The sequence below is a fragment of the Emys orbicularis genome, chromosome 10 (assembly GCF_028017835.1).
Source record: "Emys orbicularis isolate rEmyOrb1 chromosome 10, rEmyOrb1.hap1, whole genome shotgun sequence".
NCBI classification, from domain to species: Eukaryota; Metazoa; Chordata; order Testudines; family Emydidae; genus Emys; species Emys orbicularis.
Window position 1 is genome coordinate 16115405 of NC_088692.1, and position 288358 is coordinate 16403762.

The 288358-nt window shown below is 42.5% G+C and overlaps 8 protein-coding genes and 2 non-coding genes across 11 annotated transcripts; 3 read left to right on the forward strand and 7 right to left on the reverse strand.

Moving 5' to 3' along the window:
* Positions 1 to 1323: 1323 nt before the first annotated feature.
* On the reverse strand, positions 1324 to 40343 carry METTL9 (methyltransferase 9, His-X-His N1(pi)-histidine). Of its 2 annotated transcripts, none has more exons than XM_065411930.1 (5): positions 40035 to 40343; positions 31062 to 31252; positions 27504 to 27713; positions 16403 to 16587; positions 1324 to 2045 (listed from the first exon to the last, which is right to left on the reverse strand). In XM_065411930.1, the coding sequence occupies exons 1-5, from the start codon at positions 40206 to 40208 to the stop codon at positions 1843 to 1845; spliced, it is 963 nt and encodes a 320-aa protein (XP_065268002.1). In that variant the 5' UTR covers positions 40209 to 40343; the 3' UTR covers positions 1324 to 1842. The 2 variants fall into 2 exon arrangements, with proteins under 2 accessions (XP_065268002.1, XP_065268001.1); XM_065411929.1 differs by having other exon boundaries at positions 1324 to 2048.
* Positions 3102 to 10685, forward strand: IGSF6 (immunoglobulin superfamily member 6). Its single transcript, XM_065412805.1, has 6 exons — positions 3102 to 3168; positions 4836 to 5186; positions 6489 to 6592; positions 7508 to 7564; positions 8544 to 8627; positions 10644 to 10685. The coding sequence occupies exons 1-6, from the start codon at positions 3102 to 3104 to the stop codon at positions 10683 to 10685; spliced, it is 705 nt and encodes a 234-aa protein (XP_065268877.1).
* A 10318-nt stretch (positions 40344 to 50661) lies between the features above and the next one.
* On the reverse strand, positions 50662 to 74032 carry LOC135884954 (transmembrane protein 180-like). The gene is made up of 7 exons (XM_065412563.1): positions 73951 to 74032; positions 70505 to 70686; positions 68804 to 69538; positions 63771 to 63925; positions 61906 to 61989; positions 59961 to 60104; positions 50662 to 50872 (listed from the first exon to the last, which is right to left on the reverse strand). Exons 1-7 carry the CDS (start codon positions 74030 to 74032, stop codon positions 50743 to 50745), a joined length of 1512 nt encoding a protein of 503 aa, XP_065268635.1. The 3' UTR covers positions 50662 to 50742.
* Positions 74033 to 74331: 299 nt separating this feature from the next.
* CDR2 (cerebellar degeneration related protein 2) lies at positions 74332 to 92332 on the forward strand. Its single transcript, XM_065412564.1, has 5 exons — positions 74332 to 74410; positions 82357 to 82469; positions 90027 to 90175; positions 90463 to 90627; positions 91462 to 92332. Exons 1-5 carry the CDS (start codon positions 74332 to 74334, stop codon positions 92330 to 92332), a joined length of 1377 nt encoding a protein of 458 aa, XP_065268636.1.
* A 4357-nt stretch (positions 92333 to 96689) lies between these two features.
* Positions 96690 to 132503, reverse strand: POLR3E (RNA polymerase III subunit E). Its single transcript, XM_065411781.1, has 21 exons — positions 132384 to 132503; positions 125771 to 125851; positions 124424 to 124474; positions 122481 to 122558; positions 120957 to 121072; positions 119528 to 119610; positions 118340 to 118447; positions 117302 to 117351; positions 116842 to 116961; positions 116292 to 116377; positions 114663 to 114707; positions 114488 to 114579; positions 113458 to 113578; positions 111427 to 111508; positions 109348 to 109407; positions 108294 to 108451; positions 107932 to 107996; positions 105916 to 106412; positions 101763 to 101843; positions 100633 to 100758; positions 96690 to 97496 (listed from the first exon to the last, which is right to left on the reverse strand). The coding sequence occupies exons 2-21, from the start codon at positions 125804 to 125806 to the stop codon at positions 97440 to 97442; spliced, it is 2112 nt and encodes a 703-aa protein (XP_065267853.1). The 5' UTR covers positions 125807 to 125851; positions 132384 to 132503; the 3' UTR covers positions 96690 to 97439.
* A 133-nt stretch (positions 132504 to 132636) lies between these two features.
* TRNAL-AAG (transfer RNA leucine (anticodon AAG)) lies at positions 132637 to 132718 on the reverse strand. The gene has a single exon. It is a non-coding gene; the product is annotated as a tRNA-Leu (tRNA).
* An 11348-nt stretch (positions 132719 to 144066) lies between these two features.
* Positions 144067 to 185170, reverse strand: EEF2K (eukaryotic elongation factor 2 kinase). The gene is made up of 18 exons (XM_065411928.1): positions 185035 to 185170; positions 176226 to 176550; positions 166666 to 166766; positions 164769 to 164829; positions 163748 to 163785; positions 160572 to 160743; positions 159241 to 159390; positions 156990 to 157122; positions 156073 to 156200; positions 155355 to 155550; positions 154970 to 155037; positions 154256 to 154333; positions 153347 to 153409; positions 151855 to 151989; positions 150156 to 150344; positions 149550 to 149674; positions 146763 to 146941; positions 144067 to 144229 (listed from the first exon to the last, which is right to left on the reverse strand). Exons 2-18 carry the CDS (start codon positions 176469 to 176471, stop codon positions 144120 to 144122), a joined length of 2172 nt encoding a protein of 723 aa, XP_065268000.1. The 5' UTR covers positions 176472 to 176550; positions 185035 to 185170; the 3' UTR covers positions 144067 to 144119.
* Positions 185171 to 196683: 11513 nt separating this feature from the next.
* On the forward strand, positions 196684 to 196765 carry TRNAL-UAG (transfer RNA leucine (anticodon UAG)). Its single transcript has one exon. It is a non-coding gene; the product is annotated as a tRNA-Leu (tRNA).
* Positions 196766 to 200422: 3657 nt separating this feature from the next.
* SDR42E2 (short chain dehydrogenase/reductase family 42E, member 2) lies at positions 200423 to 231194 on the reverse strand. The gene is given in 12 exon segments (XM_065412626.1): positions 200423 to 200674; positions 202157 to 202230; positions 204997 to 205060; positions 205807 to 205872; positions 207314 to 207451; positions 212390 to 212472; positions 221090 to 221165; positions 222231 to 222349; positions 224552 to 224609; positions 229653 to 229748; positions 230843 to 231085; positions 231087 to 231194. Coding segments are annotated over 12 exon segments (1377 nt in total).
* Positions 231195 to 243657: 12463 nt separating this feature from the next.
* LOC135885169 (putative short-chain dehydrogenase/reductase family 42E member 2) lies at positions 243658 to 270984 on the reverse strand. Its single transcript, XM_065412816.1, has 11 exons — positions 270661 to 270984; positions 269337 to 269432; positions 268541 to 268601; positions 266164 to 266282; positions 262552 to 262627; positions 261305 to 261387; positions 255595 to 255732; positions 251512 to 251577; positions 248134 to 248197; positions 247365 to 247438; positions 243658 to 243864 (listed from the first exon to the last, which is right to left on the reverse strand). Exons 1-11 carry the CDS (start codon positions 270982 to 270984, stop codon positions 243658 to 243660), a joined length of 1308 nt encoding a protein of 435 aa, XP_065268888.1.
* Between the last annotated feature and the right edge of the window lie 17374 nt (positions 270985 to 288358).

The following is a 288358-nucleotide window of genomic DNA, read 5'->3' on the forward strand; positions in this document are numbered from 1 at the left end:
AGTGACACAGGACAAAACTGTACCCAGACGCTGTCTGGCTGCAAGGAGCCACCTCTAGTGTCTGCAGTATCGGTGATGGGGTCAGTGTTAGTACTTGTATCCTTAAACTGAGATTTTGTGAGCTACCTGGAAATTTTAGACACCCAATTTCTATTAATGAAAATCCCTAGGTAGTGTTGAACATCTCAGCTTTGAAGTGGAAAGACTTTATAGGGTTGGTGTCACTATCTTCTCCATTGGGGATAGGGTGAAGAGCCATGGTCCCATACTGGTCAGCAGAGGCAGCCAGGGACAGTGGGTACTACACCTTCATCTGGGGTGCCACAGTAGTTATGCCCCTCAGGGAAGCATTGTGGCTACTGCAGGTACAGTGCTTTCCAGAGCTCTTGCCAGGGTGGCTGGATATCTGCACCTCCCTCATCAAGAAGCTATGTCTACATGCCACAATCCAGTTCAGAGACTCTTCCAATGTATGCAGCCAGCATTGCAAGAGGGGGGAGGGATAGCTCAGTGGTTTGAGCATTGGCCTGCTAAACCCAGGGTTGTGAGTTCAATCCTTGAAGGGGCCACTTGGGGATCTGGGGCAAAATCAGTACTTGGTCCTGCTAGTGAAGGCAGGGGGCTGGACTCGATGACCTTTCAAGGTCCCTTCCAGTTCTAGGAGATGGGATATCTCCATTAATTATTATTATTATTATTCTATGTAAAAAACAAAAACAAAAACAAAAAAACACTGGAGCTGAGCCCTTCTTGGGCAGATTAAATTAAAACTTCAGTGAAACTCCCTGAAAGGGGAAGATTAAACTGTTTAACTTAAACTAAATGGTTTGATCAGGCATGTGGAAGACTCCAAACAGACACCACAACAATGTTGCAGGGAAGGTAATTATCCTAGCACAAGTGAGTGTGCGTGTGTGTATGGAAGTGGTGATGGAGGATCTCAAATGAAAATTCCTACCTTAGTTCTTGAGTTGGAATCCTTTGGAGAAAATTTGCTCAACCTGTGGAAGTCTGTCATGTATCAACTTGACCCTATCCATCAGTTTAAGGAACAGCTTCCATAAGTCCTGACTAGCCCTCCTTAGCTGGAAATTGATGTGTGCAAAAGCAAGGAGAATTTATGAGATTGAGAGGAACATTGAAGAACCCCTCCAAAAATGATTTTTAAAAATGTATTAGTCTTCTACACAATAGTTAAATCCTGTTAAATGAACTCAGTTGTACTGCTACAAGGTTCTTTTATCTATATACGTAACAGTTTGTGCAGACAAGCGTGGCTATGTTAACATAAATGAACACAAAAATTAATGCAAAGGTCATCTCAAAAAAAGTTTATTAGCATGATTAAAAAGATGTGCTGAAGAATGACAGTCAAAGATAAAATAACTTCTTAACATGGAAGAATATCCATTCCAACTCTTTATATTCAACAATGTTCTGAACTGAATGGACAGCTTTATTGCCAGTTTTCACTTGATTTATTAAAGAACAATCCATACTGTGTATCGGTTCATGTATCATCATAACTATTTTTTTGTCTGGTTATAATCCCTACTGCAGTTAAGTATAAAAAATATCTTCCATTAATGTTGGAATGCAGACTGCATTGTTGGGCTAAGAGTTGGTAAAAATTCTCAACTGAAGAGTCTGTTTTAAAAAAACTGTCCTTTTTAAAGATACTACAAAGAAATACATTAGTATTTTGGCCTTTAAAATTCTTACATGATATTTATTTAGAATGGCAATCCCAAAATTCCCTCACATTAAGTAATCATAAATCAGACACCTCTATCAGAGGCTGCTTCTTGGGTTTGACTCTGGAGACTTCTACTTTGTATACGCTTACACCGGCTTGAGGACGAAGACAGCATCATCTAATACATAGTAGTCATTATACATATCACCTTCACATAAGTATGGCAGTCTGGTGAAAGCCTCTATGGCAAAACCAGCTTTTCTGAAAACTTCTGGCAGGCTATTCACCTGTTCTTCCCAAGTCTGCCCCTTGATTTCCAAAACTTCTGAGGGTTTTTCCCACTTGCCACCTACTGAGAAAACAAAACAATTGTATTTAAATTTTAAAAGGATCCTTTTCAATGTATGGCAGTCTCTTAAAGAAAGCATGCTATGCTGCTTACATTCCATTCCAGAGTTTATGATCCACACCAACACACATGGTGGGTAAAGCATTTGTACAGCTCTATCTGAAGACCACAATGTTCAGGGGTCTTGTTTGAGTACAGAGGGGGTTGCCTCCTCCCCAAAGCTCAGATTTTGTTAAATCCTCTACTAATAGTTCTACGTGCAGGCCCACTCGACCAAATAACTATTTGACTCAGAATAGTAAAATCATCTAGTGAAACTAAGATTTGGCAGATGTAGCTTGAGAAACTAAAATCTTGGCCAACGTTAAAATGCCTTTTCATACTTCTCTGTCATACTTCCTTGCTGGAACTGGCTTCAATTAGTTATAATAAATAAAGACAGACGCTAACAACCATAATTTGTTATGAATTCTTCAGGAATACTGTGGTCATACTACTAGCTAAAAACCAAAATCAATCCTCTAGCCCCTCCCCAAAAAAATCCACCTCAAGAGACTCCACGCCAAACTGGGAAAGAAATCCTAAGTGGGTCCTGTGGAACAGCGTCTACAGAACTTCTGTTCATTCAAGGGCCATTTTGGTAAGTGAGAAGAGAAGGATTATTTGTTTAAGGTCCTCCCAAAGATGAAATGGAGTTCTGTATCACTTTATATAATGGAAAATATGTTATCATTTGTTATAGCCAATGAAATCAGAAGAAGCATTTGAGCAATGTAGTAGTTTTAAAATAAAAAAAATAAAATAAAAAAAAAAATCACTCGCTGTCAAAAGAATAGATTTTCCACCAATCCCAACTGAAAAATCTAATTGATTATATTTTAAATACATATTGTATCTTTAAGAAATTTACTGAATGTTTAATGTTTAATTCCTGTAAATATATGCAAATAGGAAGAGTCTGAGCATGAAATTTAGGGCATTGTGTAACTCTTAAAGTTTCCTAATTAACTTCCTCTTTTTTTGAGCAGAAACATTTCTGGACAAACACACAAAGAAATGGCACCTTTCAATAAATGCAAAGTCGTGCTAGTGTTGGAATTCAACTGGATTCTATACTATGTTGGTAAGACTTTTTTTCCCCCCCTCCCAACTTACTGTCTTCTTCACCTACTTTAAAAGATTCATATGTATTTCTTACAAATAAGATTGAAAATGCAGTGCTCTCATTTGGAACAAGTCTGTAAAATGATAAGAGGAGCAGGAAAAAATTCTGCTTTGGAGTTAGCTAATTTCTGCTGTCTTCATAAAGTTTCCTAATCAAATGAATATTAATGAAAGATTGTTCTTCCAAAGGATTATACAAAATGCCCTCATAACCTATGACCATCAGACCAAATCCTCTCCCTCTTGCATAGCAGACCCCAGATGCAGCAAAATGGCTGCAGTTCTGCTCTACGGGGTTGGTAGGAGGAGGTTTTTGGGAATCCAGTGCATGGTGCCTGCATCAACTGCATGTCACAGAGTTCTGCTCCATAGGGGCACCCTCCAACCCAGTGAACAGTGGGCTCAGGGCAGGGACAGAGAGATTGGCTGGTACAGTACATCCACAAAGTGGCTAATCAATACCTTTCACAGAGTGGGAGTGCAGCAGCTGCTGGGGCTACTGCAGCCTCAAGGAAGCAGTAACGACCATGGGATGGCTCTGCTGCTGCTTTGTGGCACAGAAAAAAAGAGAATGCCTTCTCTCTGTTCCTGTGGCACCCCCATGCACTCAACCTGCCTGCATTTGGTCCACCAGGAGCTCAGACAGTACAAAGATGAAGAGTCACATAAGTATCCCTCCAGACAATATTAAGTAGTAACATTCTATGCTATCCTAACTTTACATTTTTACTGCATTGATTACATACAATACATAATCTGTAATAATCCCAGGTTTGATCAAAGAGATAGGAGTCCACTTCAAATTTTTTTTGTGTGTAATTTGTTTGCTAAATACTTTCTAGAAAGTTAAAAAAAATGTTGGTTTAGCAATCTCATTTCTAGAGTCTCCATTCCAATTATCTACATTTTAGGTACACCTCTACCTCAATAGAACGCTGTCCTCGGGAGCCAAAAAAATCTTACCGCGTTACAGGTGAAACCGCGTTATATCGAACTTGCTTTGATCCGCCGGAGTGCGCAGCCCCACCCCTCCGGAGCACTGCTTTACCGCATTATAGCTGAATTTGTGTTATATCGGGTTGCGTTATATCAGGGTAGAGGTGTATTTAACCATTATTTTGATATAATTATTTTGGCATATTTAAGTTTATTAAAGTTATTTATTTCTGTAAGGTCTTGATCAAAAAAATGCATTTGTCATAACAGTTATAGTAAACAAAGCTTGTGAGTTGCTGGTGATTCAGTTCCTTAATTGAAGTTCTCTTTCCTGTTTAACCTTGCCTTGCCTTCCTTTTTCTGTATATTGCTTAATTTTTAAATGTCAGTTTCAGCAAGTAGCACTGCTGACCTGTGAAACCCATGTTCAGTAAGCAATCACATTCATATTTTCCTATGTATATGAAAAATATTAAATAAAGTTCAAAAAGGTATTTGGACCATGAGGCAATCTTGGGACCATCTAAGAAGAAACGTAATGAAAACAACCAAAAGAGGTCCCATGGTTGAAATATTACTGCTTCTTTCCCCCCCCCCCCCCCCACTTTGTAAAGTCAAGGTAACATTTAATTTGCAACATCCCTTACTCTTAAGTCCTCTCTCATTCAAGTATGCGTTTTTTCTCAACAGGTCATGCTGTAGACACCTGCAAAGTTACCATAAGACAACACCCATTTAAGGAAGTAGACTACAGTGTCGACACTGTGAACATAACATGCAGTTTCTCTCCTTCCGGATGTAAAGGCTCCCCTCAAATGCTATGGTTTCGCTATCGTGATTTTACACATGAGGCTTTGTGTACACCTGGATGCATAGAGAAGTTCGAAGTGATTGGACCACTGTCCGATAATAATGCTTTACTTCAAATCAACAAACTGACTGTAAACGACAGTGCCATTTATATCTGTGGAATAGCATTTTCAAATTCAGATTCACACACATCTAAGCAAACCGGGGGAGGAACGATATTGGTGAAAAGAGGTCAGTTACTACTTCCTATGAACAATCATAAAAAAATACATTATGTTCTTTTCTAAATATCTCTAATTATTTACACTTGCAAAATATGGTACATTAAGAGTTGACTTGAAACCTTGTTGATTTGTATCAATTTGAAAAGCAAATAAGAACCATGTCATACTCTGGATATGTGTGTGAAAGTCAAACTGACATCAACAGGAGTTCCAGGTGCAGAATGAAGATCAACTAGGGAGATACTCTGTTAACAGCTAAAAATCAGCATCTTTGTATGGTTTACTAACCAGATGCTGTACTATCATATGATGTAAGTGACCCTTCAGAGATGTTCTATAGTAATCCAGGAGACTGGATGCTGTATTTTCCTTTTTGTTAACTGTCAAAACTGAACATACAAATACTCCATGTCACGCTTCATGGAGTAAAACAAGTAAATGGCTTCTGTTGAGAAACTGCCATATTCAGGAGGGACTGTGTCTAGCAGTCAGAGCAGGATCCTGGGCTGATTCTCTGCCACTGATTCATTGTGTGAACTTGAGCAAATCATTTCACTTTGGTGTCTTAGTATCTCCACATATGTAACAGGGATTAAGATATTCATAGGGATGAGGAGGCTTAATTAACTACATTTTTGGTTACATGTGCTTCAATAACAAGCTCTAGACATATGTACAAAAGTTAAAAAAAACCCTAACTAATGGACTCTTTTCTCCCCCAACCAAGTTCCACATTCTCCCTACATTCATCCCACCACCCACACTGCTAAAGTCTGAATAAACACGAGCCTTCTTCAGACTTGTTCCTTAAAAGTTAGATTTTAGACCAGTAGAGGGCTATGGTGGGAAGAAAACAAAATCCCAAATCAAGGGCTCTCCAGTCCCTAGCTGTTTGAATCTAGTGACCCTCATTATAGAATAGAATATCAGGGTTGGATGGGACCTCAGGAGGTCATCTAGTCCAACCCCCACACAGATTTTTACCCCAGTTCCCTAAATGGCCCCCTCAAGGATTGAACTCACAAGCCTGGGTTTAGCAGGCCAGTGCTCAAACCACTAAGCTATCCCTGCCTCCCTCCCTAATCAAGTATCCCAGCTCAGGGGGAGAAAAGAGGTCTCCTACAGTCAAGAACCAAGATGGAAATTAACACCAGGAATGACTAATAAATGAATGTGTGTGTGTGTGTGTGTGTGCAGCTCTGAGTTCCTCAGATAAGAGTGTTTATAATACGAATATTATTCTTACTAAGAATATGATCCAAATAGAACAGGTTCCCATTATTCTAACATTTTTTTATTATGAATAAAGGGTCGGAGAAGTACAGCACTGAAGAATACATCCCCATGATAGTCCTCTCATCTTTGCTGTTTCTATACAGCACTACCATATTTGCAATCTTTATATTCTACAAGGTGGGTTTAATTTTGACTTTTCTTATTTGGTTGTTTTCATCCTGACATCTCAATAGCTTTAATGTTTTCATCAGGATCCAAGGGTCATCATGGATTTTAATTACTTTTGCATCACAGATGGCAAACGAGTTTTACAGAGGATGTGGTTGATGATTACATCTCATATGCATCTGCAAACTCTCACACACAGATTCAGATTAGATACTCATTACATCTCACACACATCACTTACTGATTTTTTTTTTTTTTTTTAAATAAAGAGAGTTTCAAGGGAAAAGCAGCAGAAACCAAACTATCCTTGGAACAATTTACAGCAACTTTGGTATATATTGCCAGAAGTCACTTTGTAAACGAGACTCAGACTATCAAAAATACAAAAAAAGGATGATAAGATTAAAATATTTTGAAAGAAAAATAGTTATCAAATAAAGAGCATTACTACCAAATACACAGATTGCAAGCTCCATGGATTAATTTCCATTGGTAAACTAATAATGAAATTTATATAACACTAAATGCAAGTGCAATGAAATTATTTCAAGCAATACTCTTACTTACATAGTGAAATCCTATTCAAAATATTGTAGGATGCATGGAAAAAGGAGTTGGAGGAGGGTTACAGGGCATCTTAAACTTGGAAAAGCTCCCTCAGAACCAGAGAGAGGAGGTGTGCATGTTTAAAATGTGCCCAGTTACTGAAGACACTGACATTGGTCTTTATTAAGTAAGTGTGGTGGTTGTTTGTGTGTTTTTGTTTTTAGAACAATCATCAATATTTGGAACCCTTAAATGAACTCGATAAATAATAAGATATCCCTAAATGTTATGAGCAGGCAATACATTTTGCTACAGTACCTCTTCAGTTATTATTTGGCATGGAGAGTTATGTATATAAAGTTGACTTTTGTTTTGCAGTCAAAATCCAAACTGGTAAAGAAAACCAGGAAAGGAGACGTGAAAGGAGAGCACCATGTATGTTAATATTCACTTAACTTGTCTTGGGTGTCTTTGATACATAGATTTGTTTTGTTTTTTAAATATAACCTTGAACACATCTGGGGACTTTAAATTGGCTAACTGAAGTCTCAGACAAAGGGGTTACAGGGACTGGAAGTAAACAGAGCTCAAACTGTAGATGTAAGTGATTAAGGGCTCCAGTGCCGAAGATTTATAGAAAACTATTTGCTGAATTTAGAATCAGAGATTAAAGCTGAGAAGGGATACATCACACGCCACCACCACCACCTAGCCACTCCCACATCAACCCCAACAACTAGAATTATATCAAAGTATTACATACTTCAGGAGACTAGACTGTTGTGTGCCACAGGCAGAAAACAGGAGAGACCAAGGTGCACCAATGTCCAAGCCCCCTATAATGGCAGGAATTGATTAAGCGAGATATGCCCAGATGATCTAGCAAGTGATCTGTGCCCCAAACTTTAAAGTTTCTGTTCATCGGTCCTTTTTGGCTAATTGGACAGTGAGAGCTATGCTAAGGGCCACCTCCAACAGGAAACTTCCTGTCTTAAGTAATGGCTTTTCAGTAACACCGAGATTACAAGTAAACCATGTTTGAACTATAATTAAAAAGCCAACTTCTGTCATGCAACTGATTATTCCTGGTCCCTTGGATGGTGGCTTTGGCTTTAGATGGGTTCCACCATACTTAAATCCTGTTTAGAATATGTACTGCAACACCCTCTTGAAAAAAAAATTCCACAAGTTAAAGGAGGAATTTAACTTTGACAGTAAGAAATCATTACTGTTCTACAGCCAGGGCCCCTTTTGGCTGCGAAACTTACTGTTTTGAAGTTGTGGTGACATCTTGATTACATTTTAAAAAGTTTAAAAAAAATAAAAAAAATAAAAGATATAATGGAGAGGCAAATGCATTTTTCCAAATCTGTCTCTAATATAAAATTGTTGTTAACCACATTTTAATCTGCAGAAAAACACGAGTGGGCGAACAGTTTGTCGAGCAATTGTACAAGAACTGTACAAGAAGAGATATGCTGAAGACCATCATCAGCCTGTGAGTAACAAGTAACATGAAAAGGGGGGTTCCAAAATCTTGTGGCTATTTATTGTAGTTCATTGTATGTGGAAAAAGGGAGAAGCAAATTTCAAAACTATATTACATTTTCTACAGAACTGGACTTCTTCACTGTCTGAGCGCCAGGATTGGCAAGATTCAGTCCTGAACCAGCAATAGCTTTTCTATACTTACAAGTTTCAGAAGTCCAATACTGTGCATCCCAGCAGGCTTAAACTGGGATCTACATACTGTTGGGGAGTGGAGATACCCCTCTTTCCAAAGGGATTTTGAACTCATTTTATGTCTGAGAAGGCCTGAAATGCCAGACTTTAAAACAGGGGCAGGCAAACTTTTTGGACTGAGGGCCGCATTGAGTTTCGTAAATTGTATGGAGGGACGGTTAGGGGAGCGGGTTGTGGGACGGTTAGGGGAGGGGGTTGTGGCCCGGCCCCCACCGCCTATCTGCCCCCCGGGACTCCTGCCCCATCCAACCCCCCCGTTCCCTGACAGCCCCCCCATCCACACCCTCCTTGCCCCATCCACACCCTCCTGCTCCCTGTCCCCTTACCGCCCCTGGACTCCCGCCGCCCCATACAACCTCTTCTCTCATTCCTGACTGCCCCCAGAACCCCTGCCCCTGACTGCCCCCTGCTGCCCCATCCAACCCCCCCTCCTTCCTGACTGCCCCCCGGGACCCCTGCCCCCATTCAACCCCGTTCCCCCCCCGACCCCTATCCACACCCCCGCCCCGACCACCACCCCGAATTCCCCTGCACTCTATCCAACCCCCCCGCTCCCTGCCCCCTTACCGCGCTGCCTGGAGCACCAGTGGCTGGCGGCGCTACAGCCGCGCCACCCGGCTGGAGATGGGCCACACCACCGCCGCCGCCACCACGCAGCAGAGAGACTGGGTCAAGCCGGGCTCTGCAGCTGCGCTGCCCCAGGAGCTCACAGCGCCGGCGGTGGAGAGAGAGAGCGCTGAGGAGGAGGGGGAACAGCAGGGGAGGGGCTGGGGGTGAGCCTCCTGGGCCATGAGCTCGGGGGCCGGGCAGGACGGCTGTGGCCCACGGGCCGTAGTTTGCCCACCTCTGCTTTAAAGCCATGACATATTTTAGATATAGAAAAGCATTGCAGTTCCACTTTTGGAGGCATATCATTCATTTTAATTTCTCTCCCCCTCTGAGCAGTGGATAGTTGGACCCATGGTAATGAAGGCACATGGCTTTACAAGTGGAGAGAGTTACAAAAATAGTTCCAATAAAGTTTTTTTAAAACTCAAACATTCCTAAAACAATTATTGTAATATACGCAGCATATACAGAATACTTCATGGTATTGTATAAAAGAATGAAAGTTATTTCATCCTCCCAAACTTATAACCATTATTTTTAACCAAACCATAGTATATTTTACATATGCCATGTAAGTTACAGGAGAACTATTGTAAAAACACACACACACACTTTTAAGTTAAGAAAACTATTCTTGAATCCACACCGCACAAGCAATACAGCTCCTTTCTTATTCTAATCAGGGAGCAGAACATATACTTCCCAGATGAAATACAAAAATGAAATAGACATTCAGCACTGACAGGTGCTTGCCCTCCCACAAAACCTGTATTTTAATGTTCATACCCCTAACAGTTTTCCTCTATAACTGCCCTCCATAAAGCCATCAAACCCCTACTGATGTAATCCAGGACCTGGCAGATGTGGGCATAGACATAATATAAACCTGACTGTCCTGCTGGCTCTCTGTGCTCCCCTGGGGCTCTCTGTGTTCCCCTATTCAGTATAGTCAACAGTGAATGAAAAAGTGAATGAAAAAGGTTAAGAATCCTGCAGATGCCACAGATATGAAGGCATCTGGATAACGGACAGATGGAAGGGGGAAGTATTCTTCAGCAGTAGCAAAGGAAAGGAAGTTTGCCCCACTGAGGAAATCTTTTTACAAAGCAAACTATTACACAAACATTGTAGCCTTTTACATTTTTTTTTTTTTTTTTTGCAGGAGTGTTTGGAACCAGATGACACCATCTATCAAAACAGATGATAAAATTCAAAGTACACCACATACTCAAGATCCCTTATGTGAAATACAACTGAACATGTCTGAGACTTCAAAAATTAATTTTCTGAAAGAGTCTTACCTTGCTAAAAAAGATGAATCCTCACTGAGCAGTGCTTTTTTTAAAAGCAACAGAGGGTCCTGTGGCACCTTTAAGACTAACAGAAGTATTGGGAGCATAAGCTTTCGTGGGTAAGAACCTCACTTCTTCAGATGCAAGTTCTTACCCACGAAAGCTTATGCTCCCAATACTTCTGTTAGTCTTAAAGGTGCCACAGGACCCTCTGTTGCTTTTTACAGATTCAGACTAACACGGCTACCCCTCTGATTTTTTAAAAGTGTTTTGCAAATAGATTATCAAACACAAATGACAGAATTCCAGTTAAAGTGTGAATATTAACATTACCAAACCCTCTCCCTCTGAAAAATAAAAATATTGGAAAAGGACTTTATTTTCCATTGAAGAGCTACTAATACTTCATGGAAATTTTCATATTTAGGATTAGTTCTACATATACGGTATTTTTTTAAAATTTCTTTTGTGAATTTAATGCTTCTGAAAGGTTTGTGATAGGCAGATAAAGAAAATGAAGCCTTGAGGTCAAATTCTGCTCTCAGTTACTTACATTGGTGTAAATCAGCTATAACTACCACTAATGTCAATAGTAATTCAGGATTTACACCAGAGTAAGAGCAGAATCTGGCTGGCTGTACACAGAACAGGTACAAAAAATAGGCAATATAAAAGCATACACACTAATGTAATGTCAAAGCTGATCCAGAGGGACCATATCGTGGGTTAGGAAGGTAGCTTAGTCTACATGTCAATCCAAGGACTACTCTTTTTTCAATGTTTATATTTGTGTGTTATGCAGACAATATCCCCAAGTGCTAGCCGGAAGCAGTGCCTTGTTCCCCACTAGAACGACACCCAGTCTCTACACGGGTATGGAGGGGGTTCCATGAACCCTCTCCTCCTGCCCTTTGTGCATCTGCACGGAGCTGGGCACAACTGAGACTGCTGGACTACAGTTTAACTAAGTGAGAACTGGTGAAGTTTATCTGCGCACCTCAAGAGTCTTATAAGATACCTGCTGGTCTCACCCATCCTCTCAGCAAAGAGTTAATTGTGTTCAGTAGTGAGGCCTCATCTAACATTTTGCAACTTAAGAACTGCCAGACTGGAGCAAAGCAGAGATCTATCTAGTCCAGTGTTGCCTACATAGGCAAGTACTAAATATTTCAGAGGAAGGTATAAAAATGCACAAAAATCCACATTACATAATGGACAAATATAGAACAACATGTCTAATAAACTTTCTTCCTAATCCCAAGCAATTAATGGCTAGCTGCTTCTCTCTTCAAGCATGGTATCTTATACATTTTTATTCTAGTAACTACAGTTATTCTTATTTGTATAAATATCAAATCCTTTTTTAAACCCTAAGCTTTTTGCCTCAATGATATCACATAGTGAGTTTCACAGATTAATTAGATGAGAAAGCATTTCTTTATATTAAACACTCATTATATTTATACGTCACTAGTAGGTATTCTGTAAAGTACAAATGGACAGAGTATGTTTTGTAATGCAGTATGATTAACTTATTAGTAAGATTTCTGCTTGTCAATTCATAAAATTTGGAACTCCACAATAACATTGTGTTAGGGTGAATTAGTGAGGTTTTACTGTACGTTGGAAAATAAAAACAAAGGTCTATTTCTCTCAAACTCTTTGGTAATAACTTATGAATAAGCTACTTTGGACTCTAGATGTCATTGTAATTCCAGAAACAGTTGAAAGAGCAAAGTAACATTTCTTTTGTTTCTCATAGTTTTACAAGAACATTTGTATAGGTCATTTAAAAAAATTAAGAACAAGGAAACAGAGGCTGTGTCAAGCATAGCAGAGTATAATTCTCATTAACAGTATAGTTAAATTATTCTATTTTCAGGCTCCAATCCTGCAGTTGGATCCACACATAGGCTGACCCCTGTGCTTACATATTGCTCCTCTGAATCAGAGCTCATATCTGTAAAATAATAAAAGACTTTTCTAAAGGGGGTTTAAAACTCTTTAGTACAGTAATTGAAATACATGCTTTCTAGGATCTTCCACATGTTCCAAGTATTTGTTCTTGCTTACAATGTACATATAGTGAATTCATTCTTTGCTTCTTTTTACATATCATCTAAAATAATAAAAAGTTTTGATATTTTAACTACAAAATTTAGAACACTACTTGGTCTGACAGAGCTTTTTGCATGGGATACAAATGTCAGTTTTCCCAGGAGAGTAGGTTAGACAGTTCAACGGGGAGAGTTTTAGTGGAGTATCTTCTGTTGATATTGATTTAAATTATTCTATAAAAAGTTGTGTACGGGTCTAGAGTTCTGGACAGCCAGATTTACAAAATGGAATGAAAAAAAAAAAATCTTTGGAATGTGGGGAACCACCACTACATATAGTGGTGATCCCAGACTGTCATAATGGCATCTCTCTTTAAACGGAACCATAGACATCTGAGTGAATCAAATGGAACAATAATGTTATTTGAAATGAAGTTAATCAGCTCAATTAAGGAAGTCAGATTCTTTTTCTGTGTTTGACATTTTAACTCAACTAAATATGTACAATGACATGATTCAAAATATTGACCTGGCCAGGATGGGACAGGGGATTGGGTTGACATTTAAGTGATTATATAGTTTATGGTTAGTTTGCCTCTTAAAATAGACAGTTAAACTGAAATTTAAGTCTAATTCTATTTTAAAGATCAGCTTTACATTAAAGCCATTGTTCTTTGTCTACTCTGCAAAAGGCCTAAGAATCTAGTGGTCCTGCTTGGTGCTTGCCTGATTTGATTATCTGAAACCACATACATAAGAGGTTCTTCTTTCATCTGGATTTAGTAAGAGGTTTGTGGTTATTTAATTGCTGAAAAGATAGAAGGCATTTCTTGTTAGAAGTTTGTAACAACTTGGAATAGGTTTTGTCCCAGCAGTTTGCATAATTTGAAGGTACCAAATTCAACTTTTAGAACATAAAGGTCAAAATTAACCAAATGCAATGGTTGCTTCACTATTAGCATCTCCATTCCCTCAAGCAAAAAAAGTGCTCTTTACTTATTTGCTATTGGTCAATGTCTCATCAAAAATTGCTTTTAATACAATTAAAATACATTGAGAACCAGGCACGCTCAAAACTTAGAGACAGATAATTACTTCTTTAAAAATATCCAGATGTACATATACACCAATGGAGATATCCACTTTCAGATAGACAAAACTGGAATATAAAAGTGCTGCTGATAGCCTGTCTATAGCAGTTGGTAATAAACATGCTGGTTCTGTTTCGAGATAAACCAGGGTTCCCAAACTTGGATTGCAGCTTGTTCAGGGTAAGCCCCAGGCAGGCCACAAGACGCTTTGTTTACCTGAGCGTCCGCAGGTACAGCCGCTCGCAGCTCCCAGTGGCCGCGTGGTTCGCCGTTCCTGGCCAATGGGAGCTGCGGGAAGCAGTGGGCAGCCCGCCAGGCGCTTACCCTGAACAAGCCGCGAACCAAGTTTGGGAACCCCTGAGATAGACACTGCATAACTGGAGCAGCCTTCACTGATAAGGGCTTACCAAAGCTATCATGACACACCACCCTGCAGGCCACACAAGATCATCAGGGAAAGCATTGTGATCTGATCTGAGATTAGAGAAAAGAAGCAACAACAAAGCAAGGGAGATGGAGCTGTCTGAAACAAAATGTCTGGTTTGTCACGGGTCACCAGCACAAGCAAAGCTTCTTTCTGGTTTACAAGATGCCATACAGAAGATTTTTTTACAAGATGCCATACAGAAGATTCCTACCCCTAACAAGAAATGTCTTGAAGTTCCATATGCAGTGAACATGTTTTCAAGTCCGAGTGGCTTATTAGTCCAATAGCCAATTCTCTTTTCACTAGATACTAGAGAATTGAACCATGAGAAAGTAAAAGTGGATTCCTCAGATTTGTCTCTCTCTCTCAGTTCCTCCACCATCTGCGATGCTAGAAAGTTGCATTAATTTTTTTTTCATATTGTTGCCTAAACATGATGCAGGACTCAGAGAGGAAAATGCAGGAAAGCAGGTCCTGGATGGATTAGTGATTGCAAAACAGAGAAATTGAATTTAAGTGTATAATTAGAAGGTACACAAGAAACAAGATAATATACAATCACTGTATATCACAGACTTTGCTTACATTGTTTCAATGTAGAATATAAAGGCACTGTTATACAGGCAGAACTGTATTTTACTATTACCTGGAATCTTATAGAACATTTAGGACAGGAATAAAATCTTTTCCATATTAAAGAGAATATTGTATCCAGATATGTTTGAAACATTGTATAGGTTCATAAAAAAATAAAACATTCCCAAAAAGTTGCCTCTCTACCCGAAATTAAAAAAAATTAAAAAAAAAAAAAAAAAACCACCACCACATTTTAAAAAACTTTACAGGCTTAAATACTGCTTTGTAAGATACATGTGAAACTCTGTTAAAGAAGTTTTGAAAATAGAGCAAAGGAAATTCACTGTCAAGACTGTAGCATTACTACTACATTTTTGTATTAACATAATGAAGTAAATACTTTTTCTGATGTGATTTTTTGCACTCTGAATGCTTCAGACATACCAAGAGAGTCAATCATCCAAATTAGGACAGGATTCTACAAGGGTGAAAAGAGTCAATTTTGATGCACTAATGGTCTTCAGGATGTCCCAGGTACCGTTAAACTTCTACTTCCATAGTATTTTATCACCGGTTTCTCTAATAAATGAGTCTCATTTTTAAAAGTGACTAGTGATTTGAGTGTCCAGATTGGGACTCCTAACAGGGGTTGGGTTTTTAGAAGTGCTGAACACCCACTCTCTGAAAAATCAGGTCCCAGAACTAAGGCACGTAAAACCACTAGTAACCTTTAAAGATTTAGGCCATGATGCTCATACTCATTGAGGGAGAAATCAGATATATTTGAAAAGTGCTCTCAGATTCTTCTCCAAAACTCAGACAAGAGGATAAAAGTTAATGATCAAACGTGAACTCCAAAAGAGATGTGCTGGATCATTTAATATATAGAGTAAAACAAACACGATCAGGTATTTATACATATCAGTAATTCTATTTTAATTACTACTCACTCCTATGAATTTCTAGATGCAACTGAAGTATAGCACTGTAAACAGTTTACAGTTTGATCCTAGCTGCCCAAGAGACATCTCACCCTATGCACTACTGCACAGCAGGATCAGTTAAAGTGCTCTTGTTCACAGTATCTAGATCTGGATATCTGGGATTGCTTGTACCATGAATTCAGTGGAGGTTCCTTGTCTGGAATTTGCTTCCACCATTGCTCCAACAGAGCCCAAGTATGGCAGCCTTCAGGATATGGTATAGGACCCATACACTTGCTCAGTCTTTCACTGGTGGTAGTGAATGGAGGGGGAGGGGCAGTGAACAGTTTCAGTCCAAGTGGGGCCATCTACTTACAGTATATGTTTTATGTACAATTCTAGGAATTTTGACCATGCAATTAAGAGATATTGATCAGTACATTTTAAAAGTCTGATAAATATAAAATTATATTGGACAGTATTAATTCACAACACTATAACCTAAAACACCTTTCCCCTATCTCCCCAAGTATCTTTTAATCTGTGTCTACTTACCATTTTCCACATATGGATGAAAGGGCAAAACTAGTGCAAGAATGACTCTGCCTCTAGTTGGCTCCAATACACTTCTAATATCTTTTAATACAGTCAGTGGCTGATCACAGCGATCAAGCAAATTCAAGCAGCTGATAACATCATACTGGAATCCTGTGTTCTGCCACTCATTTATACCGAGCACTCTAAAGAGAGAGAGAGAGAGATGGAAAGTGTTACAGTTAAACAACTGCAGGCTGAGTGCAGAGTTCTCAGTACACAGCCTGCCTATAGCAACTAGGAGAAGGAGAGAATTCCCTACAGCTGAGGCTGACCTTATCTTTATCAGACACTCCCTTTTTACTGAGAGCACATAGGGCTTGTCTACACGGGGGACTTAGTTCGCACTGAGGGCATACACACGGATTGGTGTGCAATACGTAAGCCACACTAAGAGCATGCAGATGGGGTTGCTGTGCCCTCTTTTAATTTGCATCATGTGTACACAGCAGGAGCTGGATGTGCACTAAGCATGCAGTATACTGGGTGGGTATCCCAAAATCCTTTGCTTAGATGCTGAGCTGTGTGCATTCTGGGATTTTTCTTGCTGAGCATTGTGAGATGCATAGCAGAAGCCAGGGGAATTCTGGGACTTGGGGGTCAAACTCCAAAAAATCCCATGCTTTTGCTTCTTCCATTCCATACTTCCCCTCTTTCTGAGTGGGCTAGCACCATTTTTGAATCGCTGTCAGCCAGCAGGGATGCAAGAATGCTGTGAATTGCTGTGCTCGTAGCTGCAATTTGCAAACACACAGAGACTCCATCTAAACTCTCAGAGCCAGGTGGCTTCAGTTTTGGAAGCCAACGGTGGCACCTGCAGTAGCACCAGCAGGTGGAGAAGGACGAGGATGATAATGACACTGAGGAAGAAGAAGTTACTTACCTGGTACAGTAAATGAGTTCTTCGAGATGTGTCCCCCTATGGATGCTCCACTTGAGGTACTCATGTGCCTTTGATCAGGGTTTTTTTGGCAGCTTGTTTGGTCCACACGTGCCCTAGCCATCCTCATGCCCATACTGAGGATATATAGGTCGGCAAGAGACAAACTGCTCTCAGTTTCTTCTCTATCACAATAGTCCCATGAACACGAGACTCCAAAGCAGAGGGGAAGGAGACCAGGTAGTGGTGTGTCCCTATGGCTGCTCATCTCAAAGAACTCCAGTTACCATAAAAGGTAAGTAACCTCTCCACATGTCCCTATGGGTGCTCCATTTCAGGTGACTAGCACTATCCTCTGAAAGAAGTGGGAGCGTTGAAACCCTACCTAGAACTATTTGTAGAACTGAAGAACCAAACACTGCATCTACTCTAGAGGTGTGCATGAAGGCATAAAGTTTTAAGAAGGTGTGAACTGATGTCCATGTAGCCACTTTGCAGATTTCCATAATAGGAACATCTTTCAGCAAGGCAAAAAGACATACACTGAGATGTGGCAGAGTGGCTACTACCCTAGGTGGGCATGGCACCTTAGCAGCTGCACAGCAGAAGAGGATGCAGCCAGAAACCCAATTTAGAAAGTCTCTAGGTGGACACTGGTGTCCCTTTAGCTCTATCTGTGATAGAGAATAGTCTTGGAAAAATTCTAAAAGGCTCGGTCCTCTCCAAATAGTAAACTAGCACCCTCTAATGTCTAAAGTATGAAGGGCAGCATCTTCCCTAGTCTGATGGGATTTAGGATGGAAAACTGTGGATGAACAGTCTGATATGTAAATTGGAGACCATGGGTGGTTGGAGGGATGTGTTATCCTTGAAGACCACATAAGGCAGATCAGCTATCAAAGCCCCTAATTCACCAACTCTTTGAGTGGAGGTAATTGCCACTAGAAAGGCTGTTTTCATGGAAAGGTTTAGAAATGTACAAGTAGCTAGTGGCTCAAAGGGAGCTTTCATCAGAGAATTAAGAATTAAGTTCAAATCTCAGGTCGGGGTGAGCTCTCTGACATTTAGGAAGAGTTTCGATAACTCTTTGATGAATCTGGAAGTTGCAGAATGAGCAAATACCAAAAAACCTTCCACAGGAAAATGAAAAGTTGTGTTGACCACTAGGTGGACTTTATTGGAGCTTTAACAAAAGACCTCCTTTCTTCAGAGTGAACAGGAATTCCAGGACCTCCAAGAGGGGTGAGTCAACAAGAGATAGGCAAAGATAGGTGTAACAGTGGTAAAATCTCTTCCATTTCCGAAGGTAAATTTTCCTGGTAGATTCCTTTCTTGAATCTTGAAGACTTCTTGAATCTCTCTGAAGCAAGGGAGTTCTAATCCCAAGACCTATCTAGGTACCAAGCCTTGAACTGGAGAACATCCAGGTTGGGATAATGAACATTTCCCAAATCCTGAGGGAGAACGCTGAATGTTAGCAGGAGATTGATGGCTGGCTGGGATGAGAAGTGAATGAGGTAAGGAAACCATACCAGTTTTGACCAGGTTGGTGCAATCAAAATTACTGTGGCTTTGTTCTGTTTAGAACTCTGAGGATCAGTGTTGGAGAGAAGGCATATAAGGAGACTCTGACTAAGAGAGGAGAAAGGCATCCCCCAGGGAATGGCAACCAAGACCTCCCCTTTGCAGAACTTTGCACATTTGCTGTTGGCAGCAGTGGCTGAAAGGTTTATGTTCGGAAGACCCCTAGTAACAAAAATCTGTCAGAGTATGGATCTATTGAGTTCCCACTCATGATCTTGGGTGAAGTGTCTGGCTGAGGTAGTTGGCAATTGTGTTTTGGAGTCCAGGCAAAAACTGTCGAGATATGTTGAGCTATTAATTAGTTCCATAACTTGATTGCCTTTGAGCAGAGGGGGAGGAAGGGGAAAATCTAGCGCCCCTTTGTTAATTTATATAGTGCATACTGGACTTGTTGTCTGTCATTATATGGAGCGATTGACCTATCATAGAGAAGTGGTGCTAGCAAGTATATCATATTGTTCTGAGCTTCAGAATGTTGATATATAGGGTAGACTCCTGGGCAGACCATCTGCCCTGGATCGTGTGGTCCCATAGAAGAGCTCCCCATCCCAGGAGGGATGCGTCCAAAACCATTGTGACAATGGGAGGATGACTGAAGGGAACCCCTGAGCACATGCAGTCCAGATTTTTCAAACTAGTTGAGAGAGACTAGCACACAGCTGGGAACAGAGAACAACTTGTTTAGACTGTCTCTGTTGGGAATATAAGTTGTCCTGAGCCAGACTTGGAAGCAGCATAGATATAAGTCTGTGTGCAATGTGACAAAGGTACATGCTGCCATGTGCCAGAGGAGCTGCAGGCACAATCTGCCAGTGACCTGTGGGCTAATTTGGACTCAGGCTATTTAGTGTGTAAGAGTGAGAAACCTGTCCTCTTTGTGTTAGGCTCTGGAAGTCATGGCATTTAGAGTGGTCCCTATGAACTCTATCCACTTTAGAGGTAAGAGGGAAGACTTTGCAGTGCTGAGTTGAAGGATGAGCATGTAGAAGAGAGACATAGCTTTCTTTACAGTGGTTCGAACTTTGATGTAGGAATGCCCCTTGAGATGTTTGTTGAGATAATTACTTCCCATTGGTAAACCTGTGTGGCGACTACTACCATAATTTTTGTAAGTACTCTGGGAGTAGTAGAGAGTCTGAGAGACAAGACTCAGTACTGATAGTGGTCCTGACACTAGTGGTAGGAATCTCTTCTGAGAGATGTATTGTGACATGAAAGCATGTGTCCTGAAGGTAAAGGGTTGCAAAATAGTCCCCCAGATTCAGGGATGGAGTGATATCTGCGAGTGTTACCATCTTTAACCTCTGTATCTTGACAAAGGTATTTGGTATAGTGAGATCTAGAAATGCCCTCCCTTCTTTTTGGGAATCAGAAAGTACTTTGAATAGAATCCCCTTCCTCTGTACTAAGTGGGAACTGGTTCCATGGCCCCTATGCAGGAGGGAGAGAACCTCTTGTCTCAGGAGAGGTTTGTGAGATGGGTCCCTGAAAAAGGGATGGAGAAGAGGGGTTCAAGGGGGTATGGAGTGGAAGTGGATGGAGTAGCCCAATGTTATAACCTCCAAAACTCATCTGTTGGAGGTAATCTGCTCCCATGAGGTGCAAAAAAGAGAGTGATGATCCCCAAAAGGGCGAAGGACGGAAAGAGCAAGATAGTTCAGCATCAAATCCAGATCACGGAGGTGTTTGAGGCCCTTGACTGAGACATCAAACAAGCATTATGTAGATGGTGGCTGTTGCATCGATTCAAGTTCAGCTGTTGACAATTTTCCCCTCTGCCTTCTGGGTTTCTTTTTAGGCAGCTCCTAGGCCTTAAGGAAAACTGAGCTGCGTGGGATCTCAACTGTCTGAGACTAAATCTCCTCCTGTTTGCAGGATGTAATATGCCCAGTGAACGAAGGGTCACCCTGGAATCCTTCAGAAAATGCACAGACTCACCTGTGGATTCATTAAATAATTGAAGACCATCAAAGGGGAGATCCTCTACAGTGTTTTGGACTTCATGCAGAAATCCTGATGACTGCAGTCATGAGACTCAACGCATAACTACAGCTGTAGAGGTGCAGCAGTGTCAGTGTTGACAGAGTGAGACCCATAAAGCTGTTATGGTTAAGAGCTGTCATTCCACAATAATGGCCTGAAATAGCTCTTGTGAAAGGTGTTCAATAAAGGAAATAAATTTCATATAATTAAGATAGTTGTATTTTTCCAAGATCACCTGATAATTACCAATTCTACACTGCAGGATGACAGAGGAATAGCTCTTATGATCTAAGCACTTGTGATCCTTATCATAAGGGGTAGCCTTTGAATAGTGCTGCCTCCACAACCAAGGAGTTAGGGGTAGGGTAGGAAAATAATTCAGAACCCCTCGTCTGAACATACTACTTTTGTCTGCCCTCTGGTCGGGGGGGGGGGGGGGGGAGATGGGGCAGAGCAGCAGCAGAAGTCTGCCAAATTGTCTTGGCAGATTCGAACAATGCCTCGTTTCTGTGGAGAAACGCATGGCCAAAGATGGTGTAGAAAGAATGTCCAACAACTTATGCTGTGTCTCTGACTTCTTCCAGCAATATTTGAAGAGTGTCTGCCACTTTCTTCATCAAGTCTTGAGACTGTTTGAAGTCATCCACAGTAGATGGAGGGGGCATAACAGCTTCATCCAGGGAGGGTAAAGAAACATTTGTCTAAGCAGTAGCAACCTCACCAGCCCTCCTCTCTTGCTCTTCAAACTTCTCCTCTTGAAATGGGGAAAGAGGGAATTGCGGAGTACTGACCTTGGCATTCCCATGAGCACTGGGTATCTCGGAGAATTGCTGGCAGTATAAGAACATAAGAACAGCCATACTGGGTTAGACCAAAGGTCCATCCAGCCCAGTATCCTGTCTTCCGACAGTGGCCAATGCCAGGTGCCCCAGAGGGAATGAACAGAAGCTAGGGACACCATATCTGCCCATCCTGGCTAATAGCCATTGACGAACCTATCCTCCATTAACTTAATTAGTTCTTTTTTGAACCCTGTTATAGTCTTGACCTTCACAACATCCTCTGGCAAGAAATTCCACAGACTGACTGAATTGTGTGAAAAAAAAATACTTCCTTTTCATAGAATCCTAGAATCATAGAACTGGAAGGGACCTCAAGAGGTCATCTAGTCCAGTCCCCTGCACTCAAGGCAGGAGTAAGTATTATCTAGACCATCCCTGACAGGTTTGTCCAACCTGCTCTTAAAAATCCCCAACGATGGAGATTCCACAATCTCCCTAGGCAATTTATCCCAGGGCTTAACCACTCTGACAGTTATGAAGTTTTTCCTAATGTCCAACTTAAACCGCCCTTGCTGCAATTTAAGACCATTGCTTCTTGCCCTATCCTCAGAGGTTAAGAAGAACAATTTTTCTCCCTCCTCCTTGTAACAACCTATTATGTACTTAAAAACTGTTATGTCTCCTCTCAGTCTTCTCTTCTCCAGACTAAACAAACCCAATTTTTTCAATCTTCCCTCATAGGTCATGTTTTCTAGACCTTTAATCATTTTTGCTGCTCTTCTTTGGACTTTCTCCAATTTGTCCACATCTTTCCTGAAATGTGGAGCCCAGAACTGGACACAATACTCCAGTTGAGGCCTAATCAGGGTGGAGTAGAGCGGAAGAATTACTTCTCGTGTCTTGCTTACAATACTCCTGCTAACACATCCCAGATGTTTTTTTGCAACAGCATTACACTGTTGACTCATATTTAGCTTGTGATCTACTATGACCCCCAGATCCCTTTCTGCAGTACTCCTTCCTAGAGAGTCATTTCCCATTTGGTATGTATGCAACTGATTGTTCCTTCCTAAGTGGAATACTTTGCATTTGTCCTTATTGAATTTCATCCTATTTACTTCAGACCATTTCTCCAGTTTGTCCAAATCATTTTGAATTTTAATCCTATCCTCCAAAGCACTTGCAACCCCTCTCAGCTTGGTATCGTCTGCAGACTTCGTAAGTATACTCTCTATGCCATTATCTAAATCATTAATGAAGATATTGAACAGAACTGGACCCAGAACCGATCCCTGCGGGACCCCACTCATTATGCCCTTCCAGCATGACTGTGAACCACTGATAACTACTCTCTGGGAATGGTTTTCCAACCAGTTATGCACCCACCTTATAGTAGCTCCATCTAGGTTGCATTTCCCTAGTCTGTTTATGAGAAGGTCATGTGAGACAGTATCAAAACTTTACTAAAGTCTAGATATACCACGTCTACTGCTTCCCCCACATCCACAAGGCTTGTTACCCTGTCAAAGAAAGCTATCAGGATTGTTTGACACGATTTGTTCTTGACAAATCCATGCTGACTGTTAGTTATCACCTTACTATCTTCTAGATGTTTGCAAATTGATTGCTTAATTATTTGCTTCACTATCCTTCCAGGTACAGAAATTAAGTTGACTGGTCTGTAATTCCCCAGGTTGTCCTTATTTCCCTTTTTATAGATTAGCAATATATTTGCCCTTTTCCAGTCCTCTGGAATCTCTCCAGTCTTCCATGACTTTTCAAAGATAATTGCTAATGGCTCAGATATCTCCTCAGCCAGCTCCTTGAGTATTCTAGGATGCATTTCATCAGGCCCTGGTGACTGGAAGACATCTAACTTGTCTAAGTAATTTTTAACTTGTTCTTTCCCTATTTTAGCCTCTGCTCCTACCTCATTTTCACTGGCATTCACTATGTTAAACATCCAATCACCACCAACCTTCTTGGTGAAAACTGAAACAAAGAAGTCATTATGCACCTCTGCCATTTCCACATTTTCTGTTATTGTTTCTTTCCCCCTCCCCCATTGAGTAATGAGCCTACCCTGTCCTTGGTCTTCCTCTTGCTTCTAATGTATTGTAGAATGTTTTCTTGTGTTATGAGAAGGAGTAAACAACACTTCCTTGCTTACTATCTCCACAACCAGTCATGATTTTATAGACCTCTATCATATCCCCTTTAGTCATCTCTTTTCCAAGCTGAAAAGTCAGTTTTATTAATCGCTCCTCATACAGAAGCCATTCCATACCCCAATCATTTTTGTTGCCCTTTTCTGAACTTTTTCCAATTCCAATATTTTTTTTTTCAAATGGGGTGACCACATCTGCACTCAGTATTCAAGATGTGTATGTACCATGGATTTATATAGAGACAATATGATATTTTCCTGTCTTATTATCTATCCCTTTCTCAATGATTCCCAACATTGTTTGCTTTTTTGACTGCTGCTGCACATTGAGTGGATGTTTTCAGAGAACTATCCACAATGACTCCAAGATCTCTTTCTTGAGTGATAACAGCTAATTTAGACCCCACTGTTTTATATGTATAGTTGGGATCATGTTTTCCAATGTGCATTACTTAGCATTTATCAACATTGAATTTCATCTGCCATTTTGTTGCCAGTCACCCAAATTTATGAGATCCTTTTGTAGCTCTTCACAGTCTGCTTGGGATTTAACTATCTTGAGTAGTTTTGTATCATCTGCAAATTTTGCCACATCACTGTTTACCCCCTTTTTCCAGATCGTTTATGAATATGTTGAATAGGACTGGTCCCAGTACAAACCCCTGGGGGACACCATTATTTACCTCTCGCCATTCTGAAAACTGACCATTTACTCCTACCCTTTGTTTGCTATCTTTTAACCAGTTACCAATCCATGAGAGCACCTTCCCTCTTATCCCGTGGCAGCTTACTTTGCTTAAGAACCTTTGGTGAGGGATCTTGTCAAAGGCTCTCTGAAAATCTAAGTACACTATATCCCCCTTGTCCACATGCTTGTTGACCCCCTCAAAGAAATCTAGTAGATTGGTGAGGCATTTTACAAAAACCATGTTCATAGAATATCAGGGTTGGAAGGGACCTCAGGAGGTCATCTAGTCCAACCTCCTGCTCAAAGCAGGACCAATCCCCAGACAGATTTTTGCCCCAGATCCCTAAATGGCCCCCTGGTTTTAGCAGGCCAATGCTCAAACCACTGAGCTATGAGATGCTGCACATGTTGACTCCTCCCCAACAAATTATGTTCATCTATGTGTCTGACAATTTTGTTCTTTATTATAGTATGCAGCCCTAGGATCCCAATGTGCTCATTTGAGAGGCAATATGGGAACAGGGAAGGCATCCAGGATTCATCATACCAAGGAGGATGCTGAGGAAGTTGGGGCCTCATGAGCCTTGAAGTATCCCTTGATGGAGCAAGCTCAGGAGAGTCTAGTCTAGGCAGATATCATAAGAGCCCCGAACAGATATTTGAGAGTTCTCATCTACAAAGTCTAAAAGAGGAGCAGATGAAGGAGGAGTGATGGTTTGTCTCTCCGTACGCATGGTTAAAAGGGTATTAGGCAGTATGGGTGATAGACTTCTGCTATCTCTGGTACCTTGCCTGACTGAGTTCAATAAAAGGACATTTAGATTCACTGGAGATTAACAAATCCCTGGAAAATCTGAACTCCTGCAGCATCAGGTGAGGTTGCACAGGAACCTGGTGAACTGATAATGTAGAGGCCTGCAGCACTGAGGGCAGCGCATATGGTGCTGACATTTTCTGGTCTGTCAGTCGAGGTATTAAAGATGCTGCAGGCAGTACTGACTTCGTTGGTGCAGAGCCCATAGGACCTCGGTCATGCTTCTTTGGTACTGATCAATGGGTACCTGGTGATTTAGATGAACTCGAGGACTTCAATTTAGTGCTCTTGGCTTGGGATCTCCAGTACAGCAGATCTCTTAGAGCTGTGTTTTTTCTGAGGAGATTTAGTACTCCACTACATAGAAGTCTTTCCTGCATCACTTGCAGGTTTGCCAGAGGCTGACAGAGCACTGTGGTCACTTAGAGGCTGCTATACCGGGGGCAGGCGTTGGGCTCTGTAGTGGCATAACAACTAAAAATCTTGTCCTGTTCCTCAAAAAAATAGGTAAATTGAAGAGACAGCACTGGATTGTCTGTTCTGTCTTTGTAACATTTGCTTTAGCTGTTTGGTTTTTATATAGCACTGAAAGGCGTTCCAGTTGTGACCCTTTTTGGCCATCTGTTTGGAGATCTCCTTGAAGAGTTTCTTATTGCTGTGGCTTGTCACAAGAGCTACTTGCACTGTTGATTCTCCTCAAATGGCGAGGAGATCAAGGACTACACCATGGCTACATGCAGCTGCTTGAGGAATGTTGTATAGCTTCTGGGTAATATCGCATTAATACTGGTATATTTGAATCCAGCAGCAAATGAGCAAATTCTGGCCCTGGTCAAGTTTTTTAAATAGGGAAGGGGACATCTGGTCAATTTGACCTCAGAGCAGTGAAGGGTACACAGGTAAACAGGCTGGCTGGTCACAGATGCCCACAAAGCAGTGGGATAGCAGTTGGAGGACTGCCAAAGTAGTCCTCAGCAGCATGGCGTCCACACAAACAGTCCACACTAACTCAATTCACAACAAACTTTGTACACTTTGAAAGAGGACTGCAGAATTCACACCACATAGGGAGTTAGTGCGCTTTAAGCATTTGCATCATGTGTATGCAAGCTTTTTTAATCCATACTAACTCGAGTTAGTACAAACTAAAACCCGAGTGTAGACATGCCTATAGCTATGGTCTTTCCACTCCTCTAGGCAAGACAGAGTTAACATTCTCCCAGCCAGCCACTAGACAGCTTTATATACCCTACTACACAAACATCTGAGTTTGGACCTTCTTTGGAATTACTACATAAAAATATTTACAGAAATGTGATATCCTAGTATTAAATTTGATACAATTTGGAGAAATAGCAAAGCTCAAGTGTCACAGTTCAAGACTATCTACATCTTTGACTCCTCTCAGTCTCGGAGAGTGCAACCCCTCAGGTGTTAGGCCTCTTGCATTCACCTGTTCTGGGGTGGAACCTCTCACTTCCCCCATTCTTTAGACGGGGTCCTGGCATACAGTCCCTTGTGCACTAACTGATTACAGTAGGCCTGACTGGATTTAGATACCTGCAAGACTTCCTTTCTAGAGCTGTGATCAGTGCTTGAATACAATGCCACAAATCAATATTTTCAAAACAAAATAGTGTTTAATCTCAACACTACAAACAAAGAACAACAAAAGCAAACACAGCACAACAGTCTTTAAAACAACAAAAAGTCTACATGCGTAACTGTCTCACCTAAAGCGTAGATGTGCCTCACTTATCCAGACACTTCCACTTCTCAGAATTGGGGTTCAGTCTGTTTCCCTTAAATCCCTGTCTCTCTCATGTCCCAGAGCTGTCCATTTATCAGTTCCAAAGCTCTTTGCCAGTCTCTCTCTCCTGAACCTGTTTCTTTTTGTCACCCTGTATCTCTTATGCACCCCATCATGGGGGGCAGGATAGACTTCAAAGCCATTGTTCTCTGCACTGTATTGATAAATGGTGTTTGTCTGCCTTCCTGTCTATGTGCAGGTCAGCTCATGCCTCAACTATCATCCCCTGAAATCATATAGCAAGCAACACAATAATAGAATAAATGGAACACATAATATTCATAAAATATTACAGGCAGTTGCTACGTCCTTCACATCAAGTATTACATCAAGTCAACCTATGTAGTACAATACCTGTATTTCTTTTTCTGAAGCTGCCATATCATAGTTTCAGACAACTCAGTGGCATAGATTTCTTCAAAGTGAGGACTCATGACTTTAGTGACCTCTCCATCTCCAGCCCCTAAATCAAGAAGTCTGTGGGATTTCCACTCTGGGTTTATTTTGAGTAGTCTCTGAAATTGTTCTGATGAAAATACAAACATTGAGCCTCTTCCCAGCAACCTGAAATGTAAAGATGGCAGTGTCTGATTTTGTGCAAATTTAAACAGGGAAGACTTTAAATGCTCCTATTGCACTCTGTAAATTATTTTAAACAAGTAACAGATAAGGTCCCTGCTCAGAGGAATTTACAATCTAATTTAGACAAATGCAATATGCAGGTTGAAAGATCAAATAACAAATGCATGCAGATAGCATTGGTGTGGGCTTTACGAAGAAATCTGATGGGCAGAGGGAAGTCATTTGGTTCCTGGAAAGAGGGATGCAGGTCTAAGAGAAAGGGGTCATTCAAAAAAGGGACAAAGCCAAGAGTGGGAAGAAGAGATAAAGCCCAAATCCTACTCTTTATACTTGCATGAGATGACTCTCTGGCTTCAACAGGCAACTGACCTCATGTGAGCACAGCAAGTGGGATTTGGCCCTAAAGGACGAGGTAAGAGGAAATAGGAGGTGAAAACAGAGATGTAAGTAGACACAAAGCATGAGGAATTTGATGTGGAAATGGAAAGGAAGCCAGTGAAGAAATGTGAAGAGCAGACAGGGTAACATGTTTGGAATGGTGGGAGAGAAAAAGGATTATTTTTTAGAACTGTATGATGTAGTGACTCAACTTCAGTGGTCGTGACTGCTATATGAAGTTCCTATATGTGACAGAAAAGGATGTGGAAGAGAAAATGAGCAATTCATTAAGGAATTGGCTACAGGTGACAATTGGATGCTCTACAGATCAGGTCAATGACATCTTCACCTGTGATTGTTTGAAGAGTATATATTGTAAGATTACAGCTGTTGTGACAGAAGTTCAGAGGATGAAAGAGTTAGGACAGCAGGTAGGGGAAGAAAGAATTGGTCAGTAACAGATGCAAGGGGAATAAAGAATATTATTTCAGTCTACCTTGAGGTATGAAGTCAAACTTAGGAAAGACAATGACTAGTACAAATAGGCCATAGCAGCAAAGAGATTTATGATCAAGAGCAAGGACAGGGAAATTGAAGAGAATAAGCAGCAAAAATGATGAAACAGGATGAGGGGTGAGAAAGAAGTCACCCAGGAAAGGCAGAATTTATTAGTAATGGATGCACACTGAATTAAGTGATATAGAAAAAACCATCAGTTAAATTTCTAGCACAGAGGCTAAGGGGGGGATTTTAAATATAGAGTATAGCCCATTTAAGCAGAGCCCCCTTGCAGTACATTTATATCAGTCTACACTGTATAATTGGCTCATGGCTATTGTTCCTAAAGGCACTGTGAGGTGTCGTTCAAAGCACTAGAAAGCGTTTGAGAAAAAGAAAGATGGGAGAGGAAGGAAAAAGGGGAGACCAAAGAGACCTATATATAAAGCTACAAGGAACTAAGCACTCCACAGGAAGGCTCACATGAACATCTGGTTGTGAAATAAGGTGAAAGATAATTTTGCTAGCCATAGTAGCCAGATACTATTCTCAGATCATACTGTGTAGCCGTGCAAGGGAAGTTTAAAATTAAAAAAAAAAAAAAAAGTCAAGCATGTAGCTATAATAAGATGCATTCTCCACAAAGCATCAGACCTGAGGTGAAGTTGGTCATATGCCTGATTGTGGTGGAGTTGGGTGGGGAAGAGATTGTAATAGTAAGGGAATTTTTGCATGGTCTGCAGAAATGAGGATACCAAATGAACAGCCTTCTCCTCACTCACTCTCTTTCCCACCCCCACCCTCCCGCCAAGATACCCACCAGTCAAGCTTGATATCTTGTTTGGGATGGGTTCCCTGACTGCCCAGAAACAAAATGATACAAAAATAGATTTTATATTTTAAAGCAGGTTCTCAAACTGGGGGTTGGGACCCCTGAGGGGGTCACGAGGTTATTATATGGGGGGTTGCGAGCTGCCAGCCTCCGCCCCAAACCCTGCTTTGCCTACAGAATTTATAATGGTGTTAAATATATAAAAAAGTATTTTTAATTTATAAAGGGGGGTCGCACTCAGAGGCTCGCTATGTGAAAGGGGTCACCGGTACAAAAGTTTGAAAATCACTGTTTTAAGGGTTAGAAGACAGCATTGAATATTGTGCGGACCAATTTTACAAGCCTAAGCGTACCACAAAAGCTTTAACATAGCTTTAGGCCTCCAAGCATCCTATGTGGTGTATAAAATTAAATTATCAAAACATCCCTTTTTCTGTTCGAATTTGTTTCATAATAAAGTTAGTTAATAAAAAATGTTAAATAATAAAGTGGAAATCAAAATGAATTTAAACAAAAATGTTTCAATTGACTAGATCTGAAGGCTTTTGGGTGTTGTTTTTTTACACTATCAATTCACAAAAGTTTGAGATTTTGACTTTTGTCCCAATTCAGGAGAGGAAAATTATTTTAAATCTCAAAAATTCTCACAGAACAAAAAATGTTTTCCCATTGAGCCCTAGCGGACACCCATAAAGACTATTTCCAGAGGGGGGGTTGAGTCTAAGCCCATGGCCCTGTGGTAACTGTTCCACATTGTATTATGCAGGAAATCTAGGCTAGATTTCTGTATCTTGTCTCTTGCTCCATTCCCAGTAGAACTTAGGGTGACCAGACAGCAAGTGTGAAAAATCGGGACAGTGGGTTGGGGGTAATAGGAGCCTATATAAGAAAAAGACCCAAAAATCGGGACTGTCCCTACAAAATCGGGACATCTGGTCACCCTAGTAGAACTAGGGAGGCAATGCACGCAACCTTGAAAGGAAAGTGGGAGAAGAATTTTCAAATGCTCTGCAGCAATCCCTCCAATAAATGCAGGAGCTATCCTGATGGGCAGTGCTCATACAACCATCTTCAACTAGGACAGTCACCACCAATGTGCTCTCTAGAGATGGGAAGGCAAGTAAAGCAAAGGGTGAAAAAAATAGTGTGTGTGTGGGGGGAAATAACTGTTGAAGCACAAGGAGGGCACCCCCACTCCATGGTAAATTTGGGAGGGAACAGGGAGAAAAAGTAGCTTTTATGTTCTAATTTAGAGTCCCGTGAACTTCTTTTGCCAATTTTTTTTTTTTTTTTAAATAGGAGGTAGGATTCTTTATAATTTAAAAAGGTACAGCAGAGCTTTTCTGACCTGCTAGATATTTACATTTTTCTTTTATCACAGCTTAACTGAAATTGGAAAAATATCACTGAATATATAGATCAAATGATTTACATAAAGGTAGTTTAGATGCATTTGACAGAATGAAGAAAACGAAGCTAAGTGTATCTTGGAAAAGACCTGATTACTCTCTGCATGGTGGGGCATCAAGTGGCAGGACGGAGCACCTGGAAATCCAAATCCAGAGTTTTCTTATCCTATCTCGGTTTACAAAAAACTGAACTAGTACCACCTTTTCACTTACCCATTGATAGATGTCCTAGACATAAACAGGCTAAAAACTGAGGACACGAAAGAGTGATAGAGCTGGATAAAGAGCCAGCCTGATTTCTCAATGCTGTTGTTTAAGAAGATCTGTGTTCCCTGGTCAAGGTAACTCTGGACAAAGATAGGCTGAAGGGATTCACACAACTGCTCTGTGTTGCACATGTACCACTACAGAGAAAGAAAGGAACAACATTTTAAAACTTAAGCAATAAAAAACAGTAGTTCAAAAAATAATGAAAATCATATAAGACCAATATATCAAGCTGTTCTACAAATAAATTTAGGAACTCTATAGACTAATAAATTCAAGGTGAATTTAGGTTTGGATTGTAATCAAATGCAGGCACACGAATCTTGAAGAAATAATGTTTTAAAAACTGTGTTTTACATAGTACTGTGGACAGTTGTTTCACAAAGTATCTTCTATAAAAACAGCTGAATGATTAGACTCCACTAGTTAACTTCCATTTTCTAACTCAATCACTCAGCTCTTCATGGGGCCTCCTACCAAACGGAATTCAGGAATACACCTGCAATAGCTTCCCTGGAAAGAAAATAAAGTATCTAATCTATATTGCAAGTCAACACCCTTCCTCTCTCCACTGACTCTGTATATTACCTTTGAACACTCCTTGAAAAACTGACAGACAACGTTTCCTGCTATTCAGGTACCAACACGTTGGTCCACAAATCTTGCTAAATGACTATTGCTATGCTATACAACTTCTTCCTGACATCACTATTAAAAACACTAAATAGATAGGTAAGTTTTGCCATGCAAAGCAAACCTTAGCATCAGCTAAATGGCAGCACTATCCTTTCAGCCTGGTGGACAAATGAAATCTGGATAGGAGAGCTCCTTTCATCATGTGCGATTTCACAATCATTTCCACACAAACTGCATAAGACATTTCTATTTGCAACCAGGACATTGCTTCTCTGTCTGTTTCAGGAAGGCTCCAATGGCACCTCTGACTGTATTCTCGATTTTTGCCTTCCACTATTAAATTAACAATCACTGATTTATTTCCCCACTACTTCTGCTCATTCTTCCATGCCACTGAATATTTATCACCTACACATCCATTGGCTCTTTACACCTAACCATGCAATTCCATCCTTGCTCATCACTAACCGTTTTGTATTATTATTTTTGTCCTCCATTCCTATTTGAAAAAAATAAAGGCCTGCTAAACAGGTCAGTTGCACAGTCTATGAGCAAAGTAGAACCATTAATAAAAGACCTCAAGACAGCAGTTGTTTAGAGGTAGTGCACCACCAAACCCAGGAAACCCTGGGTTTGAATGCTGAACTAAGTCCAGCTTCTTGTGCCAGCAGGAACAGGCAGCGCTGCAAGGCAGTGCAATCAGATGTGAAGGTGAACCTCATTTACTGATCACCACCACCACCACCACCTTCCAGCCGATTAGGATCAGCATTATGTCTGAAGAGAGCACAGTTCAGCCTGATCATGATTCCAGTTGCACAAGCCCAGGGAAAATGGGGAGATGGGAGTGACAGAGGAAGAGGGCAGCATCAGGGAGAGATTAAATAAAGGAGGTGGGCAGAAGAGACTGAAAAACACAGCTTTGTCCCAGTTCTTTCTTGGGCCCCGATTTCATGACTCAACCCTGACTGCACAGAAGAACTCCATCCTACAAGAAAGAGGACTCAGTGGGCTGGGAGGGTAGTTATACCACTGGGAGAGCACAAGATGGCACACATTTATAGTTCACACAATCTACTAATGGAATGGCCAGATATAGAGACTCAACCCCACAACCAAAACTTCCCAAGATTGGGAGAGTTATATAGAAATCCTGAAATTTATAAGAAACAAAATGGACATTGGCTGCAACTACAGCAGAAGTCTCCAATCCATTTTCCCCTGGCAAACATAAAACTCTACTCTTCTACGGATACAGACCCAAGCTTGAAACTCTTGTCCCTGAGGTGACAACAATCAGGAATGCATTCTAAAAGCTCAAGAGGTTGCTCTTCTGTAACTTGCAGCACAACACTTAAATCCCACACCTCTTAATATGTGGATGTTGTAACAATTTTGCCAAACTCAGAACCTTTACAATACACAGCCACTAGGACACATTGCTCTACACATTGATCCTTTTTGGTCTTGTTTACTTTGATCAGGGTGACCACCTTTACCTTCCAGCACCCTACTATATTAACATGAAGGCCTGGTGATAGCCCTTCATCTAGGAACTCTAAAACCTGTGGAATCGGTGACTAGGGTATGTCTTCACTACCGGCCGGATCAGCGGGCAGCAATCGATCCAGCGGGGATTGATTTATCGCATCTAGTTTAAACGCGATAAATTGATCCCCGAGCGCTCTCCCGTCTACTCCTGTGCTCCAGCTCGGCAAGAGGCACAGGCAGAGTCAACAGGGGAGCGGCAGCAGTCGACTCACCGTAGTGAAAACACTGCAGTAAGTAGATCCAAGTACGTCGACTTCAGCTACGTTATTCACGTAGCTGAAGTTGCGTAATTTAGATCGATCCCCCCCAGTGTAGACCAGGGCAAAGTATTGTTCCCTGTGACCAAAGCACTCTTCTGCTAAACTTTTCATTCGGGATGTGCCTATGAATAGGTCCAAGAATAAGCAGTTTTCAGATGGAATTTTGCTTTGGTCTCCCTTTTAAAGAAGTTCAAGTCTCTGGGGATAAAGAGCCATCTTCCTGTTAAAAATTACTGCAAACCCTCAGCAAAGTCAATTACTGGTATGAAGATTTTTGTTAAGACCTCAGAACTACTGATACACCAAACTGTTATGAGGGAAATTTTCAGAACCTCCTAAGGCATCAACCAATCAGAATTTGTAGGCACATATCAGAGAGTTTCCATCACAAAGCTAGAAAATCTAATTGTTCAGCCTTTTCATGGTCAGGGTTTGCTTTAATACTCTATTTTGGGCAGGGGACCAAAAAAGAGCACAGTATAACCCCAAGAATGTCCAGAATTAGTTCTGCTGTTCTTATCCATTACGAGCTAAATTTGCGAATGATGTAAGTCGTTCTTACGCCTACATCTACCAATTTACCAACATGTCTAAACTGATGTCATTTGCAATCTCAGGAGCTGGAATAAAGTGTAATTCACTCCCTCTTACTAGTGATTTTCTTACTTCACTCTTCTCTTTTGGCCTTTCAGCATGGAAGGTGCAGCCTTTTTACACATGAAAATTAATCTGGAATAAGGGAGGGTATGAATTAAAAGTTAATTAATTATTCCTCATTAACGAAATGTGTGAATGCTCTTACGCCAGAGTAAGAGTGTCTTTTTCCAAATTAGTTTAACTCACTTCCAAAGTGGATTAAACTAATTTGGAATAAGGCACTAATTCTGGAATAAGAGAATCCACACATTTCATTAATCAGGAATACCTAATCAGAAATAGCAAATCCTGAAAACCTCCCAATGTAGATAAGCTTTTAGATTCAATTGCCCAAGTCCAAAAGTAATGTGCAAGGGGAATACAAGTTCCATGGTAAGGTGATACAAACATAAGGTCCCAATCCTGAAATAAAATTGACATGAGTGCAGACTTGTGCCAATGTGGTTCCCTGCAGAAGTCAACATGGCTCTGTGCATATCTGGTTACAGTAGTAGTGCCTAAGCAAGCAAGCCAGAATGTTTATGTTAGCATAAGAGACATGGGAGTAAATTACACCAATTGAGATTCCCTGTTATCGGTCTGATGTTATATTGTTGGTTGGCTTCTTTATTAAATTCCTTAGTGGGGGAGATTGATGGAAATATGGCATGACGGAGAAGATGCCTCACAATAACCTGGGTCATGAAGGTAAAACGAAGGCAAACTTACTAGCAGCAGATGGCCTGTAATTAGTCCTACCAGTTTTTATTCAAAGTACAGGTCTATGTCTTTCAAAAGGGACAGTGACAATGACTCAGATATTTTGTGTGCGTGCAGAATAATTTCTGTTGATTTAATTTAATCATCAAAGTTGAGGATATTTTTCCCATCTTGTGCATTATCAAGGAGATTGTTTACTAAGTTCCAATCATTTAAATCAGTGCTGCCCCACTGAAAAAAAGGGCATTGCTCCGGTGTCACTGAGGGCCTCATTTGAAGACAGTGTAGTTGCAGAGATGTAGAAAGGTAATTTGGCATGCAGAATCTTTACTACTGTTGCTAATGCATCAGAAGGAAAGAACCTAGGTTGAATTCAGAGTTCAGACTGAATCTGCAGGAACGCAATTAGAAAAAGCATCTTTTTATTTGTAAACTGAGCAAATTTGATATGGAAGCCACTGAGAAACAAACATGATACCATTTTTATGAGCAAAAACACACTAATATCACTGCACATATTTATGTTTTGCTTACTAGCTCTGCTGTGGTGGAATTATAGGATACTGATACGCAGGCCCTGTCTACACTAAAAATATAACCATGTTGGGAGATATAACAACACAATTAAAGGGGGATTACAAATTACAGTGTAGAAGGGACTTTATTATTTATGTTATTGTGGTGCCTAAGAGCTCTAGTCATGGACCAGGACCCCACTGTATCAGGCGCTGTACAAACAGAACAAAGAGACAGTTCCTGCCACAAAGATCTCACAAACCATGCCCCAAAATCTGCTAAAGTCTTGAATTATCCAAACTGCAACTGAACTGTGTCAGGGCAACCATGTTGCAACATAATTCCATCATGTGATTCTATTTGTAGAGTAGATGGGGCCTTACAAGGCTCTTTTTTAAAAGCTGAAATGGGTACTGTAAATGGGGCCTTACAAAAAACCTGCATAGGAGCACAAATTGATGAGGATTAGGCAAGTGGTCAGCTGGGAGAGCTGACACTTATACGTTTATTTAAAAACAAAAAACAAAAAACACCTGTCCTAACACCTAAAATTGTGCAGGTAGCAATGCTACGCAAAAACACATACATATCCTGTCCCACCGCTCCATTTGTTTGTTACATTCACTTGCTGGGAGAGGAACTGTCTCTTAATGTATATTTGCACAGTGTTTAACACAATGAGACTTCTAGGTACTACTGTAATACAAATAATGATACAGGATTTATGTTTCAATATCCTGCTGGCTCACAATAACAGTGCCAGCAAGCAGAGGGGAGCAGACAGCTGCAACAAGGCAAATAGTCCAGCTTCTCAAGTACTGACTCCGTCAAAACAAAGAGCAAAGAGGTGTTTTAGGGTCTTTCCATACAGAAGCAAATTCTACAGTAGTTTCAGAACGGTTCATAAGCTAGGTACAGTTCTAGTAAAATCATATTTCAAATAGCTCTTTCAAATATGTTTGCAGGTAGCATGGTTTGAAGCTCCACTTCTTATCTACACTAGGCTTTTTTTTCTTCAAGTTTTCTGCTGTTGATACCACCAGTGTAGCTCCACCAGTGGTAGAAACAGTGAGAGCTCTATTGCAGACAAATTGCTGGCAGTCAACAGCTTTTTAACTCCTACCCCCCTAAACCTGCCCTCAACAAATTAGAGGACAGTGGTTAAAACAATCACCGGCTGATCTACTCGGGCACTTTGGTGGTAACAACATGGAAAATTGTAACCAACAGTAAAGAAGGAAAGCTTTAGGCTACTTTTTTTTTTTTGCAAAATTATCTGCTTGTATTATTTTCGCCTTTCTCCTGTCTATAGAAATGTTAGTTTGGGCCATCAAGTTAGGAGATGGAGAGATCTAGTATATCACAACAGACATATTACTGCACATCATAGAACAGGGATCGGCAACCTTTGGCACGTGGCTCGCCAGGGTAAGCATCCTGGCAGGCCGGGCCGGCTTCTTTACCTGCTACGTCTGCAGGTTCGGCCGATTGCGGCTCCCACTGTCCGCGGTTCGCCACTACAGGCCAATGGGGGCTGCGGGAAGCGGCGTGGGCCGAGGGACGTGCTGGCCGCAGCTTCCCGCAGCCCCAATTGGCCTGGAGCGGCGAACCGCAGCCAGTGGGAGCCGTGATCGGCCGAACCTGCGGACGCGGCAGGTAAACAAACCGGCTCGGCCCGCCAGGGTGCTTACCCTGGCGAGCCGCGTGCCAAAGGTTGCCGATCCCTGTCATAGAATACAACATGGTAGGTCCTTCTTGTAAGCTTAAAGCCTTCTAGCATTATTCTAAAGAAAAAGGGTAGAAGAAGAGACCATGCGAAGTATGGTGCAATAAAATCCATAACTTTCCATTTCAACCAGCTCCTTAAAGGGATCACCCATGGACAGCTTCACAGGATATGAATGCAGCTGACAGTAAACTTTAATATCTATTAATGTAAAGGTCTTAGCAGAGCTGCTATCTTGAAAAATTATCTAACATCTGACCCCAAAAATTCAGAGGTAAAACCAAAGCCTAATATCATCAACTTATAATACAGAACCACTGCAGCTCAAATCATCTTTGATCTGTAGGGGAGCAATAAAGCATCAGAAACCAACAATTTGGCTATTTTATATGAAAAAAAAAAAAAGTCCAAGTTCCTTACTCCATCCAACTAAGAAGATATTTCAATACAAGTAGAAGACACTGTACATCATTAAGCAAGTTTCTAACAAAGCTCAAAAAAACCAACTGAAAGTTGTTTTTTTTAACTGCTTGCACATGAACAGAAATGTCAGCTGAGTTCCAGCCTGGATCAAGTTTTTGCAAATGTTTTATAAACAACTGAAAAATAAGGGTTTGTAATGGAACAATAATAAAAGCAGTAACTATAATTACCAAAAGAAACTTTCAAAACTCTCTACTACTATTATTGCCAAAACTTGTCAACAACAAACAAAAACCCAAAACACACCTGACTGGTGAGTTAACTACTTTACATAAGAATGAAAAGCCAAACCGTAAAAGTAAGGCCATGTCTACATTAGCACTTATGAAGGCAAAACTTTTGTGGTTCAGGGGTACACCACTAAGCAACGTAAGTTTTGCCAACATAACCACTCATGCGCACAGCGCTATGTCGGCAGGAGACACTCTCCCACCGACATAGCTATCACCACTCGTTGAGATGGTTTTATTATGTCAGTGGGAGAGCTCTCTCCCGTCAGCATAACACTGCTACACTAGTGCTCGTACAGCAACACAACTGTATCAGTACAGCTGTAAGCTTGTAAGTGTAGACATGGCCTTACATTGTACTTAGGATCCCATCATACTTATTCATACAAGTAGCCCTATGGAAATTAGTCAGCTTTTATTCATCATAATTTCTTTAGGAGGTTCACTAAACACTCAATAAATCCATGCTAAATCCTAAAACCCAGACCAAAAATTAGAGATGGAAAAGACCCATTAGTTCATTCAATCCATCTACCTGCAAATGACAAATGGTTCCCTATTGTACATGTTCTTGATCTATTGTTGTTTCCAGATTAGTTCTAAACATCTCAAATTACAGAGCTTCCAAAGTCTCCTTTGTTCCACTGTGAGGAAGTTTCCTCTGATACTTAGCCTATATTTTATCCCTCAGTCTCATCCAATCACTAAGACTAGTTATACACTGATGAGTAACATAAAGACCCTGATCCTGCAAAACCTCTGTGTCCACCTCAATGGAATGGACTTGCAGGATCAATGCCTATGTAATTAATCTCCCTCTTCTGTGTTTGTACCCTTCAAGTACTTATAGACTATATTTCCCCCAATAAATCAAGATATGTATATTTTACTCAGTTTTTCCTCAATAAGTCAATTCCTTCAGTATCATGATAATTTGTATTTCTCTTTCTTGAACTCCCTCCAGGTTTTCAGTATATTCCAGGTGCAGTCATATCACAGAAGAGCTGGACTGAAAAGGCATAGTCCCTTCTTCCTCCATGAAATGACCAATACACATGCACATGCAACCCAAAAATTGAATTAAGCTTTCATTGTAGTCATATCATATTGCAAACTCATACCTAGCTTGTTGTCCACCATCAATCCAAGTCTCTCTAAACTTTGTTGCTGCCTAGTTTCTCACTTTCACTATATTTCAGATTATTTTCCCCCAGTTATATTAGTTGGCATTTCTCTGTCTTCGTGCTTGCAACCCCACCAAATTTAACACCATCTGCAACTGTCATTAAGGTTCTGTTTACTCCCTTATCTAGATCATCAAGAAGTGAAATAAAGATCCTAACATGAATCACAGAACAGCAGGACTGGAAGGGACCTCGAGAAGTCATCAAATCTCGTGCCTAGCATGGAGGTAGGACCTCATGAATCCTTTTTGACACACCTTTCTGCAACTTGAGACTTTATTTATTGTTACTATTTATTTTCAACCTTTGAGCTAATCTTCAATCCATATGTTGCTATCCTAGATCATCTTAATTAACATTTACAACTGTACTCAAGTGCACTGTACAATTTTGTAAAATCCACATATATTGCACTAAAAAATTTCCTCTCTATGCTGCTTTTCTCAACTTATGTACAGTACTAAAATTTCCTAAATATCTTTTACACAGAGAACACACACAAACTTTCTAATCAATAAAAATCAGCTATCCACTCCCTTTGTTTCACGCAAGCAGACATTTGCCTGGACTCTCTGGTCTGGGTCCTTCTCACTCCACAAGCGTCTTACTCCTTGTACTCTGTGCCCCACAGATCATACCCTCGTGCACTTCCCTGTGCTCAGTGCCCCCGTCCCCGTTATACTCTGTGCCCCCCCCCCCATAGGCTCCCACCTCTCCCTCCCTCACCAGTGCTCTCACACCCTTCAACTCCCGTTCCCTGGGGTGGGGGGCAGCCTCTAAGGAGCTGGATGGGGAAAGAGTCCCCGTGCATGGTGCTCTCAGCAGAGTCCCCCCCCCCCTGTTCTTTGGGGGAGGGCTGTTGCCTCTCGGGGGCCGGATGGGGGCGGGGAGCCCCTGCCCCTGGGGGAGGTCGGATGGGGGCGGGGAGCCCCTGCCCCTGGGGGGGGGGGGGAAGCTGCTGCCTCTGGGGGCTGTACCTGGTGGTTCTCCTTGGTGCCCGGGGCTGGCTGGCTGTGGCTGCCCATCATATTCATGTAGAGGGACCTGGATAAAGGGCTCCTCAGGTACCTGGCAGGGCCAGACCACATCCTCCTCCTCAGCACCCACAGGGATAGGGTGTAGCAGCCCAGCCAGGCCAGGCACAGTCTCATCGGGGGAAGGTGCGCGGAGTCACCCCCTCCCGCAGCCACCGCCTCCTCTCTCCATGGCGGCGGCGGTAGCAGCAGCGGCGGCAGCACAGATCTCGCCCAGCCCAGCCAGCTCCCCTTCAGGGCCCGCACACACACAGAATGGAACTCAGAAAGCGGGGGCAGCGGAACCGGACGGACCGCTTTGCCGGGACACGCCGGGGCCTGGCACGAACCAGCCCCCTCCGTGCCTCTGGACCAATCACAGCGCGGCGTGGGCGCACGGCGGGGCGCTGCTTTCAAACCAGAGCGGAGCACAATGAGGCGGCGACTCCCCCCCTTCTTTCCGGTGGGAAGGGCTGCGAACTCCCGCTTCAGAGACCCACCCCTCCCCCAGAGGGCACATGGCACTTACCTACCGCCCCTCCTTCGGGGCATGTGCCACGCCAGGCAGACAGACAGACAGACCGACCGACCGACTGCCCCTCCCCAGCAGACAGAGGGCATGTGTCTCCACCCCACTCAGAAAGGGGGCATGGATCACTCGCCCGCAGACAGATCCGCCTCACTGTCCACTCCTTTTCCCCACTCAAAGGCCATCTCCCCTGAACAGGTGGGAGCATGTACCCTCACACACAGGCAGACCCACTGCCATTCTGCCCCACAGCTAAAGGGCATAAGTCACTCACCCACAGGCTCAGATAGACCAACTAACCTTCCTTTCTCCCCCCCCCCCCCCATCAAGAGACATCTCTCTCCCCCACACAGAGTCTAGGGTGACCAGATAGCAAGGATGAAAAATCGGGACAGGAGGTGGGGGGTAATTGGCACCTATATAAGACAAAGCCCCAAATATCAGGACTGTCCCTATAAAATCGGGACATCTGGTCACCCTTACACAGACAGATGGGGCCATATCCCCCATGACCACTTGTTATGGAGTGTGGTGGGTAGGTGTGGTGGGTATGTGTTTTTGTACACTCAAACCCACTCCCTCTACTTCCTTCACAGAGACCCATCCGTCCCTCCTATCCCACAGGCACAGGGGTGCTTCCCCAACCCAAGCAACACATTGCCCCCTTCCCCAAATGAGATGAGAATCATAGAAGAATAGGGTTGGAAGAGACCTCAGGAGGTCATCTAGTCCAACCCCCTGCTCAAAGCTGGACCAACCCCAACTAAATCATCCCAGCCAAGGCTTTGTCAAGCTGGGCCTTAAAAATGTCTAAGGATGGAGATTCCACCACCTCCCTAGGTAACCTATGAGTGTTGTATAGAGCTTTCCACATACACAGTTAGGGCCCTGCCCCCTCCTTTGAGCAGGAAAACAAGACATCATCCCCTTCCATCTTTTCATACATATCCCTGTTGCCATTAACATCTTTAATGCCTACTCAGAGCAGACAGACTCTCAATTCTTAAAATAGCATCAAAAAGACAGATAATATGGAACTGAACTTTATCTCAGAATGACAAAACTGTAAGTCAGCCCTGCCAAGTTTTTGAACCTATGATGCCAGTGAGTTCAAGACTTAATCCTTAGACCTTCCAGCTTTATAGTTCTAAAATTATTTTTAACAAAATATACTTACAACTGTACAACCTCTCTCTTGGTTTCCCTAACTTGTCCACTATTGGTGACAGCCCTTTCTCTGCATCTCCCACCATCTAGAACAGCCTTCCTGTTCTGCTCTGCCTCATCAGCTATTTTACAATCTGATCTTAAGATATCTTTAATCTTTTGCCTATGCTTCTTATTTCTCTCAGTTATTAGTTTTGTAACTGAACACCATAATTTAACCATATAATATCTTTACAACAGTTTTTCTATAGTTTAACATATACAATCTGTGTAATTGTGAATTTTATTTCTGAAAATAATGTTGGGACAATGTGTATATGAAATGTGCTACACTTGGTAGAAAGTTGTACTGTATATAATGTCTTACTGATGGATCCCAAAGAGCTTTATAAACCGAACTACACACAGAGAATAACTTTACCTATCAGGACCACTAGGGTGGAATGCAGCAGATATTTAAGAGCATGCAGCAATGCTGCATAACAGATAAAGGACTGTTGTAACCAATTGGTCTTTGGCTTTCTTGACACCACCTTGCTCCAATCTATCCCAATTTTGCTATCAAACTCATTTTCCTCACTAACCACGCTGATCTCATGGCTCCCTTCACTGGTTCTGCATTCCCTTCCACATGACCCGTCTCCTATTTATCCATGCCATCTCTGCCAGTTTTGTCTCCCTTCAAGCCCCCTTTGTTCCTTTCTCCCATGCCTGTAACTTAGCTTGTTCCTTCTTGGCTCTTTCTGGTCATAGCTGTGGCCGCTATTTAGTATATCCTGCTTCTGTTTGATAGCATGGGTTTATTTAATCACCATCCCACAGCTAATACCACTGTTGTTTCAGGGGTATCCAAGGGAATGCCACCAGACCACATTGCCAAAAACCCACACATTTTAACTCAGTCAGAGCCCTTACACAGCAGCGCCTGCCTCACCTAGAACCTGCAACCATCAGGTCCATCCCGCCAAAAGAACGCTTTGTTCAGTTCCCATCCCCCTGCCTCTCTTAGCAACACCCATCTAGTGGGGGATGGAAAGGCCCTTATGAAGTCATAGTAGGTTCCTCAGGAGGTTCTTCAGATTATAACAATTTCAGTATCTTTATCGGCTTGACAAGGTACTCGATACAAGTGTTGCCAACAGGTATCTGTCTACAAAGAGGTTCACATTAATGATGAGGTCTTATTTAGTCGACCTTGCATAGTTGTCCATTTCTGATTTGGTAGAAGGCCATCATTTGTTGGAATGTTACTTCAGGCTATTAGAAAATAATACTTTTTTTGTATTCCACATAGAAGTTTATCCAATAAAAGATATTACCTCATGCACCTTGTGCTTCAATATTCTACCCAGTCAATCAGAGCATCAGGGGACAGCTCAGGACTATATCAAGAGTGACAGTATATAAATAATGTAATTAGACAGCTTTCAATCACGCAATTAACCTTTATTTTATCTAGATGTGGGGGCATGGGCCTTCTGAAGTGTGAGCCAGTGCAGATAAAACTGAAAGAAGGGGCAATACCTTATAGCATTAACACAGCTCACAGAATTCCAGTCACATTATTTCCTATAATGAAAGAGGAACTAGGCAGAATGGTAAACCTGCAAATAATTGCAGCTATAACAGAACCTAGAGAATGAAGCACACCTACAGTTTCTGTCATAAAAAAGAGCAGAGTGTGAGAATATGTGTTGATTTGATTTGTATTTAATCAGCTAAAAGAAAAAGATATGTTCTTCCCACACTAGGGGATATAATTGCCAAATTAACATGTGCACATATTTTCCTTACTGCTTAATTCTGCAAGTGGATTTTGGCAGATCCTGCTGCATCCAGATAGTGCTAAACTCATGGAACCTGATTTTGCTCTCAGTTGCACCAGTTTAAATCTGGAGTAATTCCACTGAAATCAATGTAGTGAAATTTATGTAAAACCTGTGTAAGTAAATTCCGAATCTAGTCTGCTATATTCATTACTTAATTTAGCTGATACTGTTTCCAGCATTTATCTTTTGGCATTAGCAGTTCTGAAATCTTCCAGTGCAAAGATGTAAGGATTGCAGGAGGTGGTTGTACATGTGGAAGATATTTTGATTTGGGCCAGTACAAAGCTCAGGAGCATAAGAAAAGGTTTTAAAGTGTCCTGAGTAATATATAGTCTACAGGACTAATGCTGAACAAGGAAAATTGTGTCCTTGGAAAGAAGAAGCTATGTTATTTAGGGCACCACATAGATGAACATAGTTTGAGCCCAGATTCTGAGGAAGACCCCACCCCAAAAGCCCTTTCCATCATTTCACTTTAGCACCCCCACCCATAGGCGGCGAGTTATATGGGCCCTGTGCTCCACCAGTACTTAGAAACATGGGCCTGGCTCCACTAATGTTTGGGCTTACCATGCTTTGGGGGGCCCTGCGCTTCAGGGGGACGCGGGGTCCAGGATGCCCCCAGCCCGCCCTGCCGCCCTGCTCCACCGGTTCCTGGCGTCGCTCGGGGAAGGGGTGGAAGCCGGAAAAAGGCGGGGCGGGAGCTTGGGGGAAGGGGTGGAATGGGGACAGGGAGAGGGCGAAGCAGGGGCATACTGGGGCCGGGTCGCTCACTGCTGCCGGCCCCAGGCCCTCTGCTAATCTCCCAGGCCGCCCTGGACCCCGTATCCCCCTGAAACGCAGGGCCCCCCAAAGCATGGGGCCCGGGGCAGTTGCCCCAGTCCATCCTATGGATGGGACGGCTCTGCCTGGACCCCGAGTCCCCCTGAAATGTGGGGCCCCCCCAAAGCTCGGGGCAGTTGTCCCAGTCCATCCTATGGACGGGACGGTTCTGCGACCTGTTCTGGGCACCACCAAAAATTATACAAACCTGGTGCCCATGCCCCCACCTTCTTTATCTCCCCATCTACAAATCTCCCCCACCTACACTGGGTGAATCACATCCCAGAGGGGCTCAGACAGGGCAAAACCTTTTCTCGTTACTCCACACAATAGGGTCCACAAGGGCCTATCACACAGGCTCTTGAGAGCTTTGGGTACGGGGGTCCAGGCCTCTGCATCCTGAAAAGATGACAGTCCTGTACCAAACAAGCTGTGTATGGCTTGTGGAAACATAGGGAAAATTTCCAAAAGAGGAGAAATTCCTCTATGCTTTACCCTACCATTTAATAACCAACATGCCCTCATCACAGCCATCCACCACTGCAGCTCACCCACACCAAAATACACTGAGTTCCACCTCAGCTTCAAGGCCTGAAGCTACTAAACTGCTTCACTTTCAGACTCACCACCAGTTTAGGGCAAGGGAAGCCAACTGGCTAAGTTTCTCTTGAAGCTACTGGGGCTCCATTTTACTTTAAATACATGGCATCTCACGGAAGAACATACAAATACATACCAGTAACACAATCACCATGATTTGGGTGAGGTTACACTAACATCCAGCCTCCCTTCCCCACCCACAAAACACATTCACATATTTTTATTCATTAGGAACCTCATCCAGGAGTCCTGACCTCTCAGGATTTGGCAAATTGCTTATGGAACAGAGAATTTTAGCCTCAGTTGTGCAATTGTGACCAAAGTTCTTCTGACTGGTTCCCCCAGGGCAACTCAACTGACATGTTGTGTTTGCTTTTTGATGAGGCATCTGCTCTGTGTTGACTATGGCACAGAGATGTCACTCAAGACTTACCCAAGACCATGCAGTGAATCACTGGTTCAGAATAGATTAACATCAATCCAGAGGAACTCCCTGTACTTACTGCCTCTTGTGGCTCCGGTTAAGGTTCAGAATTTTGGGGCTTGATCCTCATCTGCAGCAATTCCTAGCTGCTGTTGCAATGATAAAAATTAAAGTGGGAAGTGGTACTTTTCCCTATCTGAATGCAAGTTCTTCCTGCATACAGAAGTCTAAAGTAAACAGGTGCAGTGAATATTCCCATGAAAAAGGCATATTTAAAATGGATTGGTCATCACAGGCCTCTTCAAAAAGGGCATTTGCTTGTTACAAAGACAGGCCTTCAGATTAAAGATTCCACCTCTGCTAAATATGAGATCAGGCTTAAGGCCCTCAAATTTGCATCATCATCATCATCATCTCCCTTTGGTAACGGCTCAAAATATACTTTTATAGTGGGTTGTTACTTTGGAATTCTGTAGGATTTTGTTTTAATAAGGGCTCTTAGGATGGGAGTATGATTTTGTGATTAGAGTGGGGAGGATGTGGAGGGAGGACTCCTGGGTTCTACTTGCAACTATGGGATGGGTCTTGTGTGTTAAAGTACAGGAATCTGGGAGTCAGGACTCCTGGGTTCTATTCCTGGGTCTAGGAATACAGTGGGACCCTATTAGGTTAGAGCAAGGACTAGGAGCTGGAATTCCTAGTTTCTGTTCCTAGCTTATACTCTGTCTTGCTGTGTCCCCTTGGGCAAGTCCTTTCCCCATTGGTCCTTGTTTCCTCATCTGCAAAATGGGGCTAATGATACTGATCAGGGACTGAATTAAAGCATAAGCACTATAAACGTGTACCTGGGGCTCTGGCTCCTGGAGTCATATGGTGACAGAGTCTAAGATTTAATGCAAAAATAGTTTCTAGCCTTCATAACTGTGACAAAACCCATGGAATGTGGCCTGTGCCTAACCAATGCAGTGATGTATGACTAGGTTTGCAGACAGCCTGAAATAAGAGCTCTTCAAGGCAAGAGCTGCCCCTTTCATTTTACTAAGGTCAGCAAGTTGTTATTACCCCAATGGCATGGGACCTTGCTGCTGCCACCCCCTCATAACTCTCTGGGGTGATGTTGGCAAGGGCACCCACCCATAGTCCTCTGCTTAAGAGGGTGGAGGCTGATTCCTCCCTCTTCTGGTAGGGGTCCCAGCCTGCCTGAAGACAGAGAATAGTGGTCTGATGATAGAGAAAGCCCCAACCTACCCAAAGAGAAGTTGTAGCAGTCCCCTGCCAGTCAACTAGATGTCTCATGTATTGGTGGCCAGGCTCCAGTCACTGCCTCTCCAAGTAATGGTGGGGCAATATTGTGGGAATGGGGCCATAAGCTGCTCCATGTGGAGTGGTGGGGCAAGAGTCTTCATGGCTTACATGTATGAGCATAAATCTTTGCAGGACCAGAGCCTTAGACTGTAAACTCTTTGGGACAGGGACTGTTTACGTGCCTAGTACCATCATATACCGCTATGGTGCTATATACAATGTTATTGATGACAGCATTTTAGGAATGAAAGTGAAGAATATGCTATCTAATTGAAACAGCAAGAGAATTTAGATAGAGCCCACCTAATTGCTTAAACTAGAATCTGACTGTGGCACTAGGGCTAACACCTTTCATCTTGCAGAACGTGCCATAACTTTAATGACCCCAGTAGTTTATACCTTGACTTTAGATCTAATTTTAAGAGCTCTCCAGCGCCCCCTAACACCATGTTTGGGTTCAAGCCTGACTCATTGTTAAGAATAACACTCACTGAAATCAACACTAGCATTTCACACTGCATCCTAGGATCTTCCTGAGAGTTTCCTAGCCAAGTACCAATCAAATCCAACCCTGCTTAGCACTGTAAAATTCTAACAAGACCATAACAACAAAAGCATTGCTAAACAATCTTTTTGTTAAGTTCACTATCATTTATGTTTAGCCTCTAAGGAAAGTTTTTGATGTTAGAGGTTTAGACATTTGCCAGTGGCAGGTGTGTTTTTTTTTTTTTTACCAGATAATTTTTTTCTCCCTTTGCTATTTACAAAGACATCAGCCTAGTCTTCCTTCAAGGAATAAAACAGCTTCACAATCAAAACTCCAAATGACAATACAGTTTACTTTGCTTCTTTTGAAACAGACATCAGCTTGCAAAGTATACACTGCCAAATAAATTGCTCCAGGTTAGTTACATGTAGTTTTACAACCCTCAAGTCTTTTCCTTCCAGCTTGTATTTCCCAACAGTCCCCTATTAAAATACACCAATATATTCAGACAATAAACATCCCACTAACCAGCTCAACATACAGTATTCATAAATTACAGCAGGCACCTGGGGAAGCTTACATCATATAAGAGAACTGAAGCAGACCTGTAGTCCCCACAAAATACCTAAATTGAGTTTGTCCCAGGAAAATCTCAATATAATTTTTATTGCCATTTGATCAGTCTGATTTTGACTATACTTTAACCACACCATAGTACACCACCTCTCTGATTAGGTGAGCAAAGATGTTAACACTTAATCATCCATTTAAATCTAGCATGGGCTTTTGTGTATTGGTTTTAGATAAATACAATTAGTTTACTGTTCTAACAAGTTGAATTGCAAGAATTTATATCAAGATCAGGAACATGTGGCTGTCATGAAAGTTGTGCAATAATATAATTTAGGCTTGTCATTTTGTTAAACTGTTGTAATGCTTCCAAATAATGTCTGTTTCTGTGTTTGTGTGCATGCATGTGAGGCTATTTTATATAAGATTGAACTGTGGCATTTTTTTCCAGCAGTGGGACCTTCAGACTCAGGCACCACTAAGCTAACAGAGTCAGAACAGATCAACCAGCTGTTGTAGGAAACTAAACTTTTCTATGTGGTCATCCCTTCCTTGGTTCTTAACCAAAGCAATCATGTAAATTTGGCACAGCATAATAAAGTTGGGTGCATGGCAGTGACATTTTTATTCCCCATTTCCATCATAAGTGTGGTCAATCTTCTATTGCTAATTCTTGTGATGAGATTGCCGCTTGAATGTAATCAGTTTTCAAGGTCTTTTATTCTGACTCCACATGGCAGTAGATACTTTTGCTGTCTTTATGCAGGTCCGGCTCCAGGCACCAGCTTAACAAGCAGGTGCTTGGGGCGGCCAAGGGAGAGGGGCGGCACCTGCGGCAATTCGGGGGCGGCAGGTCCCTCACTCCCTGTAGGAGCGAAGGACCTGCCGCTGAACTGCCACCAACGATCGTGGCTTTTTTTTTCTTCCCCCCAATTGCTGCTGCCGATCGCAGCTTTTTTTTTTTTTTTGCTTGGGGCGGCAGAAATGCTGGAGCCGGCCCTGTCTTTATGATGAGAAGAATGGTATGACTGAAAAGAAAACAAGGACCCCCATCCACCCTTTTAACTTTTCCTGTTAAATATGTATTTGGTATTTTAGTATGAGTGTTATAGGCTATGGCTACACATTTTCTGTATTATTTCACAGTTAATCCCCTTGTGTGTGAATGAATGTTGGCTTACAATTCTTTTATATACTGTCATTTTTGGTTTGTCTATCCTCATGCTGGAGTTGTAACAGTGAAAAGGTGCTATTTAAGTTTAGCTTTACTATTCTTAAAGCAGTCTAAGATTTTAGTCATATCCCCTTCTATCCTTCTTTACTTCAGTAAGTAAAATGCTATATTTGCCAAACACCTTCCACAAAAGACTGTCCATCTTTCTTTGCCCATTTAAATGAATTCTTGCTACCCTTTTTAGGTCTTAACATCTTGATGTCCTTTCTGTTGTACCACATGGCATACTACCCTTGAACCCTATGGTCTAAATGTGTTCTAACAATTCTATACACCTCTACCTCGATATAATGCTGTCCTCGGGAGCCAAAAAATCTTACGTTATAGGTGAAACCGCGTTATATCAAACTTGCTTTGATTCGCCGGAGTGCGCAGCCCCCCCCACCCCCCCGGAGCACTGCTTTACCGCGTTATATCCGAATTCGTGTTATATCAGTTCGCGTTATATCGGGGTAGAGGTGTATTATGAAAGGACAAATTAATGAAAGCTAATTATCTATGGCATACTGTAGGTATTTAGGAGCTGAAGTGGGAATTGTCCCCTAACAGAAAGGAAGAGCATCCCCTTTAAGAAAAAAGAAAAGAAAATACACGAGAAAAAGACAAAATACTACCAGAGAGAGTATAAGGAAAGTATATTTGTAATATAACTTCTTTATTACCAAATTGGGAGGAGTAACCAAGAAGAAAACTTAGTTGTATACAGTGAATCACAGGCTAAAAGTCATTTAGATTTTTTCAGGTTTTCTCCTCAAAAACTATGTCCACAAAACAGCAGGAACCCTAATCCTTCTAAATTGGAAGGCAAGTTATACAATTTGTTTTTTAAAACAGACTATGATCAATAGACAGAAATCCATGTATATAAACAATGGTGTATTATAAAAGACAATTTAAGAATCCAGGCCCATGAAATTCCCACTAGCATTTTTTGTTAGGATTCTTTTGATATATAAATATAGAAGACATTGGAAACATGTTGATATTAGCATGTACAATACAAGTAAATAGAACTGTTTCTCTGGCATGACTCAAAAAATGTAACCATAACTTAAGACTTCATTATATCTCTGATTTCTTGAACTTTAATTTAAGTCCTCAGATTCCTCAACTACACATGTTCACTAAATAATATTTAGCTCTTATACTGTGCTTTTCATCTGTAGATCTCAAATTACTTTACAATGATGGGTATCAGTTTCCCCACTTGTAAAATGGGAACAGAGGCACAGAGCATTGCTGTGACTTCCTTCAAGGTCACACAGCACGTCAGCGGCAGTGCTGGGAACTAGGTTTCCAGTCTGGTGCCATATCCATTACATCATGCTAACTCCCCTCAAAATCCAGTAATATCTGTACACCACAGACATGCCTTTATCTCTTTAGCAATGGAGTGAGTAAAGCCACTTCCTCAGTATGCTCGGTAGAGTCCCCTGGATATTGCCAGCATTCCTACAATTGCCATATGTATGGTAACGGAACTAGAAAAGGCTACGTATAGGTTTTGTGTTAAGGCTGTGAGTGCTTTATGATATGTTTTATAGCCACCATAGATGACTGCTTTAATTTAATGGCTCAGATTGCATTTGGTCTAATAGTCCATTAAGTACAATTCTGCTTTTTCACATTTGAATTGTACATAGTAGAATTAATACATTTAAACACAAAATCTAGATCCTTCCTGTACAAACTAAGTGTTAAAGATTCAATGTGTGGCTGTCATATGACTGTTCTGGATGGAGAAGGGAGTCCATGTCAGAATCTGTATAACTGCAATGCAAAGTGGAACCACACAGATCAAGTAGAACATAGCATCATGAAGACCTAAGAACAAACTGGAAAAGAAGGTAAAAATGTCAGTTTTCCCAAGATGCAGTTTTCACCCCCTATAGTCAATTCTTAATAGATTAAAAAAATAGTTCTGACAATTCAGCACAGTCAATTTTAAAAGGAAGTAAATAGTAGGTTTACTTTGGAGGGAAAAACCTGAAAATAACCATATAGATTCTTGTGAGTAAGGAATAAAAATCCCCATGTTTTTTCTGTATTTTACCAAAAGCTCAATGTATAGATATTCAGCTTGTTTGATTCTGATTAAACAACCTTTATTAAAAGTAGAATATAAATACAGACTGTGGATGAAAATAACCCAATGTTTTTGTATCCCCAGCATCACAGTGGGAATATGGTTTCTCACTATTCAGAAACATAAAAACTATTGCCAAATACATTCAACTATATTTTCTGATTCCATGTACTGCTCCATCATTCCCTTAAACTTATTTATGCCCCCTGCTCCCCCAAAACAAGGTAGTTTGTAAAAAATAAGCTATTAAGAAATGAGCTGAGTAAGATAAATAGAGTGCATATTAATATGCAGTAGACAAGCTAACAGACCCGTTAAGTAGTCTATTACACAGCTGTGGTAGGTTATATAAAATTAGTATAAAACAATATCACCTTACAGAGCAGGCAATCCTATAAAGTTTTGTATGATTAAACATTTTTTAAAGGGAGTGAATAAAAGAATGGGAGAAAGTGGAAAATACAACAATATGGACATATTGGTATTTTTAAAAGTTAAAAATCTGAGACATTAATTATGTATAATGTACTTATGGCTGGTAAATGCTACGAACAGGTCATGATTAATGCATGGAACTCAATGCATTTACCAAAATATTAAGATTAATTCCATTTTATTATTTTTAGGGCAAAATAAAGACTTAAACCATACATATATTACATGTTAAAATTACATTGAGATTCTGGCTTATCTGGCTTATCCTTGCATGTATATGGGTATTTTCTAATCTAAATCTCCATTAAGGAGTAATATGTAAAGAAGCGGATCAACAACTATGTATTACAAATTATAATATATAATTAAAATAACTGCTTTATGAACAGGCTGGTTTCTGACAGCTTGAAACACATCTAGGCATTTGTCTAGCAGCTGTGATAATTATCCACTGGCATTCAGTTAATTATTGGATTCTAATTAAGAAATATCAAGAAACTGAACTCAAGGTGAGACAGTCTGAAAAAATTCTTCAGTCTCCAAGAAGATGAGTACGTTATTTTCTATTTTTCCTTAGCACTGTGAGATAAGATGGGAGACTAACAGAATGGTTGTGAAAGCTGAATACTATGGGCCTCATCCATAGCTGAGTGAAGTCAATAGAAAAACTCCTATTGACTTCACTGGGTTTTGGATCAAACCCCTATGAGTCAATCAAAAAAGGCCAAATCCTGGTCTCATTGACTTCAATGGAACCATTTGGTCCTAAATGTATAACACAATACAATCACCGTTTATTCCAAGTTAAACAATTGTTTTAAATAAATTGTGCACGTTAATACCAAGTGAGAAAGAAAAGACACATGCTTAAAAATTAAAGTAGTACTAAGGGAATTACTTAACTGCTTAGGCAATTGGTTACAGGAGATGGGACTTTTCACAGGTAGATCAGTGGTTCATATTCAGTATTTACTGTTTAGTGACCACAAGTTAGCATCTGATAGTTGTTTACTGGCCTGGGTTCAATGGTGCTTTCCATTTCCAAGTAAGCAAGTATATGCATCACAAAAACTACCACCATGGTTGGCATTAATTAGTCTTCTTGTTGGCAGTTCCAGCAGGGAATCCAAGAACTGAATTGGTAAACAATTTACCTATATAAAGTTCCTTCAGGAAGGGGCTGAGGCAAATTTGGCAGGGTGCTCTAGTGAAGCTACACTGCTTTTGTCCGCATTTTACCTTTCTGTATATTAACAGAGGACTGCAATTTTCAGTATTAAGAATGTCAACCTTTAACAAGCATTTTACCTTTTTCTAAAGAAAAGAAAAAGATTGTGCCAAGTCCTACCTTGCCTTTATACTGGTGAAATCCTGGTTTGGTTTAAATACAGTTGCATTCATTTAACGAAAGAATATGGATTAATATTTTATTCTAAAACTCTACATTTACAGGAATTATGAAAAGTAAAATAGCTGTATTATACAGAAAAATGAACAAATATTAAATATAATTTTATTGAGGCATTGGGATAAATCAAGAACAATGCTCAAATTACATCACAATGATGGAGAAGAAGCCTTCAAAATCTTTATTTACATAATTATTATTTTGTGCATGCAGTACAAAGATGCATATATTCAAAGACACACTCTTGCTAAAATATAGTTCCTCACTATATCCAGAATATTATTAACCCTGCTACTAGACCATGTGATGTTTCCAACTGTCAGATGCACTGACAGCTTATTTATTGTGCATCATCTATATATTGTGCATCTATTTATAATCTGGTAATTTGTTTCGAAATACAAGGAAATAAGATAATAAAGAGGGCAAAAAACTACTGCCACTGTGTTTTCACAGTATGACTGACTGTAGTTTCAGCAGATCTCCAGGAGAGGGAGGTTTAAAACTATATATTTCTTGTAGAGCAGAAAAAGGGATCTAATGTTATAGGGAAAACTGTTTAGGATAAACCAAAAGGAACAAAAAGTGACCTTCCAATCCTGTAAATTACCAGCCACATTTTCATTAGTAACAATAAAGACTAAACAGGAGAGAATTCCTCCAGTGTGCCATGTGTAAAAGTCATTTGTCTCCTGTCTGAATGACTAGCTCTTAAATTGATTTTAATTAGATACATTAACGCTAAACACCATTTGATAGCAGACAAAATGTTACTGCCAAAATCATCTTCCCCTCCCATTCTTGTCACTATATAGCTATCCTCCTCAAATCTCTGTGCTGGTCTCTCATCATCATCTTTTACATAAAATAAAATTTCCCCCTTGCACTATCGAGACTCTGTACAACACCTTCACTGCCTACATTTCAGCCTTCATTTTCTCGAACTGCTATGCTCCTCCCAAGCCACCCACCTTAAATAGCCTGTATGTACCTTCCCTTCCCTTTCTATGCCTCTTCCATGCCACTCCTTCTTGCAACTCCCTTCTTATCCTCGTGTACAAAATGACTATACTTGTAATTCAAATCCCTCCCTAAAACACACATCCACCAAGCCTGTCAATGAGAACAATACACTGTAGTCAGCAGTATGAATCCACATAAAAAAGGAATATTGACAGTCATTGATCTTCAAGTACAGTATAGTGTGTGCTTGGAATGTTCTCTCTGTGTATTCAACTGGAAGCTCTTTGGGGCAGGGACTGTGTTTTCCTGTATGCTCTAATAATATTCAATAAATAATAATTTGGGCCCAATTGTACAAATCCTTGCTGATGTGAGCAATCCTTGTTCATGCATATAATTCAGTGGGTTCGGTATGATTCTTTGTATGAATAAAGGTTTGAAAGATCAGACCCTAATACTGATTTCCTGTATGGAAACCTCCCTTAGCACTTCAGTCAATATGTTTACTGTATCACAATATGGCAGATATTACTTTAAAACTCCTCCTAAAAGTTAAAATTCATAGGATTATGCCCTCTGGCATAAATTATGCAAAACAAAGTTACATATGGGATATTTTATTTCTTTAAAGGGACAGGTGATTTGAAATCGAGTTATTTAGAAAAAAAAGTAATAAGGGGTTTCAGGTATTACACCTGCTAATGGCTTATGGTTTTAAATTCACATTTTCTTTTTAAAATTTTCCTTTCCCCTGTTGCTGTTTGAAAGATTTACACAAATAAACAAATTTGATTATGTGTACAGGGGAAACAGTGAAAGTGACTATTTCCCAAGTGCTGTCAAATGCATAAACAAACTGGAAAAAAACAAACAAACAAGAAAAATATTTTTTGCTAACCTTTTAGTAGTAGTCATTGTAGATGTTACTTGTAACAATAGTAAGTAAAATATATCAGAAAGTAGTGAGTGTTTTAGCTTGATTGTGTGCCTATCAGTGTTTTAAAAACAACAGGATATCAGTTATGTTTATTCCCTGATAAAAATGTTCCTATTCTGCTACATAGTATACATTCTGATTCTGAACTGTGAACAACAAGCGTTAAACTGAGATATTTCTATTATTAGAGATTGGACTGGTAGCACTGCCTACTATTAAGTTTGCTTGACACTTCCAATTACTTTTGGTTGCTTATCACTTTACTAAACTTTAACTGTTCAAGCTGAAATTGTACATGCCAATAATAGTAATTTTTTTTTTGGCACAGGAAACCTTAATTCTGGCATTTCTAAACTACTGAATGACTTGACTCTGCAATCTTAATAGTGTTCATTTAATGTAGCTGGTGTGTGTAATTACTACTAATGTTATAGCACCAGCGTACTAAGTGCTTTACAGACATGTAAAAAGAGACGCTCTCTGCCCAAAATAATTTACATTCTAAGGCTCTTACCCTATGTATACTTAAGCACGGGCATAATTTTACTGATGTGAGTAGTCCCACTAGAATCAATGCTACAACTCACGTAAGTAAAACTACACAAATGCTTAAGTGTGCACAAGATTGGGGCCTGGGTAGGCAACATACAAACACAAGGACAGGAAAATTAGGTGACAAAAAGCCACATGAAATATCAGCATGAATGAGCAGAGATGTTTAGTTCCACAATTTGTTTATTTTTGTTTGCAACATTTGTTCACTTCCCTGAGGGATGGGCTAGGATTTATAGGAAGACGTGTTTTAATGAGGAACATAAAGCAAGAGAGGGTAAAGACACAGTAGAATGGGTTGGTTTGCTAATAATTTCCTTCATTCATTCCATGCCACCTTAGCATATATCAAAAAGAAACAGAAATTGTCTAAGTCAGTGGTTTTCAACCTTGGGTCCACAGACTATGTCTTATATATCCAAAGGGATCCGCACCTCTATTCAAAATTTTTGAAAACCATTGGTCTAAGTTAGACAAGTCAATGTTAAGGTTTTGTTGATTTGAAATAGGAACAAAGTAACCACTGTAAGAAAACTAGTACAACAGGCAGTTTCAACATATAAGGGTATGTCTATACTATCCGACGGATCGGCGGGCAGTGATCGATCGAGCGGGGGGTCTCCCGTCGACTCCTGTACTCCACTGCCGCGAGAGGCGCAGGCGGAGTCGATGGGGGAGCGGCAGCAGACCACTCACCGCAGTGAAGAAACCACGGTGAGTAGATCTAAGTACGTCAACTTCAGCTACGTTATTCACGTAGCTGAAATTGCGTAACTTAGATCAATCCCCTCCCCCCCCCGCTAGTGTAGACCAGGCCTAAGAAGCAAATGTTAATCATTCCTGTTCTACTGGTCAGAATGATAGCATACTAATGCTTCTACACTATCATTAAGTAACAAAATTTCATTAGCATGGTTTGGCTTTCTATTCTAAACTAATAATTTGCACTTCAGCAAATATTTTATGGGGGTTTTAAATAAACAGTGTTGGAAATTTTAAGACATTTATGCAGAAGGCCTATAAGTTTCTGGAATATGAAGTTCTTAGAACTACTCCAATGACTTGAACTCCATCCCTTTTCACTTTTCTGAGAGCTTGGAAGAGATTATGATTCAGTTTTCTTGCTATAGTACACCTCTACCTCGATATAACGCGACCCAATATAACACGAATTCGGATATAACGCGGTAAAGCAGTGCTCCGGGGGGGTGGGGCTGCGCACTCCAGTGGATCAAAGCAAGTTCAATATAATGCGGTTTCACCTATAACGCAGTAAGATTTTTTGGCTCCCAAGGACAGCGTTATATCGAGGTAGAGGTGTACTTCAGACATGAATTTCCTTGAACCAAGATAACAAATATATTTATCCTCTTTGGTACGTACAATGCTCAGCGCAACCTATCCAATCCTCCACTCCAAAATCATCCTCTTTTTTTGATGCTATCAGCATTCCCTCTTCAAATCCTTTCACTGGCTCCCTATCGGTCTACTGTATCAAAATTAAGCTCCCTGTTCTAACAACTTTTTTTTTCAAATCTCCCCCCCCCCACCCTTTTTGTTCCTCTACCCCTAAGTCAGGGGTGGGCAAACTTTTTGGCCCGAGGGCCACATCTGGGTATGGAAATTGTATGGCGGGCCATAAATGCTCACAAAATTGGGGTTGGGGTCTGGGCTCTGGCTGGGGGTGTGGGCTCTCGGGTGGGGCCGGGGATGAGGGATTTGGGGTGTAGGAGGGTGCTCCAGGCTGGGAGCGAGGGGTTCGGAAGGCGGGAAGGGGATCAGGGATGGGGCAGGGGGTTGGGGTACGGGGAGGGTTGAGGGCTCCGGCTGGAGGTGTGGGCTATGGGATGGGGCTGAGGATGAAGGGTTTGGGGTGTAGGAGGGTGCTCCAAGCTGGGACCGAGGGGTTCGGAGGCTGGGAGGGGGATCAGGTCTGGGCAGGGGGTTGGAGCACCTGGGGAGGGGGGGTGGTGAGGGCTCCGGCTGGGTGTGCAGACTCTGGGGTGGGGCTGGGGATGAGGAGCTTGGGGTGTAGGAGGGTGCTCTGGGCTGGGATTGAGGGGTTCGGAAGGCAGGAGGGGGATCAGGGCTGGGGTAGGGGGTTGGGGCATGGAAGGGGTTCAGGGGTGCAGGCTCCGGGCAGCACTTACCTCAAGCAGCTCCCGGAAACAGCGGCATGTCCCCCTCCGGCCCCTACGTGGAGGCGCAGCCAAGTGGCTCTGTGCGCTGCGGGGGCGGCGCTTGGGGCAGGAGCAGCATGCGGAGCCCCCTGGCTGCCCCTACATGGAGGAGGAACCGGAGGGGGGACATGCCGCCGCTTCTGGGAGCCGCGGCATGTGCGTGTGGAGCAGTCCCTATCCGGGCTCCCTGGCTGGAGCATGGGAGCAGGGCAAGCCCCAGACCCTGCTCCCCAGCGAGACCTTGAGGGCCGGATTAATTCAGCTGGCGGGCCGTAGTTTGCTCACCCGTACCTAAGCACTTTGCTGAAGCTGCTTTTCTGAATGTCCCCAGCTTGTCGTCTTTCCAAACCTATCTCTATGCCTTTCTTCAACAGTCCATTAGGGTCAGAAAGAGGGTTCCAGACACATTGGCCACATCTCCATTCTCTTTTCCTTAAAGACCCTTCCCCAAGGAGGTTTTATAAATGATTGTCCTCTATGTGTTTTTTAAAGAGTTTTCTTTAATTAAAGTAAAATTTTAGAAAGTAACTAAGATAAGGCCATTAAGGTAAGAATAGAAAACTGTACTCTAACCAAAGTGATTTACCTAGTTGAGCCAAACCCCTCTTCCTCCTATAATTGTATTGTTTCTCTCAAAAACAAAATACATTAGTCACAGTCCTACTGTACTAAATATGTATAGTAACTATATTTATGAAATAAATACACTTTTGTGGTTTTGGTAACACTTATAGTCAAAGTTAGAACATCACAGGTTTGACTCTTTTTTAATTTTGCACAACAGAATGACAAAAACAATCATGCACTGAAATGAATTTTTCACACACCCATGCACACACACACACACCTACCACGTGGCAAGTTTTCCCATGTCCTCTCTTTTAAAAGTACATTTTTTCAGAATAAATATTTACTTGGACAGCATTTTTATGTCAGTGTAGATGAGGACCAATTGAAAATTTGTTAAAGCCAAGTTGCAACACATCTGATACAAGCTAACTGCATATTACACCTCTACCCCGATATAACGCGACTCGATATAACATGGGTTCGCATACCAGGCGGTAAAGCTCTGACACGCAGAGCAGCGTGTTAAGGGTGCAGGGCCCGGCCGGGCCCGAGGGGTTGGATAAGGGGCAGAGGGTCTCGGGAGCGGTCAGGGGCTCCCCCCCCAGGGTCTAGGAGGCAGGAGCTGTGGGGGGGGGCAATTTTGGGGGCCCCGCAGTCCCAGAGTGGCCCAGGGGATTAGCGGGGGGCCGGGAGCAGCCCGCTCCGCTTCCCTCATCCCGGCCCCAGCTGTGTCGCTCGGGGGAGGGAGTTTGGGGGAAGGGATCCCCCCGCACTCACCGGCAGCGGCGGAAGCGGAGCAGTCCGGCACCAGCCCGCTCCACTCTGCCAGCTCCCAGCCGCAGCGCTCTGCTTCCCACCGCAGGTGAGTACGGGGGGGCGTCCTTTCCCCAACCTCCCCGCACTCACCTGCGGCGGGAAGCGGAGCAGCCTGGCCCCAGCCTGCTCCACTCTGCCAGCTCCCAGCCGCAGCGCTCTGCTTCCCGCCACAGGTGAGTACGGGGGGCTTCCTTTCCCCAACCTCCCCGCACTCACCTGCGGCGGAAAGCGGAGCGCCGCGGCTGGGAGGTGGCAGAGTGGAGCGGGCTGGGGTCACGTTGCTCCGCTTCCCGCTGCAGGTGAGTGTGGAGGGAGTCCTTTCCCCAACCTCCCTGCACTCATCGGCAGTGGGAAGCGGAGCAGCCCGGCCCCAGCCCGCTCTACTCCGCCACCTCCCAGCCGCGGCGCTCCGCTTCCCACCGCCGGTGAGTGCGGGACCTTTCCCCAACCCCCCATCCCAGCGACACGGCTGGGGCCGGGGCAAGGAAAGCAGAGCGGGCTGGGGCCGCGTCGCTCCGCTTCCCGCCGCAATTGAGTGCGGGGGGGCGTCCTTTCCCCAACCTCCCAGCACTCACCAGCAGCAGGAAGCGGAGCAGCCCGGCCCCGGCCCACTCTACTCCGCCAGCTCCCAGCTGCAGCGCTCTGCTTCCCACCGCAGGTGAGTACGGGGCCGTTCTTTCCCCAACCTCCCCGCACTCACCGGCGGCGGGAAGCAGAGCAGGGGACAGGGAGCAGGGAGGTTGGGTAGGGGGTGGGGTCCTGGGGGTGATTAGGGACGGGGTCTCTGGAGGGGGCGGTCAGGGAACAAGGAACAGGGTGGGCCAAAGCAAGTTCGATATAACGCGGTCTCACCTATAACGTGGTGAGATTTTTTGTCTCCCGATGACCACGTTATATCAGGGTAGAGGTGTAATTTGTAATAACTGTGTAACATTATTTCACTTGTTGTGACTTAAAACTTCACTTTTGAACTCACCTTGGATCAGGCTGAGAAAATTTATTATTCAGGTTCTCATATCCAAATTGATTTAGTATTGTAACCACAAGCATAGGAGCCAAAGACTGGGCAGGCTTAGTAAATAAAGCATTGGTACCAAAAACCATGGAGGAAAGTGGTGATCTGAAATATTCAAGACAAGTATTAATCCATATTACACAGTATATAAACATACATCACTTACAGCACTTATTATGTTCATTATTTAAGTACTGTTCAGACTCAAATATTAACGGTCAGGATACAAACTGCATACTTACCATCAACATTCTAGTCAGTGAATGGTTCAGATATCATACTGAAATGACTACATTCCAGTTAGATAAGTACAGTGGTTTTTTTTTTTTTAAATCTATAAACATACCTTTTATACTATCTTAGGTCCCCACAACTACCTTACTTGACTATAAATAAAATAATCAGGGATCTAACAGAACAGTGTCACAGGGCCTAATCCAAAGCCCGCTGAAGCTAACTGAAGGATTCACATTGACTTCAATGGGCTTTGGATCAGGCCCATAGTCTGGTGACTCAAGAGTTGCAATTACATACTAACAAGAGAAAAATAGGATAAACTTACATTTGTAAAAGACGTGATTTGGTACTAGAAACTAATTTAGTCAATTGCTCTTCTTGTATTAAGTGTTCTTCAAACAAAGCAATCTGATTGTTATTCAGAATAATTTCAAGTCTTGTATATGGACTGGGCAGTCGGGGAAACGTCGTATCAAGAATATTTTTAAATTCTAAGTTACACCACTGCACTTTCCAGGTACATTGAATTTTCTTTAGTAACACTTATGAGATGTGGTCTACATAGACACTGACCCCCAATCCTGCAAGGATTTATACCCAGGTTCAATTTTATGTGTTGGAATAGTCCCACTGAAGCTAATGGAACTATTCACAGGTATAAAGTAATATATGTGCTTTAGTCTTTGCAGGATTGTGGCCTTAGAGGGAGCCTGATTCCCTTTATCCCCCTCAAATAGCACTGAAACCAGAAACCCCACTGGTATAAAAATCAGTATATTTGTAAGAGCAACAGGAAGTTAGTTGCACTTTGATATAAATCCAAAAGGTACATGAATCACAGTACAGCATATCACAGCAAGTTTTATTTAAAAAATTGAATGGCAGATACAACGACTTTGAGTTTTGCTTGTTAAGTGGTATAGTTCAAACATTCAAATACCTTCTCTATATTAGAAAGGCCCTATCCTGCCAACTCTTAAGCCTCTGAGTAATAATGGGCATGGGAGTATTTCTACTGAAGTTAACAGGACTAACCATGCGAATGTTTGTGGGACTGGGCTCTTATAAATATAATAGAGTTCACAATGGAAGTGATCTGGTGTGTTGTTTAAATTCATTCCTTTGTTAAAGTTACTCAGGGCCTAATCCTGCAGACATTTATGCATGTGCTTACCTTTACTTGTGTGTGTAAATTAAGCCTTTAATGTAAGTGTTTGCAGGATTGAAGCCAAAGAATGTTACAATATTTTCTGCATTTATTTGGACATAATCTAGGAAAAAGTTATTAAATAACGGATAAATTTTCAAAAGATTTAAAGCAATGTACAGTAATAATGAATTCCCATTCACTTCTCATATTAGAAGTAAATATAAAGTGAAATACAAAGTAGCCCACGAAAGCTTATGCTCAAATAAATCTGTTAGTCTCTAAGGTGCCACAAGTACTCCTGTTCTTTTTGCGGATACAGACTAACACGGCTGCTACTCTGAAACCTTCTTAAAAATAGTTGTAATTTAAAATAAAACAGAAAACTTTTTTTACTGAATTATGAATCCTTTTAGATTAATATGTTCAGAGTGTTTAGTGTATGAAAATTTAACTTTGGTATAGAGAATTTGAGGACACTAGCTATAGTACATTTTGTGAGCAGCAGTAAGATCAACATACCTCCGTTTGTGTTTTATTAAGTCTGCATCAACAATATCTGCCAAGGGCAGATTAAACAAACTGAATGACGCTTGAACAATTACCCTATAGAAAGACAAAATATTTCAAAATGTTGATAGATATTAAACATACTTTTCTCAATAAGAAAACTGTAATGGATGGTTTAGTGTCTGTGTATTTCTCTCTCTCTCTCACACACACACACTCTCACTCTCTCATCATGTAAATTAACACAGTATTATTACTTCAAATTAAAAATGGCTGTTAGGTCTATTTAAAGATCAGTTCTCTAAATAAATATTAGAGCTGTTATTTTAGTCAAGAATTAGAAACCTGTATACAAACCTAAAACTTTCTCAACTCTTTCTGGAATTTCAAGATAGTAGCTTGGCATTGAAGTGAAAGATGACAGACACTTATTGAGGTTATTAATACCAACTTAAACTGACTTGAATGGAGAAAAGGAACATCGCAGAAGAAAGAACTAAAATTCTCCTCTAGAAATCTGAAAAAGGACATGCAGAGGACTGGAAGGAAAAGATAGGAAACAAACTTAAAATAAGTGACACAATTAGAATGATAAAGGTAAAAAAATACATTTAACACATGACCAATAAATGAAACAATAAACAGGATGATAGATTTGCATATATTGCTAAGTTTTGGTAAAATTAGGTTCAAATTACAAAAGTCCTTTTTGGGCTAGCAGCTAATATTTAAATAACCTTCACATATCTTGAGAGATTTTTTTCTAAGGAAACCTGAATACTTGAAATGAGGAAGATATATTACTAGATAATGTAACTCAGTTGTCACATAGTTCTTAGTTACAATAGTCCATGACTGAAATCCTGAGGGGCGGGGGGAAGGGGGGAAGAAAGAGAAAGAAAATATATACAAAGAGGACAGGCGAGGTAGGAAGGGAAGACCATGAAATTAATACCATACTATTCTAATTGAGAAGGCTGTTTTTAACAATGTTTAATGAAGCATTTCCTTTTGAGGGTTTTCCACACCTCACAGATCTACCTGATCTGTGAAATAAACTTAAGGCTTCATGCTCTAGCAGTACCAAAGAAAACAAATTTAATGTTGTTTAGACAACAGTCACTTGAATTGCCAGCATTTTCGTGGGGTGGAGGGATCTAAAATCTTTTATTTTTTCAATATTAAAGGAAAAGGGAAAGGGAAGAGTATGAATCTAAATAACGGAAACTCTACTAGCTACTCTGTAAACCAAAATAAGGTTTAGAACTGAATTTCTCTTGCACTCTGCTAGTACTCAGTCTCAGGCCAAGGGCGGTTGAGAAGGCACTGAGGGTAGTTCGACCGTGCATAGCCTCGAGGCAAGGCACGAGACAGGGAGAGCACATGTGTGGGCCAAACAGACACTGCTGCTTAAAATCTCCAATCTGAGGCACAGGGACTCAGATACACTTACAGTGGGAACACAGATAGGGACGCTACTTGAAGAAGTGGTGGGAAACTGCTGTCTGGGTAAACGGGAAAGTCTGTAGTCAAATGCAGATTCCATTGACAAAGTTAAAACTGATGTGGCTGGAGACAATGTTGCAAACTCTATTGTATTTATTAGATTGTTAATTTTTAAAAGAAAATAAAAGCAGTAACTAAAAGTTGAAACACTGTTAAACAAGAGTTGCCATTTTAATTGCAGCTCCTTTTCAGGCCCATGAAACAGAACAAAAGGAGAAGAGCAAAAGTCATAGTCGGAAATTCTTCAAGCTACCAAAAGGGTATGACAAAAAGTGGAAAAACAAAGTGACCTAACAGACTCCTTTCACAAGGCGTAGCAAGCTGTTAATTTTTATTTTAAATAGTATCCTTGAAGGTATATATTTACTTACATGTTTGTCGTGAGATAAATAGCTAGCAGGTAGTAGTGTTCTGGTCCGAGAACAAACATGACAGCTGCAGCTATTCCTTCTAAGTAAAAGGAAAACAAGATGATCCTGTAATAACCAAACTTCTTCAGCAAAGTATGACTGAGAAGCACAAGGCACTGAAAAGATAATAGATACATATTAAGTATATACTTAATACAGTACTTCAGCACTTCTTTTAAGAAAACAGAGTTTTGGATGCTATAAATGTGTTATTGCTACACAGTACTTCTACTGATTAGCAAACATGCATATTTTCTGAAAGGGTAAATCTGAATCAGTAACATTTTCAAATGCGCTAACAAATTAAGAACATAGGAACTGCATAAACAGAACAGATGATAGGACCAGTGGGATGGTCCTATCTCTGACTGTTTTAAAACAGATGCTTCAGAGAAGAATGCTCTCCCTTCACCCAGAATCAGTCTGTGCACTACTCTATATTGGGGTAAATATTGCTTCCCACTTCAGATAGCAATCAGCTCATACCCTAGAGCATAATGTCTGATATCCCTTATGAAATTTATTTTGCAGTGTGTTCATAGTGAAAAGTGTTTCTTACCACTTGAACTTAGATTGCTGGACTGAACAAATTGGGTGGTTTTCTTTTAAAGCTATAATTTTTCATTAACAGCATAATGGCTCTGATATCAATGGACATATATGGTAAACTTCTACTACCACTATTACTCAGTGTCACTTTTGTAGTTGATAAAACAGTTTCACTGAAATCCTATTGTAACAGATTACCAGTTTTGCTTCTATTGTAGAAAAAGGTATTGGGAAAGGTAGATGCTGAATGCACAGTAATCGTAGTTCCATTTCAAGTTTCCAGATTTCAACATGCAACAGTCTATACAAAGTGCTAGCAACAATAAAATTTCAGCTTTTTGGATGTCACATCCAGTAATTCACTCTTGACTACATACGCTAATGAAAAGAATTAAGAGACCCAATTCACAACCTGGAAAAGTTAATTTAATAAGAGGTCCTTTTTCTACAGAACACTGATGTTTTAGTCACAGACTGTGCTAACTTTTAAATCTAAAACAAGTTTTAGTTTGAAAACGTTGAGCAAAAGGGCTATGTGAATCTAAAGAAGAGAATCAAATCCATAAATTCAACATTGAAAATTATACTTTAATATTTTCAGATTAGGGCATTAGAAATCCACACATGCATTATGTTACAAAAGTCTGAATTAATTAAAACACTTTAAAAATAAAAACCATCTGAAAACTGTTTCGCCATGAAGCCCACAGAAACAATTTAGACCAAAAATGACCTTTAGATGTTGAGCCCCTAAGTAACCTGAATAGTACCAGCAAAGAAAGATACTACTGCTACATGCCAAAACCCTTTAAAAGCTTGGGGAGTTCCCTATGTCCTGAGGTAAGAAACTGAGACTCAGGGGTGAAAATCAAACACGGATACACCTTAAAGGAAAAGTCTATCACTATTAAAAAGCAAACCCAGTACACCTGGATTCCATTCTTTCATACATTAGCAAAACTATCAACCAAATTCTAGAAGCAAAATCTTTATTATTAGAGACATAAGAGGTAGAAAGAACATAGCTCAACTTTCCAATACCAGGTTGAGTTTATAGTGTTGGTATATAGAAAAAATAATTGTTTGATCTGCAAACTGAATAAAGCTAACATGTAGGGTATATTGGTGGTACTTAAACTTGCCAATTGCCATAGATAACTAAGGAAGATTTGTACATAGCTAAATTCAATATTATCAGTATTCAAGATATTCCCCATAGTAAATCTGTTTGCAGATACTGAGGTAATTGTACATAGTTATCTTAGATACACATGGCAAGTTTTTCAGTCACACTTCTGTACTGTGAGGGAATAAATACAAAATTCCACAATGTCATTTTACAGAGTCACTTTTCTGATGATATGGTAATTTCATTTTAATAAAACATAGAATGCTGCTTTTGCAAAAAGGTATGACAAAGGATACTTTAGGGTTAGGCCCACAGCAAAAAGAATGGTCTTGGATAAAACCAGGAGATTAAAACACTCCATAATTTGTATATAGAATTTTTAAGATCTAGTTTATGATTCTACCTGAATTTTTCGCCATGATGTTTCCTGATTCAGAACTCAGGATTATCATCCTCACTTTATGGTAACAAACTTTTTATTGAACTTATTTTTGGTTAAAATATTTCAGATGTTGTTTCACCCACATTTGCCTATTGTGAAATTACATTTGGCTTATTTTGTCCTCCTTGCTTTTGAGAAATAATTGTTTGTTTTCTGAACACTCAAAACAAACAATTCACTTAAATATCTTAAATTATATATATTTTTGTTACAATAGGAAGTTAGCAAATAAAAACAACAGATTGAGGCATACCTTAAAGACAATCAGAGTTTCAGTCTTAAAACATGATTTCATAATCTCTATTATGCTCTAACATATAATCAAAGCAATACAGTGTTTTAAGATTAAGATTTAATACTGAAAATGCACTAAAAAGTTGCAGTGATAACAAGCTTTAATGCACAAAAATTAAACTCTTCTTTTCTCTTCCCTCCCTTACTTTCCATTTTCAAATGAGATGCATTTTGAATGTACATAGTGCCTTTTATTTTTCTAATATCATGACACACTATCTATATACCTAGGTATATGGTTTGCATCACTGTCAGATTTGAGCTCCTTCCATGAGTTACAAGAGGACAATGCTCTCTTTCCTTCAATACTAATTAGCCACCAAGAGTAATGATTTCAAACTCAATAAGCATTTAACAAAAGGAAGGAACTCCCCTTGCACTTTTCTTCCCATATTTAATTACTTTAAACAGCATCAATCCTCATCATTAGTCACAGAATGGTTTGAAGATTCATCACAAGGAAACAAAAGGCAAACAAATTTTTGAATGCTCCACACATGAATAGGATAATTTTTTTAAAAGATTGTGGCAAATATTATGAGGTAATTCAAGTTTTCTGCTTAAAAAATGGAGAACCATACAGAGTAATGAGCAGGTTAAGAAGGGAATTGACACAAGTGGCTGTAATACAAAGAAGTGCAAATCTGACTGGAACTAGATGTTAAAAAAATTATCTATTATCTGACACTTTGTGAAAATATATTCATATTTAGAAATAGTAACAGATGTATAATGCACGCTATTTTAATGAACTGGATCTCATTTCATCATAATTAAGAAAAATCAACATGCCCTGGGAGCTTCAAGCTCTAGTGCTTCGGAAATTTTATTGGAGTCTTTCAATAAAGCTCTCTATTTCCAGAGAAATATTGACTCAGTTGATGCTTTAAGCTTCAATTTTTAAGTCCTTTGATTGCAACACCATGGCATGTTCAGGATATGTGTCCTATCCTACACACCAACTGCCATCCCTTAATAGAAACCGTGATCTAGCTTTGTACAGGCCAGACACGCATAATCCACAAAGCAGCTTTCTTTTATGTAGGCTGGGTGCTTTACAGTAAGTGAACTTCAGGACACTGCTGTCGGAAAATTCTCTTGTTATATCTTGAATTCGAAGGGACAAAACCCAAGAAAAATAAGGTCACAGCAAACTTTATACCGTTCAGTGGCCTTCTAGACAGTGAATCTTTGGGAAGCAGAGAGAAATGTGTTTTCTGAAAGATTGTTCATTTCAGACTGTCATGTTGATTTTATCAGCAGTGATTGGTATATACTGAGAGTAAAGTTATTGAGGCTGTTCTAATTTCTGTAGTTTCTGTCAGATATATTCCAATAGAAGTTTATTACCTAGGTATTTGCTTGAGTTATAGAAGAGACCTGTAAAATCTCTGAAAGGGTCAGGGAGTTTTAATGGTAGATATGTATAAGTTCTGCACCAAAGAAAATATATTAGTTGTATTTCATTGCTGTATGTCAGCAGAAGCTTAAACTATAACAAATTCCTAGCTGAGGATTAAATTAGTACTTTCCCATGTCTCCTTTTATATTTTATTAATGTATTTATTAAAAACAACACAAGTTGTTCACATTAAGAATGAATGGCCTGATTTTCAGAAGTGCTAGGCACCCAAAACACCCATATATAATCTATGCAGATGCTCACTATTTGAGAAAAATCAAACCATAAACCTTTAAAGTAAATCTATGGAAAGTTTTTGAAGATTAGCTTTATATAAGTTTTTAGGGGGGCATGAGTAAGAGGATTTTATTTATTTATCTAAAAACAAGCACACTTGTCTTCTCTGTGGGGCATCTTTTTGCATATTTTTTCTCTCACTCCTCTCCCATTGCTGCCCTAATCTTTCCCTTCACATCTAACCCTTTTGGTCCTCTTTCCCTTCCACTGCAAACCATATTTGGTTCTCTTGGGATGGGATCTTGCTCACCTTCTACATGCAGATGACGAATGAATGACAAAATCAATTAGAAGGCGTCACTCCCTCAAATGCAGGTGAGTTGACAGACCTTGCTCTGTTAGGTCATCTAGCCCCTTCATCAATTCCCATGATGATGCAGAGAGTGTTCATTTGGGGTGGGAGGGATAGGGGGGCTATATCTAACATTTATTTTCCAGTGTTCTGTCCCATCTAATTTTAAATCTCTGAAAGCAATGCACACATTAAAATAAGAAAAATTAACACCAAGTTCTTCAATACATTTCACTTTTAGGATATTTTTTCCTGATACTGAGCCTATTTTCCTTCTCTTATTCTAAGTTGTTAAGCCCCTGAAACACAAAAACATTTACTTTCCATTCTTGTTGACTGTTATTTTATCTGCCTACCCTCCCTCTCTCTGTCATTCTATGCTAACTGTTTGGCTAGACTACACAGACGAGACTAAAGTTCTTTTTATAATGTTGGTGCACAAGATTTGTTCCTCAGACTAATAAAAGGTTTCTGCCAGATACAGCATTTTCTCCAAGCAGTGTAAACAGATACTTTAATTACTGAGAACTAGCACAAAAGTAAACTGCATTTTCCTTTTAAATAAAAGATTAAAAGCATTGTTGCATACCTGAGGACAAATAAAGCCAGCCCCATACATGATGCTTCTTATAAAAGAGGAAAGGACATCCTTAGGGATGAGATTATCCGCAAAGATCATCATGAAATTGTTGCAGAAGGCTAGGTGGAAGACTTGAAAGAAGTTCATGGTCACAAAAAGTATAAAGTTTTTCTGCGTCATTATCTGTTTGGTCAATGAAATTACAGAGGACCAGGAGAGAGCTTTATCATTATTTTCTAAGCTAGTGTTCTCCACAGCAGTTTCTCTCTGTTCATACTGACTTGTGCTATATATGCCAGTGTAACACATACAAGCAGTTGCTAGTGCTGCAACCAAAACAGTAAAGATTTGAAAATAGGCAAAATTTTCCATATTATCTGATATTAGACCACAAAAAAGAATGCTGGTTGATCCAACTAATGTTGCCACTTGGTTATATTTAATAAGCTGAAGTCTACTTTCATGTCTAGTTGAAATCTCTGCAAAGAGCGCACATTGTGCTAGTAACACAAATGTAAGCAAGCCATCAAAAGCACATAAAGCAACAATAAGGTGAAGACCATTAAGCCAGTCACCTTCCTCATAATGTTTCCAAGGAAACCAGGGAAGCAGAAAAGCTAAACCATACAATGGTGCTCCATATAAAATTGAAAACTGACGTCTTGAGCAGCATGGGACTTTGGAGTTGTCTTGAATATACCCAAAGAGAGGGTCATTAATGGCATTCCAGATCATAAAAACTACCTGAGAAGAGAAATACAGAATTTCTCATTAGTGATATTTTTCTTTAGGATTCATCAAGACATACATAACATCTGGAATAACAAAAGTGCTGACCTATATGATGGAAAGGTTAAACATATTTTGTATGTTGTACACTCTCACACAAACATTATGTATATGTGTATGTAAAGTCATCTAAATTAAACTATTTCTAAATCTCTACTAACAGAGGATATTGATGCACAAACAATGAAGTACACCATGTCATATTTGGTTAATGTACAATTCTACTTGGAAAACAAAAGAGGAAAGCTTGCCAAATGGAAATGGACTAAGGCCAGATTTTTAAAGGTACTTAGGTGCTTTAAGTTGCAGATTGGCACCTAGTAGGATTTTCAAAAGTGGATGTTAGGCACTTAGATGCATATGAAAATCCCACTAAGTGCCAACCCGCATTGTTAGCTGCCTATATACCTTTAAAAACCTGGCCTTAAAGCCCCAGTCCTGCAAAGACTTACACACATGGCCCTTCATCTTGTAAACCCTTGTGCACATGAGTAACTTTGAGAACATGAGTAGACCCTTTTAATTCATTGGGACTACATACATGCATAAGGTTGCTCAGATAAGTAAGGGTTTTCAGGATCATGGCCATGTTTAACTTTAAGCACTAATAGCAGTCCCGGACTGCTATTACAGTTTAACACATGTATAAATCTTTGCTGAACAGGGACATAACATTGGTAAAGAAAAACTTTATTTTGAAGTTTGTCGGAGTAACAAACATATTTCCAACAATGGAATTTTTTTAAAACCTAAAAACTATTAACAATAAACTTTGAATATACCTATAATTTAAGGATCAAATATTTCATTCTATTTGCAGTATGTCAATAATTGATTCATCAATGAAGCAGAATTATTTCATTGTTATGACACAAACACCATGAACAACAATATGAAAAACCATGTTCCAATGTACTATACCTGTGCTTGATGAAATGCTACTTCTGAAATCTTGTATTGGTTTAAGAAAAGCTTAACATAGTAGAAATTAAAGATACTGTTCATCATTCCGGCACCTAGTGTGGTCATGGAATATGCCAGGGCATTAGGATGAATTCCTAAAACAAACTTCATTTTCCAAATTGTGAATGCCTCTTCTTCTTCTAATTATAAAAAAGGAAAAATACTTATAATTACTCATTGATTGACTAAGTACAATTGATATTTATAATCCTTGCTAATAGAGGACGACTGAATTCCATGTTACAGTGTGCCACATTTTAGTTTTACTACTTCGTAAAATGAAAAGCAATTGGAGATTTGCCTAAGTTAGGACTGCAAGAATGGATCCCTAGAGTACATGTTGGTCAACTTTATCATTCAGTCTCTTTCCAACTTTTAAAACGTACAACAAAATGTCTATAAAATTGAGTCAATAAGCTACAGTATTAAGAGATCAATTATGTTTCTTAATTTAGTATGAGTACTTAAAATATGGTACATATGTATCAAAGAATACATTTATCATTTGTCAAAAACTGTATACCTAGACCCCAGTCTTGCACTGTAATCACTAGTGCAAACCCATACTCAGGTACAGTGCTAGTAAATCAGACTTTTTTCAAGTCATTTTTTCTGGTTTCCCCCCAAAATTTGCCTGTATATTTTATATTCATCTATACAATTAGATTTGACACAAGGTCTGCAACTGCTTACCCCAAAAAATTAGACAACGGGGTCCTCGGCTTCAGAAAGTTTGTGAACCTTATTACTTCCCTCATAAATCCTTTCTGCAGAAACCAAAGAAAACTCTAGGGCCATACCTAATGGCAATCTGGAATAGCTATTCAAACCACTGGCTGAACTTAGTCCAGTGCATTGCCTAATGAACTGGGCAATATATCTAGTGCTCCATATCAAGGTTGGTACCATATTCCCTCTCGCAAGAAGTGTACCTCTCCAACAGTGCAATGCTGTAAATATGTATGATGATTCCCTTCTACCTCCCTTTCCCCTGGTCAGCCTATATCTATACTAAATCATTAGATTTGACTTTGTATGAATCAGGAAGTGGAAACCAGGTAGGTTTAAGTTCCAAATTCCTAATGGCTACTAATGTACTGGTACATGTGAGCTAGAGGATCCCACAGAGCAAAACAGACTGTTATTTAAGCAGGTAACAGATGGGTCCCACCAGATTCAGCTGACCACCTTCCCACTCAAATAGACTTATAGACTTCAAGGTCAGAAGGGACCATCGTGATCATCTAGTCTGACCTCCTGCACAATGCAGGCCACAGAACCTCACCCACTCCTGAAATCAGGGCTTTGGAGTGGAGCTCGAGCGCAGACCAGTAGGTTTTTGCCCGGAGCTGGAGCGGAGCAATTCAAAAATTTGATTGCTCCAAATACCTGCCTGAAATAGACCCCTAATCTCCGGCTGAGTTACTGAAGTCCTCAAATCATGATTTAAAGACTTCAAGTTACAGAGAATTCATCATTTACATTAGTTTAAACCTGCAAGTGATCCATGTCCCATGCTGCAAAGGAAGGCAAAAAAATCCCAGCCAATCTGACCTGGGGAAAAATTCCTTTCTGACCCCCAGATATGGCGATCAGTTAGACCTGAGCATGTGGGCAAGACCCACCAGGCAGATACCTGGGAAAGAATTCTCTGTACCGACTCAGAGTCCTCCCCATCTAGTGTCTCATCTCCAGCAGTTGCAGATTTTTGCTGCTGGCAGTTGCCGATGGGCCACATGCCATTGTAGTCAGTCCCATCATACCATCCCCTCCATAAAAATATCAAGCTCAGTCTTGAAGCCAGTTAGGTTTTTTACCCCCACTACTCCCCTTGGAAGGCTGTTCCAGAACTTCACTCCTCTGATGTTTTTTTGTCTAATTTCAAGCCTAACCTTGTTGATGGCCAGTTGATAGCCATTTGTTCTTGTGTTCACATTGACACTTAATTTGAATTACCAGAGAGGGAGAGGAGTTTTTATCCCCCTGATGTATTTAGAGAGAGCAATCATACTGCATATTACTTGCTTCTCTCCAAGAAGCAATGACCAGGAGTAAAAGAAAACTAGTACACAGGTAGAGAGACGAAAATGGATTCCAAATGGTAATAAGCCCTGTCCAAACTGTGCTAGCTGACAGATACCATGCTCTACTGCAGGGGTTCCCGAACTGTAGTCTATTGGGCACTTGTTAGCAGTCCTCAGAACTGGCTGGTCACATCTTTTTTACGTCTTTTAAATCACATTAAAATGTAGCTTCAAATACATTATACTTTCTAATGTTGAGTGTAAGCAATTTCTGTAATTGACAGAGATATAACTGCAAATGGAAGGGAAAGAGGTCTGCATGATTTTGAATAGGAGGGAAGGTGAATACATGAAATATGATCCACCTTTACAAAAAAATTAGAGAACCCAAATTCTAATGGTTGCCAAGCATTGCTCCTTTTTAACACTACAGAACTGTGCTTGATAACCAGAAGACAGAAGGGTCTAGTGGACAGTTCACTGGACTAGAAACTTGGAAACCTTTGTTCTCTGTAGAGTTGGGCAAGTCACTGTTCCTTTCTCCAACAGTCCTGCCCTTCCCCATCTGTAAAGTGGGATTATGGTCACCCTTCTTTATAAATAATAAAGGTTTATGGATGAAAAGTACTATATAATTTCTAGGTATTATCATGGATAATTATTTTCAAACATGGTAGCAGCTGCTACCATGCTTCAGTGTGGCCAGAGATTCCTCACCAAACAACAGCACTATGGGAAGTTTACAATAAAAAGACATGGTTGGTATCTGTGAGCTGCAGAATACAATTCTGTTTGAAAGCATTTGAACAGAACCAAGCATTCATCCCTAAGGACCCCAGGATGCTTTATGGACCATACATACACACAGAGATCACTAAAGGGACCACTTAACGGCATACACCTATGAGGCCCCTAGACTCACCTATTCCTATCCCTCTGTACTTCACCACCATTCCCACCCTCATAGCTTCCCCATCCAATCCCACATCCATAGCTCCCCATCCCTCTGTACTTCACCACCATTCCCACCCCCCACAGCTCCCAGGGGTGCTGGAACAATGTGTATAGTGGGGGTGCTGAGAGCCATTGACCCAAACTGTAAACCCTGTATATGATGGAAACCACTTCAAGTCAGGGGGTGCTACAGCACCCCCACACCCCTAGTTCCAGCACCTATGATAGCTCCCCCATCCAATCACCCCCACAGGTCCCCATCCTCCCCCAACCCCCATTTCTCCTCAACTCCCCCTTAGCCACCCCGGGAATTAACCCGTCACAGTCTGCCCACACACAACAAGCACTAACCGACCCGTTGTCTCCGCCCTCCGGCCGGAGGCTGCGCAGCTCACTCGGGGGGCGGAACTTAGCTCCCAAACCCACCTTCTCCCCCACTCCATTGGCTGAGTGGAGGCTTTCTGCACGTGATTGGTCGGCGTTCCGATCGATCCCTGAGTGGCGGCATGCGATTGGTTATCCGCCGGAAGGTCAGAGTGCCTGTTTTGAATAATCGTTCCCCTGGTAGTAAGAAGGCGGTTGCAGATGCCACGTTGCTGCCGGCTGCGGTGTCGGGCCCGGCCGGGAGAGGGAGGAACTCGGCAAAATCCGGAAGCGCTCGGCAAAGTCCGGCCGCGGCTTTAAAGGAGCTGTGCGATCCCCGGCTCGCCCTGCGCCGCGATTCGGTTGGCTGTGAGCGCGAGGAGCCTGCGGGTGCCGGCGCCGCTGCCTAGTCCGCCCGTCTGTGCAGCCGCGGCGGGGGCCGCGATGTTGGCCGACAGCCTGGTGGAGGAGTTCGAGATCCGCGATGATGAGCCCTGGTACGATCAGCAGGACCTGCAGCAAGGTGAGCAGCCTGGCCGGGGCTCCGCGTGGATGATGCCCGTCTTCTGGGGTCTCGCCCCTCCGGGCGCAGGGGACTGGGTCTCGCTGACCAAGGCGCTGGAGGAGCCTTCTCTGGCGGCGGCTGCTTCAGGGGATGGAGGGGGGGGAGGACAGGTAAGTCTTGGGGGGGACTCCCTATGAGAGCGGGGGGGGCAGGTAAGTCCCGAGGGGGCTCTCAATGAGGTGGGGCAGGTGAGTCGGGGAGGGGGAATGATGTGGGGAGAGGAGAGCAGAAGGGAAACGTGGACCTGGGGAGGGATGGGACAAAAAGCGGCGAGGAGGGGTGTGAGCGCCCGGGCGGACAGGACGGGAGCGCGCGGCGGGAGGGGAGGAAAAGGACGAGGGAGGGTGCAGAGGACAGAAGGGTACAGTTGGCCCCGAGAGGCTGGGGGGGTACTCGGAGAAGGGGAGGGGGCTCTCTTGGAGAGGGAGGAAATGGGAGACAGCTCTAGGCTGGGGGCGCACAGGAGGAGGGAGAGGGCTCTCTTCTCTAACAATTGAAGCTGCAGGGCGTTTGCCATTATGCAGCTTCTTAGGGGACCGGGGCTTTAACGGGAGGCTAACCAAGAATAGCAAAGTACTGTAAGGCGCAATGGTATCGTGCCACCTTCGCAGTCATGGCTTCTGGGCCGTGTGTGACTGGGTAGGAATACGGACTTCTGCAAAACAAACCCTGCATTTAAAGAGTGGCTTGTGTACCTGGCTTAAGAACTGGTTCTTCCCTTAACTTTGTTCGCTTTTTAGGGGTTAGACTGTGCCACTCTGTGTAATGCTGTACCTCTTACATAAAGCCGCTCGGTAAAGAGAATGCTTTTGCTTTAGCTGCAGTGCTTGCTTAAAATAGAGTAGCTGTAAATAATACTTCGGGGTTTCCACACCCCGTCACCGCCTCCTGCCTACCTGTAATTAAAGGGCTTGCAATTGATTACATTGTAAATACTAGGATGAGTACTTTGTAAATTACATTGATTACATTGTAAATACTAGGATGAGTACTTGAGGCTAACAAATTTATTTGGGCATAAGCTTTCCTGGGCTATAACCCACTTCATCAGAAAGCTTATGCCCAAATAAATGTGTTGGTTTCTAAGGTGCCACAAGGACTCCTTGTTGTTTTTGCTGATACAGACTAATAGGGCTACACCTCTGAAACCTGTCACATTGTAAATACTGGAATATCTTTATTATGGTTAGATGGTCAGTTACTGCTCTCAGCTCTTCTTTACACAGATCCTGTTTACAACTTACTGTGAACATTCATTGCATAATTCCAATATGAATTTGCTTATCTTAATAATAAATATGTACCTCTTAGTGCTTTTTCATCAGTAGTTTGCTAAGTATTTTATAAAGCTGGTAAGTAGGCACTGAGGCACAGTAGTGGACTGAATATATGACATTATCAGTTTTCTTAACTTCTTGTAGGCATTAATTGAAATGAATGTAGAATAACTTTCTTTGGCTTTAACAATGTTTAAAATTGGTATTTAGACTTATTTTTAAAATCCTATGTACATTCTTAAATGGCCAGCTCAGAACTGGAAGATTGAGAGAAGTGGCTTCCTCAAAACTAGATTTAATTAAAACTTGATTTCGCTAAGCTCTTCCTCATATAAACTCTTTGGAGTAGGGGCAGTTCTTTTGTTCTATTTGTACAGTGCCGAGCACAGTGGGGTCCTTATCCATGACTGGGGCTGATAGATACTATTACACTATAAAGAATAAAAGTAGGGAAAACCCCCCCACTGTTTTCATACTAACGTCAAGCAGCTAACAATAAAAATTCCATCTCTCTAAGGTCACAATAAGTCTGGAATTTTGTATGTTTTGACCAACTTTACTAACTGTTGAATAGCTATTTTTGAGTGCTTCATACTCAAAAACAATAGTTTTCTTAGGCCAGGTCTACACTAACCCCCTAATTCGAACTAAGGTACGCAACTTCAGCTACGTGAATAACGTAGCTGAAGTTCGAAGTACCTTAGTTCAAACTTACCTCGGTCCACACGCGGCAGGCAGGCTCCCCCGTCGACTCCGCGGTACTCCTCTCGTCTAGCTGGAGTACCGCAGTCGACGGCGAGCACTTCCTGGTTCGACTTATCGCGTCCAGACAAGACACGATAAGTCGAACCCAGAAGTTCGCTCGCTCGCCGCCGAACTACCGGGTAAGTGTAGACCTACCCTCAGATTGTAACTTAATATGATCACATAACCATAAATAGTTTGCTGTTGCCTAGAAAAACTGGTGAACCATCTAAAATTATTCTCTAATGATTTAGACCTTTTTTCCAATCCATTGTAAAGCTGTCACTATTCAAAGCCAAACATAGCTGTGTGAATCACCAAAACTGCCTCATGAAGTGTACTATGATTCGCTTCTGCCTTATAATGATGTTCCTTTGGTCTGATCTGAATGGAAAATAAGTGGATTCACCTTTTTTTTTAGTATTATTCCTTGTATCAAACTGTTATTTTGTGTTGTACTTATAAGTTCCACCTCACAAGTTAGTGTATTTCAGTGATGGTTAAGAGATTCTCATATATCAAATAGACTTAAATACAGATTCTCTCATTAGAAAATGCCCTAAGTGTAAGTGATGATTAGCCTTGCCAAAAAAAGATAATAGTAAAAAAATCACAAAGCAGGAGGTAAACTTCCTGTAAAGGGATTTTTTCCTCATACTGCTTTTTTTAAATGCTCTATTGTCTGCAATACTCTTAGGAAGTTTGAAAATATTTCCCATCACTTTAAAATCTGGCAAACATTGACTTTTTGCCCATTGAGTAGAACTGAAGCTAAATGATGAGGTTTTTTTATCTGCAAATGATTTTTATAGCACCCATTATGTCAAGAGATCTATGCATTAGCGTAATTAAAATTAGCACAGCTCTGGGAATAATATTGGATGCTGCTGCTATGCTGAGAGAGATCAGGATGGTTTTGAGGATCCCTTAAAATTAACTAAAAATCCTAACTCCCTTAGCAGTTGAGTAGTTAAATTTTAACTCTCAGGATTTGAAAATCCCAAGTTCAAAGTAGGTCAAAGTTCAGACCAAAACTTTGATTGTGTTATGAACAATAAACTCCTGAAACTTCCACCTTTAAAAATTGAGAATTTAATATCCAGCCAGACTTCTTGTTAAAGCATAATGTTGCTTGAAGTGAATTTTCATGTTTGAAATATTCAAGAATGGGAGGAGCAATTCCCTGCTTTCGTAGGACTGTATTTTGTTGCAGTGTATTGACTTTCTGAAAAGGCTTCTCTCATATAAGGAAAGTGATCATAATGCTGTTGTTCAAAAACTAACAAAGGATTGAACAGATTACAATCTGGAATGGAGGGTATAATATACATTCCATGGTGACAATTCTAAAGCTTGCTTAAAAGCAAGGATCTGATGGTAAACCAGGACTGCTTAGTAGTCTCTTCTGTTGTTGAAAATATCATTTTGCTGTACAAAGTCCTCTTATGTAGACTATTAAAACATTGGGGGGAGGTGGAAATCTTGACATCTCCCCCAATTATAGTAACGGTGTCAGCATGGTTTGTACTCCAGTGTAATTAAGTGAGAAATGTTTAATGCAATAGCAAGAACAACTTCTAAGTCTCACTTTAGTGTGGACATTCCAGACATAATTAAACATGATGAGGGGCAGAGATAGAGCTACCAAAATCTTACTCACCTTATTTTACCTAGAGGAGTAACTCATAAAGTGACTGACTTTAATTTGCATTATTTAAGTAAGAATGGATGACTGTGGCTCACAATAACTTTAGCCTCAAAGTGAAAAGTGACCTTCCCCACACATCTGTTGGGATTTCATTAACACATTGGCATAAATTTACAGTACCTGAGATCACAGCTAAGAAATTATAGCTGCTGTCCCTCTCTGCACTCATTGTACTGAACCTTTTAAAGAATTTACATTGCTTTGTTTCCTTATTCATCTGGACATCTAAGTCCTATATCTGCTTACTTATTTTTCTTGATTATCCACGCACTTAATGAACTTACTTGGCTGAGAAGTCCTTTCACTGGCCAAACTCCCCTGGACATCAGCATACTTAGTCTGCAGGATCAGTTGAGTAAATTAAAAAAACTAATACTCTTTAACACATATGCTAATGGGACTGATTATTTTTCCCCCCAAAGATGTTATACACGGGTAGCTCCCATTGATTTCACTGGGGTTTATGGGTGCTCAACCTTGCTGAAAATTGTTTAATTAGAAAGATCCTTTCTGTAATGCTTAAAAATACTGGAGTTTTAGTACAGAACAAAATCTCTCACTTCTTTGCCTGTTTTTAAACAATGGGGTTTGTTTTGGTTTTTTTACACGCATTTTCTTGGTCTTTTCCACCTGTTTTCCTGCCTATCACGAGAAAGCCAACAGATTCTCTGAGAAGAATGGTGAATATTTCCTATAAGAAAATATCAATGCTTCTGTGAATCTTGTGTCAAACTAGCAAGAGTATGTTTAAATCTGCAGCATGTACTTAGGTGCGCCATATAGACAGGAATACTTGCATACCACTTTATATGTTTGAAGTGCTGGGTAAATACTAACAATATGTACTGACATTCATGCATATGTAACTTCATGTTTATATGCATAGTTTAATTTCTTCTAACTGCACTTCTAGATACACTTTTTGTAAAGTATGCTTAGAGCCATAACACAAATCCAGGAGACAAGCCCAGATCCACAAAGATATTTAGGCTCCTAACTGCAACTGAAATTAATGAAAGTTAGGAGCTAAATACCTTTGAGGATCTGGGACAAAATGTTTAACTTTGTGTGTTCTGAGTAATTCTAAGAGTTATAAACATTCTTTGTTTAACAGAATCTTATTCTGTGCCTTATTTAAAGTATAGAGCCTTATGTGATGACAAAGTAAAAGTTGGAACACTGTATTATTTGAGGTAACAGAAAAAGTTGCTACAAATTGTTGAATGGCTTTAATGATTACATGACTGCTGGTTACCCAAGGCTAGTGTGTTGTGTTGGTTTAGAATTTGTAAAATAGGATTATATTTGTATAACATTATATAGGGGATTATAGACTCACTGAAGTTAGACTGCAGGAGTTACCCCGAAGAGAGAAATGTGGAAAAATAAAAGGGGCTGTTTCTGACTGCCAGTTTAAACTTTATCTTTGCCTCTGGTTAATCAAAATGAAAGTTTACACTGTCTGCCTCTGTAGATTGCAAGGAAACATCAAGCAAAATGTCTTAAGTAAAGTTGGTGAGGATTGGGAGATTTGTAGACAGCCCAGAAAATTAAGCTGTAGCTGGGTTTGCACTTCTTAACAAATGGACTCATGATCAAAATTATTCTTTCAACTCCTACGAGGTTAGAAGAGAAGAAAATTCTCCCTTTATTGTGACCATTTTATAAAAAGTGCAGGGATATACCCACTACATGGCCTATGTATTTTGTGCATTCTAGAACATACACACTTTGTATTCATAAACAAAATTAACTTAATATTGGTTTATATAACCTTTGGATGCAGTAGGAGGGACTTCTGTTTGCTGGGTAATGAACCTTTTAGTTTGAGGAGATTAGCTGTAATCCTAAAAATGACATAAGGAGTGTGGTGCAAGAAGATTGCATTGATGTCACTATAGAATGATATACTAACCTTTAATTACTGAACTATTTAGCAGTATATCACCAAAGAACAACTTTATTTCTGTTTTCTTATGTACATCAGTTAATGCCTTGTTTATTTCCCCACTATTCAATTAAATTGTATGGTGTATTTTGATGTATACAATTTACATAAACTTGCTGGAGTATCAGAATCCCAGTACAATGTTTGGATGCCATGTTCTCTGGCACTGCTTTTCTACAACTAGTAGTTAACTTGCAAGATATGGGACTAACAACTACTATAGTACAGTGGAGTGTTGGGCCCTTGTCTACAGTAGGAAAAAAGTTTAACTTGGATGCATTAAATTTCTAAACATGGGCATGTTATTGTGTATTTAATAGATTCCCCCCCCCCCCCCCCCCTGCTACTGTGGATATGGCCTCTGACTTGCTGCTGTTAGTAGTCATTGGGTGTGGGGTTTAAATTTACTTACTCTTACTGGTGCAGATCTTGCCCTTTTCTTTCATAGAATCATAGAATAACAGGGTTGGAAAGGACCTCAGGAGGTCATCTAGTCCAACCCCCTGCTCAAAGCATTGATCAGTGGCCTTTGTTTTAAGAATCAGATTGCAAGGAATATTTTTTCTTTGCTATTCTCAAAGTAGGAAATAACACCTTTGAGAACAACTTTGTTACAAGTAAAGAATATATAATTCATGGATTATTTGATCTGCTAAAGTACTTTAATATCACTCCGAACACCCTGTTGGAAGATCTCAAGTTTCTGTGCATATTTGTTTAGGAAGTTCTTTAGCTTATGCATCAGAATGTAGTGATAATTTGAATATTCTGTCTAAGTGAAGGCTGCCCAAATCAATTTTTAACAGGATTTTATTCTATTACAGCAACTGGATAGAGATAAGCTATCAAACTAAAATGAAACAAGATAAAAACAAGGGCATTTGAACTTCCAACCTAAAGAAATATTGGGAGTTCATATTCCAGCCTATTATCTGTACCGCTCCATATATATTATACATGCTTTTAAATCTTGGCGGAAAGAATTCTAAATTCTCCTTGGCTTGTCCTTCCTTGTATTCTGGCACTCTGCCATTTATGATGATAGTTCCATATATCTAAAATTTAACAAGATTGTATTGCCAGCTTGCATGTATGTGACAATCTGGTCATGGTCCAAGTGATGTGAAAGAGGTGGAAAATTACAAACTTTGCATAAGGAATTGCAATGTAGCTATTGGATTCTGCACTTATCTTCTATATGAAATATAATGCCATGTTTGGGGGGTTACTACTCTAGCAATAACCTAGATTATTGATCTCCATTGTCACACAAAGTGTGAGATGCATGCAACATAAGGACTAATAATGTGCTACTTATTGCATATCATTCTTTCATAAACTTGGAATTTACTAATCCAGGCTATAGTTAAAGGAGGGCATCCAAGTTTAGATGTAGTCCCTGTATATGTGTGGATTCCTCATTCTTTAAAAACAAAACAAACGAACAACTGCAATATTCATAGGAACTCTGGAGATTGCTGAGGAGGATTAGGCTGAGTTTCAAATATCTTTAAGAGAACAAATAGCATTTAGAATCTTTTTGAGAAAAGGAAACTAATCATTGTCTGGTGCTGTTTATAAGTCGAGAGACACAATACATATCTGAGCACATTATCTAACTTCCTATTTCATCAGAAAAAGTGTTTGTTTGAAAATCTTCAGCTGATTGTCTAATGGTGCTGCATGGGCTGGGTTGCCTTTTGGGGTGGTTGGAGGAGCAAGGGGACATCAAATATTGTTCCAGGCCTGGCCTAACCAGTACTTAACAGGCCTTCTTGCTTTTTTACTCCCCTCTCAGAATGGGTTTAGCAGTTACACTAGATCCCTCAATTAGCTAAGAGCTACTTGGTGGTACACTACTGGGACTCATGTGTTTATGCTGCTCTCTGCCTACCATGTCGGGAGCATCATTCCCATTCATCCTCATCTGCATAGGGGACAACGTGAATGGGCAGATGTAGATGGGGAATGACAGAAGGCAGAGTGATCAGGTGAGGAAAGTAAAACTAATGTGGTGGAGAGGAGACTAAAAAGGATGGAGTGAATGAGGGGGGAAAAATGGAGAATTAGCCTCAATCTCAAAGAAGTTGTATTGTAGCATAATAGCTTGTACTTGGACACAGTTATAACTACTGTAACTCTGAGAATTTAATTGAAATAACATAGTAATGGTCAGATTGCACAAACTGGGTCTTAAAATTTACAGGCAGATTATTTATTTATTTAGATCTGCATCTTGCTGCTGAGCTTGGGAAGACATTATTGGATCGTAACACAGAACTGGAGGAATCTTTGCAGCAAATGTATGCAACCAATCAAGAGCAACTACAAGAGATAGAGGTAAATTTTAAGGAGTATGGGTGAGTTCTATTGCAGAGTTTGATAATCTTGTAGTGTGGACATTGAAATTATTTGGATACCATGAAACTTGATTTTGATGTGGTATTATGACTCCTTCAAAACTTCATCTTCCAAGAAAACATTCTGAATGCCTCTTGCAGTTAATTTTAGTCTGATTCTAAAACTTCTAAAGCTTGATAACATGCATAGACACAGTTTCCGCTCCTTAGTAGAATCTTTGTATCTTCACTAAATTTAACTTCTATAACTATAATGACAAGTACCAGTTGTGTCTGTATAAACTAGCTGTTTCAGAATTTTATACTGTTTAAAACAAGGGTTTCTCTATATAAATACATGATGTGGGTGGATTACTTTTCTTAACAAATCCAGAAAATACATGTAGAAGAAATCTGTAGGTTTCTGAAAAGCCTGCATTATTTGAAATAGTATGACTAGCTGTTTCCACAAATATCTTCATACGCACAAAAATTGTAAGTTTAACAAATGTTATCATGCCGTACGCAAAAGGCTTCCTGTAATTACACAATAGAGAGCAGTGATATTTTTGCATGCTGTATATTTAATATTTTAGTCTGATCAACAAGTATTAAAGTCAATTGCAAAGAACTTATTCTATTTACAGTGTTTTCAGCATTTCAATCATCCATTGATATTAATTTTAAACTTTTAAATTAATGAAATGAACTGTGAAATGAACTGACTGGTAATTAAGAAGAATCTACATAACTGAATAGTCCACATGATACAAGTAGTATTAAAGCAGTCATCAATTTAAAGTAAAGTGTATATATCTGCCTCCAATTTAGAGAATGTTGAAATGATCTTTCAGTACAATAATGGCAATCACTACAGCTTTAATCCAACATTTGTATTAGGTTGCATATGGAAGCAAATAATGCTGTGTTGGTGGTAACATGGCATTTTAAATTCTAGGATGCTTGTAGGTGTCCCATGTTAGCTGTTTTTTTTTTTTTTAAAGAAAATTCATACAACAGGTGCACAGTATAGACAAAAAATGCCCTCTTCTAAGGATACCTTTGTATTGCTGATTATTGACATACCTCACACAGCTTACTTGACTTTTCCCCCCTATTAAATCATGGTAGATCTAGTCTCTATATCCAGCTCATTCTGCAATATAGAGGACATCAATAAAGTAAAACAATGCTGGAGTTAAAGCTACCAACCACAAACAAACCCAGCCTATCTGCATTTGTTTATGCAGAGCCCTTGAAATGTCTCCCGAGTCCCCCGAGTCTAAATGGTTCACAAATAAGATTGATCCTTAGGGTCTGAAGTATGTAAACTCTTAGAGCAACTACACAAACTATTAGGTCTCCCACTCTGATGTACATTAAGGTGCAAGGAAGGGCAATGAAAATGATGGGGGGGGGGGGTATGGAACAGCTTCTATATGAGGAGAGATTAAAAAGAATGGAACTATTCATTTTAGAAAAGAGATGACTAAGGGGGATATGATAGAGGTCTATACAATCATGAATGGTACGGAGAAAGAGAAAGTTTTATGGTGTTTACCCCGTCACATAACACAAGAACTAGGGCAGTAGTTCTCAAACTTATTTGATCACCCCCCCCCCTCTTCGTGTATGTAGTAGTTATGCCCTCTTCTCCCCTACTATCCCCCAGCCACACAAGTACATGTGCCCATATACGCAGCAGCGCTTCACTTGAATCATTTTTTGCTTCTTTGTTTTTCACGTGAATTTTTTTCTGCTGCATGAATGAGCCAATGATCCATTGTAATAAGAGCAAAAGCAAAACAGTGATTGTAGTCCATACTTAAATAAATGTGCACACTGCATCGTAGCAAACGGATTAACATGCAGATGGCAACGACTTTGTATAATGCTAAGCAAGCTTAACAGATATCTGTCAAAATGCACAGTGCCATCTAGAGCCAAATGCACAGTGCTATCTGATATGTCTGGAGGAATCAGCTTTGCTAGTTACTTGTTGCTGTGGGTAAAATGTGTGCAGTAAGATTTTCTCCTCCCCCCCTCCCCCCCCGCCGAAAGATTCTCAACTCCCTCCTGAATACATTCCACGCCTCCTAGTTTGAGAACCTATGAACTAGGGGGAATCACCCAATGAAATTAATAGGCAGCAAGTTTCAAAACAAACAAAAGGAGTACTTTTTCACAGAACACACAATCAACCTGTGCCAACAAGTATCACTGGGTTCAAAAAATAATTAGATCTATCCTCCATGAAATTACCTGTCAATGGCTACTAGCCAAGATGCTCAGGATGCAATCCCAGGCTTCAGGTGTCCCTAAACCTCCAGCTGCCAGAAGCTGGGACTAGATGATGGGGGATGGATCACTTGAAATTGCCCAGTTGTGTTCATTTCCTCTGAAGCATATGGCACTGGCCACCATCAGAGACTGGATACTGGTGGACCATTGGTCTGACATATGGCCGTTCTTATGTCCATCACCTTGTAATGCACTCATTTTACGAAGAGACGGTGAGGAAATGCTATAATCTTGCCAAAAGAATAAACTGAAAAAAATATGTCCTAAACACGTTACTTGAGAGTAGCTATCTAAAGAGCCTTGTTGCGTCTGCTTTATTCGTGTAGATTTCTTGAGAGCTTATTTAAAAAAAATACTGATTTAACCTGATCTTTATTACAGTCAATTAGCGTTGCGCATAATACAACTTGTGTATGTTTCATTTCAAAAGACAACTTCCTTGTCTTCGCTGCATAGGAAGGGCTAAGGGAATTGAAACATGTAGAACTGTTCATAATCTTATTTTGAAGATTAAAACTAAAGTTTTAAACACTTGACATCATTAGGTATTTAGTCTCTGATCATTATATCTGACCTTTGCACTGACACGTATGCTAGTAACTAATCATGATGGATATAATAAATGGTGCAATAGCAGATTAAAACCAATGCCAGAAAAACTAACCAAGACTGTTTATGAATCTTGGCATCTCTTGTAAATCCAAATGTGGGGCGTTACAGCTCTCCTTTTCATAATGATCTAGTGGAGTGTAAGCCTGCTTGGCAGTGTTTCACTTGCAGTTACATATTAAGTTTTCCTATTTCCCTTGCAATTGATGTAGATGCTAGTGTGAATTTCTGAAATATCAGGAAAGCCAGTACAAACTTTGATGTTTGCATTTGGGGTTTCTGCTCTCATCTCCTGCATGATATTTTCAAGTTACGCTGACATCAGGCATGCAAGGTGAGATGAAGTGTAGTTCCTTGAGAAAGGGAGTAATCTACTCTTTCTCCCTCATGTTCCATTCCCCCTAAAGTATAGCCTGTCAGCATAGGCTACCATTCAGTGGGTTCTTTATTATGCATTAAAGCACCTAAATTCAGAACTCTAATCTTCACGTTTATATGCTTAGTCACCTTTCCCTGTTGAAGAAACCATGAACGTTTCCAATTTCTTTGAGACTAGCAGACAGGGAAAGTTAATCTGAAATGGGTCACACTGAGATTCTGTTGGTTAATCCACATGCTATTCTTGTGTGAATCCTGTGTCACGTCCCCGGGGGTTGCAAAAAGATCTAACCAACAGCTATCCGATTGATCTTTTAGTAGTTTGTTTGTAGCAGTGCATAGCCCTAGATTAACTTGTAATCGCTTCTTAAATTACCTAAAATGTAAAGCCATCAACCTTCTAATGCAGTAAAAGGTTAAGTAGAATATTAGAAGCTTTGATTACATAATTAGTAGGTCACTTACAAGAGTAATTGCTCCTAATCTAGAAATCTTTCAGACAACTTTGATGTGGATGATTTTGAACATTTAGCATCCAACTGTGTAAAATGTGGTTAAATTTAGAACCTAATACTTCAAGAAATATTCTATGTTCAACTTCTTTAGGACAAACTAGTTCATGATAACGTGAACTTGATTTTAAACTTATTCTAAAGATCATGGAGCAAATAACTAAGCAATCAATTTGCAAACACCTAGAAAATAAGGTGATAAGTAACATTCAACATGGATTTGGCAAGAACAAATCATGTCAAACCAACCTAATGGCTTTCTTTGACAGTGTAACAAGCCTAGTAGATGGGGGAAGCGGTAGATGGGGTATATCTTGACTTTAGTAAGGCTTTTGATACCGTGCTGCATGACCTTCTCATAAACAAATTGGGCAAATACAACCTAGATGGAGCTACTTTAAGGTAGGAGCACCCCACTGGTTGGAAAACCAGTCCAGAGAGTAGTTATCAGTGGTTCACAGTCAAACTGGAAGGGCATATCAAGTGTGGTCTCACAAGGATCAGTTCTGAGTCTGGTTCTGTTCAATATGGCATAGAGAGTACACTTATAATCTTTGTGGATGATACCAAGCAGGAAAGGTTGCAAGTGCTTTGGAGGACAAGATTAAAATTCAAAATGATCTGGAGAAATGGTCTGAAGTAAATAAGATGAAATTCAATAAGGAAAAATGCAAAGTACTCCACTTAGGAAGGAACAATCAGTTGCACATATACAAAATGGGAAATGACTGCCTAGGATGGAGTACTGCGGAAAGGGAGGTGGGGGTCATAGTGGATCACAAGCTAAATGAGTCCATGTAGCACTGTTGCAAAAAAAAAGCAAACATCATTGTGGCATGTATTAGCCAGAGTGATGTAAGCAAGACACAAGAAGTAATTCTTCCACTCTGCTCTGTGCTGATTAGGCCTTAACAGGAGTATTGTGTCCGGTTCTGGGTGCCACATTTCAGGAAAGATGTAGACAAATTGGAGAAAGTCCAGAAAAGAGCAACAAAAACGATTAAAGGTCTAGAAAACATGACCTATGAGGGAAGATTGAAAAAATTGGGTTTGTTTAGTCTGGAGAAGAAGACTGAGATGGGACATAACACTTTTCAAGTACATAAAAGGTTGTTACAAGGAGGGAGAAAAATTGTTTTTGTTAGCCTCTGAGGATAGGACAAGAAGCAATGGGCTTAAATTGCAGCAAGGAAAAGAGACGGCTAAGGGGAGATATGATTGAGGTCTAGAAAATCATGACTGGTGTAAAGAAAGTAGATAGAGAAGTATTATTTACTACTTCTCATAACACAAGAACTAGGGGTCACCAAATGAAATTAATAGGCAGCAGGTTTAAAACAAATAAAAGGAAGTATTTCTTCACACAATGCACAGTCAACCTGTCGAACTCTAAAGAGCATTCAGGAATTAGTGTGTATGAGACTGTTGCAGTTTTGAAAACAAGTCTAACATAAGAAAGGCCGTACCGGGTCAGACCAAAGGTCCATCTAGCCCAGTATCCTGTCTACCGACAGTGGGCAATGCCAGGTGCCCCAGAGGGAGTGAACCTAACAGGCAATGATCAAGTGATCTCTCTCCTGCCATCCATCTCCACCCTCTGACAGACAGAGGCTAGGGACACCATTCCTTACCTGTCCTGGCTAATAGCCATTAATGGATTTAACCACCATGAATTTATCCAGTTCTCTTTTAAACTCTGTTATAGTCCTAGCCTTCAGAACCTCCTCAGGTAAGGAATTCCACAAGTTGACTGTGCGCTGCGTGAAGAACTACTTCCTTTTATTTGTTTTAAACCTGCTGCCTATTAATTCCATTTGATGACCCCTAGTTCTTGTATTATGGGAATAAGTAAATAACTTTTCCTTATCCACTTTCTCCACATCACTCATGATTTTATATACCTCTATCATATCCCCCCTTAGTCTCCTCTTTTCCAAGCTGAAGAGTCCTAGCCTCTTTAATCTCTCCTCATATGGGACCCGTTCCAAACCCTTAATCATTTTAGTTGCCCTTTTCTAGTGCCAGTATATCTTTTTTGAGATGAGGAGCCCACATCTGTATGCAGTATTTGAGATGAGGGCGTACCATCGATTTATATAAGGGCAATAATATATTCTCAGTCTTATTCTCTATCCCCTTTTTAATGATTCCTAACATCCTGTTTGCTTTTTTGACCGCCTCTGCACACTGCGTGGACATTTTCAGAGAACTATCCACAATGACTCCAAGATCTTTTTCCTGACTTGTTGTAGCTAAATTAGCCCCCATCATATTGTATGTATAGTTGGGGTTATTTTTCCCAATGTGCATTACTTTACATTTATCCACATTAAATTTCATTTGCCATTTTGTTGCCCAATCACTTAGTTGACAATATACATGTGTGCATCTTGGTTAACTCTTCTTTGCCAGAGGATGTTGTGATGTCCAAGACCATAACAGGGTTCAAAAAAGAATTACCGGTAGATAAATTCATGGAGGATAGGTCCATCAATGGCTATTAGCCAGGATGGGCAGGAATGGTGTCCCTAGCCTCTGTTTGCAGGAAGCTGGTAATGAGCAACAGGGGATGGATCACTTGATGATTACCTGTTCTGGTCACTCCCTCTGGGGCACCTGGCACTGGCTACTGTTAGAAGACAGGATATTGGGCTAGATGGACCTTTGGTCTGACCCAGTAGGACCGTTCTTATGTAAGGGCAGTTTAGGTTGGACATTAGGAAAAACTTCCTGTTGGGTAGTTAAGCACTGGAATAAATTGCCTAAGGAGGCTGTGGAATCTCCATCACTGGAGATTTTTAAGAGCAGGTTAGGCAAACACCTGTCAGGGATGGTCTAGATAATACTTAGTCCTGCTGTGAGTGCAGGGGATTGAACTAGATGACCTTCTGAGGTCCCTTCCAGTCCTACAAGTCTGTGGTATTTCTGGTCCAGGAATGACGTAGTGCATATTTGTATGCAGGATACCTGGAACTTTGAAGTATTTGTGTGTAGTAAAATCCATATAGACGTGTTCAGCTGTGGGAAAGCCTAAGGTGTTTCTAATACCAAGGGATTTAAAGATGGTTTATTACTCTTACGTAGGAAATCTTTATCCTAGGCTTTCTAAAAGCAGTTTCACCACTACAAAATAAACAACCTGCTAAGTTTCTTGAATAAAGAGGATTACACTGAGAACATTTCATACAGAATTAAAAAAGCAGGAGACCTTTGATTGGGATTATATAAACTAGAATGCCCCTTGTGGGTAATTAAAGTTTGTTCTAATTTGTACTTCCTGATAAATAGTAATCCAAATATCATTAGTTTACAGTTTTAAGACTGAACTAAAATCAGTTTCCTTAAACTTAGGGCAGCTTTATACACTGAGAAATTTATTCTGATTTTAAAGGGTTTGCCTATGCAAAGTATAACCCCAGTGTTGCAGCTGGTAAATTGCATAATTATAAACTGGAAGTTGTAATTTAAATCATCCTTATTCTAATTTAAGGAAACCGCATGTGGCATGGTGTCTTGCTATTTACTCTGAGATTTAAAAGTGCTAGTGGGCTCGTTTGTGGAAAACACTCCTGAGCTATTTAAGGGTACAATGTCTTTCCACAGTTCTGCAATCAAAACTAATGTACATTGTATTATTCTTGACATTTATGGGAAACAAACTGAAAATCCTGATTTAAAAATGTAAAGTTAAAACTTACACTAAGTGGGATTAAACATTTTTAGCAGTGTGAAGATGGTAACTGCAAATTATCTTCTAGTACCTTACAAAGCAAGTGGAGCTCTTACGTCAGATGAATGACCAGCATGCAAAGGTTTATGAACAGCTGGATGTTACAGCAAGAGAACTGGAAGATGCTAATCAAAAACTAGTTGTGGATAGTAGAGTGTCACAACAAAAGATATTAAGGTAACTAAAGTTTTGTGGAGCAACTTTTTTTTATATAGAGAGGAATTGGAATGGAATACTAGTCTGACTGCATTAGTTTATGCATTTTTGGGTGGCTGGTTATCCAGTTGTCTAATCACTGGGCTTTTGGGTTGAGTATGTGATTTTGTTTGTTACTGGTAACTGTGGAGCAGTTTCCAGAGGAAGAAACACAAAACTGAATGGATAGTGACTGAGCTCATGCTATTGGTCATGCCCTTGACTTAATATGACTGGCTTTAACAGCTTTATATGTTCATGAACTTCAGCCTGACAGAGACTATTGAAAGTCTGCAAACCCATATAGATGACCTTCAGAGACAAGTGGAGGAATTGAAGAAATCTGGACGAGGCCATATGAACCATGAGAGATCTGAGCAGCCACGATCCGTGCACAGCTTCTCATGTTTGAAGGAGCTGTATGACCTTCGCAAGTAAGACGCTAACTCAGTGATGTGTCATTTTATTGTGCAAGCAGATTTTTTTAATCTTTCATCCATTTGTTTGCAGCAGAGAAATCAGACGTGCATTTCTAAAAAAATCTCAGTGTCACTCCAGACAAATGAGTTAAGACCAAAGCTGTCTTCACAAGCCTACTTTTAAGCTTTAATATTGACACTTCTATAGTTCATACTCAAGAGGTGATTTTTTTTTTTTAAATTAGAATTACAAAACATGCTTGTATGAAACTTTGTCAGATTTCTGACAGTGGATTTTATGACCATTCTGGGCATTCATTAAGGTTTTATAGTGGAAATGCTGAGACTTTTAAACTGCAGGGTATGGATATCTTATAGTTTGCAGATCCATTTCATTATGAGAATTGTACAAGTTAAAAATGGGGGAAATGTATTGGATTATCATGCAGTCTATCTTCTTCCAGTACTAGGAATGTCCTGTAGAAAGCTATATCTTGTGGCCTCAAAGAAATACTCTAAAAAATCTCAAGAATTCTGGTTAGAGGTCTCCATGTACAGTAGATTTTATATCTACAATTTGGTATTGCAATTAAGCAGTTGCCATACCACCTGAACTGGGAACCATGTATCACTGGGTACTGAATTTACTAAAGCCCTGTAGAAAAGCGTTCTGTTTGATTATTGAGGCATTGTAACTTTGTACAAATAGATACCTTAATGACCAATCTGGTTCTGTTTGGAAACCATTTTTTTCCCAACAGTGAGTTTAAATTCAATCTCTGTATTATCCAGAAGAGGCAGCCTAAAAGTCATAGGAAATCTAAGCTCTGACACTTTTTGTTTCTGCAGGTATTTTGTTTACGATCATATTTTTGCAGAAAAAATTACTTCAATGGATAGTCAGCTGAGTCCCATAGAAGAAGAAAATGAGAACTTAAAAAAGGCTTTGACTGTATTACAAGCCCAACTTAATCTTGAAAAGGAGAAAAGAGTGACGATGGAAGAGGAATATCAACTTATGGTAAAGGAGAACTGTGACCTTGAACAGAGGCTGGTTGATAAAGACTTATACCGGGCTCGGGCAGAAGAGCTTGAATTAGAAGTGGCTGAAATGCGGCAGATGTTTCAGTCTGAAAACACATTTGTCAACAGCATGGAGAATCTAGTTCCAGAATCATTTTTTATTTCATTTAAAGAGTCTTTAGAAAGGGAAATTAGTCAAAGCCCTTCAGAGGATGCATCCTTGACTGTCCCCCAGCTTGATAAAAGGGCCCTAAAAAGAAGCAGCAGTGAGACCTTCCTAAGCAGTGCTGCAGGAGGAGACCTTCTAAAGGGCCATGAAGAAACCTGTATTAGAAGAGCTGAAGCTGTGAAGCAGCGAGGCATCTCCTTGCTTAATGAAGTGGACGCTCAGTATAATGCTCTGAAGGTTAAGTACGAGGAACTTCTGAAGAAGTGTCAAATGGATGAAGATTCTTTGAAACATAAGGCTGTACAAACCTCAAAACCGTATTCCAAAGACACTAGTGTGGGGAACATCCAGTCTGACCGTTCAGCTACTGATCAAGAGTATGGAAATGTTGAACTAACGGGCTCACCCACAAATGCTATACCTGAATATAAAGCTCTCTTTAAGGAAATTTTTAGTTGTATCAGAAAAACAAAGCAAGAAATAGATGAACATAGAACAAAATATAAGCGTTTCTCTTCTCAGCCCTAACACTTGTTTGTATTAACTATGCTGATGACCTGTTTTCCCACTGAAAAGTTCTGTATTAGTCCAGAAGGGAAACATTAAGGGTCCCTCTGGTGTTTGTATGTATCTTGCTGTCACATGTGTACTCCCTTCAACTTGAATGTATGTTCACTTTATTTGTAAATATGTATGATATGGTCAACCCATTAGTCAGTTGTATTCTCTGTGCACGCAATGACCCCTACCACACAGTAAAAGTTATTGTTCAGTGGGAGTTGTTGGCAGTCTTAAAAGTAGAAATTTGGCTTAATTTTTGCATACTACGTTTGTCCTCTCCACAGCAGCAATTGACAATCTAGCTCACTGTGCCCAGTATGCTACAGAAGCTGTAGACCTAAGGAGCAATGATTGTATTATACTTTTTCCACTGTGGGAAATTTGGAGTAAATTTTTTCCTTACTTCACAAACCAAAAAGGTTTTGTTCAGTCTTAGCCTTGTGGCTATTTTTGTGTACTAAAATCAACCTGTGGGAAACCTCTGCTTCAGACTGAAATTAGTAGTCAGTCTAAACAGATGTGCCCTGGCAGAGATGAGTGGAAACTGGCACAGCAGCCTGTATTAGGCTTAATTTAAGCCAGTTTTTCATACCAAGTTTTCATATGCACTAAACTCTTTCCCCTTAGCATAAATGTCTTTATATTAAAAATGGATTAGGTGTAAAGGTATGAATATTTGAGATAGTTCAATGTTTAGGGCACTCTGTTTTAAGGCAAGATACTGTGAACTATGTATATTGTCACTGATCTACTGTTCCGTAGTGGTACTCCTAAAAGTGCATTTTTGTCATGTGATAAGATGGAACGTTACAATTTGTGGTAGCTTTGTCATGGAGGAATGGCTTTCTTTAGTTTATAAAGCCTCCTACTCCAAGTGTTTTAAAGGAGACTGGACAAGTAAGTTTATCAGATGGTGGTGTTTATCACTTTACACCATTTTAGCTCAAGTATGTGTAGACCTATTTAGTATCAGCAGTGAAAACAAAAACCACCCCAAAACACCTCTTTAAGAACCAGATTACAACATGTAAGAGATGAGGCCAAGATGTAATTAAACCCTCCTTGCTCCTTCCTCCTCTTTCCATCCCTCCTTCCCAATAAAATAAAGATTGCAGGACCAACTTCAGCTAATGAAGAATATGGATGACCACTGCATCAAATGGGAGGAGGAAAGGCAGGAGAATGGTAAAGGCTGAGAAACCAAGAAGGAATGGAAGCCAGATAACCAGCACTAAAAGGTGATCTGATAATTTTACAAGAGCAGCAATGCGCTTAACTCTTTTTAAAGTGTCGAGTGTTCAAGTCAATGTTTGCTATGGATAAACATCTGTCTACTTGAGTTGCCTAGATAAATCAAACTGTTGGCACATGATGTTAAAAGAAACTTTACAGCTGTCGTTAAGTTGCTGCTGCTATTATAAATTCTTGTCTGCTTCGTGTACAATGTAAGTTAGTCTCCAGTTATTTTATACTTGTCCTTCAGTAAGACAGTATTCAGTTTTACAGGTTAGACACTTACACTGTAAGCAGTTGTGTACTGAAATAAACCCCTATTTAAAAAAAGTATTCTAAATTATGAATACTTTTCCGAAAGGCAAAAATCCCCACAGCTAAAGTTACTGGGTGTGTGCTGCTAATTTTGTCCAAATGTGTGAAACTACCACTAATGCAAAGAAGGAGTTCTTAAAGTAAGTGTGCATGGCATCTTCATTTATATATAGCTTCACCTCCCGCTCCCAGCAGGGATTTCACAGACTTGCTGGCCTATACCGCCCTTGCTTAGATGAAAAAACTAATTAGGGAACTAAATTAAAGACTTAAGCGGGGGGAAGGGGAAGGTAGACTAATCTCTCCTTTTCCTCTCCCCCATTCCAGTTCCCCCTAGGTGAGAAAGTTGCTTCCCTGTACCTGTTCCTCTGGTACCAGCTCCCTTTATAACTTGCATGTTGCTTGGCTTCCCTGTACCCTTGGGGATGGCTGTCTGTTTCTCTGCTCGTTATGTAGCAAGGGCATCTAGTGCAGGCAGCAATGTTGGCACCTTGTTCTGCACTTCCAGTCTGGAGGACTCTAGAAGCAGATGGGAACCTGCCGCCACAAGTGGTTCACCACTCATTTGTGTTACTGTAGTGCCTGGGAATAGGAACCCTACTCAGAGCAGGCCTCTACTGGGCTAGGTTTGTATAAATGGAACAAAGAAAAGCCCTAGCCCAAAGAGGTTTTAGGCTATGTCTACACTACTGTGGTAAGTCGACCTATGCTACGCAACTCCAGCTATATGAATAACGTTGCTGGAGTCGATGTACCTTGGGTCAAGTTACCGCATCACCTTACCTTACCTTACTCTTCTCGTCAGGGGTAGAGTACAGGGGTCGACTGGAGAGTGATCTGCTGTCAATTTGGTGGGTCTTCACTAGACCTGCTAAATCGACTGCTGGTGGAGCAATTTCAGAGCATTGATCCTGGCTGTAGTGTAGACATAGCCTAAGACCGACAACAACTGGATTGAGACAGAGTATAAGGAAACAATGGGGCACTAGTGGTCAGTATATGTTGTGGCATCAGTAGCCAGCCATTATGCTGCCTGTAGGCATCACAGAAGGGAGGGTTTTGAAAGAGGATAACAGTTTTGCAGATGTGTACAGGGAAGCTCCTCCCAACTGAGGGGCAACATTGACAAAAGCACAAAGGAGCTTGTTTGAAAATTTAACAACTGGGTGATGAAAGCACAGGCTGAACTAGGGATGGGAGTAATTTCAATACTGAATAAGAAGGGTTAGGCAGGTTGGGAAAGAGGAAAAAGGCCATGATCAGCATTCCTGCCACGATCAGCATTCCTGCCACTTCAGCCTCATTTTGTACTGTACTTGCTTAGTAACTTCAGTATCTGATTTGTCAATCATGTCTATCAATCAACAGCTGGGTAACTACTAGGAGCAATCAAATGGCTCACGGTTTAATGAAGAGCTTGGTATACACCAGGCATTTGCTGTCTGCAGTCCTCCCTTTTCTAAGCCAGTTATCAGATATGGCTATAACAACCTCCTTTCATATATACAACAAAATTATCAGTGGTACAGAACTATCGCACCACCAAAGCATCTGCTGTCACTGGATAAGTGGTTGGGTTTTTGTTTGTTTGGGGTTTTTTTGTTAAAAGGGGAAGTCACTCAACCTACCAGTTCCTCAAAAGTATGCATCTAACTTTCAAATACTTGCCTGTTCTATACAGCACCACAAAACATACAGGGTGCTAACAGTACAGATGAAGACAAGTTCACCATGAATCAAATTCAAAGTTGAGACAACAGAGTGGGAAGGCAAAGATGACTGTTTTTGGGTAACTGATGCTTGAAAATATTTTGTTACAGCTTAATTCTGAAGTGGGAATATGTTGGAAAAGGTACAACATATATAAATACTAATCTATGCATGAATGCTGCTACATTTGACAAACTTTCTGGATACAGTTACAGGAATAGATAGAATTGTCATTGCTTGTTTGAGCACCATCAGTATAGCTACAATCACCTTATAAGCATTCAGAAAAATACATGCGACTTCAGAGGCAATAATCCGTTTGAAGCTAGTTTGCTCTTGATGGACATAAAACAGCATCTTCCTGTGCTAATAATGAAAGATACTTTCTAGTTTACTCACAAGAGGTTTATGTTGAGTTTTAGTTATTCAAAAATTAGGGCAGTAGGATATTATCCATAGGAAGGTGGAGATGCTATGTAAATGCAGTAAATTATTTAGCCAACTAACCAAATTAATCCTATTTGGTTTAACTGCTCGAACAAACTTACTTATTTCAGCCAAACAACCCACTTTACCTCAGAACCTCACTTATGGTTATCAATTGTTTTCACCAGACAAACTACAGCTGCATGCTCAAATCTTATCTTCAGCCCAAGCAGAGTGAAGAGTAAACACAAGAAATGGTAAAAATACACCATTCTCATTGATTAATTAGTTCCCATGTCCCCTTTCCAATTCTTGCACCTGCTCTTAAACTTAAATCTTAGATAATAAAATCCTTCTGGCAGAATACTATTTACTGTGTTTGAACAGTGCCTTGTACAACAGGGTCTCCTACTCAGGGGGGCCTCTAGATGCTACCATAGTGAATAAAGTGATTTGTAACCATATGTAGTACTTAGCTGAGGGAGTGGGGTGGGTAGGGATAAGCTAAGTCATTCTCTGTTAACTTTCTCTAGTCCATAAAATATTATATTGCTTTTATCTGTTCACAGACAAACACATGGGGGTCAGAGGCTGATGCCATAGTCGATCTTCAAGATAAAATTTTATTTGAAAAAGTTACATAAAATATAGGTTTTACATCACCAAGTGTGATAACTACAGTTGGACACCTTTCAGATGGTGCATAAGGTTACTTACCTTGCTCTACCTGCATCTAGGTATGCAAAAAAAAATCAAGTAGGATACATTACATCTGCTTTATATGTAATTACTTTTGAAAACAACTTGTCATGTAAACAATTGATGAGACTGTTTTTGCTATGTATAATTAGTACGTTTAAGACACAGGGATTTTTCCCCACAAACCCAGGTGCATATAAAACTTTCATGAGCATTAATAGGTCTGTTTGTTTGTTAAGTGGGAAGAGGGAGTGCTTTAACACGCAAACTACAGCATGACCTTCTAGGCATATAATAAAAGTTGGATGTTTGTAAACAAGACTTACCATTTATTGGCATTAATTACTAAATAAAATATTAGACCATGATTTTCCATCATGTCTGTCAGTATGTGTTTTTATTTTATTAGAATGAAATAATGAGAAGCAAAATACATTAGGAATCCCAAATTCATCAAATTGCAGATAGGGTCCCACATTTTCTTCCTCGATGCTCTTTGCGTTTAGGCGGCCATGCAAACAAGTGCGTGAATGTTGACATCACTAACCGTCTTTCTGCAGTGGCCATGTGGCCACAAGTAGGTCAGATTCTGCCTCTTGCTCCCTGAAGCAAAGGCATTATTCTGTCTATGCCCACTACAGTTTTCCTCCTCTGTCTTGGAGATAATGGAATGAAAAGCACACCACTGTTGTCAAGACTGCACTGTCCCTTTAAGGTACCACATTCCAGCATGGCTTACACAGCAGTCCTGGGGAGAATGGGAAAAGCAGTTACTAATGCTGAAAAGTCTAGTGTTAGAGTATTACCGATTAGCAGAGGCAGAAAGCTCCCAAATCACAATATAGATTCCAAGAAGCAGACAATGTAAAAATCAAAAGTGTATAGTGGCAACATTGGCTCATGTATTGTACCCACTTACAGCAGGGCAGAATTTGGCCCATCAACCCTACCTTAACTATGATGGTACTAGGAGTACTAGACCAATTCAAAACTTTTCACATGGTTCAGAGCAGACTAGTTAAACCATGGGATGGGATCCAGCAATAGGACTAATTCCACGAGTAAGGGTTGCAAGATTGCAGCCCATCTGTTGAACTGGGCCATTTGAAGCTGTAATTTATTGTTATGATAAGTCCCTAAAGACCAACCAAGAACAGGGTCCAATTGTACTAGGTACTATACAAACCCAGAGTAGCAGCCAGTCCCTACATAAGAATGGCCATATTGGGTCAGACCAATGGTCCATCTAGCCCAGTATCCTGTCTTCCATCAGTGGCCAATGCCAGGTGCTTCAGAGGGAATGAGCAAGGGATCCATCCCTTTCCATACAATCCCAGCATCTGGGATTGGTAATCAGAGGCTTAGGGACACCCAGAGCATGGGGTTGCATCCCTGACCATCCTGGCTAATAGCCATTAATTATTATCCATGAACTTTTCACACAATGCACAGTCAACCCGTGGAACTCCTTGCCAGAGGATGTTGTGAAGGCCAAGACTATAAACCAGGTTAAAAAAAGAACTAAAGTTCATGGAGGATAGGTCCATCAATGGCTATTAGCCAGGATGGACAGGGATGGTGTCCCTAGCCTGTTTGCCAGAATGGGAATGGGTAACGGGATGGATCACTGGATGATTACCTGTTCTGTTCATTCCCTCTGGGGCACCTGGCATTGGCCACTGTCGGAAGACAGGATACTGGGCTAGATGGACCTTTGGTCTGACCCAGTATGGTCTTAGACACAGAGTGGGGGTAAGGGATAGAACCACAGAAGCAGAGTGAACAATATAATGGGAACATGTTAGTTCCACAATTTGTGTGTGTGTGTGTGGGGGGGGGGGTGTCGGCCAAACGGAAGACAGAGGGGTCTTCGAAGGGCAGTGGGAGTGAGGGGAAAAGGGTCAGAGGGGCAGCTGAAGAGTGAAGCTGAGGTGAAAAGCCAGAGAGGGAGAGGGTTGGAATGAACAGGCAATCACCAAAGGCAACAGTGCAGAATCAAACCCTTTCAGAGTAAGCAATTTATTAGACTGAACTATTAAACTACTGGATTATATTTTGACCAAATTATTATTCACCACACACCTGCAAATATTTTCAGGATACCTGAGGCATCTACATGAACTGAGTGTTTTGTTTTGAGAGCATCAATTGTGTTGAATTTTCATTTTACACACACTCTACAGTAGGTAAATTCAACAACAGCTGACTTACCCCTTATGATTGAAAATGCACAGCTTTAAGGGAAAGGAGTTTTTGTTTTGTTGTAAGTTACTAGACCTTTCAGACCACAGAAGCCTAGTACACTGCAAATACTCAACCTTAAACGAAGGAAACTAGCAAGCTGAAAAGAGGGGTTGACATAGTTTACTCTGCAGACCAAGATTTTAATCATACATTCAAGACTTATTTCTGATTCTTTCATGCACAGCTTTGACTCACCTGTATTCAGGGGGAAATGAAGACTGACACATACACCCCCCCCAGTGTTGGGCATGTGATACAGATGCACAAGCTGTGTGACTTAAAGTGCATTTACTTCCTACGCAGATATACTCCTTGTTAAATAGCTGTATCATGAAAATGTGCACATATGTTGTTTGGGCACTCCTGGTTATAGTCAATGTTTAGGCACACCTATCTTCTTAAAAATCTGCCTGCACCAGCAGTGTGTGTTACATTGAACAGGTTCAACATGCTTTAGGTTTCATCTTAAATATTAAGACCAGATTCTTCTAATCAAGACCAGGGACACTGAATAAAGCCAGACTGCATATTATCAAAGCAACAGAACCCTAATCTTTCCAATGCACAATTAATCTACAATACAGGCCTGGATTCTGGAAAGCATTTAAGAATGTAATTTACTGAAATTAGTGCCAGAGTGACCCAATTCCTAGCAATAATTATTTAAAAGTTACATGAGTTGGTGGATTTCTATTTAGCAACACCATACCACTTTAATACATGTTAATCAACGCCTGTATGGCCCGCCAGACGTTCCTTGTATGTTTTGCAACACCTTGAAACAATGGGTGGCTCTTTCAAAGGCAGAGCATACATGAGGGTTAAACTGGTAAACATTCTTTCATAAAATGTTTTAACTGATAAAGGGGGGGGGGGGATTGTTGTTGTTGCTGATTGCTGCCTATGTAACTTTAAACTCCCCTTGAGCGTAAGGGGATGTATTTTTAATTTGATGTGTGTGGGGACTGTGCTTCCCAACTTTCGTTAATGTTAATGAGAATCCCATGTCTAAGCTCACAACAGGTCATGTTGAAAATTTCCCCCTTAATGTTTAACGCAGTACCGTTTAATAATAATCGTGAAAGTACATTTATTACACTTTGTATTCATTAAAAAGAACAAGAGTACTTGTGGCACCTTAGAGACTAACAAATTTATTAGAGCATAAGCTTTTGTGGGCTACAGCCCACTTCTTCGGATGCATCCGAAGAAGTGGGCTGTAGCCCACGAAAGCTTATGCTCTAATAAATTTGTTAGTCTCTAAGGTGCCACAAGTACTCCTGTTCTTTTTGCGGATACAGACTAACATGGCTGCTACTCTGGAACTTTGTATTTATTGTTAGCCCACGTCAGAAAAAGATTTGTTGGGTTAACACCATATGATGATAGGCTCAAAAAAGTCAGTGCCCTTTGGCAAAAAGTGAGAATGTAACAAGTATATTTTACATCAAACAGATTGAAAATAAGTCCCTAACCACATGATAACAGAAACCACGCTAGCAACACCATCGTTTTATGTAACTCCATGTAGAATCTGGTCCTTTCTGTGAAGCCAATATATTAAAAGCTCTGGTACTGACTATATCAAAACCACCATTAAACAAGAGCTTTGTACATGATTTTTAAATCTGATGCATTACCTTTATCACTCTATCCACATCCTGTTTATTTAGATCCTCTCCACATTCTTGGCTCAACTGATGCTGGATGACGTTCCTGCGCACTCGATAATTTTTGGTAAAGATTTTAAGCAAAACCTGCCGATGCTTTAAAACAAAAGTTTATTTTAACACATGAGAGAAAAATTATCTGCATTATATTTCTAAACATGAAACAAGAAAACCACCATCAGTTCCAAACAAGCTTTTAGGTACATCATTTGGCACAACACATTCAGAATCTTCCTTAGGAAATCCCTCTCCAAACAGTCCCATACTAGCATGCTAGAACTATAGCAAGCATAAAAATGATACTTAGCATGTACAGTGTATTTCTGTATTCAAACCATTGTACAAATGTTAGCTAATTAATTCCTGAAACACCTTGTGCGGAAGGTATTATCCCCCTCATACAGAGAAACTGAGGCAGAGAAAGTTTAATTAATGGAGATAGAATCTGAGCTAAGTTTAGAACTCAGGAGTTCCTGGCCTTCTGCTCACTCCACTTGACTAGACTCTCTATAATGAACATCTAGAGCTTGCTGCTGTGGGGGTCTTTCCTGTGAAAACTGTTTTATATCGTGAGCACAGACTTTCTGCTTCCATTACACTCAATTTACAGTGGTAACAATTAAAAAGGCAGTGTATGCCCACAAGTGCCACAGTTACTTACCATTCTAGCTATAAGGAAATTCTGACCTCTCAGGTATCGCCACAGGGTAACTATTGGATAATGCTGACTTTTTAAACAGCAAGGAACAGAGTTTAATATGCTCTAAGGCCTGGTTTGAATGGAGCAGCGAACTGGTGCTACTCATGTCTACAGCTATTTACACTAGCGTTTAATTAGTGAGCAGCGTATGTTATTGCTTCTGTCCATTCCCCCATACCACAGTTAAGCAATCATCACTACTGTGGACCGAGCACTGCCTCCCAGCTTGGAGTATCTTGGCACTGGAAATCACAGACTCCAAGGGCGAGCGTGGGGGAGGGGGAGGGGGAGGCAGCCTGTTGTATCACTTTTAAAAGCAAGAATGCAAATAATACCAAGCTCCCAGCAACCAGTAACCTGGGAATGACTTGGCTAGATTAACAGCCATGTTTGCCTTTACCTGGTCGTAAATGTCACCAGCTTCCCAAAGTGCATAAACCTTTAGTTCATCCGGTGAAACAGCATGAATCTGTGGGGGAAACTAAGAACAGTTTGCACCAGTCAGGGTGGTTGCTTTAATTTTAGTTACAGGCTGTTAAAACAAATCATCTTGAATGAGTGAACGTTGGAAGCTCCAGGAACACTTCAGCAGCCTTATATTGCCCCAATTAAGCCAAAGTCATGTTTGATCGGCACCTTTATTCACTATTAGTGAAATTCACTCATGCACTAAGGATCCACCCACAATGCCTATGAACTGCTTAAACTTTGTTTTGAGGGTGTAAGTGGGAATTAGCTGGCACACAGGGCTCGTGCAGGCTCTCTGCCACTGAGGCCAGGGCAGCGGGGGGATTTCACCCTTTGGATGCAATTGCTAAACACTGAAAGAGCGATTCCAGTGCTTGAATGTTAAAGGATATTTCATGGCAACAAAACATTCAGTTCTCTCCTATAAGCAGCAACTGACAGACACATTTGCTTCCAAGCTAAAAGTCTCTCCGAGCTGTTCTCTGCTATTGCACGAAGCAGGATTTCACTCTTTCTAGAAGTTTTTAGGGCTCCTAGGTGCTACAGTAATACACATCTATAAACAAAAAATAAATAGATAGATACAGTAGACAGATTAGATTAGACAGGTATTCAAATGTCACTCCTGCAGCCCCAAAAGCATGGAAAAAACTTTACCCCACACAGGGTGAAGGAAAAACATGGCATTGCTGAAACATCCTTCATCACTGTCCTGTGGGCAGGCTACACAATCCCACAAGAGCGAGCAGTAAACTGCTTGTGAAGCCAGGCACTTGCTTATTGCAGACTCAGAAAATGAAACACTTTTCATTTCAAGCACCCATGCAGGGAAACAAGCCTTTGGTTTTTCTCAGCTGCCGTGCCCTTGCGCCACTCTCCACCTCACAAGTGATGCAGCAGCCCCCACCTTACCACTCTCATGCCATACAAATGCTTACATGGAAAAATAAAAAAACCCTCTTTTAGCCTCAACATCTTCCCTCAGAGCATGCTCTCACTCTTGACATGCTTCTTCCTCCTTTAGGTCACTAAGAATTCATTCCTTGCCAACTGGCCAGACAACCTAATTTTCAAAATCAACCATCGGAGGCGAACAAGCCCATTCAGATCCCCTACCCTATGGCACAGGGACCGTCATTTGTTCCATTCCATTTCTTGTCACACTTAACTGTTAGCTGGTACGAAACATACCTTTTCTCTCACCCCTCACAGGCTTAGATGAGAGCCCTAGATGACTGTGCCAGAAATCCTAGTAGTTACATTCACACTTAATCTGTAATCTTACTGTAAAGAGGAAAATTGTGTTTGGTAGGAGCTACCTGGTGAGATTAGCAGCTCAGAACCCTGCATTGCTCTAATATTGTGAGACACATGTACATTTTAACAAACTTTACAATCTCTTATCAGGGGGTAGCCGTGTTAGTCTGTATCTACAAAAACAACAAGGAGTCTGGTGGCACCTTAAAGACTAACAGATTTATTTGGGCATAAGCTTTCGTGGGTAAAAACCTCACTTCTTCAGATACATCAGAGGCCAGCAATCCTTCCTAGAATGCTCCCATCAAGACACAAGATGGGTGGAGTGGCCCTACAGTGCCCTTCAAAGACCTAGGAAAGGGATCCCAGTGAGGGAAGGCTGCCACCATGTCCCCACAGCCCGGAAGGCAGCAACCATAAGAGGGGGAAGAGTGCCACTACTCAAGGAGGTTAATGGATTTTCCTTGTGTGCAAACATCCTCCCCATGGGACTGTGGAACTTCAAACAGAGGCTCACTCCAAGTGTGAGTGCTGAATATGACTATGCAGCAAAAGTATTTGTTCAAGGCTTCCTTTCTCTTGCCCTAGCCTGTCCTGGACTGTCAGGTTGCCTGGAAGCTTAGGCTAAAGGAAACAATAGCCAATTGCATTCAAGTGCAGGCCTACCCGAGACACTCTCTCTGGATCCCACCACTAACGACTGAGCATTTCTTTTGGCTTGAAGATGTTACCAAGCATGTGCAAGCAATGTACCTCCGCAATAGGTGCCTAATGGCCTCGTTTGCAGCCAAGTGGCATCTCAGTGGGTTCTAGTACAAAGACACAGCAACCATTAGACTAACTTGAACTCTAAGCGCATCAGGTCAGAGTCAGTCCTTCATTTCTATGGGAGAGAACAGGTAAAGGCTTTAACCAAGTTTTTAGCAATGCATTTTCTCTGATGTGGCAGCTTGACTGCACCCCTCCTGGAGGGCCTTGTTTTCATTACCTCAATTCATTAGTTTTTAATCACTGGAGCAACTTCATTTCAGAAAATTAACATGCAATTATTGCATCAAGTGATAAAATGAAAGGTCCTTGCACTGCTAAGGTGGTCTTAGGTTTCAAAGGATCCACCAAGGGAAGCAGCCCATGCCCAAGAAAGCCCTATGTCCACATGGAGTGTTTGGTGAGTATAAACACGCCCCAACTAATCTCAACCCCCTCTGCGAGAGGTAAGGGAAGGGGCTCCTGGTGGAGAGGATTTAAGCTGGTGATTGCAGCAGTGCAGCGACTCTCTCTAAACAGTGGGATTTGCAACAAGGCTCACAATAAGCCTTTTAGGAAAAACCAATGCACTTGCAGCCAACGTTAGACAACAGACGCCATGCTCTGGTGGGCTGGATGGGCCTAAAAGCCTCCACATGTCCCTTCAGTAGGGAATGTCTGGCTTTGAATCAGGTTCTATATTTAAAGCTTCTTCTGTTACATGTTCCACAGCAGAGAGGCAATTCCTTCTCACCCGTCCAGCTTCCTCAGGAGTTGTGTTTTAAAAAACAGTATGTTCCCTTCCTTCCCCACAAAGTTTAAGTAATAATATAATGAAGTAATTTATAAAGTTTCAAAACCAACCCAACCTGAAGTGACCCCGCCAGCAGCGGCCTCAGCTAATTAACATTCGCAGTACATGCAGCCACATCACATGGCACATGAAAGAAAGCGAGACCCTGCAACAGCCACAGGAGGAGGCTCCAGGTGGAAAACCAGCCAGGATGGGCAGGGCTGCAGCCAGGATTTAGTAGTCACCGGGCAGAAGGGAGAATAAATCATTTAATTGGGGACTCTCTCTAGCAGCATTTCAAGTCCATTACTTAACTCCCAGCTGCTACACTGTATACCTACCATGCATGGCCACCATACTATAGTATTCCTACCTCCCTGCAACAGGCCTTGTTCCTTAGCTGAGTCTTAATTCCCCTGCTCTAGTCCTACTTCTGAATTATTTCCTGCTCCCCTCACTCTGTCCTCCTCCTGCACTTTGTCCTGCCTCCTCCTTCAAGCAGCTGTCCCTTCTCTTTTTCTCTCCCCCTAAAGGCAGTGGACTCCAAGTTCTCTCCCTAGCTGCAAAGTGACCAGGACTGCTACCTGTCTTGTAAACTGGTTTCGTCCTCAGGCTCTCTCTGCATTCACTACAATGGTAGCTCTCTTCCCTCCACTAACTGAGCTATCTTCATGCCGTGCTGCAGGAAGTCCTAGCTCTCAAACCTACAAACATTCCCCTGTCTTTACAGCAGCCACAGAAACGCCTGCAAGGAAAGGAAATTTAACAGCCAGTGACCAAAGGAATGTGGCACAGGCACAGCATGCGACTCCTGCTATACTTTTCCCAGCCACTTGTTGTATTGCCAGGTGTGTCCTGCGCCCGAGATAACAGAGACCATTGTTCCTTCCACGGCAGCCCTGAGAACTGGGAGCTTGTTCAGCCCTGGCTACGGCAAATGGACCTGGGATTTGGATCACTTCAGACTGCTTCACGGAATCGTGAGGATTACAAGTAGTGAAGCACTGGGGTCCAGTCCATAGGAACCTGTACCTCTGAGTTCCTTTATGCTGACTAGGAGAGCACTGCAGGGGGCCAGCACTCAAGCAAAGATTTTTGGGAAGCAGGAAGTCAGCCAGACAAAGCCCCAATTTCAATGGGCCAAGGTACCGGGGCAGCTGCTCAGGGGGATATCTGCCCCAACCACACAGTGTGGAGGCACTGTGTAGGTCACGGTTTGTTTAAAAGCACCCCAGCCACTCAGCACTTGTGCCCTTCCCCACCTGTACAATATAAAGAGGATACTTACAGGCACCAAAATCTGTTTGCAGCCAGTGTCCAATACCATGTCTTGTAACATTTTGTCTGAAATGCCACTAAACAATGTGTGTCCTGGGGGCAGACTGGCTAAGTGAAGATTAAATAACCGTTTAAGCTCACTCAGAGTGAGAACAAACTGTTTCTTAAACGTCGTCATCACAAACGCTTTCAGTTCCTGTGCAACTCGATCCGTGCACCCGCCTGGCAAGTGGCCATTTAATGAGTCCATGGAGTTCTCCTCCGAATGGATGCCATTGACCATGCCATTGTTCATACTCTCATAGGCGGACGCGTCCATAGGCTCCTCATCACTCACAGGCTCCTCTTTAATGCGGACGTTGGAAATATCCATCTTGGATGGAGAGTCATTTGCTTTGCCCTCTGCCTTTTGCTTTTGCAACTCTTTCTCCAGCAGCCCATAGTTCTGTTTGACTTTTGCTTTAGCCATATTGACCCTTTGTTCCCCAGAAACCAGAAGTGGGTGAGCTAGTAAGATACAAGAATACAACACTGTTAACAGAGAATCTTGGACATTAATTCTGCAGTATATTTATTAAACAGACCTTAGTGAATTAACGGCACAGAACAGTTTATTCCAGAGATCCAAGACCCCAAACTGATTTCAGACTAGATTTTGTTTTTAAAATAATTGAACAAGCAGAGACCCATTTCAATAACTGCTAGCAAGATACTTAGGGCTTGACTTTTCAGAAGTCTAAAGCCCAGGGCCACGGGAAAACATGCTTGTGCGAGTGCTAAAGCCCTGTGTGAATCGGGAATTGCACGTACGACTGCAGCAACTGCACACACATTTCTGCCTGCACCCCTAGACTCCTGACATCTTTGCAAGAGAAGATTTTCCAAGAGAGGCTGGATGCCGATAGAATCTGCTGCAAGGAGAAAACCAGCTGGAGCAATTACTATAGCTACCACACAGATATTGCATGCTTGCAAATGGGATTATGGATGGGAAAGTGATTTGAGTGATTACTAATCAGAGGGTAGGTTGTGAATCCAGCAGACCTTCTCTATTAGGATTTGGTCCATAGCATGAAAGAGATTGAGAACCTCTTTTCTGTAGTAACTACCCGGTCTGGAAATGGGGTGTCCTCTCCCTCCCTAATCCCGCCACCTTTGTACATCCATTCTCAGAAAATGGGGATGTGATAGAGGAATTGCAAGCTTCAGTACCAAGGGAGTAAGATAAAGTACACTATGTTTTATAGTAAACTGCATGCACATACTCAGCACATACGTCATTAGGCCTACTAATTCTTTTCCAAATAACCCAACACCTAATCCTTCCCACCAGATAAGATAGAGGGTATTGAAATGTATTCATGTGTCCATTTGTCAGTTCTGCTTGCAGTCTCCGTGGACTCCAATGTCTGGTAACTAGCCAAGTACTTAGTTCAATCTCCCTGGAATCTCAAGTTTTCACAACCTCTTATGATTACAGAATAGCTGCTTTAAACTTTCACTGGCAGCAACAGTGGAGAATCGCCTTGAAAAGAGAAGGCCTTATACCTCCTTAGACCCCCTCTTAAACTAATAGTTTAATCATCAGCCATGGCAGAACAGAGTAGGGGAACTGCTAACTTCCACTGGTTTATAAACTATGGGGCTGTCACAACGGTGAGACTAACTAGAGTTCTGGCTCTGCCCCCTCCCCCAAAATATTTCCTACTCGGAGGACTGCGCTGCCCTTAATGAGGAAGTTTGTTTGTAGAGTCAGCTCTACTAGCTTTACATTACATGCATGGATTCCTCTGTGCTGGGGAATCCTCAGTTGCCCCTATAGGGCAGTTTTAAGGTTGCTTTGTCCCACCCTGGTGGTTTAAGATCACCTTAACGTAGCCCAGAAACTGCCCCAAACAATCAAAGGGAAACTGCAGACTCATGAAAAAAAAAAATCTCTCTCTCTCTCAAACAGTGATGCACAGAAATTACACTAGAAACACAAACGGGAGAGTAGATTTCATAATGATCTTAACCATTAATATACCTGATTGTCCATCTTGTTTCTTTGGTGTCAAATGTTCCTTTAATAGATTATAGACCTTTTCTAATCTGAAATTAAAAAGAGAAAATACACAAGAGTATTTTTTTTTAGTTTGGCATTCCCACACCCGAACACAGACATTTCGGCTTTAGCCTTTCAAAAATGCCAAAGGAGCTAAAGCATTTGGAGATGGTCAACAGTCCAGTGAAATTGGGAACCATGGAACAGTCCCATCATACAACTGCCCTTTAAAAGGGACAACCTTATGTAGAGGAAATGCAGATCAAAATATTACCATGCTACAATCTATAGTCATGGGATAGCTGGTACTTGTACATCTGTAATTTATAAAGCAAATCATTTACTTGGCCTGAATGCCCATCCACAGCATATTCTGCCTCTGAACCACATCTGGATGCTTTTTAACAAAGTCTTCATCATAAGGGAGTAGAAATTCCCAGCCTTTGTTTATTCTTGCAACAGACATGTGCTCTAAGAAGTCCTTCACATCTTCCGGGCAAAGCTGAAAGAAAGAAAGAGTGTAATGGGTCAGGGAAACCACATCTGCAGCCATACAAAACTAGGCTGTGATTTCACCAACTAAGCAGAGTTGGGCTGGATTAAGGTTTGGGTAGGAGAATGCCAAGAAAAGATACTGGCAAATCAACAGGAGATAGTCTTCCCTCTGAGTCAGTACCAGGAGGGACCATATGGGACCTAAAGCTAAGCAGTAGTTAAATAGTCCGTGGCACTTTTTGCAAAACTAGGGGAGTTATCCCCAATATCCTGAACAAACTGCACTGTGGATAATTATATTCCACATATCTAAAAGTTCTCTGAAGTTTAGACTTCTTGGTTGCTGTTAAAAGCCCAGAGGTGGCTGCATTTCAGCTATAGGTGAAACATCCCTCGATGTACACATCCATCTCCACCACTGGCAAAGTGCACTAGAAAATTTCATAATGTAAGATTATTAAATCCCTACATAAAATTAACTCATTCTGTCATTTTATTGTGTGTGATTTTTTTAAAAAATCCTTACAGAGCTTTTTCACTTTTAATCCCATTTACTTTACAGATACTAACATGCTTGAGCAGATGATTCAGCGATCAGGTGTCTGAGTTGCTCTTAAGCAATTAAGAACTTCCCTCCCCTGAGGACACTGAATGCTTTGATTCTGTCATTCATTCGCGGTCTCCACTCTGCAATACACATCTGAAGCAACACTGTCCTAGGTTAGCAATAATGGGAATTAGCAGTGAAATGTGTCAGTGCTAAAGTCAGCAGTAAAATGGGTCACCACAGTGTGCGGTGCTAGGAGGAAAGGCAAGCATCAGTGTGAATTAGCCACAAATGCAGCTATTGACAATACCCACTGCTTATCATCCACCTCTGGTTTAGAAAAAATTGTCACTCACTTTTGTGACAGTGGCCACTTCCTTTCGCACAACCCAGCGATCCTGTGTAAACTTCCACATCTAGGGGAAATAAAAGGAGGGAAAAATTACATATTTTAGGAAGCTGCACTACTAAAGAACAGACGCACTGTTGTGACACTGGCATAACCAGAAACCAGGAACCTTTCAAGAATGCAGGGGATGGCAATTCTCGGCCAGGCAAGTAGGTTAACTGGGGCAAATACAGACCTGGCATGGTCTATTCCTGTAGACATTTTTCTTGAATGATAAGAAAGGACACAAAACAAAAGGTCTAGAGAAATCCAAGATTTGCCTTGGTGAAGCTGTGGTGGGAGTTGCACTTAGATCCTCTGAAATCTAAATTAAACATGGTTTAAAAAACAAACAAACACGACAAAAACCTAATGAACATTGAGGAGGCTCATTGTTATCATTCTGGGACTTTACAGGCATATGCGGGGGTAGAACTCAGGATGTTCTGCTCCAAAACCATGTGTTTTGCCACTTGCCCCAGAGGAAATCTCCATGAACTGCCACTAATAGTGAAGTTTATATCCTTTTTATAGGCCAACCACTTCAGGACTCTCATCTTCTCCCTTAGTCGCCCTGCACCAATACATTACAGTCACTTAGATTCCTGCCGCTGCGCCGCCCCCTGCCCCCCCTCCACACACATTCAGTTTATGGAGGTTTTAATACATTTTGGAGGGTTGGGGGCAGGAATTTAAAGCCTCATTGCTACCAATTCCTCCCCTCCCCACTCTCTGCCCTGTCACAGCCTAGGGTGTAAAAAAATCACGAGCAACTGGGCTGGTTCTGTATGTCCTTTCACCTTATTCAGCTTCTCTCCCCCCACATACTAATCGACACAGCTGCCCTCAATGCACTAGCACACACTTCTTTAAAACCACAAGCTATCACTGACTCCAGTAAAGGAGACAATTGTGAACATACCCGTCTTGCAACTATTCATAGGTCCCAAACTGCCAGCTTTCCTGCAGGGCACACTCTATTCAACCAGAGTGCTGAGCATGCCACCTCCTCTGGGTCTAGTGTTACTGCTGCTCCACTACTCAGCTACGTGCAGTGGTTTTGGTCTCCAGAATCTCCAAAACTTCAAATGTGATACTCTCGGGCACTGCCTAATTCCCAGGCCTCCGGTAATAAGAGTTACCCCTGTTTCTGGGTCTCCCATATGGCAGCACATTGAGCAGCTTTCAAGATGTGTCAGAAAGTCAATTTTAATTACCATCAGTTTGGGCTCACACAGAGACTAATCTAACAGCAGCTGACCGCCCAAGAGAGTTAATAATGAAACTAAGCAGAGTGCAAACATCGGGGTGATCGGCTGTAATAGGAAAACGACAGGGTCACATGCTCGTATCTGTCCATTAGGGATGGAAGCCACAGAGCGTGGCAAATGTTGAAGTTATTTAGGGATTAGTTCTCCTTAGATTGCTTGTAAAGACAAATACGGTCTCTAGGTAAAAAAGTCTGTTCCCTGCTCTCTCTCTCTCTGTCTGTGTGTGTGTGTGTCTTGTACTCGTAATTTACATTTGCACTTATTGTTCATGAAAGGTGGTAGATCAGCAGCTCTGGGAGCGAAGCCCTTTTACTGAACAGGGCACGCATAGCAAGTACAGTGTGTCCCTAGCATCGCCCTGCAAAGGTCCTTCAATTCTGCCCTAGAGGGACCACCTCTGAGGGTGATAGGCTGTTCAGCCTCCATCAGCCTCTCTGCTGAGCCTGCCATTAAGTGGGTCAGCGTGATGGTGTCTCTGTCATATATTTTAAATGCGATAACCGTTTTTATTAGGTAGATGATCGGACACCTAGATCTGATTGACACCTGTCAACAAATCACATGAATAGCAAGTGACAATCTATATCAATATTTCCATGTTGATTCTCTTAACTCCTTCAACAAAACCTTCAGGAGTAATTTAGAGATTATTTCTTTGGAACAAACGTCAGATTACTGAAGAACAGTACAGTTTAGCAATGATGTGGTTAGTTATGCCAACTTCATCTTATTTGGGTTTTGGCACAGGAAAACAAACAGAGCAAATCTATACTTACAACAAAATCTCTCCCCCTGCAAAGCACTTCTGCAGGGACTCCACTGTGTGGGCTAGAGGTATCTTTTGGATAGAGGACATCACTGTTAATTAAAGGAGGAAATGATTAATTATGATGCATTGCAACTAAATATTATTAGTGAGGATTTTTAACAGAGTGTATGTGCCCTGAAGTGCCCATTTATTGGTCAAAAGACACCTTTTATCCAGCCAAGTTCGCAGGCTTTACACAAATTCCTATGAAGCTAAAGCCCTGTCTGCATCAAGAGAATTCACACTGGTGTGACTACATCATTGCAGTTCACACTAGTGCAAAGAGGGGCTTAGACCAGTGAAGTTTAATCTGGTAACAAACAGAAATAAGCTGCACAGATGTAAACTGTATGCTGGTACAGCACATCTACATTCGGGGTCTGCCCCAGCTTAGCTACGACAGTGTGAATTTCCTTAATGCACACATGTCCAAAAGTGTGTCATCAAATGCTTTGGGCTACATGGCTTCCCCACACATCCCCAAAGGTTACATGAGCCAAAACATTTATCTACCAGACTTAGTTTATTTTTATTTTAATTTAATACTCAAGGATTTTAAGTGAGAGATGCTATAAATTCCACCAGCTGGGACACTTACCACCCCATCCCATTCGGATTGTGAGACTAATTAAATTACATCCATCATCATAAGTGGTCTCCATCTTTGCTGTCTCCAAAGCCCCAAGGTCACTCCTGATCATGGGTTTCACTCCGCACAGCTGATCAGGGCAAAAACTGTTTTTCACCCTCACAATAAAAGGCTCTATTAGGCTAATCTTACACTTCCAACACTTTTTTCTTTTGGAAGATGACGGTATTGTAACAACCACGGACACACATAAAACAGTACTAGCAACTGCTACAACATAAACACCCTTGTGCCATCATTCTGGGAGCTTGTATACAGCTTTAGCCGGCTGACAGCATTCCTTTCTGGAGTGATTTAAGATAGAGTGCATCTGTGTCACTGTACAGGCTATTCATGCAGCAGCTGCAGCCCTAGGTCGTGGGTGGCCAAAGCGTGGTCCACAGGCTAATGGCTGCCAACGAATGTGAACGTGACTAGTGTTCACCCTCATCTTTCTTACAGAGATGTGGCCTAAAGATGAGACTGCAATTCCCAGCACGTAATATCCCATGTGGATGAAAAGGATATGGCACTTGAGACCTGCAGTCTTGCTGGGATGCTGTACGGCAGTGGTCCCCAAACTTTTCCGTGGGGCGGGCGCCGGATGACTACCCGCCGAGGACCAGGGCCGCCGGACAAGCAGCCGCCGAAATGCCGCCGTGAAGTGGCAAAGTCAAGCAGCGTTGCCACCGAAATGCCACCGTGAAGCAGCGTCATCAAGAGGCGTCGCCGCCGAAATTCGGCGGCATTTCAGCGGTAGTGCTTCTTGACGTTGCTGCTTCTTGGCGGCATTTTGGTGGCTGCTTTTCCGGCGACCAGCAGGCGGGCGCACATGGATGCCCCAGTGGGCGCCATGGCGCCCATGGGCACCGCGTTGGGGACCCCTGCCCTACTGTATTAAAGATTAAGGTGTCTACAATAGAATCCATTTTATGAACATCAGGTGCACCCAGCAACCTACTCTCGATTTATCAAATGGATAAATGCTTCCCGAGACCAGCTCTCAGTGACAACAGCAATAAACCAGTAATGAATCCTGTGCTGATGGAATAAAGATTTTTATTCCCAAGAATTGAAGTGGCTCAATACACAAACAAAACAGATCTTATCACAGTTCGATACAATTTTAGATAGCTCAGCCTCTGCCCTGTGATCATTTATCAACAGCCCTTTGTCTTCTGCATAACAGACTACTGTAACAAGAATTGAATTTAATCGAGTATTTAAGTAACTTGGGTTTTTGAGCACAGACACTGGTGCTTTCAGCTACATTACAGCAGGAAAATGTTAGTGAGGATTCTAAGTCATTGTTCTGATCCACTCCTAACAGGAACGTTAACATTTGACGATAACAAAGAACAGAAGGCATACCTCTTTACCACCCAGTTTCCCTGGACCAGCATCGCCACCTGCTGTATACAGCGTAAAACTGCAGTAGAATCAGTCCCAGAACCCAATAAACTCATGAGGTTTGCAAAAGGCATGACCTTCACTAAAGGAAAAGACGAAACACAGTTGTTTAAAGATGCTTTCAATGTTCTATTTAAAGATTCATAGAAGGACTTCTGTTTTTTTAAAAAATGGATACATACATTTTATTTTTTAATATAAAAGACTCCCATCTATTTACACTGAAATCAGCAGTCAAAAATATTTCACAGCTCCCGAAAAATAAAAGCACTTTAGAAAAAGCACTCCATTTCAGTCAGTCTGCATATGCATTGAGAACATGTCAGGGAACGTTGTGTGCAAGTTAATTGGCTTAACTGATCCCTAATTAATACACAGATAAAAGAAACCATCTATACCATTCTATTTTTTGAGAGACATTGAGTCACCTGACAAGACAATAAGACCCAGAGACAAAAACTTTAGCACTTGCTATTGTCAAATTATTACAATTCCAGAAAGATGAGCTAAAGCTATCTCAGGCTACATGCAAGAGGCACGTATTACTGAAAACCTTCCAGGGAAAGGACAAAGCCAAAGTGGCAGGTGGCTGCATTAAAATCTGAGCTAAAATTCATGCTTAGTCTCCACTACCCAGCAGTGGATCAACAGAGACAGGTGTGTCCTGGAAGCAACAGGAGTGTCTTAGAGTGGAAGTTATTCCAAGGAGTACTCCTTTGGCTGCACATGCCCAAATTGCAGGTGTCAGCTCTCCAAGAAGTAACGTGTCTATCTTCCCTTCTAGAGGAATGGCGTACTCGATTGGCAGTGGAAGAGATACTATTCAGAGCCTGAGACTTAGCCCTAGAAACAAAGAGCCACACAGACTCTCAGCCTGTAGGACGACAGCACAGACACTGCCAGGAAAGGCTACTTATTTGAGGAAAAGGAGGGTAAGTCTGAGGTCATGAAAGGACGTGAGGAAGTGGAATGTTTTAAAAATATCACATACCATTCTTCATCAGGATCTTAATCTGATCAGCAAGGGGTAAAGTTCTCAGCTGTGCCATAGAAAGCACATTGCTTGGAGCCACAGGTTTGTCTCTGAAATAAACAAGCAGAACTGTAGCCAATGAAAAACAACTTCCAGCCAATGTGAGGTTAGGACATTCCATGCAAACACTTACTTCTCTTCTTCTACATTCGGAGGCATCAGCATCATTAAGTATTCACTAAGGGAAAAGAAAATGTATCAGCCTTAAAATACTTGTATTAGGATTTTCTAGGCTAAAGTACAATGATCTCCTGCTTAGTGCAATCTTATTTATGTGAAATCTACAAAGTAAATATTAGCTTCCAAGGCCTTTTTTCCTTTTCAAGGAAATTCAGTGCTGGAGAAATGTATGAAGGCTGTAGTTATATACACTGAGAACATTTGCTTACAACTGTTTACTACGATTTTTAGCGTTTTGCAAGAAATCAAAATCACTCAATTCATTCTGTTACCAGTAACCACTGATAAAGATTTCTAAATCACATTCCTTAAATTTAGTTAAGGTGAGGAAGGATGGTGCAGTCATCGGTGCACTAGACTGGGACTTTGGAGACCAGGATTCCATTCCCTGCTCTGCCACACATTTACTGACCTTGGGGAAGTCACTTAGCCTCTCCGAGCATGTCTACACTGCAATTAAGACACCCACAACTAGCCTGCACCAGCCTACTTGGGCTTGCGGGTCTCAGGCCAAGGGGCTGTTTAATTGCAGTGTAGATGTTCAGGCTCAGATTGCAGCTCAGTCTCTGGGACCCTGCAAGGTGAAAGGGTCCCAGAGCTCATGCTGCTGCCCAAGCCCTAGTATCTATACCAGAATTAAACAGCCCCTTAGCCCAAGTCAGCAGGCATGGACAAGCCATGGATTTTTAATTGTAGTGAAGACATGCCCTTTGTGTCTCAGCTCCCCATTTATAAAATGGGGGATAATAGCACTTCCCTACCTCACAGCAGTGTTGTGAGGGTAATACATTAAAGACTCCAGGCACTCAGGTACTACAGTAAGAACCTTGGATATATAGTAACAGGCCAGATTCTCTCCTCTATTCCACCTGTGCAATACTCATCCACTTCAGTGTGACTGAGGACAGAATCTGGCCCTAAGAATTTTTCATAGACAGGACAGTTCAACGAGATGCCAAATTTTAAAAATAACCCACCAACACCATAAGTGCAAAACACTATGTCCTGCTGCTTTCTCACTATTGGGCCTTGTTTACCCTAGATTATAGCAAAACCACATTAATTATTGCATTCTGGACAGATTCCTGTAACCACCATATAAACTTTTCCCCCATACAGCTACCAAAAAGCAAATCTGAAGCTGAAAAAAGTCACTGTCAAGTACTTTCTCTATTAAAAATCATAAAATAGATTTTGAAAAACTCATTTATTAATAAAAGTTCTTGACTTTTTTTTTTTTTTTAATTTAATAGTTTCTGGTTTTGATTTAAACCTTCCCCAGCTGCGTTTGTAATCCTTGCATTATAGAACTGTGTTAGCGCATAAGAAATAGAGTTAAACTGGCTTTAAAAAATGGCAATGACTAGTTTCACTCTCTTGCCGGAGTGGAATACAAAAAAAACCCCAACCCCCCCCCACAAATTATGAAAAAAACCCACTTTTTTTAAAAATTATTTTTTCTGTTGTAACAACCTACTGTTAATAATAATACAGGCCAGACTTTTAAAGAATATATATGACAACCTGACAAAAATTCAAAGATTACTGCAATTTGCGTAGGATACTAGACCAAAGTTTTTACCTGGGAGATTTAATTAATTCGGTATTCTCTGCCATGCCATGTCCCTGACTGAGTAAATACTGGCGCTCATGTTCGGAACGGCTGTCCTGAGAAAGGTGGGGGAGGAAGAACAAGACTCACTGCAATGTACAGTAAATGTGCCAAATCTCAAACAGTTTAATTCTTCATTCTCAGGCTCTCCAGCACTATTAAAATCACATACTCATTGTTCTAACATGCAGCTATTGCACTATGTAAACATCACATCTCCGTAACTGATGCATTACTTTCATACAGCTGCATAGACACTGATACAACATGGGAAAGCTGGAGTTTGTATTATTTTAAAACACTGACACATTTACACTTTTTGTTAGTCGATTACCACTCCTGGCATCAAACTGATTTGATTCCCCTGAGCAACTCCTTATCTAATGCCTTAAGGTGCCCAGCCCACAAGCAAAGGCCTGGGTTTGATCCTCAGACTCAGGCCCTCACGCATGTTGATGACACTAGAGCCTACTGAGGTACGTGAGCATTCAGGCCTCCAGAGCACCCAGAACCTACCTACCCTTAAACCATAATAATGCAGATGGACCCAATGCTCTTCAGCTTGTCTCTTCTGCAAGAATTCATAGGACTGAACACGTCGCTGACGGGCTTGTTCGGTCTCTGGTCGGGAGAATCTTACCTGCAAGATTTGATCACTGTTAACCACAGTGCCCCAAACTCTCAAAATGACACAGATTAAAATGGCACAGGGAATTGTCTGCAAAAATGTGTGTGCTATATAAAGAAAATACATTGAATGGCAAAGCCAGGGGTAGACAGCTAGGAACTAGCTGAACTGGAAATGCTCTTTTGCAACAGCCCCACCCTTATTATTTCACTTGTTGATTTGATTAAATAAATAGTCAACGGGTTTAATTGCTGAGCACCAACTGCAGTTTAAACCCTGTCAGCTCAGTATGGATTGTTATACTCCGGGCACAGTTTCTTGAACTACCAGTAATAAGGAATCTCAGACATACAGTAATTTGCTTGATGTCCTCTTCAGCTTCATCCTGGGACGAATCGCCCGCTGACAAAAAAACAAGCCAGGAAAATGAAATTTAAAATATCATCAAAGATGAAGCAGCCACAAGAGAGTTTGACTGACTGACTGTTCTGAGACTTAGTCCAGGAGAGAGGCATGGTCCAAGCACAGGACCAGGAGCCAGCCACCTCAGTTCTATTTATATAAATACCTTGGTAGCTGTATCTCTCACCACCACACTATACGAGCACCTCACAAACAAACACTCCTGTGAGGTTTGGAAAAATTACCACCACCAGGAGAAACTGAGGCACAGAGACCTGAAGAGGCTGACGCAACATCATACAGGAAGTTTGTGGCACAGCTGGGAATTGAACTTGCTCTGACATTGAGTCTACTTCTTTGGGTAAGTTATTTAACCTATGTATCTTGGTTTCCCCATTTATTAAAGAGGGATATCAATATGGTAATGTACTGGTTAGTTTGCATATCTGTTCCACTGCCCTCTACTGGATGCAATCAGAAATGCATCACTGGCATAGGCTCTACAAGGCTAATACATAATGGAGACTCTCCTTTAGCTCTCGAGATAGGGGCCTGTGCTTTTGGTACAAGAAGATCAAAGTTCAATTCCTGTTGATGTTAAGATGTTCCAAATGCCCATGGAATGCAGGACAGCGATAACTGTGAAGACCTAGGTGGCTACAGATTTGTTACAACACTTATCTGACAGGAGTCTTGAGAGGATGAGCTAATATTTGTGCAGCACAATGAAAAAAGTACTGTTAAGTTTTATTATTATAATAATGTGTTCACAGGCTCATGTTATAGACCTTTAATTCATCTGACTGTTAAAAGGAACAATTATTTCCTCTGAGCCAATCATTATACGTTATTATATTTTAAAACACGCTCAGTGTTTCTTCAGCTATGAATAGCTCTTTCCAGTAACTCCATAAAGTCAGTATAACAAAATCTAAAGAGAAACCAAATTGTTCCATAACAAAGAAAACACAGCTTGTAATGTGTTCACCTTCATTAGCAGCTTCTCTTTCTCGGTGTTTGGCATCAGCTTTGTCCAAGTAGGAGAAACTTGGCCTCAGTTGTAGAATGCCATGTAGTGGAGTTAGGTGAAGTTCACCTGAAAAATTACAAGTTATTTTCCAAGGCCTACAGTTGGCAATTTTCATTTTCCTATCACCTTTGTAATGTCACAGTTTAAATTTAAGATACAAATTTAATAAATTTAAATGTAAGATGAGACTCTTAAATGGAAGATTAATCCAGTCCTTAGTATTTCAAAGAGGTATCAGATTTGAACCCCTTGGTCCAAACCTGCCCCTACAATTTGCTTTTTGGTAGGATCCAAGCCTGGAAGAGGCCCATTTTCTGGATAACATATGGCTCAAACTCACATTTCACAAGGTCAGATGATCTGACAAGATTTCTGCCATTTGTGGCCAAAAATCTCAGAACAGTTCATGAAAGATCAGTACTAATCCAATCCCAACCTGTGATTCAGCCTTGAAGCCCACCCTCAAGCTCACAGCCTAAACCGAGTCTGGAAATCAGTAATGCCTCTTTGTCCCTTCGCTAAATAAGTATCTCTGCCACAAACTGGAGAACAATACCCAGTGCTGGTTCCAAAGCATCCAAAGTTTACAGCAGCCCCTGGCTTTCCACACCAATAAAGAGTATTTACATCATTATGACAACAGCAAACTCTGAATAAGGTGACATCAAAAATGTATATAATACCAATTTTAGGAAATTCTTGGGACATCAGTATTCCCAGAGGTTTTTAGAATATCAAGCAAGAGAGGGTTTGGGGAACAAATGAAGGAGCAGAATGTGTGGAGTAAGGGAGAACAGCAATAGAGAGCCAGAAGTGAATTTATATACAATATTAAATAATATTCCCCTTCAATGTACATGGTTTGAGGCTATAATTCAGTGGTAGAGTTCTGGTGGCATCTACAAGCCCTACTAACTGCTACCTTGTTTACAATGTCATTAGAACACCTTGATGGAATCTCAAGGACTTTAGAACACTCCAAGTAGTTAAGTTCTCCCTCATGATAACTTATTTATAAGGAATTGACAGCCACTAAATAGGAACAGAGGCTGCTAGAGACAAAGAACACAGTTTTCTCATTTCAAACAACCTGCATATTTAAAAACTGATTTATTTCATAAGATTGGGGGAAGAGAAAAAAATAACCTTTTCTATAGATAGCAGCAGCATAACGGGAAACGTTACTCGCAGCCTGTGAAGAGCAGAAAGTTTGTCTGTCCATCAGCTTCCTGTAAATAAATTAAACCTTTATGACTATAGTCGACAGATACCACAAAACATGCAAGCGTTAAAGGGCAGAAGCAAAGAGTTGTCGCTCTCTAAAATGAAGTAATTAAACTTGCCGGTCTTTTAAAAATACATATTTATATGTATATTTGCTGATCTCCCACCCTGCAGCATTATTTACTACGGGTACTGCAGAAGTTACAGCTCCCCAACTACAATGTTAACTATCCCATGTGCTCATTCAATTAGGGGCTCTTTAGAAAGTGTTGAGTGGTGGCTTCCCAGCTATCCAGAGATGGCCTGCTGGAATTACACAGCAGAAGCCACTCAAGAGCATGGGGCACTGGAGCAGCTACTCTGCTACCTTGATCCTTCCTCTGGGAGAGCTACTGGGTTACATTAACAGCTACCAGTGGCCCAGAGAGGCCATAATTTAGCAAAGTATTTAAGCTTGTGCTCAAGACTTATATATGTCCCCCATGCTTTGATGGCTCATGGCTAGAAATAGCATTGAGATACATTTATTTGGCTTAGATGTTGTTTTGTCATTTTTCCAAGGGGCTCAGGCATAACACTCTCCAATGGCAGAAAATGCCACCAAGTTTAATTGCACACCTGCCCGAGCTTTATTTTTACCTGCTGTCATTATAAGCAACCCTTAGACTATGCAACTAAAAGAGATTAGATAGAAAAAAATATGCCTCTAATTTTTGCACATTCGACAGTAGTTTGCGAATAGTCACGTTCACTATTTCCCTGAATAGCCAGTCAGCCAGTTTCCCCTGTTGTTTGTGTGCATCCTTCATGATGCAACAGGGAAGCAAAAAACATTCTGAAAAATGGAACTGTAAAAAAATTCACAAAAATCAGTAGCAAGACTCAGGGACAGGTGAGATACCTGAACCTACTTTTAACTCTTTTTTTTAAAAACTGAAAATTTCAAGTTGACAGTGTCTTTTAAAATGCAAAATGTATAGACCAAGATTTTCAAAAATGACTAGTGATTTTTGGGTGCCCAACCTTAGACACCATACAGTGGCTATATTTTCCAGACCAGACACGATAAATCGAATCCGGAAGTTCGATTGCCAGCTGTCGAACTACCGCGGTAGTGTAGACCTGGCCTGAGTAAGCCAAGGCCTCTGTAGAGAAAACCCAAAACCTAAGTGTCACTGTTTTAAGCTGAACAGAGAAGGAGTTTATAAACACCTTTAACTGTTTTGGTCCTTGAAATCATTACAACAGGCCTTCAGATTGCATATTTGCTTGCTCTGCCCCTTCCCTAAAAGCTTGGTGGGAAAGCTGACCATCTACTAGAAAAGAATGTCAGAGCAAAGAGGATACCTACGAGGAATAGGTACTAGTTTCATCTGTGCAGGTACCATCCACATTGAGAGCGATCTGTTCTCCTTTGCTGCGACAGTAGTTGGGATTCAAAGTATCAATGGCCATTTCAAGTTCAACCTAATCACCAATAATTAAGAAAGCACCAATAGTTAGCATAGCGTAATCAACAAATATTCATCCATCTTCAACCAAACTTAGGTTTGTCTCACAAAGACGAACGTATGTTTAACATTATGCCTACAAGCAGCCCCGTTAAAGTCAATAGGACAAATCACCTGCATAAGATCAAGCAGGTGCTTGAGTCTCTGCAGGACTGATATACACTGTGATGCTGTATATCAGTGCCATTTGCAGATGCCCAACGAAAGCTACTGTATTTGATCTGTCCTTCAGGAACGGCTTTTGCAGATGTATCATTTACACTGTAGGTGGAGGACCAAAATTCAAGACTCTCCCTTTACATCACCAATTTTTTTTTCTGAAAATAGCACACATAACATGCTCAGAGTTACAGCTGCCCAAGCCCTGCCGCTCTCAACGTTATGTCAGCAAATCTATTACAAGGCACCTTCTTTAGGTGTTCTTCTCACACTCCTTTCCAGTGCGTCATACCCAAGTATAGGTGGATGTTTAATGTTCTGATCTTACAGTGGTTTTATGTTAGTGTAATTCCATTGGCTTCAGTGGAGTTACTCCTGATTTACAACTATGTGAGAGGAGAATCCGGGTTACATATGGCTCCTTGCAGAGCGTGGGCCTGACCCTGCAAGCTTCCAGAGGCATGTGGATCTCCCACAGATTTCAATAAGAGAGCTGCACAATAAGGGCCCTTTATCGAAACACAGACAGGGGAATTCTCCTTGGGAAAGGTCCATTAAACATTACAGCCTTGATTCTGACCTCACGCTAGCAATACATCTGTAACCTCATTGATTTCGAGAGTTACTCCTGATTTACACTTGCCTAAGTGAGAGCAGCACCAAGCCCTACCACTAATACTAAAATACAGAGCATGTCACCAGAACCCAAACGTGCTCTAGAAATAAAGACATATGAAAAATGCTCTTTAAAATATGGATTATTAGCACAAGCATCCCCAACCTGAACTAGAATTATCACATGCTCAGCACAATGGCTCTCAGGGGTGGGATTTCAGTATTTTTATACTAAAGGAGTATCCTCTGCATCCAGGGCTTTGGAGCTGTGCTCCGGCTCCGCTCCAGCTCCAGGCAAAAACCTGCAGCTCTACTGCTCCGGAGCTGCTCCGCGCTCCAGCTCCGGACTCCGCTCCAAAGCCCTGTCTGCATCACTGCTTCACCCACTTCTCTACAAAGCAAACTCCATACTGGAGAAAGCCCTCTTTAAAATTTCTCAAATACTCAAAGAACTAACCTAAGAGATGCAGTACCACAAATGGCTGCATCACCACAACAGCTGATTATTAATAATTATATGTATAGCGGTAGCACCTAGCAGCAGAGCACAATTCATATTTCCTAAGCACTAGCATTACATGATGCCCCACCTTTTGCTGCTTTGGTTTTATCTTTGCCGACAGATGCGTCACATCATCATACGTCATGGAAGCTGGACGAATAGGATACTAGAAAACAAAAATGTTTCACAGAGTGTCTTTCATGCAAAGTCTCAACATGCTTCACAAAAAATTAAACTAACTAACTGACCCTTCTCTTCCCCACCCCACTTATGTATACCTACTTCCCAGATGATTACAAGGCACAGAAGAATGACTTGACTGGTCTGGTGAGTCACTGGCAGAGCTGGGAAGAGGGCCCAGAAATCCAAACTCCCAGTCCTTTGCTCTAGCCACTACACAACACTCCCTACCAATGAACCATGATATACATAATTTTTTATCCAAGAATCTCAAAGTGCTTTACAAAAAGGTGGGTGAATATTAATATCCCCATTTCATAGAAGGAAAAATGAGGCACTGAAAGATTAAGTGACTTGGCCAAGGTCTTCTAGGAATTCAGTAACCGAGTGAAGAATTCAAACCCAGATCTCTCGACTCCCATTTCCCAGCTCTCATCACTAAGTGACTGCATCCTCCATAACACATGGGAGAGGTTCGCAGTGTTATTGTAGCTGAGTCAGACCCAGGATATTAGAGAGACAAACTGGGTGAGGTAATATCTTTTATTGGACCAACTTCTTTTGGTAAAAGAGTGCTCTCATTAACTGGAATTATGAACATAAATCTTAGGAGCATCAATACAGAGTTAAACTGCTTCATAGATGTATCAATTAATAATTTCAAAAGCAGAGAAGCCAAAATTCTTTTCAATACAGGGAGGTAAGCAACTCTCTATACTACCCACTGCAGTTTCTCTTTCTCTGCCCTTTACTATCACCAGCCATCCCTTCTTTTGGCACTATACTATGTGTTTGAATGGCCCAAGGCCTAAACAGGCCCACCTAAACCCAACGCTGAGCCAGGTCTGCAGCTCCATGCAAGAAACTACATTGGGAAATCCACCAAATGCTGCCACGCTAGTCACAAACCCTTGCACTGCCAATAGGTGCTAACACACAGGAAACAGCATAGCAAGTGAAACTGCCCAGGATCACCCAGTAGAAGTCATACTAGGGCAGGGGCGGGCAAACTTTTGGCCTGAGGCCCGCATCGGGTTTCGTAAATTGTATGGAGGGCCGGTTAGGGGAGGGGGTTGTGGCCTAGCCCCCACCTCCTATCTGCCCCCCTCCCCCCCGGCACTCCTGCCCCATCCAACCCTCCCAGTTCCCTGACGGCCCCTCTGGGACCCCTGCCCCATCCACACACCCCCGCTCCCTATCCCCTGACCCCCGCCGCCCCATCCAACTCCTCCTCTCATTCCTGACGGCCCCCCCAGGACTCCTGCCCCATCCAACCCCCCCCTCCTTCCTGACTGCCCCCCCCCAGGACCCCTGCCCCCATTCAACCCCTTGTCCGTCCCCCCCGACCCCTATCCACACTCCGCCCCCTGACCACCACCCCGAACTCCCCTGCCCTCTATCCAATCTCCCTGCTCCGTGCCCCCTTACTGTGCTGCCTGAAGCACCGGTGGCTGGCGGCACTACAGCTACGCCGCCCGGCTGGAGCCGGGCCACGCCACCGCCACCACGCAGCACAGAGACTGGGTCAGGCTGAGCTCCTGGGGCAGCGCAGCTGCAGAGCCCGGAGCTCCGCCGCCCAGAGCATTGTGCCAGCGACGGAGCGAACAGGCTGAGGCTGCGGGGGAGGGAGGACAGCAGGGGAGGTGCCGGGGGCGAGCCTCCCTGGTTAGGAGCTATGGGGCTGGGCAGGACGGTCCCGCGGGCCAGATGTGGCTCGTGGGACGTAGTTTGCCAACCTCTGTACTAGGGCATGCTAGGAGCTGTTAGGATCTATGTTAACATTAAGAGAAGTTACTGCTTTATGAAATAATTATTCTTTAAAAATTATATCCAAGAAGTCATCTGGAATACCTGGAACATATACAGCTTCTCCGACAGGCTTTTGGCCAGGTACACGTCAATCTAACAAAGCAAAAGAAACAAGTTTAACCAGACTGAAAGCTACGATTACTGATGCCCTCAGACATTACTGAAAATGTAGCCATCTGTTCTCAAGTTACTAGAGCTGGGAGAAACTTGCCTAGTTTAGGGTTTCACTATGAATGCTGAACCTAAGTCAGGATCATGAATCTTTTGGCAAACCCATCCTCTGCTAATTTTCCACACGAAACTCAGCAATTTTGTATATTTTTGCCATGACACAAGACAGAGGTCAGTGGCTTTGGCTGAGTGTTGGGGGTCTCTCAAAGCAAACTCAGGGCATGGCCAACACACCTCTCCTGGGACAAGGGAAAATGGTTCTCATTGGGGTTTGTGTGAACCTAATACCATAGTATCACACAGCTCTAGAAGAAACTCATGTGTCTCTTTGGTAATAGTGAATGTAAGGTGAGTATCTAACTAATACCATTTCATAAAGGCAAAATTAAAAATGAGAGATGGGATGAACATGCTCAGAACACCATATCTGTCCCATTACCAGCTCTATGCCACAAATACCTAGAATTCATGGAGGTTTCATGAATATCACAAGTGGGCACTGCCACAGAATGGCAGCCATTTTGGGAACTTATGTGGTCCTGTCAGCTCCCACTCCTGCTGGCCACATCCCCTCCCCGAATACCTTCCCTTTCCTGGCACCTTCATAGTGGCCCTTGTGTGTGAATTCACATAAAAAATCAATAGGACACCACAGCCACTATGATGATCCTTTTAAAAGCAGAATGGACCAAAACTCCTTTCAGAGTAGAACCAGATCTCAACTGTTTGTTTTAGCAGGAGCAGTGAACACATTTACCAGTAATTTCATTTTTATAAGCTTCTAATCCAGAAGAGTAATTCTATTTAAAATTGTTCTAACTTTCCAAAGTGAAATTTAGTGCACATAAAAGATGCCAGATGATAAATCTGGAGACTGATCCTGTATTTATCCAAGGAACAGATAAAGCAGTGATGCTAGCTTCAAAATGCTGACCCATCAATGTTCCTCATCCCTGACTTGGAACACAACCCCAGGGTCAAAGGCTAGAACAGTTCTCCATGCCAAGTCTGCCCACAAGAGTGCCAATTTATTTTGGCAATGAGGACACCTGTACACTTGATCCTGGGTTCAGACCACCTATTTCCTTCAGGTACTGTTGGTTTTTGAGCATCAGATGCCAGTTAAACCCAGGGAAACATTCTTTCAGAGTGCAAAAGGCTAAGAAAAACAAATTTCAAGAAAACCATACACTCACTAATGACCCAATGTAAATTTACCTCTTGTATAATTGGGTCATCTTCTTCATTTGCCATGCTAAAATGGGAAAAGCAATGTTTCAGGTCCTTCCTTAGCACAATCTGAAAGAGAGGAAAAGTACTGTATCAAGGATGGTTTTGTAAGAGCTATAGTTCCCCCATTCATAATTTCCATCTTGTGTACCATGTGCAGCCTAGGATCTTTCCTTGTTCACACGGTTTGAGTTCCTTTCAATTGAAGGGAATTTTATTTTTTGGAAAGCAGATTATGGAGAATAAATTTGTGTGGTCTTATTTCTTCCTTCCTCCTCTTTTGCTGGCTATGACACTTTTGTACAGTATGTATTTTAATTAGGCTTGGCAGAATTCAATTTTTTTCCTAATGTTGACAATTAATATTGATTGTTATTTAAGATTTTTTATTTTTTATTTTTAAACTATTTTTATTTTACAGTTACAGGAAATGAAGGGGAGATAGGACCAGGATTAGGACAGCACTGACAGCGGGGCTGCAGGGGGCTCCCTGCACTGCCAAGGGGCCCAAGACACCAGGGCGCAAGGTGAGGGGAAGGCTGTGGTCCTGGCCTTGTACAGCAGAGACCCACAGCCAGGACTACAAAGGCGACAACAAAACCCTGGCTGCGGGTTGCTGCTGAACAGTTCCTGTCCAGGGACAGCTCCTAAACTCCTGGCTGGTGAGTGCGTGAACGGGGCCATGACAGCAAAGCTGCACAGGTTCCCAGCATGGCTGCAAGGCTGGTGATCTCTGATGGTGCAAGGTGTGGAAGAAGCTGCGGTCTTGGTAGGTCAAAGCAGAGACCCTCTGGCCAGGGCTGTGAGGAGGGGGGCAAGTCCTGGCTGCAGAGGAGGATACCCTTCTATGGAACAGCTCCTGACTGGGGACAGAGCCATTCAGCAGCAAGGCGGCTTCCCCCACAGCCAAGGGCTCAAACTCCTCCTCATCACAGTGCTGGCCTGGGATGGTCTCTGCTTCACCAGGCCAGGATTGCAGCGTTCCCCACAACTTATGCCTCCAAGGATCATGTATCATCATCCCTGTGGCCATGCAGGGAGCCCGCTGAAGCCCCACTGTCATGGGATTGAGGCCGTGGCAGCAGAGGGTGCCCTGCACTGCCACTGGAGAAGTGACACCAGAGCCGTGCCGGTGCAAGAGGTGGGGGGGGAGGCTGCACTCCAAATGACTGTTACCCTCCCACCAACTGTTACCGACTGATTTTTTTTCATCTATTTCAGGGTGTCAGCTGAAATCGACATTTACTGATGTCTCTCGATTTATATCGAATTCTGCCACGCCTAATTTTAGGTTATGAATGCATTGTAACTGACTGGCACATGGACAGTACACTGCATAAATGTCCAGTGACTGTATGTATTTACCGCACTTCAGATGGTAGGAAATTAAAAACTAACATGTTTGAATGAGAATTCTCAGTCTGATACACATTTCTCAGTCTCTCTTTTGTGCCTTTGAAAATATCTGCAGCCCAAGGTCTTAACCACCTTACATCTCTGATCTTATCAACCCAAATGTACCCCATGCAATTGTGCAAGGAGAATTAATTGTGTGTCTCGAAAGGAGCAAAGCAAGACCAGGGATGGAAAATGAGTGTTCTCAGCAAGCTTCCCCCCAAAAGAGAGGCAACGAAAAAATGACACTTCCAAAGGTGTCATTCAAGTTCCTATTCTGCAAGATACTGAGCTCCCTCTGCTCCCGTTTAAGTTGCCAAAAGTTAAAAAAGTCTTCAGCACCTGGTAGCATCTGGCCCTTACTGAACATGAATGTTTATGGGTGGCCACCTGAGGGGAATCAGAGTTAAGACCTTGAGCTCAGTAGAGATCTCCAGGCTGGTATAGTCATGGAGGGCTGTTGATGGGCTGTGGAAGGAGTCAGGGCCCAGATCCACAAAAGGATTTAGATACCCAAACCACTGGACTACCGTGGACTCTCTTGCCCAAGGACTATGTAAGTATTTATCCGCAGTGGATCAGTCATTGGGCCAGAGAGAGAGAGACTATGACGCTGTAGTCCAGGGCTCTGGGCACCCACTTGGGAGGTGAGAGACCCAGAGTCCAGTCGCACTGCTGCAATCACTCATTCTTCATCCACAGTGGAGCAGCTTGGACAGGACAGTGAGGAAGCCCCACATCAAGCTATCCTACAGCCCAGTGGTTAGAGAGGTAGGAGATCCCAGTTCCAGTCCTTTCTTCCCCTCTGCCAAGGAGGGGGTGGGGATTGAACCTGGAGCCTCCAAATCCCAGACAAGTGCTCTAACCACTGGGCTAGAAGTTATAGTGTTGGAGGGGCAGCACCACCTCCTCCTCCGGCTGTTTTGTGCAGAGTGAAGCAGACACCTCACTCATTCCCAGAAGACACCCCACAGGCATCTAAACTGCCAGGTGGCAAGTTCCTGTTTGTGGATTGCTAAGCAGAGACAGGCGCCTATCTCAGAGAGGGGCATGGCTTAGCCCACCCATCATCAGCATCTCCCACTGGCTAGTTTAGGCAGCTCCCCACCTAGCGTGCTGGCTTTTGTGGATCCCATTGTAAGGCCCTTATCTCTCCCCATTCATTGGCCCTAACTCAGGCTTTGTGGATCGCCCTGTTCCTGTGATTTTCTAGCAACTCCGATGCTGTGCGTTTAAATGCTTAAGTCTCATTGTAGATCAGGGCCCAGGGCCCTCAAATGGAGCAATGACTGTCTCTCCAACACCATAAACAAAATAAGCAAGGTTTACAAATTATTTAGGCTGCCATCGCAATAGAAAATGTTTAATTAATCCAATAGTTATCAATAAATGGCAGCCCATAGCGGCCTCTATCAGTCTGGTAGGGCGCATGGTATCCTCAAATCAATAAAATAAAGTTTAAAGAAAATCCTATCCAAATTGGAATTACCATCCCTGGCAACCCTCTAATCCCCAGGCCATGGGACTTGCTGTGTATCCTGTGCCTCTGGAAAGAGGTTGTGTCCAGGATCACACTGCTGATCATGCAAATATACCATGGGTAAAAGCAAGATACTAAGAGTGTGCATGACTGTAGTCATTTTCATCAATTACATGGGGACACACATTGTTCATATATTTTAATGGCAGGTTTAATATGCTCCAATTTACCTGGAAGTTTATAATCCTAAAAGGTCACATTAATAAGTGTGATTATTTACCTAACGTTTCAGGAGTCCTGATCACTTTTGGTCATTAAAGATCCCATAGTGCTTGGGCATTAACTCCAACATCCTGGCAAAAATTCAACTCAGGTAACTACATTCAGTTTACTTACATTGCCACTGCAGTTTCAACTGCATACAGCATTCTATATTCTTCACCTCATGTCTAAACTGCTGTGTAGTGTAGTTCTACAATGTTAAACGGCTGCCACTTTCCACTCCAGAAGTGGCTGCATTTCAGTCATAGGATACTTGAGCCCACTATATCTCTTACTTGCCTCAACACTATTTGAGACTTTACTACTTAATATTTGGCATATTTTCAAATGTTACAGAAATACAAAATGTTCATGATCATTCTGCATTCTCAGTTACTGTATTCTTAATTAATTGGAGTCTTCTTGGCACAACTGTCAGCATGTGGTATACAATTAAAATGGTGACTATTAGATCAGATTATCAGAAACTGGATTCTTTTGAAAAGTGTAAGCATGAGTGTACATTTTACAGAATTAGAAATGAATATTTCTTTTCCGCTTACCCCAGCTCATGGAGTGACTCAGTTACTAGTGAAAACATCAGATAATGAAGACATCAATTTTCCAATTCCTTTAAGGATAAAAGATGTCTAGAGGGTTGCTTTTAATAGAATATCAGAATGGCAAGCATATGAACAGGAGGCATTGTTACCTGATACAGCTTATAATATTCATACAACTTTCTACAATGAAGGAAATTAAATGGAATTAGATTCAGGGCATTTAGTACGGGAAGACAGACAGACAGGTCTGAGAGAGACCTTTTCAGTAGAAATACACTAACCAGAAGAAGAGTTCATGAACCGTGGAAAGAGTAATGGAATGAAATTAAGATAAACACTGGGAGAAAAAGCATACAACTTACAATTTAGTAGATGGCTCAAATAATTTTAGGTAGCTTTTGGATTGCTAAAGGGACTTCCATCTATAGAGCTCATTGTTATTAGTTAATTAAGCTTCAAAACAACCTAAACACCTGTAGGTAATACATACGAAGCTCTAACTTGGCCTACTAGTGAAACACTGCTAACTGGAATGGAATGAAGCAGCTGGTTAACAGCCTCCCAATTTAGAACAACTGAAGAATATTCTATCCAATTTAAACTGCAAGTTTAGCCAGGATATCGGGGTAACACATCTATTTGCATTCTTATAAAAATGCCATGGGATCTTAAATGGCCACAAGTGGAGTCAGTTTTTTCTGGTGTATCATGGGGTCATGGTATGGACAAGGATGAGAACCGCTGTCCTAATAATGTACTGAAGCTCTGCCTCATTACCAATAAAGAGGGAAGCGTAACATTTTCTGAATTACCAATGTCACATCCTGTAGCACCCAGGTTTTTCTTAGAGGTCTCTCATTCAAACACTGGCCCTGACCCTGATTAGTTTATGTTCAGCACCAGGGCCAGCTTTATGAACTGCGGGGCCCAATTCGAATACCCAGCGGTGGTCCGGGTCTTCGGCGACGGGGGGTCCGCTCCGGGTCTTCGGCTGCATTTCAGTGGTGGGGGGGATCTTCAGTGCTGCGGAAGACCCGGAGCGGACCCCCCGCTGCTGAAGTGCCGCCAAAGACCCGGAGCGGACCGCCGCCGGGTGAGTAAAAAAAATTAAAAAGGCACCTAAGGCGCAGGGCCCTCTTAGGCACGGGGCCCGATTCCCGGGAATCGGCCTAAAGCCGGTCCTGTTCAGCACAGAGCCTATGCTGGTTTGAAAACTGCAGAAAGACAACTGAACTGAATGTTTACAAGGTTTTGTACTTCACCTCTTCCTCCTTTTGCCCATCCATAAATAGTTCCACAAAACCACATTCTGTTAATTAACCAAAACATTGGGACCTTCTGTGTTCCAAGGCTTCTATTTCCAGTTAGGCTACTACAGCCAGGCAGGCTAATGTAGTCAGGATTTAAAGAGGCTGCACTGTAAGCTACATTACGCATGCATCACCTATTAAAACCTTAACATTTCCATAAATATCATTTGTGTACAAAGTGTTAAACCTGTTCTTTCAGCATCAGGTTAGATGGATGAATACAATCAGCAAATAACTTCCCTCTAACAACAGCATAAGTGATTAAAACAAACTCAGTACATAGAGTAGGTCACCTGGTCAATGAGTCAGTGAAAGCTCCATGTCACAGGCACACAGTGCCCAGCAGCTGCTGAGCCAGGCTGGACCCTCATACAGGCCGCCACTCTCTCCCGGCATAGAGGTTTTTTTTTTTAATTATTATTTTTGGCAACTTGTAAACCTACTTCCTCCCAGCACAATGATACCAGTAAACAGGGGAGGAAAGGCAAGCTCAAAATCTTCAGCCAGGATTTAAAATACAGGTTCAAATTATTGATTGCAAAAATCCTGCTCTGAGCAAGAATGACTTGGTAACTTGTTATGAGACAAATTTATTTGGGCATAAGCTTTCGTGGGCTAGAACCCACTTCATCGGATGCATGCACTGGAAAATACAGTAGGAAGATATATACACCCATTTTTTCATGTTTTCTGTGTATATATCTTCCTACTGTATTTTCCAGTGCATGCATCCGATGAAGTGGGTTCTAGCCCACGAAAGCTTATGCCCAAATAAATTTGTTAGTCTCTTTAAGGTGCCACAAGTACTCCTGTTCTTTTTGCTGATACAGACTAACTCGGCTACCACTCTGAAACCTGTTATGAGACAGGATGCAGTGCTCTTTCTAAATAAGCCACAAAACAGATGGCCAGAAAAAGATGCATGTACTTCTGCAATTCACCAGGCACTCTACCAGGATAGTGGGAGTAGTTGGAAGGAGTGGGGATTATCAAACTCTGCTAACTTTTGGGGGGTTGGGGGAATAAGCCTCCCCAACGAGATGGCTGATGTAACCACATAACCTCAGGGAGTAGAGATTCCAAAACCTCACATTAAATCCGACTCTCATATTTCTGGGATACTTTGAGGGCAAAGAGGGTGCCAACTCTTTTTTTAATCCTTGCCTTCGAACATAACTAGCCTTTGGTGTCAGGCTGCGACTGAGATGGCTGATGTAACCATGCAGCAATCTCAGGGAGAGCAGTCTGCAAACCGCACACAGAAGAGAGGCAGGAAAAAAAGAAAGATTATAAGTAAACAATCTGAATTTGTTCAGTCACCCCTCGAATCAGGCAAACTCCTCCCGCGGGAGGGCTTCGCAGCACACACCCAGCCCCTGGCCAGCTATTCCCAGAGCCCACTCTCCAGGCGCTTTTTACGTGCAATGAGTTCAGACTCCTCGGAGAGTTTTTAGCTCATGCTCAGGATTTGCAGCAGGCAGAGCGCACCCCATCCCAGGCCTTGCTGCGGAACGCGCCCCACAGCAGCTGCAACGCCCTGTGCAGCCCTAGGGCGTGGGGCAGGGACAATGGACCACACATGCTCCCCCTACCTCGTGGCGCGGACTCCAGGGGCAGAGGAGGCCACCGATCCCCCCCTTCGGCGTGTTGCAATGTGTGTGCAGGTCCCGGGGGCTCTCAGGCAGCAGCCATGTTGATGTAACTCCAGCAGCAGACACGTGGGCAGACTAGTTCCTCCTCTTACCCACAATGCTTCCCAGGCGGGGATAAGTTTCTCAGCTTAGCACCAGGTGGCGCTGTGCGATCCCTATTTTCCCTGCAAAACACGGAGGCACAAAAGCGTTATGGCAGCGGTGGGATTCGAACCCACGCCCCCGAAGAGACTGGAGCCTTAATCCAGCGCCTTAGACCGCTCGGCCACGCTACCTACATATACAAAAGGCGCGTGTATGCTTTATTCATCTCAGCTCTTCTTATTTTTGGTTGCTTTCTGTAATTATCTGGTGCATGCTCAGTTATGGAGAGGTCTTTTACACAGAGATGAAGGGCTGAGCCCTTGCTTCCATTAAGATCCTTTTTTAAAAGAGTCTTTTTCAGAGGGTAAGCTAGTCAGATACATGGTTAAGCTCAAATCAATGACCAAGGTAGTAAACAATAATATGAATTAGCAATAGGTACTAACAGTTAAGTATAGCTAATCCGTATTTTTGCATTTACATTGCATTAATTAGAGCAATTATTCCAGAGCCTTAAGCAGATGGAAGTTCTGGAGGGATGTCCCAATGTTCGTTAATAATGTGGACATTCCACTGTTCCAATGTGGCAGCAAGCTGAGGCAATGGAACATCACAATGCAGTGTCAAGCCTTCACAGAACAATATCCCAGTACAGCATTGTAATGTGATGTCACAATACATATCAGATAATTGGAATACAGTGAAACAATGCAGCCGTAAGCTTCTGTGATACAATGCCACAACGCAGCACCAACCCACTGTTTTGCAACATTGCAATGCAAACATCAAGCCTTTGCAACATCACAGTGTGATGAGGGTGCATTGCCCCCCTAAAGGAGGACTGCACCATGGCTGAAGAAGCCTACATTGCAGGCCTCTCTTGCCCAGGATGTTAAATCTATACAAATAAAAAATAGTTTGGTGTGGTTTTTTCTTTCCTGACCAACTCTTGCTAAAAAATCAAAGACTGGTTCATTTGAAAAGCCGACCCTCTAGGCATTTAGAGTGTGATTTTTCTTCTCACTGCTATGCAATAAAATAGCAGTAAGTAGTTCACCGAAGTTCATAGTTAGTATTACAGCAATGTGACCCTAATGCAGGGAAAGAAAAAGAAGAGGGGCATGGTGAGGACTGGTACTTTGAGTTGGTGTCTGCCGAGGGTTTTCTGTGTCCCCGCTAGTGTGCGGAGGATCTGGAGACATTTGATGTAAAAGCACAATTTATTTTTCTTTCTTTCTTTCTTTCCGTATCAGTGGCAATGGGGTGGGAGGGAAAATCTGTCTGGGGAAAGGGAGGCTGGAAAGAAGTCTGCATGGAGCAAGACCATTACATTGTAATCCACCATGATTTAAGTCTTTAATTTGGACAGTTAATTTAAGTGGCATTTTGACAATGCAGCTGCCAAAGCTCTCCTATTGCATGGTCCACCTGACAGAGTCTTACGTTCCTTTTAATGTCCTGAAATATGCCATCTCCTAGAGTTACTGTTGCCAACTTTCTAATCACACAAAACCGAACACCCTAGCCCTACCCCTTCCCTGAGGCCCTGCCCCCGCTCACTACATTCCCCCTCCCTCGGTGGCTCGCTCTCCCCCACCCTCACTCACTTTCACTGGGCTGGGGCAGGGCATTGGGCTGCGGGAGGTGGCAGTGGGCGGTGCCTCCGAAATGGGATTGGCTTGGTTGGGCTTGCTGTGAAAAGACAGTGCAGCTTTTTTTATCTTGTAGACCTGGGAGCCTTGCTCAGCGCCCTCCCACAATGTCCAGTATGCCCAGCCTCTCCACTGCCATAGATCACTTTCTCCTTGCCCTACACACCGGCCTACCTCCCGGCTTGGGGAGCCTTCTTTCTTCCTCAGGAGGTGCACCCAGCTGGAAATTACCCTGCTCTGGGCTGCTGAGACTTTTGCCAGCCTAGCTAGACACCTGATCTGCCTGAAAATATTCAGGAACAACATAAGAACGGCCATACTGGGTCAGACCAAAGGTCCATCAACCCAGTATCTTGTCTTCTGACAGTGGCCAATGCCAAGTGCTTCCGAGGGAATGAACAGTACAGGTAATCATCAAGTGATCCATCCCGTATGGCCCATTCCCAGCTTCTGGCAAACAGAGGCTAGGGACACCATCTCTGCCCATCCTGATTAATATCCATTGATGGACCTATCCTCCATGAATTTATCTAGTTCTTTTTTGAACCGTGTTATAGTCTTGGCCTTCACAACATCCTCTGACAAAGAAGGGTTAACCAAGATGAACACATGTATATTGTGTTATACTTGTTTTCAAAACTGCAACAGTCTCATACACTCTGTTTAATTCCTGAATGCTCTTTAGAATCCTTTATCCCAGGTGCTGATGCCTCTTTCTCTTACACTGACTTCAGGGCGGTTACTCCATATCCGTGTGAGAGGAGAATCAGGCCTGCAGGCTTTAACTGGTCGTAAAGAGCAATTCACCAGGTCCCTGATCTGCTTAACAAACCAGCAAAAGAGTATACTGAGACAGACTGGACTACTAACCTTTCTGTGATAAAGGACCTGAATGAAGCATGCATTTATATTTCTCAAAGATGGCTGGAAGAGTTCAGACCAACAGATAAAATTTCAGATCAGATTTGTTCTCCCTGTAGGAAGGACTATCAACATGTACAATTTGTTTAGGATCATTATATTGAAAAACTTACTTATCTGTTATTTTATACCTGTTGTGCCATTCATCAGCAAATCAGCTTCATTTCACATCACAATGAAGGCTGGGCTTTTAGTGCTAGGGGCAGTTTCTGCTCAGTGTCCAGGGACTCCAAGAGCAAAATGGGACCATTGCCATATTGACTTAAACTGTGATCTCATCATCTTTTCCAAACTAAAAAGGATTGGTCTGTACGTTTGCCAGGAAGTGGCACTGAGGATTCCGTAGCTGGCACTCTTCACACTGACTCAACACTGCCCCAGTGTTCCAGCATGGTGTTGGGCGCATACTGTCCTTCAGAAGAGATGTACAACTGAGACCCTGACTGAGTTGTTATTACAGATCTCTGGATTTCTTGTAGAAGTAGAGTTGTTAGCCCTACTCCCCTGCCAAATGAGTAATTACATTCTGCCTCCCTGAATTTCTAGGTGTTTGGACTAGGGGAAGGAGCAGGCAGGCCTGGGGTGCATACTAAGATTACAGTTTGTTTGCCTCTTCTTTCCGTAAGGAATCTCTTAAAGTGTTACAAATCAAGTATAGTTTTAACAGAACACATAGTCCTGCATGGATTATTCAGTCCTGTGGAATGGAGGCTATGCTGTCAGAAAATCAGTGCAGGAAGAAATACTACACAGTATCTGACCTGTAACCCTGAAGTGCTCTTAGGGTTACAACAAGCTCAGGATGAAATTTCCTCAGTTTTTGAGTGCAGTGGTACTTTACAATAGGTACCTGAGGCAAACCTATTGCTCAAAGAGGCATATAAAACCCCGCATTCTCTCAGACAAAGGTTATGTGATCAAAGTTTCTCCTTCCTTGCACAGACACAGCAGAGCTCTTTACCTACTATGAATCTTACTCAAATGTGACTGAAAAAAATAGAGTACTGGATGTGAAGTGTGGGTTACACTGGTAGAGTTATGCTGAAGAAACTTGCGTAGTAAATCCATGTCTGGGTCAAGCCATGTCTATTAGTTCCTTGGGTTGTTCACCACCAAATTCACTTGTAAAGCTCATGCCCCTAGTTTATCTTTTTGCCTATTATGACCCCATCTGCCACCACCAGTGTACAAATTAGCCCCTAAGTGGTAAATCAGTTAAAGTTACATTACTTTACCACTCACACCCATTGACCAACTTGGAGATCTGACATAGACCTAGTTGTGCATCTATCTATACTTAGATTTGTCTCCCACCAATGTAAGTGCCCTGTTACAGCAACACAGTAACACCACCTCAGTGAGTGGCACTGAGCCATGATCAATGTACCATGTTACCTATGTCGACTCTAACAGTCCTCCAGCAGCTGTCCCACAATGCCCACTGCCGACTGCTCTGGTCACAGTTGTGAACTCCGCTGCCCACGGCTCACATAAACTGGAAGCACCACCCTCGCTCCCCCGCACTTTTAAAGCCCTGCAAATGTTTGAAATGCCTGTTCCTGATTGTCCAGCTTGGTGAGCTCACCTAGCAGCTCTCCACTGTTGTGTGCTACTGACTAGCTCACCAGGCTGGCTGCATGCTTCAGACGTGCTCCAGCTTGGAGTAGACAGGAGATATTTCAGGGAACAGCAGCAGTACCACGTGAAAGTGAGGAACTGCAGCAGGCATACCAAAAGGCCAGGAGGCCAACAGTCACTCTGGTATCAAGCTGCAGACCTATTGCTTTTACAAAGAGCTGCATAGTATACTTGGCAGACTCCACCACCACCCTGCACACCACCATGAATACCTCTGAGGAGCCTGAGTCACAGGCCCTTGCATGAACAGCGAGGATGAGGAGGCGAAGAAGAGGGGGGCCATGTGTCTGAGGGTTCCAGCTATGCCACGAGCCAGGACCTGTTTGAGACTCCACCACACTCCAGTCAATCCTGGCAGTTGAGCATGGATGAGCCTGACGAAGGGGAAGGAATCTCTCTGGTAAGTATGTAAATGTATTTCACATTACTATGAAGTACTGATGGCATCCCAACTTAACAGGACATAGCTATTGATTTTTCATTAATGTACTCATACTAGAAGAGGTAGTAGTACAACAAAGAGGTAGAGTTGCTATTTGTTTTCATTCCCCTGTAGCATTAAGCAGGGTGAGCTACGTGGAGCAGTTTGTTTATGTGCACAGGGATGTCCCTTGAATCCTCCTGTGAGATCTTGATGGAACTTCCATGGAAGTATACTGCAGTCTTCTCCTGAAGGTTTCTAGGGATGACAGCCTTATTTCTTCCTTCCTGGTAGGACCCTTTCCCACGCAAGTCGGTGATAACTTTGGCAGGCACCATTGCAGTAAACAGGCTAGCAGCATATGGGCCCGGGCTGCTTCAGGACACCAGCAGCAGCTGGGCTCTCTGTGCCTTTGTCACACTCAGGAGTGAGATATCAGCTAAAATCACCACTGCCTGTGGAAAAAGGTGCCAGTATTCAGTGTCTTTGCCTGGTACTGTTTCATGCACCCGAGCAATTCTCTCCTCATTGCCCTCACCCTGGTGGGTCATACTCATCATGGCTAGTGTTGTGAGTGGCACAATGCACAAGCATTCCGAAGCAGAAGTATCAACAAGCATGTCTTGTTTGATGAAAATTTAGGGGAGCAAGGGAAGGGCGTTCCGAAGCTTAAGTTTTACTTTCCGTTGTGACGATACCGACAATGGTGCCTGTGTGTGTTTTATCTGTAGCTGCGTGCTGTTGTGTCCTTCAGGGGTTCCCCTTCTACACCTATGGAACACGAGTCAGATAAGGCGGAAAAAGAGGAGGACTTGGAATGACATTTTAGTGAGATCATGCAACCCAGTGCTGCATTGGCGCATGAGCAGAGGGCTTGGAAGGTGAATATTGCAGACTTTATGGAGAAGGACAGAGCAGACAGAAGAAAGGCACAGGAAAAAGGACAGGAAGAGGCACCAGGACATAATGGGGCTTCTCTGGCAGCAAATAATGATGCTGCCGACTCCAGGATCATGACTGGCATTTCAATATGCCAATTGTAATCCGCTGTTTGGAAAGTCACTGCTTGTAGCTTTCTGAACAGTCCTGTGTTCTTAAAGATGCAACCTTCAGTCATCTGCCCTGACCAGCCAACACTAATGTCAGTGAACTGTCCCCGGGGATCCACCAATGCTTGCATAACCATAGAAAAGTAGGCTTTTCTGTTGATGTACTCTCTGGCAGGGTGCCAAAAAAAGGGATACGTGCCACCTATTGCTCCACCAGTTCGGGACCCCCATTGCTGCAGATCCAGCCACTATGTCCTGTACTATCCACTATGTCCCAGTCACCCTTGCGCAACTCGTTTCTCCCCCACCTCACGTTGCCAAATCTTCCCAAAACACAGTGCACTGGAGGGGGGTGGGCTGCACGCTGGGATACCTACCCATTGTGCACTGCACTATGCATTGACGCAAGCACTCCAGGTGAGTACGCGCAGCACTGACGCAAGAAGCCAAGTACGCATGCACACAAGCAATGTACTAACTGCAGTGGCTTTATGCTGACAACTTGTGGCGGCAAAAGTTTGTAGCGTAGACATGGCCCTAGTCTGTGGCAGCATGGCCACTTTTAAATTCTTCCCTGACACATTTTAGAGCAGTGGCTCTCAACCTGCGGCCCAATCAGCACAGAGCTGCGGCCCATGTGACATCCTCACGGCATAGAGGTAGTATTGGAAGTGGCCCACGTAACACATCGTGGGCCACGTATGCAGCCCACAGCAGTAAACAGGTTGAGAACCACTGCATTAGAGGATAGTCAGTGCTCCCAACAGTATTCACATGAACCATTCATGGCAAATAGGCTCAGCAGAGCAGAGACTCTACCTCTGGGGTTAAACATGGACAGGAGTGACTGTTCCCCCCTTGATAGAGGGTATGGTGGGGGGAGATATGCGGTCCTTTTTGATCTAAATACAGAAGCTTGCTTGGAGAATTCAGATGTTATAATCAAGCTATCTTCTTTGTTAGACCACTTTAGTATTCCATGACTAGTTAAAGCAGAGATGGTCTGAACAAACTCATATTGAGATTATGTTGAGACTAAGGTCCAGGTCAGGACTCTTATGAGCTAATCTCATGAGATTCGGGCCCCAAACGGTGGAAATCTCATGTGAGGCCAGCTCTTTCTGTGAGATACCCACCATCCAGACCTTCTTGCCACATCTGAACTGAAACTAGACAACAGAGCAGATCTACCACACAGCCAAAAGCCCAGGTTCAGACTCTCATCCGGGGATTCTAACCCATCTCCCCGAAATCCAAAGGGATTCAAATGTGAGATTCTGATTTTGGCCCATCTCTAATCTAAGAAACACTGGTGTCAATCAGGAGTAACTCTACTGAGAGGAGTGGAGTTACACCAGAGTAAACAGATCAGAATCAGACCCAAGGGAGTTGTGCAGTCCATGTAATTAAGAGATTGGCAGTATTTCCATATATATTGCTTAACTGGACTTTTGCGTGCCATCACTGTGATACAAATAAAGGTTTCTGAATGAAAACATCTACGTATCTCTTTCTTGTTGCACTTGCCTACTGCTCATTAAAAAGACATGATACCAGCTTCAACTAAAGAATAGGCATCTAATACTGAATTCTACCATTCTTAATCCAGGAAAATCCTGCTGACAGTGAATTTGTTTGATGAAGAAACACAAATATAGGCTCCTATGCTACAAAATCCCATTATTTTAGGTACCTCCACCATGGGACAGAGTTGTACTGCTTTAACTCTACTGATATAGTTCCCCTAGCGTGGATGCAGTTATAATGGCATAAAAGTGCTTATACAGGTATAGCTTATTACTGAAGGAGAAGGGGGATAAGTTATATTGGTAGAAGGCACCTTTATACCTGGATAACTGCATCCACACTAGGGGTTGTACCAGTGTAACCATACCAGTAAAAAAATTACTTCCCTATCCAAAATAATTATACTGGTCCAAAATGCGTGTGTAGGACCAGGCCTAAGATCCTGCATTCTTCATTAAGACAAAACCCTCACTGGCTTCAAAGCTGCACAAAGGTTGGATTGATTACTGCATAAGGATACCTTAGTGGGCATTTTGCCCAAGTTAGGCCTTCAGCATTGGGTCATAAGTCTCTTATTATTTTATCTACATCACATGCAGATGTAATTGCATGTAAATGTGACTGCACGATACATTTATCCCTTTTGCAAAAACATTCATTTTCTTGATCTACACCTGTGTTTTTTTTCCTATTCATTTATTACTGACCGTCAAAAGTAGTTGGGATCAGGGCTAGATAATAAAAATAATATAGAGAATATTTCAGAGCTTGCAATAGTAAATCATAATTGAGGCAAATCAAAACCAAAAAAATGCAATGATGTTCTACTACAGAATGTGACAAAAAGAAAACTTTATTTGGCAAAGCAAAGCAAAACCAATAAAACTGAATGACATGAATAAGTGATGCAAATGAACAATTTCGGCATTTCTCACATGCAAAAAAAAGGGCCCCAATTCTGTTGTCCTTGCTCAGGCAAAATTCCCACTGAAGTCAATGGAATTTATTGCCTGATTCAATTCTGCATCTCTGGGCCCCATCTTTATTTTTTTTCACATTTTTAAAAATATATATTTTATTTGTTCATTGTGAATAGATTAAAAATACAGTATGCAGCAAGATCATTCCAAAAAGTTTGTCAAAAACATACTTTTCTCTTTAAAGGAATTGCATAAAATAAATTGTGCATATTTCTGTAAACATAAATTTAATAAAAAAATTGACTGTTATGTCTGTTGTACACCAAAATATCTGTAAGATACCATGTTTGTGCCAAGAAGTAAACTAAATCAGTAACAAAATGTAAGATTTTGTAGACAAAGTATTAACAATGACAATATTTTGCCTGTTGAGTTGTATAACTCCATATGCCTCAAATCTATGAAGAAGTTTCTGTAATTATACCAATAACACAATTCAGTGAATTAATCTGAATGCCAAAAGGTGTTAATAATTACCCTCTTTGAGCCCTGTGTTTATATTTTGAATTTAAACACTCAAATCTCCTCCCCTTTCTATAGCGGGCAAGTGTTTGTTAGCTACATCAACTCTTCTTTGTAAAGGAAAACTAAAATGATTAGCTTTTATACCTTTACAATAAAAACATATTATTTATCTATATTATTTATTTATATAGTGCCTACAGTGTGCGAGCAGCTTTTAGACTATATGAACATTATTCCAATTTTTTCCCGTAGATATACAAATACCTGTCACTAGTCTACTGGTTTGCATGATTGAACGATGCAGTTGTCTCTCAGAGCTTTCATTTTCTTGCAACTGTGATTCCCAGCAGGAGGGAATGAAGTCACTAAGGAAGTATTGCTCATGAGCATGCTCACCTCTATCTATGGGTATCACCACATTCTGTGCACCCGTTCCATTTTAAATGGAGTACAGCAGAACTGCACCTGTTCCATTTCAAATGGAGCTCTGTGCATGCTACAGAGGAAGGGGTAGGAGTTGCCCCTTAACAATCTCTGCAATTAGATGAAAAAATGCCAAAAATCTTATACCTAAACTGCAGTTTCCCATTAAGAACATCCCAGCTATCTGACTTTAAATAACAATTGGTGATTCAGAGTGTATACTTCCAAGATGACCCCAGAGAAGACCCACTCTACACACAGAAGAGAAAGGTGTAACACTTTACTGACCCAATCCATCAAATCATTTAAACATGTGCTTTATTGCAAGCATCACAGACGTCCCATTGAAATCAATGGGCTTCAATCAATCATGTGCTTAAACATGTGCTTAAATGCTTTGCTGGAGCAATAGTAAATATTCAACACTCTCTTCCCTTAATAATGACACCGTCATCCTAACCCTTCTGTGTGTCAACCTACACTCTCAGAAGATGGTAAAAGGACCCACCTTGCAGCTGCATGTCCCATGATGACAGTAATCTATCAATCTTAAACACCTAAAAATCAGAACTAAATAAATAAGACCAATAAATAGATCCAGTTGCTATACAGATGGCACTGGACTCTTGAAATAAAACTATGAACTTAGTCTAAGATTCTCTCTTAAATGGTATCTAATGAGGTGATTTTTTTTTTTGCAACCAGCACAAATGTTTTTTCTTTAACAAATAGGTATATAAAGCCTTTTTAATATGTTCTTATTGACTTATGAAAAACAGAGATCCTTTAGTATATCTTAGCGTGAACATCAGAGGGGGCCAAAACTCAGGTGTGCAACTACAGACTGTGAATCACTAGTACAACAGAAGATGAACTTTGTACCTTTATGGCTATTATTTAGTGAATCAGTACACTCAAATTTTATTGAGCTGCTGAATAGATTATTCAGCAAACAGCTTAAATCTATTGTACAGTAATTATAGTCTGAGTGCTTTTTACATAACCTAAGCACAAAATTATTTAGAATAGAGGGGTAGTAAATGTACATGCACGTCAGTTTCTCTAACCTCTTTAAATGTCCCTATGTAGAAATGGTTGGGAAGGGTATTTCTTAATGTTAAGTGCACTGCGAATGGCGATTTCACTGTAAGAACTAAATGATATCAAGAAATCAGTAGACAGACTTTTTTATAGTATCTTATAGGAAGCACATCATAAGTCCAGTAGGACGATATGCAACTTAGACTATTGTATTAGGACAATAAGATACAATAGAAAATGTTGCAAAAAAATCTCCATTTACTATTGTGCCTGGTCTACACAACGAAATAAGCTCGACCCAGCTACATCAGTCAGGAGTGTGAAAAATCCAAACCCCTCACTTATGTAGTTAAGATTATCTATGCCGATGGGAGGGGTTAGGTTGTGTCTACAACGAAGCACTACAGCAGCAGCTGTGCCACTGTAGCATTTCAAGTGTAGACTAGCCCTCGGTGAAATCTTGGCCCCATAAAAGTCAATGGCATTTTGCCACAGATTTCAATAGACCCAAGATTTTCCTACAACTTTAAAAGTACAGGTTTGCTACATAAAAATGGCACTCCTATATTCAATGGACCTGCTCTCCTTGTGTGTATTCAGAGTTATAGCTACTTTTCTGACTGAAATAAGTTTTTACTTCTTTTCAGAGGCCATACAGATGTGGGAGAGGGAGCTGGAATGCCTCATGAAGAGAATTGTTAGCTAAGTTCTGACTGTGGAATTTGTATTGTTGGTCATGAGCGACCTAAAGAGAAACCATCTTGACTTTCAAGTCCCAGCTTGATTTTCAGGGCGAGCACTTAGAAAAGGCATTTTTTTCATTTGCAAACTGAGAAGACGGCATCTGGAATCACTTAAGGAAGAAAATAAACATGGTGCCCCCAATACCACCATTTTTACAGAGAACTGCATTGTAAAGAGTATTATTAGCATAATTCCATTCCTGATTGCTCCGGTTCTTGGGTTTATTTCACAAGGGGAATTAAAAAAGGGAATTTCTGTATGTATGTTTACATGGAAAATGAAGAAGTGCCTGAAATAAACCAAATACTGGTGTACAAGTGCTTTGAACTTAGAAATGTGTGTTTTTTGTGAGGAGGGGAAGAGGAGGAGTAGTAGTAGAAAGAAATAAACACACTGATACTCTGCTATGTAAAACAAAAGTGTGCAACGCAAGCTGACATCAGCTTCATTTTTCTGAAATTAATCAGGCTCCTCACATCTAACAGTTAAAAGTTATAAAAGATCAAGTTCATAGATACTGCAGCTTTGAAGTATAGGTAAAAGTACATTTATAGCATCCCCAAAATACAACCTACATTTGTATATTTTTTCCCCTCAGAATAAAGTTAGAAAATTAAAATATGAAAAACACAAATCAGTAACAACACATAAAAATACATCTTTTTTTTTTTTGCAAAGTAACAGTCTATAAAAATTATTTTTAATATACAAGAGCTGCCTCATTTGAAGTTTCATTCCTCCATCATTGCCCAAGCTTCTTCCGCTTTCTGGTAGTATTGATTTGCCAATCTGCCCTTCATGGCTTGTATTGCCGCTTCTGCTGCTTCTGTATACAACTCACCTAGGAAAAGCAGTTTGAGAGTCAGGTCAGTAGGCCAAAGAAAAAAAGTTTCTTCCTCTCTACAAACAGTACAGGTGCGGGAAGTTAAAGAAAAAAGAAAAATGGACGTCAAGTTACAGGGCCAGACCTTCAGCTGGTATAAATCCAGGTAGCTTCATTGACATCAATAGAGTGATACTGATTTACACCAGCTAAGAATCTGGCACACAATGTTAAAATTCAGAGACAGGGCTAACTACTGATATGGCAGCAGAGTGACATTTTCTGATGTCCCTACAAGGATCATAAATGCAACAGGCCAGTAACCAGCTAAACAAAATCTTATGAATGTTATTAGCAAACAAAGATTACATAGAACCAATTACAATGTCCTGCACTCAGAGTCAAATGTCTGCTCCTGCGAGGTGCTGAGCACCCAAAACTCCCACTGCAGCCAATGATCTTCAAGGGAGCCGAGCAGTGCTGCCAAAAGGGATTTGCCACACTGGAGGATCGGAGCTGGTTCGGTCCACTGTCTAAGGCATCCACAAAGTATCACTTGCCAGTTCTGCCTCACATTAGCTGGAGCCATTACAGTTTCACCTATCCTACAGCAGTGTTCTTCACTGCAAGGCCTGCGAGCCAGTGGTGGCTCCTATGGACCCTAAGTGCGGCTCCCTGTCGATCGCGCTCTCCAGCGGCAGTGGGGCTGCAGCTAAGGCAGGGGGTGTGGGCTCTGGGAGGGGGCTCAGGGCTGGGGCTTGGGGTGCAGGAGAAGGTATGGGGTTCTGACTCTGGGAGGGGGCTCAGGCTTGGGGTGAAGGAGGGAGTATGGGGGGCTGGCTCTGGGAGGGGGCTCAGGGCTGGGGCAGGGGTTTGGGGGGCTGGCTCCGGGAGGCTGCAGGTTGGGTGGTGGAAGAGCTATTCAGAACCTGCCTATTGAAGGGGGCGGCACTTACTTCGGGCAGCCCCGGCCCCATGCTGCTTCTGGAAGGGGCTAACACGCCCTTGCGGCCCCTGGGGGGGACACGTGGCTCTGCGTGCTGCCCCTCTCTGCAGGCACTGCCCACACAACTCCCATTGGCCACAGTTCCCCGTTCCTGGCCAATGGGAGCTGTGGGGGTGGTGCTTGCAGGCAGGAGCAGGGTGTGGAGACCTCTGCTCCCTGCCTTACACCTCCAGGGCTGCGGGGGCATGCTGGCCGCTTCCGGGAGCAGCGTGGGGCCAGGGCAGGCAGGGAGCATACCCCCTCCTGCACCCCAAGCCCCTGCCCCAGCCAAGCCCCCTCCTAGAGCCCGCACCCCATATCCCCTCCTGCACCCCGTACTTCCTCCTGGAGCCAGCACCCCATAGTCCCTCCTGCACCCAAACACTCTGCCCCAGCCTAGAGTCCCCTCCTGCACCCAAACTCCCTCTCAGACCTTCCACCCCTCACCCCCTCCTGCACCCCAAGCCCCTGCCCCAGCCCTCTCCCAGAGCCACCCCCCATACCTCCTCCTGCACCCCAAGCAATATTACCAAGAACAGTAATATTACCATATCAACCAACAAACAACTCGGAGTGTTCAACCATCAGTGTTGAGTTGATGTGGCTCTCACATTGAAGTTTTTTTGCCAAAGTGGCCCCACTTCAAAAATTGCGAAGAGCACTGTCCTACAGCATTGGCTAACACACAGCTGTTTTATAAGTTGAGAATAAGCCAGCTCCTAAGTGGTTTTGGGGAGCTGGTAGGAGGAAAGAAAGTTGCTGGCTCCAGGAACCAAATCAGGATTTTTGCCTGCAGTGAGTCCTGACTGAATCAGCCTACTCATTACTGGCACACTCTCTCTGCCAATGACTTCCACTTCTTCTGTGCCTGGTCTCCCACTACTAGAGAAGGGGATACAAATGAGATGGAGAGGGACCAGCTTAGAGCACAGAATAACTACATGCAGGGAGAAAGGCTGCCGGGCTGGCGGTGTGAAGCTGCTGGCCTGCTTGGGTGAGGCCTGGAGCAGACACTTGGCCCACTCCATAGGAATCCACCAGTGTTCAACCGGGCAAGGTTAGGGATCATTCAGGTGAGAGGGGGAGGTGGGATTCCTTCTGCGTGACGATGAAGATGAGGAGAGGGACTTGATGTCCAGCTCAGGACTCAGAAGACCCTGGAACTTGAGAGATCAGGATACAATTCCTGTTCCACCACAGACTTCCTGTGTGTGCCTCAGGTCCCCATCTATAAAATGGGGATAATAGCATTGCCCTACCTCACAGGGGTCTGGGGAGGATAAATACATTCAATATAGTGAATGCCTCAGATACTATAGTCGGGGAGGGAGGGGGCACATAAAAACCTAAGATGGAGAGATAGCTTAGAGCCCTCTGGATGAATATTGCATTCTAAGGTCTAGTACAGCAAATCCGTGTCCCCTAAACCCACCCTTCAAAGACCTTTATAATGGCATGTTAAGCATCACCCAATGTGTATCTAGACTCATTCAAATATTAAGCAAAACGGACATACACGGCACTGCCACGGCACACCAACAGGAACGGACCAAGTCAACATCCTACCTGATCTTTGGGGATCCTTGGCCAGGTGGAACCCTCCTGTCATTAACATCTCAGCTTCCCTCGCCAGGAGCAGATACCGGGGCTCATCCTGAGTTCCATCGTATTCACCCCCTTCATCATAATCGGTCATGTTCAGTGCAGCATTGTACCAGTGCAGGGCTTCCTTCCAGTCTTGGATTCTGATTTTTAAAATAATTTTTAAAACAGGTTACCCTGGGAAATGAAGAAGTTTTACTTTGGAGCTATAGAGCTCAATCCTGCAAAGTGCTGAGCACACTGACCCAATCTAGCAAAGCACTTAACTATGTGCTTAGATTTAAGCAGGTGATTAGTCCCACTGAATATGCATTACAGGATCCAGCCCCCAATGATGAATGGGGCTAAATTCACTTTACATCCATTTGGGATTCACAGGGATGAAATGATGGATTGCAATGGCTCGACAAGTTCATATTGTTTTCGGAGGCTGCATTCTTATATTCTAGAATCTCAGCTTTCTTTAAAAAAAATAAGCAAGTCTTTAGCCTGTATGCGTGTAAAGATAACATTAAAACTGCAAATCAAGTGCAAACTGAGGTCTGTCTGAGCCTTAAGAAATAGCTGTGGTGTGAACTGCCCCATTCATTTCAATATGATGTTCATTCTTAAGCCTAATGATAATTTAATATCAGTTTTGTTAAGTGTTTCATTGCTGATCAAAACATATAAGAAATAAAAGGGATGACTGTTATTATTAAAAGGGATGATCATATTATGAAGATCTGTGCAACTGACTGAGTGGCATCTTGTTTTGGCATCTTAAGTGGGCACAGTTTGGTTTGTGGTTGGATCTTGGGAGAGAATCACAAATGCACACACACGATCTTCCTGGATTCTGAGCTGAATGGCTATATTAATATGTCCCATTCAAGGCTGGCATTATTAATAAGACAAAAGGAAGAAGGGTATAATCCCTTATCCATCACCTGGTGTGTTTGGTACTTAGGACAATTAATCTAATATTGTATTTTTTTTTTTAATTATGACATTTTAAAAATATACAAAATTAGTGAACAAGATGCTGTGTAGTTTGTGGCAAACCACACCATGTATTTTTGAGTCAGAGCCATCCTGTTGTAATTTTGGCTGCATCAGCCTTTTCCATTATAAACTCTGACTTTCAGGGCTTGCTTAATAGCCTATCTATAAAAATTGTCATTAAACTGCTCCGAAATGAGACCAGCCACTTTAAAGTTATAATTAGAGCAGTGGTTCTCAACCAGGGGTACGCGTAATGCTTGGGGTATGTAGAGGTCTTCCAGGGGGTACATCAAGTCATCTAGAGAGTTGCCTAGTTTTACAACAGGCTACATAAAAAGCACTAGCAAAGTCAGTACAAACTAAAATTTCATACAGATAATGACTAATTTATACTGCTCTATACAGCTCACTGAAATGTAAGTACAATATTTATATTCCAATTGATTTATTTTATAATTATATGGTAAAAAAGAGAAAGTAAGCAATTTTTCAGTAATAGTGTGCTGTGATACTTTTGTATTTTTATGTCTGATTTTGTAAACAAGCAGTTTTAAGTGAGGTGAAACTTGTGGTATGCAAAACAAATCAGACTCCTGAAAGGGGTATGGTAACCTGGAAAGGTTGAGAACCACTGAATTAGAGTGCTTGTCACATGAAAAGAGATTTGCCAGTTTAAAACTTCAAATCATCCTGGATTTAAAATAATGACATCAACTTAAAAATCACACTCTTCTCTGACATCTTTTGCTATCATTATTAAAAGTAACTAGAATGACAATGACTGAAAGTGATTAGAAAAATGATTCTTCTTCTATCTTTTCAATGTATTTACTTTGTACATTTTAGAGCACTGTTTACAGGCAGTTTCAGTATTTCCTTGTGTCAGTCTGTCTGTTTCCCCGGTTGTTTGGGTCTTTCACAATGCAACAAGGAAGGAACAATAATGTTTTTTAAAACAGGAAAATGTAATGGTAAAACTCACCTGAAGTGACTCAATTTTTAAGTGACTACATTTCACACTGACAGTTTTTTATACTAATTTTTTCACTGACCCTCACTTTTTGAGGACCTGGCCCTACTCCCATTAAAGCCAATGGCAATTTTACCATTGACCTCAGAGGAGAAAGCCTCAGGCCTTACCATAAGTAAGGGGGAACGTCGCTATAGTGCATCAAGCTTGTGCAAGCCCTATGTAAGCCTTAGTGGAAAATCCTGCCTGCTCTTTTGGGGTGGAGTGCGCCCCATAAAGCAGCAGCAATGGTGTGGTTCCAATGTGCAGGGACAATTAGACTGTTATGTGGATTCATCAGCCATTGCCCCTGGAGGGTGAGGGTATGCATCCCAGGGTTACTGCAGCTACCCTGAGGTGTGGGGGCAGCAATCTCTTAGCCTTATTCACATATAAACCAGTGTGACTTGAATATCAGGGCCAAATTCAAACATGCACACACAGCTCCCATTCACATCAATGGGACATGCAACGCAAGTATCCAAGAACAGGATCTGTCTCTCAATCTGTGTAACTCTTCCCTTCTGTGGTGATATAATATTATAGTACAAATTCTGCTCTCACTTACACCTGTGTAAATTTGAAGTATCTCCATAAAATTCAGTAAATACTACTACTACTAATTAGCAGTCATGTAAGTGAGAGCCCTGCAATTAAAAAAAATCTTCTGCATGGGCAATCAAACATTCTAACCTACAATAAGTTATTCATTCACACATACAAGCTCACACACACACACATACACACACACACAGTACCTGTTTGAACCAAGATTTACACCTGTGTCATATGCTCTTGCTACCAGAATCATGGAAGGCCGGTCTCCAGCTTCTGCTGCTCTCAGTAAATAATCAAATCCTTTTCCTCGGTTTTCCTCTGTGTCCTTTGAAGGCAAAAGCAGAAACAAATACTAAAATGGATGTATCTAAAATTCCATCATTCGTTCCCTTAGTTGTAGGTACAACCCCCACAACCCCAAACAAAGTCAATGGGTGTTGCAGGTCTTCAACACTTTTTGAAAAATCAGGTCCAAGGTGTCCAAGTTGGGCACCAAAAAGTGAGGGACCCAAAATCAGAGGCCAGTTTTGAAAATATAGGCCTCAGTGACTTATCTAGAACCATGAAATTAATCTGTGGCAAAGACAGGAAAAGAAGCTGGTTATCTTGTTCCTAGTTCCAGGTTTTAATCACAAGGGACCACCCTTCTTCCCTCCAAATGCATGCCTGGGATTGTTGGATATCGCAGTGAATATAATATTAGTATTATCACTCGGCAGGATGGTCTGCTGCTCCTAGACTAGACAGGACACAAACGATCCCAGGATGCTTTACTTTGTATTTTGGTATTTTCAGTATTTCTATACCTCTGAAGTGACCTCTGAAAGAATGTGATGTGGCAGCTGGGAATACATGAGTCCTAACCCAACGATGGCTTCCAGTTCTCCACAATCAGCAGCATGCACCAGGTGAAAAAGAGCGGATTCCTGATCCCACTCCTGATCCTTCTCACAGAAACGTCCAGCTTCGTGGTAGCGAACCATGGCCAGATGGACCTACAACACAGCATGAGTGACATTTTATTTAGAAAAGTTAAACAGACATACCAACTGTGGCTCTAATGCAGTGGTTTTCAAACTTTTTTTTCTGGCGACCCAGTTGAAGAAAGTTGTTGATGCCCGTGACGCAACAGAGCTAGGGATGAGGGGTTTGGGAGGGGCTCAGGGCTGGGGCAGAGGGTTGGGGTGTGGGGGTGACGGTTGGGAATGAGGGGTTCAGGGTGTGGGAGGGGGCTCTGGGCTGGGGCAGGGGGTTGCGGTGCAGGAGGGGGTCAGGGGTCTGGGCTGGGGTGCAGGCTCTGGGCTGGGGCCAGATATGAGGGGTTTGGGGTGCAGGAGGGGGCTCCAGGTTTGAGGGGAGGCTCAGGGCTGGGGTGCAGGAGGGGTCAGGGCTCTGAGCTGGGGGTTCAGGCTCTGGGGTCGGGCTGGGGATGAGGGGTTTGGGGTGCAGGAAGGGGCTCTGGGTTTGGGGGGGGCTCAGCGCTGGGGCAGGGGATTGGGGCTTAAAATTAACCATGTGCTTAACTGCTTTGCAGACAAGTATACTGGGAGGGAGGAGGTGAAGAAAGCAAGTGATTAAATTCACTCTCGTGCACAGTGCTTGTGAAGGGAGCCAGTTTGATAATCCTCAGGACAAACAGACTCTGTTTTGTCTATAAAACAGACATAGGCTGGCCAGCAGCAACTGTAAACCCCACTTACACAGTGTCTTCCTCTAGTGGCTGGACCACATAACAGTTTAGGAGTCTCTACTGCTTGAGCTAAAAGACCCAGGTCTGCAAGGAGGCAGTTGTCACACAAGCTTCCACCACCTTGCTTCACCAATGTGCCTTTAACTGTGGGACTCTAACAGATCACTGGGGCACACGTGCATGTCGCAGTGCACCTATTATGGCCCTTGGGCCCTTTAAAACAGGGAGCTGCACTTGCAGGGCAAATGACTATGAGAAAGCACTGTCCTACAGGAAATCAAATATAAGGCTTTTTGCCTTGTATGTAGGGGCAGCAAACAGGAGAGGCCCTAGCACACAGAATCTCTAGTTTGGAACACTACAGTAGCTAAGAAAGGTCTATCTGGGGAGGGGAGTGCAGAGGAGAGGGAGATGTGTCATCCCCTTTCCCACCTGCAGAAAGTGGGAAAGGTCTCTTACCAAGGTTGAAACTCTGGTTCCACCAAAATCAAGGGCAAAACTCCCATTGACTTATATGGGGAAAGGATTCCACTCCAAGTATTTTCTATTACTTTGAGCTGTTTAAAATCTTCTGTTCAGTAATAAACTCCACTTGAGGAAAGGGACATGGAACTGATCTCAAGCATTGGGGCTTTTTGTAGACTGCCCCCACCCCATTTGCCCAATGGCTTATGGACTCTCCCTAATATATCAACATTGCTCTTTGCCTGTCTGTACAGTTGCCAGCTCGTCGAGGGGGCAGTTGTTACTATATAAACAATAATAAATTATACTTCTCAAGTTGGAAAGAACAGAATTAAAAGAACCATCAACACCTTCCCAAGGATGGATTTCCCAATTTTCTTTTCAAATTCCAGTGCATTGAGTCTCTGAACTTCCACTGCAACACAGGACGGTCTATGGATGTGGACTCTGGAAGAGTTGTAGAGATTCCACTTCTCCACACTGACCTAAGAAAACCCCCAAACTTGTATTATAACTTGTATTTGAAATAAAACGGCGTCAAGACATTTAACTATGTTACCCCTCAGAAACTGAAGTGTCTGTTAAAGCTATTGTTTTCCTAGCAAACCTTTTAATTTAGGGTACTGATTTAAAAAGGCATGTTAGTAGTTACCCAAAAATATAATCACTTCTCTCACCAAAATCTCAGAGCAGCTCTCCATTTCTAAGCACACTAAGGCAGTAAACAAAATTACCTTCACATTTTGCAACCTTAAAATCACAGCAGCTAAAACAAGGCACCACAGTTAGGCCCGATCCAGCAAAGCCTGTGCTTAACTTCAAGCATGTGAATAGTCCTGTTGCAGTCAATGGGGCTGCTCATGCTTAAAGTTAAGCATGTGCTTAAGTGCTGTGCTGGATTGGGGATTTAAATAATAGCATTTTAGATATGGCTCATGCTCAGCAGTATCGGGGAAAATTAAAATCATCTCAATAAAAACGCTATGGAGTCTGGGCAAACGTGTGCTGGGGTTTGCTAGATTCGTCCGATTCAAACTGTAACTAAATAGCTGTAATACTTCTTAATAAACTGCATTTTTCACGACCATGGGTGGATGGGAATCACTAGCACAATACAAAACCATACAAAATTATCCCTATTAAAGAAAACCTCATAATATATGTTTTATGTAGAATTTCAGTCCATTACAGTTATTTTAATTTCCTCCAACTAAACACATTGCAAGAACTCTGAAATTCTAATTAGAACCTTTAAAGTAATTTTTGACTGCTGTCAAAAATCTCTTTTCCTTTTTCTGCTCAATATATGACCTTGGTTTTATTTCTATAACCACAGAATATCTTTAATAAACAGATTATTATAAAAGTTACATTTTGTAAAAATGTGAAAACAGATCCTTTTTTTAAAATCAGAGAAAATGCATAGCACCAACAGCTATTTCAACATACTTCAAGAACTGTAGGCTTTACAAAAAAGATCATCCAACCATGTTTAGGGCACAGTGCAACAAATATAGCACAGAAAAGAAATCAAAACTTGTTATGTAAAGGAAACAAAAACATAATAATTGTGTAAGTGAGAAATTCATGCAGAATCATTAGTTTACTCAAGGGACTGTTTTCAGTGGTCACAGAGGGTTTATTTACAACAGTGTTTTTCTCTCATTGAAAAATTTAGAAAAGGGAAACAACATAGGTGAAAATTATTAATATAAACTTTTAATCAGCAATTAAAAGGAAAGAAAATTAACTTTTGATGTAGTCATGTGAAGTTAGGTGACAGATAAAAAAAATAGGCCAGAATGGTAAACTATTGTCTGCAGAGATTTCTGCTCTATTTACCCTTGCAGAACTTCCCAAACTGTCTTCGTCAGATTCACGTCTTCGGTTGTAGTTTGAATGGCCCTATGTTAATGTAAAGATTTGTATCATTTAATTTATGTCTGGTGTGTTCCTTCCACTGCTAAGGAACAATTTTTTTTACCAGCAAAATTAAGAGACTATGATGAAAATAACTTATATTGTTTTCCCCCCAATTATGTTGCAATCTATGAAAGAAACCTGTTGAATTGATAAAACTTCGTGCCAAAACTTTAATCCTATAATCTGAATTATTCCATTAGACAGACAAAAATGTCATCTGTCTCCTCAAATATGACATTTTTGTTGCAAAAGATCTGACAAAATTTTAAGCACAGTCATATTTGCTCTGCTCTGCACCAACCAAAAAGCTATTTAAAATATTTAAGACAGGAAACATTTCTTTAAAAGTTTATGATTTATCAGAGTAAGCAACAGCCCCATAGAAATTCTGTACAAGTATGTTAATAGTTGACTGCAACATTAACCTGTGTGATGACTCAGGTCATATAACATGCAGCAAACCTGGAAAGCAGGTGGTGAGATAGTGGTGGTCTTTGAAAGTGATCTTCATTCTAACAAGTAACCTTTCACAATGCATGATTGTAAAGCACAATACAGAGCACCTCAAGAAACAACATGCAATCACATGGAGTATTTTTAAGGCGATATTGGAAATACTCTTTCCCTGCAAGCAACTGCAATAACATATTGGAGTTGAACAATCTATTTTAAAACATATGGGAACATCTTTCCAATTGTTGTTCATTCACTCATTGCACAGGTCAGATCAACAGGATGAAAAGGAAATGCAAACGCTTTTACTAAACTGACTTCAATTGGAGTGGGGACCCCACGGGGCCTTGTTAAATCCAAAATAAAGATCCTTACCCTTTCTCGATGATCCATATCTTCCAGGTCACTTCTCTTTTCACTGGGGCACCCACTGTCTCCACCATTTTCAGAGTCCTACAGAACACCAAAATAAAGGCACAGCATCAGAGTATCAGTACATTCTCTTGTAAGGATCTCATCCTGCAGACCCTCAATCAAGCAAAAGTGCCACTAACTTCAATGAAGGCCAAGAGGAAGGTTGACTTTGTTTGTGTGTGTCCTCTCTTGGATGCTTTGTGTCCAGTTAAGGAGGAGTAGAAGTCTCAGTTGCGAAGGCTCTGCCTAGACTAGGAAAATACCCTAAAGAGCCTGTAGTTGTTCTTTCAAGTGAGTTTTGCTAACTGGCATTCACAGAGACAATCCATGAGGATGTTATCTGGCTTCCACACCACAGAAGCATGCACAAGCCCCAGACAGATGACATTGGTGCAAGGAAATGGATAGACACCTTTACTTTGCATTAAAATGTGTTGGACATAAATGAACTTCTAGAGGAACAGAGTGAATAAATGGTCACATTTTTGATTAAAATATGAAATGTTCTCCCTTTATTAGGGACAGCTGGTGCATACAGCTTATGTGGCTTTCTACAGCACTGAGGACAGGCACACAGTTTTTATTGTTTTTACTGAATGATGCCCACAGGCAGTCCTTTAAAGAATCATTTACTGAAGCAACTGCAAACTCATCCTTTTTCAGAAAACCACTTACCCTTTGGTTATCAAGATGATCGTGGTCTTTGTGAACCAAGTTATCCACTTCACTGAACACAGGCCAGTCTAAGAAGAATAAATTTTTGTTTGTTATTCTGGAAATAGATGATGACATGTCAGGAAGGAGCTGTGGGTAACATAATCTTACTTCTATTAAAGGGTTTTCATGAAAACACCTCATTAAGTTGAAATACAGACATATTTTTGGTTCTATTATTACTTAGCAGAAATGTGTTTAGACATGGCAATGATGGAAGAGGAGCTTTTGGAATAAATAAAACTTGACACTCAATAAAATTAAAATCAGTTTTTGTTGAAACACCCAGGAGCCCAAAACTAACTTTCACAAAGTTGTATACAGAGAAGGCAGATGGCTCACTCACGAAGCATGTCCATTTTATGTGGTGTTGCTGAGGAGGGAGAAGAGGGTAAGGAGTCAAATGCCACATCACTCATGCTCTCATCTCCAGAATTTTCAGACAGGCGGAAAAGCAGAGGAGGCCGACTACCGGAGATCGTTCTCACCCGGCTACTGCCACATTTTTCCTCTGTGCCACGTACAATTGTCTGAGCAGATTCCTTGGTAAAGGAACATGAAAATCCTATCACTCATGCTTTCCTTCACTATATTCTGAATACGGTGTGTATATGAACACACACAAATATTTAATAATGGGCTCATACATATAGATATATGTATATATGTGCATGTATATATGTATGTATTAATGAAAAACACACAACAGATGAAATACTAGCCCCACTGAAGTCAATGGGAGTTCTGCTATTGATTTCAGTGGGGCCAGAATTTCACCCCAAAACTATAGTCCAGATTCTGCATTCCTTAATCAAGTAAAATTCCTGTAGAAAACAATTGGAGTTTTGTTCAATTAAAGAATGAGCAATTTGAGTCTTTGTTCCCATAATTATCTGTTGTCACCATGATCTTCAGAAACCATTAATGGTTTGGGTGCTTTAAGATCTATTTTATGAACATGATATAGGGTTTCATGCTCATATCTACAGCGTCAATTTAGGAACCAATAGTGGATAACTCAGCATCAGACTACTATATTTTACACTTAGCACAAAGAAACTTACAAGCAGTTTGTTACTATGATCCAAGACATGCTTCTCTTTAGGTGAAAGATCAAAAGGTGTAAGTCCCATACTTTTGCAAATCTTGTTACAGGCATGAGAATGAAAGAACAAAGCCATACCCCGTACACCTGGGGATAATAAAAGAATTTAGTGAAGAAATATTTTATCAACAAGAGATTAGATTTTAGAAGCCCTAAATGCCTTCCTTCAAATTATTCATGCAACTATGCCACAATATTCTCGATCACCTTTCAATTTTAAAATACTACAGGCCTAAAATAGAACTGCTCCAAAACAAACACACACCCTTTCTATTTTAAAATCTCGGATAGCTTTTCTCTATCATCCCTTTAAATCAATGTGTGCAAAAATGTTAAAATCTTAGAAGCTCTGGCTCTAATGAATGTAAGATATATTGCAATAAACAATTAAAAAAACAGGGCAAAATTCAATCCCATACAAAAGACTCACACAAACTCTAGGCAGATATGAATGTGAGAGCAACTGGAGCTTAAATTGTAAACAAGGTTATTCCTCCATCCACTCTGCTGGATGCATTCTAGTGATTTGGCGGGGAATTTACTGCTCTCAACTGCAGGAAACTTGTTAATTACATAACTTTGCTGGCTTAAGACTGGAGCTGGCAGGATGCGGAAAATGTTTTTCTTTTTAAAACAGCCACCCTGAGTCAACTAAATCCACCATTTTGCAGAGCTTCACATATGGTTGTTGGGGTACCTTCCGATACACAATGACACAAATTAGCAGGCACTGGAGGTGGAAATTTCCCAGTTGTTCGTATTCTGATCATCAGAAGTTTGCCTGCACTCCTCATACCCATGTTAGTGCTGCTCAGCAGACTGCTCAGAAGGAGAAAAAGCATTCATAAAAATATTATCTCGCACTGTTGATTTTACCTAGGTTGCCATCTCCAAAGTCTGTGCCACTCTCTGTGTGGATCTGAGGGTCTGTATAAAGATCGCCAACTCCCTGGATATCAACAATAATGAGCTGGTGTCCTGAACGCTCAAATGTGAAGTGGCTAAAGGCCTGTAGGGAATTGTAAAATAATTAAGTGATGGAGAAGGAAATCAAGACAATATAAATGGGCGAACAGGATGTGAACGAGGAAACTTAATCCTCATTTTATTGAGAACAAGATACCTGACTTTATTTTTCTATTTTAATTTTTTTCATTGACACCTTAAAGACAATTCATTATGACATCCTGGGCCTGATTCACCACTGATAAACCAGATAAACCAGTGTAAAGTTGGAGTGAGCCACTGGTGAATTAGGCCCAGTGTAAATATAAGGATAATAGCTAGAGATGGAAAAGTCCTATTACAAGAGAGTCCATCCCTTGCAAATGTAGGGTACAGCCCTCTGAGAGGGAATCAATCCAAGACCACACTTGGTGGCAAATCCTCGTTGCCTTACTCATAGGAAGTCAACAGGACAGCTTGTGTAGGAAAGCCAGAAGGATTTGGCATGTGGCCTTTAATTTTAACTCAAAGGCAGGAAAGAAGCACAGTCTATTGTTGGCAAACTAACTGGCTGAACATTATTCTGCAGATTGTATGTGAAGCTGCATTATCCCCAATGAAAAATATTAACTAAAAACAATGGTGTAAGCCTAAAATTAAATACTTGGGGAAGGGAGGGTTGTTCCCCAGGACCAACGTGGGGAGGGGACCCTTTGTAAGCCCATCTCTAACATGGAAAGGGGGGCATGTCTCCAGCCTGGACCCCACATAGTGGAGAGTGGATGGGCTGTGAGGCAAGAATGGGAAGGCCAAGTGGGCGAACTGAAGGGGATAAGCATCGTTCCCTCCTCCCATACTGGGAATTCTATTTTCCGATGGAGCCCTACTCCTTTAAAAGTGGAATTCAGAGACAGGTGTTGCGAAGGACAGAACTAAGGAGAGCAGCAGCAGGATGTGGAGTCACAGAGGCTCAACACAAACAGCCCTCCACCTCTGGATCTCAGGGGTATGGAGTTTTGGGGGCAGACCCCTGTGTCTTCTGTGGGTAGGCAGACCCCATTCCCCAAGTGCCAAAGGGAAATGTAAGCATGTTCACAGAGCTTTCCTTTCTCTAGGGCCCCCTTGTGTGAGCTGTCCTATAAGGTGCGGTGATCTGGCTCTAGGAACATAATTAAGACTGCAAAATGTATGACTGGGCTCTTTAAATTTTGCATTTTAAATGTTCCAAGCACAAAAATAATCCTGCTCTTTTGCATACAGCTGGGACATTTGGCACTTCCTGGGAAGGCCTCCAGAAGGACTCTGTATTTAATTTTAGGCTTACACCATTGTTTTTAGTTAATATTTTTCATTGAGGATAATGCACTTTGTTTAGATAAACATTTTTAGTGCAGGAAATCTTATGAAACATTTTGTTCCCAACCTCTGAAAGAATAGTGCTGATTCCACAAGGTACAAAAAGCCAATGGAGGACATAAAACCCTCCATCCACATTTAAGCAACGAGGTGAATATTAGAAACCTTTAAAATGTTGCTTGTGTGGCGCTTTCTACCATTTGTTTTAATCCTTTTATTAGAACCATGAGATTTACATGGCTCACATGGGTTGTTTGTTTATTTGAGTAAGCTGCTTTATTGCTACAGAAACACAACTCCTGGTTCACTTATTCAGAGGCTGGAATTAATGGGCCAGATCCTCAGCAGGTGTAAATTGGCCAAAGACAACCGAGCTATGCTGATTTACACCAGCCAAGTATCTGCCCCCTTGTTCTTATCTATTATACTGATTTAGTAGAATACCATTCAGAATCTAAAGCTTGAACCCTTTATTTCTTTTAAAATCTGAGTTTGCAAAATCTGCCCCTGCTAAGGTTGGATATTAACTAAAATAAGGCTCAATATTACCAGGTGCTGAATGCTTTCACCGAGGTGCTGAGCACCCTCAACTCCCACTGAAGCCTGTGTAACCTGAGTATTCTAGGCAATCCTCAGGAAGCACTCAGAATCTTGCAGGATCAGGCCCTAAATGACAAAGCCTGTACTGTAACTGGATACATTAATTCTGCACCACCCTTGAAAATCTGCAATGTCTTTTCTTGGCAAAAACAAGTGGATTTCTCAGTAAAGCCAAGCAAATCCCTGCAGCAAGCAGCGAGCACTCCGAGCAGCGCTAAGGTCTCACTTGTGGGGTAAGGCGAATGTTGTCATCTCGTACGAATCCAGAGTTTGAGTTGTATTTGATGTATTTGCCCTCTATGTAATGTTCCAAATGAAAGAGGGGCTTTCCAGGTCTGTTTTTCATTTCAATAATGCTGGTCTGCACTATGTCAACCTGGGAAAGGAAGCAGGAAATTTTGACAAAGGAGCACTCCGTTCAAATCAAGAAGAAAGCATGTGAATTGTGCAGCTAAGCAAACTTTGGCAATGAACAGTTGCAAAGACTTGTTTATTTAACAATGAGAGTGAAGAGTCATGTGCTTTTGGGGTTGCTGGCAGAATTACATAAAGCAGCAGCAGTCCCTGAAAAACAACTCACTTCTATTTTTGCTTGAAAGAACAAAAGACAAATCCTTCGGAAAAGCTTTTAGCAGACATTGATTTTTGATTTTTACTGGGGACTTCTGAAGTGTCTTATGAACAATCTGTATACCCGCACTCACACACAGATGGACGTGTCATACAATTTGCAGTAACTAGTGCATGCACTACAGCAATGGAGTGAAGACCTGCCCTTTGTCTTTTACCATTCACAAATTCAGGGTGATTTTAGAAACCCCTACCTCCAAAGGAGAAACCATTACAGGTCTCTTTAAGTGATTGGATCTAGCTGATTAATTTGCAGAAGAACCTCCTGATGGCCAGTACATTTGCCGCTCAAAATGAAGATCACTTGGAAGTATGGGGGAAAGATCTCTTTAGCAATAAAGGGCTATTGCACCCTCAAATATGCATGGTCTGCTCCTCAAAAAGTAAATTCAGAGCCATACATGTGATTCCAAAGCCAGAATATGACTCTTAATTTTCATTGCTGGTAGATCCTTTTTCCATTCCTCAGACATCTATGTTTGGGAAGTTCTTGCCTCCTCTGAAATACCATCTATTAAGTATTTGCTAGGCAAACACAAATGTATTGCAGCTAGAAGTACATTTTGTAGCATTCCTGGTTCTCGCTACAGCAGGGATATCCCTGGAGCAGGTGTCTAGAAATCTTGACTATAATGCCTTAACTTTGCTTTTGGCTGTCCTCTGTTGGTAGGTTAAGTATTTGCATACAATGCCCTTAGAAAGCATGAACGCTTTCTGCACTTTTTCTTTGTTAAAATTCAACTACCATAAAAATAATTAATGAAAAATGTTCAGCGTGGGCCATACGGCTTTATCTGAGCAATTAATTGGCATTAACCTTAATGGGATTTGCACAGATAAATCCCTATGAACTGGTTTGAAAACTCACCCCTTAAAACAGAAAAACTGAATTTCTTGCTCATTGGTTCGCTTGGTGCTTTGTGGTACCTGTTTTGGTGGCTTGTGCCGGTTATACTCCTCTCCCCAAAGTTTTGCTTCCATTTGAAGTCGGACATCCTCAAAGTATACATCCCTGTCTACAGTCTCGATGTATCGCTTGGCAACATAGTTAAATGCACCTTTCCAGTTCTGAGTGTGTAAAAAATTGGACAGCTTTTTCCTGCAAGGCAAACCAATTGCAGATAAAAGGGGAACTGAGAACTTTGATTCAATATTTCCCATTCCCTCGCCTCCCAAAACACCAAAATTCAATGTGCCAAATTCTTCCCTCAACAGCAACCTACATCGGGATCTGACTGATGAGTTTGAACAGATATTCGAGCTGAAAAAGACATTTGAGCACATATCAAGGAGGAGGGAGAAAGCAGCATCTTGCATGAACGCTTTGCAACATGCTAAAAGACAGCCTGCACACAGCAGAACAAACACATGGCTCGGCTGCTGTTATGTAGTACTGCTCCCTACCCTCTCACTTCCCTTCTGATCTCAAACCAATGCATGAGTCAATGGTGTTTGTCTCAAGCACTTGTTCTAAGCCAATCACTTTGTCTTGCAGAAAATTAAAGGTGATTTTAAAACTTTAACAGAGAGGAAACAGCCCTTTTCTCCTCTGATAAGGGCAGACTTCTGCTTATATAACACAAGAATAGCTACTCAGTCACCTTATGGCGAGCAACAGGTGTTGCAGATTGGAATCCTTTTGCTGCACCTCTAAAGCTCTGTCAACATATGAGTCCTTAAGATGTAAACACTTAAGAGTGAAGAAAGAAAGACTGACTGCAGAGGGATTGCTGGATGCCAACTAATGCAAGTGCATGGGAGGCTGCAGGGGATGCCAAAATACAGGTCAACTAGAAAACAATAGGTTTCTAGACCTCACAGGCAATACTTTTGAGTTTGGGGACCTCTATTCCACTCACTCGCTCCTTTCCCCAGCAGGCCAATAGTAGGGTGTGTTATGCCTATTCATATGGGGCTTAGGGAGAAAGAAAGAAGGTGCACATGGTCTTTCTGCTGGGTGATTTAATTTAACAGAGGTGATGATAAAAGATCTGAAGACAGCCCAGAAGCAGAAGCTCCTGGCAAAATTGGGGGTGAGCAGCAGCAGTCTGGAGGATGAGGTAGGGAAGGTAAAGTAGTGTCTGAAGTCATGTCCAGCTAGCTCCTGGTGGTTCTCAAACTATGACCAGTGGTCAGCGATGGTACACAGAACCTTTTTGGTGATCTGCAGAATGACACTTTTGAGAGCCAAGCAGTGCCAGTTAAACTCCTCTCCTTCCCAACACGTTGGGAGTGGAGGGGAGCCCATGAGAAAATTGCACTACTTGGCAAGTAGTGCAGAGCGAAAATATTGGAGAGCTACTGCTGCCCAGGAAGGGAGCCCACCACACACCTGCTGGGGCAGACAGACAGTGGCTGTGACACAGGCCCTCAAAGGAAGGGGTAAACAGGCAAAAATGAAAGATTCTAAGAGTTCGAACAAGGGTTTCAGAGCAGCTTGGCTCTCCAGGGAATCAATCTCTTCCTCCAAAGAGAAGCCAGCTCACATGCTCTCCTGCAGCCAGCATTCTCCACTGTTTGCTAAGCACCTTGCTGCCATTCTACTGAGTGTGGGGGAAAGAGATCTCCATGCAAGTCCACAGCAATCAGAATAGAGCCCCCTGAGTCATAAGGACATAAAAGAAGAGGCTCATGGATGAGAAATATCAACGAACAACTGTAAATGAACTCTGTAAAATCCAGGAGAAAGGAAGCTAAAGAAACACACATGTGAAACTTGTTGGAGAACAAAAGTTTGAGGTAGTGACATAATGGTGAGATGCAATTTACATTGACAGTATCTTAGGCCAGGGACACAAAGAGGAATTTGGTCATTTACAAACAAGAGCTGAAAGCAAACAGGACAAACTAAGACTTGTTGCTTCCAAAGCTTCCACTGCATCTGGTTTTGCATGAACAGAAACTGTTCGCATTGCTTCTAAATCCACTCAGGCCCAAGTAGCGGGTTTAACGGTTACTTTGTCCTGTTTACCTGGATATTCAGTACATTGAGCTGCTACCACTTGGAAGCTTCTCTCTCTCTCTCTCCCCGTAAATGAAACCAGATGTTAAATCCCAATCATCTGGATCCAGCAGTCAGAGAGAAGGGGGAGCTGCTTGAAGCATGCACATGTGTACTTTCTAGGAGACATTAGCATCCGGAGACTGGAAAGGGAGGGGATTCTTTTCTAGTGCAAACAAATCTACTGCAAGGTGCTGGTACATATAGCTGTATCCTCAAACATTCTCTGAGCAAAGAGAAACCCTCCCCATCCAGCAATTTCACTTATTGGGAAGAATGATTCTTCTTCTTCTTCCAGTTCCACCTTGCTTAGAACACAGTCATGGTGATTATTCTATAGCATCTGATTCACGTTTAACTCTCAGCACGATAGGCTTCTGGTTAGAACTGGGAATTTCTGGTATCTCTTTCCCCTGATTCCAGCTATTCCTCCCCCTTATATCTGCATAACCATGGGCCTGCATTTGCCCTCCAAGAGTTGCAGACCCCTGCAGTCCCATCCCATTCAGGACCGTTCCAGCAAACTGGTAACCCACTGTTCTAGGAACATCTGTGTGAGCGGCTAAGCTACAGCAGATGGTGGAAGAGGCAAGTTCCAGCCCTAACTTTTATGGATCTAAGAATTAAGCAACTAATTATGTCTGTTTGGGACTATTCAAAGCTACTGTTCCAAGAGTGCTCCAGGAGAGATCATGCCTCATCTCCCAGCATTCACCAAGCATGCTCACTGCATCCCCCGAGCACACTCACTCTACTATCCCTTAGGAGAATGCAGCACGCTGTCCCTTCTGTGGTGTTCTCTATGCTGTGTCTAGTACCCCGGCAGGATACAGGGAGAAGGAAACAACTGCAATTGTGCCTGGCCTCTGTCAGAGAGCATAGCTAGGAGGCTCCTTGTCCTCCTTTCCTTGCACACCCATGCAAAGGCCAGGCACAATTTGGCCCTCCCACTGGGACTGTAACCTGGTTCTCCACCCAGCCATGCTCTCACCCAGCATTCCTTCCCCCATGTCAGAGAGAACAATTACATTAAAACTGCTGCACTCACAACTACAGGAAATGCTACAAGGAGGCCAAAAAGAAAAAGCCAGTGGACGCTTACGTTCTGAAGCACTCCCGCATTGCTCCACGGCCAAAGGGCTGAAAAAAATCCAAAGACAGTCACTACCATAAAGTTAATCTTTAACAGTATTTGATATTTCCACAGCCCCTTTCCTCCTGCAAGATACCCAAGCACCTCACAAATTACCCACATACAACACAGCTTGAAATGTATCCTTCTCTGAAATGGAAGGTGGTAACCAATTGGCCCAAAGTAGAGGGGAAGGGGAATTTGGGGAAAGGCACCTGGGGCAAATCTCCCTCTTCTAAGGAAAAGTGCCATGGATCTTTAATATCTCTGCAGGACAGACAGGTTTTTGCTCTTTAAGGTCTGATTCAAAATATCCGTCCAGGCTTGAGTTAGCTTTTTTGTGACTGCCCAAAACAGCTGACTTCAAAATTCCCAAATTTAGCCCTGGGTGTCCAATGTGACCTGCAGACTGACACCACTCTAAATACATTCTGCAGTAACATGGACCAAGCAGCTCCCAAAACAAGTGACTCCTTGTTTTAAGCAGTAGGTGATGGTGGTCCTGCCCTCATCAGCAGAAAACCCAGGCAGTTTTTTCCCTAAGAACAGAAATTATTTGGAAGCCTCAAAAAGACAAAGCTGGCCAGACTGCCAGGCAGTGGGCTATGGGTTAGAGTCCTGGGCTCTGCCCAAAACACCCACGCCAGCAGGAGTGGGGAGTGCTGAGGAGGCAGCATGCTGAACTCCTGGATGGGAGTGTATGCCTCACGTCACTTGTCTTTGGTTGGCAATTGCATGGCTGCTGCTGGGCTGGGGAAGAGCTGCCCCTACATGCTGCTCTACTCCAGTGAAGGGAAGAGTACTGTGCACAGACCCTTAAAGGAAAAGCAGAGGAATAAAATGAAGAGAATGATCCTGAGGCTTGGAAGCCCCTGTTAAAAAACCTCTGTTAGGCACCTTCCCCTAGCTTAGTCTATATTAAGAAGGAACTAATAAATACCCCCACTACTACTACTATTAATAGAAAAGACAGAGACAAATGTGCTCTTACTTGTGAAGCCATTTTGATGAGAACTTCATCTTCGACCCACTCCCCAGTAACTGCGTTGTACCTGCACAATTAGAATTCACACCTCTTAGTAAAATGCACAAGGAACCAAAGACTTTCCCCCGTGTCACAGCTGATCCTAGCTGACTGGGGAGTTGATGTAAAGTTCTGTAAGATAGAGCAGAGAGAAGAACTCTGAGCCTCTCCACTCCCCAAATCTATGTGGTTGCCAATATACGACTTAGGAAAGAACACTAGCAAATGGCCTCCTCAGAGGGCCACACTGAGGCCACCCTGTGGCTCGGCCAACAAAAAGCCCTCTACTCCAGAGCCCATGTAAACTCTGCAGCAGAAACTAAGACCCTGTCCACACTACAAAATGGGCCTGATCTGCTGTTATGTTAAAGCTCCTCCAGGCTGCTCTTGCAGGGTATAGAGGGTGGAAATGGTCCTCCGAGAATATCTGCTTCACAGGGGGCCTCCCTGGCTGGTGCAGAGCTGGCCTAAGATCTCTACACCGGCCCTGGCATAGGGGTGGATTGGTGGCACAACAGGGGTATGACCTGAGTGCACTGGATTATGGCTATTCTCTGCCTCCCAAGGTCCACAGGGGACTGTGAGAAGCAAAGCATAAATTAGAGTAGCCCTTAGGTTACTAAATCTTACACCAGGAGCTGGGCATGCCTCTGCGCAACCCTAAAATATAGGGAGCACAAAGCTGGCTTTGCCCCTCCTCTCCCAAGCACAGGAACGGACTAACTAAGAATCAAGACCGTTGTATCCGCAACACATGATTGTTTCTAGCTTGCCTTTCCTGACCAGCCTGGATAGATTCCCTCCTCCACCCTCAAAAACCATGCCAGCCCAGCCATTCTATCTACAAGTTACTTCCCTTGATAGCCTATACAGCACAGCTTTCAGGGGAAGCAAAACCAGACCCTGCTCTTTTTATTGGGCTATTTCAGCACTTTCATTATTAAAAATGCACAAGAAGTAAATAAATGTCAGTGCCTCAAATTTCAAAACATACAAAACGCTTCATGGCTGTGCAGTGTAAATGCTTTGGCAAAGCATGTGCCCAAAGTACCATACGCAGGTCAGGGACCAGGACTGGTTTCAGCACATACACTATGCTGTGCTATTCTGTTCCTTTTAAGGGTTTATGTTCCAGCCTCATGGAGCACTGCTGCACGTCCACATAAAGGGCTTGGCTACACTTACGCGGTAGTTCGGCGGCTGGCAATCGAACGTCCGGGTTCGATTTATCGCGTCTTGTCTGGACGAGATAAATCGAACCCAGAAGTGCTCGCCGTCGACTCCGTTAATCCTGCTCGGCGAGAGCAGTACGCGGAGTCGACGGGGGAGCCTGCCTGCCGCGTCTGGACTGCGGTAAGTTCGAACTAAGGTACATCGACTTCAGCTACATTATTCACGTAGCTGAAGTTGCGTACCTTAGTCCGAATTGGGGGGTTAGTGTAGACCAGGCCAAAGAAACTGCTATTTCAGGAAAGGCACAAAGTGTTACAAACAGGCAGAACTGTTTATAGCTTCAAATGCCATAATGATTTTGTTTCTTTCCTTATTGGATTAATTCTAAGGAATATTTATAAATCAATCAGCAACACCCTTCTCATTTACTTCCAGTCTGCTTCTTGCAATGCTGGGATTTAGACATGGCTAAAGTGGGAGAGATTCTAAAATGTTACACTATTTTTTGAGCGAGTACAGTCTTTATAAATGCTAGTTAGTTTCATTTTAGACATATTCTTGCCATGGACTTATTTACCTAGATAATTACACAGACTGTATAAAAAAAATGAACATAATCCTTTGAAATATACACATGTAACCCAATGGAATCTGCTTAACATCACTATTAGAAGTAGAAACATCTACAGACCTATAACGTGTGGCATATTCTGTTTCAATGTCCTCAAGATGAAATTCTGCCCAGGGATCAGGCATGTGTTTAGCTTTCTCAATGGCATGTTTCCAGGCTTCCTACAGAAGTTAAAAACTAGCAGGTTATTTATATCGAACAACAACCCAATGATTACAAGCTTTATAATCACATTATCTACTGTACCTTTGGACCTCAGTGTTGTAAAGAAAAATACGCAGGCAGACTCCTGTGCTCATGTAGAGTCAATGAGCTGGGGGGGGGGGGGGGGGGGTGCACGGACCAGCTTGCATATATTGCTTTAAAGGATGAGAGCCATATTTTCTAATTTCATTCCCCTCCCCTTTCTCTAATTCAGTGGTCCCCAAACTTTTTCTGCCATGCTCCCCCTTACCCATAATGGAACCTGTCCGTGCCCTCCCCCCGGGAACTGCAGCCATGGCTGGGAGTGGGGCCATAGTAGGGGCCCAAGCTGCGGCTGGGCCAGAGTGGAGCTGGGGGCAGAGTGGGGCTGGGTGATACTTCCTCCCCACCCGCCATGGGGGCTGGCCGTGGCCTCGCCACGGCTCCCGAATGTTCCTCTAGGAGGGCACGCCCCACTGCTTGGAGACCACTGCTCAAATTGATATTGGTTGGGTGCAAAACACCATTCAACATTTTACAGTTTCAAGTGCAATGATAAAAAGCACAGAAATGTAAAGCACCAGATTCGATTTGATTTATACCACAGTAAATCCAAGTGAGAATTTGGTCTAATACACACAGGTATGAACCGAGCATAACTTGCATAAAATGCAGTAATTTTATAATTTTCAGTGTTTAGAACAGCTATCTACAATCACATTTAATAGCCAATGTTAATGTTAGAGACATTTACTTAAAGAGAATTACATTTTAATTGGAAGTAACATGTCCTATCAGTGCAAGTAAAGAACAAGCCTGCTTTGCACAATATCATCAAGGGAAAAAAAGCTTTGCAAAAACCAAGGCCTCAAAACTGAGCTCACCACAAGATGCAAAAGCAGAAGAAAGTAGTTATGTAAGGGAAATGGATGATTATTATAGTTCCAGACAAGTAGCTATTTCAGTCTCCATCAAGTCACAGTAACTCTGAAAATGCATATGTTGAAAATTCAATAGTTGTTTCCACAAGCCACTCTAAATGCTTTTCTCTTAACACTTATCCTGTCCCCCTATTTTCACATTACACTATGCCCAGAGCCCCGGAGGTCCAATCCGCCACAGTGTTAAATGCATTCTGCAAGATGCCAAGTACCTTCAATCACTACTCATGTGAATGAGTAGAGTGCTCAGCACCTTGTCGGAGTCACTCAGCACCCTTGACAGCCTGGGTACTTTGTGCCAGCTCCTATCTGAATCTGTGGCAGAAAATACTGATTTTTGGAGCACTGTTTATCACTTCTGTGACTGAATTTGCAATATTTAAAAATAGTTTTAATTTTTTTTTAGAAATTAAATATCAACAAAAGCTAAACAATTACAATACAAATATCTATCAGCACTGAAATTCCTTTGCAAACCTTTATATTGTATAATAGTAGGGACCTTTATAAAATAATTTACATTTTCAACAAGCAGGTCCATTCTATTCCACTGGCAAAGCAGCATATTCTAAAAGCAAATAAAAAGCCCCACCTTCTCCACCCATAAAACCCGGCCCTACATAAAACACATTAAATGAAATCAGTTAGAAAATAGTCCCTGTTTGTCACATGACAATATGGGCTGCTTGATGTCACATGATCTGATGAGCTACATGGGAGGCTCCATTTGTAAGCTATGTATAGGAACAAGTTGAATAAAAACAGGGACACACCCTTATGCTCCACTGAAATATACCGGATAATTTCCAAGGAATCATGTGGTCATGGGGTGTAGGAAGGAAACTGGCCTTTTTGTGGTGTTTGGAGAGTGGCTTTATACCCTTGTCTATGGATTTCACCCTGGAAGGTGCTGAGAGCCCCTGAAAGGTACTGAATGAAATTAATGGGAGTTGAAGATGCTCAGCACCTCATAGGTTTGAGCCCTACACTTGTATTCTGGTTTTCAAAACAGAGAATCAGCATTAAGAACACCAATTATGCAAGCATCACATTTCTTCTGTTTTAGATTACACAAGGGTGACAAGTTAGAAAATATAAATGAAATAAAAATACTCTAACATCCCCTTTGTTCTTGTTAACAATAGGAAATAATGTGAAAAAAACAACTATGTACACATTTTTAAAAGTAAATGCCTATTTATGATGGTGAACAAAAGATAAATTACAAATAACAAAAAATTCTTCAAGGTGATGTTCTGCTTCAGTGATTTCTATGGGTGGAGCTGCATCAGTTCTTCTAAAGTATAAAATAATGAATCAAAATACCATTTTTTAAAAAAAGTCTTAAAGCATCCACTATGAAAGGTTCCATTTTAACCTACTCGACTATGGTCATCCACAGAGCCATGCTTAGATTGTTGCTGTGTGTCATTCTAAAGAATACACGAGAAACATTAAAATAGGAAAATGTACATAAGACAAATGATCAGTTAAGTGCTTCCTTTTTTGCTAAATGAAAAATGTCCCTTTCCCACTTAGGATAGATCTACACTGCAATTAGACACCCACAGCTGGCTTGTGCCAGCTGACACAGGGCTCAGGCTAATGGGCTGTTTAATTGTGATGTAAACATTCTGGCTCAGGCTGGAGCCCGATCTCTGTGACCCTCCCACCTTGCAGGGTCCTAGAGCCCAGGCTCCAGCCTGAGCTGAAACGTCTACACCACAATTAAACAGCTCCTTAGCCCAAGCTCCAGAGTCCGAATCAGCTGGCATGAGCCAGTCACGGGTTTTCAACTGCAATGTAGACATACCCATAAGCTGTTTTTCAAAATGTGCATTCCGGAGTAAAATAAAACCTTAGAGTATCTGTGCACAAATCTGTTCAAGTCAATGGAACTGCATATGTAAGTACAGGTTAAAGCACTGGAGACATTATTTGGTAGAAAGATTGAGGGGTCTGATCCTGAGAAGAACTGCATCAATTTGAAGTCAATGAGAATCTGCCATTGACTTTGGTGGGAACAGAATCAGGCCCAATGGGAGTTGATGTTGCTTTGCAGGACCAAACTCAAAATCATAACAGAATTTGGCTCGATATACTGTATATACATGGAGACAACAGCTGCATTAAAATTCCCTCACCCTCCTCAATCATTAAATGGCACATGATTCTATTGCCATTTTTGTAGTAACTGATATCTATCTAGAATTAAAATAGATAATAGCTTGCAAAAATTTCTACAGTATTAGAATGTCAAATACATTACAGTTAATCAACTGTGGTGGGAAAGTCAACATGTCTACCACGTTCAGAGGTACAGCATATTTGTACATACAGACCCTGTTAGCTAATTAGAGCCCTGCACAGATACAAAATTTGTATCTGGATCAGATCCACAAACATCGTCTGCAGATATCTCTCGATATCCAGAGATTTGCAGGGCTCTACTAGTTACTCAAGGCCAAAGCATACTTTTTTTGTTCGTTGGTGACTGCAAATTTAAAAAGTCACAAAACAACGTCCATTGAAAAACAATTTGCACCAAGAATTCTACAATGCCTACTCAGTTTGACCTTCAATACTTGATCCATGCAGCCCACTAATATTGCTATTTTCTGTTACTAAACCAATTGTATTATAGGCTAGATTTAAAGATTCAGAACCTGATCCTGGAAGATGGTAGGTAACTCTTGTGAGGTGCTAAGTGACCTCACCTTGTAAGAACTTCAATGGAGGCATTCAGCTCCTTGCAAGATTAAATCCTCAGAATGGAATTTTACATATAATCTTTTGCCTGAAACACCTCGCACTATTAGCAAATGTTGAATCTGCTGGGATGTTGAATCTGCTAGTGGTTTCTGCTTATTCCTGGAGACAGATGATTTGTTAGCCCATGTAACTATACAGGATTTGGGAGTGGCTCAATTGAAAGAGCATGAGGGTGTACGGTGAGCAGTTTTGGGGTAGGAATCTAGGGGGAACCAAGCCCGGGGAGCTGAATTTGATATTATCATCATTATTGTTAATTACTTTGCTAATAAAGCTAAGCACCCAGAAAGCAGGTCAGTTTTTGACTCCATACAGTGTGTGGAATTTGTTTTAGAGCAGGTTGGGAAGGACAACTCTGCATACCTAGCTAGCCTATCAACTAAATGTACGAAGCAGTTTTTTCCTCTCTTTGTACTAGCTAACCCATATATTTCTCATTTTCATGCTCAGGATCACTTATAGTTTAGTAAATATCTATTTGACCACAAGTTTATTAAACTATCTTCAAATCCCAAGGACAATATTATTGCAAAATAAAATAAAATAAAATAAAAAAAACATGCTTTGTTGAACGGTCCTGTTTTCACCACCCAGTGATTTATCACATGTAAAAAATATATTAATGCAAAATTACAGCTAGCATTTTAAACGCATAAAAATCAGGAAGTTCAAAGTTATGGTTCCTATAGCAACTTCAGCTGACTTCCTTACCTGCAGAGAATATTTTGTATTACTGCATACAGTATTTAATGCTTAATACATACAGTGAAGATGGGTAAAAGTAGAAACTCAAATTCAACCCCCTTCAATTTTTGGGGATCAGGGCATTCAATCTGAATCTGAACCTGTTCTTCTGGTTTTAGTTTCAGGTCAGATCCAGTTTCTTTTTCAGATGAGGCCAAACTCTTACAAGAATTGCCATTTCACAAGATTTCAGCCTCAGGGGGTGAGAAGCATAAAATAACAGCTGATCTGGCACGATTTCTGCCATTTTGGATTGAAACCTTTCATAAACAGACTGCGAGATTTCAGCACTGTCAAACCTAAAACCCAAGCCCTAATCCCATACAAATTTTACTCTGGATGTGGACCTAAACACTGATTCCTGAGCCCATCTGTAATACAAGTAGAATCTTTTAAACTGGACACCAGCCTAATATCCGGATGAAGAGGCCATTAAAAATAGTGTGAAGAGACGTATAAAATGTGCTGAATAAAGTTTATACTCATTTCATTTCATCTTCACTTGGCAACTTCGTCATTGACAGACATGAACTAAAAGTCTCTCACCTACTAAATACCTGGTTAAACACCACTTAACCACTTGGCACTGAACAAATGGGTCCCTCACTACATGGATTTTATGCTAATTCTGTCTCATTGAAGCACTAGTCATTGCAATTTGCTACCACTGGGCTAAACTGAATACCGAAGGCTTTGTCTAAACTACGATTTAAAGGTGTGTGGTTAGGATATGTTAGCGGACATGTGCTAACTAACAAGTGGAAGGGGGGAAGCAGTAGACGTGATCTATCTTGATTTTATTAAGGTGTTTGACAGTTACACGTGACATTTACATGAGAAAACGAGGGAAATGTGGTCTGGATTAAATTACTATAAAGTGAGCGCACAAGTGGTTGAAAGACCATATTCAAAGAGCAGTTATCAATGGTTTGCTGTCAAACTAGAAGGGCATGTCTAATAAGGTCCTGAGTCAGGTGCTATTCAATATTTTCATTAATGATTTGGATAATGTAGAGGAGAGTATGCTTATAAAATTTCTGAATGACACTAAGCTGGGAGGGGTTGCAAGCACTTTGGAGGACAGAATCAGAATTCAAAATGATCTTGACAAATTGGAAAAATGGTCTGAAAACAACAAGATAAGATGAAAATCATTAAAGACAAGTACCACCCCTAGAAAAGAAAAATGAAATGCACAATTACAAAATGGGGAATAACTGGCTAGGTGGTTGTACCGTCATGGTGGATCACAAATTTCAACAGGAATTAATGTGATGCAGTTGCAAAAAAGGGCTAATAACATTCTGGGGTTTATTAACAGGAGTATTGTATGCAAGACATAGGAGGTGATTGTCCCTCTCTATTTGGCACTTGTGAGGCCTCAGCTGGAGTACTCTCTCCTATTCCAGGCACCACACTTTAGGAAAGTTGTCGATAAACTAGAGATAATCCAAAGGAGAGCAACAAAAATGATAAAATGTTTAGAAAACCTGAACTAGGAGGAAAGTTTAAAAAAAACTGGGCAAGTTCAGTCTTGAGAAAAGAAAACTGAGGGGGAGATCTGACAAATCTTTAAATATGTTAAGGGCTGTTATACAGAGGACAGTTCTCAATTGTTCTCCATGTCCACTGAAGGAAGGGAAAGAAGTAGGGGGCTTAACCTGCAGCAAGGGAAATTTAGATTAGATATAGGAAAAACTTTCTAACTATAAGTGTAATTAAGCTCTGGAATAGGCTTCCAAAGGAGGTTGTGGAATCCCCATCATTGGAGGTTTTTAAGAACAGGCCACCTGTCAGGGATGGTCTAGGTTTAGTTGGTCCTGTCTCAGCAAAGGGGGCTGGATGTAATGGACTCTCAAGGTCCCTTTCAGCTCTAGATTTCTATGATTGTATGTTCTAAAAATCTACCGTAGACAAGGCAGTGTTTAACCTGTGCTCCCTCCTAGGCTTCAACTCAACCAGTTTAACACACTTTAAATTCTAAGCTGCATTGTCCACACTAGACTTTTAGGTCTTGTCTTCACTAGAAAAAAAAGTATATTTTTAACATTAACATGTTAAAATACTAGTGTAGACAAGGCAGTTGTAGCTGGTTGAGGTTAACCCTGTTGGTGAGCTGAGGGATTATGTCAAATAGCTAACATGTTAAAAACATCTACATTAGGATTTTAACACGTTGTCATTGGGTGCCCACCTCTCAAGCACCCTTTCATGGCCCAAGGTCAATCTGTAGGCAGCTTGCTTCTGTTCCCCTTTCAAGGGGTTTCTTGAATAGACTCCACATCCAGGATTTCTGTCCAGTACCGCCTCTCCTTGGGGTCTGGTTTTATTGACAAAACAGTTCGAAATAACAAGTCTCCTCAAGTCCATTTGTCTACCCTCTTATTGGTCACTCTCAGGCCTTTCCTGCCTGTAATCTCACTTGTCTGTAGTCTCATTCTCCAGTCCCAGGGTCCGCTCTTTTAGCATACTTGCTCCCAGTAGCCTCTGTATTCCAGTATGGTCTCCCTGAACATTTTTCCCCTCCTCCCAGCTTCCTGCTGCTCTTTATAGGGGAATCAGCTAATCCCAGCTCAGGTGTGCCTCCTTGGTAATTAGGGTAGACTGGCTCCAGGCCTCTACCACTTAGGGACAAGCCACCCTGTTACACACCTGTTAGCTATTGTGTGTTAAAAATACACCCTTTTTTCCTAGTGAACACAAGGTCTTAGAAGGTGTTCGCTAACACTTCTGAACAATACACATTTAAATGCTGGTCTAGACAGTCTAAAAAATGTCCCAATTTAGCAGAGTCCTCAGTTAAATCGAGTATATTAGGAGGGTCTATAACTTGAGGACAGTTGTGGTTCTCGAGGCTCTAAACCAGGGGTCGGCAACCTTTCAGCAGTGGTGTCCCGAGTCTTCATGTATACACTCTAATTTAAGGCTTCATGTGCAGGTAATACATTTTAATGTTTTTTAGAACAGTGCTTCTCAAACTATCTGATGTGGCGGACCGGCAATTTTTTTTCCAATGTGCCAGGGACCAGTATCATATTTGCCAGGGACTGGTACCATAAGGTGGTACGCGAGCCGATTTTTTTTAATGGCAGGCTGCTGGTCCCGGCTGCCGCTGAGCCTGCTGCCGGCCTGGGCTTCTGATCACCCAGGCCGGCAGGAGGCTGAGCGGAGCTGGTGGCTGGGACCCTGGCTGGCAGGAGCCAGCGGACGGAACCCCAGACCGTCTGGGATACCAGCGGCCGGCCCCGCTCAGCCTGCACTATTTAAAAAGTTATTTTTCTCTCTTTTTTTTTTTTTTTTGCCAAGCATGACCCTTCTGGAACTTACATTCCTGGAAACTCGCCGTGGACCGGCAGCTGATGGCTCACGGCCCGACACCGGTCCGCGGACCACCACTTTGAGTATGAGTAGCACTGTTTTAGAAGGTCTCTCTATAAGTCTATAATATATAACCAAACTACTGTTATATGTAAAGTAAACAAGGTTTTCAAAATGTTTCAGAAGCTTTATTTAAAATTAAATTAAAATGCTGATCTTACTAGTTTAGTGTGATCCTTGCCCTTGCTTTTCCTTGCTGAGTTTTCCAATGTCTGGTGGCCCGTATTTAGATACTTTAAGCTGCACACAGGCTTCTGAGCGATCAGTTGTTAACCGGCTGGCAGGAGGTCAGTGGCTGGAACCCCAGATCGGCAGCTGAGGTGAGTGGAGCTGGCGGCTGGTAGGGCCGGACGCCTGGACCCTGTCTGGCAGGGGGCCTGCGCTGGAAGTCCAACCGGAAGCAAGGTGAGTGGGGCTGCAGCGGGGACCCCGGCTGGCAAGGGGCCAGCAGCCGGAACCCCAGAGCGGCAGCGGGCTGAGCGGGTCAGCCCGCCCAGCTCTGGGATTTCAGGGGTGGGCTGAGCATCTCCGCCAGCCCCCCTCTGGGGTTTCAGCCATCGGTTCCTGCCAGCTGGGCTCTCAGCCCGCTGCCAGCCTGGGGTTCCTTCCCCCAGGCCAGCAGCAGGTGCTGAATGGGACCCCGGCTGGCAAGGGGCCAGCAGCGGGAACCCCAGAGCGGCGGCGGGCTGAGCGGCTCAGCCCGCCCCGCGTGCCTTCAAAAAATCGGCTCACGTGCCACCTTTGGCACGCGTGCCGTAGGTTGCCGACCCCTGCTCTAAACTGTGACACTTCCCCCCACATCCCAAGGGCAATCAGGAGGGCAGCTATGCAGACTCTACATGTGCTAGGGATCCTCCAGATTAGAGAGGTCTCCAGTAGGAGACTTACAGGTGGATTTTGTTCCCTTTGCATTGTCTGATTGGTGCAAAGGGAGCAGAATGGGGCAGAGGATCTGCCCCACAATATGCTCTGACTTTGACCTTGGGGCAATGTAATATGTTTGGCCCTCAGGCTGAAATGGTTGGATACCACTAGAGCACACTGTCTGGGGCTGGTGGTAGAATTTACTGTGAAATTTAACATCAGAGCTCTGTTATCAAAATGTAAAGAGCCCACCACAAGAAACACATCTCAACCCATGCTGTAAATGATGTTCATTTTTGTTGTCTCAAAGATTATGACTGGTTTTGTTCAATTAAAGATACTCAATTCAGGCACATTGCTTTGCTTGATATCATTCATGAAAGAACGTCTACTCTCATAGCCCAAATTTTGACATTAATAATATTGCATTAGAGTTACAACAATCATCATCTTTTAAAACTGAAAATCCATTTATTTGGGTTTTTTAAAGCAGCTGAACTACAACAGCTGTGCAGTCTTAGACTCGAGCCTGCTAGAGTTCCATGTATGGAGTTCCCACTGAATTCAAGTGGAGTTGTGTAAAGGAATCAATGGCAGGATCAGGATCAATGGCTAATAGATTTAACTACAAGTCTGGAAAAATAAAAGCTGTAATTTTCATGGAAATTTACAAGAAATGAAGCAGCTAGAGAGATAAATGAGATTAGAAGCCCATTTAGGCTTGAGCCCAATGCTTACCTTAAAATTGAATGAGTTTCTAGGAGAAGAGCTAGATCTGTAATGTTCATCTTTTGCTAAGTTGCTGTAATAATTGGCGACTTTGTTGTTTGCAACCTTGTTAGATACTGGGTCATCTGTTATCGGGCAGATGTAATAACTATCCTCATCCTCGCTATCAGCATCAGGATAATTTCCAGAGACTGCTTTAGTTGACCTGGCATTATCAATACCTTCCATACAAAAGATAAGGTCCTCGTCCGCCATGTTTGTGGGAGGTTGGTTTAATTCGTGCAATGATTAAAGCAGCCAGTATTACAATACACATTTGAAATGAGGGAAGAACCTAGGAGAGAAAAAGAATGAAATTAAAGAAAATCAAAGGTCCTGTTCTTAAAAAAAAAAAAAAAAAAAAAAAGCATGAAGCCAAAATTTATACTGGCCAGCATTAGCAAAAATTAGTCAATAATCTGTACACGGGTGTGTAAAACGGGTATCTGGGCACCTAAGTATGCCTCTCAACACCCAAATGCAGGATTTGGGCTCCCAATTTAGATACACAAGTTTAAAATTGTCACAGGATAGAGAAAAATTGGCTCAGAATAGAATAGGAATTTAATATAAAATCTTAGGGACTGCAACATTGGATTACTCTAGTTTACCTTTAGTAGCATTCCAGGCTCCATTTATCAACTTCCCTCTTTGAACATATCTACTCTTACTTGTTTAAAAACTTTGGGCCCGATACTACAGTTTTTACTCAGGCAAAACTCACATTGACTTCCCCATAACTCTGTGTATTTTGCCCAATCCAAGGACTGCAGGATCAGGCCCTCTGTTTTCCAAAAGCAGCTTTTCCATCAGGGGATCACTTACAAATGAAAACAAAGAATAGGATTAACAGACTCCAGGGAAAGGGGTTACGAAATATTACTGGGAGTGGATGGGGAAGGTGAAACCAGAAAACACTTTCTGTGCCAGGAAGGTTTTATATTACTTGGCCCCCAGCTCACACGGGCTAGTCAGTCCAAAGTAAATCACTGTGTGTGCGCACCCAGGGTGCCACATGTGTCCTCTGAAGTGAGGACAAATGAGGCTGTCAGACAGTTGCTGCTGCTCTAGCCATTAACGTGAATTAAAGGAGTCCAGGTGGGGGGGGAGGAGGGAATGCACAGGAAAGTCACACTTCAGTGCTCTTCTCTGGCTTCAAATCTCACACTGATCCCCTTCCCAACAGGGATGCTCTTGCTGTCAGTGCCGGTAACTGAACTCTCCAGGAGCACTGGCTGGCTTGCCCAGTGCTAGGCCCTTCTCTTTGGATGATCCACCAGAGCCTGGAATTGGCAGCCTTCAGGGAAGAACATTTATTTACATTATTTTTTCTTTCCACTCTTGATTTTGTTCATTCCCATAAGGTGACAAAGAGCCTTATCCAAAACTCATTGAAGGCAACAGAAAGGTTCCTGCAGATTTCAGTGGTCTATGGAACAGGCCCAGGGTCTGGGAAGACATTAGTTCACACATACTAAATGTCTCTATCTGGCGAAGACAGGCCCTGTGTTGAATCAAAACAGTCAAACTTTTTCCACTCTATCCACCCAAAAAGCTTTCCTAATCCAATGGCTTTTAAAGGCCAATCTCTGTTTTCTCCCCAGAGCTCAGAGGTTTGTTGCTAAAATATACCATTTTATCTATCTCTCTTTGTTAGCCACTGTAGGTAGTTTGTGCATTTTATCACAGAGACAGAGGATGGGAAGGGACTTCCTGCGTCACTGAGTCCAGGCCCTTGCTATTGCAGGCAACCCTGTCACATAATCACCTTCATAAATGTATCAAGATCCAGATTAAAATTAAGTAAATCTCTTGCCCCCACCCAACTCCTATTGGATGGCTGTTCCAGAGGCTCCAGACCTATCTATCTATCTATCTATCTATCTATAGTTTAGACACTATACATCAATAGGCACTTCAACCATAAATAATAAATTGAGCTAGTTCTATCAACTCCCTGGTGCTCCCTGCTTCAGCAACCTACTCCATTTGTTCATTATGTGACAAAACCATGAGCATCTAGCTCATATTCCCTAATTCCTGCCCCTGGGAATTTGTATTTGTATTATTTCGTAATAAATAGGCCTGGGAGACAATTATCAAGCCCTTTCATAGCTAAAGAAAAAACAAAACAAAATGACACCCTGCTGGAAGATCACTATGAAGTCATTTTTCTTCTCTCCCTAGTAGTTCCATGATCTTTCCTCATAACTAAACTCAATGGTCCAAAAACTTTGCAAAACCAAGGAACCTTCCTGAATACTTATCAGGATCCCAAGGGGTATAGCTAGCTTACATAAAATGGCATAGTCTGCAGACCACCCTTAGTCTCCTGGGAGCAGGTGTAACCCTACTACAGGTGTCAGCATGTAATAGGCCATCTTTATCTGAACAGCCTCCACTCTTATTAAGATGGAGCATCACATATGGGCATGGACTCCACCCCCATGTGAAAGACGGGATGACGGCAGGATCATAGAACTCTGTGTGTCACACTGGGCCTGTGAGATGCATTTTGGCCACACCTGACTAAAAATTTTTAATATTCCAGTTATTTAATTTCCTCTGCCTTGTCTCCATAACAGGAACTATGTCTTTTCTAAGGTGAGGAATACAACATGAATCTAATCTAGTGTTAATTTTTATTACCTTCTAAGTAGGAAAACTCTGTTGTTTCAAAGTTTCATTACTTCTGCAGAACTGTGTAATACAGGAACTGACATCACAACAGCACATGCAGAGCTGGAATACACAGTGATCTACTTCTGTCCACAGTCTGACAATGGATTTGGGGTAAGGGCAGATCATCTCCCTTCATTGCTCTTAATTTAGCCTGCTTTCTGTACAACCAGGGGTGTTTTTCATGAAGAACAAACTTATTTCAAGCCCTCCTCCCCCTTTTTTAAACTTTACTGCATTTTTTAAGAACACTACCCATCATCGCAGTGCCTGCTCCTCTTCATAATAAGCTTACACAAATAAGCATCTGACGAAGTGGGTATTCACCCACGAAAGCTTATGCTCCAATACATCTGTTAGTCTATAAGGTGCCACAGGACTCTGTCACTTCTTACACAAATTGTTGATATTCTGAAACAGTAGTAGGGCTCTTCAATTATGTCCATCAGAAATTTCACAGAAGGTAATTATTCTAGAGGAAAATAACTGTCAGTCCCATAATACTTTCCACATCAGCTCTCAGGCTGCAAAAGATTGAAATTGTAACTCTCTCACTGATACACAGCATAACCTTCAGGAGGAAAGATTTAAAACACCCTTAAAATTAATATAAAGGTCCAAAGTGTGGCACATAGCAATTGACCTGTGTAAGGAGCAGTGTGAAGCCACACTACCCTTGGGAAGCTCAGCCAGGCACAATTGTGGGACAGATTTCTATTACCAATCGGCCTGAGGGAGTCCTTGGGCCTGTGACAATTGCTCCTGATGCACCATCCTTTAGGGCTTGTCTACATGGGAAAGTTTTACCAGTTACACCAGTATAATTACACTGATATAGTTAAATTGATATACCAATATAACTTAGTATTACTCCCTGTGTGGACACTCTGATGGCATTTTTCAGTTAGCGCAGACTCCTTCCAAAGTGGCATATGCTAAACCCAAAAAAGATCATCTCCTACTGCAATAAGAGTGCCCAAACAAGGAGTGATACCAATAACTATAGTTGTTTAAATTCACCCATTAGCTTACACTGGTATAACTGTCCTGAATAGACAACATTTTATCTAGAATGTATTAGGCATGTCACAATCCAGCCTGAAATGAAGAAGTCTCTTTCCAAATGAAAACAGAAGAGCGAGAGAGACTGATTTTTGGAAAGTACAGAGAATCCTGCTATACTTTCATTCATTTTAAAAGTGCAGACAAATGTAGACAATAATTTAGTCATCAGCAATTGGAATAGGTCAAAAATCAGAGCACTCTTTAACAAAGTATCTGTTGTTAATTTAATTCATCACTATGACATGGTCACTCTCCCCATTTAACTCCTATGCTCTCGACTTCCTTACAATTCCCTGCCACAACGTGGGGACACTTCCTGAAAAACTGGCCATTGTCAACGCTGAATCATTCTCTCTGTTATTAACTGCATTAATTCAAAGCAATCCAGGCCCTTGCAAACAGTGGGGCTAGAAAAGGACACAAGGTGGTACTTGGTTCCAAAGTTATACAAAAGCAGATGCAATATGATCCATCACTCTTGGGACTAGGAATCAACCTGCTACAAATCTACCTGATCTGATACACTAAAGCATTTCACCATCTGCTTTTACATAGGTCAGTCACTGGCTAAAATTACAATTGGTCTACTTCCATTGCAAGCTATACTGTATGTATCTCAGTTCAAAATATTCCACAGCTAGTTTATTACAGCTCATTTAATGGTACTAGTAAAATGAAATAAAAAGATGACACTTCGTCAGTTTTTAAAACGTTGGTAAATGATTGTTAACATTTTAAAGGTAACAAGTAGGAATTGGATCTTTCTGTACCCACTACTAACAGAGCAATGCAGAAAGCAAAAATTCAGCAACATGCTGCAATAACATCACGTTTATATTAAAATTAGTTAATCCTTTTCCTATAATTCCTGAATGACAGTAAGAACAAGTGTTTCACAGACGCTTTCTATACATATAACTGCTACTAAAGCAAATAATAATGGAAGTCATGTGCACATCAAAAAGAGAAGCTACATGTGGGCTCTTTTCTTACTAACTTCACATATCTAATTACATCAATTCTAGAGAAATTGTGGACGGCTGAGCACTGAATCACTCACAGCTGTGTTACCCACCAGAGCAACCTATTAAGAAATAAAATAGTGGAACAAGGGAAGCATGTTTACGGAGGCTCAGGTTCCACCCACAGCGACGGGTGGAGATTTCCATGCAGAACTTCCTCGAGAGACTATTAATGATGATTCAGCAGAACTCAAACAGATACATTGTTATTATTAATTCAGCTCCACCTTGGGATAGCTGTGGATTTCACTCTTAGGTGCAGAAGCAACGCACCAGGCAGGTTTTCATACCCTTGATGATACCCTGATGATCTTTCATGTTTTCCTGGCTTTACGCCCCTCACTCCCCATACACACTCTTAAAGTCCCATATCAGAAGACTCTTTTCAAAGCCCACTGACTCCAGTCCTCAATAAGTCAGTCATACTTCTGAGCAATGTGAGGTGCTCAGCCCCTGCTTGCGTCTCTAGAACAGGAGTGGGCAAACTACGGCCCGGGGGCCGCATCCGGCCCTTCAGATGTTTTAATCCAGCCCTCGAGCTCCCGCCGGGGAGCGGGATCGGGGGCTTGCCCCTCTCCATGCATGCCATGGCTCCACACGGCTCCCAGAAGCAGTGGCATATCCCTCCTCTGTCTCATACGTGTAGGGGGAGCCACGGGGTCCTGTGCGCTGCCCCCGTCCCAAGCACCGCCCCTGCAGCTCCCATTGGCCAGGAACTGCAGCCAATAGGAGCTGCAGGGGCGGTGCTTGCGGAGCAGACGGCACGCAGAGGCACCTGGCCACGCCTCCACATAGGAGCCAGAGGGGGGACATGTCGCTACTTCTGGGAGCTGCTTGAGGTAAGCACCACCAGGAGCCTGCACCTCCAATACCCTCCCACGCCCCAACCCCAGCTCTCATCCCCCTCCCACCTTCTGAACCCCTCTGTCCCAGCCTGGAACACCCCCTGCACTCCCAACCCATTATCCCCAGCCTCACCCCAGACCTCGCACCCCCAGCCTGAGCCCTCCCCCCCATACCCCAACCCTCTGCCTCAGCCTGGAGCTCCCTCCCACACCCTGAACTCCCCATTTCTGGCCCCACCCCAGAGCCTGCACCCCAAGCCGGAGCCCTCACACCCTCCCGCACCCCACCCCCAATTTCATAAGCATTCATGGCCCGCCATACAATTTCCATACCCAGATGTGGCCCTTAGGCCAAAAAGTTTGCCCACCCCTGCTCTAGAATGACAGAGTAAGACCTGGGATCCCTCATGGGAGTGCAGGGACACCTCTCAGGGTGGTACTGTGCCTACTCACTAGTTGCAGTAGCTGCCAGTTCCAAGAGTGTATAAGGGCCACACAAATATAGCTTCTAAAACACAGGAAGTGATATTTCAGGCCTGGTATCAGGGGCAGCTCCACTGAAGTAGTGGAATTGCACCTGTTTCTGCTAGGGCTGAATTTGGCCCATCAGCTATATTTGTTGCCCAGCAACCCCATATTAGGAACATGCGCCTCATTATACACGATCAGATTTCCTCCTGATATGAGAGTTTGTCTCCCCCTCTCAACTTCCTGCCTTTTTTTCATACTGCTTCTAAACTTAAAACAGATTCCCCCTGCCCATGAGCTAAGCTACTTCCTGGCCCCAGTGAAATTAACAGGAGTTTTTTCATTGACTTTAATGGGGCCAGGATTTCACCCCTAGTTCCTGCTCTACCCTAGCTCTCATCCGGTCTCAAACTGTCCTCCCAAGCGAAACTGACACAGCTGATACCCAAGATGCACAGATTTGGAACAGCGCAAAACAAGCTTCCAAATGTTCACAAGGGGATTAGCTGAGTTTGACAAATTTACTGACAAATATTCGTTTAATGTGAATTTTGGCAGGTTCTTCCAGCATAGGCTGAAAGGACACTGGGCAGGCAGATGATCAGCTTGTTCTGTGCACATTTAGAAGGCAGAGGTGAAATACACAGAGCAACTTCCCTCATCTTCTTCCATAACTGGAAGCCCCCTCTGGTACTCGAGTAATGAAAGTGACAATGGTTTGCACTTATACCATGTGGTTCTTTATTCATTCAAAACGCTTCATAAACATTAGGTAAAAAATCCTTAAAACACCTTTGAGTTACGTATTCCATTTTATAGACCTGGAAAGCAAGACACAGGGGATGGAGATTATCAGACACCTGAGGGATTTAGATGCCAATTTCCCATTTATTCTCATGGGAACTGCGAGTCCAAATCCTTTAGGCAGCTTTGAAAACTCTCCTAGGGAAGTTACAGCCAACATTTTCAAAACCTGACACTGATTTGGGGTTGAGGCTGTTCCTCAGCTCCGAGCCCCCTTTGCTCTCGCAGCCGGTAAGAGCCGCAAGGGTGTGGGACCCGGCTCCATGGCTGGCACAGCCCTCAAGAAACAGGGACCGCAGGGGAGCCCTCCTGGCACACAGCCCCTAGCTACATCTCTCCATGCACCTGGCCTGAGCTACCCCCCTGCCCACACACCGTCCCTATCTACCCCTCTCCCTGCACCCTGAGCTACCCCTCTGCCTGCACACAGCCCCTAGATACCTCTCCCTGCACCCTGAGCTACCCCCCCTGCCCACACACAGCCCCTAACTACCTCTCTCCCTGCACCCAGAACTACCCCCTCTCTGCATTGTTATGTTTCCTTCTAAAAAGTAGATCACAACTTTTAAGTGTGCTTTTCAATTTGATTCCAGATATTGCATTACTCGGATTAAACTGAATTATATCTGCTCATTATTGTCTGTAATTCTATCCATCCTTTTTCATTTAAAAAAATCTTCTTATTCTGTGTACATCAAAATCTGAACTGTTTAGTAACATTTTCTTTTTGTGACAGTTTGGTACATTAACACAGCATGAGTTTAATCATTTCACTGTGCATACAATGCTCTTCCCCCTTGTGCAAGGCAACCTGTCACAGCTCAACCTTGGCAATAAACCGATGTGTCAATGGGAATTTTTCCCCCTCCATCTGTTTGATTCTCACATACTGTATTCCTTTGGCTATTTGGACAAAGCAGCATGTAGGCTGTTGAGAAGAAAATCTGCTGACTAGTACATTTTAGGGTCATTACATCAACAATCTGCAGTCAAAACAGTCTGGTAACATCTCATCCTCTGCTTAGAAACAGGCAAAAAGCTCCTTGTGAGGAAACTGACATCAGAAATATGGTTTTACAAAGAGCAAATTACCACTCCCTGATCACTGACAAATTCAACCCCACCCCAACCCACAACAGGCCTTTAATTTCATTAGCCATTGGACGTTTATGAACTTTACATCCGTATATAACTAACACCCACACCGCCTTCTACAGTAACAGGCAGCCCTTGTAAAAACACTACTGTATATAGTAATGGCCTCTGTAAAAAAGGTTATAGTATTCTACAGTATACCCTGGTCTAAATACAACATATTTGCCAACATTCAAAAACTGTCAATTGGGGGCATTTATAGAGAAAAACAGGGAAAGACCTTTTAGTGCTACAATGGGAAATTTTTGCAAGGATCAAGTCGGAAAAAAAATAAACAGCTCTGTGAAAAAGTACAATAAAACAGGGATAACTGGCATGTATGCAACAGGACAAGAATAGCTCTTCCTTAAAAATACTGCAACTATGGTACATAAATAGTCCCCAAACAGGTAGTAATACTGTGGTAAGCTGTAATATTCTGGATACCACGGGGTGAATACGCTAGTATGCTAAATAAGGGGAATCAATTATTACTAAAAATGCGTGTTAAAATACAAACGTGTCCATGTGTAATGTGCCATACTGAGCGCTAGAGCGGGCACACAGACTGAGCAGGGTTTGCAGGCCGAGCCGTTTGCCAGCCCTCCCCAGCGAAGCAGCCTCCTGACCCCCTCCCACCATGCACGGAGAAGATATGCTGCTAACCGGGGAGCCCGGCAAAACCAAGGTGGAGAAGCAGGCTCCATGGCAGAGCCTGGCGTACCTTGTGCAGAGAGACACACGGTGCAATGCCTGGCCTACCTTGTGCAGACACACACAGCTCCCGGAGCAGCAGGCAAGGAAGCAAGGCTCTTCTCCCCGCTGCAGCTGCACACCAACTCCGACGAGCGCTTCCTCCGAGGGTCATGCGCCAGCTGCTTCCCCGGGGAGCGCACGCGGACAGTTCGCGTCTCGGAATCAGCCTCTCTCGCTCTCCTTCCCAGTCCCCGCGGGAGCTGGCTGGCTGCACCCTCCCTCCGCAGGCTGGCGGAGGGCGGTACTGCAGCAGGCAGGCAGGCATGGGGGCTCTCTGCACGGGGAGGAGAAGCTACAGCCTGCGCGGAGTGTGAGCTCCGTCCCCACACGGTGTAAAGCTGCCCCAGAGCCTTACAACGCCCTCCCCCCGGCCTAATGCCCTCCGCTTGTTGCCGGTTGCATCAGCCCAGCCTCAGCACATGCTCCTTACGATTTGGGGGGGCTCCTCAGTGTTGAAACGAGAGTGTGGCACCCAGGAAACATTGTCCCTCCCATCTGGTCTCCTGCTTGGAGGGACTAATTAGGGACATGACAGACATAAGAACATAAGAAAGGCCGTACTGGGTCAGACCAAAGGTCCATCTAGCCCAGTATCCTGTCTACCGACAGTGGCCAATGCCAGGTGCCCCAGAGGGAGTGAACCTAACAGGCAATGATCAAGTGATCTCTCTCCTGCCATCCATCTCCATCCTCTGACAGACAGAGGCTAGGGACACCATTCCTTACCCTGACACTGCCTTGGGACCCCCAGACTCACAGCATCGCCTCCTCCATTCCAGACAGCAGAATGGGGGTGGGGGGATAGGTCATCAGCCGCTGAAGCAACTGCAGGACCCCCCAAGAGTCTTTTCCTTCTCATTTTTTAGTTTTCTTCCCTGTGGATAGTGCTAGTGAAAGATACCAGACAGTTACTGGAGACCTACTCACAAGGACCAGCATTCAAAGTACACATTCAGGGCCAGATTAACCTTTTGTGGGCCTGGCACCAATCTTATTTGTGGGCTCCCATGGAGGCAATGGAGCATGGTGTGTGGAGGTCAGTCCCCAGAGTGAGGGGCCAGGCAGGGGCAATAAGGCAAGGCAGGGGCAGCCCTGCTCTGCCCAGCCCAGTGGAAGGGCACTATTTACAAACCGGCAGTTGCCAGACACACAGTGGCCCGCCCAGCCCTGTGCTGCCAACATGCCCCTTCCCACCCAACATCCTCCTGACTCCCTATGCCCAGCACCCCCTGAGCCCCCTCCACACAAATGCATAGCGCTCTGCACAACACCATCCCTGCCCAGCACCCCCTGCCCACAGCCCCATCACAACTGCCCAGCACCCCCTCACAGAACCCCCACTCCCTAGTGCCCCAACATACACATCTTCCCTGCCCCCTCACAGCCCAGCACCCCCCTACCCCCCGCGCAAGAAACCCACTCCCCCATGCCCTGCCTCCCGATTGCACTCACTGGCCCTGCTGGGAGGCAACTGAGTCTGCCAGGCTGAGCTGGCAGCGCAGCCAGAGCTAGTCCTGGAGCGGGGAATCACTCCGGTCCCTCGGGAGTGGTGTGATCAGCCAGGCCAGGGCCGGCTCCCTCAAGACGCGCTTCCCCTGGAGGGGCCCAGCCAAGCTCCCCGCACTGTCCCCTTCCCCCACCCTACTCCCCCCCCCCACCCCCCGCCCCTGGCTGAGACTGGCCAGGCTTCTGCACCAGTCCCAGGTGGCTAAGCTCCGGAGAGACAGGTTGGGTCCCACAGGTGGTGGGAAGCAGAGACTGCCCGGAGCCGGAGGTGCACTGGGGTCTGGCCAGGGGGCAGAGAGGAGCAGGGGGGTGGGGACGAGGAGGCAGCAGGTGGGCAGGCCAATAGGAGCAAGTGGTGGGTGGGGGGAGCCAGCGGGGTCTCGGGGCTCAGTGCAAGCAGAGCAGGCTGGGGCCCCTTCTGAGCATGGGCCTGGCTCCATGGAGCCACTGGAGCCATTGTAAACCCGGGACTGTACACATTGTGTCCCACCCCTGTTCTGAAACACCCAAGATAAATGGGTTAGAATGATCGGTTAGATGCCCACTGTTTATCTTATTATCTGACTGCCCTAAGGTTTACACTCTTTACATTATTAACAATAATGGGAGCTACACACACAAATTTACACCATAGGATATTCACATATGTCCTTAGTTGTATGTTACTGCCACGGAGGTAAATGAAAGTTCTGTTTGTGAAAAGGCTGCCAGATCAAACAGGTAATATATGTGTACATATTTTCTAGCCTGTAGTTTGACTTTGCATAATGGTTCACTTGGTGAGTCTGCAAGATATTACTGCCCAGATGCAAAAACAATGTACAAACAGTACATGCTGTTTGAAAGCAACATTTTGCCATAAATATTCTTGAAGAGCATTGTAAACAGTATAGAAGGGGGGAAGGGAAAACAAACCAAAACATCTACTTTCATGTTAGTCACAAGTCACAATAGCAACTAAAAAACAGGTAGGAATACACTGTAATTGTAACAGTAATGAAAAGGAAGGTCATGTGCTTACATAAGGATGTTTCTAATGTGGCAGTTTCAAAAAGCTTCACTTTTTGCTTTGACTAAACCCAACAGAAAAGTATAAGTTACTCTTGACAATTAATTGAGAGACACAAAGTAAATCCTTGTATGCAATATGAAAATAACAATATTTTATATTCCTGGAATACTGCAGATGAATTCTTACCTGAATTGGAGACAGTGAAATAATGTATTAATTCTCTTTGCCCACTTTACTTCCAAGAACACATGGGAGAAAAAACAAACTGATACAAAAGTCAGTGAAATGCAATACAGTCTACAGAGACCAGTGTCCAGAAAAGACTTTCCTTTGTATTTCAGATTCAACAGCTCTTCAACGTAATGATGGACATGAATAATAATATTGGTATATTTTAACATAGCACTCTTCCAAATATTGCAATCCAATTTGCTGGATACAGAAGATAATTTCCACTAGTGGAATGTTCCTGTAGCTTCCTATTCTAACTAGCATCCAGCAGGTATAGTAGTGTAATGCAGTAAATAACTAACGAATTACAGCAGATATCAGGGCAGTAGATCTGCTCTTTTGTGTGTGAATTTCTGTGAGCCAATTTCACTTGATTCAATTAAGATTTTATCACTGTTGTGCTTGTTTCTGTCCATTAGTTACCTATATTAGTCAGTTAAGCAAGTTTAAATGCTATGAAACAGTTTGAATTTTTTTTTCTTATACACCCAGGGCAAGGTATTATTGCTTCTTTTCAGAAGTTAAAAATATTATATGCTACTTTAACCACATACATTCCACACATTTGTATGAAAAGGATGTGTGAAAAAGGACCAGGATTGATAACTAATTATTTGTGCACAAAAAGTTATAATTTTGCTGCCTATGTGTGGAATTCTAATCCCCCTGTACAAAGACTAGAGTGGGAATGATTAGGCCAGTGCCTATGTTAAGCCTCTGAATGAGCCTACAGAGAAAAATCAGTGTTCCCAGAATCCTGAGATGACTCCAGTCCAAATTGTATGCTTATGTGGTTAATAAAATTACTGTGCCTTCTCTGTAACCAACACGATTTCTGAATGCAGCAACCACCATAATCTCTCTTTTTTTCTAACTATTTCTAACATGCCCTTTACCACCGGTTTCTCAGCACCAGAATACAAAGTTACTAATTGCACTAATTTTTGTCTGTAAAAATTACTTTGCTCTCCCTAGCTTTAGTTCAACCTCTAAAATTTAATATGTGTGTGTGTGCTTTTTAATTTAATCTATCCAAGAGAAATTATATAGGGATATGCACTCTAAATAAAGTTGCAAAACAGTCTCCCTTATAACACCCAGTACATGCTCACTCATAACTTTCTAAAACATTCGCTTGCTGGGCTGAAATTTTCCATGTCTGGTTACTGTCCAAAGCTGAATTTTGTGGAATTTTTGAGCAAAATCCTATTTATGAGCTATGGGCCAATGACAAAAAATGCAATCTTCTCCCTGTAAACAAATTCTGGCTTCATTATATTCAGTGGGCATCTGCTAAGGGTCAGATTCTGCAACTCTTACTCATGATACATAATGCTTATTAAAATTACTCATATGAGTAAATGCTCAGCATGAGTAAAAGTTACAGAATCAGTCCTTACTGCCTTTTGTGATGTCATGTGCAGATTGGGAGAACTGCACAATATATCTGTTCTTCTCTGACAGGCCCAGCAGCTGAGTTGAGAGAAACAGCACTTGCTGTTCTAATGCTACTGCTGAGACTAATAGTTCATTGCAATATGCAGAGCAGAATCCTCCCCCCAAAAACAAATTAACTAATTAAAAAAAAAAAAAAACTTAACTGGGAGACAGGGGGGAAAAATGTGTGTGTGTGTGTATGTGTGTCTTGGGGGAAATGGATTTTCTGATTTCAGGATCCCTGCAATTTTGGCTGCAGAGTATGTCTTTTCATATAAAAAAACCAAAAGCAGCAGCAGCTACATTGTGCCATTAATTGATGCAACCCTCCTACAGCCTCTGGCAATCTCATTTCCTGCAGAGTATAACCTTTCATTAAAGCAGAAAAATTCCCAATGCTTCTTGTTTGTGAAGAAAACCTTCTGAAGCCCCCCTCACACTATGCTGCATCTGTGATTTTGTAACAATGTAGAGACCCAGACACCTTAATCACTTACTAGTCAGGCCCTCTGCCATTATAACCATTGTTTGCATAGCCACAGCACAGCTCCTACTCTGCTGCAGAAGCATAGCTGTACATATGGCTTTTGGGAAAACCTGAAGAACAATCCCATAGTGCTGGGGAATGAGAGACTAGAGGACATACAGAGAGCAGCAGCTTGTTTTGCAATGCACTCTGGGATGTCCGACTGCAGAATGCTCAGAGGAAGGAGGACTTGTCAAATTGATTATACAGGCACAGTTGTAGGAGATACAGACAGACATCATCTTCCTTTCCAAATGCAAGCAGATGGACATCATACCAAAAGGACTAAAGGTAAAAAATCCATTACAATCTACATATCACACAGACTATGCTGAGAGACTGTGTCACACACTCTCAAAGAAACTGCGAAACCACCTGATCAGCATCCTATACAGCAAACAGGGAAAGATTAAGAATGAGCTCTCAAAACTGGATACTCTCATAAGAAACCAACCTTCCACACAAACTTCCTCATGGATATTAAATTTGTTAGTCTCTAAGGTGCCACAAGTACTCCTGTTCTAGTTGTAGGAAAAATATCCAGTCCTCATTGCAATAAAAATAACGTGCTATGGTTACATTATGCCAGCCTAGACCATTGGCAAGGATGAAACAATTAATAACATAACTGAATGTTGGACACAGCCATGTTTAGAGACAACCATGCTAGTAACTGGTTACAAATTCCTTTAAATATATAGTGTGGCTATAACCTGAATGTGACCCAATGCAGGATATATTCCTGAGACTGCAGACAATCTGAAATAATAGCTCCACGAGAGGTATGAACTAGGCCAGTGTTTCCTCAATCTTTTCTGCTTATTCAAACAGTTTCCTCAATCTTTTCTGCTTAACTGCTTATTCAAAGTAAACTGTTGTGATATCTTTACAGTCATTATACAAGTAATAGTAGAAATGTATGCTACAACTACTATATTTAACCTCACAAACAATGAATGTTTTGGCCTCCTGAAAGTAATGGTGGACATTTTATATTTGTTGTTTTAGAATTGTAATAAAATTGCCAGTGCCTCACAACCCCCATTATAGTATTTCATGACTCCTGAAAGGGGTGGGGAAGTTGTAACCCTCAGTTGATAAACACTGTCCTGATATGACCGGTTTCTCTCCAACGCTCTCCAGAATAGAGCAGCAGCTTAGCCTTCCTTCTGCACGAAGAGGAGAACATCTCTTCATGGATGGATGCATGAATCTAGGGGGACAATCCAACCTAATCATAGCAGCAAAATACAAAATTCACCCTTCCTTCTACCCCATTCTCCTTAATGAGGTGTGACTTCTGAATACTAATTAGGACACGTTAAATTCTAATTTTACTAAGCATTGATATTTTATTTTTAAAGGATATCACTCAAATTTGTTTAGTGAAAGTCTGAACAATTAAAATACTCAAAAGTCAAAAATGCAAAAATTAAGTATCTTTAACTTAGCCCTGTTGCACACATATGCAGTATTTTTTATTCTTGGTTTTCAGTTTAAATGTCTTAATATGTTATTAGAAAACAATTTTTTCTACTACAATATATGAGCTTTGCATTTAATTTATTTGATTCTTTCTTGAGAACATTCAAAATTAATTTCTAGTGGCAGCCTAGCAAATTAGTGTCCTGAAAGTCTAACATATTACTCCTTGATCTAATATGTTTAGCAATGCAAGCACAACTTGCTATTTTCCAGTGACTGTGAAAGCTGTAGAAATCCAGTGTGTTATGAGTGAAATTAGGTTTTGTTGAGAAACTGGTTTCTAAGAGGGCAGCATTTTTTACTCATTAAAAAGGAAAACACCTTGCTGTCAGTATCAAACTTGTAGAGCAATTTGAAACTACATTATTTTAAAATCCCAGGCACAAAATTGCCATCAAATTCTTTAGTTTCCTAAACATCCTGTCCTTAAGGATGTGTCCATCAATTTTCTAAGTTAAACACGCTGGTCCATAAATCTCACTTGATTCATAGGGTAAGCATAATGAACATGCATATAACTTCATTTGATATTAATTTTTCTCTCTCTCTCTCACTCTCTTTCACACCACATCCATTTAATGTAGTGGAATTCAGACAGTGAGAATACAGACAGATGGTATAGGGATACAGAGAGTGGGTATAATCTATATCCATTTAGTGTTCTAAAACTATGGCATTTAGTTACAGAGTTAATTGTTTACCCCCCTAACCACAAAAGAATAGTTGTATCAATTCCTGCTAGCATCACAGCAATCACAAAGGTACAACTGTCCATGTTATGTCCCATGATAAGGAAACTGAAACTTCCATCCACAAACCAAATTCAGCTCTGGTTCTATTTGGTAAAACTCTTTCTGAAGTCAATGGGAGATGCATCTGCTTACACAGTGGCTAAATTGGCTTCCCAGGTGAAGACAATAACTGGCAAGGTGACACAAAATGTCAGATCTTGTTCTGTATAAAACACAGCAGTTAATGCTGCCATTTTAAGTGGTTTCAATCTGAATGGTTGCTCCAAAGCTTCAGTTGGAACTTCTTGATTCCACATCTTAAAAACAGACAAACAAATAAAAAAAAACCCAGTCAAAACCACCAGTTTTCACCCAAATTCAGGGGTAACGCTGTGAAACTGTGAATTTGCCATGACTTTGATGTAAAGCCATCAACTCTAGACCACGCAAAAGGTAGTGAACTTTAGCAAATCTTTTGATGAGCCTTGTATGAGTTTCAAGTGTGTAAAGAGGTATGGAAGCTGATGAATTTTACCTGGTCATGAGTTTAGTTGTGAATTTGCCCAGCTGTAGCCAGGATATATACTATACTATAGTGCATCTTATACAACTTCAGATGTGGCATAATTCTCCAGAGAAAAGCCAAAAGGATAAACACTACACAGAAATGAAAAGAATGGTAGAAATTTACATCTGAGGAGGAGCAAAGGGTAACAAGTGTTGTAACTGCACATTATATATAAAGCATGTGTAAAAGTGTGGCTCAAAGTAACGAGTGGCCATGAGAATATGCATCTGAGAGACTGAAAATACAAGTTTTAAGTACATACATACATATTTTTAAAAGGCTTCTATTTTGTTGAGAGGGACCAAGATGGATTTTAAAGCTATGAGGGGGAGAGAAAAAGAGCAGCATTTCTGAGCTTCCAGCATACAATAGCCTGATATTTTGCTTCAGTTACTCCTGGGGGCATTCTGTGCCAAAAATTTAAAAATTCTGAAAATTTTATTTGTCATAATAACACTACATAATTATGCCAGTTTCAATTTGGTAATTTATTTCAAAATACCTGTCAGCAAATATGTCTGCAACAATGCAGACATACACAAAAATTCCCCTGGGAGTAGAGAAAGAAACACCTATTGCAACCCAGTTCCTGTTTCTCTGTCCCCTCTACCCCAAGCCAAGCTGGGGGGCCAGATACCCACAACCCTTCCACCCCAGAGCCCACATGCAGGGCCTCCCCAGCCAATACACCTGAACCCCCTCCTCTCCAGAGCTCAACTGCAGGGGCCCCCAGGCCAGATACTCACACCCCATCCCCGTCCACAGCCTAGCTGCAGGGCCCCCCCAGACAGGGCCGGCTCCAGCATTTCTGCTGCCCCAAGCAAAACAAAAAAAAACAAAAAAAAAAGCCGCGATCGGTGGCGGCAATTGGAAAAAAAAAAACAAAAAAAACCCCGCGATCGGCGGCGGCAGTTCAGCGGCAGGTCCTTCGCTCCTAGAGGGAGTGAGGGACCTGCCGCCCCCGAATTGCCGCAGGTGCCGCCCCTCTCCCTTGGCTGCCCCAAGCACCTGCTTGTTAAGCTGGTGCCTGGAGCCAGCCCTGCCCCCAGACCAGTTACCTGAACCCCCTCTCCCCCCCAGAGCCAGGGGCGGCTCCAGGCACCAGCGCAGCAAGCGTGTGCCTGGGGCGGCAAGCAGCGGGGGGCGGCGTGCCGGTCGCCATGAGGGCGGCAGTGAGGCAGTCTTTGGTGGCATGCCTGCGGGAGGTCTGCTGGTCCCGCGGCTTCGGCGGCAATTCAGCGGCGGGTACGGCGAAGGCACGGGACTGGCAGATCACCCGCAGAAACGCTGCCGAATCTGCGTGAGCAGCGGAGGCTGCCTGAATGCCGTCCTTGGGGCGGCAAAAACATGGAGCTGCCCCTGCCCAGAGCCCAGGGATCCAGAGGGAGAAACAGCCTGCTGATCCCAGGCTTGCACAGAGTTTGAGTTTCCTGCCTACCGCCCTCTCCTTCCCTAAGAGCATGCTGGGAACTGCAGCTGCCAGGAACCCTCTAGCTCAGTGGTTTTCAAACTTTTTTTCTGGGGACCCAATTGAAGAAAATTGTTGATCCCCATGATCCAATGGAGCTGGGGATGAGGGGTTTGGTGTGTGGGAGGGGCTCAGGGCTGGGGCAGAGGGTTGGGGGGGGGTGAGGGCTGCAGGGTGGGGCCAGGAATGAGGGGTTCAGGGTGTGGGAGGGGGCTCTGGACTGGGGCAGGGAGTTGGGGTGCGGAAGAGGGTCAGGGCTCTGGGCTGGGGGTGCAGGCTCTGGGGATGAGGGGTTTGGAGTGCAGGAAGGGGTTCCAGGTTTGGGGGGCTCAGGGCTGGGGCAGGGGGTTGGGGCACAGACTTACCTCCGGCAGCTCCCCGGCAGCGTCACAGCTGGGGTACAGAGGCAGGGTCCCCGTGCTGCACCCCGGAAGCAGCCAGCAGCAGGTCTGGCTCCTCCTAGGTGGAGGCGTGCAAGTGGCTTCAAGCGACCCTCGCCCGCAGGCACCACCCTCCCAGTTTCCACTGGCCAATTCCCGACAAATGGGAGTGCAAAGCCGGTGCTCTGGGCAGGGGCAGCGCGCGGAGCCCCATGGCCCCCTGCCTAGAAACCGGACCCGCTGCTGGCTGCTTTCGGGGTGCAGCACAGTGTCGGAAAAGGTAGGCACTAGCTGGGCAGCACCGCCATCGGGACTTTTAACATCCCAGTCAGCAGTGCTGACCAGAGCAAGGTGACCTAGTGCCTGACATGCCGCGACCCAGTCCAGTGGCCCCTACTGCTGGCTAGCAGCACTGCAGCCCACTTCCATGGGGGAAAGCAAATTCTGTGAGCATAACGTTAATTTCTGCAAAATTCTGCATTGGGCAGTGGCGCAGAATTTCCCCAGGAGTATTCAGTTCAGCAAAGAAGTGGGGAGAGAGAGAAAGCCCTCCCTGAAGCAGCAGTAAAGGAGGAACAAGCATGTATAGGGGCAACCACTAACAAGGCTATATTTAAGGATGAGAAACTATTTCCCTTATAAACAACCAGTTTTTGTTGGTTTATAGCAGGGGTAGGCAACCTATGGCACGTGTGCCGAAGGCAGCACGCGAGCTGATTTTCAGTGGCACTCACACTGCCCGGGTCCTGGCCACCGGTCCAGGGGGCTCTGCATTTTAATTTAATTTTAAATGAAGCTTCTTAAACATTTAAAAAGCCTTATTTACTTTACATACAATAATAGTTTAGTTATATATTATAGACTTATAGAAAGAGACCTTCTAAAAAACGTTAAAATGTATTACTGGCACGCGAAACCTTAAATTAGAGCGAATAAATGAAGACTCGGCACATCACTTCTGAAAGGTTGCCGACCCCTGGTTTATAGCCTGTCTGATTAATCACTGCTGGCTGAGAATTATCTAAGAGGAAACACCTTTTTACTGTATATTAAACAAAATCCTTCAATTATTTTTGAGTTAAAAGAGGCAAATGGTAGAAGTCAGAACACATCAGATGCTTTTTTGGTTCTGGTAAGAAACGAAGTTTTTGTTAATTTGGAACAAAATGCAGCATCTGCTTAGCTCATGCGGTGGGCTAAAGAGAAATAGAAAAAGCAACTCAAAGCACAAGTAGCAGAAAGATAGCTCTGGGGTGGCTGCAGTAGTCATAATTATCAACAAAGAAGAAAAGGATCATAGGCTGCAGTCATCATCATCCTTATTTCGGGGATAGCATCTTTGCCCGAAAACGAATTAAATATCCTTTGCCTGGGGTGGGCGGGGACTGGCTGCTAATTTGCTTTGACATCTTCCAAAAGGCCCCCCGGGGACTTCAGCCAGGCTTAGGATGACCATACAGCAAGTGTGAAAACTCGGGATGGGGGTGGGGAAGTAATAGGCGCCTATATAAGACAAAGCCCCAAATATCGGGACTGTCCCTATAAAATCGGGACATCTGGTCACCCTAGCCAGGCTGGACCCTTTAATTCATCCCGCAGCAGTAGGGCAGGGCGGTTACAGGTGCCAGCGTATCTGTGGGTTTTGCTGGCACTGGGGAGGAGCTGAGTCCCTCAGGGATGGGAGAGGCACTGGGTGGAGGCTGGAGCGCCAGAGAAGAACTGGGCTGACTCGTTGCAGAGCGAAGCCTGGGAACGGCACGTACCGGGGCAGGGACACGTGCCACGCAGCAGGATGATGATGGCTTCAGCCAGGTGCAGCAGGCAGGGAAGCGACGCCGCAGCAGCGCCACCTGCTGCCCCTGCGGGTTAATGCTGCACTGGGAAGCGACGCCGCAGCAGCGCCACCTGCTGCCCCTGCGGGTTAATGCTGCGCTGCCGTACTCGGCGCCCTGAAGACGCCATGCGCTCGGCGAGCCGCTGCAGCAGCCGTCCGCCGCCCGGGTGCCCCAGAGAGGCCCGAGGGGCTATTCCGTGCTGTGCATGCTCCCGCGGGGTGTGAGCCCCTCCCCGCCCCCACACGCCTTCCGAAACTGCCAGCCCGCTCCCCGGGAGCTCCCCGTCGCTGTACATACCCGCTGCACTTGGTCCCTCCGGCTCCTCTCTGGGGGAGCAGACAAACACCGCCGGGCGCCTGGCTAAGCAGCTGGTGGCTTAAACTCAGTGGCAAAAATAAAGGAGGCTGGCCAGGAAAAGCACCGAGTCAGCACTTGTCCTCTCTATATAGCCCTCAAGGTCACCCTAGCAATCAGGTGGTAGCGTGGCCGAGTGGTCTAAGGCGCTGGATTTAGGCTCCAGTCATTTCGATGGCGTGGGTTCGAATCCCACCGCTGCCAATAAAGCTTTTATTTGCAGGTTTGGCCAGTTGTTAGTTTCCTATCAGTATTTTAAATTTGTTTCTAATGAAAGAATGCCAGTTTTATGCCTGACGCGGCATCATGCATAGTGGTGTGCCCGAGGGCAATTTAGGAGGAAGGGGGTATCATCTTATCTGCTATTTTGTGTCTGCTTTGTATTTCTTAATGTTTGTGAATTTGTCTCTTTCCCCATAGAAACCTCTTCCCCTTCAATGCATATATGGTTCTTGGGGAGAATTTTCTGATGCTCACCAAAATGGTCTGGACCTTATGGGAGCATGATTTCTCATGAGTGATCATGCAAGCGGTCAGGTGGACAGATACCAGTCTCTTATGCAGAGATTTGCCCTGCTTCTGGGACAGATGAGCTGAAACTAGTGAAAGAGTTATTGGTGCACGGACAGACAGAGGGTGAAGGTCTGTTTGAACCAACATTGATAGCCGAGCCACAGCAATGAAGATCATGGAAGCCTTGTCCTGGGCTTGAGTCTGAAGTTGACTGAGATGGGCCCCCCAATCTTTGATAGAAGCAGCCACCACCAGAGTCAAGGCTGGTTATGGGGACAAAAATGGGACTCCTTTGCAGACATTTGCTGGGTCCAGCCACCAAGTCAGAGAGTGGAGCTCTCGAGCAGGTATGCAAATCCACATGTTCAGAGGGTGCCTGCAACTGGAAGGACAGTATACAGAATGAAGTCAGGCTTGCAGACAGTGAAGGTGAAGTCTGGCATGTGGGGTTACAGACATGCATGATGCCATATGGCCTAGGAGCTGAAGGCAGGCTCTCACTGTTGTTACAGGACTGAATTTGAGGATGTTGGAAAGGGTAACTATAGAATGGAATTTTCCAGCTGGGAGGTAAGATGTGGCTATTGTTGCATCAAAGGTCTCCCTCTATGAACATTATGCATTGAGAAGGGAGTAAATGGGACGTTTGCAAATTTAATTGCAGGTCTAGTTGGGAAAAGACTTGTCTGAGGACTAGGACACTGTTCTAGATCTGGTTGCTGGATGCTGCTTGGACTAGCCAATTGTACAAGTAGGGAAAAATTTGAATGTCCAAATGTCATAGGTGGGCTGCCACCATCGCCATGCACTTGGCGAAAACCCTCAGGAATGAAGATAGACTGAAGGGGAGCAATGTGTATGGATAGTGATTGGCGCTCACCAGAAATCAAAGGTACTTCCTGTGGGAGGCACGTATTGCCACATGGAAGTACATGTTCTGTAGCTTGGGGGCACCATATCAATCTCTAGTCTCCAAAGAAGGGACCGTAGACCATCCTAAACATAATTCTTTTGATGAATATGTTCCTCTTTCTTATATCTAAAACATAGTGGAGGCCACCAGATTTCTTTGGGACCAGGAAGTACCAGGAACAAAGCTCTTTCCCTTTGGGTTGGTAAGGAACTTCCTCTATTGCTCCCAACTCTAGAAGAGACCATAGTTCCTGAAATGACACGGTCTTGTGAGAGGGGTCCCTGAAAAGGGACGGGGAGGGTGGGTTAGGAACTGGATAACATATAGCGCCTTTACCGTGTCACTCAAAGGAGAATAGTGCTTACTAAACTTTTTCACACATGATTGCAGCTAGTATGTTGTTAGAGCATACAACAAAATGGGTGTTTCAGACACTTTGGTAATATCATGCTACCCCTCAGACCTGAGAGCAGCATTCTCTGCATGGCGCGGATCCATATTGGGGGAAGTGGAGGAGACTGGGTGGGCCAGTGCAAGAATGCACATCACACTTCCCCCATCCCCTTCATCCCCACAGACCTTACCTGGAAAAGGTAATATAGCCACTGACTGTGCGTGCTACTTTTAAGCCATAGCCCTCCTGAGGGTTGCAGGGATTGCTGTGGTCAGAGGGGAGTCCCAGTTAGTGAGTCTCCAATTCAGTCACATTGTCAGGAAGTCACTGGATAAGGATGGGGTCAGATGGAGGAGGCTTCCACTTAGATGTCTGTGGTCATCAATGGATTCTGGGATATCCAGCAGGTTTGTGGTCAGCCAAACAACCCTCTGCTTTTGGGAAAGCAGCCCAAACAATCTTCCTGGTGTTCTCAATCTACCTGGCTGTGCAAATTGATGTTTGTGACAATGGCTCAGTTTCCCTTATCTTGGAAGAACTTTGGAAAATGATGCTAAACTATATGTAACTTTTTGCATTTCCATCTAGTGGTATATTTTCAACTGGTTGTATTCAGATGAGAATATATAACTGAAAATATATGCCTTTTAGATGCCTATTTCATTCTAATAATCTTTCAATAAGTATGTTGTTAATTTTAGCAGCTGAAAGGACCTATATAACCAAACAACTGACACATCACCTCTCCTAATAATTAAGAGAAAAGTCAATTTAAAAGAGGTGCTGCAGAAAAAAGTCCTATTTCATGGGCTGGGCTAAATGTATAAATACAAGGTGATCTCAAAATTCATACACACCAGCCAAGGACCAATAAAAATAGATGAACTATTAAGTATCATTTGAAAAAGAAAAGGAAATGTAATACCATTGTTATTATTTAAGTCAGGATTATGTCTCCATTCTGCTAGGTCCTGTATGGTCACATAGGAAGAGACAAGCCTTAGTAACTCACAGAAAGTAGAACAAAGCGGGAGGAAATGTCAGTGTATGTGTGTGGGCTTTTCTCAAAGTTTCCTTCTTGTTTAAATAGTTTTTATAATATACTTATTTGTCCAATAACATAACATTTGCATCACTTTCAAGAGACAAAGAACACACACAAACAGGACATCCACATTTCAGCTTTAAAAATATCTGGCATAAATGCAGTACAGGATGATGACATTTCCTTAACTTAACAATGTTATTTCATTAATAATATTCAATATAATTAAGGTACACAGGGGTTGTACTGGTATCTGTTGGCCCATGAAATTAGGTACTTTAACTATGGACCAGAACAAAGTGCATCAACAATTGGACACTACTTCTGAAGTCCTCCTGATATTGTGGGACATTATGAATGAATGCTAATGAAGGTCACTCACTGCATGTGAGAGAGCCTTAATACATGCTGAATTTCAAGTACACTTTTATTTCACCTCTTATGCAGTGTCACAATACAGCTAATTCACAAAAAAAATTACATTGCAGGCATCTTTTCTGTACAGCTTGTGTGCATTGTGTATTGTTTACATGAATCTGTTTTTCACTTTTGTTGTTCTGTTTTCCAGCTTCTCTGTATTCCTCGCAATAACATGCATTGGCAACAGGTCTAGTCAGTCTTTCTCCTTATTCTAGCTGTGCTTGTCTTTGTTGATACAGTATTGCAGATTTACTGTAGTTCCTTCTCTTCCAGTTTGTCATCCACTTCAACAAGCAGTTTGGAAAGAAGCCCTTTTGGTGTGAAACAAATAGATTCAACAGCTTTGACTTCTGCATTTGTCATTGGTGATCATCTTTGGCCTTCTGACCTTACTATACTTTATTTTAACCTTTTAAGAAGGTTTACTGATGTGCCGTCTTTTTTTAGTTTAAGCCTAAAAATAACTGCCTATTACATCGGAGCTAATATCTGGTGCAGAGTAATGCAGCCCATGTGAGCCGAGGACTATACTTTGACTGATTACAAGCCAGTTTATTAACGCTCAGGAAACATAAGTTAATGTTGGTTTTCTTTGAAAAAATGCATAATTGAAAGGTCTTGCAATGTAAAAGAAAGAAACATCAAACTTAGAAAGCTGCCAATTAAGGAAAGTATGACTTTAAGGAAGATGTGAGGATTCTGGTTTTCTGGTCTTGTTTTAATAAAATGGTCCACAGAATCGGCAAATGTGAACTTCTTTGGATAATAACCTAGCTGGTTGCGTGCCTTGTCTATTCGGAATGTGTGAGTCACAGCAATGTTCCGCACCTACAAGGCAAAAGAACCAACAGTCAAAGAGCTGCATACATTCCAAACTGTGAACAAAACTCTGTTATGTGAATGGTAGCACAACAGAATATGAAAGAAAAGCAAATTCTCAAATTAAAAATAACTTTGGGCCAAACTGTACACTCCCATGGACATACCTCACATTCTCCTCACAAATGGAGGGTCTTGGGAGTCTGTAGAGAAGGCAGAGGCTGCTATCTTCCAGCCTTTTGGACTCTACACAGGGAGCTCAGACCCTCTCCAGCAGCATCTCGCTGTGCTGTTGGTCAGGCACCCTACATCCATCCATCCATCTATTGTACTTCAATGGCCCCACATTACCATAATATCTGAGTGCCCACAATCTTTAGAATATTTATCTTCACTACACCTGAGGGGAGTATAGAGAACTGAGGAAAGACTAATGACCAGATTTTTAAAGGTATTTAGGCATCTAAAGATGCAGATAGTCACCTAGTGGGATTTTCAGAAGTGCCTTGGCACCTGGATGCTTTTGAAAATCCCAATAGATGCCTATCTGCATCTTTAGGTGCCCAAATACCTTCAAAAACGGACCCTAAATTGGCTTGCCCAAAGTCACACAGGAAGTCTGTGGCAGAGCATGGAAATGAACATGTATCTCCCAAGCCCCGGCAAGTGCTCTGACCACTGAACCATCCTTCCTTGTGACTGTGTCTCTCCCATCTTTTGAAGAGGTGGAGAGGGGCAAGTGCTGAGAAATTAAAAATGTAAGCAGCATTATGGTAGGCTTGGGATGCCCTAATGGAGATCTGTTGCGTCAGAAGGGAAGATTTCTGTGGCAAGTGGTTCCTCCCACTCTTGGTCCGGGCTCCAGGTCCAAACCATGCAGTCCCAGCCTTGTACTTAATCCATTGAGAAGATGGATTGGAAGACAATGATGGCATGGGGGTGGTGCTTCTTGGCACCACACATCTCCCTAAGTCAGATCAGAAGATCTTCCTCTTGCAGAAATAGTGAAGATGATCTTCCCTATAGCAATTTTTAGCTACTCACATGAAGTGAAATAATTACTTGTCATTTTACCAAGAGATTGTTGAGATTTGTTTCTTTTTTGTCGCAAATTATTTAGCAATGTTTAATTACTGGTACAGACTAAAACCATTGCTTCTTATTTGCTTGTGTTTTCTAAAATTAACTTAATAATTACATTTTCTTGGGAATTATTAAATAACAAGATAAATAATACAAGTGTGTTTAAATGGACAGAAATTATTTAGGCATCATATTTCTAATAACAAATATACCATATGGCCCAAATTGTGGCTGGCATTTATTTTTTCCATGAAAATTGCAGGTTAAAGACAGAGCACAGATGGGGAGTTTTATTCTTTGACTTGTGTGAATTCTTTGTGAGCTTACTGTAACATTGTGCCCCCAGTATTAATATAACATGCTTCCTGCAAATTTTAATTAGATATTTTATAAAGATACATATTTTACCTCATTTCTGGTCAGCAAAGGTGTAAATTCAATAACTGGTTTCAACGCCAAGTGCAGATATTCCATTGTTGTGGCTGTGAAACAGAAATTTACTATTTGAGATAACAATAGTAAACCACTAAAATATTGTAATTTTAGTATAACTGTTCATGTAGGTAATGTTAAAGAAAATTTAAATTGCTAAAGAACGGTGGACAAAATAATTGAAATCAGTAGCACTACTTGCTTCAGTAAGATGGGTTGGATTGTTGCTATTTTTGTACCATAAAGTAGGGGCCTACTTGGGATTACTTATATGAATAAAGGGTTTGTATGATTGGATGTAGGCCTGGTAGATTGATTAAATAACTACAAGACTTTGGAAAACATAGTGATAACAAGCCATTGTAGGTTGGATTCTGCATTTGTTTCACACCCGAGATTCTCATAGATGTCAGAGGGAGTTTGGGATGTACAAGATGCAGAATTCAGCATTGCAAGGAAAACATCTAGGGCTGTCAAGCAATTAAAAACATTAATCGTGATTAATTGGATGATTAAAAAAATAATTGCAATTAATCATGCTGTTAAACAATAATAGAATACCATTTATATAAATATTTTTGGATGTTTTCCACATTTTCAAATATATTGATTTAAATTACAACACAGAATACAAAGTGTACAGTGCTCACTTTATATTTATTTTTTATTATAAATATTTGCACTGTAAAAATAAAAGAAATAGTATTTTTCAATTCACTTAATACAAGTACTGTAGTGCAATCTCTTTATCATGAAAGTTGAACTTAAAAATGTAGAGTTATGTACAAAAAATAACTTCATTCAAAAATAAAACAATGTAAAACTTTAGAGCCCACAAGTCTACTCAGTCCTACTTCTTGTTCAGCCAATCGCTCCGACAAACAAGTTTGTTTACATTTGCAGGAAATAATGCTGCCCGCTTCTTGTTTACAGTGTGACCTGAAAGTGAGAACAGGCATTTGCATGGCACTGTTGTAGCCGGCATCACAAGATATTTACGTGCCAGGTGCGCTAAAGATTCATATGTCCCTTCATGCTTCAACCACTATTCCAGAGGACATGCGTCCATGCTGATGATGCGTCCTGCTCAACAATGATCCAAAGCAGTGCGGACCGACATGTTCATTTTCATCATCTGAGTCAGAAGTCACCAGCACAAGGTTGATTTTCTTTTTTGGTGGTTCGGGTTCTGTAGTTTCCGCATCAGAGTGTTGCTCTTTTAAGACTTCTGAAACAGGGACGGCTCCAGGGTTTTGGCCGCCCCAAGCAGCCAAACAAACAAACAAAAAAGCCGCGATCGCGATCTGCGGCGGCAATTCGGCGGGAGGTCCTTCGCTCCGAGCAGGAGTGAGGGACCGTCCGCCAAATTGCCGCCGAACAGCTGGACGTGCCGCCCCTCTCCGAAGTGGCCGCCCCAAGCACCTGCTTGGTAAGCTGGTGCCTGGAGCCGGCCCTGTTCTGAAAGCATGCTCCACACCCCGTTCCTCTCAGATTTTGGAAGGTAGTTCAGATTCTTAAATCTTGGGTTGAGTACTATAGCTATCTTTAGAAATCTCACATTGGTACCTGCTTTGCGTTTTGTCAAATCTGCAGTGAAAGTGGTCTTAAAACAAACAACATGCTGGGTCATCATCTGAGATTGCTATAACATTAAATATATGGCAGAATGCGGGTAAAATACAGAACATATAATTTTCTCCAAAGGAATTCAGTTATAAATTTAATTAACACATTATTTTTGTAAACGAGCATCACCAGCATGGAAGCATGTCCTCTGGAATGGTGGCCAAAGCATGAAGGGGCATACGAATGTTTAGCATATCTGGCACGTAAATACTTTGCAATGCCGGCTACAAAAGTGCCATGTGAACGTCTGTTCTCACTTTCAGGTGACATTGTAAATAAGAAGTGGGTACCATTATCTCCCGTAAATGTAAACAAACTTGTTTCTCTTAGTGATTGGCTGTACAAGAAGTAGGACTGAGTGTACTTGTAGGCTCTAAAGTTTTACATTGTTTTGTTTTTGAGTGCAGTTATGTAACAAAAAAAAAATCTGCATTTGTAAGTTGCGCTTTCATGATAAAGAGATTGCACTATGGTATTTGTATGAGGTGAATTGAAAAATACAATTTCTTTTATTATTTTTACAGTGCAAATATTTGTAATAAAAATAATATAAAGTGAGTGCTGTACACTTTGTATTATGTGTTGTAATTTAAATCAATATATTTGAAAATGTAGAATAACATCCAAAATATTTAATAAATTTAAATTGGTATTCTATTGTTTAACAGTGTGATTAAAACTGCGATTAATTGCGATGAATTTTTTTAATCACGATTAATTTTTTTGAGTTAATCGCGTGAGTTGACTGTGATTAATTGACAGCCCTAAAAACATCAATTTCAGAGTATACAATGAGGCCAAAGTTTTTTACCTGTAATTTTTTACATTCATATTGTGAACTTTACCTCTATTCAGGGAGCCTGCACAAGGCTCATAGAACCCTTAATTTCCACTTAAGCCCTAGTGAGATTTTAGGTGAGAGTTAAATGATGAATAAATCTTGTGTTGGCTCTCTTCATACGGGTGAATTTCATCAGTACGTGTCATATAAACCAAATTGTCACAAAGCTAGTGAACAATTACTTTTGGAATTGCACAATTTAAAACTGTTCAATCTTGCATTTTACAAAAGTGTCATGGAAATAAAAACTCAGAAAAAAAGTAAAAAAGCAAAATTAACCAATGCATGGCATTCAGATAATATGGATAGGGGAGCAGGATAGACAGAAAGATAAATAAAAATATTTTACCTGCTACGTAAACAAAGCAAGTAGGAATACGTATCCAGGGTGGACTGCAACCTAATTTTTCAAACTGAAAGGGATTAAAAATAGTGAATAACAAAAGAGAAACTAATAAATGTACGGATATCAGTGCAGAAAGTGTATATGGAAATATTTATAGATAAAATATAAACCTGGATGTTCATTTTCAAATCAGTTTGTTGTTGTTATTATTTTACCATTTTTCTTCTCAAAAAGTTTCCAAACATAATTACATGAGAAATGTAGGAAATTACATTTATCTGAAATAGCAGTGTATGTGAGAAAAATGCATTTTGTATTCTTTGATCCTTATCCCACAGTCATGATGCACTGATTTCTCATTTTACAGTGTTAAAATGTTATGGTTTTAGTAAATCATTAACAGTAAAGTGATTAATGGAAAAATTATGTGTATTACAGAATAACAGCCTAAGCCTACATTCTTTGTGAACCCAAAACTTCCACTGGTGTCGGTAGGAAGGAAGGATCAGGCACTAATCTGATAAAATAAATATACCAAGAAGGTAGCTTTCGCTTATTCCGGTACACATTGTCCTGACTTCAATTAGTTATTAAGCCTAACATTTGGAAAGGTGCTCTTGAACCTGAGATGAGCATGCAACCCCCCCAATGTGTACACAAAAGTTGAACTTGTATACATACAAAGGAATGGTGGACCGCATGCAATTCCCTGATATATGCATCCATATTTGCACATACAGTTTTCAAAATGTGGGCCTACAGTTTTTCTACATTCATTGTATTGTATTTGAAATAAATATATGTATTACATACTAGTGGAGTTATCCATTCAAAAAGGTTGACATTCTTGCCATCATTTATGTAGTATGCCTGACCACTCTGTTAAAGAGACAGAGAAAAGACAGCTTAGTAACATGATACTGTGCGTGGAGTGACATTTTTTCATTCTCTCTTTAAATATCTGTACTGATTTTGTAAATAATATAGCAACATAAATAAAAGTGTATATATAGATCAACAGGTTACCCAAATTCTGTTTCAATTAACAACTATTCTGTATAAAGTACAACTGATTGCCACAACACTGATTGTTTTATTTTGGTTAATAACCTGCTTCACTGTAAAATTGCTTATTACAAGTTTATTGCTGGTAAAATGCTATTTTACTGTGATTCCCAAACACAGTGAAATTGATTCTAAATTGACACTTTAATAATGTGTGCCTTCTTGGAACACACAGGAAATATTAGGCTTATATTCTGTTCTTAGTTACACTGGTGAGACCCCATTGAAGGCCAAGTGACCGTACTTGTGGAAGTTTGGCCTATTACCTTTTTCCTGTTAATAGCTTCACATATAAAACCCATAACACTAGTATATGCTTTGATAGTCTTACCAATGTACTTTTCTTTTTTAATTAATTATTTTAAACAGGGTAAAAATTTGTGCTAACAAGGAAGAAAAGACATGCAACATTTTTTTTTTAAATAGATGCACTTGTATTGAGTGTGCAGAGCTGGTAGTTTGCATGTGCAAATATATAGGTAAAAGCCGGCAGCAACACATATAGTTAAGGTTGTCTAAGACTTTCTTTCCATAATTAAATACATAGGTCCTGACTCTGCAAACTGATCTGCATGGATTGTGATATTAGCTGGGAGTGCTAGTTTCACAACAGCCATTGGCAGCTACTTGGGGAGGAAGGGACTATCTCAAACCACCTTCCCCACCCTCAGTCCCACTCCTATAATGGCCTCTGTGTATAGCGAGGATTGGGGTAAAACAGCCCCAACTCCATTCTCTAATTGTGTATTACTCCTTTGCCCCTGTTGGAGAAATAATAATAAAGCTAATTTGGGGAGAGTATTTTCCTGCTGGTGGACTGAGTCTTCACTATGTAGTGCACTCAATGTTCTCTAGTGCCACCAAAGTAGCTGGTACTTCATGGCAATAGATAGGGTGACCAGATGAGGGAAAGAAAATATCAGGATACATTGGGCGGGGGGGTGCCCGCCGGCAGAGCAAAAAAAAAAAAAAGCCGAGTCCTGCCCCGGCTGAGAAAAAAAACAAAAACAAAAAAAACCCCACAGTGCTGCCGGCGGATATCGGGACAAAATGCCCGAAATATCGTGACGGTCCCGATTTTATCGGGACGTATGGTCACCCTAGCAATAGAGTAGGGCAAAGGCCATGCACAGGAGGACCATGATGTGAGCGTTAAGAGCTAGTACCATGGTTCTGTTCTGATTATAGCTATTTTCATTTTAAACTTATATCAAACTAGATAGGGTGTTGCAGTGTTTTTTTTCTTTTTACTTACAGCTATATAGTTCCTCTCAGAGGTAAGAGCCACAGCAGCCAGGATATGAGCTTGTACAAGATTCTGTACATGAACCCAGTTCATTTTGGCAGAAGGGTCCCCAAACCTGAAGCGAAACAGCCCCTTCTGAATATTAACCTGCAAAAACATACAAACAGGAAATCCTTGCAGGATTTGGCTTAATTTTGCACATAAAAAGAGTACATCAAACAGAGCCCAGTCCTTCTCCCACTGAAGTCAATGGGAACTTTACCACCAACTTCCATGCCTCCAGGATTGGACACTTAATCAAAAATGAAAAAGGTTGCTATTTACTAAGGGGATGTATGACTCAAATACTGTGCTTAAGACTTCTAGTCTAGATTGTCTTTTTGTAATTTATTAGAACAGAAATCGAATCAAATACTGTGGTCAGATTTTAAAAATAGATCTGGATAATTTAATAACATGTTAATAAACAAAGCTAAAAGTAATCAAATATCATGCTCCAGAAAGTAAGCCGATCACTTAAAACAGTCAGGAGGGAACATCCTCATCCCCACCTACAATGTTAGACAATTTGCTAGGTGTATTATTGTGAGAAAGGGGTAACTTGCTTCAGAAACATTAATAGCCTCTAGGAAAGTTACTGGACTAGGATTAGTAGTCTGAACGAAAATGGGAAATTATAGAATCATAGAAGTTTAAGACTGGAAGGGGCCTCAAAAGGTCATTGAGTCCAGTCCCCTGTATTCAAGGCAGGACTAAGTATTATCTAGGCAATCCCTGACAGGTGTTGTCTAACCTGCTCTGAAAAATTTCCAATGACATAGATTCCACAACCTCCCGAGGCAATTTATTCCAGTGCTTAACCGCTCTGACAGTTAGGAAGTTTTCCCTAAAGTCCAACCTAAACCTCCCTTGATGCAATTTAAGCCCATTGCTTCTTGTCCTATTCTCAGGTTAATGAGAACAATGTTTCTCCCTCATCCTTATAACAACCTATTAAGTACTTGAAAACTGTTATCATGTCCCCCTTGGCCTTCTCTTCTCCAGACTAAACAAACACAGTTTTTTCAATCTTTTCTCATAGGTCAGGTTTTCTAGACCTTTAATCATTTTTGTTGCTCTCCTCTGGACTTTTTCCAATTTGTCCACATCTTTCCTTAAATGTGGCACCTAGAACCGGACACAGTACTCCAGCTGAGGCCTTATCAGAGCAGAGAAGAGCAGAAGAATTATTTCTCGTATTTATGCTTATGAAACTCTCATTTCTAGAAGATACTTCTTCTTGCTCTACTGTGTTTCTATTATTTGTCTTTTGTTAAGGAACATCACCAATTTAGGGCCAATTACTGCTCTTTGATTCTCCAGTTGAAGTTATTGGTATTGGGACATTTGTGAGTGTATTTTAGCACAGTGCTATAGGTACATAATCCTAACTCATTGTGTTGCAAGAACTCATTATGATGCAAGTATTGTCTCTTGTTCTGAGGGCTGTCCCTTTTTTTAGACCCAAATGGATCTTCTTTTACACAAACCTGCTGCTATCTCACTTTAATTATTGTGAATTATTTATTGTAAATGCTAAATCATTCAATTGAATTTACTGAGAATTATATAGGCTAAAGAAATTAACCCCACATTGTTTAAAGTGTTCTCTGCTCTCTTGTCTTCTTGTGGCCTTGTGCCACATTAATGTGTGGAAAGGCCATATGTATTTCATACTGCATATATGTCTTCTATTATTTTCTATAGGTTTCAGGTGTGTGTGCGCTATATGTAGGAAAGGGGCCACTGCATAGCAGCTGTTACATGAATCTATAAATGGTCTCACATCAGTGCATTATTTAAACATATGCTACTTTCTCTAGCATTCTTATATAAATTACATACGGTTTTGTTCCATGTACATCCAAAAAGGAACAGCAGATTTGCCACCTGCTTTACTCTCCTAAGTGAAATACTAGAAAAGAAGTTTCTTCGGCTAAAGTTCTGGGTTTTTTTTAAATTGGCTTCATGCATATCTATAAGTATTCTCCTGGACAGTACAACTGAAATCAGTTAAACTATAAATGGAAAACAGCTGGTGACAGGCCTGATATTTGAGGAGGCATTCAGTGACACTCCCCATGCCCACATGCCCTTGACAACTCCTTTATGCCAGTCCCCAGGCTCCTTTTAAGTCCTGGAATTGCTAGCAGCCTTCCATTGCACCCTATGATCCTTGACCCCTGCCACTCTGCTATACACAATGTGGCTCCCTCTGGCTTCTGGTTGTCATGGAGATATCACAGGCCCTGTTAGAGGTAGCAGTTTTGAGTTGGGAAAGGCAGAGTTAGGATGTCACAAGGGGAGGGCATTTAAAACCTGAGAGCTTTAACAGGGAGAAGGAGTGGGGGAATGAGGGAGCTTGTAGGTCAATGAAAGGGGAAAGTAAGGAGATTTGGGATTCAGCCAAGGGATGGAGAAAGGAGGTTTGAGGGTCAGTGAAGGGAGACTGAGGTGGAGCTTGGGAGCAGTGGGGCATGGAGAGGAGAGTGAGAGGGTTTAGAGGGCAGTGAAGAGTTTTAAGAAGGAAGAGTGAGAATGTCTGGGGGAGTGAGAGGTTTGATAACAATGAGAAGTGGAAGTAGGTGGGGCTTGGGGGATTGTGAGAGAAGACAGAAAGGGGATTTAGGGAATAGTGAGGGGAACAGAGGATATGCATCAGAGTGAAGGGAAGGAATATCTGAGGGAGTTTGGGAATAATATTTGGGAATGAGGGGATTTTGTAGCAGTGAAGGAAAGGAGAAGTAAATATTGTTGAGTGCAAATGGAAGGGAAGTGAGGTGATTTGGGAAATAGTGAAAGGGAGACAGGATGCGCTTGTGGCTAATGCACTGGAGTGGGACTAAGGAGATCTGGGGTTTATTCCCTTTGTGTCCTAGGGCAAGTAACTTACATCTCTCTGTGCCTTAATTTCCCATATGCAAAATGCGAACAAATACATCTTTACCTCATAGGGTTTGGTGGCAATAAATCCATAAGTATTTGGGAGGCACTCAGATACTCTCGGGCCAAATAAGTACTAATATATGTATTAAATAGAAAGCGGATTGAGGGGAAAGTGTGAGGAGGTCTTCAGAGCAGCAGATGGGAGTTTGGGGGAAGTGAGGAGGAGGTTTTGCAGAAATGAATAGGAGTTGGGAAAGTGTTTTTGGACAGTGGCAGGGAAAGGAGTGTAAGGCACGTTAAGGACAAATGAGGGGAGAGTGTGAGGAGATGTGGGAAGCAGTGAGGAGGTCTGCAGATCAGTGAAGAGGATTGAGGATTGTGAGGAGAGAATTTCCAGAAATGAAAGATAGGAGAAGATTGAAAGAGAAAGAGAGATTTGGGGTACTTTGAAGACCTTCAGAGAGGGTGGGTTGGTTGGAGAACATGAGGAAGGAGAGAGTTAGGGGGCAAGTGGAGAGAGAATGAGGGGTTTTGGAGGTAGTTAGGGGGAAAGTGAGGAAATTTGAAATCACTGAGAAGAGAGTGAAGGGGTTTTAGGCAGAAGGAAGGATTGGAGGGAAAGATTGGAGAACACAGGAAAGAAAAATGAGGAAAGGGAAAGTGGGAAAGGGAAGGGACAAGTGAACTTGGGGAAAGGAGGGAAAAAGAGGAGTCAGCTGAAAGCAAAAATGGTGAAAAATAATAAACTGATATGAAAGAATCAGAAAAGAGTCTTGAAGACAAAGGAGAGCTGCAGGAAAAGCTGTAGATAAAATAAACAGAAATTTTAAAAATTATTGAACAGAATGAAGGAAAACAGAGGTTGAAAAAGACATAAAAGAAAAAAAATATACACCAAGACACACTACAGAGAAAATGGGAAAAAAGGAACAACAAAATGAAGAAGCCATAGTAAGTTTTTTTATATATATATATATATATATATATATATATATATATATATATATATATATATATATATATATATATATATATATATATATATATATAAAATTTAATTAGAAAATGCTGTAATTAAATAAATTACATACACTACCCCATCCCATCATTTATGTCAAATATGTGGCATATACAAATTGTATATAATAGGATGGTGTCACAAAAAGGTTTTATTACCATAATTTTGGGATGGTTATGTTACTCATGAGTGATCAATCCACAAGTGATTTATGTATATCACCTCACATGAGTATCGATAAAACTATTTTACCACAACACACCAGCATGTGTATTTTATATGCCATATATTTTACAGAAAAATTACTTTACGGCTATCTTGTACATTTTATTGGAATGATTTGTTGTATATCTCCATCTCTGAAGTCAAGTTCCTTAGTTAGCATGAGACCAGCTGTACAGGAATAACTTTCTCACCCCAGTTTCTAAATCTATCAATCATGCAGCACGCCTGAACCCTACATTTTAGCACAACCCTCCCCTGCTCCTATGAAAAATACAGATGTTAGTTATTCAGAGCCCTACATAACGTTAAAGAGTAATCTGCCCTCAAAACAAGTGACTTGTAATCATGCACACTCTGTCTTCTTAACACTATAGTAAGCCAACCACCTAAAATAAAGCAAGGGAAAAATAAGTAAACATGGGCACCTCTGTTTGCCCTTTAGTAACCTAATGAATTAGAAAGTATTTCAAACTCCTTAGCCTGATTCATTGGATAATGAAAGTCGTTAATGGTTGATGCTGGAAATAAGATATTTTGCTGTATCATCTTTTATTAATATTTTAAAACTTATGAGTATAAGTTGCATAGTGAAGTCTGAAATATATCTGGATCTGAATCTATTATAGTACAAGCTCTAAACTACCGGTATTTCAAATCAATGTACAATTGCTGAGTTTACATTTGCTTGCGATGAAGAATGACTTTATTGACTATTTTTGTACCTACCGTATATTCTTTAAAGATATATTTTCTCTGTAAAGCATGTGCTATTTTATTAATTGTAATGTCTTAAAAAACTAAGAGCAGATTGTAGCTGTTTCCAGACAACTAGCCAATTAATCTATGACATTAATTATAATAAATGCTATTGTATATTAATGAAAAGTTGTACTGATAAAATAAAATAAAATAAATACTGCTACTCGTGGCAGATGTCTTTGCTCTCCTGGTCCGTAGATGCCTGGTGGGCGAAGAACACATGTACGGAGCTTATCACCTCCTAGGATATATGATAAAATGTGATTCTCAAATGACTTTCATATTACTACATTACAGGTACTTTTCATAGGCTATGAATATCCAAATGCATATAAAATGAGGGCCCAAAGCTGTAGCCACTCCATGTGCAGAACTTACTTTGAAGTAAATGATTTTCATCTTCTTTTAAAAAAGGAAATTAAATTAGTACTTGTGAAAGGTGCTGGCTTGATAGCCCCCCAAAGTTTATTTCTTTATCCACAAAACAGACAGTAGCAATATAAAAATTCACCAAACTGCCTTGCCAATGTGCTTCAAACTCTGATTTGGAGGGATTCCCTCTAGCAGTTACTGAGTATTTCAATCCCTTGTCCATACAGTCTTTGATCTCTGCATTAAGATAGCCAAAAAGAATGCCAATTGTGACAATATTTTTTGTGATGTGAACTAGTATAAAAAAAAAATTGGAATAAGCTCACCAAACTAATTTTACATAGACCACGAACCACGATCAGGAAGCATTGGCTTTCAGTCACTAGAGATATGAGCTGGAATTGAACCATTAATTTATAGATGGAAGGCTTCGAATATTTGGCCCAATCCTGCTTCCATCGAAGTTGATGGCAAAACTATCATTGACTTTTATGGGAGCAAGATTGGGCCCATCCCCCTATTTTCCCACAGTACATTGGTGATCTAGTTAAGTGGTCTCCAAAGTGGGGTGCGTGGCAGGAGGAGCGCTTTTTTTTTTTCCCTTCGGCAGTTTGGGCGGGAGTCCGAGATTTTTTTTTTTTTTTTTTGCTTCGGCGCGGCAGGGGGTGCGTGCTCAAAATTTTTTTACTGATAGGGGTGCGCGATCAAAAAAGTTTGGAGACCACTGATCTAGTTCATCATATCAGAATAATTAAATTCTTAATACACTATCACAAGACTTTGATGAAGTGAATTACCTAATCTTGATATAGCATTAAATCCAAGTTTCATGTTTGAAATGTTTAACTGTATTTAAAACTGACTGAACCATCTTAGGTTATGTCTACACTGCACTTTTGTCATTAAAACTTTTGTCGCTCAGAGGTGTGAAAAAAACACACCCCTGAACGACAAAAGTTTTAACAATGAAAAGTGCCAGTGCTTCGTCAGTGGGAGAGGCTCTCCCATCGATGAAGCAACTGCCCCTTGTTGGGGGTGGTTTTATTTCGTCACCGGCAACAAAGAGAGGCCACACTGCTTACCTTACAATGGCACGGCTGCAGTGGCACAGCCGCATCATTGTAAGGTGCACAGTGTAGATATAGCCCTAATCTGCTAAATAGCTATATAATACATATGACACAGAATACGTTTTAGAGAGACAAGGTGGGTGAGGTAATATCTTTTAACATTCATGGTATTATATTAAGGGTACGTCTATACTTACCTCTGGGTCCGGCGGTAAGCAATCGATCTTCTGGGATCGATTTATCGCGTCTTGTCTAGACGCGATAAATCGATCCCGGATCGATCCCGGAAGTGCTCGCCGTCGACGCCGGTACTCCTGCTCGGCGAGAGGAGTACGCAGAGTCGACGGGGGAGCCTGCCTGCCGCGTGTGGACCCGCGGTAAGTTCGAACTAAGATAGTTTGACTTCAGCTACGTGAATAACGTAGCTGAAGTTGCGTATCTTAGTTCGAAGTGGGGGGTTAGTGTGGACCAGCCCTAAGTATCAGAGGGGTAGCCATGTTAGTCTGGATCTGTAAAAAGCAACAGAGAGTCCTGTGGCACCTTTAAGACTAACAGATGTACTGGAGCATAAGCTTTCGTGGTTGAATGCCCACTTCGTCGGATGCATGTGACGAAGTGGGCATTCACCCACGAAAGCTTATGCTCCAATACATCTGTTAGTCTTAAAGGTGCCACAGGACTCTCTGTTGCTTTTTATGGTATTATATTAGCCACTTGTAGTACTTTGTAAGTATCAGATGAAAAAAGCCCTTTCTGGAAATTGTCCACAGCTAAATTTAACTCAATGTCACCTGGTCACATGGTATCATGTTGCTCTTTACGTTGATTTGTATTGAACTGGTAGTTATAGTTATAGTATCTCACAGGTGAGCTCAAGTGTTCAAGTGTATAACTGACTCCCTCAACATGGAAAACTCTGGGAAGCCCTAATAAATAATTCCAGGCTAAATATCAAATGCCTTCTGCAAAGTTTAATTTATAACTGTAGAACTAATGTTTTAATCAGCATTCATCTTTACTTATGTTATACAACACTTTCAATATGATTCATTTAAACAAGGTTTATTTTTTTAACTCTTCTATCCCTTTAAAGAAATGCTGGTATTCAAAAGTAAGTGTTGTATCATATATATTGTAGAAGTTGTAAACATTTTAAAATTATTTTTAGGGAAAATGTTTTAATTTTCTGGTATTGTGCTTTCTGGTATCTTTCTATAAATCTGTGAGTACAAGAACATAAAACATAAGAATGGCCATACTGGGTCAGAAAAGTGCAGTATCCTGTCTTCCGATAGCAGCCAATGCCACATGCCCCAGCGGGAACAAACAGAATAGGCAATCATCAAGTGATCCACCACCTGTCGCTCATTCCCAGCCTCTGGCAAACAGAGGCTAGGGACACCATCCCTGCCCATCCTGGCTAATAGCCATTGATGGACCTATCCTCCATGAATTTATCTAGTTCTTTTTTGAACCCTGTTATAGTCTTGGCCTTCACAACATCCTCTGGCAAAGAGTTCCACAGGTGAAGTGTGCGTTGTGTGAAGAAATACTTCCTTTTGTTTGTTTTAAACCTGCTGCCTATTAATTTCATTTCGTGACCCCTGGTTCTTGTGTTATGAGAAGGAGTAAATAACACTTCCTTATTAACTTTCTCCACACCTGTCATGATTTTATAAACCTCTATCATATCCCCCCCTTAGGCCTGGTCTACACTACGAGTTTAGGTCGACTTTAGCAGCGTTAAATCGAATTAAGCCTGGACATGTTCACACGACGAAGCCCTTTCTTTTGACTTAAAGGGCCCTTTAAACCGGTTTCTTTACTCCACCTCCGACGAGGGGATTAGCGATAAAATCGGCCTTAGCAGGTCGGAATTGGGGTAGTGTGGACGGAATTCGACGTTATTGGCCTCCGGGAGCTATCCCACAGTGCTTCATTGTGACCGCTCTGGACAGCACTCTCAACTCAGATGCACTGACCAGGTAGACAGGAAAAGCTCCGCGAACGTTTGAATTTCATTTTCTGTTTGCTCATCGTGGAGAGCACAGGTGACCATGCAGAGCTCATCAGCACAGGTAACCGTGATGGAGTCCCAGGATCGCAAAAGAGCTCCAGCATGGACAGAACGGGAGGTACGGGATCTGCTCGCCATATGGGGAGATGAATCAGTGCTAGCTGAACTCCGTAGCAGTAAACGAAATGGCAAAATATTAGAAAAGGTCTCCAAGGCCATGAAGGACAGAGGCCATAACAGGGACGCACAGCAGGGCCGCGTGAAAATTAAGGAGCTATGGCAAGCCTACCACAAGCCAGAGAAGCAAACGGAAGGTCCGGGGCAGAGCCGTAAACATGCCGCTTCTACGCGGAGCTGCATGCCATTCTAGGGGGTGCAGCCACCACTACCCCAACCGTGTGCTATGACTCCCTCACTGGAGAAACACACAGGGAAGCGGGTTCGGGGTACGAGGAAGATGAGGATGGAGATAATGTAGATAGCTCACAGCAGCAAGGAAGCGGAGAAACCGGTTTCCCCAACAGCCAGGATATGTTTATCACCCTGGACCTGGAACCAGTAACCCCCGAACTCACCCAAGGCATGCTCCCAGACCCTGAGGGCACACAGGGGACCTCTGGTGAGTGTACCTTTGTAAATATTACACATGGTTTAAAAGCAAGCGTGTTTAATGATTAATGATTAATTTGCCCTGGCAATCGCGGCCAGTACAGCTACTGGAAAAGTCTGTTAACGTGTATGGGGATGGAGCGGAAATCCTCCAGGGACATCTCCAGAAAACTCTCCTTCAGGTACTCCCAAAGCCTTTGCAAAAGGTTTCTGGGGAGGGCTGCCTTATCCCGTCCGCCATGGTAGGACACTTTACCACGCCAGGCCAGTAGCACGTAGTCTGGAATCATTGCATAACAAAGCATGGCAGCGTATGGTCCCGGTGTTTGCTGGCATGCAGACAACATCCATTCCTTATCGCTCTTTGTTATCCTCAGGAGAGTGATATCATTCACGGTCACCTGGTTGAAATGGGGCGATTTTATTAAGGGGACTTTCAGAGGTGCCCCTTCCTGCTCTGCTGAACAGAAATATTCCCCGCTGTTAGCCACGCGGTGGGGGGGAGGGGTGAAGTGATCATCCCAGAGAATTGGGTGTGGTGGGGGAGTGGAGTTAGTTGGGTTTGTGCTGCATGTTAACCCGGAAACCGCAGCCCCTCCTTTTACATGGCAAACCCATTTTAAATGGCCAACCCAACGGGTGCTTGGTATGGGAAATGAAAGCGCTACTGTTTGAAACCATTCCCACATGTTAAGAAGGTTAAAAAAGCCAAAAGACTGTGTCTTACCATGGCTGCCTGCAAGCCGAAATCTGTTGCCTGGCACTGCGTGAGTGATCTCTCACACCAAACCGGCAGGCCCTCAATATAAGAGGAAAAATGCGACCTTGTAACGAAAGCACATGTGCTGTGTAATGTGAACAGCAAAATTTAACGTAAAAGAGTGTACCCATTGTTCTCTAAAATGTGTCTTTTTTAACCACCTCTCCCTTCTCCTCCACCAGCTGCAAATGTTTCTCCTTCACAGAGGCTAGTGAAGATTAGAAGGAGAAAACGGAGGACGTGGGATGATATGTTCATGGAGCTCCAGATGTCCTCCCACGCTGACAGAGCACAGCAGAATGCGTGGAGGCAGTCAATGTCAGACTGCAGAAAAGCACAATATGAATGAGAGGAGAGGTGGCGGGCTGAATCGCGGGATGAACAGAGCGAGTGGCGGGCTGAAGATGATAGGTGGTGTCAGCTTGCAGACAGAAGGCAAGAGTCGATGCTACGGCTGCTGGAGCATCAAACTGATATGCTCCAGCGTATGGTTGAGCTGCAGGAAAGGCAGCAGGAGCAGAGACCGCCGCTACAGCCCCTGTGTAACCAACAGCCCTCCTCCCCAAGTTCCATAGCCTCCTCACCCAGATGCCCAAGAACACGGTGGGGGGGCCTCCGGCCACCCAGTCACTCCACCCCAGATGATTGCCCGAGCATCAGAAGGCTGGCCTTCAATAAGAGTTAAAGTTTTAAACTGCAGTGTGTCCTTTTCCTTCCCTCCTCCCGCACCCATCCCGGGCAACCTTAGCAATTATCCCCCTAGTTGTGTGATGAATTAATAAAGAATGCATGAATGTGAAGTAACAATGACTTTATTGCCTCTGCAAGCGGTGCTTGAAGGGGGAAGGGGAGGGTGGGGTGGTTGGTTTACAGGGAAGTAGAATGAACCGGGTGGGGGGGGGGCGGAGGGTTCATCAAGGAGAAACAAACAGAAGTTTCACACCGTAGCCTGGCCAGTCACAAAACTCGTTTTCAAAGCTTCTCTGATGCGCACCGCGCCCTGCTGTGCTCCTCTAACTGCCCTGGTGTCTGGCTGCGCGTAATCAGCGGCCAGGCAATTTGCCTCAACCTCCCACCCCACCATAAATGTCTCCCCCTTACTCTCACAGATATTGTGGAGCACACAGCAAGCAGCAATAACAATGGGGATATTCTTTTCGCTGAGGTCTGAGCGAGTCAGTAAGCTGCGCCAGCGCGCTTTTAAACGTCCAAAAGCACATTCCACCACCATTCGGCACTTGCTCAGCCTGTAGTTGAACAGGTCCTGACTCCTGTCCAGGCTGCCTGTGTACGGCTTCATGAGCCATGGCATTAAGGGGTAGGCTGGGTCCCCAAGGATCACGATAGGCATTTCAACATCCCCAACGGTTACTTTCTGGTCCGGGAAGAAAGTCCCTTCCTCCAGCTTTTGAAACAGAGCAGAGTGCCTGAAGACGCGAGCATCATGTACCTTTCCCGGCCATCCCACGTTGATGTTGGTGAAACGTCCCTTGTGATCCACCAGGGCTTGCAGCAGCATTGAAAAGTACCCCTTGCGGTTTATGTACTCGGTGGCTTGGTGCTCCAGTGCCAAGATAGGGATATGGGTTCCGTCTATGGCCCCACCACAGTTTGGGAATCCCATTGCAGCAAAGCCATCCACTATAGCCTGCACGTTTCCCAGAGTCACTACCCTTGATATCACCAGGTCTTTCATTGCCCTGGCAACTTGGATCACAGCAGCCCCCACAGTAGATTTGCCCACTCTAAATTGATTCCCGACTGACCGGTAGCTGTCTGGCGTTGCAAGCTTCCACAGGGCTATCGCCACTCGCTTCTCAACTGTGAGGGCTGCTCTCATCCTGGTATTCTGGTGCTTCAGGGCAGGGGAAAGCAAGTCACAAAGTTCCATGAAAGTGCCCTTATGCATGCGAAAGTTTCGCAGCCACTGGGAATCGTCCCACACCTGCAGCACGATGCGGTCCCACCAGTCTGTGCTTGTTTCCCGGGCCCAGAATCGGCGTTCCACGGCATGAACCTGCCCCAGTAACACCATGATTTCCACATTGCTGGGGCCTGTGCCTTGTGAGAGGTCTATGTCCATGTCCATTTCCTCATCACTCTCGTCGCCGCGCTGCAATCGCCTCCTCGGCTGGTCCTGGTTTTGCTTTGGCATGTCCTGGCTCTGCATATACTCCAGGACAATGCGCGTGGTGTTCATAGTGCTCATAATTGCCGCGGTGATCTGAGCGGGCTCCATGATCCCAGTGCTAGCTATGGCGTCTGGTCTGAAAAAAGGCGCGAAACTAGTATCTGACGGACCAGGGGAAGGAGGGAGGGAGGGAGGGGTGAGTGACGACATGGCGTACAGGTACAGGGAATTAAAATCAACAAAGGTGGCTGTGCATCAGGGAGAAACACAAACAACTGTCACACAGAATGGCCCCCCCAAAGATTGAACTCAAAACCCTGGGTTTAGCAGGCCGTTGATTTCACGGAGGGAGTGGGAAGCAAATGAATACAGAACAAATCTATTTTTTACATCTTAAGCTGGCAGACGACGGTGCAGCATGACTGATAGCCCTCGGCATCTTCTGGGTGCTTGGCAGAAAATACTGGGCGCTTGGCAGAAAATAGCATACTACGACTGATAGCCATCATCGTCAAGACAGTTCAATAGGACTGACATGTCTGCCCAGGTGCCCATGATTGACAGCCACTGCAGTACGACGACGATGGATACCAGTCGTAATATACCATCTTCTACCAAAAGGCAAGGGGCTGCTGCTGTGTAGCAATGCAGCCGCACGTCTGCCAGCCCCACGTCTGCCAGCACCCAGATCGCCCTCGGCCTCTTCTGGGTGCTTAGCAGAAAATACTGGGCGCTTGGCAGAAAATGGCATACTACGACTGATAGCCATCATCGTCATTGTGAAGGCAGCAGAATATGACTGGGGGGATGGGGGACTGGGGGACATACGGAGTTCCAGCCACTGCTGTACGATGACGACGGTTACCAGTCGTAATACACCATCTACTGCCAAAAGGCAAAAGGCAAGGGGCTGGTGCAATGCAGCCCTACGGCTGCCAGCACCCAGATCGCCGATGAAGGCTACCAGTCATGCTGCACCATCTACCGCCAAAAGGCAGTTAGCTGCTGCTGCTGTGTAGCAATGCAGTACCACGTCTGCCGGCACCCAGATGACATATGGTGACGGTGAGCTGAGCTGAGCGGGCTCCATGCTTGCCGTGGTATGTTGTCTGCACAGGTAACCCAGGTAAAAAGGCGCGAATCTATTGTCTGCCGTTGCTCTGACGGAGGGGGAGGGGCCTGACGACATGTACCCAGAACCCCCCGCGACACTGTTTTGCATCATTCAGGCATTGGGATCTCAACCCAGAATTCCAATGGGCGGCGGAGACTGCGGGAACTGTGGGATAGCTACCCATAGTGCAATGCTCCGGAAGTCGACGCTAGCCTCGGTACTGTGGACGCGGTCCGCCGACTAGAGCACTTAGAGCATTTTATGTAGGGACACACACAATCGGCTGTATACAACCAATTTCTATAAAATCGGCTTCTATAAATTCGACCTAATTTTGTAGTGTAGACATTCCCTTAGTCATCTCTTTTCCAAGCTGAAAAGTCACAATCTTATTCATCTCGCCTCATATGGAAGCTGTTCCATACCCCTAATCATTTTTGTTGCCCTTTTGCAAACCTTTTCCAATTCCAATATATCTTTTTTCAGATGGGGTGACCACATCTTCACTCAGTATTCAAGATGTTGGCGTACCATGGATTTCTATAGAGGCAATATGATATTTTCTGTCTTATTATCTATGCCTTTCTTAATGATTCCCAACATTCTGTTAGCTTTTTGACTGCTGCTGTACATTGAGTGGATATTTTCAGAGAACTATCCACAATGATCTTGTCAACTCGAGGAAAACACATATATACATGTCAGTTAGATATGACATCAGGAGAAGTAATAAATCCCAGTATAGTGTTAATGGCTGAAGTGAATTAATATTAATTGAAAAGTACCTGCTATTGGAGTTCCATTAGCTGCTAGTACCATTTGGTCAGCAATTGATTTGGTCTTGGAATAATGGTCAATATGCTAAAAAAATAAAATAAGAGCAAATATTATGGTTTTGTTTAATTACATCAATATACTATGTAAATGACACATATAAACTTCTGTCAAACTGGTTTCTTGTCATCAGCTCTGTAACAGCTTCTCAAAATTAAGAAGTTGTGGGGGTACTAATTTAGGTTAAAATGCCTAAATTATTGTTTTATAAGTGAAGCAGACAGGTTTGCCTGTACGAATCTGGATATCCAGTTAACTGTAGTCCATTTGAAGAAATATTTTAAATCTTATAACAATGTAAAATATTGTTATAATAGTGTTACTCAGATTTTAATTGCTTAATATTTTTAAATTTGAATGTGTTTCTGTAGTAGTAGAAAAACCACTCAAAATATTTATGATTTTTTATTGTACGAGTTAATGATTAGATGAGAATTCTTGTGTTTGCTTTTCTTGTAGTGTGAGCTTAGTGTTTACTCCCCCCCCCAAGTTATTCAGAATAACATTATTAAAAACTATTTTGTCTGCCCATCTATAGTGTATGAATCATAGTGGTAGCTAGGCACTGCATTATATCAAGAGAAGTATTTTAATGGAAAGAGAAGATAGGAAAAATAAAAATTTACATGAACTGACAATGTTTGCTTTCTTATTAAAAACAACGATCCCATAATAAAAAGTGCAGTTTTTCCATTTCAGCATTGATTTTGAAAATAGATAATAATATTTGACCAGAGAGAAAACAGATAACAGGTATATAAATAAAAATAATTAATATAAAGACTCAGATAGACCCTAATCCATACAAGGGGACCTTTATATCCTTGTTGATCTGTATTAACTACAATGGGACTCTGCATGAGCATAAGGACCCTCATGGATTCCTTTCTACAGTCTGGGCCTTGATGGCAAAGTATATACTAATAGTTACTTAAAATAATTACATTGGTTCTCAAATGGTGTCTATATACAATTTTAAAAAACAGAAGATTTTTCTTTTTTCTTATCCTTTTGTGTCCAATGTTGTTCAGAAATAACAGAGCAAAGCAATAAAATAGAGAAAACATGGAACAAATAGTACAGGCAAAATACCTTTTCTAGTGGAAAATATGGCACAGTTTCCTCATCGCCATCTTCAATGGGATTCCCTCCAAAGACCACGTTCACTGTACTAGTATATATCAATCTGGGGATGTTCTGTTGTTTGCAGACTGCAGTGATATGCAAAGTAAATTATTTCAATAGAAATTGGAATAATAAGAAAATAAATAACCTAGAACATAAGAATGGCCATACTGGGTCAGACCAAAGGTCCATCTAGCCCAGTTTCCTGTCTTCCGATATTGGCCAATGCCAGATGCTTCAGAGGGAATGAACAGAACAGGTAACCTACATGAACAGGAAATAAGCCTTTTCTAAAACAACAGTCACATATATTATAAGAGTAATCTTTCCATTTTAGGATTGTTTGGGAATTTATAATAATATCTTACATTTATATATTGTAACTCTATGCATTTCAAGTGATCCCAAGTTCTTTATAATTTGGCATCACATTCTGACTGAATATCCTGTAATTGAACATTATGGTTTTGTAGAGGGCTAGAACTTTTCTGTTAGGAGAGGGGATTGGGCCCTAGTTAACTACGATAGAAGTAGCACAACTACTCTAATGCCAGCCCACTATATATTCACAAGCTAGTAGGATGATAGCAGGAAGAACTGCTCTTAAAACTATGAAAATAGTTAATTCCTTCCAAATAAATGAATGCTAATTCTTGTGTCAGACTAAACATGCTAATGAAAAGCTACTGCCAGGTTGCAATCAAGGGGTAGAACTGTTCCTCCTTTTTTCTGGCCTTCCTACAAACCTCTGGAGACACAACGTTCTGTAAGTCCTCCATGGCTGGAGAGGGTGTTGAGGAGCAGAGTTTAGGGATCCAGGGGCATGATCTCCATGTTTGAGCAGATATGCCCTTGATTGTGGCCCCAAATACTAACCTCCACTCAGCTCTTGAGAAGAATAATCTGAGGGGAGAGGAACAAGCTGTACAAGGGGTCACAGACAGGCAGAATATGGATACAAACCAATCATGTTTTTGCAGCATAAATGTCATTATATTTTGGAAATAAAGAAGAGAGGTATAGAAGCTGAGCCACAATGTATGCAATTCAGTTTGAAAAGCCATATCTGGAAATGAGAGAATCTGAAAATTGTTTATCATAATTTTCCTGAGATTGTTGGTAAAAGACTAAAATTTAAGAAAAACAAACATGAGTTCGGGTAAGGAGTTTCCAGGTACAAAGTAAAATAAAAGGGAAGCTTTCACTTATGTGGATATCTGTAGTCTTAATAGGGTAAAGTGATAATAAAAGTAATCCTGGCACTCACAGAGCACCTTCTATGTGATAATATAAATGCCTTTTTCATACATTGAATAATTGTTTCAAATCTCACAACACCCATATGAAGGAGAGAGGTATTATTATATCCATTTTACTGATAAGAAGTGGCGAGAGATTAATAGTGTCATCCTGATGTGAGGGGATGCTGGTGGCTTTGTGCAGAGGGTGCAGGAGGTGGGGAATGGCATCTCTGAAATGGTCCCAGCTTTTCCCGAGTGAGGGGGTTTGGGATGATGTAGGATTGGGGCTAGTGATCATGTTTAGTGTTGTGCATGTGTAAGAAATTGCAGAGTAATCATGTTTGTGAGAAAAATAAAATATAAAGTAACTAGAAAGCTGGGAAAGAGCAGTTTGAACTGACACTAAACCTGTACTGATGGGGGAGGAGAGTTAACATGGAAATGAGAGACTAATACATATGTATAAAAAAAGATAACTAAAAGTTATAAATAAGTTTATGTAAAAAGGGAGGTTGAAGCTGTGTTGTCTGGTGCTGGAGGCCACTGTGATGGCACTGTGAGCTTCCTACTTGTGAGTAATTGATCATTACTTGCTGAGGGTTTTGCCTTAATAAAGATTTGTTAGATCCATCTGCTGAGCAAATGAATCTCAGTCCAACAGTACATGGATCCTCTGTTAATTTAATTCTGTGAAAGAGGTTTGTGTGACAACACGGCTAGGGAAACATAGGGTCCAGTGGCCCTTATGGAGCAGCCTACTCTGAAGCTTGGGTGGGATGAATATAGATTCCTCCTGCTTGCCCCTGCACAGTTCTCCAGCACCCAGTGTGGCTGTTTGGCTTTAGTGTCTTGGCCAAGTTTACACAGAATGTCTTGAGACAGAGTCAGATACAGAACCCAGGTGTGCTGTCTTAGTACTGTGTGAAACAAATGACATTTTCCATATAAAATATGTACTAAGAAATAGTTTAACTATGCCAAATAGCTTTTACTAAATGGTATATTAGCTTGCCATACCAATACACAAAGAGACATCTAGATACATACCTTCAATTATGAGTTTTGTCCCACCAACATTTATAGATTCAATCTTTTCTTTTTGTAGCTAGAAAAAAAGAGATTGTACAGTATCTGAATAATCTCACACTTTACATTCAGTCCTAGAGCTGGTCTGTCAATTTTTAAAACAAAAATTGTTTCTGGGAATAATTGGTTTGCATCCTGTTTTGATGTTTTTGAAACAAAAAGCTTTGTTTTTTCTGTTCAAAATGACTTTTCATTTAAAAATGTAACAATGTATCCTAAAACAAGCATACAGAAAGGAGGATTTTAAATATACATGTTACAGTTGGAATTCAATGGTCAGTTCTCTGTATTCAGAGGTATCTATTCAGTGAATTTGTGCTGTACAGTGACAAAATAATTAAACTATAATGTCTAGCAAAGATGATTATGTTGCTGTTTTAATTAAAGTGTTGGGGAGTATTTTATTTTATTCAAGAAGGCTTGGGTTTTTTAACATTATTATTTTAACCCTCAGTTTCTTTCTAAGGATCATACATCAGGGGCAAGTTTTCTTAGCTTTGACAATATTCTACCTACTAATTGTGGACAGTTGCGAATTTAAATACAGCAGCGATTGTAATAATTTAATTCAGGTTTCAGTCTTCCCATCAACTTAGCTGGAGTATATTATTTCTGTTTTTTAATAGGTATATTTATATTTATAAATGTAAGTTCAGAGATTGTGGGGAAGACTTAACTACGGTTATGATATGCACTCAGTGAGATTTGGACATAAATAGTTAAGCCTCACAACAAAATTGTGAGGTAGGTAAGTATCATTATCCCTCTTTTACTGAGGGCAGAACAGATAGGTGAAGTGACTTGCCCAAACTCACACATTGAGTCAGTGGCAATGCTGTGAACCCTACTCTCCTGTCTCCCAGTGCAGTGCTCTAACCCCTAAACAGCACTTCACTGACACTTCCTAGCTGAAAGTCCTTGGTTGCTCCCAGGTTATTTTTGGAGCCTCAGATAGTGAAGTCACTTCCCCATCCCCAGTACAAGAACACTAAAGGAACAAATTCACTATAACTAGAGCTGCAGTTTGTACACAGCAACACACTGAATCAACTTGAGAATTTCATTCTACAACACTTTCGTATAAGCAGGATTTCAGTCTATCTGAGTTTGTGTTCTCTAGTCTTCCCTTTCTGGGAAAGACTGTCAACACCAGAAGGCTATGGCAAGACAACTCTGGTGCCATCTAGAGTCCTTAGCTTTCTTTGATTCCCTTCAATCATTTAGCTTGAATGCCTCTGGGTGGCACTGGTCTTGTAGGTTGATTATCTTGTAGGAAATGGAAAACAATCAGAGGTCCATGCTGATTCTTTTATCTTTGACAATAGCCTTTTATCCTGTTAAACATGAAGTTTTGTTAACTCATTTTAAGACATTAGCTGGGAAGGACAGTAGTGTTCCTGACTGGATTAATTCCTACCTGTCTGGAAGGTTGCAAAGGGAAGTAGTGTACAATTTATGCTACTTATGTGGGGTTCTTCAAAGCTCAGTTTTATTAGTCTTCCTTGTCAGTGTATATAAGAAAGAGTGTGTGTGTGTGTGTGGGATGGGGGGTGGGGGGGGAAATCACAAAGCAGTTTAGTTGCAGTGTTAAAAGTTTGCAGATAACACTGCTCTGTGTCTTGTTTTCATAAGTATTGGACTTGGGGTGGTAACTATGATTTCCCAGTAGCTGCCTGAGACCGGGATATGGAGGAGAATAAGCTGGATACATTCAATCTTGATAAGATGGAACTGATAATAGTGATTTGGTTGAAGGATTTCGAGGTTATCACAGGGGTGATTCCTGCCCCCTTTATTGAGGAGATTTCTTCAATTTTTGTTCAAGATTTGCAATGCAGAGGTTCCCTTGGATTCCTGTTTGCTCCTTGGAACTCAGGCGGCCAGGAGTACCTACTCCCATCTGCACTCAACTAGGTGTTTGTGACCTTTTTTAGGATCTTGATACAGTGATTTACAGTCATCATTTTAGATTGAATTACTACAGTGCACTCTACAATGAGCTGTCCTTGAAGTGAGCTGGTATTAGCAAATGGGACTTATTACATCTGTTATTTAACAGATTCCTGAGCTTCCTAATCACTACACAGTAAACAATTCAAAGCTTTGGTTTAGATCAATACAGTTCCATATTTTTTGTGCCTAGGCTATCTCTCTTCGTGTTATCTGCCATGACAGTTAGGATCAGCTGAGACATGCTTTAAATAGGATGGAGCTTGTGGGAGGTTATTCTTGGGGGAGGTGATTGAAGCTGGAATTTGTAGCCTCAGCAAGTCTGAGAGAATCTGAGTCTTTTGGTGTTTTGGGGACAATACAAGGACCTTCTCTTCATTCAGGCATCTGCCTGATGTGGTAGGTAGACAAGGTATGAATAATGTGGAACAAAAAAGGAGTAAGAAGGAGTGGGAGGTAGATTGTTTATCTGTGGAGATTATTATTTTTCTAGCATGATAGAAGATGATTTATTTGTATCAATATAAGTTTTAGTAACATCAGGTATGTGTCCTGAGATCTACAGAAGGGAGCATTTTATAAGTTTAAAAAATAATTACAATAATCAGTAAATTTACTGTTTAAATGTACATTGATGGAACTATTTTTCTGATATGCAGATGGTGTTGAATATATATAATTATTTGCATTGATATTTGATTCTTACTTGTATTTGGGTAAACTAAAATATAATTTGTTTCTTGATCTTGTACAGCACAGGTGCAGATTGTTGCACAGATAAATGCAAGGTTAAATGTGATGCACAGAACAGGGAGTCCAGAGCCATCCAATCCCAAATAAATGTCAAGTTACTCTGCCTAACAGTAGCAGTAGAACCAAGCTGGGGAGTGTGATGCTAAGCACTTCATTTCCATGCTGAGGATCACATATAAGCCACATCTCTTCAGAAATGCTTGTTCTCTCCCCATCCTGCACTTTTTTAACCTGTGCTCTTGATAGTAAGGAAGAAGATAGGCAGAAGCTTTGACACTATCAATTATTGTGGACAGCTAAGCCTAGTGTCAGGGGGTAGCCGTGTTATCTGTATCTACAAAAACAACAAGGAATCTGGTGGCACCTTAAAGACTAACAGATTTATTTGGGCATAAGCTTTCGTGGGTAAAAACCTCACTTCTTCAGATGCATAGAGTGAAAGTTACAGATGCAGGCATTATATACTGACACATGGAGAGCAGGGAGTTACTTCGCAAGTGGAGAACCAGTGTTGACAGGCAGGGCCGGCTCTGGCTTTTTTGCCGCCCCAGGCAAAAAAGCCTCCGCCGCCCCCCCCCCCCCCCCGGAGCCCGGGGGGGGGGGCGGCGAGCCCCGGCGGGGGCTCCGCTCTCCCGCCGGGGGGAGGGCGGCCGAAGCCCCGGGGCGAGGGTGGCGAGCCCCGGCGGGGGCTCCGCTCTCCCCCCCCCCCGGCGGCCAGAGCGCCGGGGGCAGGGCGGCGAGCCCCGGCGGGGGCTCGGCTCTCCACCCGGCGGCCAGAGCGCCGGGGGCAGGGCGGCGAGAGGGCGGCGAGCCCCGGCTGGGGCTCGGCTCTCCCCCCGGCGGCCGGGGGGAGAGCGCGGGGGGGAGGGCGGCCAGAGCGCCGGGGGGAGGGCGGCGAGCCCGGCTGTGGCCCCGCTCTCCCCGGCGGCCCGAGCGCCGCGCCGCCCCCCTCCAGGTGCCGCCCCAAGCACCAGCTTGGTTGCCTGGTGCCTGGAGCCGGCCCTGTTGACAGGGCCAATTCAATCAGGGTGGATCTAGTCCACTCCCAATAATAGATGAGGAGGTGTCAATTCCAGGAGAGGAAAAGCTGCTTCTGTAATGAGCCAGCCACTCCCAGTCCCTATTCAAGCCCAGATTAATGGTGTTAAATTTGCAAATGAATTTTAGTTCTGCTGTTTCTCTTTGAAGTCTGTTTCTGAAGTTTTTTTGTTCAATAATAGTGACTTTTAAATCTGTAATAGAATGACCAGAGAGATTGAAATGTTCACTCACTGACTTTTGTATGTTACCATTCCTGATGTCCGATTTGTGTCCATTTATTCTTTTGCGGAGGGACTGTCCGGTTTGGCCAATGTACATGGCAGAGGGGCATTGCTGGCACATGATGGCATATATAACATTAGTAGATGTGCAGGTGAATAAGCCTAGTGCTTAACTTACTTGTACCCATGCACAGTCACAGTTCTGTCTTGTGGTAGGGCACAATTAAGTATGTGCTCTGGGCTGTGTACTGTACAAGGATTTGCAGGATCAAGGCCTCAGAGTAGTTTACAGACCACTGGTTTTTAGCACAGGGTAGGGAAAGGTGTGGAATTGATTATTATAAGAGCAGGCAACTGTAGGAAATTACACTCAAATGTTAACTTTCAATGAAAAACTGAGTAATCAATCTGAGATGAAACATGCAAAGAAGTTTTGAAATCTTACACTTTTGAACAACACTGGGTTAATGCCATTTTAGACAATGGCTTAAATCTCTTCTTATTACCCACAGCTCAAATTTTCACCACTCAAAGTTAGAAAAGTTATATGTCTTAACTATCACTGTAAATAAAACTTTAAGTGATTGATAGAGGCTGGATATGGTCACTAATATGATAATCTATTCATAAATAACTGGCAATTTACAAAAAGACAAACATTTCAAGAAATACTTTTGATAAGTAGCTCTTTAAAACTATGATGTTCAATATATTGTGTTCTTGATCCTGTGAGTTCTTAAAACTGTGCACAACAGGCAGTGAGAGAGGTTGAGTGGAAGCTACAGATGGACATGAGTATGTTTAAGCATGAGACTTAATCCTCTGCATTGAGCAGACGTTAATATAAGCATCTTGCACACAGGATAAGAAAAGAGGTGTGTTGTGGGTGGTGAATTGGTGTACCTGAGAAGAAGATGGACTTAAGTAAAAAGCCTGGTTATTGGGAGACCCGAGTGCTGGGATAGGAATTTGCTCTTTTTCATCGGAGTGCTTAGAAATCTGAAATATAGTGCTATGATAACCACAGATCTCACATGCTAATTTAATGTTGATTCTATAAGGATTCAGATAGAAAGACACGAGATAATTGTACTCACTTGCTGTAGTCCTGACATTCCATATGCAGCTGCATGAAACACACAGTCAGCCCCTTCACAAATTGCAAATAGGGCATCATAATCCCTCACATCAGCCTGCAATATGTATGGAAAGATATTTTGAATCTGATCACAAAACTACAGTTTAGAGTTTACCATGAAGCTGTTATTACCCATAAAATGCATGCATGAAATTGTGCATACACTTGTGATAAATAAAGGGTGAGGGATAGCTCCCTTTGATGGACACCCAGCCAGCCAGTTAGTTGTAAAATCCCCCTTGGTAGCTGACAAAAGCATTAGGTGTAAGCACAGAGGAGATCCACAAGCCAAAATAAAAAATAAACCTGATAGCGTCTAACTAAACATTCCCTATCCAAATTATTTCTTCTAGGTATGGAAGATATTTTTTCATACCTGGTTCAAACCTTACACAGCATTCCTGCTGCAGTGCTTATAGCATTGCTGCTCTGTGTCCCCAGCCCAGAGAACAACAGACAAAGGGAAAGTTTCTTTTCCCATTTTAAAAAGTTCTAGCCTTCCCATTGTGTCTTTTGGTCAGGTGCCCACTTTTTTCTTTACCTGGGGGACTTTTTAACCCTTTACAGGTAAAGCAAGTAAAGAACAGCTATCAAGAGGTATTTTACAGCTAACTGGCTGGCTGGGTGTCCATCAAAGGGAGCTACCCCCACCCCCCTTTATTTATCACACTTGTGGAAGCCAGGGGCTGAAAATCAGGCCCATTTTAATACTTTGTAATTATATTATAACAACTTTCTTCCAAGGAGAGCAATACACTTCACAAAAATTAATTCCTTTAGCTTTAGAACACCCCTGTGAAATAGGGAAATATCATACAAATTTTACAGATGGTTAAATCAAGGCACAGATAGGTGAAGTGACTTGCTCAAAGTCACAAGGAGAATTATTTGTAGAGTCAGGAATAGAACCCTGTTCTAGGCACCAGACTTCATTGCTTTCTCACTGTAAGTACAGTAGTTCACATGGTTTTTACAGTCTATTGTTTAAAGTGCTGTGGAAGTTGTGGAGGAGTCTTACTTTTAAAAAGGTATTTGACATTATTTATGATTGAGTGTTCTGGGTTTTGAAAACTGTCCTGCTGAGACACTACGTAAAAATCAAACAAATTAACTTAATTTGATTGTTGTGAACATGTATTTTTATCATACCTGGATAAACACTACTCCATTAGGAATTTCCCAAATGGGCTCGTGTATATCTAACAGAACAACTGAGGCTCCTGATTTGGCAAGAGCACACCCCAAATTATATCCAAAGTATCCTCCACCTCCTGTCACTACTGTGTTCATGCTTCTTTTACTCAGTGCTCCAGCATTTCGGTTCAGATTACAGTCAGATGTTTGGCTCCAGGGGGGCACTACCCCATTAGCTATATGTTTTGGGTCATGTCTACAACATGCGATACGATTTTCTATCACCAGACACACACAACATGTTTTTCCCCATGTTGAAAATTGCTCCATGGTGCTCTGGGATGCAGATAATTCCACTAAGTTTCATGTTAAAAAGCTCCATTCAGGGCTGCAATGTTTTTCTTTATCTTAACCTGTTTAGACGATATAAAGATAAATAATATTAACCAGTCTTTCCAAGTCAAAGGGTAATCAATATAAAAGCTTATTTATGTTAAATTTGTATAGCTTTCGTCTGTTTACTTTGCTTTTACCATATTTGTAACATTATACAGATGTAAAAATGGTGATATTTGGGAAACCTGACATACTGTCACCTACTGCTTGACAATTAAAACTTTTCCATGTGTGCTTTCTAAATTAAAAAAGTATCATGAAAAGGCCTCACAGAGTTTGCATATATTTGACCAGTTGTTTACAGAGATGGCAGCATACAGAATGAGAGGAAAATATTAATATTTTATGAAGTCAAGGAGCATGAGAAAGTGTCCAAAATTTCTTGTATGGATTGATGTGTTCCACATTCTGGGTCAAAATTAGGAATAATGGTAGATACCAACATTTTCGTCATCTTGAGATAAATGGCTGTTTAGTTGTCTATGCAAATTGTGTCTGCTGGCCTCAATTCAGTTCCTGGTGGTCAAATGTCTACATCACAAAGGCTCAAACTGCCCTTTGGGGCTCACATAGCCTATGACCCAGGGTCCCGTAACTTGATTTGGAATCTTAAACTATCAGGGTCCAATATGAAAGAACAGAAAACACTTTGTTTCTAGATTTTTTTTTAAAAAAAGGAGAAAACTTCCCCAATTCAGTAAACTAAGCATTAATATGCACGCACAGTTCCACTCAGAAAAATCTGAGAAAAGTGAGGCCCATGCCTCAAAATCAACAGCTAAATATTGAATGCACTTATAGTTTTAACCCTTGAGGTGGTCGGTGTTGAAACATGTTATTGGGCCGCTCTGAGGAAGTTTGCAATGCTGCTGCCTGTTGTATAGCTGTACTGTGGATAACATAGGACAAGGCTGCCAATCCATCACCTTTCAGGGAAACTAATAAATTCAGAGAGAGAGAGAGAAAGAGAGATAAATGTGTCCATATTTTTATTTAGAAAGTAAAATAAGTAATCATGTTTATGAAACAAGGATACTATTTTCCCATCCATAAATAAATAGGCTCTATTAGATGATGTTTGTACAGCATTTTAAAATGCAAAGCACTATCTGGAGCCTAAGCATTTTTAATTATTGTGAATAATTATTATTGGATTTACACATATAAACCCACCATCTCTCAACAAAATATTCATGATATAAGTTATTTGAGATCCTTGCAAATTTGCCATGGGAATGCTACACGAGGCCAAGGAAGTATACCTTCATTTAAAATGTTAGAAACTTTAAAAGGGAGAATTTCTATAAATACTAATTACCATCATATAAAAATGTGTAGTTTCCTTAGCAGCAAAAATGCAAGGTACATGATGCCAAATGACTTGGACAAACAAATCAAGTAGCAAAACATCAGTTTAATTCAAGTCAGAACCATAAAGAACTCTACAGCCACCAAAACATCAATGTGCTTGTGAAGAGTTGTTTTGACAATTTAATAACATTAATCATAATATTTTACACTTGGGTAACTTCTTCCTTCTGAGGATTTCAAAGTACTTTACAACTATTAATTAAATTAATTCCCACAACAAGCCAGAAAGATAGGGAGGTGTTAACCCATTTTACAACCAGGAATCTGACACACAGGAAGGTGAAATGATCTGACGAGGTCACACAGCTAGTCAGTGGAAGAAAAGGGAATAGATTCAGAACTTCTGACCAGCAATATTGTGCTCTAACTACTAGTCAACATTTCCTTCCACATATGATGCCATCCTCTTAGAATTTTAGCTTGTTTAATAGTGTGGCATATTGCAGGAGAAGCGTGGTTCAGACTGATTAAATTGTATGCTTCTAGAAATAGTACAGTTAAATTGAGCAAAATATATTTTAAACTGAAAATCAAGAAAAGTTGCTTATCTAGGTCTATTTGATGGCAGAATAAATTTCCTAGACAGGTGGTGAGAACCTCATTTCTAAGTCATTTAAAAATGGACTGTGTTGAAACTCTTAAGATTATATTTCAGAGAATACTCGTGCATTGCTCGAGGGGAAGGACTAGATGTTACTTAATTTTCTAAGTGTAATTTCTAGCATTTCCTTTCTTAGAGGTAAAAAATAGTGGAGTCTGGAGCAAAATTAACCAATAACATCACATATGCAAATGATGGCATACTGATTGGGTGCAGTTGAGTTCGAACTTCATCTAGCTTTTAGAATGTTACAGTTCAAAACACAAAAGTCTACTGGCAGTTGATGCGGTTAACTGGAATTCTAGGCTAGCTGTTTGTAGACCTGAAAATATGAATGAATATACCACCAATTAAATTATAATGGCTTTTGTTTCAGAAATCTTAAATTCTTCTTTCATCGAGATTTTTGTCAATATCTCCCTCGGGGCAATAAATCTTGATATTCAGTTCTACAGCAATAAATAACTGCTTATCATTTTGTGAAACATTGTGACAATATAAAGTTGCACATCATTAGTCGCTTTGATTAGTTTGCTTTTGTGCATTCTATTTTCACTATTTTTTATATTTTTGAAATTATACAGAAAACCTTTACATTTTCTATTTGATGATTTTGCACACAGAAAGTGCTAAATTGAGAAAATATCTGAAATTATTTGGAAGGACTGAAAATAGAAAAAAAAATACAAAATACCCTTGTACACATTTAAGTTGTACAAGTGCATATTAAACAGTTTATCTTTAAGCAAACCTTTCGCTGTCCTTTGATCATTTTTTCCTCTAGCATAAGGACAGCCTGAAAGGAGGGATCTGAAATATAGTTAGGTGAACTGTATAAACTTCAAACCTAACACATATAGGACAGATGGTTTCAGGGATGCAACTTTGAGTGCTAACACCTAGCACAAATAAGCCTTTCTAGTCTCATCTCCAAGAAACTAGAGAGCTCCTCAAGGATCTTCCATTCACTACAAGGAAGATGTTACACAAAATCCAATTCAAAACAACAGTCAGTATCACTATAGCCATCAGCTTCAGAGACTTTTAGAAAATGCTCGCTGAATTTTCAGTCCTATGCAAAGTTCCCTGTCAGAAAAAAGTTGCTTCTAGCACTTAGTACATCTTTTTTCCGCTTTCTGTCAATGTGTAGAATTTGGATTGGCTATTTAATAAGTGTAAATAAACTCAGGGTTATGTGTGACTAGGTCCAAGTACTGTGGCTGCATCTTTAACTTCCCCACTGCAATCTAGAGGTGATAGATGCCTAACAGCTATAAAGTACATCAGTACACACCGTCACAGTCAAACAATTTGCCATTTTAAATAGCCAGATAACAGGAATTACCTTTGGCAGGATCCTCGTTGTTAGACTAAAATTTAATTATTCTGAGTCCTCATTTGCAAGCTGGGGAGATGGTCAGCGCTCTTTTCTCTGGATGTCGATTAGCACCGGCATAGCAGGGCTCCCCAGTGAAGCATATTCCCCAAACGAGCTCAGATCTTCGGGTTCTTAATACTGCCCCTCATCCTAGGATCCCGAGAGAGCCGTTTGCCAGAGCGTACCGTGTGGCCACTTCGCTTACCTACTCAAGGTAACACCGTGGCCGAATTTACCTCAGTCGCAGGGCAGTTGATTTCTGCTCGCAGCGTCTCCTAAAGAAGGAGCAGCTCTCATTGATCTAACGCAATTAAGTGTATGTAGCAGCAAGGATGAGACACGGAGGAGCATTAATATACTATTTTACACACGTTTGAATTAATATAATATTTTACACACATATGACTATAGGATTTTGTTGATATAGTAATAATTTTACCATGAAGTTCTACCATATTATCTCTAATATACAAATATACGTGTCTCACACTGGGACACTTTGTAAAAGGGATATTTGGGGCGGGGGAGATTGTTAATCACCAACAATGTGGTTGGCAGTGTAACAGTCTCAGAAATGTGCGAGAGATGTTAAACGTCTCTGAATCATGCACAACAAAATCCATTATACCAAGAGGGATGAAAATAATTTGAAACAAATGCTCATTGGGAAAAAATCTCCCTCCAAAATGAGTGAAATTCTGTTGGCTGTCAGTTTAATATACAATTCATCTAGAACAGTGTTAAGTATGTATTTGAATGTCCAGTATTTTTAAACACAATGAACAATTAATGGAGGACTTCTTCAGGTTAAAGAAAAACCTAAAATTTTTCCGTTTGATCTTCACAGTTCAACACATTTTTCTACATGCCTTACCACCTTTGTCTTCCACACCCTAGCATTGCCATATCTATCTTTTCATTTAAAAAAAAGTCTGAATCATATAAAAATACAACTACAATGTATTGTAGAGCAGCAATACATTTATGTATTAATAATAATTAGTAAGTAGTGCACAAATCATCTCGCTTTTAGAAAGCAAGTTAAGTATGCCTATGCATAGTTGGAATGTCTGTGGTGTGGATTAATTTTATGCTTTTTCTCTTGTTTATATATATATTTAAAAAGGAAATAGGTGGCTGAGGCAGTCTCTTGCCTGAATAACCTGGGGTGGTAATGTTTATTTAAAGAGGCTTTTGTACAAATGGCCATGGGACCATCTTTACTAGTCACTTATATGATCTTGGGTGTATTTTTGTTTTATTGTTGCAGTGAAGCTGTCAGTTGTCCTGTGTGGGAGGTAAATTAAAAGGCACGAGGGAATGGTTTCCATCCATTTTTCTTGGCCCTAAAAAAACCAAGAACATCATGTGACAAGAGGGAAAAATATTTCCTGGGTGGATATAACTGGGTGGCAGTGTTCTTTTATTGACCCACCCTATTAGCATGTGCTAGAACCCTTCAGAAAGTTGTGACTCATTGTGGCAGGTCCAGCTCATTGGCTGTATTTGGGAGCTAAGAGAGGAGGGAGTTGTTCTTTAGGCAGAACAACTTGAGAGAAATCCTAGAGACAGTTGACCTTATGCAGGAAAATTAATCTGAGATTTATGTTTTTGTTTGTTTTTTATGTTATCAATAAAGCCAAATCCCAGAAAGAGGGTGAGAGTTTGGACACTAACTCAAAGTTCTGTGGTCTGCTTAGAATCAGGTAGGGGACTCATTCTGTTCATACTGGGCCATTCCCTGAAATGGACAGATGGTGCTAGGATCAGGTGCTGTTTTGTGTGTCCTTCTAGGTTCATAGTTTGATTTCCTTTACAAGAAAGGGCAGTAGGAATGGGAGATTCTTCAAGGCACAATTTCATAGTTTCAGAGAGTTCAAGGCTAGGATGGAGGAACTATTGATAATCTAGTCTGATCTCTTTTTTATCACGTACCATAAATTTTCACCCAGATAACCCTATATTAAACTCAGAGGGTTTAGTTAGACCAGGGGTAGGCAATCTATGGCACGCGTGCCGAAGGCGGCACGTGAGCTGATTTTCAATGGCACACTCACTGCCTGGGTCCTGGTCACCGGTCTGGGGGGCTCTGCATTTTAATTTAATTTTAAATGAAGCTTCTTAAACATTTTGAAACCTTATTTACTTTACATACAACAATAGTTTAGTTATATATTATAGACTTATAGAAAAAGACCTTCTAAAAAGGTTAAAATGTATTACTGGCATGCGAGACCTTAAATTAGAGTGAATAAATGAAGACTCGGCACACCACTTCTGAAAGGTTGCCGACCCCTGAGTTAGACCAAAGCATTTCAGTACTCAGGAGACTAGACTGTGTGCTACAGGTAGGGAAAGGGAGAGACCAATATTCTGCAATGGCAGAGAATTGATTTGCCCAGATGATCCTAGCAGGTCACTAGCTAGGTGACCCAAGCTCCATGCTGCAAAGGAAAGTGAAAACTTCCAAGATCCCAGGCAGTCTGACATGGGGGGAAAATTCCTTCTCAACACCCAACCTGGCAGTCTGACCCTGAGCATGTGAGTAGAAATACCAGGCAGGCTTCTAAAAAGAGGATTCCCTGTACCACCTTGAAGCACTGATCCAGTGTCCCATCTCTAGCTGTGGCCAATCATCCTTCAGAGGAAGGCAAAAACAAAAACAAAAACCCTCAAACCCCAGAATAGATCTAGTCAATTGTGCATAGGGGAAAAATCCTTCCCAACCCTTGCAGATGACTGGCTGAAGCCTTGAAGTATGAGATTTGATTATAGTCATTATCTTAATACAGAGCTGCAAGTGTTACAAGTACTTTGAGGGCAATGCAGGCAATCCGGATGTTGCTCCTGTTCAACAGGGGGACTCAAATTTACTCAGATGGAGCCCAAAGGCCTCTCCTCTTCCAAGTTATATTTTCACCTTTTTCTCTTAGAAATATCAATAATATTAAGTCTCCACTTCTTTGGTTTTATGGAGGACCCTTTGGAAAAACTGGAGTGGGATGAATTGTTATCAATTGTTGCATGAAAATAATTTTAGAAGCATAAAAAGATATCTTACAATCTAAAAAACCAGAAAAATATGTTTTAGCCTTAGGGGCATTTTTTTAAAGTTACCTTCTGTGACATACTGGGGTACAATCCAGATCAGTGGGGGGCTGTGTCACCCCGTCCTGTAATCTGGGGCACTTTGCAATACCTTGCTGCTGTAGACTCCAACATGTACAGCTCACAAACAGCCACTAGCATGCAGGTCACTCCCAGATGTGCTTGTGTAACTGCAGTGTGCCAGTCCCACATTGGCTCGCACCAGTCTTGGTTATACTGTAGAGTGATCCCAACACACTCCCAGTCCTGGACTTTCCCTCAGAAAGGCATGCCTTGTACTGCCCAGCCCTTTCCTGGATAGTCTAAATATATTTAGTCCGTCATTCCTTTAAGGGAATAATATACCATCTTATTACCTTAAATGAAGTTACCCAGACACTTCAACTTAACCACACTGGATTAAATAAAACAAGTTTATTAACTACAAAGAGATAGGTTTTAAGTGAGTACAAGTAATCATGCATGAATATCAGAAATGGTTACAAGAAAAATAAAGATAAAATGCTTTCTAGCATCTAATTTAACAAACTATATTAAATTCAAGCACATGACCACATGCTTCCAGCATTACTCACTAAACTCTTCAGGTCAGGACCCCTCCCTCCAGAGTGCAATAGTTGTTTCCTTTGTCTTCTCAGGTGCAGAGAATGCGATGAGTGAGAGAGATGGGGTGCTTGAGGTATTTTCCCCTCCTTTTTATAGTTTCAGTCCCCCTCTTGAAAAACACTTCCAGCTGAGAACCAGGAGACAAAAAGTCCATGTGGAAGGATGTTTCCTGCTGTTTTTTCACCTGTTTGAGCTTCCTTTGTTTTCCCTTCCTGCTTAATGACTCTGTTTAGGCCTTGGCTACACTTGCAGCTGTACAGCGCTGTGAGCTAAACCTGTCTTCATACAGCTGAGTAGGGAAAGCGCTGCAGTCTGTCCACATTGACAGCTGCCAGCGCACTGTCGTGGCCACATTTGTGGCAATTGCAGTGCCATTGGGAGCGGTGCATTATGGGCAGCTATCCCACAGAGCACCTCTTCCCATTCTGGCGCCGTGGGTTGTGGGAAGGGGGCGTGGGTGCGGGGCATTCTGGGTCCTGTCCCAACGCCCCGTGATGCATCACTTCGCATCCCAGAAATCCCTTTGTTTCTGTCCACCTTTGGCGCCATCTTTCAACGGTTTCTGTGCAGCGCGATCTGTCTGCGGGAAATGGAGCCTGAACTGCTGAGGCATATGCTGATGAGTCTCACCAGCACGTCACGTTTGGCTGTCGAACTATTCCTTAAGATCCAAAGTGACAGTGAGAGTGAGGAGTCCAACGATGCTATCGAGCCGGGTAACGCGTACGACACAAAATTGCTTGTGGCATTCACGGACATGCTCAGCACCGTGGAACGCTGCTTTTGGGCTCGGGAAACAAGCACCGAGTGGTGGGATCACATCGTCATGGAAGTCTGGGATGACGAGCAGTGGCTGCAGAACTTTCGGATGAGAAAAGCCACTTTCATGGGACTGTGTGAGGAGCTCGCCCCCACCCTGCGGTGCACGGACACGAGATTGAGAGCTGCCCTGCCAATGGAGAAGCGGGTGGCTATTGCAATCTGGAAGCTGGCAACTCCAGACAGCTACCGGTCGGTCGCAAACCAGTTTGGAGTGGGAAAGTCGACCGTTGGAATCGTGTTGATGCAAGTTTGCAAGGCCATTAATCGCATCCTACTCAGAAGAACCGTGACTCCGGGTAACGTGCAGGACATAGTGGATGGCTTTGCACAAATGGGTTTCCCTAACTGTGGAGAGGCGATAGATGGGACGCACCTTCCTATTCTGACACCACCCCACCTAGCATCCGAGTACGTTAATCGGAAGGGGTATTTCTCTATGGTTCTCCAGGCACTTGTGGATCATTGTGGGCGTTTCATTGACATTAACACAGGCTGGCCAGGAAAGGTGCATGACGCACGCATCTTTCGGAACACTTGGCTGTTCAGGAAGCTGCAGGCCTGGACTTTTTTCCCAGAGCGGAAGATCACAGTAGGGGAAGTTGAAATGCCCATTGTGATCCTTGGAGATCCCACTTACTCGTTAATGCCATGGCTCATGAAACCCTACACAGGGAGCCTTGACAGCAGCAAGGAACGGTTCAACTACAGGCTGAGCCGGTGCCGAATGACTGTGGAGTGTGCCTTTGGCCGTTTAAAGGGCCACTGGCGATCTCTGTATGGGAAGCTGGACTTGGCTGAACACAGCATCCCCGCGGTTATATCTGCGTGCTGTACCCTCCATAATATTTGTGAAGGGAAGGGTGAAAGCTTCACTCAGGCACGGACCTCCGAAGTTGAACACCTGGAGGGGCTATTACAGGGGCCCAGTGCGGGGCTGCAAGGATTAGGGATGCCTTGAGGGAGCAATTTGGGGCTGAAAACCAGCAGTGATATCTGGTGCCCTGCACAGGAGTGAAGTGCAGTAGTTCCAATCTTTAGGAATCAGTGTTTGCTAAGCAGACTTGCAGTGCCTGTTTATTTCCTGGGCTAAGGAATCTTTTACTTTATGCAATAATAAAGAATGTTTTCAAAGCCAAAAAATCCATTTATTGAAAAGAAAATTTATTTATTGAAAAGAAACAACTGCTTGGGAATCAGAAAGGGCAAGGGGGTAGAGTGGGGAACGGTACAATCACAGATTCGTGTATGTCCTGTCTGGTGTGCTGTGCAGTGAGTGCTGCACTTCAGGATAGCTATACTGCATGGTGATGGGGATTGAGTGCAGAGGGTAAGGGTCGTGGTTTTCAGGGCTGGGTGGTGAAGATACTGGTGTTGGAGGCAGCTGGTGACGTGAAGAACCCGGAAGTTGGGGAAAGTGGGTTGGAGGTAACAGTGGGGCACAAGGGAAAGAGTTTTGGGACAAGGGCTGTGGGGGTGGGGGGCGTTTGCGGTACTGCTCCTTCTGCATGGCTATGAGCTCCTGGATAGCGTCTGCTTGGCGCTCCAGGATGCTTATGAGCCGATCCGTGCTTTGCTGCCGGTGCTCCGTGCTTTGCTGCCGGTGTGCTGCGTTTTCCTGGCGGATCCTGCTTTCTCTCTCCCTCCAGTTCTGTGCTTTTTCATTCTCTTTAAATAGATTGCTGCATCACTTCTTGCAGCATGTCTTCTTTGGTTTTTCGCGGTCTCTTCCTGAGTCTTTGCAGTCTCTGAGCAGGCGATAAGAGGGACGGCTGAGGTCTCAAGTTTGTTGCAGCTGTATAGGCAAAATGCAACATTTAACAGAGGCAGCATTGTTTATACCAGACAAAGTAATGATTTCCCCTGCACTTAAGGAGGGCACACACAGGGTCTACACAATAGCATAATTTTCCCGTCCCAAACAGAGCACACACAACCCACGGGAGCCTCAAAATGGTGAGTAAGGAGGACTGATTGTTTCAGGGCTGTACTGTCCTCTGGGTTTCTGTGTCTTGGGGAGAGCCAACAGCTGCAGGGGGCACCTACACTGAACACTGTCCCAACACTTTCCACAGGAGTTCGTCCTGGACAATATCTCACTGCTGAGGGTGACCTGGGAAGCAAGGGAGGGTCTTCTACTGCAATGCGGCTTCCGCCCTGGCCCATATGCAGCTTGCCTGTGTGCAGCAATGGTCCCCTCGCGGCACAGTGGCGCGGACACGTTAGCCTGGCTGGAACAAGGACCATGGTGGCTCTCCCGATAAACCTGCACAAGCACATTGCACACATTCTGGATGAGACATGCAAAGAGATTACTGAGGCCGATTACCGCGATGTGATAAACCACATCAATGCACTATTCTGCATCTAGGCATGCATGCCTAACCCTCCTCTCCCAAAGAGCCTGCACCAAAAAAATTCCTTCATGAAAAAAAAAAACTCGCTTACCGGGAACCAGCTCTTCTGTTTGTCCTCCACCAAGGACCGGCCGCTGCGACTGGCTACCTTCCTCCTGGCTCAAGAAGAGCTCCTGGCTGCATGCCTCCAGGGATTCCGGGGTGTCTCCATCCGCCCCACCACCCTGACTCCCGTTTTTCTCCTCCTCCTCCTCCCACCCCGGCTCTGAAGTGTCCATGGTGGTGCTCGGAGTGGAGGTGGGGTTAACCCCAAGTATCGCATCCAGCTCTTTGTAGAATCGGCAGGTTGCGGGGGGAGCACCCGAGCGGCCGTTTGCATCACGGGATTTGCGGTAGGCACTCTGCAGCTCCTTCACTTTAATCCTGCACTGCAGGGCGTCCTGGTCATGGCCCCTTTCCATCATGTCCTTTGATACCTTCCCGAAGGTATCGTAATTCCTACGGCTGGAGCGCAGCTGGGACTGGACAGCTTCCTCCCCCCAAACATTGATGAGGTCCAGCAACTCGCCATTGCTCCATGCTGGGGCTCGCTTGGCGCGTGGAGGCATGGTCACCTGGAAAGATTCGCTGATAGCATTCCACGCCACACCTGGCTGAGCAAACAGGAAGGGGATTTTTAAAATTCCCGAGGAATATCAAGGGAGGGTCACATGGTTGGTTACCTGAGGCCAGGGCAGTCGAGTTTGAACTGATGACCAGAGTGGCTAGAACAGGCATTGTGGGATACTGCTGAATATTTCTGGAGGCCAGTCACAGCGCATTGAGTGGCCACACTGGCGCCGCAGCGGCGGCGCAATACACAGTATTCCTTTCAGGAAGGTGGAGTACATGCAGCGCTGTAGCCATGGAGATACAGCGCTGTAAGTGCCTTGCCAGTGTGGACAGAGAGTGAGTTACAGCACTGGGGGAGGCTTTATTGCGCTGTAACTTGCAAGTGTAGCCAAGGCCTTAGTGTTTAAATGCAAATTGAGGCAAGCACACGTTCCTGTGTTTAGGACAGACCTGTTTGCCTACTTTTGCCTGGGCAGGGCTGTGGGGTTTGGAAAATGTGTTACTAACATCATACGGGGGAATCCTATAAATTCATATATAATGTTGCCACATATATTTTATCAGGTAGTACTGACCAGCAAATTATGGGTTTTCAAATGATACCATACAAAAAAATAATTAGAATAGTGTGTAGACTGTGAATACAGGGTTATATTCTGTCACACCTTCCTTTTTCAAATAGATTACCATAATTATCTACCACATAGCATAACAATTGGACCACCTCCAAGATAGAGAATCAAACCAAGGAGATATAAACTTTAGGATTAAAAATGTCTGACATAAATGCAATACAGGAAGAAAACATTTCCCTAACTTTAGTGTTATTTAATGACATTTAACAGAAGATTCATAACATTCCAATTTTTAATGTATCAGTGTTAATAAAAGTAAGAGATTGTGTGTGAGCGTGTGTCCTGAAGAAAGACTTAATAAATGCAGAAGTTCAAGTGTACTTTTATTTCACCTCTTGTGCAGTTTCAGAATACAGCTAGTTCACAGAAGAAATTACAGTATGTGTAACTTTTTCTGTGCAATCACTGCCCATTATGTATATGAATTAATTTTTTGTCTTTGTTCTATTTCCTGGTTCCTCTGTATTCCTCACAGTAATATGCAGTGGCTGTGGGTCTGTCAGAAGGGTTGTCTGGTCAATACTTTCCTTATTATAGCTATTTGCTTTTGTTTATAAAGCACTGCAGACATACTATAGCTACTCCTCCTCCAGTTTCTTCTGCACTTGAGCAACCATTTTCAGAAGGAGTTCTTTTGAGATCAAGCAAATAGAAATAGCAGCTCTGGTTCCTGCATTTGTGAATGGTGGTCTCCTGTGGCCTTGCGACTTTATTATACTTTAAAAATGTAGTAGCCACAACCTTTAAGAACAATTACTGATGGGCCAATTTTTTTTATTTAATAGCAAAAACAGCTTAAAATACATCAGAGCAAATCATTATTCTTTGAATAAGTTACGTTCATGTGGACTGAGGAATACACTGTGACTGATTAAAATTAGCTTATTAATACTCAATAAACAAATTAATGGTGGCTTTCCTTGAAATAACTACGTAAAGGTGTATGCTTAAGAAAGTAAAACAAGGAAGATCAAAAATAAACAGGTGCCAAGGACAAGCCAGATTTTAAGGAACTTATGATGGTCCTGGCACTTGGGTCTAGTTTGAAGATAATGATCCACAGAATCAGCAAGTGCAAATTTTTTGGGGCGGTAACCTAGCTGATTACATGCCTTGTCTATTCGGAATGTGTGAGTTACAGTGATGTTCCACACCTAAAAAGCAAAAGAACAATTAATAGTGCTTCAAATATAGAATTAATTTAGGTGCCACTATTAGAACAGATATATAAATTAATTGGTGGGGTGACTGAGCTGACACAAAACACAACAACAGAGAGTACAGTGCATTCAACCAGACAGAATCTTTATAAATACAAACCAAACAGAATTGCCATAACCTGGCGGAGTCTGGCTATGCCTTCCTCCAGTTCTGCCATGTGCCTTTGGCTGGGGGAACCAGGAGTGCGTGGCACAGAACTGGTATGCCATCGCTACACCACCTGGGGATTCCCCTATGCAAAGCTACTTCAGCCCAGCTTGCTATCCCCTGTGTGTCACTGGAGCTAGAAGTTGGTGCAGAGTGAATGTAAAAGGCCAGCAAATCAGAACTGTAGCAGTTTACACTCACTTTACATAGGTTTAAGCCAAGGATGCAAGGGTGGAAAATCACCCTTTCCACATAGCAATACCACATTGATCCACTAGATGACACTATTATAAAACACACACACACACACACATCCTACCTAACAGAGTCCCTCTCTCATTTTAATAAGTTTCAGCCCTCTCCAGCCTGTGAATAATATTGATGTTTAATTGTTGTTTCTATTCTTGAATCTCTTTCTAAGCGGTTTATAAATCAGTAATTAATTCTGTCGAGTGAAATGTCTCTCTTTTAAAAAACAAAATAAAAATTTAAACAGATTTAACATTAAAAGGCCAAATCCTGCTTAATTTGCTCATAGTCCCACTGAAGTCATGAGAGCAAATTAAACAGGATTTGGGCATATCTTTTAGAAAAAAACATCCAATATTGATTTAAAAATTGTCAGTGATGGAGAATCCACCTCCAACTGTTGGTAGGTTGTTCCAATGATTGGAACCTCCACACTGCTCTCTGGCAACATTTACATGGGCTAAAAAACTCGGAATAATACTGTGGTGAATCAGGCCCAATCTCCCTCAACAATCTGTGCATAACTTCAGATGATACTATGTGGACATATGTATAGGAAAATAAGTGTTTAATTAGAATGGCTTCATTGTGATATTTTATAAAATTTAAAATAGCTATCATACTAACATTTGAAAAATCAATCATAAACCCTGAGGCCTATGAGTGGGTGGGTACGGGTGTATCTTTGCCTCTATATATTGCATAATATATAGTAATGTAAAAGATAGACATTTATCATGCGTCATGCTTAGCATCATTAATATTTTGGCGTATGTATTGATTCATGCTGTGCTCACTGGGTGTGTTGAGATAAGGCAGTAAAGCAGGTCACATTCCAGTGCATTTTGACACTGACACAGATTGAAACTGACCTACCTAGAATGAATCTGGATGAAAGGTGCTTCACTTCATCTTTTTTTTAAAACTGTCATTACCCAAAAAAGGTGCTTAAAGGCAAAAAGTATATTTAAATTATATATGGGCTCTAAATAACCAAGATTTTCTTTTTAAAAACACCTGATATTCTGTTGAAGCCACTCACATTGCCCAAGTATTGAAAAGATCTCAGGATAGTGGTTCATGTTACATAATGCAAAACTCCACATTAAAAAACAGCAGCCAAATTCTGCCCTTGGCTTCTATTGCGTAAATGAAAACCTCCTCTTGCTTCCAAGGGCGGGTCTACGCTATGGGGGAAAGTCGATCTAAACTACGCAATTTGAGTTACGTTAGTAGCCTAACTCAAGTCGATGTAGCTTAGATCTACTTACCGCAGGGTCCACACTGCGCTATGTCTAAGGGAGAGCGATCTGTGGTCGATTTAATGGGTCTTCACTAGACCCACTAAATAAGTGATCACCAACCGGTCAATCACGATTGACTGGTCGATCCTAGAGGATCTCCCAGTCAATTGCGATCTCCGGTCGGGCTGCCGCTAAACAGGCTCCCTGCCGGCCCCACACTGCTCGTGGAAGTGGCCAGCGCGGCCCCAGAGGTGGAGGGAGGGCAGGGGTCTCCCTCTGTGCGCTGCTCCTGCCTGCATGCACCACCCCCACAGCTCCCATTGGCCGGGAATGGGTAGCTGTGGCCAATGGGAGCTGCGGGGGCGGTGCTTGTAGAGAGGGGCAGCGCGCGGAGCCACGTGCCGGCCGCCCCTCCCCCAGGGGCCGCAGGGGTGCATTGGCCCCTTCTGGGAGTGGTGTGGGGCTGGGGCAGGCAGGGATCCTGCCTTAGTGACAGCTACGCTGCACCACCAACTGGGAGCCGCCGGAGGTAAGTGCTGCCCGGTGGGAAGCCGCACCCCAACCCCCAGCCCCACTGTGCAGAGCAGCCTGGCCCCTCCGCCTAGGGGCAGGACATGCTGGTCACCTCGGGGAGCAGAGCAGCGCAGAGCCTGGGCAGGCAGGGATCCTGCCTTAGACCCGCTGTGCCGCCAACCAGGAGCTGCCCGAGGTAAGCGTCTCCCAGCCGAAGCCTGTAACCCAACCCCCTCCCCCAGCCCTGAACCCACTCCCGCACTCCAAACCCCCAGGAACCTCAAAAAATCTAATAGCCCCGGGACCACAGGAGAGTTAATCTGGCCCTGGTGATACTACCCCTCCTGTGGAGTTTCCTCTAGGAGGGAGGAAAATTGTATGCAAAGCCTCCCCTAGAAGAAAAAGAGGTTTTCTTTTGGAAGCTCCTCCTGGATACAGTGGAGATGGTAAAAATTTTTCTGATGGAATGTTTTTTGGTTAGAAAACATTGATTTGTCCTATCATGATATGATATTTCATGTCCTATTAGATTATGACGTCATGCCATGCCATAATATAATAGTAAAATATTTAGACTTTTATATTATAAATTATAATAGAATAACAGTGAAAATAATAATGTCAAAACAAAACTTTTAGATCAGGTTAAAACAAAAAAAATCTCAGAAATTTCATTTCATGGGAAATTTCAAATTTTCAACTTTTTGTTCCGATTTGGGGGGAAAAAATCAAAGGGTCAGCATTTCTCTTGGAATGGAAATTGTGAGTTTTGACCAGCTCTAAGTTATGGTATCTGCTGTGGATACAGTCTCCATATCTTGCCTGTCCCTTTCCTACTGCTAGGGACTCCTGGTCTGCAGCTGCCTCTAGAACCTCCCTTTAACATGCAGTTCCATAACAGGGAGTGGCTCATTGGAAATGATAATACAGCCTATGGTCCGTTTTATCTCTTATGTGGATTCCCTGCTGGTTGCATGCAGGATTATGCACTTGGCTCTCCTGTACTCCCTGACATGCCCCCTCTGGCCCATCTACTCTCAAAGTAGGAAAACAGTATGGAGGGCCTTCTTGGGAGGGGGCTGAGATGGGGTAGAAAAATGGTGTTACAGAGGTGACAGACTCTCTCTGCCCCTGCATAGAAAAGTGGGGATCTATATGCAGAGAATCCCCTCCACACATGCATCCAGAGGAGATGTTCCCCACCATTGATATTAAGTGTTTCTTGAGAACTTTAGCCAGAGACTTTATAAAGATGAATATGTATGCATTTATACTTTTACCTCATTTCTGGTCAGGAAAGGTGTAAAGCTAAAAACTGGTTTCAATGCCAGGTGAAGGCATTCCATCACTGTGGCTGTGAACAGAAAGTTGCTAAAATGAGATAACAATAGTAAAGTGAGCATAACATAAGGCTTGTCTTTGCTGCCAAAAAAGCCATGTTTTTTTACCTGGGGGTAACTAATGTGCATGAGTTCTCAAGAGATTAAAAACACAAGTGAAGACAAGGTACATTAGTTTTACCGTGAAGTAAACTCGTTGAGGTCAACCCAATGTGGGGTATAGGATGACCTTAGTGAGTCTAACTAAAGCACCTTGTCTTCATTGTGTTTTTAACACAGGATAGCTCACATATATTAGTTACCCTGAAGTAAAAAACCTAGCTTTTTTAGCAGTGAAGTCAAGCCCATGGTGATGACAGGTGTTGTGGGTTAGATCCTGTGTTTGTTGCACACCCACTGACTGCAGGGGGTGCTTTGGGTTTGCTACAGAAGCAGGATCCAAGGTTTTGAAAACAGCATATAATTTACAGAATATTTGATGAACCCAAAGATATCTTATCTCCTTTTGTAGAGAAGTACTTATTATACTTTTACAGGTATTACATAATTCCAGCTAGTACAATTGCACAATTAGTGTAGGAATTGCACAAGTTTAAATCTGTATATTCCTTTTATAGAACTGCTGGGCAGATTATCCGTGACAGTGGAAATAAAAGATGAAATGCAAAATAAAATAGCATAATAATCTAATACTTGTTTTACTTTTTACCTGCTATATAAACGAGGAAAGCAGGCATAGGTATCCACGGCTTACTGTAACCTAATTTTTCAAACTGGGAGGGATTTAAAATAAAAGAGAATAAGAACAAAGTATTCATACTAAATTGGGTCAGTGCAGCAAGAATATGCAGAAATAATTACTGACAAATTATAAATCTGAACTTTCCCCCAGTTCAGCTATTACTATTTTTAAAAAGGTTTTCAGTTGAATATCCCTATGCCTGCCAACACAATTAGATGATATAGGCAGATGATATAGGCAGAGATATCTATTTTAAAACAATAGAGGACGTGAGAGGAGTGCATTTTTTATATCTTGAGTACAGTCCTGAAGTTTATTGCATTCATGTTCATGGGAGTTTTGCTTGCACTACAGGGTGTGCATAATTATGAACTAGCCTGCTAATTATGAAAATATCCTGATGCTTCTGTTTTATGTTTACAATGAAATTTAAGGGCATGATTTCCCATGACCTTGCATCTTGAGGAGCCATTTACAACAAAGCAGTCTCTACCATAGTGCTACCAAATAAAAATGGTAGCATTTTACATGCACTTTGGACAACTTTGCACAGTGATAAATGACTACACAAGATAGTGAAGAATCAGGATTTATAGCTTTTTAATTAAATTAGCTCATAACAATAAAGGGCCTGACCCTGCATTCCTGCACATCTAAAACTCCTATTGAAGCCAAAGGGAGTTTGTCTTTATGAGCTATCATTTTGCTAAAATCTGTGAGAATACAGGATTGGGTTCTGATCTGATAAATAGAAATGTAGAACTGGAAGGGACCTTGATAGGTCATCTAGTCCAGTCCCCGGCACTGAGGCAGGAAAGTGTTGTCTAGATCAGAGGTGGGCAAACTACGGCCTGCGGGCCACATCCAGCCCGTGGGGCTGTCCTGCCCAGCCCCTGAGCTCTCGGCCGGCCCTGGGCCCTCCCCTGCTGTCCCCCCTCCCCTGCAGCCTCAGCTCACCGTACCAGCAGCGCGGCAGCGTGGCTGGCTCCAGCCAGGCGGCCCGGCTCGAGCAAATTTACCAGTGAACACAGGGTGCCCTGGCATGAGACCCCCCAACAACAGGGAGCCCTAGGGCTGGGCACTCGGGCAGCTTAGCACTGGTGCAGCCCCCGTGGGGGGGGAGGGGCTGCACTGCGGGGGCAGAGGAGCAGGCGGGCAGTGCGGGTGGCGGGAGCGTGGGGAATTTGGCTGGAGGACTCAGGAAGAGCACCGGGTGGCCGTGCAGCCGGCCGGAGAGAAGTGGCGCTTTGAAGGGGAAACCGCCGCTTCTTTCCGGCTGCGCGGCTGCCCCTGCTCCTCCTGAGGGGGGGGTAGATGGGGGGGGCGGTTAGGGGCAGGGGGTCCCAGGAGGGGGGATTGGATGGGCCGGGAGTTCTGAGGGGGGTAGTCAGGGGGCAGGAAGTGGGAGGGGGCTGGGGGCAGGCTGTTTGGGGAGGCACAGCCTTCTCTACCCGGCCCTTTTTGCAACCCCGATGTGGCCCTCGGGCCAAAAAGTTTGCCTACCCCTGGTCTAGACCATCTCTGAGAGGTGTTTGTTCTGAAAAATCTCCAATGATGGAGATTCCACAGCCTCCCTAGGTAATTTGTTCTAGTCCTTAACTACCCTGAGAGCTAGGAAGTTTTTTCTAATATCTAACCTAAACCTTCCTTGCTTCAATTTAGTCCCATTACTTCTTGTCCTGTCCTCAGTTGTTAATGAGAACAATTTATCACCCTTTTCTTTATAACAACCTTTTATATACTTGAAGATTGTTATGTTTCCCCTCAGTCTTCTCTTTTCCAGACAACAAATCCAGTTTTTAAAATCTTTCCTTATCGGTCATAGTTTCTAGAGCTTTAATAATTTTGTTGCTCTCCTCTGGACTTTCTTCAATTAGTCCATATCTTTCCCGAAGTGTGGTGCCCAGAACTGGACACACTACTTCAGTTGAGGCCTTTATCAGTGCTGAGTAGAGTGGAAGAATTACTTCTTGTGTCTTGTTTACAACACTCCTGCTAATACATCCCAGAATGATGTACGCTTTTTTGCAACAGAATTACATTATTGACTCATTAAGGCTTGGTCTACACTTGCCCTCCAAGTCGAAGTAAGGTACGCAAATTCAGCTACGTGAATAACGTAGCTGAATTCGACATACCTTACTTCGAACTTACCGCGGTTCAGACGCGGTCCACACGCGGCAGGCAGGCTCCCCGTCGACTCCGCGGTACTCCTCTCGTTGAGCTGGAGTACCGCAGTCGACGGCGAGCACTTCCTGGTTCGATTTATCGCGTCCAGACCAGACGCGATAAATCGAACTCGGAACTTCGATCCCCAGCTGCCGAACTAGCGGCTGGGTGTAGACGTACCCTTAGTTTGTGATCCACTATAATCCCTTGATCCTTTTCTGCAGTTCTCCTCCCTTGGCAGTCATTTCCCATTTTGTATTTGTGAAACTGATTATTCCTTCCTAAGTGGAGTACTTTGCATTTGTCCTTACTGAATTTTACCCTGTTTAAATCAGACCATTTCTCCAGTTTGTCAAGTTCATTTTGAACACAAATCCTGTTCTCCAAAACATTTTCAGCCCCTCCCAGCTTGATATCATATGCAAAATGTTTAGGTATACTTTCTATGCCCTTATCCAACTTATTTATGAAGATATTGAATAGAACCAACCCAGGACAGATTCCTGTGGGATCCTCTCAATATGCCCTTCCAGATAGATTGTGAACCATTGATAATTACTCTCTGAGTATGCTTTTCCAGCCAGTTGCGCATCCACCTTATAGAAGGTTCGTCTGGGCTAGTGATACTCAGACAGGCTTGCGAGCTGCAAGTGGCTCTTTAATGTATCCCTGCAGCTCTTAGCAGCACATGATATTAAAACACTGTGTGATTTATTAACCAATCTAAGTTATTAACCAATCAGGATGTTTTTACTATGTTATTAACGTAGTTGATAAAATAATAATACTTGGTCAGTCAATTTTGCTGCAAGAACATTATATTATATATATATATATACACACACACATCTTATGAATTCACACTATTGTGGCTCTTTGAGGTAATGATCACTAATTTGGCTCCTGAGCCACTGAGGTCTGAGTATCACTGGTCTAGGATATATTTATCCAGTTTGCTTATTAGATTGTCATGTGAAACAGTATCAAAAGCCTTACTAAAGTTGAAATGTATCAAATATATTTATATATTTCTTAAATACATCAAAGTTTTAAGTTTTGCTTCTTCAGGTAATTACTGTGGTATTGGCTTCATGTAGCTGATACGTTCTTTCTAGATTAGTTATATGCTCAAATCCCATACACTGTATTAGAACTAAACATGTGTATAGTACATACTAACGGAGTTATCCATTCAGAAAAGATGACTTTCTCGCCGTCATGTATGTAATACACCTGACCACTCTGTTAAAGAGGCAGAGAAAAGGCAGATTAGAAACATAATACTGTGCATGGAGTGACATTTTCTTTTTATCTTTTAAGACTATCTTTCTTCATTTTGTAAATAACAGCAAAATAATTAAAAGCAAACAGATACAAATACATACAAATCAACAAGCAACCTCCATTGGAACTAATTCTGATCCTCATGTAAGTTTCACACATCTGTAAATTCACTTAAATTACTGGAGTTACTCATGATTTATTACACTGATATATTAAAAAAAGAGCAGAGTCAGGTTCATTATGTTTAGGACTTCTACTACGATGAATTTTATCAACCTAGTTGTCATAGCACTGAGGTTTTTCTTTATATTATTGTAGGGGCCAAAATCACATTAGACATGATGAATTCACCAGAGTTGGCAATACTGACATGTTAGTTAACACAACTTCTCGATTTCATGTGCTCTTTGGCACTTCTTCCTGCTTTAAAAACAATGGCATGTCCTTTAATGATTTTACCTATGTATCATTTTTTATACGAGGCGCATTAGTGACACTATAATTAAAATTTCCTATGGATTTATATTAGAACTCCCTATATTCAGTCCATAACATTCTGAATATTTCATTTAGTGAGATGAAATTTGCCAGATGTCATCTCAGAATAAAGGCAATTTTTTTTGAAAGTTTGAACAAATACACTTCTGCTGTTCTCAATTAATAAGAGAGTGAAAAATACATTTTCCTCATATGTGATGTGGTTTGCAGATCCTACTCCAGGGATAGGCAACCTATGGCACGCGTGCCAAAGACGGCATGCAAGCTGATTATCAGTGGCACTTACACTGCCCAGGTCCTGGACACCGGTCCGGGGGGCTCTGTATTTTAATTTAATTTTAAATGAAGCTTCTTAAACATTTTAAAAACCTTATTTACTTTACATACAACAATAGTTTAGTTATATATTATAGACTTATAGAAGTGACTTTTTAAAAACGTTAAAATGTATTACTGGCACGCAAAACCTTAAATTATAGTGAATAAATGAAGACTCGGCACACCACTTCTGAAAGATTGCCGACCCCTGTCCTACTCTATACCAGAGCAAGGCCTGGGCTAGTGAGGCCCCGCCCCTCAACAGCTGCAGGGCATGCTCCAGTTTAAATGGGCACTGGTAGGCCAGGAGAAGGAGTTACAGGCTGTACTAGGAAGTGACGCTGATGCCTGGAGCTGTGGGATGAGTGACTACAGAATTGGTATGGCCACTTGGGAAACGGTGATCCATATGCCTCTCCTGGTTGGAGTTGGGAACTCACAAGATGCCCCAAAGAACTGGACATTGTCGACCCTGGCAGACTAAGCTGTTACTACTAAGATTGTGACTACAACCAAAAGGGAGGTGCCACAGCCTGATAGGAAGTGACCCAGGTCAGGAAACTGTGGAGTGGGAGGACCTAGGTCCCTCTTCCCTGCTTCCACACCACTGTTGTGACAGAAGAGGGGACACACAGGAGGGACTGAGGCCCACCGTATATGGCCCAGCAGGGCCCTGTCCAGAATGAGCAGACTGCAAAAGAACTGTGGCGCCACTGTCTGACCCCTAGGCCAGCTGCCTATTGGACTGATCAGCTACACCACATAAAAAGATTACAAATTTTTTCCCCAACAAATTCAGCACTGACATGATATAGAGTAAAAAAGTTGAAATTTGTCAGTGAGAAGTTTTTTTGAGTGTTAGCATGAAACTAGATTGGATTTGACTAAGTTATGCAGGTTTGAAAAATTTCAGGGAGGAATATTCTTTTTATCCGTATGTGTATGTCAAGTGTCTCAAACCCTATTATGCCAGCTTTGCAGAATTATCAAGAACCTACTAGCCAGCCCAGGAAAAACATCTACTAATCCATACTTAAATAAACACCAACACACTGTCAGGTCCCGTGGGACCTGAACCTAGTTCTGTGTGGGTCCAGGAAGTCATCACACTCCAGTCCTCCGGGTGGCAGCTCACAGAAAGCAGTTGGGACCAGAGTCTATGAAGCCCAACTGGGGCACAAGCCCTTCCCTTATTCTCTGACTAAGAGAGGTCCAAGGCTCCTTGTTGGGCTGCAGCCCCTATTTAAGCCAGAGGAGGAAATAGGAAGTTTGTACAAGTGAGCTTCACCCTGCCATGAGCCACTGGTATGGTGTTTATCCGTTCCTGCCTTCTGATCTTGACCTCCTGGTATCCAGTCTTGGCCTGACTGTTAGTAACTGACTCCTGGTTCCTACCTCTGGTTCTCTCACCTGATCCTGACCTCCTGGTATCCTGACTTGGCCTGACTCTTGGTAATGGATTCTTGATCTCTGACCTCCCATTCATCTCTAGATTCTGATCTCCTGGCTTTCCAACCCAGCCTGATTCCTGGTAATTGGCTCCTGGTCACTGGACCCTTTGCCCACACCCACTGCTAAACCCTCGGCCAGGCTGCGCATGCCTCAGCCCTGACATACAAAGAGCTCCCCCTTCCTTGCCCATATAACCACACACGTACCAGATAACACCACCTCCCCATTATTCAGCCCTATTCAAGCCCCACACTCCATGTGCCCGATGTATACCTCATTTCATCCCCTTCCTCCTCAACACTCAATCTTCATTCAGTCACCCACCAGCTGCACCTCAGTAACCCCTCCAGTCTTTTACTACCAACTCATCAGTTCTCTGCCCACACCAAACTGATAATTTTCTTTTCTTTACCCCACAAATTCATCAGCTCACATTCCACAGTCTATCTATACTCCCCAAATTCAACAATTCTCTTCTCTCCTCCCTCCTTTCTCTCCAAATTGATCAGTTCTCTTCCTTGCCTCACTGTATAGTAGTCTCTTCCAAGCTGCACAAGGTACTTCAGCCCCTCCAAGTTGGGCCCTGACATTGCTACAGTAGCTGCCTGAATAACTTCTCCAAAACTGGGGCCCCAAGCCTTCCCTTGGTGGCAAGAAACTCTCCCTCCCTCTGGTTGCACCACTTGCATCATCACTTCCAAAAACTTGGGGAGGTTTGAAGGGTTGATGTCTATAGCCTCCCTCACTTATAGGGTGACCAGATGTCCCGATTTTATAGGGACAGTCCTGATTTTTGGGTTTTTTTCTTATATAGGCTCCTATTACCCCCCACCCCCTGTCCCAATTTTTCACACTTGCTGTCTGGTCACCCTACTCACTTAAGGGGTGGCCACTGTCACTGTTGGGATTTCTGCCCCTCACTGGAGGAGAGGGTAGAGGGCAATAGAACAGGGGTTTTCTGGAACTGGGCCTTAACTAACTGGGGGTGAGAATAAAACAACCTCATCCAGAAGAGGTGGAGCCTAGAGGAGCTGCTGATCTTCCCTTCACCATAGGCCCAGGGCAGGGAATACTCCGAAGAGCCAGGAGGATTCATATGGGGTGACTGCAGCTGTTTCTACAGTAGCTCAGCTGCTGAACTGAGTCAGAAGGAGAGGTGCAATCTATGAGCCTGACTGATGCTGGAGCTGCCAGGCAGTGTGAGTGCAGCAACACTGTCAGGTGTGTAATGGTTCATGCTCTTAAGATTTTTGTCACAACTATAAGGAATAGAAATTTAAGTAAAAATATTCAGAAGTGTTCTCTAATGTTGAATATCCACATTTTTGTGAATGCTGAGCATGTACAAATTAGGCCCAAAAGGTTTCAGATTGGTCAATTAAAAATGTACACATCTAGAATCAAAGCATAAAAACTTTGATTCTAGAAAATTTGATGATTGCCATATTCACTTGGGGAAGATTCCTACTCAAGCTGGACAGGCAGGAAACCCTACCTTTGCAAAGCTAGCTTACAAGAAGAAAAAGATGTGACACAAAAATATTAACAAGATGAATGTGAGTTGCATTTACAAAGATGACATTTTGCATGTGGAACTGTACAGTTTGCACATGCAGTACTTTTGAGAATTTAACAAATCGACTATTAGACACAGAGTTTGATCTAAAAGCCACAGAAAGTGACCCATATTTTAAATTGTTTACTTACCGCTATATAACCCTTCTCAGGGGTGAGAGCTTCAGCAGCTAAGAGATGAGCTTGTACAAGATTTCCTACATGAACCCAGTTCATCTGAGTTTTGGGATTTCCAAATTGGAAGTTAAATAGCCCTCTTTGGATATTCTTCTGTGGAAACAGACAACATGTGCAAAAGACTGAAAAACTAAAAGCAATTTTTTTAAGTATATCGGGGTAGAGGTGTAACATGACCTGATATAACACCAATTCAGATATAACGCGGTAAAGCAGTGCTCCAGGGGGGTGGGGCTGCGCGCTCCGGCGGATCAAAGCAAGTTCGATATAACGCGGTTTCACCTATAACACAGTAAGATTTTTTGGCTCCCGAGGACAGCGTTATATCGGGGTAGAGGTGTACCTGATATAAGCAGAGTCAGAATGAGCTCTCCCCTGACATCTGGTGGTGAGCTGTGGAAAAGGACTTCTTGTTTGCATGGGCACACCCACCGTGCCTAGCATGATGGACTGCTTGCCCAAATGGTCACTTTGGCTGCTGTGGGATCCCCAGTCTCATTGTTATTGGGGCAGGAGTAATAAAGGGTTATTATCCTGGTTATGTGAATCAAGGACAGTAGAACTGTACTTGGCATTTTATGACGGAGGGACTCGCCCTCAACTAAGTAGCACTCGCTAGGCAGGGGACATGGGTTCCAGAACTCAGTGAATTGATAGAAGCTAGGGATAGGTATGTATACTTGGTAGTGTGGGTGCCTTCTGAGGACCCTAAACACCACTTACTACTCCTCTCTTCACTGTGCAATAACAGAGCTAATTTTGACTCCATTAGGAGTCTTATTACATGCTGCAGAGCTGAAATCACTGATACCTAGGTCTAAGTATTAGACCTACTTTGGCCTAATGGTGCACTAGCACTGAGGCTCCCTACTACCAGCTGAAGTCACTAAAGAGCTGAAGTTACTAAGAGCTGTGTTAAGGGGGGGGGGCCATGAAGACAAGTTGGTGAGTGGCTAACGGAGTGGATGGCTGATGGAGCAGATAGCAGGGTGGCTGGTGGTGAAGGCTGCAGCAGAGCCCCATCGAGAGGCATGGCAATCGGCCATCAACCCGAGCAGCGAGCATGTAAGATGCCCCCCCCCACACCTCCCCCCACTTCCACCCAGGCTGGGAGGTAAACTCTGCAGAGGAACTTCTGAACTCTGGGGGCTGCACTGACCAAAGGACAGAAACTATGGGAGGGGTGACTCTTGGGTTGCTGAACTTAAGACCCTGAGGGGAAAAGGAGCTGCCAAACTTACTTGGGGGTGGGTCTTTTGCTCATGGTTTGTGTTATGAATCCTGTTTGTGGTGTTTCCCGAACATAATGCCGCATTGTTTCCCTCCTTTATTAAAAGCTTTTGCTACACTCAGACTCCTTGTTTGCGAGAGGGGAAGTATTGCCTCTTAGAGGTTCCCGGGGGGGTGATAAGTAATTGTCCCAGGTCACTGGGTGGGGATTTGAGCCAGTTTTGCATTGTGTTATTGAAACAGAACCCCTAGATACTGAACCCGGCCCTTGTTGCTGCCAACTCTGACGGGCAGAAGGGTTACACTTAGATGCTGGAAACCTGCCAAACAAACTGTGGGGCCACTGGATGATCGAGGCACTAAAGGAGCACTTGAGGAATACAAGGCCATTGTGAAGAAGCTAAACGAATTTTTTGTATCAGTCTTCACTGCAGAGGATGTGAGGGAGATTCCCACACCTGAGCCATTCTTTTTAGGTAACAAATCTGAGGAATTGTCCCAGATTAGCGTGTCAATAGAGGAGGTTTTGGAACAAATTGATAAATTAAACAATAATAAATCATCAGGACCAAATGGTAATTCATCCAAGAGTTCTGAAGGAATTCAAATAGTTCTGCAGTATCATAACTGTGGTATATAACCTATCACTTAAATCAGCTTCTGTTCCAGATGACAGGCAGATAGCTAATGTGACAGTAATTTTTAAAAAAGGATCAGAGGCAATCCTGACAATTATAGACCAGTAAGCCTAACTTCAGGATCAGGCAAAATTGGTTGAAACTATGTTAAAGAACAGAATTAACTGACATATAAATACACACGATTCGTTGGGGAAGATTCAACATGGCTTTTGTATGGGGAAATCATGCCTAACTAATCTATTAGAATTCTCTGAGGGGATCAACAAACGTGGACAAGGGTAATCCAATGGACATAGTGTACTTAGACTTTCAGAAAGCCTTTAACAAGGTCCCACACCAAAGGCTCTTAAGCAAACTAAGCAGTCATGGGATAAGAGGGAAGGTCCTCTCATGGATCAGTAACTGGTTACAAGACAGGAAATAAAGGGTAGGAATAAATGGTCAGTTTTCAGAATGGAGAGAAGTAAACAGTGGTGTCCCCCAGAGCTCTGTACTGGGATCAGAGCTGTTCAACCTATTTATAAATAATTTGGGAAAAGGGGTAAAACAGTGAGGTGGCAAAGTTTGCAGCTGATACAAAATTACTCTAGATACTTAAGTCCAAAGCTGACTGCAAAGAGATCTCACAAAACTGGGTGACTGCGCAACAAAATGACAGATGAAACTCAAATGTTGGAAAATGCAAAGTAATGCACACTGGAAATGCACATAATTCCAATTAGTGGTTACCACTCAAGAAAGAGATCTTAAAGTCATTGCAGATAATTCTCTGAAAATATCCGCTCAATGTACGGCAGCAATCAAAAAAGATAACAAAGTTAGGAACCATATGAGGAGAGATTAAAGAGGCCAGGACTTTTCAGCTTGAAAAAGAGGAGACTAAGGGGGGATATGATAGAGGTATATAAAATCATGAGGGATGTGGAGAAAGTGAATAAGGAAAAGTTATTTACTTGTTCCCATAATATAAGAACTAGGGGCCACCAAATGAAATTAATGGGCAGCAGGTTTAAAACAAATAAAAGGAAGTTCTTCTTCACACAGCGCACAGTCAACTTGTGGAACTCCTTGCCTGAGGAGGTTGTGAAGGCTAGAACTAGAACAGGGTTTAAAAGAGAACTGGATAAATTCATGAAGGTTAAGTCCATTAATGGCTATTAGTCAGGATGGGTAAGGAATGGTGTCCCTAGCCTCTGTTTGTCAGAGGGTGGTGATGGATGGCAGGAGAGAGATCACTTGATCATTACCTGTTAGGTTCACTCCCTCTGGGGTACCTGGCATTGGCCACTGTCGGTAGACAGGATACTGGGCTGGATGGACCTTTGGTCTGACCCAGTACGGCTATTCTTATGTTCTTATGGATAGATAATAAAACAGAATATATCATAATGTCACTATATAAATCCATGATACATCCATACCTTGAATACTGTGTGCAGTTCTGGTCACTCGATCTCAAAAAGATATATTAGAAATGGGAAAGGTACAATGAAGGGCAACAAAAATTATTAGGGGTATGGAATAGCTTCCATATGAGGAGAGATTAAAAAGCCTGGGACTTGTCATCTCTTTTCTAAACTGAACAAGAGGATATATGACAGAGGTGTGGAGAAAATGAATAAAGAAATGTTATTTACCCCTTCACATAACACAAGAACTAGGAGTCACCCAATGAAGTTAAAAGGCAGCAGATTTAAAACAAACAAAAGGAAGTACCTTCACATAATGCAGTCAACCTGTGGAACTCATTGCCAGAGGATGTTGTGAAGGTGAAAACTATAAAAAATTATAGTTCAAAAAGATGATATAGGTCCATCAATGCTGTTAGCCAAGATGGTCAGGGATGCAACCTCATGCTCTGTGTATCCCTATGCCACTGACTGCCAGATGCTGGGACTGGACGACAGGGCATGGATCTGTGACTGAATGCACCCCTGTATTCACACCCTACACACTACTGTAATAATCTTTGTACAAAATATGCCTTATGAGGTATCATATGAAAACTAATGACTCACTGGTCAATAATATGATGAAAGTATGTAGCAACATTATATGTAAAGTTATGAACATAGACTGAAATTCAGACATGGCATGCTTTGTATGAAATATCACAACCATATACAATTGATGAATATGGGGGTTACAGGGTGCTACTTTGAGGTCCAATGCATCACAGTGATTATCAGGTAATCTGGCATGTGGCTAAACCTGTTTCTCAAAAACAAAGGACAAGGCGATGCCAACTTTGTCATCAAAGTTGATGGGCAATCACCTGTCAAGCGGACATTCTTCAGCAAAGAAGGGGGGCTGGAACAGATCAATCTACATTTTAGCAAACAACAGCATGGAATCTCTTTCACTGCAAGACTCCATGACTCCAACCTCACAGTGGGAATGAATTTTATCTAGGGGTAACTCTCAGGAAAATGCATTTCAAAGGGTGATCGGGCTATACAAATGAGGGGCAAAAACACCCCCAGGGATCTCTCCTTATCTATCTCCCTTTCTCTTTTACCTAAGACGACAAAGGAAGCAGCCATTTGACTTTGGGAGAGATCCTGACCTGAAATTTCATCAGCCCTGTTGCTGAGATCAAGTCTAGTTTGTTAAATTTTAGCACTAGAAAGCATTTTATCTTTATTTCTCTTGTAACCATTTCTGACTTTAATGCCTTGTACTTGTACTCTTAAAACCTCTCTCTTTGTAGTTAAATAAACTGGTTTTATTCTTTAATCAAAACTCTAATCTAATCTAATCCAGTGTTGTTTTTAAACTGAACTGTAGCGGTAACTCCATTTAAAGTAGCAAACTGTTGTACACTGACAGGGACGATGGACCTCCAATATCTGGACTGTCCAGGAGAGAGCTGGTCAGTGAAGAATACATGTTTTGGGGGGAATATCTGGGTCCAGGAGTGTATTGGGGTCATCCTGTAAGTGCTAACCAAGGCTTGTGCAAGCCAGTGTGAGACTAGAGGGTGCTGGCAGGCTTCAGCTGTACACACTCAGGGTGTTATCTTCATGCTGGAAGGCTGTGAGTGGCCCAGGTGAGAGCTACAGCAGCAAAGCACCGAAGGCACCCAAGGCTGCAGGGCAGGTGATGATACAACCCCTCACTGGTCTGGGCTGCACCCAAGAATGTGACCAGATTACTTGACAATTGCCCTGTTCTGTTAATTCCCTTTGAAGCATCTGGCATTGGCCACAGTCATAAGACAGGATACTGGGCTCGATGGACCATTGGTCTGACCCTGTATGGCCGTTCTTATGCATGAAATAACTGCAGGAAGGGTGTGATTTGCTAAGCAATGTGATTCATTTAATTAGCCATTGCCTAAAAATCAAATGTTTGCCTCTTTAAAAAAAAAATCAACATCTAAAACTTGACATCAGGAAGATTTAACTACAGCTATGTATCATGGCTATGGTCTGATTAAACAATAGTAAAATATGATTTCAGGATTTTTCTGATAATATTTTACGCTGAAGTTAAAGTGCTTACTCAACAAAACAAATAATGCATAATAACCAGTGATGCAGGCGTAGCCCTTTCTCCACAACACTAGCCCAGTTTTTGTCTTTCATCAAAAAAACCGTGTTCATAATTTTCATTCCCATCATCCTCCAGTTATGCTATTTGTCAGCTTGCATCATGTGGTTAGTCAACAAAGGGCTCTTGAGGGACTGTTTAGATCAGTAACCAGGTTACTAGCTTTTGAATTGTTTAGACTTAAACAGTACAGGTACTCTAATATTGGCAATGCACTCCAGAGCTGATAATACAATACATACTAATACGCGTGGCAGGTGTTTTTGCTCTTCTGGTCCATAGATGCCTGGTGGGCGAAGAACACATGTATGGAGCTTATTGCCTCCTAGGAGATATAATGAAATGTGATTTTTCAAACAGTTTCCATATCAGTACATGACAGGTACACTTCATATGCTGTTTATATTTTATTTAGCAAAATATAAGAGGGCCAAACACACTGGTCCCTTTGTAGTAAATTCTCTTAATCGTCTTTTACGATGTGAATTTAATACTCATGAAATGTACTGGCTTGTGAGTCCTGAAAACTGAAATCCTCTGACCATAAAATAGCTGCAATATGAACAGCATCTTACAAATTTCCCTACCAATATACCCCTCATACCTAACTTGCACAGAACATTGAAAATCACAGTATCTAATACAACTAGCTATATTCAAACACCTCCTCTGATCACAGCTGTAGCAGTATCAAAGAGCTAGAAACAGTTTCTCAAGCAACCCGCATCCAGATCAGTTAGTTTTGACCTTAAAAAGTCCTAAACCTTTAAATATCTCATAGAAATCAATAGGCAGCCTGTGCACTCTACTGAGAACAGATATGATGTGCTTTCTATATGAAACTACTTATAAGTATCAGATACTTTCTGCACTAATAGTTCAAGTCGTATCCCCATGTAGAGTACATCACAGTGGTGTGTGTCTGAGCTCACAGCAGTGGATAATGGTAGCAAGGTCTGCCTCTGATAGAAAAGATCATACACTGCTTGACTAGTGTAGATTGAATAAAGCATTCTTGGCCACAGCTGCTATCTGTGTACTCAGGATCTGAGAAACTAACATAACTCGGAAATTGAAAATCTAAGTAACAAGCATCTGTCTGCCTTCTTCCTTATCTGTTGCAAGTCATCTGTAAGCCCGAATGACCCGTGAGGATGAAGCTGGTGGAGAGAGTGTTTAGGGGCCACTGTGTCTATAGTGAAGCTTAGTGGGACTGCTGGCATGAGTATATGTGTATATGAGTAAGGAATGCAGGCTCAGAGCCTATATTTGCAGTAGAATTTATAAACATTTTTAATTGACTTGAAGAAACAAGGTTTTAATTTTCTGAATCTTGGATTATCCCTTTTCCCCTTTGTGTCTCTTGTCCACCTGAATATATATGGACACTGAGATTAGACACATTAATTGAGGGAAGAAAAGACCCCTTTATGTTGTTCATAGTTTGTCATACATTAGTGATATCAGAAAAGTAGAATTTTATATGTACCTTTTAATGGGGCTCCATTAGCTGCAAGGATCATTTGCTCTGCCATTGCTTTGGTTCTAGAATAATGATTAACCTGCTGAAAAGAGAGAGTGCAAATATAATGAATTGCCTAACTATATTGCTACATTGGTAAATGACACCTCTGATAACATTTCAGTAAACTTGTACATCTATTCAGCTTGCAAACATCACCTCAGTAAAATCTTCTCAAAACATAAGATGTGGAGAAATAATTTAGGGTTGGAGGCCTAAATAATCTGTTTATGATAAAAGAGACAGGTTAGCATTTTTGGCTACACAAGTTTAGATTCCCAGTAAACTGAGCATAGCTCTCTTTTAAATTTCTATTTTTACTTGTGATATGCTTCAAATATATGCTTTATGATTCCAATTATTCTTTGGCAAGGGAGATATTTGTGATATAAATAACAGGATTGTGAAAACAATAGGGTAGATACATATTGATTAAGTGATTTTTCATTTATACATTTACACATGCCAGATTTCTCATTAATCTTAAAATGTAAGTTGCTTAACTAGAGTATAGACTTGAAGGGCTCTACTCTCCCATGTGCTGGGGCAGCTCTGGGGCAGTCTGGCTGCACAGTGTCCCTAAAATCAGCTTCCTGGAGGACTGCCCCAATGTAGAGAAATCACAAGGTGGCAGAGTGTTGCCATAGTGGTTCCTATATGTCCCAACTCACAGCTGACATTATAGGGGCATAGCTAGGGAAAAAGGGGTGTGACTGGGGCTCCTTTACATTCAGCGGCTCACAGGCTTTTGAAATGGCCTCTTAGGGGTAGGAAGAGGCTGATGTAGGAGCTACTATAGAGTCTCTACACGACCTGAGGTTCCCACTGAAATATATCAGGTGGCACAAAGGGAGGAAAAAACACTGATAAGCCCCCTGCGTAGCATTCCTTTGGTACAAAGGAGTCTGCAGCATGTATAGAACCAGAAAGAGTGGTCACTTACTTAATGGTTCTTCGAGATACATTGTCTGCATAGATTCCACTTTTGGTGGTGTGCATGAGCCCCATGTGCATACGGTTGGATTCTTTTTTGAATAGCAGTGTCCATTGGGGCCACACATGCTCCCTGAGAGACCTTGTGACCCCTGTAGTTAAGGGTATAAGGAGTAGGGAGGCCCCAACTGCTTCTCAGTTCCTTTGCCAATAAAGAATTCCATATAGCAGGATTCTGAATTAGCAGATATGGAGGGCTGGTAGTGGAATCAGCGTGGACAATACATTTCAAAGAACCACAGTTACCGTTTTTTCCTTCTGCAAGTGATTGTCTACACAGATTCCACTCTGGGGGTAGGTCTACACCGCAATTAGACACCTGCAACTGGCCTGTGCCAGTTGACTCAGGCTCATGAGTAAGGCTAAGAATTTATCACAGATATTTTTAGTAAAAGTCATGGACAGGTCATGGGCAATAGTGAAAAATTCACGGAAGCCCCTGACTTTTACTAAAAATATCCATGAAAAAATGGGGAGCCTGGGCAGCTGCGGGTGGACTGGGAGCTCCAGGGGCCCCCTCTGCTGGTGACTCCAAGCTGCAGGGGTTCCCCCGGCGCCTGTGGAGGTGGAGAACTCCAGAGGTTCCCCCTGGTACCCATGGCGGCCAGGAGCAGCAGGGGGTCTGCCTGCCACCTGCAGTGGCTGGGAGCTGCGCGGGGCTCCCACCGCCTTGGGTAGCAGGGGTACCCCGCAGCTCCCTGCCTCCAAAGGCGGCAGGGGACCCTGCATCTCCCAGCTGGCGCTGGCTGAAGTCACAGAGGTCTTTGGAAGTCACGGATTCTGTGACTTCCATGACCTTCATGACTAAATCGCAGCCTTACTCATGAGGCTTGGACTAAGGGGCAGTTTAATTGCAGTGTAAACATCTGGGCTCAAGCTGGAGCTTGGGCTGTAGAGCTCTGCGAGGTGGGAGGGTCCCAGAGTTCGGGCTGTAGCCTGAGCCAGAAGTCTACACTACAATAAAACAGACCTGCAGTTTGAGCCCTGGGAGCTCTAGTCAGCTGGCACAGGCCAGCTGTGGCTTTTTATTTGAAGTGTAGACATATCCTTGGTGACTAGCAAGCAGTATCTCATCCTCAGAGACGGGTAAAAGGAGTCCTACTTAAAGATCGATTGATGGATTGTTCTGCCTAAACTTGCATCTAATCTAGAGGCCTGCACAAAGGCATAGTGAATGGTAAAATTATGGTGCCACCAGATATATCTCAGACATTGGGATACTGTTCAAGGAGGTGGTAGAAGCTGTCTGGGCTCAAGTTGATTGAAACAATGTGTCCAGGAATGTCAGTCTTAGTTAGTTAGTACATAGCAAGTTCATATACAGTTTAACACTCATTTAGTCTCTGAGGGTATTGGTTGTCCTCTCATTGGTTCCACAAATGCAACACATAGTTTATGTGTGGCTCAAATTGATCTAGTCTTGTCTATATAAAAGGGCAATGTTCTCACCGAAATCCAGGGTGTTGGAAGTTTTGCTTTGGCTGATGTGAAAGTTCGAGGCTGGAAATTAGGGTGAAGCCTGGGAGTGAGTTTGTTTCTAAGGAGAGCCTGGCATAAGCTCCTGAAGTGGCATCACATGCCCATCATTTATGGGCTTTGCTGTGTCACAAGATGGACAAATCTTGAATCCTGGAGATTTTGGGCCTAACAGAGGGATGTAGCCCTTGGGAGAGAGGGGAGGCAGGAGGTGGCAAGGAAACCTATCAACGCCGCAAGCAGCTAGATTGGTGATATATATAATTTTTTTAAACCAATGGGTTAACTAAAATGTATCAAAGTGAATCTAGGTAACTAACAATAACTAATTTTTCTGTAGGTGAAGAGACACAGGCTCTGTGGGGTTCTGTCTCATAGCCATGGGTGCTAAGAAGGAACTGAAAGGCAATTGAGGCTGCCCCACCTCTTATACCCTTGGCTACAATGGTCACAAATAATCCCAGGGCTCAGGCACAGCCCCAGTGGACACTTCTATTCAAGAAGAATCTGATCTCGCATCCATGGGGTGCATGATCACCACTAAGATTGAAATCTGTGTAAACAAACAGTCAAAGAAGAAGAGGTGACTCCTAAACACATGAGGTGTTCTGAGGCCAGGGAAGAAGAGCAAGCAATGGGAGTGGCTAAGGCTCAAGGAGCTCCAGATTCCAGATGGTGAACATTCCCTCAGAGACAATAGCAAGTTGGATGAAATTAGAACAGTCCCCAGGCTACTCTAACTTATACTTGGGCTGGGTAGAGAATCAGGGAGCCAAAAGACTCCTTGACGGCCCACTGCAATAAAGAATCTTCCCATTATTTTCAAATTCAAATTTTTTAGTTTGTTTATTTTTGCAAGATCCCAAATGTGCTTACTTATGGATAAGGACTGAATAATTGATCACAGGCCACTCTTAGAATAATCTCACAGCGTTTAAGTCAGAACTCTGGCAGCAATAGCTACCTCTACCCAAAAACAGACTGATACTAATAATTTAAATAAATGCCCTCTATAGAAGCTACTTTGGAACACAAATACAGTTTCATAAAGTTGCACAGCAGTGTTTTGCTGTGGATCAAGCGGACAAGGTCTGTTGCAAAGTAAAATACCTTTTCTAGTGGAAAATATGGTACAGTTTCCTCATCTCCTTCTTCAATGGGATTCCCTCCAAACACCACATTCACCGTACTAGTATATATCAGCCTTGAGATATTTCTTTGTTTGCAAACTACAATAATATACAAAATACATTATTTTAAGAAAAAGGGACGAATATGAAAATCCACATGAACTGGCAGTGAACATTTTCTTGTTAAAGGCAACTACTGCAAACATAAGAAGGGCAGTCTTTCAGTTTTAGCATTATTTTTAAATTAACATAATAGCTTTTATTGAGATAGAAATATTTCATTCAAAATATCTCTTAGTTAGTGTCTATATAACACTTTGAAAATGGAAAGTGCTATATGAATGCTATTGTTATTACCAAGTGCTTTACAAATTACATACATGCAACAATCACATCACCACTGAATTTCAGTCACTAGTTGGTGAGGGGTAGTTATTTTTGTGAGTACACTTTGATGGAAATAGAAAGCCCTGCTGTATTTCAGTAACATCACATTATATGTTTTTACTGTGTATGATTGAGTTAGAAAAGGAGATCAATATGCACATGCATGTGATCATATGGAATTATAAATGACCTGCATCATCTTTTCTTATGGACTGTAGCTCTCCCTGCTGAAGTCACCTTAGCCCATGCTTGAGCAGTAGGCAGCTTTGCTAGTAGTGCTGCTTCTTCTTCTAGCACATCTGGCCTGTATCCCTGCCACCTCCTTGCTTATTTGTACACACCTCCATGAGGTTATCTCCATTTTCATCTTCTGAGAACTTAAGTGTGATAGGAAACAGAGATGTCTTCCCAAATGTCTCAGTGGAAAAAAGTTTCCCAAACCATCGTCTCAGGGATTGAGGAAAAAAGGTGGAGACAGCCTTCCAAGTGTTATGAAGGAGAACAGAATGCTCCTCAACCTTCCTTTTCCAAAGTGCTATGGAGGAAAACTCCACCAAAATATGAGAGAGAAAACAAACAAAACAAAACAAAAAAATCTTTGGCCAAATGGGATTCAAATCCACCATCCCTAATATTACAGCTGACTCATTGTGCCAGTGTTCTGGTTGGGTTTGAGGTTTCCACACTCCGTTTTTGTATGTAGGAACTCTTATGCAGACACATGCATGGGTACACTAGGTAGTGCAGGGGTAGGCAACCTATGGCACGTGTGCCGAAGGCGGCACGCGAGCTGATTTTCAGTGGCACTCACACTGCCCGGGTCCTGGCCACTGGTCCGGGGGGCTCTGCATTTTAATTTAATTTTAAATTAAGCTTCTTAAACATTTAAAAAACCTTATTTACTTTACATAGAACAATAGTTTAGTTATATATTATAGACTTATAGAGAGAGACCTTCTAAAAACATTAAAATGTATTACTGGCACGCAAAACCTTAAATTAAAGTGAATAAATGAGGACTCAGCACACCACTTCTGAAAGGTTGCTGACCCCTGAGGTAGTGTGTGGGGATTGAACAGCCAGAAGCATGGTCCAGCTGTGTTAGTAACAGCACCACTGCTTGGCTGCCCACAGGCTGTGGTGACAACAGTGGGGAGAGCAGCTATCATAATAGTGACTGACAAAATAGTTACGTGGTTGCAAATATATGGGGGAAAACTCTGCCTTTTGGCAATGTGTACTCTTGGTAAACTACCAGCACATGAGAAATCTCAGCGTGTATGTATTCCCCCTAATTCTTGCTCCATTATAAACCTATGGAGACGTGACTCTGCAAATTCTGTGGCTCCAGAGATAGTTTCTGGTTGGGGCTAAAGAGGGAAATATTTGGAATATTTCAATTGATATGTTCCTTGATTCATTCTTGGCTTTGCTTACCACTTCACTTCAGCTATTTTTGCTCCAGGTAGACATAATCTGCCGTGAAAGAGGGGGACTGTGCCTGGGCAATAGGCAACACAAAAGTGGGTAAAAATTAATCCTGCTTTTGCCTTTGCTGTGAGGGCAAAAGCAAAAATAATTTTGATATGTACAATATAGTATGAAAAGCCATATCAGCAGAAACTGAACTGTTGTCATTTTCCTGAGATTGTTGCTAAAAGGACAAAATATAATGGAAAAAGCCAGGATTTCATTCCAGATATCCTACTCACAGGCCAGTGCAAAAAGCAAATTTTCCACATAAAATATAGTAAGAAATACTTTAAATATATCATAATTATGTTACTTTAGGGCTTCATTCTGCCACTCTTACTCATGCTGAGTAGTGCCTTACTCTGTGAATAAGGATGGAAGAGTTGATCTTTGTCTGCCAAATCAATACACTAAAAACCTGAAGTGAATGGGAGTCTTTTCCACTGACTTCAATGGGCTTTGGATCAGGTCCCAAGAAGGAAAATCTAGGTACATACCATCAATGACTACTTTTGTTCCATTGACGTTTATGGATTCAAGCTTTTCTTTCTTTTGTAGCTAGAAATAGAGAAGTTGTACAATATCTAATTAATTAAACAATTTAAGTTCACCACACAGCTTTGTAATTGCCAAAAACGAATGCAGTTATATCTGCTTTGCTACTTATTTTATTGTTTTATTTTCTTGCAAACCTCACGTCTATTTTTTGCGTCCGTTCATGTAAGTAAAGTTTAAATTAAAAAAAGGGGATGGGGTGGGAAACAGATCCCAAGGCCTCAATTATCTGTTCGGCCCAAGTATGATTGGCATAGAGATTTATACACGTGTGTGCTTTCCCATATTCTGGGGCCTGGCCATGGCCTTGTCCTGTCCTTCCCCCATCCACCCTGCCCAATAAACTAGAAGCCTCAGGGTTGCTTTAATTAATCTTTAGTACAACATTCTGATTATTTTGGGGTCTGCACTAGGTTAATGACTTGGTGCTTAGTATTTAATAAATGCCTCCTCATTCCCTAATTAGATTATTTAACCTTTATAAATAACTTTGGCTTACACTTTCAACTAATTTTATTTAATCACATTAATCAGAAGCTTAAATTACTTGTAGCTGTGGGCTCAACATTTGTTTTCCACAAACATTTAAATGATAAAATTTCACATGTATAAAAGTTTTAATAAATATAAAAAAAAGTTTGTGAATATTTTTTTCCTGTCATTTACCCACCTTTATGTGAACAATATACTGCTACTTTTAAAGGTTCCAGAGAGAAAAACAATAAGAAAACTACTCACGTGTTCCAGACCTGACATTCCATACGAAGCCACATGAAAAACACAGTCAACCCCTCCACAAGCCTTGAATACTGCTTTACAATCCCGCACATCACCCTGTGATAAATCAGAAAACAATAGATTTGGCCAGAAAGGTATCATTTATAATTTTTCATATAACTAATAATTATTGTTAAGAAAAATCTAAAAGTAATTCTGCTGCCGTTCACACAATTGCTTTGCTAACTAATATGCAATAGGCTTTTACAAAACTGTGCAGAAAAGTCCCTGATAGCGTATTTCATTTGGGACAATAAAAATGTGTATACTATGGTTTGATTGAATGGTATTATGTTTTTCACACCTGGTCCTGTAGCCCTTATGATAGCAAAACTAGTTTGACTTGAATTGGAGTAACATGTGTCTAAGAGCTGCAGGATTAGGGACCAATTCTAATAAGTCACAAGAGGGAGGGTTCAGTGATTTGCAATGTTGCCACCCTGAGATAAGAGTGTTAAATTTTACTGTATTCATAATAGATCAGACATCAAATCTCAGCTTTTGCAGTTTATTAAAACATATACAAAATCTGGTCTCCAATAGGTTATTTTAAACATGTTTCTGTTGGTTAGACATTTGCTATTTAATTGACATAAATGCTAGTTCTGTGCAAAGTTTCAGGGTAGATCATATCCCTCTAGATGGATATAAAAACAAACATGAAAGTTCTATGGCAGGGTGGTGAGATTTCAACATCAAATGTGACTCAGACTACTATCTTAGAGCTAATAAAAAATATATCTTGCACCTCAAGTTCTCAACGCATTTCACAAATATGATTTTTTTTAAGCTTCACAACACCCCATGAGTCAGATAAATAATTAGATCTAGCCAGTTTACAGTTTAAGTGTAGACACACAGAGTGGTGAAGTGAAGGGCCCAAGATCACACAACAGTTCCAGTGCCAGGAATAGACCATCCAGGCATTCCAATTTCTAATCTGCTACTCTAACCACTAGATGAGAGCATCACCCTTCCGTGATTAGTTCATATATACGCTGCAATTTTTTTTTTTTTGGTTAAAATGTGGGAAAAATTCTGTTTAGTGGATTCTGACAGCTTGATCCTCAGATGGTGTAAACTGGCAGTGCTCCATTAATTTTGATGAAACTACGCTGATTTACACCAGCTGAAAATCTTGCACATACTTTCTAATGAGGTCTTTGACATTGCTTATGACAGTTCTGTGTTCCATGAAAACTGCTGAGATGACAACTTGCTGTTGTACACAAGAGTAGAACAATTCATTTAATTTGATTGTTGTTAAAATGTAATTTGACCATACCTGGAAATACATGGCTCCATTAGGAACTTCCCATATAGGCTTTTGTATATCAAAAAGAACAACAGTGATTCCTAATTTGGTGAGAGCACACCCCAGGTTGTATCCAAAGTAGCCTCCACCTCCTGTCACCAATGCCTTCGCGCTTTTAAGATGTGGTCCAGCTTGTCCATTCAGTCTGCAGTCAGATGATTGGTTCCAGTGGGGCAGTACCCCATCAGCCCTAGTTTGTATCATGTTTACAGATTGAGAGTCCATTTTGAAAACTCCTTCACAGAGCTCTGGGGTGCAGATAATTCCACTAAGTTTCTCATTACAAAGCTCCATTCATGACTGCAAAGGTTTTCTTTATCTAACCTGTTTAGAAGGCATAAAGATAAATGAGAATACTAGTTGCAGGATTTCCAGATATAAAGAGTAACCAATATAAATGCTCATTGATATGTTCAGTGTTAGTCGTTTTCTTTTTCATCACAAATTTCATGTGAAATGAAAAGAAATGCTGGCATTCTGCAAACATTGCACAATAACAGCTTATCAGTTATAAAATATTTTAAAAAATAGTTTATTGGAAATATTGTACCCTGAAAAGGTTCACAATGTTTGCATATATTGATGTCCTATATAAATATTAGCATAGCATAAAGGAAAAAAAATGGATGAGTTTATATTTGATCAAGACAAAGACTATAGCAGAATGTCCCAAACTGCTTGCATATATCACTTTATTCCATTTTGTGTCAAATTTACTGTTAATAATAACAATCAAAAGTGGTTAGCATCTAATGACTGTTTGCCTGTGCAAATGAGTTTAGGGATCTCTGTCCAGTTTCTGTTAGCATCTGTCCTCATTATAAAATTCACCACTGCACTTGGCACCTTTGCAGCCTCAGCAGAATGACAACTGAATGGGCCAGGAGATTACACTAATTCCATTACTTCTAGGGTGGTCTCTCCAGGTTATGGTGCAGGCACAGGAGGTCTGCATTGTTATTGCTTGTGCTGTGCATGTTCTGAGGAGACACTAAGGGTATGTCTACACTACGGGATTATTCCGATTTTACAGAAACCGGTTTTTGAAAACAGATTGTATAAAGCCGAATGTATGCGGCCACACTAAGCACATGAATTCGGCGGTGTGCGTCCATGTATCGGGGCTAGTGTCGATTTCTGGAGCGTTGCACTGTGGGTAGCTATCCCATAGCTATCCCATAGTTCCCGCAGTCTCCTCCGCCCATTGGAATTCTGGGTTGAGATCCCGATGCCTGATGGGGCCAAAAACATTGTCGCGGGTGGTTCTGGGTACATCCTCCCCTCCCTCCTGGAAAGCAATGGCAGACAACTGTTTCGCGCCTTTTTCCTGGGTGAACAGTGCAGACGCCATACCGCAGCAAGCATGGAGCCCACTCAGCTCAAGACAGCAGTCATGAACATTGTAAACACCTCGCGCGTTATCGTGCAGTTTATGCTGAACCAGAACCTGCAAAACCAGGCGACGAGGAGTAGGCTACGGCAGTGCGGCGACGAGAGTGATGAGGACATGGACATGGAATTCTATCAAACCGCGGGCCCCGGCGCTTTGGAGATCATGCTGTTAATGGGGCAGGTTCATGCCGTGGAACGCCGATTCTGGGCCCGGGAAACAAGCACAGACTGGTGGGACCGCATAGTGTTGCAGGTGTGGGACGATTCCCAGTGGCTGCGAAACTTTCGCATGCGTAAGGGCACTTTCATGGAACTTTGTGACTTGCTTTCCCCTGCCCTGAAGCGCCAGAATACCAAGATGAGAGCAGCCCTCACAGTTGAGAAGCGAGTGGCGATAGCCCTGTGGAAGCTTGCAACGCCAGACAGCTACCGGTCAGTCAGGAATCAATTTGGAGTGGGCAAATCTACTGTGGGGCTGCTGTGATGCAAGTAGCCAAAGCAATCACTGAGCTCCTGCTACCAAAGGTAGTGACTCTGGGAAACGTGCAGGTCATAGTGGATGGCTTTGCTGCAATGGGATTCCCTAACTGTGGTGGGGCGATAGACGGAACCCATATCCCTATCTTGGCACCAGAGCACCAGGGCAGCCAGTACGTAAACCGCAAGGGGTACTTTTCAATGGTGCTGCAAGCACTGGTGGATCACAAAGGATGTTTCACCAACATCAACGTGGGCTGGCCGGGAAGGGTTCATGACGCTCACGTCTTCAGGAACACTACTCTGTTTAAACGGCTGCAGCAAGGGACTTTCTTCCCAGACCAGAAAATAACAGTTGGGGATGTTGAAATGCCTATAGTTATCCTTGGGGACCTAGCCTACCCCTTAATGCCATAGCTCATGAAGCCATACACAGGCAGCCTGGACAGCAGTCAGTACCTGTTCAACTACAGGCTGAACAACTGCAGAATGGTGGTAGAATGTGCATTTGGATGTTTAAAAGGTCGCTGGCGATCTTTACTGACTCGCTCAGACCTCAGCCAAACCAATATTCGCATTGTTATTGCTGCTTGCTGTGTGCTCCACAATCTCTGTGAGAGTAAGGGGGAGACCTTTATGGCGGGGTGGGAGCCTGAGGCAAATCGCCTGGCCGCTGATTACGCGCAGCCAGACACCAGGGCGATTAGAAGAGCACACCAGGAAGCGCGGCGCATCAGAGAAGCTTTGAAAACCAGTTTCATGACTGGCCAGGCTACCGTGTGAATGTTCTGTTTGTTTCTCCTTGATGAAAACCCACCCCCTTGATTGACTCGTTCTCTGTAAGCAACCCACCCTCCCCCTTCGATCCCAGCTTGCTTTCAAAGGAAATAAAATCACTATCGTTTAAAAATCATGCATTCTTTATTAATTGATTATAAAAAGAGGGAGAGAACTGAGAAGGTAGCCCAGGTGGGGTTTGGGAGGAGGATAGGAGGGAAGGAAAAGGCCACTAAAAAAGTTCAAAGTAATGACAGCCTTTTGGTTGGGCTGTCCACTGGGGTGGATTGGGAGGGTGCACGGAGCCTCCCCCTCCCCCCCCACATTCTTACACGTCTGGGTCAGGAGGCTATGGAGCATGGTGAGGGGGGAGGGAGGTTATACAGTGGCTGCAGTGGCACTCTGTGCTTCTGCTGCCGTTCCTGAAGCTCCACCAGACGCCGGAGCATGTCTGTTTGATCACGCAGCATCCCCAGCATTGCAGCCTGCCACCTCTCATCTCGAGCATCCCTCCTGTCCTCATGTTCACTGGCATCTTTCCTGTACTTTGATACCGTGTCTTTCCACTCATTCAGATGAGCTCTTTCATTGCGGGTGGATTCCATGATTTCCGAGAACATTTTGTCTCGCGTCCTCTTTTTTCGACGCCATATCTGAGATAGCCTGCGGGACGGAGGAGGGAGGCTTGAAAAATTTGCAGCTGCGGGAGGGAGGGAAAAAAGGGAGAGAAGTATTTAAAAAGATACATTTTACAGAACAATGCTTATACTCTTTCACGGTGAACAACACTATTCACATTACATAGCACATGTGATTTCGGTACAAGGTCGCATTTTGCATCTTTTAATATTGAGTGCCTGCGGCTTTGGTGTTAGAGAGCACAGACGCAGGTCCGGGCAACAGAATTCGGCTTGCATGCGGCCATGGTAAGCCATTGTCTTTCGGCTTCTGCAGCTTTCCTACAAGCAGCGCCCTCCTTTCCCACATACCAAGCAAAGCCCCTTGAGTGCTGTGGTTTTCCTGTTAACGTGCAGCAGCAGAAACCAAACTAACCCCCCCCATCCAATTCTCTGGGATGATCGCTTTATCCCTCCCCCCACCACGTGGCTGGTATCAGGGAAGATTCCCCTCCCCACCCCCGCTTGGCTAACTGCAGGGAAGGATTTCTTTTCAGCCACAGGCAAACAGCCCAGTAGGAACGGCCACCTCTGTCCCCTTAATTAAATGCCCGTATTTCAACCAGGTTACCATGAACGATATCACTCTCCTGAGGATAACACAGCGAGATAAAGAACGGATGTTGCTTGAATGCCAGCAAACACTGGGACCATACGCTGCCAGGCTTTGTCATGCAATGATACCAGATTACTTGCTACTAGCATGGCGTGGTCAAGTGTCCTACCATGGAGGACGGAATAAGGCTGCAGTGCCCAGAAACCTTCTGCAAAGGCTTTTGGAGTACCTCCAGGAGAGCTTCATGGAGATGTCCCTGGAGGATTTCCGCTCCATCGCCAGACACGTTAACAGACTTTTCCAGTAGCTGTACTGGCCGCGAATGCATCCCAAGTCCTCAGGGCAAATTAATCATTAAAAAACGCTTGCTTTTAAACCAGGTTTTATATTTACAAAGGTACACTCACCGGAGGTCCCTTCCATGGCCTCATTGTCTGGGGGTTGGGAGGGTGCTTCAGTCAGGCTGAGAAAAAGATCCTGGCTGTTGGGGAGAACGGAGTGCTGTGTGCTCTCCGCAAGCTCGTCGTCATCCTCCTCCTCCTCCTCTTCCCATCCGAGAATCCTCAGGCATGGCTGAGATTACCCCCGCCTCGGAATCCACGGTCAGAGGTGGGGTAGTGGTGGCGGCCCCCCCTAGAATTGCATGCAGCTCAGCATAGAAGCGGCATGTCTGCACCTCTGACCCGGAGCAACTGTTTGCCTCCTTTGTTTTTTGATAGGCTTGTCTGAGCTCCTTAACTTTCACACAGCACTGTAGTGAGTTCCTATTGTGGCCTCTCTCCATCGTGCCCTTGGAGATTTTTTCAAATGTTTTGGCATTTCGTCTTTTGGAATGTAGTTCTGCTAGCACTGAATCCTCTCCCCATATAGCAATCAGATCCAGTACCTCCCGTATGGTCCATGCTGGTGCTCTTTTTAGATCCTCAGACTGCATGGTTACCTGTGCTGATGAGCTCTGCATGGTCACCTGTGCTCTTCATGCTGGGCAAACAGGAAATGTAATTCAAAAGTTTGCGGGGCTTTTCCTGTCTACCTGGCCAGTGCATCCGAGTTCAGATTGCTGTCCAGAGAGGTCACAATGGTGCATTGTGGGATAGCTCCCGGAGGCCAATACCGTCGAATTGCGGCCACACTAACCCTAATCCGAAATGGCAATACTAATTTCAGCGCTACTCCCCTCGTCAGGGAGGAGTACAGATATCGATATTAAGAACCCTTTATATCGAAGTAAAGGGCTTCATTGTGTGGACGGGTGCAGGGTTAATTCGGTTTAACGCTGCTAAATTCGAGATAAACTCCTAGTGTAGAGCAGGCCTAACAGAGGCCTTGTCTACACTTGCACGTTAGAGTGCATTAAATCAGCCCCAGGCACCCTATTTATCTCCACAGTTACCCATCCAGCTTCTTTGACAAGCACTTTCATTATACTTCTTCCCTACCACACACAAACAGTGTAAAAATTAAGAATAAAGTCATGCCAACAGGGTGGATTTGATTTAAATCAAATTGATTTAAATCACATCATGTATTTCTACATAAAAGTGCATTCTTGTTGGTTGTTATAACCTTAATACATATTCTTCACAACTCAGAGATAGATGTAGGTTTCATTTTCAGAAGGTACACACTATACATTTTTAAACAGTGATTTATTTTGAAAACTTTTCAGATTAGTTTTACAGCTATATCAGAAAATGAATGATTGTTTGGTTATTTCATTTACCAAAGGTAATTGAAGCAGATATTTATGAAGTCATTGGGAGATGAACTATCTCCAATTCAACAGGTTAATCATTAATATTTGGAAGATTTTCTTGCCATGCTGTATTAGGAGGAGAACATCACCAGACAGACATTTAAATTATTTTATTTAACTAAAACAACGGTAAGTATTTTGGATTTTTTTCTTCAGCAGGAAACATATAATATTTTAACAAAACAAGCATATGTCCCTCGCTTCTCACATTTATCTCCAGACTTCTTCTTGTCCAGATCTATTCCGCCCCCAACAATCTTCTATTCATTGAACTTTTTGAAACTTTGCACTTTTAGAGGGAGGTAAGGCATTGACTCTCTGTACAGAAATTTGCAGAGGGATAATAGAGTTGAGGTCTGTTATTTCTTACCTCTCTCTATATATAATTTATTTTAAAACATTTTTGCTGTTAACAAGCATGTTACCTCTGGAGACACAAATCCACAGTTTGAGAATTGCAAAACTAAAATTGCATCTCTGATGGTATCTTCTAGACTGAGCACTGAGTCCCATTGGGTAGATAGATAGATTAACCTAAATAATTTATACAGAAGCCTGTGGAACCCCAGAAGATTGGGTCTCTAATCCATGAACTATTGGAACTCATTTACAAAACTTTTCTTAAACATTACATGAATATATTGTCTCATACTATAGAATTAGAATTTATAATCCCTATTCCATGATGAGATATCTTTGAGCTACAATGTATCTTAATTAAAACTATCTTTAGATAGGTTTTTTTCCTCAAAAAGCATTTTATCAAAAAAATCCGATTTAAATAAAAACAACAACAGTTTTTTTAAAAAAAACATTGATTTTATACACCCTGCATGACAATATGTTGAAACAAAGAGTCTATTCTCTCATCAATAAACAGATAAATCTCATTAGAAACAAGGAATTAAGATGTATTAGATGTTTAAGGTCTTGGAAATGTGCCATGCTAGATAGCTGTAGGTGCTAAGTACGAACTCTTTTTATGATTGGAGTTGCCTGTATTCACCCTTCAGTCTGAGGGCTTGTCTACTTAAAAGGGTGCAGCTGCATCAATGTAGCTGCAATGCTGTAGTGCTTTAGTGAAGACACTACCTACGCGGATGGGAGAGCTTCTCCTGGGGGTGTAAGTAATTCACGTAAGAAGCCCTCCCATTGACATAAAGCTATCTACAGCGGGAGTTAGGTCAGTATAATTGTGTCGCTCAGGGTCCGGGGTGTGGATTTTCTACACCCCTGAGCAATGTAGTTATACTGACAGAAGTTGCTAGTGTAGACCAAGCCTGAGAGTGAACCCTAATGTGTCTAACAAACTTACTGAGACACTTGCAAATTTGTAATTGATATTATTAAAGCCAATACAATATGGTGCAACACATTCTCATTTAACATGCTACAGTTTATAAAGTGGAAAATTCATTGCCCTTGCACATAACAATGTGTATTTTCCTAAGAATGAAAGGTGAAGGGAACATGGTGGTGAGGACCTGGACAGATAAGTAGCCTAATAACAACATATCTTGAGTTCTTGTTTCAGGGAATATACAGTGAAAGTTTTTAAAAGTTATCTAGTTTTCAAGGACAAAATTGGAAACATGATCATGGTATTCTCTATATTTTAGTATGCAAATACTGTAGTAATATTAATTACAAAAAAATAAACATTTTAAGGAAGGCTGCATTATTAAGATTTCTTGTCCCTTGAGCTAAATATTGACAAAAAGGTTAGTAGTGATCGGACGTCTAACATAGTGAACGCCAGTGAAAATGAGGTAGGATCTGAAGCTAAAATAGGGAAAGAACAAGTTAAAAATTAGACAGACAAGGAGATGTCTTCAAGTCATCAGGGCCTGATGAAATACATTCTAGAATACTCAAGGAGCTGACTTTGGAGCTACCTGAGCCATTAGTGATTATCTTCAAAAACACATGGAAGATGGGAGAGATTCCAGAGGACAAGAAGAGGGCAAATATAGTGCCAACCTATAAAAAGGGGAATAAGGACAACCCAGGGAATTACAGATCATCACCTTAACTTCAGTACCCGGAAAGATAATGGAGTAAATAATCAATTGTCAAACACCTAGAGGACAACCAGGTGATAAGTAACAGTCAACATGGATTTGTCAAGAACAAATTATGTCAAACCAACCTAACACCTTTCTTTGACAGGGTAACAAGCCTTTTGGATGGGGGCGGGAGGGAGCTGTAGATGATGTGTATCTTGACTTTAGTAAAACTTTTGATACTGCCTCACATGACCTACTCATAAACAAACTAGGGAAATATAGCCTAGCTGGAGCTACTATAAGGTGGATGCATAACTGGTTAGAAAACCATTTCCAGAGAGTAGTTATCAATGGTTCACAGTCAAGTTGGAAGAGCATATCGAGAGGGGTCCCACAGGGATCGATTGGTCTTGGGTCCTGTTTTGTTCAATATCTTCACAAATGATTTAGTTAATGAGAGTACACTTATAATGTTTGTGGATTATACCAAGCTGGAAGGGTTGCAAGTGCTTTGGAGGATAGGATTAAAATTCAAAATGATCTGGACAACTGGAGAAATGGTGGGAAATAAATAAATTGAAATTGAATGGGGCAAAAGTAAATTACAACACTCAGGAAGGAAAAAAATTGATTGCACACATATAAAACGGGAAATGACTGTCTAGGAAGGAATACTGCGGAAACGGATCTGCAGGTTATAGTGGATCACAAGCTAAATATGAGTCAACAGTGTAACACTATTGAGAAAAAAAAAAAAGCAAACATCATTCTGGGATGCATTAAGCAGGAGCGCTGTAAGCAAGATACGAGAAGTAATTCTTCCATCTACTCTGTGTTAATATAGCCTCAACTGGAGTATTATGTCCATTTCTGGGTGCCACAATTCAGGAAATATGTGGACAAATTGGAGAAAGTCCAGAGAAGAGCAACCAAAATGATTAAAGGTCTAGAAAACATGATCTACGAGGAAAGATTGAAAAATAGAGTTTCTTTAGTCTGAAGAAGAGAAGACTGAGGGGGGGACATGATAACAGTTTTCAAGGGAGGAGGGAGAAAATTTGTCCTAGTTAACCTCTTAGGATAGGACAAGAGGCAATGGGCTTACATTGCAGCAAGGGCAGGTTAGGTTGGACATTAGGAAAAACTTCCTAACTGTCAGGGTAATTAAGCACTGGAATAAATTGCCTATGAAGATTGTGGAATCTCATCACTGCAGGTTTTTAAGAACAGGTTAGACATACACCTGTCAGGAATGGTCTAGTTATTACTTAGGGTATGTCTATACTACGAAATTAGGTCGATTTTATAGAAGTCGATTATTTAGAAATCGATTTTATACAGTCAATTGTGTGTGTCCCCAGTTAAGACCAGTAAGACCATTAAGTCGTCGGAGTGCGTCCACAGTACCGAGGATAGCGTCGACTTTTGGAGCATTGCACTGTGGGTAGCTATCCGCAGTCTCCGCCGCCCATTGGAATTCTGGGTTGAGCTCCCAATGCCTGATGGGGCAAAAACAGTGTCACGGGTGGTTCTGGGTAAATGTTGTCAGCCACCCCCCCTCCCTCCGTGAAAGCAACGGCAAAAAATCGTTGCTCGCCTTTTTTCCTGGGTTACCCGTGCAGACGACATACCACTTCTATGATGAGCTGCATGCCATTCTAGGGGGTGCCCCTGGAACTACCCCACCCTGGTGCTTCCCTCTTCCCCCACCCCTCCCAGACTACCTTGGTAGTTATCCCCCCCGTTTGTGTGATGAATTAATAAAGAATGCAACGACTTTATTGCCTTTGCAAGTGGAGATCAAAGGGGGGAGGGGAGGGCGGTTGGCTTACAGGGAAGTAGAGTGAACCACCATTCTGCACTTGCTCAGCCTATAGTTGAACTGCTCCTTACTACTGTCCAGGCTTCATGAGCCATGGGAGCAAGGGGTAGGCTGGGGTAGGTGCGACCGCGCGGTGCTGCCGACTGGGAGAGCAGCCTGAGGCAGAAGCCTCCAGCTGGCATGATATTCCAGGAAGGACCGACTCTCCATTAGACAAAACTTAAAGAAGGGAATGACCTGGAGTCATTCCCATTTTTGTCCAGGTGCCCCCAACCGACCTTACTGAGGCCAGCCAGGAGCACCCATGTCTGCCCAGGCGCCTCCGACCAACCTAACCTAGGTCGGCCAGGAGCACCCACGGGACGACGATGACGGTTAGCAATCCTATTGCAACGTCTGCCGTCCGCAGTGCAAGGCAAGGGGATGCTGCTGTGTAGCACTGCAGTACCGTGTCTGCCAGCAACACCCAGGAGACATAAGGTGACGGTGAGCTGAGCGGGCTCCATGCTTGCCGTGGTATTTCGTCTGCACGGGTAACCCAGGAAAAAAGGCAAGAAACGATTTTTTGCCGTTGCTTTCACGGAGGGAGGGAGGGGGGTGGTGGCAGACGACATTTACCCAGAAACCACCCGCAACACTGTTTTTGCCCCATCAGGCATTGGGAGCTCAACCCAGAATTCCAATGGGCGGCAGAGACTGCGGGAACAGTACAGTAAGCCAACCCTGTACGCCATGTCGTCAGTCGCCCCCCCACCCCAGTGAGAGCAACCTTTTTTCCGTGCAGACACCATGCCACGACAAGTATGGAGCTCGCTCAGCTCACCGTCACCGTACGTCTCCTGGGTGCTGCCAGACGTGGTACTGCATTGCTACACAGCAGCAGCTCATTGCCTTTTGGCAGCAGACAGTGCATTACGACTGGTAGCCATCGTCGTCGTCTCCTGGGTGCTCTTTTAGTTGACCTCAGTGAGGTCGGTTGGGGATGCCTGGGCAGACATGTGTGCTCCTGGCCGGCCTAGGTGAGGTCGGTCGGGGGCACCTGGACATAAATGGGAGACAACGATGGCCAGCAGTCCTATTGCACCGTCTTCTGGTGAGCAGCCAGGAGATGACTATGGCTAGCAGTCGTACTGCACCGTCTGCTGCCAGCCTAAGATGTAGAAGAAAGACGGAGTGGAGCAAAACAATAAAGAGACCAGATTTGTTCAGTATTCATTTGCTCCCCCCTCCCTCCGTGAATAGTGGGGGGAGGGATAGCTCAGTGGTTTGAGCATTGGCCTGCTAAACCCAGGGTTTTGAGGTCAATCCTTGAGGGGGGCCATTCTGTGTGACAACCCTGTAAGCCAACCGTGTAAGCCATATCGTCAGTCGCCCCTCCCTCCGTCAGAGCAACAGCAGACAATCATTTTGCGCCTTTTTTCAGTGCAGACGCCATTGCACGACAAGCATGGAGCCCGCTCAGATCACCGCGGCAATTATGAGCACTGTAAACAGCACGCGCATTATCCTGCAGTATATGCAGAACCAGAACCTGCAAAAGCAAAACCAGGCAAGGAGGCGACGGCAGCGTGGTGATGAGTGATGAGGACATAGACACAGACTTCTCTCAAAGTACGGGCCCCGGCAATGTGGACATCATGGTGTTAATGGGGCAGGTTCATGCCATGGAACGCCGATTCTGGGCCCGGGAAACAAACACAGACTGGAGGGACCGCATAGTATTGCATGTCTGGGACGATTCCCAGTGGCTGCGAAACTTTCGCATGCGTAAGGGCACTTTCATGGAACTTTGTGACTTGCTTTCCCCTGCCCTGAAGTGCAAGCATACCAAGATGAGAGCAGCCCTCACGGTTCACAAGCTAGTGGCAATAGCCCTGTGGAAGCTTGCAACGCCAGACAGCTACCGGTCAGTCGGGCATCAATTTGGAGTGGGCAAATCTACTGTGGGGGCTGCTGTGATCCAAGTAGACAATGCAATCAAAGAGCTGCTGATATGAAGGGTAGTGACTCTGGGAAATGTGCAGGCCATAGTGGATGGCTTTGCTGCAATGGGATTCCCTAACTGTGGTGGGGCGATAGACGGAACCCATATCTCTATCTTGGCACCGGAGCACCAAGTAGGGTGACCAGATCGCAAGAGTGAAATATCAGGACACATTGGGCGAGCGGGGCGGGGGGACGGGAGAGGACGACAATGACAGACACAGGTGCACAGAGCCATGAGAGGGGGCCCTAGGAAGCTGCGAGAGGGGTTGTACGGCCCCTGCTGCAGCCCGCACCACAAGCCACAGGGCAAGGACACCTATTGAATTCAATGAGAATTTTGCATGTGAATTGATGTACCTAGTTCTGAGATGATAAAGCCAGAAGGGATCCGGTGATCACCTGGTCTCACCGCCTGTATAGCACAGACATAGAACTTTCCCAAAATAATTCCTAGAGGATAGCTTTTAGAAAAAGCTTTTAGAAAAACACCATGACCCTTAGTATATTGTTAATCGTTAATTACTCTCACCATTGAAAAGGTATGCCTTCTATCCAGTCTGAATTTGTCTAGCTGCAACTTCCAACCGTTGGCTCATGCTCTACCTTCCTCTGCTAGACTGGAGTGCCCATTATTAACTATTTGTTCCCCATGTAGATACTTACAGTCTATAACCAAGTCACTTCTTAACCTTCTTTTTGTTAAGCTAAATAGATTGAGGTCCTTGAGTCGATCACTATAAGGCATGTTTTATAATCCTTTAATCAGTCTTGTGACTCTTCTCTGAACACTCTCCAATTTATCAATATCCTTCTTAAATTGTGCACACCAGAACTGGGCACAGTATTCCAGCAGTGGTTGCACCAGTGCCAAATACAGAGATAAAATAACCTCTCTACTCCTGCTTGAGATCCCCCTATTTAGGCATCTGGTCACCCTATTTCTGTATGCATTTCCCCAGATTTTTTTGTAAAAATCAAAACTGAACTGCCCCAGAAATTCTGGCATGTGGAATCATCGTGAAACTCGCATGGCTCCAACCCTGCCGATGAACCTTTAGATCCACTGCACAGACTTCTGCCACTTGAGCTAATGGAGTAAGTGATGGCAGAGGCAGTAGGTTGTCATCCTATATGTGATAGATCAGCTCTATAGGGGGATGAGACACTTTTTTTGCCACTGGGTTTCACAGATATCTGCTGACAGAAGAGGAACTGTGAAACTCAGGAATCCTGGGTCTATCCCAGGCTCCTGAATGGAGTGGTCTCTAGTAGTCAAAGACCCTTCTTCCCCATCCCCTCCAGTCTATGTCTATCCTATTGCTGTCTAACCCGCCCCAGCTCCTCATCTGATTTCAACTGCCCCCCACTACCGCTCTGGATTCCTTGTCCCAGTTTCCTGGTCCTGTCTCACTCTCCTCTCTCCCCGCCCCCATCCCTCAGATGGGATGTTCGTTCCAGACTGGCAAAATTATAAGGCTTCCCAACATTTCAACACTTCCCATTCTAAATTTTCGGTTGCTTAACTATAGGCTAGCTCTGCCTACAACAAAGCATATTCAGAACCTCTGATTAAGGGGATTATAAGTGTAGCAACCTCCATCATAGCTAGTCACCAAAGATTGAACCCGAGCCGTCCAGACTTAAAAGCATGAGCTTCTACTACTTGAGTTCAAGATATAACTCCCTTAGCTGGTAGCTATACAGTTATCCTCTAAAAATCCACCAGAGGAGGGCACAAAACACATGTTGGACAGTGAATTACAAAAGTGCCAAATATTATTATTAGACCTGCAATACTTTTCACAATGAACATCAGCAGGGGATAAACTGGGAGTTTACGAATATTTGGAAAACAATTTTAGAATAACATTCAGTGCTGTGGTTTAAAAGAAAAAAACCCTGTTAAAACTCATAACTTAGCAGTATTCAGTGTTTGAAAAAATAACAACTTTTAGGAGCTATGGGATACAAGTTAAGAATATTGAAACAGGAAGATGATATGCTTAGTTACCACTTGGGCAAGGCGGCGTGCTATGTAATACTTGCAAGATTTCACTATAATGTTTTACAATATATAGCAGCGCAATGCTGATTCCATTGATATTGTTGAGCAATTCATGCTGATTTTATTTCAGCCCACATCTTAATAGTTTTGAATACTATAGATCACAATTTTCAGCTCAGTTGGTCTGAACATGCAGAGCTTTAAAACTGCTATGCTCTAAACTGTATATTAACTACAATTTTATAAACCTGCATGTCAGAGAACTGTGTGCCACTACTACTAGACAGTGGCACAAGGCAATTCAGTGTGAATCACAGAAATGTAGGACTAGAAGGGACAACAACAGGTCATCTAGTCAAACCCCTGCACTGAGGCAGGACTGAGTAATAACAACACTAGACCATCCTTGACAGGTGTTTGTCTAACCTCTTAAAAAACTCCAATGACTGCTATTCCATAACCTCTCTAGGTAATTTGTCCAGTGCTTAACTACCTTTACAGTTAGGAAGTTTTTCCTAATGTCTAACCTAAATCTCCCTTGCTACAATTTAAGCCCATTGCTTCTTTTTCCTGCATGTCCTGAGTGGGACGGGGATGAGTCCAGGCAGTGGGATTGGGGGGAGGGAGGTCGAGGAAGTCGGTGGGTGTGTGGGGATGGACCAGGGGAAGCAGGGTGGAGGAACTGAGGGGGACAGGACTGGGACTGGGGGAGTCGGGGGGGCTGAGGGGGATGGGACAGGACTGGGATGGGGGGAGTAGGGTAGGGGCTGAGGGGAGCATGAATGGGACAGGGTAGAGAGCTGTGTAGAGTGGGGCGGGGCGGGGGAGACAATGGGGCTGGGCTGGGGAGGGTCGGGGGGTTGGGGAGAGGGACAGGGTCTGGAGGGGATGAGAGAGGGGAGCAGGACTGAAATGGGGGGAAGTTGAGGGGGTGGGACAGCAGGGGGAGTGATGAGGGTGGGATGATGGGAGAGGCTGAGGAAGAGATTTGGGGTAGGGCAGGGACTGGGGGTAGTGGGTTCGGGGTGGGAGGTACAGGGGGAACTGCGGGGGAGGCTGAGGGAACAGGGTCAGGGTGGGGGCTGAGGGCAGTGGGTCGGGTCTACACTGGCACCTCTCAGCATTGCTGTGCCGGGCGGCAGACCTGCACCAGCGCTACCCTGGCAATGGAAGAGTCCTCAGTGGAAATGCAGACTTCATGACACAGACCCTCCTCGGCACTTCAAACCTGATGCTGCTCTGGTCAGTCGCTAGGCTCTTGTCACTTTCAAACCCATGCAGGGTATCTGGCTCTTTTTCAGTTCTCAGGTTAAGAAAAGCCTCTGCATTTTGTGAGAGCTTCAGCATTCACATTCCTACTTCACAAACTGTCTGCATGACACATTGCTCCCAGGGCATTCATCTTTATTCATGATCGGCAGGTCCATCAGATTAACGAGCAACACAGGGGGAGGCAACACAATGGTGTCAAGGATTTTTAATTTTTCAAACCACTTTGGCCTCAACAGGGATAACAGCAAATCTGGACAGAGCAGATGGGTGTCAGGATGGGTTTAGGTATTTATTTATTTATTTAAGTGAAAATGTTTGGGTCTGAGCAAAGGCTGCAAACTTCCCTTTGGAAACCTCTGCTGATCTTTTGCCCCAGGGGCTAACGACAGCCTGGCATCCGGGACAGATTTCCACATCCATGCAGTGTGAGATGATTGGGGGGGGGGGAGGGACTGTGGGGGAGGCTGTTGGAACAGGGGCAGGGACTGAGGGCAGTGGATTGAGGGTGGGGGCACAAGGGGGACACTGCGGGGGAGGCTGAGGGAACAGGGTCAGGGTGGGGGCTGAGGGCAGTGGATTGAGGGTGGGGGCACAGGGGGGACTGTGGGGGAGGCAGAGGGAACAGGGTCAGGGGGACTGAGGGCAGTGAATTGAGGGTGGGGGGCACAGGGGGGACACTGCGGGGGAGGCTGAGGGAACAGGGTCAGGGGGACTGAGGGCAGTGAATTGAGGGTGGGGGGCACAGGGGGGACACTGCGGGGGAGGCTGAGGGAACAGGGTCATGGTGGGGGCTGAGGCCAGTGGGTCGGGTGAGATGATCGGGGGGAGGGGAGGGACTGTGGGAGAGGCAGAAGGAACAGGGTCAGGGTGGGGGCTGAGGGCAGTGGATTGAGGTTGGGGGGCACAGGAGGGACTGCGGGGGAGGCTAAAGGAACAGGGTCAGGGGGGCTGAGGGCAGTGGATTGAGGGTGGGGGCACAAGGGGGACACTGCGGGGGAGGCTGAGGGAACAGGGTCAGGGTGGTGGGGGCTGAAGGCAGTGGGTCGGGTGAGATGATCGGGGGGAGGGGAGGGACTGTGGGGGAGGCAGAGGGAACAGAGTCAGGGTGGGGGCTGAGGGCAGTGGATTGAGTTTGGGGGCCACAGGGGGGACTGCGGGGGAGGCTGAGGGAACAGGGTCAGGGTGGGGCCTGAGGGCAGTGGGTCTGAGGGGAGCCCCCCCAGAGGGACATGCCAGGGGGCCAGGTGAGCCCAGCAGTGCTTACCTGGAGTGGCTCCCAGCAGGCAGGTCCCTCCCAGTCCCTCTGGCCCCTTCCTAGGGTCGGGTCGAGGGGAGGGGGGCAGGGGTGGGGGGGGCCTCTCTGCCCGGTGACCGCTGCCTGCTGCCGGAGTCTACAGGCCCCGCCCCGCTGCAGCACGCAGGGGAGCGAGACCTCCTCGCTGCCTCTCTGTGTGCCGGGGCAGGGGCAGGGCTGTGCTCTGCAGGCTCCTGCCGGCCAGGTGGGGGGCCACATGGGCTGGCACCGCCGCGCCGGGAGCTCAGCTGTGCGCTGCCCCAGGGCCCAGGGAAGGAAGGTGAGTGGCGCCGGCGGCGCCAGCTTGCTGCGGTCCCCCTCATATAGAGTGACCAGACGTCCCGACCAATGTAAGGTCGGGACGCAGGACAAGTCCCCTAAAATCGGGACTGTCCCGATAATATCGGGACGTCTGGTCACCCTAGCACCAAGGCAGCGAGCACATAAACCGAAAGGGGTACTTTTCAATGGTGCTGCAAGCACTGGTGGATCACAAGGGACGTTTCACCAACATCAACGTGGAATATACCTATACCTATCTCATAGAACTCGAAGGGACCCCGAAAGGTCATCGAGTCCAGCCCCCTGCCTTCACTAGCAGGACCAAGTACTGATTTTTGCCCCAGATCCCTAAGTGGCCCCCTCAAGGATTGAACTCACAACCCTGGGTTTAGCAGGCCAATGCTAAAAACACTGAGCTATCCCAACCCCCTAAGATGGCCGGGAAAGGTACATGACGCTCACATCTTCAGGAACTCTGGTCTGTTTCAAAAGCTGCAGCAAGGGACTTTCTTCCCAGACCAGAAAATAACCGTTGGGGATGTTGAAATGCCTATAGTTATCCTTGGGGACCCAGCCTACCCCTTAATACCATAGCTCATGAAGCCGTACACAGGCAGCCTGGACAGTAGTCAGGAGCTGTTCAACTATAGGCTGAGCAAATGCAGAATGGTGGTAGAATGTGCTTTTGGACATTTGAAAGCGCGCTGGCGCAGTTTACTGACTCGGATAGACCTCAGCGAAACCAATATTACCATTGTTATTTCTGCTTGCTGTGTGCTCTACAAGATCTGTGAGAGTAAGGGGGAGATGTTTATGGCGGGGTGAGAGGTTGAGGCAAATCGCCTGGCCGCTGATTACGCGCAGCCAGACACCAGGGCGGTTATCAGAGTACAGGAGGGCGCGGTGCGCATCAGAGAAGCTTTGAAAACCAGTTTCATGACTGGCCAGGCTATGGTGTGAAAGTTCTGTTTGTTTCTTCTTGATGAACACCCGCCCCCCCTTGGTTCACTCTACTTCCCTGTAAGCTAACCACCCTCTCCTCCCCCCTTCGATCACCGCTTGCAGAGGCAATAGAGTCATTGTTGCTTCACATTCATGCATTCTTTATTAATTCATCACACAAATAGGGGGATAGCTGCCAAGGTAGCCAGGGAGGGGTGGGGGAGGACAGAAGCACTGGGTGGGGTGGGGAAGGAGGGGAGGAGGGAAGGACAAGGCCAACTGCACTTTACAACTTATTGTATGCCAGCTTTCTGTTGCTTGGGCAGTCCTCTGGGGTGAAGTGGTTGGGTTCCCGGAGGGCCCCCCACTGCGTTCTTGGGCGTCTGGGTGAGGAGGCTATGGAACTTGGGGAGGCGGGCCCTTG

Excerpts from the sequence above, each read along its gene's own strand:
- LOC135885169 (XM_065412816.1), bottom strand. The coding sequence starts at position 270,984 with ATGGAGCTTTGTAATGAGAAACTTAGTGGAATTATCTGCACCCCAGAG. Across the intron at positions 268,602-269,336 it reads GAATGTCAGGTCTGGAACAC|CTACAAAAGAAAGAAAAGCT; the intron begins GTGAGTAGTTTT and ends CTCTATTTCTAG. Across the intron at positions 251,578-255,594 it reads CTGAGAAGGGTTATATAGCG|AGTGGTCAGGTGTATTACAT; the intron begins GTAAGTAAACAA and ends CCTCTTTAACAG.
- CDR2 (XM_065412564.1), top strand. The coding sequence starts at position 74,332 with ATGTTGGCCGACAGCCTGGTGGAGGAGTTCGAGATCCGCGATGATGAG. Across the intron at positions 74,411-82,356 it reads TCAGCAGGACCTGCAGCAAG|ATCTGCATCTTGCTGCTGAG; the intron begins GTGAGCAGCCTG and ends TTATTTATTTAG. Across the intron at positions 82,470-90,026 it reads AGCAACTACAAGAGATAGAG|TACCTTACAAAGCAAGTGGA; the intron begins GTAAATTTTAAG and ends ATTATCTTCTAG.
- EEF2K (XM_065411928.1), bottom strand. The coding sequence starts at position 176,471 with ATGGCGGACGAGGACCTTATCTTTTGTATGGAAGGTATTGATAATGCC. Across the intron at positions 155,038-155,354 it reads ACATAAAATGGACATGCTTC|ACTGGCCTGTGTTCAGTGAA; the intron begins GTGAGTGAGCCA and ends TATTCTTCTTAG. Across the intron at positions 149,675-150,155 it reads TTTCAGAGGTCACTTCAGAG|GACACAGAGGAAAACCGAGG; the intron begins GTATAGAAATAC and ends TTGCCTTCAAAG.
- LOC135884954 (XM_065412563.1), bottom strand. The coding sequence starts at position 74,032 with ATGCCGCCACTCAGGGATCGATCGGAACGCCGACCAATCACGTGCAGA. Across the intron at positions 70,687-73,950 it reads CCAATGGAGTGGGGGAGAAG|AAGAAGAAGAGGCATTCACA; the intron begins GTGGGTTTGGGA and ends TTTTATAATTAG. Across the intron at positions 60,105-61,905 it reads TTAATAAAACACAAACGGAG|ATCACCACTTTCCTCCATGG; the intron begins GTATGTTGATCT and ends TGAATATTTCAG.
- POLR3E (XM_065411781.1), bottom strand. The coding sequence starts at position 125,806 with ATGGCAAATGAAGAAGATGACCCAATTATACAAGAG. Across the intron at positions 116,378-116,841 it reads TGCATTATTATGGTTTAAGG|GACAGCCGTTCCGAACATGA; the intron begins GTAGGTAGGTTC and ends CACCTTTCTCAG. Across the intron at positions 101,844-105,915 it reads GCAAACAGATTTTGGTGCCT|TTTCCCCCACAGATTCATGC; the intron begins GTAAGTATCCTC and ends AACTGTTCTTAG.
- METTL9 (XM_065411929.1), bottom strand. The coding sequence starts at position 40,208 with ATGAGACTGTGCCTGGCCTGGCTGGGCTGCTACACCCTATCCCTGTGG. Across the intron at positions 27,714-31,061 it reads TCTAGGACATCTATCAATGG|GTTGCTGGGAAGAGGCTCAA; the intron begins GTAAGTGAAAAG and ends TTTACATTTCAG. Across the intron at positions 2,049-16,402 it reads TCATCCATATGTGGAAAATG|TAGGTGGCAAGTGGGAAAAA; the intron begins GTAAGTAGACAC and ends TTGTTTTCTCAG.
- IGSF6 (XM_065412805.1), top strand. The coding sequence starts at position 3,102 with ATGGCACCTTTCAATAAATGCAAAGTCGTGCTAGTGTTGGAATTCAAC. Across the intron at positions 5,187-6,488 it reads AACGATATTGGTGAAAAGAG|GGTCGGAGAAGTACAGCACT; the intron begins GTCAGTTACTAC and ends TTATGAATAAAG. Across the intron at positions 8,628-10,643 it reads CTGAAGACCATCATCAGCCT|GAGTGTTTGGAACCAGATGA; the intron begins GTGAGTAACAAG and ends TTTTTTTTGCAG.